The sequence below is a fragment of the Ovis canadensis genome, chromosome 1 (genome assembly GCF_042477335.2).
Source record: "Ovis canadensis isolate MfBH-ARS-UI-01 breed Bighorn chromosome 1, ARS-UI_OviCan_v2, whole genome shotgun sequence".
In the NCBI taxonomy this organism is placed as follows: Eukaryota; Metazoa; Chordata; class Mammalia; order Artiodactyla; family Bovidae; genus Ovis; species Ovis canadensis.
This window is the reverse complement of record NC_091245.1, coordinates 1,549,276-1,823,659: the sequence shown is the minus strand read 5'-3', so window position 1 is coordinate 1,823,659 and position 274,384 is coordinate 1,549,276. Positions and strand designations below refer to the sequence as shown.

At 61.9% G+C, this 274,384-nt stretch overlaps 8 protein-coding genes and 1 long non-coding RNA gene across 43 annotated transcripts; 6 read left to right on the top strand and 3 right to left on the bottom strand.

The window, feature by feature from the left end:
• Positions 1 to 9,221: 9,221 nt before the first annotated feature.
• Positions 9,222 to 36,983, top strand: GPC1 (glypican 1). Its single transcript, XM_069603696.1, has 9 exons — positions 9,222 to 9,888; positions 29,983 to 30,141; positions 31,884 to 32,275; positions 32,822 to 32,987; positions 33,673 to 33,803; positions 33,885 to 34,004; positions 34,092 to 34,225; positions 34,558 to 34,733; positions 35,307 to 36,983. The coding sequence occupies exons 1-9, from the start codon at positions 9,723 to 9,725 to the stop codon at positions 35,540 to 35,542; spliced, it is 1,680 nt and encodes a 559-aa protein (XP_069459797.1). The 5' UTR covers positions 9,222 to 9,722; the 3' UTR covers positions 35,543 to 36,983.
• Positions 36,984 to 37,544: 561 nt separating this feature from the next.
• Positions 37,545 to 98,425, bottom strand: ANKMY1 (ankyrin repeat and MYND domain containing 1). Of its 16 annotated transcripts, XM_069601900.1 has the most exons (20): positions 98,014 to 98,098; positions 95,524 to 95,669; positions 91,331 to 91,475; positions 90,402 to 90,550; positions 89,017 to 89,203; positions 86,088 to 86,231; positions 81,462 to 81,934; positions 79,441 to 79,657; positions 78,995 to 79,159; positions 77,263 to 77,684; positions 75,280 to 75,451; positions 74,471 to 74,611; positions 73,165 to 73,305; positions 71,186 to 71,293; positions 68,794 to 68,925; positions 66,712 to 66,825; positions 66,212 to 66,377; positions 59,944 to 60,019; positions 59,035 to 59,195; positions 37,545 to 38,009 (listed from the first exon to the last, which is right to left on the bottom strand). In XM_069601900.1, the coding sequence occupies exons 4-20, from the start codon at positions 90,533 to 90,535 to the stop codon at positions 37,876 to 37,878; spliced, it is 3,087 nt and encodes a 1,028-aa protein (XP_069458001.1). In that variant the 5' UTR covers positions 90,536 to 90,550; positions 91,331 to 91,475; positions 95,524 to 95,669; positions 98,014 to 98,098; the 3' UTR covers positions 37,545 to 37,875. The 16 variants fall into 16 exon arrangements, with proteins under 16 accessions (XP_069458001.1, XP_069458172.1, XP_069458854.1 ...); XM_069602071.1 differs by lacking the exon at positions 91,331 to 91,475 and having other exon boundaries at positions 98,014 to 98,425; XM_069602753.1 differs by lacking the exons at positions 91,331 to 91,475; positions 95,524 to 95,669; positions 98,014 to 98,098 and adding an exon at positions 91,059 to 91,142.
• Positions 92,560 to 95,748, top strand: LOC138447519 (uncharacterized). The gene is made up of 2 exons (XR_011259880.1): positions 92,560 to 94,569; positions 95,174 to 95,748. It is a non-coding gene; the product is annotated as an uncharacterized lncRNA (long non-coding RNA).
• Positions 97,612 to 100,787, top strand: DUSP28 (dual specificity phosphatase 28). The gene is made up of 2 exons (XM_069603470.1): positions 97,612 to 98,152; positions 98,302 to 100,787. Exons 1-2 carry the CDS (start codon positions 97,760 to 97,762, stop codon positions 98,428 to 98,430), a joined length of 522 nt encoding a protein of 173 aa, XP_069459571.1. The 5' UTR covers positions 97,612 to 97,759; the 3' UTR covers positions 98,431 to 100,787.
• Positions 100,788 to 102,989: 2,202 nt separating this feature from the next.
• Positions 102,990 to 111,674, top strand: RNPEPL1 (arginyl aminopeptidase like 1). Its single transcript, XM_069603121.1, has 11 exons — positions 102,990 to 103,712; positions 106,153 to 106,293; positions 106,733 to 106,884; positions 107,312 to 107,428; positions 107,557 to 107,792; positions 107,994 to 108,107; positions 108,473 to 108,585; positions 108,863 to 108,971; positions 109,994 to 110,224; positions 110,297 to 110,439; positions 110,797 to 111,674. The coding sequence occupies exons 1-11, from the start codon at positions 103,173 to 103,175 to the stop codon at positions 111,055 to 111,057; spliced, it is 2,157 nt and encodes a 718-aa protein (XP_069459222.1). The 5' UTR covers positions 102,990 to 103,172; the 3' UTR covers positions 111,058 to 111,674.
• Positions 111,675 to 117,853: 6,179 nt separating this feature from the next.
• On the top strand, positions 117,854 to 128,676 carry CAPN10 (calpain 10). Of its 2 annotated transcripts, none has more exons than XM_069603253.1 (12): positions 117,854 to 118,191; positions 120,293 to 120,424; positions 121,628 to 121,824; positions 122,512 to 122,729; positions 123,663 to 123,804; positions 124,166 to 124,332; positions 124,566 to 124,786; positions 125,286 to 125,488; positions 125,947 to 126,202; positions 127,545 to 127,744; positions 128,085 to 128,130; positions 128,374 to 128,676. In XM_069603253.1, exons 1-12 carry the CDS (start codon positions 118,066 to 118,068, stop codon positions 128,401 to 128,403), a joined length of 1,938 nt encoding a protein of 645 aa, XP_069459354.1. In that variant the 5' UTR covers positions 117,854 to 118,065; the 3' UTR covers positions 128,404 to 128,676. The 2 variants fall into 2 exon arrangements, with proteins under 2 accessions (XP_069459354.1, XP_069459439.1); XM_069603338.1 differs by having other exon boundaries at positions 117,878 to 118,191; positions 127,593 to 127,744.
• Positions 128,677 to 145,027: 16,351 nt separating this feature from the next.
• GPR35 (G protein-coupled receptor 35) lies at positions 145,028 to 153,097 on the top strand. Of its 15 annotated transcripts, XM_069601081.1 has the most exons (6): positions 145,082 to 145,109; positions 145,938 to 146,071; positions 146,206 to 146,361; positions 146,604 to 146,683; positions 146,900 to 147,043; positions 151,765 to 153,097. In XM_069601081.1, the coding sequence occupies exon 6, from the start codon at positions 151,776 to 151,778 to the stop codon at positions 152,679 to 152,681; it is 906 nt and encodes a 301-aa protein (XP_069457182.1). In that variant the 5' UTR covers positions 145,082 to 145,109; positions 145,938 to 146,071; positions 146,206 to 146,361; positions 146,604 to 146,683; positions 146,900 to 147,043; positions 151,765 to 151,775; the 3' UTR covers positions 152,682 to 153,097. The 15 variants fall into 15 exon arrangements, with proteins under 15 accessions (XP_069456902.1, XP_069457104.1, XP_069457182.1 ...); XM_069600801.1 differs by lacking the exon at positions 146,900 to 147,043 and having other exon boundaries at positions 145,028 to 145,084; XM_069601003.1 differs by lacking the exon at positions 146,604 to 146,683 and having other exon boundaries at positions 145,049 to 145,084; positions 145,938 to 146,039.
• Positions 153,098 to 157,816: 4,719 nt separating this feature from the next.
• LOC138432551 (putative aquaporin-12B) lies at positions 157,817 to 167,872 on the bottom strand. The gene is made up of 8 exons (XM_069573927.1): positions 167,266 to 167,872; positions 166,191 to 166,307; positions 164,874 to 165,039; positions 163,831 to 163,901; positions 162,673 to 162,925; positions 161,781 to 161,931; positions 160,778 to 160,925; positions 157,817 to 158,034 (listed from the first exon to the last, which is right to left on the bottom strand). Exons 1-8 carry the CDS (start codon positions 167,870 to 167,872, stop codon positions 157,817 to 157,819), a joined length of 1,731 nt encoding a protein of 576 aa, XP_069430028.1.
• Positions 167,873 to 181,808: 13,936 nt separating this feature from the next.
• On the bottom strand, positions 181,809 to 273,368 carry KIF1A (kinesin family member 1A). 5 transcript variants are annotated; one of them, XM_069600355.1, is made up of 49 exons: positions 273,048 to 273,368; positions 252,373 to 252,540; positions 246,372 to 246,448; positions 245,140 to 245,319; positions 244,277 to 244,342; positions 243,697 to 243,875; positions 242,423 to 242,534; positions 241,054 to 241,131; positions 240,656 to 240,721; positions 240,149 to 240,166; positions 237,738 to 237,813; positions 236,350 to 236,428; positions 235,700 to 235,842; positions 234,068 to 234,201; positions 233,083 to 233,162; positions 230,557 to 230,632; positions 227,979 to 228,058; positions 227,620 to 227,726; positions 226,779 to 226,862; positions 223,349 to 223,529; positions 223,208 to 223,280; positions 222,973 to 223,066; positions 222,084 to 222,232; positions 221,228 to 221,406; positions 219,833 to 219,970; positions 218,900 to 219,163; positions 212,995 to 213,113; positions 210,978 to 211,063; positions 210,239 to 210,377; positions 209,958 to 210,126; positions 209,734 to 209,824; positions 208,207 to 208,325; positions 207,502 to 207,557; positions 206,573 to 206,681; positions 206,320 to 206,386; positions 206,126 to 206,210; positions 203,361 to 203,466; positions 201,352 to 201,378; positions 191,655 to 191,769; positions 190,447 to 190,580; positions 189,603 to 189,664; positions 189,244 to 189,389; positions 188,601 to 188,801; positions 188,086 to 188,163; positions 187,347 to 187,471; positions 186,449 to 186,601; positions 185,602 to 185,794; positions 184,702 to 184,820; positions 181,809 to 184,393 (listed from the first exon to the last, which is right to left on the bottom strand). In XM_069600355.1, exons 2-49 carry the CDS (start codon positions 252,476 to 252,478, stop codon positions 184,351 to 184,353), a joined length of 5,361 nt encoding a protein of 1,786 aa, XP_069456456.1. In that variant the 5' UTR covers positions 252,479 to 252,540; positions 273,048 to 273,368; the 3' UTR covers positions 181,809 to 184,350. The 5 variants fall into 5 exon arrangements, with proteins under 5 accessions (XP_069456456.1, XP_069456528.1, XP_069456627.1 ...); XM_069600427.1 differs by lacking the exon at positions 273,048 to 273,368 and adding an exon at positions 268,530 to 268,876; XM_069600526.1 differs by lacking the exon at positions 201,352 to 201,378.
• Positions 273,369 to 274,384: the final 1,016 nt, after the last annotated feature.

Here is a 274,384-nt window from a genome sequence, read left to right as displayed (position 1 = left end):
TTCAGTCGTGTCCGACTCTGTGTGACCCCATAGATGGCAGCCCACCAGGCTCCGCCGCCCCTGGGATTCTCCAGGCATGAACACTGGAGCGGGTTGCCATTTCCTTCTCCAATGCGTGAAAGTGAAACGTGAAAGTGAAGTCGCTCAGTCGTATCCAACTCTTCGCGACCCCATGGACGGCAGCCCACCAGGCTCCTCCGTCCATGGGATTTTCCAGGCAAGAGTATTGGAGTGGGGTGCCATTGCCTTCTAGAGACCTTTTTAAGTTTTTAGGAAGTTTTAAATTCTGGCTGTTGGTCATGAAACTGGGTCCTGTCTGAGAGCAGCGGGCCTCAGCCTACTGGGGCCTCCGCCCACTCAGGCAGGGGCTGCAGCAAACAGTCCCCCTGCCCGAGACCCTCCTGAGGGTGGCGGACCCTCCTGAGGGGGCAGGCCTGTCGCCTGTCCAAACCAGGTGCGCCACCTGGAAGCCCCAGGGTCCCAGCCCACCGGCCTCCCTGCCCATGCCAGCACTCTGCATGTTGACCGGACCCAACCCAGGCGGGGGCACTCTGGCTACGGCTGCAGGGCTGGGGGCCAGGGCAGCGGTCGAGGGCTCTGTTTTGAATTGCAATTTAGTCAAAATACCCCACCTGGGCAGTTTGAAGGTGCAGACGTAGAAATGGCCTTTTAGCGAGACTAGCTCCTTCTGGGAAAATCTGCAGGCAGGGTGGGAAGGAACCTGAGGCTAGCGGTCTCTCTGAGGCAACAAGAGGGTCGGCACGCCTGCAGGCTGAGGCTCTGAGCCCCGTTCTGAACGGCTCTGAGCAGCGTGTCCCCTCCCCACAGGAGAGGCCCCTGAGGGTGCAGAAGCAGGATGTGTGGGGGTCTGCGTGGTCTGGACCAGAGCACAGGGCCCTCATGCAGGGCGAACGCTCGGGAGAGGGCCAGCCTGTGGGCTCAGGGCGGAGGTGGCTGCCCCCCAGAAGCTGCCGAGCTGGGGAGCCAGAGCTGGGGTCAGAGGAGGAGAGGAGGGGCTGCAGCCTCGCTCACCTGCGGCTGGAGGAACAGCGGACGCATCAGCTCCCCCGCGTGCTCCACGCCCCCCCCCCGCCCCGCCCGTGGCCTGCAGCCTGACAGGGATGGGCCAGCGGCACCCGGCACCCGGGCGGCCTCTGTGGCAACTTGACATCGCAAGGATGTGGCTCTAGACTGTTCCGAAAGTGTCGCTCCATCCCCAGGGGCTGGGAGAGTAAACAGAAGCTCTCCTCTTGGAGGGCGCTGTTCCTGCCTACCCCAACCCTCTCTCCATCCAGGGAACCTGCCTTCAGGGGCCGGGGGAGCTTCGAGGCGACAAACGCAGGTCCCCGTCAGGGCTGGAGGCACGGAGGACACACTCCTGGAGCGCTGTCCCCGTCCTGGAAGGCACTCGTCGCAGGGACACCCGGGGGGACCGCTCACACCAGGCACACCCTCAGGCTTCACACAAGTTAGCCAGACGTACAGAGGATGGCAACCCTGGTTTGGGGAGGGAGGGGTGGGTCAAGAAAGTTCACACAATACAAGTGAACCGATTTAAAGACCCAGCGGCATCTGAGGCATTTGCAAGGTGGTGCAACCGCCACCTCTACCTGGTTCTAAAACTCTCTCATCACCCCAACAACAGGGTCCCCCCAGCTGGCCTCACGAGCAGTCAGCCCACGTCTCCCTGCCCCCAGCCCCTGGCTCCCACCAACCTGTTGGCTGTCACCAGGGATTTCTCTCCTCCAGACGTTTCACGTAGGAGGGGGTTCCTGTGACCTGCTTCTTTCGTGGAGCCTCACGATCTTGAGGTTCAACCAGGTTGTCGGCTGAGTCAGCACTTCCTTTTTATGGCCGAATACAACTTGCCGGGCCGCCAGGGCACACCTGTTTATGCTGGTGTTAGTGGGGAGACATCGGGGTTGCTCCCACTTTTATCTCCTGGGAATGACGCTGCTGTAAACGGTCTTGCGCACGTTTTTGCTTAATCACTGTCCTCATCCCTTTGGGGTACATGTGCTTAGCAGTGCTCGAGCTAGGCCAAGCGGTGTTTCTGTTCTTCATTTTAAGGACCCGCCAAACTGCTTTCCCAGTGGCTGCACCATTACACACGCCCATCAGCAACGCATGGCCTTTCCAACTCTCCGCATCCTGGACAACGTGGGTTACCTTCCATCTCTTTTATTATAGCCACCCTGGTGGGTATGAAAAGGTGCCTTACTGTGGTTTCGATTTGCATTTCCCTAATGGCCCAATGACGCCGAGCCTCTTTTTATGCACTTTTTGGCTATCTACACACATACATGTCTGTCAAGCCTATCTATGTGTTAATTTGTTCGTGTTATATACACACTAGATCTTTATCAGTGGAGAAGGCGATGGCACCCCACCCCAGTGCTCTCGCCTGGAGAATCCCAGGGACGGGGGAGCCTGGTGGGCTGCCGTCCATGGGGTCGCACAGAGTCGGACACGACTGAAGCGACTCAGCAGCAGCAGCAGCAGCAGCAGCAGATCTTTATCAAGAGAGTGAGCTGCAAACATTCTCTTCCACCCTAGGGGCTGTCCTTTTGCTCGCCGCATAGCAGTTTCTAGTTCTGATGAAGTCCAGCGTATCCATTTTCTTTCCCATCGCCTGTGCTTTTGGCGTCCTGTCTAAGAAGCTATGGCCAAATCCAAGGGCATTAAGATTGACCCGTTCTCTTCGGAGCTGTGTGGCTTTAGCCCTTCATTTGGACCTCTGGCCCACGCAGGGCTGGCTTTTGCGTGTGGCGTGGGGCAGGGGCCTCCCTTCATCGGCCTAGCACCACGCGCTGAAGGCACGGGTCTTGCTCTCAGTGAACGGTCTCAGCGCCCGTGGGGAAGCCGCCTGGCCACAGACCCCCGCAGGCTTCCCCAGCTCAGCGGCCTGTGTTTATGCTAAAGTCAGGCTGTTTCATCCCTAGCTTTGCAGCACGTTTTGAAGTTGAGAACTGTAACCCCCAACACGTACTCTGTTGCTCTTTTCTAGGTTACTTGGCTACTCGGGGAACAACCCTGTATTGTGCCCATTTTTCCTATGAGAAAGTGGAGAAAGCGAGAGACACATTGCCCCCTGGGGCGGCTCAGCTGGTCACGGCTGGTGTTGGGACCAGCAAGGCTGCAGGGGACGAAGGAGCGGGCCCGGGGGCCAGGCCAGGGTCTGTGGGGCCGGGGGCTCCTTTGGGGACTGCCTCACCCCAGCTCTGGGCTCCCAGGGCTGAGGCCAAGGGCACAGCAGGCAGGCATCCCTCTCTGCCCTCCCCGGCTCCAGCCCTGGCCTCAGGCCTGGGGAGCACTTGGATCAGGGCCCCTCGGGAAGGGCCAGACTCTCACTGAAGGGCTGGTGTCAGGAGCCACGCACGCTGGTTTAAGCGACCACCCACCTCTGGGGAGGGGACACTCGACCTCCAGTGCCCCTCCTCTCAGCAAGGGTGGACCACGTCCCTGTCCCGCTCACCCAGAACTGACTGGGGCTGGGCACTTGGACTGAGTTCGGCCGTAGGGCTGACCCCACGGCCACTCATGGCACAGGCTGTGACCCCAGGCCTCCCCTTCAAGTCCAGCAGGCACCCCTTACACGTGGGGATGGCCCTGCTGTGCCGGGGGGACAGAGGGGCTGCGGCCTCCCACGAGCAGTGCTGGGGCCGGGGACCCCCAACCCTGGGCTGCACCCACAACAGCCCCCTCCCCTAAGACCTGCAGCATAACCCCATCTCTGGAAGCGCCCCCCGCCATCCACGGGCTTCAGGGCCTCTGCGTCTCGCCAGCAGCCCGTTCTCCTGAGCCGGGGGTCCCGGGCTCAGCATCAGATGTCCCCCCCACCCTGGAGGGCTTTCCTCTTGCACAGTCAGGCCTCAGCAGTCTCAGCGGCAGACCGCGTGGGGCTGGAACCTTCTTGCAGCCTCGCTTGCCAATGCCTCCCCTCAAGGTCCAGAAGAGCCCTTAGTTTGCACCCAGGTCTCAGCTCTCCGGCCAAGGTTGCAAGACCCTCCTCCTGGGACCCTGCAGAGCAACACCCAACTCCACCCCGGAGAAGGTCCTGCACTGCCCCCAGCATCACACTTAGCAGGCAGCTCTGGGCCCTGGCACCACACAGGTGGGGTCCTTCTCAGCCTGGTGTGCAGCCCCCAGCCAGCGGGCTGCTCGCCAAGGCTGCTCAGGAGGCCACAGTCACCTCCCACTCGCCAGTCCATGGCGCCTGGCTCCCAAAAGGGGGACGGCTCCCCCCAGGCCAGCTGACCAGGGCCCCACCCTGGCCCCCTCCCTCTCCCTCCCCAGAGAAGACCCTCGGAAACACGGCCCTGCCCCCACGGCCCCTTCGTCAGGAGCAGCAAAGGTGGGGCCAGCCAGCCAGGGTCGGTTCCTGGGCACCTTCCCGTAGCCGCGCGGCCCAGCAGAGTCCCTGCATTCCAGGCACATTGGCATCTCGCCTGCAAGAGCCCAGGGCACACCTGGGTGAGCGGGCAAGGCCCCCTCCGGGGGTCAAGGGGATGGCCTGTTTCAGACGCGGGTCTGTGTCTTCCTAAAAGTGATGGCTGGGATCCCGGGTCTCATCCGGCCACATGATGGGCCTTCTGGGCCCGCTCCGCCCCAGGGTGAGTCCTCCACTGGCTTCTCAGAGGGCGCCTTGAACTTGGCCAGGCCCTGGAAACTGCTCTTTGTTCGGGGGATCCAGAGGGCTGTGGAGCCCTTTGGGCAATGGTGATGGAGAGACGCCGGGAGACCTCACATTTAGGAGACCACCTTCACCAAGACCCTCAGGTGCCGCCTCTGCCTGGACACACACGCCCTGGGCCCCAAGCCTCTGGAGCTGGAAGCAACCTCAGACCTGCCTGAGACTAGTGGAAGATTCCAGGACACGCCACAGATGTCTGGGGAGGAGAGGGTGGCTTGGTTTGGTTCAATGGGCTGGCTGGCCGTGAGGTGAGGAGCGGCTGGGAGCTCTCTGGCATCACTAGGCGTGAAGGACTGGAGATGGTGCAGGACAGACAGAAGCCAGACAGGCAGGGAGGGCTGGCGGGGACCCCGGGAAGCAGCAGCTCCCATGCCGGGCACACCAAGAGGGTTTCGCCCCAACACGTCAGACGGTGCCTGGGTGTCCTGGGTCCCAGCTCAGCCCTTCCTCCGGGGCTAGGCCAGGAACCGGGTGGGGAAGGAGGCTCAGGGGAGGCTGTGCCAGGTGGGCCCAGACCTGAGCACACAGCCACCTCCTCCTGGGGGTGCGTGGACCCCACACTCGGGCACCCGCCCACAGCTCCTGCCCAGCCCCGCCCGCGTGCCCGAGCCTCAGAAGCTTGGGAGGCCTGCCCAGGCTTCTGGCTGATCAAAGGGCCCCGCGGAGCTGAGCGGGCTGCCTGGGTGTCCGCCTTGAGCTCTGAGCCCTTGCAGGAGCTGGAGCAAGGGACGGGGGACGGGCAGGACGGCCCTTGGGGACGACACCCCCATTTCGTCTGACCTGCAAACCCCGTGCTCAGCGTGGGCCTTCTCCACCCTCCCTGCTTCTGAGGGGCGTCCCCCACCCCGATTTGGGGGAGTAGTTCAGACTCAGAGCCGAGTCAGCCTTCTGGGGGTTGAGGATGAGACCCTCGCCTGCGGGGCCTCCAGGACGCTGCTGGGCAGAGCCCAGGCCAGTGCCACACCTTGGGGATTCTGCCCTAACATCCTGGGGCGAGATCTTTTATAAGGACAAGAGACGCGTTCCCAAAGGGATGCGTGAGCGACGAGAAGCGTTTGGGAGCAGACCAGCAACAGCCACGAGGCCCGGGAGGGTGCCCCCTCACCCCCCAGGCTCGGGGAGCCACCAGGGACCCTGAGGACTCCTGCCCACAGAAGCCTCTGCTCCACCAGAGTCCCATTCGTCTCCTCCGGCCATGCCCGGGGCGCCCACTCCCTCTCTCAGCCTGCTGCCCAGCAGCCCCCAGCGCCCTACAGAGGTGGGGGGACCCTGTGCCCTCCGCCGACCCCCAGGGCATCACAGCAGCTCTGGGGCCCCAGCAGGTCAGCAGCAGCCCAGCTGTCCTGGGCCCAGCGCCCCCTGACCCCGCCCTGTCCTGCCAGCGGGAGAGGGTCTCGCTGGGGGCACGGCGGGCAGAGACAGTCCTGTGGATGGAGGTGAACTTAACTGCTCAGTCCACCTGGGCACTTGCCTTGGGGGTCCCGAAAGATGCCCACCAGACACAAATCCCGTTACCCCCCAGCAGCTGCAGGGGGAGCCCCAGCCTGCAGGGTCCGGGGTGGAGCCCGCCAGGCCCGCAGCCCTAACAGCTGGCTCCCGTGGCTTCTGAGCAACCCTGGCCACCAGCCCCTCACCAGCCAGCAACAGGAAGTGGGGGGCAGGGCGCTGCCCTCCGGGACTCGGGGTCACTCCTCGAGGAGACGGAAACGTGGGAGAGCACACGCCCCCTTCTGAGACGACTCTAAATGGTCCTTTTCTTCTCAGCCCGCACTTGGTGTCAGCAGAGGGCAAATCCAGCCTATCACACACCCACTCGACGGGGATGATGCTGTTTCTCTTTATGAGCAAACCACTCACGCCTTCCTCCCTTCGCACATCTGTGCCCACACGTCTGGCAGACCAGGACCCCAGAGCAGAGGATGGCGGTCTTGGCTGGAGCCACAGCAGCCACCTGTGGGCTCATGAGGCCCTCCCCAGTGCAACCTGGCCCTAGATCCCGGAGACCCGGGCTGTGCGTTCTCCCAGGGGGGCGCTCAGTCTGCATGGCAGGCCCAGGGCCATGAGTGGGGGCCGGGCACAGGCAGCTGTGTCTCGGGAGCAGTGGACTCCCAGCAGCTGGCACTGGGGTGTTATGACCCTGAACCGGGCCCCTTCCCTCGCCCAGTAAGGTGTCGGCATCTGAACTCAGAGAGCACGCCCCTGGGTGGGGCAGCAAGGAGGGAGGCTCTGCAGGCCAGAGGACGGGGAGGGAAGAGAGGAAGGAACATGGGGGTGCAGGAGGCACCTCCTCTCCAGGCCCCAAGGCCTGTGACCTGCGCCTTCAGCAGAGCCACCCGGAGCCACGGCCACCTAGCAGTCAGCTGCCCCTGCGCCTGGCCTCCAGCTCCTGGTCACAAGGCTCCTGGCAGGTGCTGGACCCATCCGGAGCCAGGCGGACAGTCCCCTGCCTCCCTGTGGACACGAGCCGACACCAGGCCCTCCACAGTGTCCCCTGGCCCCAAGGACAGGCCCTGCACTGGGTCTCCACAGCAGCTTCCAGCCTGCATGGGCATGGCCAGGCCCTGCCCTCAGTCCCTACGAGGAGACATGAAACCCGGGAGAGCGAGGCATCTGCAACCACACGGCCGACGAGGCCGACGAGCATGGGGCCGGGCCTTGAACACACGGCCGATGAGCATGGGGCTGGGCCTTGAACTCCGGTCCGCCGCTCTCACGCCGGGCGGAACCAGGGAGGCCACTGGCGGTGGTGATGAGACAAAGCATGGGCTTTCCCTCCCACCGCTTTCTGTCACCTTCAATCAATGACCTGGTGATGGAGAGCCAGAAAGACAGTACCCGTGGGGTGGGGGGGGAGGCGGGATGTGCCCCGGGGGACCCTGGTCCTCAGCCCACACCGCACCCTGGCCGCCCCACCACCTCCCCAGGCAGCCCCCCAGCATGGGGAGGAGCAACAGGGGCATAGGCAGAGCCCCGCACTCCCGGGAGGGGGGCCCAGCGCCCACACCCAGCTGCCCTCGCAGCTATCCTCCAGCGGGGCCGAGGCCCTCGCTTGCCCGGCTCGCCTCCACGTCTTGGCAATGAGACGTTAGAACTGCCTGGGAACAGTTCTTCACTAGTGGAAGGACCCTGGCTCTGAAGGGGAAAGAACAGAGGACCTTAGGGGCGATGAAGCCAGGACACACCTGGGAGGGGCCGGGCAGGGGCTGTGCCCACCACCAGCACCTCGACGCCGGCCACGTGAGAGCGGCCCCCCAGGCTCTGGCGCACTGATCCTGCCCTGAGGAATCGCACGGTCTGGCCGACTTTACAGGTGACAGACCCCAGTAACTACAGCCAGGGTGGGTGACCCCACCAAACCTCAGATCAGGTTTAGCACCCACCCCCCCTCCCCCCGCCTGATCCGGAAGCAAAGATGGAGGGGGGTCCTGGAGTGGCCGCCGGAGGGCTGCACCCGAGTCACCCGCTGGACACAGCAGGTGCACGCGGAGGGCTGGACGCCCGGAGGCCCGCACACGGCGGGGCCTCACCCCCGTCTCCACACAATGGCGAGGGGCTAGGAGACGCTCTAGGGCTGCGGCGCCCACCACTCTGGGAGCCCCAAGGGAGGGATGCGGCCCTCCTTCCTCCAACAGTGGGCGGGCTTGCTCCTGTGAGGTGAACAGGGCCCCAGGTCCAAGGCCCAGGCGTCTCCCCGGCTCCCGGCGGCGGTCTCGGGGTCCTCCCAAGGGTGCTGCTTCGTGAGCTCGCACTCCATTTCTGCCCATCAGGCGTCTGGGCTCGGGGACTGGTGGCCTCTGGGCTCTGTGCTCACAGAGCAGGGGGGCACGAGCGCGAAGCGGGGGAGGGCAGCCCCTGGGAAGAAACGAAGCAGCCCTCCGGGAGCCAGCGCCCAGCTTCTGACCTCCCTTCCCGCGGCCCCCGTCCCCTCTCCCTCTCCCTGCGGCCGATAGCACTGCGAAACCCCCGCGCGGTCCCGGCCACCCCTCGGTCTGCGAGCGCTCTCCGCCCCCCTCCCCCATACACCTGACCTGCTCCTGGCCCGACCCCACCCCTTCTCCAAGAGGTCACCTGCCACCACCCGGCGGCCCCAGCCCTCGGACAAGCCTCTGCCCCGCTCTCGCTTCTCAAGCATCCAGAGCATCACGTGGAGGGCACAAAAGCAGGCCGACGATCTCCGGCAACTAAGCAGCGGGTTGCCTCTGAGCGTGAAGGCGAGCGGTTGCGGGCTGCTCTCTTGGCTCGTTTCCCGCGTACAGCCCCCAACCCTCCTCCACAAAAAAATCAAGACGGAGCTGGAGCCGCGGGCGAGGAGGTTGAAACGGGCGCGAGGGTGAGGGGCCGGTGAAGGGGTGAGGGCCAGGTGCGGGCGGCGGACACAGGGGGCCGAGCAGGGACCCTGCGCGCGAGGCACGCTGCCAGCAGGGCGCAGGCCGGCAGGGCCGGCGAGGAGTCGGGGGAAGCTGGGAGGGCGGCCGGCGGGGGGCGGGGAGGCCCCTGATAGGCGCGCGGGAGGCGTGACGTCACGTCCGGCGGGGGAAGCCCTGCCTCAGCGCCCCCGCCGCCGCCCCCGCAGGTGGTGTCGCCGCCCCGGGCGCTGGGTGTGGGGGGCCCGCCCTGGGGACCCCGGACGCGGCCCCGCGCTCTGCGCCACCCCGCTCTCCTCCAGCTGTTGGCAGATCCGCGCGAGCCGGGCAGCTCCCCGCCCCAGGCCCGGGAGCCGGAGGGCCGCCCCGCGCGCCTGGGATCGCGCCCCCGCGCCGCGCCCCGCCCCGCGCGCCCCGCCCCGCCCCTCGCCCCGCCGCCCAGGGGCCGGGCCCGGACTGCGCGCTCGCCTGCCGCGCTCTGGGGCCGCCCGAGCCAGCGGCCGGACCTCGCGCCCCGCGCGCCCCGCGCCCCGCCGGCTTTTGTTGTCTCCGCCTCCCAGGCCGCCGGCGCCTCCGGACCGCCAGCCGAGTGCGCGGGGACCTTGGTTCTGCCCTTCGCGGGCGGGGGCTGCGCGGGCCCGGCCGGGGGCGCCGCCGGCACCGCCATGGAGCTCCGGGCCCGAGGCTGGTGGCTGCTGTACGCGGCCGCCGTGCTGGTCGCCTGCGCCCGCGGGGACCCTGCCAGCAAGAGTCGGAGCTGCGGGGAAGTGCGCCAGATCTACGGGGCCAAGGGCTTCAGCCTGAACGATGTGCCCCAGGCGGAGATCTCGGGTGAGTGACCCGCGCGCCCGGAGCGCCGCTGCGCCCCCTCCTCTCTCCCGCCCTGCGCCCCCGCGCCCCGCGCCGCCCGCCCTCCGCCCGGGTCTCCTCCACTCCGCCCTGCCTTCCCCGGCCGCCGACGCGCACACACTGGCCCCTTCCCCGCGGAGCTGTCCTCGCCGCGCAGCCAACGGGGCGCTCTCCGACCCGGCGAGTCCTCCAGGGCAGCTTGGGCTGAGCCGCTGAGTCGGCTGTGGGGGCGCAGAAGACCGCGGCCGTGGGCTCCGGACTCCCCCGGGGCCGTGCGGTCCTTCCCCGGAGGCTCCTGGGGTCGGCCCGCGGATTCCCGGGGGTGCCCAGCAGAGACATCCTCGGGGCCCCGGCGAGGCAGGGAGCGAGCTGTGCGCTTGGGGAGGGGCGAGGGCCGGGGCGGACGGGCGCGACCTCGGCCAGCGGGAGCGGAACGCCGCCTCGCAGGGACTCCTGCCTGGGGAGCTTGTGCTCGCCTGGCGCTCCGGGCCGCCTCCGGCGGGGAGTCCAGCTGCAGGTGGTCGGCGCCTTGGATCCCGCCCAGGGGCCGTGCCGTTTCTTTGTAAGAGCAGCGCCGTCGCAGGCGGCCTGGGCCGTGCAGCTGCCCGCAGTCCTGCACACCCTCCTGCGGGCCTCGGAGGAGCTGTAGGGACCGGAGCGGGGGTGAGGGGGAGCGCGGAGTCTGCGGAGCTCGCAGACACTCCCCCCACCCCCAGGCTCCTTCCTCAAGCTGCAAACGTGTCCAGAGCTGCACCGGGCGTGCACGGCGGTGCAGGGTTCCCGGGACCGGGGTGGAGGGGGGCGGCCGGGAGCAGAGTTCCAGGCTCCTGCCCTGGGGACGCCTCCCAAGCCAGGGCGGGGGGTGGCGGGGTGGGGAGCGGGGAGAGACCACACTAAAGTTGTCACACGGGGGACGGGGAAGGACCGCAGCCACAGGAATTCTGAATGAGAGGGGAGAGTGAGGACTGCGTCCATGGCCGGGCCTGGCTGGGGAACGGGAGGTGGGGGGCAGCCAGGCCCTTGACCCCTGCCCCCAGGAGGGCAGAACCCACAGAACACTGCCTGGGCTCCTTGACAGCCCCCTGCCCGGGGCTCTGGAGATTCCCCCCTCTCAAGTCCCCCAGGCAGGCCTTCCCGTGCTTCTGCTGACAGAGACCTGCCATTGATCGTCAGAGCTGCCTCCTCCCTTGGAGGGGCAATTTTCGTGGGTGCGTCTGGGCACTCGGGACCAGCACAAGACCCCCTGCACAGTCGGTTCAGGCTCTCCCCTGACCCTGACCCATGCTAGGGCCGGAGGCCTGGAAATGCTTGACCTTTTGGGTGAATCCCCGAGCCCCAGGGTCTCCCAGCCCCAGCCTCTGCTGGCACCCCCCAAGACCCCTGGACTCCACAGCCCCCCCTCAGAAGCCCACTCCCACGCGGCCTTTATGTCCTTGGGGGCTGTCCTACTCTCGATCGCACCCACAGGCCTCTGTCCCAGTTAGGCCGAGACACAGGGTGGCAGGGTTTGGGCAGCCGCCAAGGGCTGGGAGCGCGGTGGGCAGGCTAGGGAAGGCAAGGCGGGTTGGCGGCCAGGCCTCCTTGGACTGCAGGGTGCAGGCGCTTCAGGGCCCGGGACCGGCAAAGCGCGCTGCTGTGCGTGTGATGGGGGACTTTGCAACTGGGGAGCGTGGTGCCAGCCGCAGCTCCGGGTGCCGCCCTCACGGGGCCTCCCTGCCTGGACTCCCTGTGACTCCTCCGCCCCAGCTCCCGGGGGTCCTGTGGCTGCACCCCGCCCCCCTGAGTGCCCCGCAGGGCCCAGGCACCGAGAGGAGTGCCAGCGCCACGTGGGGTGAAGGAAGCAGGGTGACCTCCCAAGGCAGCGGCCGGCCCTGTACGCTCCTCCTGCTCGGCAGCTTGGTGCAGCTCCGCGGGCCGGGCGCCCCCTGGTGGCCGCTTGGCGGCACGACGGTCTCCTGGAGCCGGGCCTTCCGTGTTGAGTCTTGAGGGCCGGTGGGTGCCTGGGGATCCCGCGGGGGTGGGCGCCTGAGTTGGCTGGTGGGGTGGAGGCTCCGTGTTTCCCAGGACTGGAGGGGAGGGAGGACGGCCCTGGGCCTGTGGGTGACCTTTCCAGCCTCCACCTCCCCAGGGGTAGAAACTCCGTGGGCTCAGGAAAGAGGGGCCGTCAGAGCACGAGGGGCTTCTGTTTGTGATGTGTGTAGTTTTTTGGATGGACAGCCAGGCTCAGCCAGGGTGAGGAGGGCAGCCATCCCATTTTACAGGGGGGCCTCCCCCCAGCCAGAGCCCTGCGTAGAAAGTGAGAGGGAGCCGCCCCTCAGCCTCAGTCCGCCTGCAACGGCTGGGAAAAGCCCAGCCCCAGGCTGCATCTGTCACAGGACATGCACACACCCATACATGCATGCACACACACATGCGCACGCGCGTGTATACATGTGATGCACACGTGCACACCTGCGCACCCGTGCACACATACACGTGCAAACACGCACACATGTGCTCACACACATGCACACATACGGGTGTACAGGTGCCTGTGGTCTCTCGGCCTTCACCTAGGGGCTTGCTCCCGGGGCACCTGCTGGCTCTCCTGACCCTTTGATGCCACGGTTCATCATGGCCTCTCTGACCCTTCACTAGGGTCCTGGGGGCAGAGGCGCATCTGTCTGTTCTGTTCTCTGCGGCAGCCGCAGAACCTCGCCCAGTTCCTGGCACGGAGTCGGTTCTCAGTCCACACCCACACACGTCCCACTTTATGCCCGGCCACGGTGGGGGCCGTGGGAGGCGGAGGGCCGGGCCGAGGAGGAAGGACCTGGCTGTCCGGCTTTGGGGTTGGAGGTTGGAGGGGAGCCCGGCACTGTCAGCTGCTCCTCGGCTCTGGGACCCCAGCTGGCCAGGGGCCCCCAGCAGGGGCCACCACTCAGGCCTCCCAGCAGAAACCATTGCTTCACTGTGCCACCTGCCCAAGGCTGTCGCTCGGCCACAGTCAGCGGGCCTCGCACAGACCGCCTGGTGCCCAGCCCAGCCGCAGACCAGACAGTGCTCATCCCGCCCTGTTGAGAGGGCAGAGACCCAGGGGGTCCCCAGGTGGTCTCCAGCCTCCTCTGAGCCGCTGCTCTGGCTCCTCACCCCTGGAGCCGCTGCGGTTTCATCATCCCCAGCCTGAGGACAAGGCTGGAGGGCGGGGGAAGAAGGGTGGGGACCCAGGGGAGCCAGGAGCCGACAGGCCACTGCGTGATGCAACGGCCTGGGCCCCCGCTGGAGCCCCGGCACGCCGCCGCGCTTCCCGGAGGGGCAGGGCGTCCTCCCTGGGCCTGGGCACAAAGGCCAGCCCTGTTGCGGCGCCCGCCCACCGCCACCTGGGCTCTCCCAGCCCCTGTTTCTCCACATGTGACAACGGACACAGTCAGGACCCCCCCGAAAGCCGCGGAGGGAAAGCACGCTGGCCCTGTGCGCTCTGGGGGCTGCTTCCAGCCCTGGAGCCCACTCGGGCCCTTCCAGCAGTGCTGTCTAGCAGGTGGAAGCGCCGTCCTGCCCCGGACTCAGGGGTCACTCCCCAGGACCATCTGCCGGGTGCAGGGGATAGGGGGTCTGGACCTGACTCGGGGGTCACTCCCCAGGACTGTCTGGAGGGTGCAGGGGGTTGGGGGCTCTGGACCTGACTCAGGGGTCACTCCCCAGGACTGTCTAGCGGGTGCAGGGGGTGGGGGGGTCTGGACCTGACTCGGGGGTCACTCCCTGGCACTGTCCAGTGGGACGGGGGGTCTGGACCTGACTCGGGGGTCACTCCCTGGCACTGTCCAGTTGGGCGGGAGGGTCTGGACCTGACTCAGGGGTCACTCCCCAGGACTGTCTGGCGGGTGCAAGGGGTGGGGTGCCTGGACCTGACTCGGGGGTCACTCCCCAGGACTGTCTGGCGGGTGCAGGGGATGGGGTGCCTGGACCTGACTCGGGGGTCACTCCCCGGGACCGTCCGGCGAGTGCAGTGGTGGGGGCCTGGACCTGACTCGGGTGAGTACCCGAGGCCAAGAAGCCCCGCCGCTTCTCCAGCTCCACACTCACCCACTGGGCACTCAGGTCCAGAGCCCAGTGTGCTGACCCCCGGGCCCGTGGCACTAATGGCTGAGCAGTGCTGGGCTCTGGGCTTCTGGACGCCTCACGTCACCCCAGCCTGGAGGGCTGCCAGCTGCCCTCTCCGCAGCTCCCCTGGTCCCAGCCCCCCTCTCAGACCAGAAGCCTCTGCACTGACCCCTCCCGGGGGCCTCCGTGCCCCTCCCTCACTGGGCTGACGGCGGCCCGGCCTTGCCCACAGGTGCACCCCTGGCCAGTCCCGGCACCTGTCCAGGGAAGGCCCACCGCCCCTGCCCTGCTCAGGAGAGCTCCTCCAGGGGCGTGACCCTTGGTGTGCCCCCACGGGCAGCACGGCTGTGACCCTCGGGGCAGGCCTGGAGTGTCCCCGGCACCATAGCAAGCCAGGTTCCCCGGCAGTCACGGGGATGTCCTGTCCAGGGTGGGTGACTCCGGAGGGCTGGCCAGAGGTCTCAGTAAACTGGCCCCGTGCTGGCCCCAGTTAGGAACAGCGTGAGCCTGAGGTGGACAGGCCTCCTGGCAGAGGGGCTGGGGCACGCTGGCCCGGCGGCAGGCGGACCCCGGAGCTGGGGAGGGGAGCACAGAGTGGGTGTGGGCTCACTGGGCCTCTGCTCGGCCCCCTAGAGACACAGGCATGGGTGTCCGCCCGGCCCGGCCAGGGGGACAGGCCTCGCCAGGTCAGGTCGGGTCCCGGCCAGGACTCGCCCCCTGGAGAGAGGCCGGCCGGCTCTCCCCGAGGCCTCAGCTTATTTCTGAAACATTTCAGACCAGGGCTCAGGACCAGGCCCGTGCCTGGTGCCTGCCCTGACCACGTCCAGCCACCAGGCTAGTCCTGTGGGGCCAGGCCCCTGCCCACGTTCGGGTGGAGCTCCAATGCAGGGCCACCCACCCTGTGCCGGCTGGCGGCCTTCTCATCGCGTGCGTCTAGGAACAGGCCTGGGCAGGAGCCCCGAGCTGCCTGCAGCCTCTGGGCAGGGCTGATTCGGGCGGGGTGGGGGCCGCGGCTGTCCGCTGTCTCCCCCGTGGGGTGGGGGGTGCTGGCCTGTCCTCCCTGCCGTGGCCTCTGCCCTGGGGGTGCAGCCGGACCTCCCACTCTCCTGACTTCCTGCTCCAGCCTCGGGTGCGGGGGCACCCCGGGTGTGAGGGGTGTGGGCCTGCTCTGCTGGCAGGAAGCGTGAGAGCCTGGGCAGGTCGGGGAGCCCCTGCGGGACCAGGCCAGCCCCAGCCCAGCCCGCGTCTGCCTGTGGCCTCGGCGTCGGTTCCCACTGTCCTGGCACACACACGTCCTCCCGCAGGCTGGACCCCGGCCCACCCGAACCAGCGTCCCTCGGGGGCGTGGTTCCCGGCGTCCCGAGGGCCCCCACCCCGCTCTGGGGGCTCTCTGCCCCCCAGGGTGCTCCCCAGACCGGACAGCCTCAGCAGTGAGGTCTCTGGGCACTGGCTGCATGGTGCTAAGCTGGGCTGGGCACTGGGACCCAGGCACGAAGCCGCTTCCCCGGGGCTGCCCATGGAGATGCCCCAGGCTAGGCGGCTCCATGGCAGGGGCTGTGGTCTTGCAGTGCGGGAGCTGGCAGTCCGAGATCTCCGTGGTTCCTCCCAAGACCACACAGGGTCTCTGCTTCGTCTTTACAAGGCCTGTGCCAGCCTGTGTCTGGATTCCACCTTATGGAAATAAGGACACCAGTCCTATCAAGTTAGGAGGAGAGCAGTTACATCTGCTGGAGAAGGCAGTGGCACCCCACTCCAGTGGGCTGCAGTCCATAGGGTCGTGAAGAGTCAGACACGACTAAGCGACTTCACTTTCACTTTTCACTTTAATGCATTGGAGAAGGAAATGGCAACCCACTCCAGTGTTCTTGCCTGGAGAATCCCAGGGACGGGGGAGCCTGGTGGGCTGCCGTCTATGGCGTCGCACAGAGTCGGACATAGCTGAAGTGACTGAGCAGCAGCAGCAGCAGCAGTTACGTCTGCAAAGACCCCACACTCAAACAAGACCCCATCCTCAGGTCCAAGGGTTTGATGTGTGGACTAGGGACAAGGTTCAGTCAAGGTCAGGGGCGCTTCCCATCCAGTGAGCAGGGCTCCTGGGCTCTGGGTGTTCCCTGGGAGGTGGGGGACTCCCTGGGCCAGGGCCTCAGTGCAGCTGTGGGGCCTCAGTGCAGCCCTGAACGTCTCCATTGGAATCGGGTAGGGGAGAGGGAGCAGGGTCCTCTGCCTCTGACCTTCCGGACCTGCTGAGGCGTCTCCCTGGTGGCAGGGACCACCGAGAACTTAGTGGTCAGTGAGGGCCCGTCGTGAGGACCTCCACAGTAGGCAGGGCCACCAGGCTGGGACCATCGTGACTCAGTGGCGCTGGTTTGCGTGGACAGGCTTGGTTTCCCCGCCGATGCGTGGGAGGCCCTGGGAGGGGATACAGCGTGCGGGGCTGGAGTGAGTGTGTAGGGGGCGGGGCAGGAGTGAGTGGGGGGTGGGGGGCGGGAGTAAGTCGGGCGGGGCGGGAGTGTGCGGGGGGCGGGGACTGGCTCCTGGCTCCGGAGGACCCAGGCTGCTCCTTTGTGCTGAAAGATCCCGGGTTCTGGAGGCTTGGCCGGGTGACAGGACAGCCTCGGGGGCTCCCCCACGCGCTGTCCCCCCACCCCGCCCCGTCTCAGCCTCACAGAGGCCCAGAGCCCCGCCCACCGCCCCCGCCACGGCTGGAAGGAGGGGCCCTGGGCGGCTAGCAGGGACGGCCAGAGCCCTGGGAGGCTGTGCTGTGCCAGGCCCCCGGCCCCACAGGTGGACGGGGTGAGCACAGCCAGGCCTGAGCCGAGGGGTGGACAGGGCCGGAGCTGGCCACACAGGAGGCCCTGCGGAAGCACCGGCTCTGGGCCCTGCCTTCTGCAGCCCGTCTACCCACCGGGTGCCCACGGGCCAGGCCAGGCCCGGGTTCGTAGCCCTGCTTCCTTCCTCCACTCCCTGGCCTTTGCCCGGCCCTTGCCCGGCAGCCAGTCCTGCCCAGCCTTCCAGAGCTGGCAGGTTAGGGGGCTTGTAGGGCAGGCCGAGTGCCACCTGGTCCAACCACTTAGTGGGTCAGGGGGGAAACTGGGTCCCAGCGAGAGGTCCCCACTGCTCAGGGCCCTGTCCCTGGAGTGGCTGCTCCCCTGTGGCCTCCCTGCCCTGGCCTCGCTGTGCCCCCGGTGCGTGGTGTGGGCACCGACGGGGTGCCCAAGAAGGGAGCAAGTCAGGGGTGGGTCCATCACGGGGCGCTGGGGGGCGTCTGTGTGGCTCTGTCCATGGGCGCTGGGCACGTGTTCCAGGTTGCGGGGCGTGGTCAGTCAGAGGATGGAGCTGGGGGTGAGGTCACAGAGCCCCTCGCACCCACCCTGGCAGACTCCAAGGACCGACTTCTCCAAGGCTGGGGGGCAGGTGGCCAGTCCCAGGTGGGGCCAGGGCCAGCAGAGGAGCGGGGCCCATGAGACCCCCAAGTGGACCCGGGCCACAGGACAGCCTCCTGAAGTCAGAGCTGGTCCTGCTGACGGCGCCTGAGGTTTGAGCCCCACCCACCAGGAAGTTCTGGCAAGAGGCGAGGACCCTCACCCTCCCACCCATCCATCCTTCACCGCTCTGCACACACCCGTAAGCCACGGACCCCCTCCACGGGGTCAGGGTCTAGTGAGCTGGGGTTGCGAGGCCCCCCAACCCCCACAGTCCAGGGCCCAGCCATCAGCGGCTGTACCCTGCACCTGTGTGCCCAGCTATTGGCCTGGGGCGCGTGTGACCACAGTCACACCCTCAGTTAGCCCAGCGGCCTGAGGGGTAGGTCAGCACGTCTCCCTCCCACGTGGGCAGCCAGCCCTGGACAAGTGCCCCTGCACCTCCCCAGGGGCGACATTCCTTGGGCTCACTGTCAGCCCAGGAGCCTGTGGCGGCCTACGCACACCTTGGGGCGCCTTCCCCAGCACCGAGGACACTGTCTGACCCTGGCAGTGGCCGGCCAGGCCCATCCCTGTGTCTAAGCACACCCTGGGCACCCAGGGCCGCCTGCAGCGCTCCGGGCCCCTGTGCTGAGCCACGTGCTGCATCTGTGTGGCCTGGAGCGATGGGGCTCCGGGTGCCCATCCAGGCTCTGGGCCGCGGGGAGTGCCTCCCGCCACCTGTGACCGCCCACAGACCCCCCGGGACACGGTTACGCCCCCTGCCATAGGGCTGGCTCAGGCGTTCACGCCCGCCTCCCGTTGGCTGCAGAGTTTGGGACGCACTGGACCCACAGTCGTATTTTAGAGGCTCTTACGATGTTTAGCCCCACCATCCCCAACCCCCTCCCTTGGCCTGGCAGTGGCTGTCCCCAGGGCACTCAGGCACCATGGCAACCTCTCTTCAAGTGACCTAACACCCAGGTGACCTCCCTGTCACTGTGTATTTGGTGGCTGGGGGGACACTGGGGCAGCTGCGGGTCAGATGCACAGCTGACCGCCCTCCCCCAGGGTAAAGCGGTGTCCCCAGCCAGGAGCAGTTCCCTCGGGCCATGTGTGGTCATCACAGTGTGCAGGGCAGGGGACAGGGAGACCAGGGGCCCCGTGGAGTGCAGGTCACTCCTAAACAGGTCAAGGGGTGGCTTCCAGAAACACTGGTCGCACCTCACGGGAAGCACTTGAACCACAGCTCTAGACAGGATGCAGTCAGCGGCCAGGGGAGCCGAGCGGAGGGGGCAGCCCACTGCCTGGGGCCAGGACAGGCTTCCGGGCTGGGGTGGGTTCAGCTCTAGAAAGACCGGCGACTGCGGTGGACAGACTCAGGTATGATGGCAGGTCATTTGAGGCTGGGGTCCTTAACCAGGGTGCCCGGGGGAAGCCCAGGCTTAGGAATCCAGGAGTTCACGGACTCGACTGAGAAAGACAGTACAGTCTCTTTTTCTTGCCTGGAGAATCCCATGGACAGAGACAGTCCTTCTTTGCTCACCTTTAGCCAGAATTTAGCGCTTCTTGTCATTATGAACAAGGTGGCGATGGCATTCTGGAGTCCGGGGCTCGCTCACCGTGGACTGCTGGGTCCCCTGCCCCTTTGCATCTGGAGTCTGGGGCTCGCTCACCATGGACTGCTGGGTCCCCTGTCCCTTTGCGTCTGGAGTCCGGGGCTCGCTCACCGCGGACTGCTGGGTCCCCCTGCCCCTTTACTTCTCGAGCAGATGTCTCCAGGTGCCGCTTCCACTCATGCAGCTTCGAATTCCTGGTGGGTGTCAGCCAGCTCGCAGGCACCACCTTGCTTGCCCGTTTATCACATTTCAACAAGTCACGTCACCACACCTGCGGCTTTCTTCACTACCCCCTGCATAGTCTTTTCTTTCCTAAGTGTTATTCTGAGAAAGGGTCTGCGGGCGTCAGTGGACAGTCAAGGGCACAGAGGAAGGAGGCCTCTGCGTGGTGGGCTGGACCCTCAGGTGGGTCCTGGCGGGGCCCTGTCTGTTACAGGACAGCCTGTGGGCCAGGGTTGGGGGTGTGGGGCACACAGATCAGTCCAGTCCTTTGGAGAGTCCTTGAGCTCCTACTGCGTGCCCGGCACTGTCCTTGGTGCTGAAACGCAGCCACAGTGCTCTCTCTGCAGGCAGTGGGCGGCTGTCAGAGGTCTCACGTGAGCTGCAGCTCTGCCGGCCGTGGCGAGCACGTGTTACTTTTGTAAGTTACAAGTAGAGAGAACCTGTGCAGGGTTAGATGGATACATGTGGTGCACAAGCCTCACAGCTGGCAAAGAGCCCGCGTGCCAGTGCAGGAGACATGAGGCCCAGGCGCGATCCCCGGGGGGGAAGCTCCCCTGGAGGAGGGCACGGCAACCCACTCCAGTGTTCTTGCCTGGAGAAGCCCATGGACAGAGGAGCCTGGCAGGCTGTGGTCCATGGGGTCGCACAGAGTCGGACATGACTGAGCGACTTAGCATGCACGTGTGGGGTACCATCATATACGCCCCCCCACCTTAACTGTAAGCAAAGACCCGCGCTGCACGACCACTCTCGCTGAGAGCCTGGTCTTCCTGCCCTGCCCTCCCTGGGGACTTGAGATGCTCGTGCGGCCACAGCTCCCCTCCCAGCCCGAGGGCCCTGCGCTGTCCGTGCAGGACTCTTGCCCTGGGTGGGCCGCCCACCCCCAGCTGTTCCTGGTTCACGGAGCCCAGCCCCCAGCCCCTCTGCTATCTGGAGTTTCCAGCTGGAGGCCAGGGGTCGTGGGTGCACTTGGCGTGCAGGGTCAGAGACGGAGGAGGAAGATCCTGAGGCTGGGCACCCAGAGGGGAACACAGAGGACCGCTCTGAGGAGGGTGGGTGCTGCCCACAGGGCTCCGAAGGAGGCAGCCTGCCGGGCTAGTGGGCAAGCCCCTCTCCTGGCCCAGTGGCCATTCCCAGTGGCCGATGTCTTAGGAAAGACGTGGGGCCGTAGCAGAGGCTAAAACCTGGCTGCCCGGACCCAGCCATCCTGCCAGGGTTCAAGCCCAGCTCCACGCTCAAATGCTGTGTGACCTTGAGCCATTACTGAACCTTTCTGAGCCTCAGAATGCCTCTCTGTATAACGGGGATGGTAGCAGCACCTGCCGCGTGGAGTGGCTGTGAGACTGGGTTCTCGTGTGGCACGCACAGCACAGGGCAGCCAGGGTGCACATGTGTCTTGGGGGCGTCACGTCAGGGTGCACCTGTTGGAGAGGCAGGCCCAGCCTGTGTCCAGAGGCAGGGAGACTGACTCCTGGGGGTGAGGCAGGTCGGCCTACCCCGGCCGGCCTCGGGGCCCTGCTGGGGGTCAGCAGGGCGTGGGCTGGAGGCGGGAGACTGCCTGCCGGGGGTCAGTGGGGTGCAGGCGGGAGGCGGGTCTCCCCGTCGCCGCCCCCACATCCTGGGCGCCGCCATCTCTCGGTGTCTCTGCTCCCACTTGGCTGGTCCAGAGAAGCTGGGAATTTTAAGAAGCGGCAGCTCTGGGACCCCCAGGAGGAGCAGCCCACATTGTAGAGGATCCCTCCCGCCCCACCGCTCTCCCGCCAAGCCCAGGGCCAGCCAGGAGGGCTCCTGGTGCAACCTTGAGGGCGGCAGCTGGCTTTCAGAAAGGGGGCCAGCAGAGTCTCAGAGGGCGCTGCAGAGAGACGGGAGGCGGTGGGGAGAGGTGCCCACATGGACCTTGCTCATGGTCAGCCCGCGGCCAGCCTCAGGCCCTGGCGGCCCACGTCAGAGGAGGCCTGTCCTTGCCCAGCTCACTGGAGCCGACCCCTCACAGTCCCTTTGGCCCTTTTGGGGGATGGGGTTGTCTGCCCCAGGAATCCGGGCGGCCCCAGGCGGGGCCATCCTACCTCTGCCTGGTGGACGTGGCTGGACAGAGTGGGGACTGAGACACCGGGTGCCTGGGGGTCCAGATTCCCTGCCGACCTGGAGACCATCTCTGACAGATGATTCAGCTTGACCGTCCCTGAGGAGCTGAGCTGGAGAAGTCAGGAAGCAGGCGGGTCCCACCTTCCCACCTGCCCCCAGGACCCAGAGGAGGCCAGGGTCCCACCTCTGGGGAGCCGGGCAAGCAGCAAGTGCTGAGCTCAGTTGACTGCCCAGGGCTGGGAGCCCTGTGCGTGTCAGCTTGTGGGGGCCCTTTCCAGTGGCTGTCCTGGCCTCAGTCCCTCCTGGGTGCGGGTGGGGTGGCTGCTGGCGCTGCACGCTCCTGCCGGTGTCCTGGGTCACTGAAGGAATGGTGCAGCCAGCGGGGTGGCCAGGCCTGTGTCTGGTGAGGCCCACTCTGCCCTCATCTTCCAGGAGGCTGGTGGGCCCCTGGGTGCCAGGGACATTCATCTCCTCCCCTTCAGTGAAGACAGGGAGGCCTGCGGGCCAGTAGAAGGAGGCAGCGTTAGGCAGCAGGTCTGAGCCATCGATGGAGTCTCAGACCCCTCCAGCCTCAGTCTTCTCATCTGTAAGATGGGGATAATTGTATTTTCCTGTTGACAGAGACGGTGAGGCCCATCATTCTCCAAGGAGTCTGGGGGCTGTGGGAGGGTAGGCCCCCTCTGACGCCCACCTCCCTGCTTCTGCTGCTCGGCTGGGCGGGGTCTGGGGGCTCCAGAAATGAGTACGCACGTGTGCACACCCACAGGTGGTGGGAAGCATGGGTGACGCAGTCAGGCTTCTCCCCACACCCCGCAGAGGACTGCCAGGTTTAGCAAATAAAACTACTGGAGGCCTGTTTAATAAATTGGTATTTTCAGGTAGTTAATCATTTGAGGGTATGTATTTTGAATATTTAAATTTCAAATAAATAACAGATGTGTTCTTAGGATAAACATCTCCAGATATGTAGTACAGGTATGTCCCAGATATCGGGGAGGGGGCTTTGCGTGCATTTTTGTGGTGAAATATACATAATAAAGTTTCCCACCGTGACGATTTTAAGTGTACGTCCGGTGGCACTGTGGGCACCGACGCTTGTGCAGCTGACCCCACCACCCATTTGCAGAGCTTCCATCTTCCCCCTGCTCTGTACCCACTGAACACCCACCCCCTCAGTCCCTGCTCATCCCCATGCCGCTTCTGTCTCTAGGGGCCGTCACTGAAGCGGCGTCCTAAGTGTTTGTCGTTTTGAGCCTGGGTTTCAGGCTCCCCATCTTGTTTTTGGGGCTGATCCACACTGAGGTGTGCCGGCGCTCGGTGACTCCCTAAGGCTGCGTGGCGCCTGCCCCCTCGTCTGGCTGGGCCCCCATTTGACCTTCCGCCTAAAGCTGCTCTGCACGGGGGTGGACAAAATTGCATTCAGGTCCTTGCTGGCAGTGCTTTGGGGCCAGATACTTTCGTTCCGGAAAATAATGCACCGTTGATCTGAAATGCACATGTAGCTGTGTCCTGACCATATCTGTGCCCCACCCCAATTGTGCCTTCAGGGCTGGGCTCGGAAGCGCCCATGCGCGGCAGGGAGGTGGGCAATGCTGTGCCTGGAGGTGCTGCCTGGGTGGCGATGCTGAATCTGCACCGGGGAGGGGAGGCACCCCACCTGCTCCTGCCCGGGGCCCTCCAGGCGGGCGGGCCACGGGTGACCGGCTCGGTGGCAGAGCGTGTCGGCTCCTGCCTCGGCCTCCTCCCTCCTACTCAGGAATTCCCCTGGGACTGGAATTAAGGGCGGCCTTGCGCTGGGAGAGGCGGGGAGGCCTGGGTCCTTCCGGGTCCTGTGCAGCAGTCCGGGCTGAGTGCCCTGGGCCCGTGGCTCGAGCTCCCTGAGTGGCTCTGACAGGAAGAACCGGAGGGGACAGTCATGAGCGTGAAAGGACCCTCGGACCATGCAGGCCCCCAGTGCGCGCTGCACCTCGTCGAGGGGTGGCAGGGCCCCTGGAGGAATGAGGGGGTCCTCGTGGGTGGTAGAAGCGCCCCGCCACGCCCCTCGCATCAGCAGGGAGCACCTGCTCTGGGGAGGGGTCAGGTCAGGGCGGGTGCTGGCTTTCCAGCGGAGGTGGAGGCCCGAGGCTGCAGGTTTGCGGCTGCGCTGGTGCCCAGCCCCATCTCCCGGAATGCTGGCACGGCCCAGAGAGTCTCTCTTTGGACACAGGTACCTGAGCACCAGGTCCACCTTGGGCATGGGCAGAGCGGCCCCTACCGGCAGGCCCAGCAGCTCTCCGGCTGCCAGGCAGGGTGGCCAGACAGGAAGCCCCCACCGAGACCACTCACGCTCCGAGAGGTCAGAGGCTGGGCAGGCGCTTTGGCCCAGAGGAACCTGGAAGGCTTCCTGGATGAAGGGCTAGACGAATGGGTCTTGAAAGAAAAAGTAGGGCAAAGGGGAGGGTATGTGCGACCTGGGGGCTGGGGGAAGCAGCAGGTCAGACGGGGCGCCAGCAGGGGCGCTGTGACCTTGGGCTTGGCTGCCAGGTTTCCTGGGGAGCGGCTGGGTTGAGGGGGTTGGTGAGCAGCTGAACCCATTTGTCCGCTCCGTCTTCATCACTGGGCGTGGCCGGGGACAACTCCTGTCCCTGAAGGCCCTGCAGTGGCACCGGGGTCTGCTGTGTTCTGGCCAAGCCAGGGGGCTGTGTCCACCACCTTTCCGGGGTCGACAGGCCAGCGTGGGGCCTTTGTGAGGAACCTGCTGAGAGCTCCCTGGGACTGCAGCCCCCGCTTCTGCTATTCTAGAATATCCTGGGCAGACGCAGCAGAGGGGGCGGCACCGGTCCATCTCCTGGGCTGCTCCCAGCCCAGAGGTTGGGTGGTCAGGCAAGGGAGATGGGAGAGCCATACGGAGCTCGTGTTCCCGGGGCCTCCTGTCAGGGACGGGTCTGCAGCGTCTGGAGTGAGCGCCCTCCGCAGCCTGGCCTGGGCCGAAGATGAGTGAGCTGCACAGAGCTTGCCCTGGTGGGCGAGGCTTCCGAGGGACACCTCACTCCCAGGCCCCGAAAGGACGCCCCCCCCCCCCCGCCCTACAGCAGGGCCTGGGCTCACGGGCAGAGCAGACACCCCTTAATCCTCAGTTTATTCTGAGGCCTCAGTGTGAGCTGTGGACCCTGAAGCACTGTGGGAAGGCCAGTGGGAAGGGGGCCTGGCCCCTCAGCCAGAGCTGGGTCCAGGCCCACATCCAGGGGGGCCTACCGCCTCACCAGGGCAGCCTCCAAGGCCAGTGCCCACTGGCAGGGTGGCCTGCTCAGGGGTCTCCGAGCAGAAAGCAGGCCGCAGGGAGCAGCCTTGTGAGCTGCCTGGGGGAGCACCCTTGCTCCGGACCTTGGGTGCTATGGGCTGCCTTCGAGAGGCTACTCTGCTGAGAGCTGCCTGTCCAGCAGGTCTCTGTGCAGGCCAGCCCAGGGGGGTCCCTGGCGTGCGGCGCTGCAGGGAACGGGGCCTTGGTGGGCAGGCCCTGCAGTGGGTCTGGCTTGTGCTGTGGCAGCGGGGACCAGGGCTGGGGCTGCAGGGAGTGGCGGGGACGGGGGAGAGCCAGCCAGGGTAACCGCCTAGGCGTGTGGGAGGGGGGCCCAGGAGGAGGTGGGGACTGGGCCGGAGCAGGGGGTGGCCAGGCGGGGGGCCTTATATTTCGCAGGGGAAGCAGACAGGACGCTAGGATGCAGACCGGAATCGCCGACTCAAGACTAGGGGCGGGTAGAGTGCGAGTGGCTGATGGTGGCCTTTGAGCGCCCAGCGTAGGGCTCTAGTCGTTGTCATGGGGAGAGGGGGCTTGCTGGCGGGGGGCTGCCATGCTCCTTGGGGAGCGAGCTGGCGCCCCCCCCCCCCTCCACCTCGCATCCCCATGCCTGGAGGAGCCCCGTGGGGCAAGAGCCAGGCGGAGGCCCGGGCTTCGGGAAGCTCTGGGGCTGAGTGAGGCCGCTGCGGCTTCCGGGGGAAGGGGGCGGTGCGGCGCGCGGCGGGGCGGGGGCTGCGGGAGGAGGCGGCGCCGCGCGGGGAGCCGCGGTCCCGGACCGTGCGCGCCCGTGCTGCGCGGCGCTGCGCGGGGCGGCGGCCGCCAGTGCGTCTCACTCTGCCGCGCTTCCGCTCGGCCGCCTCTCCCGGGTGGACCCCAGACCTCCACGCACCAGCGCCCGGAGTCGCACGCCGCCTGCCGGGACCGCCGCCGCCGAAAAGGGGGTTCGGGCTAAGCCCGGGGGCTGGCATCCAAGCGCGGGGACCCGCCGGCGCCCTGCACCGTCTCCTTCTCCGTCGCCCGCCTCCCTCCGGACTTCCATCCCCGGGCGCGTCACCCCCACCCTTCCTACTGGTCCTCCTCGCCGCTCACTCCGCTGCCTCCATCACCGTCGCCCAGACCCCACCTTCAGTCCGGCCTACCCCACCTTCGCCCCCAGCGCAAGCCCCTCGCCGTCTCCGTGTGCGCCCCATCGGGCCCCGTCCTCACCGCGCCCATCCGTCCCCCAACTTCGCCCCGTTCCCACGGCCCTCCCCGCTGCCTCCTCGCCACCCCTCCCGGCTCCTGCCGCAGCCCCCTCCTGCAGCAAGCCCCCCTTCCTCCTCCATCAGGCCCGTTTCCCTCGCCTTCGCTCTCCGTAGCCCCCGTGCGCGCCCCGCCTGCCGCCCCCAGCCAGGCCCGCCTCGCCCACTGCGGCAAGCCCCTTCCCCGCCAATCGCAGCGCCCCCGGCCCCCCTCTTGCAGCGCGGCCCCCCTCCCCTCGGCGCTGCCGCGCCCACTGCGCCAGCGCCCGCTCCTCGCTGCGCCAGGAGCGCCGCCGCCTCTCCAGACCGCGCCGGCTGCGGCTCCGCGCGTGCGGCCCTCTGTCCCTGGCCGGCGGCCGCTGAAGCCCTGGCGCTCGGCCTTTGTCCCGCCGCCCGCGCTACCGCCCCGCGGCAGCGGCGTCCCGGACGGGCCGGAGGCACGGACCCCTCCCGCCCGGCGCCGGGGTGTCGCACACCCCTGGGTTTCGGGTTCCCGCCGGTGACGGAGGCGCGGCGGCGGCGGCTGCGGGCCGGCTCGGTGATGCTGGCAGGTGGCCGGAATGGTGGAGGGGCTTGGGGCCGGCGGTGAGGTGCTCCGAGGGGGATAGGGGAGCGGGGCGGGGGCGGTTGCGGGGTCTGTTGCCGCGTTAGGAACCGGGGAGGGTGGCGGTTGAAAAGCGCTGTCCGCGGTGGGTCTGTGGCTGGCCCCCGGGTGGACCCCAGCCCTCAGGGCTGACCCTGCCGCAGGCGGAAGCCAGGGACAGACGCCTCTCCAGTGGGAGGTGGGGCGGGGTGAGGAGATGCAAAAAGGCGGCCTGGGGCTACCATGGTGGGCAGTGCCCAGGGGACCCGGGGTGGCTTGTCCGGTGTTTCCCCACCACGTCCAGGCTGGTGGACGTGCCCCGGGGGGTCCTGCAGCCCATCGGAGCAGGAGTGGGCACGGACAGTCGTCCAGAGAAGGGTCTGCAGCTCCGGGAAAGGCTCTGCCCACCCCGCCCCTCTGCAGGAGGCCCGCGGGGTCCAGGGCAGAGTGGAAGGGCGGGGTGGCCAGGGCCCCTCCCTGCTCTTCAGCCCCAGCCTCCCCTCTGGTGTTTGGGGGCCCCAGTGCCCGGAGCTGCCCGCATAACTGTGTTCCGAGGGGTCTGGGGAGGCTGGCTGTCCCACTGAATCAGCCAGCACATCCTGGAGGTGGCTGGGGGAGCTGGTGCCTAGCACCCGATCGTGCCTTCAGACGCTGGTGCTGCAGGCGGTCTGCGTGCTCCCGTGTGAGGCGCAGAAGCTTCTGGAAAGACGGGCTTGGCCTGGCGCCATCTTCCCGCTGCAGTCTCCTTGGGAGGGCTCCCAGGCACCAGTCAGGACTGCTGGGCTGGGCTGGCACAGATACACGCTCTGTCCAGCCTAGGAGGTGAGGACCACCGCTGGCATGGGGTCTTGGGCTCCAGTGCTGGGGTCACAGAGCTGGTGGGGGTGAGGAGGGCTGTGGGCGTGTGCACAGGTGGCAGGAGGCGTGAGCCTCAAAGACGTCTGAGCCGTAGTGATGGGACCTAGCACCAAGGAGTCTGGGGGCACTCTGGGAGGTCAGAATATGGGGGGGCGGCTACGTAGTCTGCTTGCTGTCAGCAAGGGGAGGACCTGCTGTGGGGTCAGGAAGCGAGTGTGGGTGTTTCAACCTGGGGAGGGCAGCGGGGGCACTCGGAAACGTGGGGGTGGGGCACAGAGGTGAGGGAGAAAACCCAGCATGAAACGGTCCTCCCCTCTCACACCCCCCAAAAACCTGGATCGTGAAAGGAGGTGTCACAAAGAGGAAAGGGAGAATTCTAGAAGGATCTAGGTGGCTGTCGAAGGAGCAGCAGCTGCTGAGAAAAACAGGAGGGGCCGTTGTGGATTAGCCTGGAGTGTGGGGTCAGTGCAGGTGGGAGGGGTCAGCGGGCAGAGGGGGCAAGCTGATGCCTTCCACTGGGGATGGGAGGGGGTCGGAAGGGGGAAAGCGGTGATGAGAGGGGTGGACTGGGCAGCTCTAAGGTGGACGGGAAGCCAGCCGCACCCCCACCTGGCCCAAGGACCCCTCCCCACCCTCCAGCCGTTTAGCCGAGGTGGGGTTTGGGGATGGAGATTTGAAATGATGGGAAGAGAATTGCATCCGTCTGCCTTGCACACCTCCAGGGACCCGGAGCTCATGCCCTCCTCACACCGGCAGACCCCCCCGCCCCCCCCCATTTGGCCAAGATGGGGGAGCAGGCCTGCTGTGCAGGAAGGCGCCCTGCAGAGTCTGCCCTCTGCCCGGCAGGTGTCCCAACCCACAGGTGACGCCGGGGCACGGGCCCTGACCACCGGCCACCACGTCCGCCCCGCAGCGGCTCAGGGCGCCTCGGCCCAGCCCGCCCGGGGCCCCAGGCCGGCGCCCAGGCTCTGGCTCCGTGTCTTCACTCCCGTGTGTGTCCACCGAGGGAGGGAGGGACGGGGGCTGTGCTGGGGCGGCCGGGAGAGCGCAGGCGCCCGGGCGGCTGGACGAGGTGGCAGGGCAGAGGCCAGGGCCGGCAGCTCCCTCCCAGCTGTGGGCGGTGCCCAGGAGCCCCTCCAAGCCCACCCAGAGGGGCCTTCCCGTGTGTCCTGGATCAGGGGTCGGGGGAGGGGTCGGGTTCACCAGGGGATTAGGAAGGTTGGGGAGGGAGACAGCCTTGCCAGCCTGGGACACCGCCCCCAAAACCCACCCCATGGCGCAAGTGCTTAGGTGCTGGCAGCTTGCAGCCCCCTGCCCACCCACCACTGCCTGGCCCCTGCCGCCCGCCCCCAGCTCACCCCCCACGGGGCTGGTGGTCACAGGCAGCAGGGGAGGCGTGCTCCTGGCTCATCGTTGGCAGGGAGGCTCAGGCCCGTCTGACTGGGTGCACAGCCTCCGGCACCCGGGAGACGGCCAGTCTCTGCCAGCTGGCCTCAAGGAGACCCCAGGCTCACTGTCCTGCACCCTCCCCACCCCACCCCCGCTGTGAAGGGCCAGGCCAAGGTCACAGTCAGCAACAGCCAAGAGGAGGAGGAATCGGGTGCCTCCTCTGGTTCCAGCCCCCCTGCCGGGTGGTGCCTGCTCACCCCCACCCCACTCCTGCCCCAGAAGCTCTGCTGGTCAGACCAGGTGCCCAGGCCCCCGACCCCAGCCCCACATGGCCTCCATCCAGGCCGGACTCCTGAGACCCCTCCACTCTGCCCACCCCAGGCCGGCACAGGAGGGATTCTCCTCTTGCACTGCTCAGACAGGAACGGTGGCCTGTGCGGGGTGGACCATGGCAGGCTGGGAGCCGGGGGAGGGCTGAGGCAGCTCAGTGGGTGTGGGGCCTGAAATCGGGCAGCCTGAGCTGCTTGGCCCTTCACTGTGTAACTTTGGACACGAAACCTAACCTCAGCCAGCCTGTTTCCTGGTCTGCAAAGTGGGTTCACAGCACCCACTCAAAACCCGGACCGGCACATTTTGAAAGGTGTGCCCTGCACCACAGGGGCCACCGGGCCAGCCTCAGTGCTGCCCTGGCGCTGCCGCGAGCTGAGCCACCGGGAGCCAGGGCGTGGGCAGCAGCAGGGGGCGGTGGGGGCCCCGAGGGGCCTCCGTGTGTCCTGCTGAGCGGGGCGGGGCTCACAGCAGGGCCCCATTGCACGTGCTTGTGCTTCCCGCTTGTCCTGACGAGAGGCCCCTGCCGCTGGCCAGCCCAGAGCTGTGGGTGCGCAGCCCCCCAGCCTGCAGGGCTGCCCGCCCTTGGTGGGCCGGCGCCCCGAGGTGCTGTGGCGGAGGCTGGGGCTGTCCTGCCCCTCAGGGGTCCTCGTCCCCCTGCCCTCAGCCTGGACACAGGGGAGGGCTGCCAGCAGTCCTGGACGCCCCTCGCCCTCCTCCAGGAACCTGGATTCTGGCGGGGCCCCCCGCACCCACAGGCCCTGCGGCCTCTGTGCCGAGTTCAGGAGTTGAGCTGAGCTGCTCCGGGCGCCTGGGACACCTCTTCACGTGGATGGGGGCAGGGAGGGGGGCTGGGAGCGGCACCCCACACCCCTGCCCTGGCTCTCAGCCTTCCCGGGCCTGCCTCCCCCAGGCGGGCCCCCACCCCCGCTGTGCCCCCTCCCGGGGCCAGCCCCCCCCACCCCCTGCTCTCCCTCACGCCAGCCCCTCCCCACAGGCGAGCATCTGCGAATCTGCCCCCAGGGCTACACCTGCTGCACGAGCGAGATGGAGGGGAACCTGGCCAACCGCAGCCGTGCTGAGCTGGAGACAGCGCTCCTGGAGGGCAGCCGGGCGCTGCAAGCCACGCTGGCCGCCCAGCAGCGGGGCTTTGACGGTGAGCAGGCTCGGGGGCCGCAGACACTCTTGGCAGGGGTGGGCCAGAGCAGGGCGTTAGCAGATAGCCTGCAGGCCTCTTCATCTGCTCAAGGAGCCAGCATGTCTGTCCCGTCAGCCCTCCAGAGGGGATCCTCCGCCTTCAGGTGGCTCCCCGGCACCCAGAGCTCTCCCAGCGTCTGCCAGGGACTGGCCTGAGGCGGGCCATCAGGCTCTGGAGCCGGGAGCTCTGCGTGAGGACCACAGGGCTCAGCGAGCGGGGGGCCCATGGCGTGGTCCCGGTGTCTCCGGGGCAGCCGTGTGTGGGTCAGCGGTTCCCTCCAGGCTTGGCCGTCACGTCTGGGCCCAGAGCGAGGAGTGGTGGGACCACTTGGTGACATTACAGTGGGCCCCTCGGAGGGGGCGGCGGCAGGGGCCCCCGGAAGCAACTGAGCTGCTGTCAGAGCCTGCACGTCACCCACTCAGGACACTCATCTGAGTTAAAAGCGGTTCTTCACCCGCTTCCAGTCCCACCTGGGCCCCCCACCCCTCTGCGTGCCACCTCCCACCCCAGCCCCACCTGCACCTGGTCCGGCCACCCTAGGTCTCCCCAGCAGCCCTCCCCAGGCTGCCTGGCGCAGGGGGCCCTGGTCTGAAGCACTCCAGGCCCTGAGCCCAGCGGGCCCACGCTGGCTGTGTTCCAGGACACAGCTCTCAGGCCGCAGCCGCCAGGGCCGTCATCTCCTGAGGATGGGGGGTGGGGCAGGGGGCCGGGCGTGGGCATGGTGGCCCCACGACCACCCTGTGTGCTGCTGGGCTGGTCGTGAGCTGCAGACAGCCTGTCTGGAGGCCGGGCTACAGCCCCCACCCAGCCAGGGCTGCGCCAGGGTCTCCTGCCCAAGGCCCTGGGTGGGGCGGGTGTGGGCACTGGTCTGGGGGCCACAAGCCTGACATCTCCACAGCCTTAGAGCAGAGCTGAGCTGGCGTGGACACCCGAGGGTGGGCCTGGGTGGGGAGAGGTGCCCACAGCTTGTGAGGATGCATCTGCGTGGGTGGGCGGTGTGCCCTGTCCCCTGTAGTCTCCCTGCTGAGAGGAGGATGATGTGGGGGCCCCGGTTCTCAGCACATAGGACAGAAGCATTTTCCCCAAACCCCCAACACTCACCCCGCACCTCCACAGCCCTGTCTGGACTCTGGACATGTCCTGAGGGCTGCAGGGGGCCCTCTCCAGACCACCTGGCAGGTCAGCTTCCAGAACCAGACGGAGCACCGCGTAGAGAGGGGGGAGGGCAGGAAGCCCAGGAGAGCCCCAGAGACTGCGGGGTGGAGGAGGGACAGACACACACAGTGGGGGACTCAAGACTCCCCAGGATGGGGGGCTGGCTGGGTGACAGTGGAGGGAGGAAGGAGAGCTGCTGGGAAGGAGAGCAGGTGAGGGGCGCCCAGGGCCCTCCCCCTGTGGGTCCCACCCCAACTCTGCACCTTCCTGCCCTCGGAAGCAGTCCCTTGTAGGTGCTCGCGTGGGGCTCAGGTCAGAAATAGACGCTGGACACTGCAGTCCCCAGGCCAGGAGGGCGAGTGCTCAGGACGCCATGGGGGCCGGCATCCAGGGCCCCCACAGGTTCTGATGGCTCAGAGCACCGGGGGTGCGGGGGGGGGGGGGTCACCGGCGGAGCCCGCAGGAGTGCTGGTCAGGGCTGCCGCAGCACGTGGGGTGGGCAGGGGGCCCCGGAAGGCCTCACGCCCACCTCCCCCCGCGCCCAGATCACTTCCAGCGCCTGTTGAACGACTCAGAGCGCGCGCTGCAGGAGGCCTTCCCGGGCGCCTTTGGAGAGCTGTACACGCAGAATGCCAAGGCCTTCCGCGACCTGTACGCCGAGCTGCACCTCTACTACGGCGGCGCCAACCTGCACCTGCAGGAGACGCTGGCCGAGTTCTGGGCGCGCCTGCTCGAGCGCCTCTTCCGGCAGCTGCACCCGCAGCTGCTGCTGCCTGACGACTACCTGGACTGCCTGGGCAAGCAGGCCGAGCCGCTGCGGCCCTTCGGCGAGGCCCCCCGCGAGCTGCGCCTGCGCGCCACCCGCACCTTCGTGGCGGCGCGCGCCTTCGTGCAGGGCCTGGGCGTGGCCGGCGACGTGGTGCGCAAGGTGGCCAAGGTGCGCGCCGCGGCCCCGCCCCTGCCCGAGGGAGCGTTGTGGGACCCGGGTGGTCGGAGCGGGAAGGGGAGGGGCCTGGGACTGGACGCCCCGGGGGCTCCGGGGGTCGGGTGGACCGGGCGTGAGAGGGCTGCTGGCTCCTAGGCGGAGCGGCAGAGTGAGGTGTCCGGCGGGGCAGGGCATAGGCGCCAGACCCCTACGGGGCTGGGCAGGACCCACCTCTCCACCCCCGCCTCCCCAGCGAGGGCCCTCAGTAAGTCGCCCCGGCCTCGGTGCCCTCGTCTGACGGCGGGCAGTGTTCCCGCTTCCCTGGGGAGGTTTCGTGACCGCAGTGTTCCCGGCGGAGTCCCAGCAAGGCGACCGGCCTGGTTGGACTGAGTGCGCCCCGCCCCCGCCCCTGCCGGGCCGCAGGCCTGCTTGGTCGTCTGGGAAGACGCAGGGCCCCAGAAAAGGCCCCGCCACGGTGGGGCAGACCTCGGCACCCTGACTCCTGCCGGGGGTGATCGCGTGCTGTGGCTCCGGGGTGAGACTGCCTTGGCCCTGCAGGTGCCCCTGAGCCCCGAGTGCTCGCGGGCCGTCATGAAGCTGGTGTACTGCGCCCACTGCCTGGGGGTGCCCGGCGCCCGGCCCTGCCCCGACTACTGCCGCAACGTGCTCAAGGGCTGCCTAGCCAACCAGGCCGACCTGGACGCCGAGTGGAGGAACCTTCTGGGTGAGCCCCCACTGCCGCGACTGCCCTCAGGGGCCTGGCCCCCAGAGCGGGTGGTCCCCGAGGCTGGGGGGCAGGGTTCCCTCTGAGTCTCCCAAAGGAAGGTGCCATGGCCAGCTGCCCGGAGGGCGCCCTGAGGGCCAGGTTCCTGTCCTTGCCCACTGAGCGAGCACGCCGAGGTGTACACGTGAGACGCACGCAGGGCGACCCACGCCTGAATTACCGTGGGCGTTGCTGCCAGGGGGTGAGCCAGCTGGCATGTGCAGACTTGAGGTGGGTCTCCAGACACACGCGCCAACATGCCTGCAATTGCGTGTGCATCTGCTCGTGTGAGGTGAGCCAGCACGCATCCGTATCGACCCCCGTGGTGACACAGACCAGCACACATACACACCGAAACACACACTAACGTGGACGTGTGATGGCGTGAGGCAAACGTCGTGAGACGTGAGGCGACATGTGCACACATTGGGCCAGGTGTGCATGTATGTGCCGACGGGTGTAAGCTTAGACACGTGCTCAGCCTATACACACATGCCAGCCCACACAGGAGCTCACGTGTAGGTGGGTTGGCCTGCAGTGAGCAGACACACAGAAATACTGCGGGCTGACATGCCTGTGCGTAGCACAGCCATGGACCAGCGTTCGGCCATGCAAAGTACCCCGTGTTTCTGTTCACGCTGGCCAGACTCCATGGTGCTCATCACGGACAAGTTCTGGGGCCCGTCGGGTGCGGAGAGTGTCATCGGCGGCGTGCACTACTGGCTGGCAGAGGCCGTCAACGCCCTCCAGGACAACAGTGACACACTCACGGCCAAGGTGCGGCGGGGGGGGGAGCAGGGGGCAGGGGGGGCCCGGATGCGGCCTCGCGCCCGTCAGGACCCCTGCGTGCTCCCCTAGGTCATCCAGGGCTGTGGGAACCCCAAGGTGAACCCCCAGGGCCCTGGCCCCAAGGAGAAGTGGCCCCGGGGCAAGCTGGTGCTGCAGGAGAGGCCGCCCGCCGGCACACTGCAGAAGCTGGTGAGTGGCCTCTGCTGGGCGGGCCCAGGGTGGAGAGGGCAGGGCAGGCTGGGGGGGGGCGTCTGGTGGCCTGACCACTGCCCGCAGGTCTCCGAAGCCAAGGCACAGCTCCGAGACGCTCAAGACTTCTGGATCAGCCTCCCGGGGACGCTGTGCAGCGAGAAGCTGGCCATGAGCTCAGCCAGTGACGAGCGCTGCTGGAATGGGATGGCCAAGGGCCGGTGAGTGTCCCGCCGTTCTGGCCCCTCAGCTTGTCCGTGGCCCCGGGTGTGTCGTGCCCTGCACCAAGTCTGATGTGGGACACCCCGCGGGACCCAGAGCCGGGACAAGGGCCAGGTCCCCACCGCGCACACGCGCTCAGTGCTTCCACGCTCTGCTGCAGGGGCCTGTGTGTGCTCCTGGCAGCCCTTGAAGGCCTCGGGAGATGGGGAGGGGGGTCTCGGACTTGCCACTACCCTGACTGGAGGAGCGAGGGCTGGATGGGTGTTGCTGGGGCCAGGCCCCTTTGTGGGGAGCAGGACAGTGACCCAGGGCTTGTCTTTCTGGTCTCCAGGTACCTCCCCGAGGTGATGGGTGATGGCCTGGCCAATCAGATCAACAACCCCGAGGTGGAGGTGGACATCACCAAGCCGGACATGACCATCCGCCAGCAGATCATGCAGCTGAAGATCATGACCAACCGCCTGCGCGGCGCCTACAGCGGCAACGACCTGGACTTCCAGGACGCCAGTGAGGGCGGGCAGGGGGTCGGCAACGATCTGGGCCTCCAGGACGCCAGTGAGGGCGGGCGGGGGGTGGGCAACGACCTGGGCCTCCAGGACGTCAGTGAGGGTGGGCAGGGGCGTGGGCAGGGGGGTGGGCAACGACCTGGGCCTCCAGGACGCCAGTGAGGGTGGGCAGGGGGGTGGGCAGGGGGTGGGCAACGACCTGGGCTTCCAGGATGCCAGTGAGGGCGGGCGGGGGAGTAGACAACGACCTGGGCCTCCAGGACGCCAGTGAGGGCACCCGGGGTGGGGGTGCCAGGGAGCCCCAGCTGGGAAAGGGTGCAGGGTCGGGGGAGGCCCTAGATAGGGAAAGGTGGGCGGGGGGCCCCCACCCCGGGGCCCAGGTGGCTCTGAAGGCCCGGCTGCTGCCCAACTGTGGTCCCGGTCCCCCACCCTGTTTCCAGGACGGCTGTGAGCCAGCCAGCACGTCCGCCCAGCCTCGGCAGGCTCCAGGAACTGCCGTCCCCAGCGCGGGAGGCCCAGGCAGAGGGTCGCGGCCCTCAGGGTCCCCTAGAACCTCCTCCCCTCTCCTCCCCAGGTGACGATGGCAGCGGCTCAGGCAGCGGCGAGGGCTGCCCGGACGAAGTGTGCGGCCGGAAGGTCGGCAGGAAGAGCGCCAGCTCGCGGACGCCGCTGACGCATGCCCTCCCGGGGCTGTCGGAGCGAGAAGGCCAGCAGACCTCGGCCGCGGCCCGCCCCCTGCCCCACACCAGCCCCTTGCTGCTCCTGGGGCTCGCCCTGGCCCTTCCAGCAGCCGCTCCCCGGGGGCGGTAACTGCCTCAGCACCCGGGACCGTGGCCAAGGACTGACTTTGCCAAAACCCGCAGCAGACGATATTTAACTCCCTGGGCCGGGAGGCCCCGAAGCAGGACAGGAGGGGTCGCTGAGGGACCCGGCTTGTGACTGTGCTGGGGGCAGGGTGGGGGGCTTCGCCCAGCCCCCCGAGCTTTTACTTTTGTACGGGGCCCTCAGGTCAGCCGGGGACGGTGTGCCCCAAAAGCCATGCGTTTCAGAGACCTCGAGGTGCCGCTGGCCGTCTCTCCCCCCAATCCCTGCGGCACCGGGGCGAGTGAGGAGGCCGCCTGACCGGTGTCCGGCTAAGTGCGGGCTGTGCCCTCCTCCCCCGCCACCGAACACCTGGGGCTCAGGTGTCTGAAAGCCACGCCCAGTCCTCAGGCCCAAGAACCCCCCAGAGGGTGTCAGGGTTCCCACCAGCGGGCGAGCGGGGCCTTTGGGATTATGCATGAGCCCTGACCCCACCCCCAGGACCCCGTGGGGGCCCCCTCTCAGCAAGAGCACTGGGCTGCCCTCCTGGCTGCCCGCACGGGGACCTCCAGAGACGCCGCCTGCCCCCGCCCTTCCCCACCCCCACCCAGACCAGGGCCACGTCCCAGCTCAGGACGATGTGGACCAGGGCCACAGCCGACCCCTGGCCACGGGGATGCTGGGTGGCTGGGGAAATCTGAGCTCAGGGCCAGTGAGACCCGGCGCCCACACCAAGGGCCTTCCCTTCCCTGACCTTGCCGGCCGCAGGCCAGGGCGCTCGACAGTTAAGGGCTTTCCTAGCCGCACCTCCTCAACAGGCCCCTCCCGCCCTTCTAACCCAGAGCTGCCTTCTCAGCCCCTCCCCGGAAGCTTCTGAGGGTCCCAGGTGACCTTCCACGGCCGGGGTTTCTGCAGGCTCCTCCGCGAGCCGAGGCCCGCCCTCCGAAGCCCCATCCACTGCAGGGTCTGGGGAGGGGCCGCTCCCTGCCAGAGAGGGCTCAGGCAGGGCAGGGTGGTCTTAGGGGTCGGGGATGCTGAGCCACGTAGCCACGCCAACCTCCTGACCAGCCCCTGGGCCCGGAGAAGGCTGCTTCCTGCCGCTTTGCTTTTTCTCACCGGGTGGAGGGCTTCCGGGCTCTGGGACACGCGGGGTCCGGGGCTGCTCACACAAACACGCCAACCCTATCAGAACCTTGTGCCAGGGCGGGGTCAGGCCAGGGCCTCCCTGCCTGCAGGTGTGGGCCAGCTGGACTCTCGGCCCGGGGCAGCATCGCCGTGTGCCCAGACGGCCACCCCAGCCCGCCCTCGGCCCGCCCTCCCTTCGTCTCTGGACGGGGCGGCCCTGTGTGGTCAGTGGCCGGGCCGGCTGTGTCTTGGGCCGCATGGCGCCCGCAGGTGACCTGTGTGCTTCGAGCCCTCGTGTGAATAAAAGGCTGGAGGCCGCGCGTCACTGCAGTGATCTTGCTGTACCCCGCCTGGCAGCAGGTGTGTGCTTGGGCGTGCCTGGCACGCTGGGACCGTTGGGGAGGTGAGTGTGGGCTTGCACACAGGTCCCACCTGGTGGGGTGGCCCACGGCTGGAGAGTGCCCATCCTGCCCCCGGCCCAGGTCCTCCTGCCATCCACCCTCCCTCTCCCCGCTCTGGACGCACACATCTGGGCACGTCCAGGAAACTTCCCACTACCAGTTCCTGCCAAGCAGCCTCAGAGATACTCTGGAGGCCGCAGCGTGGGGGGACTAGCATCATCCCATAGCTGGGCCTGGCCTGACATCCTGATGGTTTCATCAGCCCCCAGCGCCACAGAGAGAGCTCTGCCTAGCTGGCATCTCACCAGAGCAGGGACCCCTGCCCAGCTGCCCTGCCTGCCCAAGCAGAGTCCTGCACAACCCGAGTGATGCCACCAGCCCCGCCCTTGCGCCCCCACGTGCCCTGCAGCCCCAGTAGGGCAGCCTCTCCAGCGTCAGCGCCTGCGGGCCCCAGACCCCAGCCGGAGGCAGCAGCAGAGGCGCCAGCCACTGACGGTCACTTTATTCAGGGGTCGCCGCCCACTGGCTTGCTGTGCAAGCATTCAACAAAGCTTGGTTGTCGGGGCCCTGCAGCGCCAAGGGCCTCCAGCCTGGGAAGGGGCCGGGCAGCAGACTGGGAGGAGGCTTCCGTGGACCCCGCCGGGCAGCATGGGGTGCTCACCTGCCCGCCCCTGCTCGAGTCCTGACAGGCCCCCGAGCCCACTGGCCCAGCTCCCCCTGGAGGCCGAGGTTGCTGTGAAGGCCTTTCCTCGGCGAGCCAGGACGAAGCCTCGGGGTGCTCTGGGAGCCCCGTGTGTCAGCGGGGCGCCCAGATGCTCACTCGTGACCGTAGGTGGAGTATGACACGTGGCACCTGGCCTTGCGTGGTGGCTTCTGGGCCTCAGGCCCCTGAGGCTCGTTGCCAAGTTGCTTCAGGGGTTTCTTTATGAATGTCATTGGGTACATTTCTCCTGTCAGGGAAAGGAGGACACAGGTAAGGCAGCATCCGACCCAGGACAGCCCCCAGGTCAGGAGGAGAGGGGGCTGTCCTTGTCCCCGGAGTTCTCTCTGCCTTGTCCCTGAGCACTGGGCCCTCCCTGCTCTGGGTCAGGCCCGGGGCCACCCTTGAGCTCCCAAGCCCTGCCCACTCCAGGCCAGGTGCCGGTCAGTGAGAGGCTCCCTCCTTGCCTCCTGTCCCTGTTCATTTCTCGTGGGAATCCGGAAGTCACAGACATCCTGACCCGCACTGATGGGCACAGAGCAGCCAGCGCCTCGGAGCCACCTGTGCGTGGCCTGGGCATGGGTACACACTCAAGCACGCGGGTGTACACACACACAGGAATGCATTCTCCACTCCCTCCAGGTGATACTCGGCATCCCTTTACCTGGAGACAACCCCTCTGTCTAGAAGTGATGGTCATCATCACAGTGCGGCTACTCATTCTGAATGGAGAACCGACTCTCCAACCCTAAGTCCCTAGTGAACAGTGGAAGGCTTAGAACCAGGGTGTCTGTCCCTACAAGAAAGTGAAGACAGGGCAAGTCACGTGTCAGAGCCATCAAAGATGGGGCATGTGGGTGGGATCCCAGGGGACCCCCAGCGGACGCCCCCTGCACCTCAGGGACACCTTCCAGAGAGGACCCAGCCCCCTGAAGTGAAACCTGTGTGTGCCCGCTTCGTCGCTCAGTCGTGTCTGACTGACCCCATGTGCTGCAGCCCGCCAGGCGCCTCTCTCCATGGGGACTCTCCAGGCAAGAATACTGGAGTGGGTTGCCATTTCCTTCTCCAGGGGATCCTCCAACCCAGGGATCAAACCCAGGCCTCCCATATCGCAGACGGATTCTTTACCATCTGAGCCACCAGGGAGGCCAAAGTGAAACCTCCGTGACCCTATTTCCCTCCTTCCTCTTGGCGGCGTAAAAAATAACAAGAACCTCCCCAGTTTCTATTATACTACAAACCTATTTCTATACACAAACTGGGAAAACGAGAAAAACACCGGCAAGAAGCTTACCAAATTCTCAAAATATGCACCAGCACCTACCTGGGGAATCAGACCGACTGGGCTAAGATGAGAGTGTCAAGGAAGAGGGGTAAGTATTCAGAAACGTCTATTTTGAAGAAGTCATAGCAGGATGCTAACTGTTGAAATGACCGCCTTCCTGGCAGATACATCAAAATGTTGGGCAAAATCAGTATTTATTAATATAAAGTCAATAGCCACCTGAGGTCACAGGGGACCTAAGTCCCACACACTTAAAAACACCTGTGTGGCCATAGTGAGTGTGTGTGTGGATATCAGATGCAGCAATATCTCCTGCAGGGCATCACAGGTGTGGAGCTGGCAGCCCTGTGCGGCCTGGACTGGGGAAGGGACGAAAAGTTCTCCCTGTGGGCAGAGGGGCCAGGAAAGCTTTGCTGCCAGGGCTCTGAGCAGAAGCATCTCCCAGCAGCGTGGGCATCCCACAGATCCTCAGCTGATAGTGGAGAGGAGCAGACATGAAAGAACCCATAGGATTCTCCCAGTGTCAGGCAGAATGTGATTCCCCTGGGTAGGGGGGGAATAGAAAACCCCCAGTGATAGGAGCTCAGGTTTTAAAATTCCAACATGCCAAAACATCCCAGCCGAGAGAACGCCCCAGGAACATTAGGTATGATGCAAACCACTGCAGTGGATAAAGTGTGTGCAGCAGCCGCCGGCTCAGCCCAGAGGACGCGGCCAGGCTCAGTTCAGACCTAGCTCTGCCGCCTAAGCCGCTGGCACACAGGTCACAAGCCCCCACATGAGGACATGCCTTCAAAGCCAGCACAAATTTGCATAACTTCGTAGACACAGACAGAGAAAGCCAAACAACTGAGGAGACAGAGGGCCATGTTCCAAATAAGAGAACAAGACGAAACCCCAGGGGGGAGAAAGGCCCCGAAGAAACACGAGGAGGAATTCACCAGGTAAGAAGTTCAAAGCAACAATCCAGAGAAACACTGACCAAGCTTGGGGAGAGAATTTAGGGACACAGACCTTCAACGGAGAGTTAGAAAATACAAAGAAAACCAACCAGAGCAAAAGAAGCCACAGAAATGAAAACCACACTGCAGGGAGCCAACTGCAGACGAGCTGACACAGAAGGACACACAGGTGGCCTGGAAGGCAGTCACGGGGGCCACCCAATCGGAACAGCGGGGAGAAAGCATCTCTCAAACGAGGACAGTTTAAAGAGCCTCCGAGACAACAGCACGCATACTCACACTCACACTGTAGGGGCCCCAGGAGGAGAGGAGAGAGAAAAGGGGCAGAGAACGTATTTGATAAAATGATGGCTGAAAACATCCCTTTCCTGAAGAAGGAAGCCGATATCCAGGTAAAGGCCACGAAGGGTCCCAAACAAGACGAACAAGAGGGACACGCACCAAGACATGTCGTAAGGAAGACAGCGAAGGGTAAAGGCGAAGAGAGGACTTTAAAGGCAGCAAGAGAAAGAGAGTCACAAGCAAGGGAGCCCCCACAAGGCTATCAGCTGATGTTTCTTTGCAGGCTGGAAGGGGGCGGCATGATGTAATTAAAGTATTGACAGGGAAAACCTACAACCAGATACTCCACCTAACAAGATCATCATTCAGAACTGAAGAAGAGTTCCTCAGACAAGCGAAAACTAAGAGTCTGTCACCACTGAACTAGCCTTACAAGAAATGCTCAGGGGCCCTCTTTAATCGATAAAAGAAAAGGCCATACAAAGAAATAAGAAAATCTAGGACGGAAAAATATTTCACGGGAAAGGCAAATATATAGCAAAGGCAGTGGAGCAGCCACTTAAAATTTAAGCGAGTACGAAGGTTAAGAGACAAAAAGCATAAAATTAACTACATATAACTACAATGAGGACTTAAGAGATACGCATAAAGACGTAAACTATGACATCAGAACATAAAATTGTGGAGTAGAGGAGTGAAAAGATGCAGTTTTCAAAATGTGTTTGAATTAAAATATGGTCATCAGGGTAAAACAAATTAGAGATATAGATAGATACAGACACAGTTACACAGAGACATATATATGAACCTCCCAGTAACAGCAAAGCAAAACCCTACAACGGATACACACACAAAAAGAGAAAGGAACGCAAACATAACATTAAAGAAAGTTATCGAACCACAAGGGGAGAGAAAGACTGAAAAAAGGAGAGATCAGAGAAGAACCACAAGACAACTAGAGAGTAAGTACCGGAATGGCGGTGAGTGCACACCCGTCGCTCATCACCTCCGTTAAAGAGACACGACGCAGCTGAACGCGCTTGCCTAGTTTGCTTTAAACTATCCATATGTTGCCCAGAGGAGATTCATCTCGGAACTAAAGACACAGAGCCTGAAAATGGAAGAATGGAAACAGGTATTCCTTGAAGACAGATACAAAAAGAGAGGTGGGGCAGTAATACACATATTAGACAAAACAGAACTTAAAGTCTACAACAAAAGACAAAGGAGGGCATCGTATGATGATACAGTAACTATTCCAAGAACAGGATATGATGTTCATAAACATATGTATATGCTCCTGACATACGAGCACCTCAAACATACAAAGCAAATGTTAAGACGGAGAAAACCATACAGTGATACCTGCCATACATTAAGGGACTGTTCAGCCAGACGGAAAATCAACAAGGAAGCGAGGGCCTTAAGCGACACACTCGGCCAAACAGGCTTGATGGGTGTCTATTGAACTTTCCATCCCCGAAACAGCAGAATACACATTCTCTTCAAGTGCATGGGGAGCGTTCTCCAGGATAGATGGCACGCTAGGCCACAAAACAAGTCTCAACGGATTTATGAAGACTGAAATGGTGTCAAGCATCTTTTCTGAACCCAGCGGCATGAAATTAGTACTCTACCACAGGAAGAAAGTGGGTAAAAAACATGGAGACTGACCAGCATGCTACTGAAAAAGAAACAGAGTCCGTGAAGAAATCAAAGACAAAAAGCACCTCAAAATGAATGAAAGTAGAAACCTAACTTTCCAAAATCTGTGGAGTGAAGCAAAGCAGCTCTAAGAGGGGAATTTATAGCAGCATAGGCCTTTGCTGTTGCCCAGGCATTAAGTCCTGTCCAAATCTGCAACCCCACGGGCTGCCGCACCCGAGGCTTCCTGTCCATCGCGGTCTCCCGGAGCTTGCCCAGACTCTTGTTCATTGAGCTGGTGATGCTGTCCACTTCATCCTCTGCCTCATCCCCTTCCCCTCCTGCCCTCAGTCTTTCCCAGCATCCGAGTCTTTTCCAATGAGTCGGCTCTTCACATCATCCATGTACTGGAGCTTCAGCATCAGTCCTTCCAACAAATATTCCGGGTTAATTTCCTTTAGGACTGACTGGTTGGATCTCCGTGCTGCCCGAGGGACTCTCAGGAGTCCTTCAGCACCACAATTCAAAAGCATCAAATCTTCGGGGCTCAGCCCTCTTTATGGTCCAACTCTCACATCTGTACATGACTAGTGGAAAACCCATAGTTTTGACTAGAAGGACCTTTGTTGGCAAGGTGATACCTCTGCTTTTTAACATGCTGTCTAGGTTTATCATAGCTTTCCTTCCTAGGAGCACCCTTTAATTTCATGGCTGCAGTCACTGTCCACAGTGATTTTGGAGCCAAAGAAAATAAAATCACTGTTTCCACTTCTTCCCCTTCTATTTGCCATGACTGGATGCCTTGATCTTAGATTTTATAATGTTGCATTTTAAGCCAGCTTTTTCACTCTCCTCTTTCACCACCATCAAGAGGCTCTTAAGTTCTTCATTTTCTGCCATTAGAGTGATACCATCTGCATATCTGAGGTTGCTGATATTTCTCCTGGCAATCTTGATTCCAGCTTGTGATTCATCCTGGCAGGTATTCTGCATGCTATAATTTGTGTATAAGTTAAATAAGCAGGGTGACAACATACAGCCTTGACATACTCCTTTCCCAATTTTGACCAGTCCATTGCTACATGTCGGGTTCTAACTGCTGCTGCTTACCCTGCAAAGAGGCTTCTCATGAGACAGGTAAAGTGGTCTGGTATTCCCCTCTCTTTAAGAATCTTCCACAGTTTGGTGTGATCCACACAGTCAAATGGAGCAGATGTAGACGTTTTTCTGGAATTCTTTGCTTTCTCTCTGATCCAAGGAATGTTGGCAATTTGATCTCTAGTTCCTCTGCCTTTTCTATATCCAGCTTGTACATCTGGAATTCTCAGTTCACATACTGTTGAAGCCTAACTTGAAGGATTTTGAGCATGACCTTGCTAGCATGTGAAATGAGTGCAAGTGTGTGGTAGTTTGGACATTATTTGGGATTGGAATGAAAACTGACCTTGTCCAGTCCTGTGGCCACTGCTGAGTTTTCCAAATTTGCTGCCATATTGAGTGCGGCACTTTCACAGCATCATCTTTTTGGATTTTAAGTAGCTCAGCTGGAATTCCATCACCTCCACGAGCTTTGTTTACAGTAATGCTTCCTAAGGCCCACTTGACTTGACACTCCAGGATGTCTGACTCTAGGTGAGTGGTTATCCAGGTCATTAAGACCTTTCTTACAGTTCTGTGTATTGTTGCCACCTCTTCTTAACCTCTTCTGCTTCTGTTAGGTCCTGACCTTTCTGTCCTTTATTGTGTCCATCTTTGCATGCAATGTTCCCTTGATATCTATCTCCAGTTTTCTTAGCGAGATCTCTTTCTCATTCGACTGTTTTCTTCTATTTCTTTGCACTGTTCACTTACAGCTTTCTTATCTCTCCTTGCTGTTCTCTGGAACTCGGCATTCAGTTAGGTACATCTTTCCCTCTCTCCCTAGGCTTTCACGTCTCTTCTTTTCTCAGCTATCTGTAAAGCCTCCTCAGACAAACACGTTTTGGTTTTGGTCACTGCCTCCTACATAACGTTGTGAACCTCTGTCCATAGTCCTTCAGGCACTCTGTGTACCACATCTAATCTCTTGAATCTATTTGTCACCTCCAGTGTATAATCATAAGAGATTTGATTTAGGTCATATCTGAATGGCATAGCGGTGTTCCCTACTTTATTCAACTTAAGCCTGAATTCTGCAATAGTTCAGTTCAGTTGCTCAGTCATCTCTGATTCTTTGCGACCCCATGGACTGTAGCACGCCAGGCCTCCCTGTCCATCACCAACTCCCAGAGTCTACCCAAACTCATTTCCATTGAGCTGGTGATGCCATCCAGCCATCTCATCCTCTGTCGTCCCCTTCTCCTCCTGCCTTCAATCTTTCCCAGCATCAGGGTCTTTTCCAATGAGTCAGCTCTTCACATCAGGTGGCCAAAGTACTGGAGTTTCAGCATCAGCATCATTCCCTCCAGTGAACACCCAGGATTGATCTCCTTTAGGATGGACTGGTTGGATCTCCTTGCAGTCCAAGGAACTCTCAAGAGTCTTCTCCAACACCACAGTTCAAAAGCATCAATTCTTCGGTCCTCAGCTTTCTTCACAATCCAACTCTCACATCCATACATGACCACAGGAAAAACCATAGCCTTAACGAGACAGACCTGTGTTGACAAAGTAATGTCTCTGCTTTTGAATATGCTATCTAGGTTGGTCATAACTTTCCTTCCAAGGAGTAAGCGTCTTTTAATTTCATGGCTGCAATCACCATCTGCAGTGATTTTGGAGCCCAGAAAAATAAAGTCAGCCACTGTTTCTACTGTTTCCCCATCTATTTGCCATGAAGGGATGGGACCAGATGCCATGATCTCCATTTTCTGAATGTTGAGCTTTAAGCCAACTTTTTCACTCTCCTCTTTCACTTTCATCAAGAGGCTTTTTAGTTCCTCTTCACTTTCTGCCATAAGGGTGGTGTCATCTGCATATCTGAGGTTATTGATATTTCTCCCAGCAATCTTGATTCCAGCTTGTGCTTCTTCCAGCCCAGCATTTCTCATGATGTACTCTGCAATAAGGAGTTCATAATCTGAGCCAGAGTCAGCTCCAGTCGGCTCTACGCAAAGAAACAAACAAACAAAATAAACTCTCAAATAAGCTACCTAACTTCCCACTTAAAAGATTAGAAAAAGAAGACCAAAGTCCAAACTTAACAGAAGGAAGGAAATAATAAAGATGAGAGTGGAAATAAATAGAATAGAGACCAAAAAGTGTTAGGGAAGATCAATAAAAATAATAGCTGGTTTTTTGAAAAGATAAAATTGATAAACCTGTAGCCAGAATTATCAAGGGAAAAAAGGGTGGCCCAAATTTTAAAACTTATAAATGAAAAAGAAGTTATAACCAATATCTGAAAAATACACACCATCATATGGAAATACTATGAACAGTTCTATACCAACAAATTGCACAACTTAGAAGAAATGGATAAGTTCCTTGAAACACAATCTTCCAAGACTGAATCAGGAAGAAACAGAAAATCTGACCAGACTGACTACTAGCAATGAAATTGAATCAGTAATTTAAAAACTCCCAATAAATAAAATTCCAGGGCTAAATGACTTCACAGTTGAATTCTATCAAACATTTTTAAAAGTGGTAACACCTGTCCTCCTCAAACTATTCCAAAAAACTGAAGCGAAGGGAACACTTCCAAACTCATTCTATGAGGCCAGCCTCACTCTGATATCAAAACCAGACAAACTCACTATAAAAAAATTACCAACTAATATCCCTGATGAACAAAGATGCAAATAGTCTCAACAAAATATTATCAAATTGAATTCAACAATAAATAAGTATGATCATACATCATTATCAAGCAGGATTTATTCCAGGGATGCAAAAATGGTTCAGTATATGCAAATCAATCAGCATGAAACACCACATTAGCAAAACAAAGGATAAAAATCACGTGATCATCTCAGTAAATAACTAACCAAAAAAGCACCTGACAAAACTCAATGCCCATTTGTGACTAAAAGAGAAAAACAAACTCTCAGCAAAATTGCTATAGAGGGAATGTACCCCAACATAGTAAAGACCATTTGAGACAAACTCACAGCTAACATCATAGTCAATGGTGAAAATCCGAAAGCTTTTCTTTTCACCATTTCTATTTACCACACTATCGGAAGACACAGCACTCAGACAACAAAAGGCATCCAAACTGGAGGAAAGAAGGAAAACTGTCACCGTTTACAGATGACCTGATGCTATACAGAGAAAACCCTAAAGACTCCACCAACAAACCATTAGAAATGTTATAATAAATACAGTAAATTTGCAGCATACAAAATTAATATTCAGAGTTCTGTTGCTTTTCTATACACTGATAATGAATTATCAGAAAGAGGAAATAAAACAATCTCATTTACAATCACGTCAGATAAAATAAAGCTCCTAGGAATAAATGTAACCAAGAAAGGAAAATACCTGCACTGTGGAAACGATGAGACACTGAAGAAGGAAGGTGAAGACCATACGTATAAACGGAATGCTATCACTCGCACATGGATTAGTAGAGTTAATATGTTAAAATGGCCAGACAACCCAAAGCAGTCTACAAAGTCAATGCAATCTCTGTCAAATACCAATGACATTTTTTCTCATTGAAATAGAGAAAATGATTCCTGCACGTGTATGGAATCATAAAAGACTTCAAATAGCCAAAGCAATCTTGAGAAAGAAGAAAGAAGGCATCACACGTCTTGACTTCAAACTATATTACAAAGCTATAATAATGGGGGAAAGACGGACTCTTCAAAAAGTGGTGTTGGGAAAACCGGGCAGCTACAGGTAAAATCATCAAGCTGGACCACTATGTCACACCGCACACAGAAAGGAATCAAAACAGACTCGAAAGTTAAGACCTGAAACCACACAACTCCAAGAAGAAAACACAGGCAGTGTTGTCTCTGATATCATCATCCTTAACAATATTTTTACGGATCCATCTCTTCAGGCAAAGGCTTTTAAAAAAGCAAAACTAATCAAATGGGACTACATCAAGCTAAAAAGATTTTGCACAGTGAAAGAAACCATCACCAAGATGAAAAGGCCACCTACTGAACAGGAGAAGATATTTGTAAATGATATGTCTGATAAGGCATTACTACCCGAAACATATAAACAACTCATACAAGTCAATATGTTTTTAAAAGCCCAATCTGATTTTAAAATGGGCAGAGGACTGGAATAAGCCTGGTTCCAAAGCAGACAGACAAATGGCCAACATACACACGAAAAGATGCTCAATATCACTAACCAGCAGGGAAATTCAAATCAAAAACTCCGTGAGACACTACTTCACACCTGTCAAAATGGCCATCATCAAAAAGACAATAAATACGTGTTGGCGGGGATGTGGAGAAAACGCAGCCCTCAGGCACTGTTGGTGGGCATGGAAATTGGTGTGGCCGCTATGGAAAATGGATTAAAATTTAAAAACAGAACTATGATACAACCTATCAGTCCCACTTAGGTATTTATAATCCAAAGAAAAGGAAAACACTAATTTGAAAAGACATATGCACCCCAAAGATGCTGGGAAAGATGGAAGGCAAAAGGAGAAGAGGGTGGCAGAGGATGAGTTGGTGAGATGGCATCACCAACTCGATGGACATGAGTTTGAGCAAGCTCCAGGAGTTGGTGATGGACAGGGAAGCCTGGCGTGCTGCAGTCCACAGGGTTGCAAAGAGTTGGACACAACTTAGCAACTCAACAATGACAAAACACCCCAATATTCACAGAAGCAATATTTATAACAGCCAAGATATGGAACGTAAAGAAAGTGTGGCCTGTTTATACAATGGAATACTGTTGTGGCTGTTCAGCTGCCAAGCGGTGTCCAGCTCTCTGCGACTCCACAGACTGCAGCATGCCGCACTTACAGCTGGGGGGCTCTGCGGCCTGGAAGGACACCTGAAGCTCCAGGACACACAAACCTGCCTTCTGCATCCTTCCTGAGACTCACCCTGCCACTCCCCACCTCTGCAGAACACAGAATGCTGGGTTCTGGGCAGAATCCCGACACCTATAAATTCCAGGCCCTTTATGTCAACCAGCAACATTCCAGGCCCAGTGCCACTGCCCTTGCCCATCCCAAGCTGCCCCCCAGGCTGCGCCCGTTTTGGGTTCCCTGACTGCCCCAGCTCCAGCTCCCCGGCCACCTCCTCCCGAGGTTCCCCTGACCTTATCTGGCCCAGGCCCCAGCCTCCATCCCCAGCACCGCCCCTCCCCTCATGCTGAGGACATGGGCTCCCCGTGTATCGTCCCCATGGCCCACCCCCCAGCCCCTGACTCTCCTGCTCGAAGAGGGGCCCATCAACCGCTCTCCCCGCCCCCCTCGCTCCACCTCCTGGAGCTCGCCTGCTCTGGGGCACGCCCACCTCGGGCACCGCCGGCCTGCTCACTGTCCCCTCCACCGGCACCCCAGTCTGTCCCCCGTCCTCCCCCACCGTCCTCATGACCGAGTCTGGACTCTGAAGGCCACCACGGCCCCGCGCTCTGCAGTCGCCCACGATCACCCTGGGACACCGCGCCCTCTGCGGTCCTGCCTCCCACCTGCCCCACCTCAGCTGCCCTCGGGGTGGGTCTGGGGCAGGGGCCAGGGCTTCTTTTCCCAGCCTGGAGGAGGGCTGGGGTCCAGGTGGGTGGGCGAGGGAAGCCTGGAAGGCAGGGAAGTGAGAGTGAGGGTCCTGGAGGGCAGGGTGAGGGGGCATCGGGCACACACTCGAGCTGGAGTGTTGGGGGCACCGGGTTGGGGAGGGGAGGGCGAAGCGGAGGGGGCCTCGGACCACTCACTGCCCGCGGACTGACTCCTCAGCAGCTGTCTGGAAAGGCGGCTCCAGGGAACCCGGCCCTCCAGCCACGTGGCGTGACCCTCTACACACTCACAGGCGCACATGGACGCACACACTCACACAGGCATCCGCCCCAGTTGAACAGGGCAGGAGAAACCCCAACCCGCCACACCTCGTCTCCCCTTCCTGCGTCTGTGGGCGGCCCCCTCTCCTGTCCCTCCCTCCCCTCCCCCTCTCCTGTCCCTCCCTCCCCTCCCCCTCTCCTGTCCCTCCCTCCCCTCCCCCTCCTCTGCCCCTCCTCCTCCCCACTTTTCTCTGCAGCCCCGCCTCCCAGATGCTCCCACATACTGACTATTTCTGCACTGAACTCTGACCCCTGCAACCCCCCTGGCCAAACCTTGACCCCCATCAGTCACTTTGACCCCTGCTTATCACTGCCATGTGGTCCCCACTGCCTCTTGGTGGGCTGGCTCTCCCCTCTCCCTGACGCTCAGCCAAGCACCCAAGGGACAAGACAAGGCCGGTGCTCAGCCCAGCCCCCGGCAGGCAGCCTGAGCAGGGCAGCACCGCTCCCCAGGGACCTGGCATGTCCCCCACCCAGCCCCTCTCCAGCAGGTGACAGACCATCCCCCACGACGATGATGGCCCGGGGCCACAAGGGAAGGCCTGCAGGCTCCCCTGGGGCCCAGGCCGTGGGGACAGGCGGGGCCACCCTGGCCTGCCGCGAGTCCTCCCTCTTGCAGCCTGAGTGACTGTAGCTCCAAGTTCTCAGAGAGCTAAGGGGCTGCGTGGCCTGCCCAGCAACCAGAGAAGGGAGGCAGGATATGGGCGCCTCCTCTCACTCAGAGGGCAGAAGCCAGAGGAGGGCCTCGGTAACAGCACAGAACTTTCTGGAAAGGAAGCTTGGCTTTGCAGCAGCCCCAGGGATGTGTGACATCCTCTTAGCTCCACGCACACTGGCAGCGCCAGGTCCCTACATGGTCTGAGTCTATCCATGGGAGAGAGGAGCCCAGCCCGAACCGTCCCCGCATCCGAAATGCCAACCAGCTGCCCGAGGCACTCGGGATCTGAGGGGGTGGCCATTCGCTTGGGGGCAACCCCGCTCCAGCCGGAGTCTCTGCGGACGGCAACGAGGGAGGGGAGCGTCCGGCAGGGAGGACCCTCAGGCTGGAGCTGGGCACGGACGAGGGCTGACAGAGCACGCGCTCCCATCACCATGGTGACCCCCAGGGGCGAGGCAGGAGGTGCTGGCTGAGTTTCCGGGAGAGAGAGGGAAGTGAGCGCAGCCCTGGCCTGCGGCCTGAGGGTGGCGGGGCTGGGGAGACGCGCCCTGCCCAAGTTAAAACACACAGGAGCACAGCACCTGCTTGGGAGCAAGATAACGGAGCAGGGTGCAGCCCACGGGGAGGGGAGACGTGAGCCGGCACGACTGACTTCAGCACGGCAACCACAGGAAGGCAGGCCGTGAGCCCTGCTGTTAAACCAGAAGCCAAGAGCGCTCCCGGGAAGTCACAAAGGACGCAGCATCCACCGCGGCCTCGACCAGTGAGCCCGGGAAGGGACAGGCCAGGTGTCACGGGCCGCAGGGCCCACGGCCGACCGCCCAGACAGCCAGGGACGAGCGGCGGCCACGGCGGCCTGCGCGCCTGCACGCTGGGAACCTGCAGCCGGGCCCGCGGGGACGGCACTGGGGCTCGCAGCGGCAGCTGCGGGTCAGCCGCAGACACCGCTCCTGCCCTGGCCCAGCCGGCAGCTGTGGCCTTCTCCACACCAGGGCTCTGCCTCCTGGAACGTGGGCCCCGCGGGGCAGGGACCGGCGTCCTTGGCCTCTGCAGAGTCCTGGGAGCCCGGTGCACACTGCGAGGCACAGAGGCACTCGGGGCACAGGTTCACCGCAGGGGAGTGGGCGTCGCCTCGGGGGCGGCAGGGGGCGCGAGGGGACGCATGGCCGAGGCAGCGTCGGGGCGCCTATGATGAAGGCGGAGCTGAGCAGCTGAAGGCTGGGTGCGAGGTGTGAAAGCGGAGGACGGTGATTCCCACGACGGAAAGGATCAAACGACGGCAACACACGGTGGACTGGAAAACAACACATGAAAGGTGGCAACTGTCTCCAAAACTGAACACTGAAAATAATTACAGCGCCCGACAAGACACTCTCGGACCTGGCACGCAATCGACTGAGTGAGCACGGACAACAAACAGTGCGTCTGAGAGCAGGAGCTCCGGTGCAGCCGTCCCGGGCGGTGCGGCCAGCACCCAGGACGGGCAGCAGACGGAAGGGGACACTCAGTTGCCACTAACCCCGGGAAGTGGCTCCAGCCAGGCGGCGCTCATGCCCTGCACCAGTCACTAGGCTGACTATACAGTTACAGGTTCAATTCAGTTCAGTCGCTCAGTCATGTCCAACTCTTTGCAACCCCATGAACCGCAGCATGCCAGGCCTCCCTGTCCATCACCAACTCCCAGAGCTTACTCAAACTCACGTCCATCGAGTCGGTGATACCATCCAACCATCTCATCCTCTGTCATCCCCTTCTCTTCCCACCTTCAATCTTTCCCAGCATCAGGGTCTTTTCCAGTGAGTCAGTTCTTCACATCAGGTGGCCAAAGTATTGGAGTTTCAGCTTCAACATCAGCCCTTCCAATGAATATTCAGGACTGATTTCCTTTAGGATGGACTGGTTGGATCTCCTTATAGTCCAAGGGACTCTCGAGAGTCTTCTCCAGCACCACAGTGCAAAAGCATCAGTTCTTTGGCACTCAGCTTTATTTATGGTCCAACACTCACATGCATATGTGACTACTGGAAAAACCATAGCTTTGACTAAATAGACCTCTGTCAGCAAAGTGATCTCTCTGCTTTTGAATATGCTGTCTAGGTTGGTCATAACTTTTCTTCCAAGGAGCAAGTGTCTTTTAATTCCATGCCTGCAATCACCATCTGCAGTGATTCTGGAGCCCAAAAACAGTCTCTCACCGTTTCCACTGTTTCCCCATCTATTCCCCATGAAGTGATGGGACCGGATGCCACGATCTTAGTTTTCTGAATGTTGAAATTTAAGCCAACTTTTTCACTCTCCTCTTTCACTTTCATCAAGAGGCTTTTTAGTTCTTTTCCACTTTCTGCCATAAGGGTGGTGTCATCTGCATATCTGAGGTTATTGATATTTCTCCCAGCAATCTTGATTCCAGCTTGTGTTTCTTCCAGCCCAGCGTTTCTCATGATGTACTCTGCATGGAAGTTAAATAAGCAGGGTGACAATATACAGCCTTGACGTACTCCTTTTCCTATTTGGAACCAGTCTGTTGTTCCATGTCCAGTTCTCACTGTTGCTTCCTGACCTGCATACAGGTTTCTCAAGAGGCAGGTCAGGTGGTCTGGTATTCCCATCTCTTTCAGAATTTTCCACAGTTTATTGTGATCCACACAGTCAAAGGCTTTGGCATAGTCAATAAAACAGAAATAGATGTTTTTCTGGAATTCTCTTGCTTTTTCCATGATCCAGCGGATGTTGGCAATTTGATCTCTGGTTCCTCTGCCTTTTCTAAAACCAGCTTGAACATCAGGAAGTTCATGGTTCACATACTGCTGAAGCCTGGCTTGGAGAATTTTGAGCATTACTTTACTAGCATGTGAGATGAGTGCAATTGTGCGGTAGTTTGAGCATTCTTTGGCATTGCCTTTCTTTGGGATTGGAATGAAAACTGATCTGTGGCCACTGCTGAGTTTTCCAAATTTGCTGGCGTATTGAGTGCAGCACTTTCACAGCATCCTCTTTCAGGATTTGAAATAACTCAACTGGAATTCCATCACCTCCACTAGCTTTGTTCCTAATGATGCTTCCTAAGGCCCACTTGACTTCACATTCCAAGATGTCTGGCTCTAGGTAAGTGATCACAGCATTGTGATTATCTGGGTCATGAAGATCTTTTTTGTATAGTTCCTCTGTGTATTCTTGCCACCTCTTCTTAATATCTTCTGCTTCTGTTAGGTCCAGACCATTTCTGTCCTTTCTTGTGCCCATTTTGCATGAAAATTTCCCTTGTTATCTCTAATTTTCTTGAAGAGATTTCTAGTCTTTCCCATTCTATTGTTTTTCTCTATTTCTTTGTATTGATCACTGAGGAAGGCTTTCTTATCTCTCCTTGCTATTCTTTGGAACTCTGAATTCAAATGGGTATACCTTTCCTTTTCTCCTTTGCCTTTCACTTCTTTTCATAGCTATTTGTAAGGCCTCCTCAGACAATCATTTTGCCTGTTTGCATTTCTTTTTCTTGGGGATAGCCTTTATCCCTGTCTCCTGTACAATGTCACGAACCTCTGTCCATAGTTCATCAGGCACTCTGTCTATCAGATCTAGTCCCTTAAATCTATTTCTCACTTCCACTGTATAATCGTAAGGGATTTAAGTCATACCTGAATGCTCTAGTGGTTTTCCCACTTTCTTCAATTTAAGTCTGAGTTTGGCAATAAGGAGTTCATGATCTGAGCCACAATCAGCTCCCAGTCTTGTTTTTGCTGACTGTATAGAGCTTCTCCATCTTTGGCTGCAAAGAATATAATCAAGCTGATTTGGGTGTTGACCATCTGCTGATGTCCATGTGTAGAGTCTTCTCTTGTGTTGTTGGAAGAGGGTGTTTCCTATGACCAGTGCGTTCTGTTGGCAAAACTCTTAACCTTTGCCCTGCTTCCTTCCGCGTTCCAAGGCCAGACTCGCCTGTTACTCCAGGCATCTCTTGACTTCTACTTTGCATTCCATTACCCTATAATAAAAATCGTTTGGGGGCTGTTAGTTCTAGAAGGTCTTGTAGGTCTTCACAGAACCATTCAACTTCAGCTTCTTCAGCATTACCAGTCGGGGCACAGACTTGGATAACTGTGATATTGAATGGTTTGCCTTGGAGACGAACAGAGATCATTCTGTCGTTTTTGAGATTGCATCCAAGTACTGCATTTTGGACTCTTTTGTTGACCATGATGGCTACTCCATTTCTGCTGAGGGATTCCTGCCCGCAGTAGTAGATATAATGGTCATCTGAGTTAAATTCACCCATTCCGGTCCATTTTAGTTCTGATTCCTAGAATGTCGACGTTCACTCTTGCCATCTCCTGTTTGACCACTTCCAATTTTCCTTGACTCATGGACCTGACATTCCAGGTTCCTATGCAATATTGCTCTTTACAGCATCAGACCTTGCTTCTATCACCAGTCACATCCACAACTGGGTATTGTTTTTGCTTTGGCTCCATCTCTTCATTCTTTCTGGAGTTATTTCCCCACTGATCTCACAGGCATTGGAGGGACTGTGAGGAGATACCCCATGTCCAAGGGCAAAGGAGAAGCCATAGAGATGGTGGGAGGGGCAAAACCGTGCTTGGAATCATCCCCACACCTGGGAGTCATCACCACACCTGGGAGTCATCCCCACACCTTGGAGTCGTCCCCACAACTGGGAATCGTCCTGGGAATTGTCCTGGGAATCGTCCTGGGAATCATCCCCACACCTGCCAGAGACACTTGGGGGCTCAAACATACCATGTGCCCACCAGGACCCAGAGACCCCACAGAGACTGAGCCAGAACTGTCTTTGAGTGTCTCCTGCGGAGGTGCGGGTCAGCATGGCCTGCTGCAGGGGCAGGGGCTCTGGGTGCAGCAGACTGTGTATGACATAAGCCCTCTTGGGGGAGGTTGCTGTTAACCGCACCGTAGAGCTGCCAGAACTTACACAGGACTGAGGAAACAGACTCTTAGAGGGCACATACAGAACCTTGTGTGCACCAGGACCCAGGAGGAAGGGCAGTGACCCCACAGGGGGTCGACTTGCCGTGAGTGTCCAGGAGTCTCCGGCAGAGGTGTGGGCTGGCGGTGGCCTGATGCAAGGTCGCGGGCACTGAGCACAGCAGTGCATCATGGGACCTTTGGAGGAGGTCACCATTATCCTCATCACCTCCACCATAGTTTGGCCTCAGGTCAAACAGTGAGGGAACACGGCCCGGCCCAGCAACAGGAAATTGGATTAAAGATTCACTGAGCATGGCCCTGCCCATCAGAACAAGACCCAGTCTCCCCCTCAGTCAGTCTCTCCCATCAGGAAGCTTCCATAAGCCTCTTATCCTTCTCCATCAGAGGGCAGACAGAGTGGAAACCACATCACAGGAAACTAACCAAACTGATGGCATGGACCACAGCCGTGACTAACTCAGTGAAGCTGTGAGCCATGCTGTGTTGGCCACCCAAGACAGACAGGTCACGGTGGAGAGTTCTGTCAAAACGTGGTCCCCTGGAGGAGGGAACGGCAAGCCACTTCAGTGTTCTTGCCTTGAGCACCCCATGAACAGTATGAAAAGGCAAAAAGTGGGACCCTGAACGATGAACTCCCCAGGTCAGTAGGTGCCTAATATGCTACTGGAGAAGAGTGGAGAATAGCTCCAGAAAGAATGAAGAGCTACAGGTAAGCAGGTGAAACCACAGTGTAAGAAAATCGTTTGTAGAATCTGAGCGCAGCCTCGTACAGTTTCATCCAGGGTTGCTTCCTAAGCTCACTAGCAAACTGGGCCCTCAAGGACAGGACGGATGGAGTGGACCACAGAGCAGACATTTCCACGTGGCCAAGTTCAACCAAGAGAAGGCCTTTCCCATGGGAGCTGGAGACGGGGTGGGGTGTGCTTTAGGGGGTCCTCACAAGTCAGGGAGAGCAGACCTCCCCAGGAGAAGCAGGCAAGGGGGAAAACAAATGCAGAATCGGCGTGTGGAAGTGAGCTGTGAGCTGACGGGTGCGGCACCCTTGGGACTGGACGGGCCGACACCACCAGAGCCCGGGGCTGGCGGGGCGGGGGAGGGACACGACCAATGACCTCCAGAGGGCGAGCCATGGACACAGAACCAAGGTGTGAAGAGCTAATCCCCGGGAATTAGACAAAGTGGAAAACGGGCCAACAGCGTGTGTGCAGCGGCCTTGCACATGTGGACGGTGAACCTACATTCCCATCAAAGGGGCATCAGGCAGACATGCTGGGGTTCCTGCGTGGAAGTGACAGGACCCCACAGGGCGCTAGGAAGGCAGGTTAAGGTTCAAAGTGCACCTTTCTGTTCTGATGATGGATGGAGTGCATGGAAAAGCACACACCTGTGCACGGGGTGCTGGAGGACATATGTGCGTGTGTGCCCGTGTGCACAGATTAAAGTTGAAACACGTTAAGGCGTTATCCTTGAGTAGACTGGGATGCTTTCTGCTGACTTCATCTTGCACAACCAGAATAAAGACTGTCTTCATTTGGGGAAAATGATGTTGCAGATAAATAGCACAGATGTACACAGCCTAGATTACAGCGTGACCACGCTCCCACTGTAGGTGTGCACGTGTGTGTGGTGTGCACACATGTTACATATGATGCCTTCTGTTGTTCAGGCGCTCAGTCGTGTCCGACTCTTTGCAATCCCATGGGCCGCAGCACGCCAGGCCTCCCTGTCCATCACCAACTCCCGGAGCTTGCTCAAACTCATGTCCATTGAGTCAGTGATGCCATCCAACCATCTCATCCTCTGTCGTCCCCTTCTCCTCCTGCCCTCAATCCCTCCCAGCATCAGGACCTTTTCCAATGAGTCAGCTCTTCGCATCAGGTGGCCAAAGTGTTGGAGTTTCAGCTCCAGCATCAGTCCTTCCAATGAACACCCAGGACTGATCTCCTTTAGGATGGGCTGGTTTGGGGACTCTCAAGAGTCCTTTCCAACACCACAGCTCGAAAGCATCAATTCCTCAGCACTCAGCCTTCTTCACAGTCCAACTCTCACATCCATACGTGACTACTGGGAAAACCATAGCTTTGACTTAAAGACCTTTGTCATCAAAGTGATGTGTCTGCTTTTTAATATGTTGTCTAGATTTGTCAGAGCTTTTCTTCCAAGCATCTTTTAACTTCATGGCTGCAGTCACCATCCACTGTGACTTTGGAGCCCAAGACAATAACGTCTGTCACTGTTCCCACCGGCGTCTGTATAGACTCTCGGCTGAAACTGGAAGCACGCACCACAGTGCCAGCCGCGTGATTCCCAGGTGCTGGGATAACTGTCATTGCCCATTTCTTACTTTTGTGTATACGTGTTCTACAACTCATAAGACATCATCGTTAGGAAAGTTTTCCTTCTGGCAGATGTAGTGAGAGGCACCCAGGTCCCCCTCCTCCAGGAAGACACTCCACAGCCATGTCACGTGTCCCAGGGTGGCTTGCAGCCAGAACTGGCTGAGGCAGGTGCAGAGGCCCACCCCCAGCCTCCACGGGGAGCCCCTCGGCACAGCTAGCCCAGCTCCAGGGCGACGGCCAGGCCCTCTCCTCTGCCCAGCTGCCTTCCTCAGCCCTGCCGGGAGCAGCAGGCGGGACGGCCCCAGCGAACGTCCCTCGGGGAAGGAGGGAGCCTCACGAGGGAGCCCGCTCCTCGACAAGACACTCCGGAAATCAGGCCAAACCAGCATGGCTGCAGACACCACGCTAACCAGCGAAAAGCCTGCTGGGTTGGGGTCCTCCCCGGCTGGGCTCCAACCACCCCGTCTCCTCTGCCACCTGCCCACCCCGCCACCATTCTGTTCTCAGCAGCACCTTCCACCTTCCTGCTGGAAGATGGAGTCCCCTGCCCTCACGCCTCACCACCCCTCCTCCCGCCCCTCCATGGGGGCAGACGCGCCACCTGGGGACCCTCCTTCCCGGCTCACGGTCACCCTCTAGTTTCCCCTCCATCAGTTGGGGGTGATTCCCACATCCACCAGCCCCCCTAGAACAGCCCTGGCAAAGCAGACATTTAGTAAATGCGCACGGAAGAAACGGATGCCCTGGCCACCAGCGGACAGCCTGGACCCGTGGGCAGGAACAGGAGGTGCCGCCCCACCCCGTGAGCCGTGATGAGCCCAGACACCCCCACCTCCTGGCGGCACCTTCAGAGCACGCTCCAGTCTTGATGCGCACCCACTGCCCTGCTCTCCCGACAGACAGCCGAGGCCAGGGGGCCAGCGAGACCACTGGCCAGACGCAGAGCCCCTGGCCTGGGTAGGGGTGTGTGCGCACGTGCTGACGATTTAGTCGTGGCCGAGTCCTTGGGACCCCATGGACTGTCGCCCACCAGGCTCCTCTGTCCATGGGGTTCTCCAGGCAAGAACACTGGAGTGGGTTGCCATGCCCTCCCCCAGGGGATCTTCCGCACCCAGGGATCGAACCTGGGTCTCTTATGTGTCCTGCACTGGCAGGCGGGTTCTTTTACCACCAGCGCCACCTGGGAAGCCGGGTCAGGGTGGAGAGGGTTAAAACCCCTCCAGGGGGGCTGCTTTATTTCAGGGTCAGCGAGCAGACCCCCACCTTAGAGTCCTCAGGGCCAGCAGCCCAGAGGCGGCTCCACGGGCAGGTGCCAGCAGGGGGGCCAGCGGCCCAGCCCTCCTGGCCACGGAGCCTAGCGCCACTTCTTCACTGAGGTCCATCCACCCTCCAGGACTCCTCCTCCTGCTGCTCCCCTGGACAAGAAACTGGCAGGGAGCAGGGGGCCTGGGGGTGAGGGGCTGGGCCGTCCCCAAGGGGCCCACGTGCCCACGCAGGCCAGTGGCTGCTGCTGGAAGCGCCGCCCAGAGCAGCCTCTGCTCTCGGCTCCCCCACGTCCCACCGCAGCAGGGGCACCCGGAGCCCAGGGCCCGACTTAGGGTGAGCGCTGCACAGGCGCGCTCTGCTCAAAGCTCACGCGCGTGCAGGATACACGGTGAGAACCAGCTATCAGGGCAACTGCTCCTCAGAGATGACCCAGGCCTCTGTCCTGCAGCCCCCGAGGTGAGGGTACTGTGGCCAGATCCAGGGTGCCCCCCACAGCAGTCTGTTACTAAAAGACCCATTTCACAGAGTGGGAAATGGAGGTGATGCTGTGGATCAGAGCTCCAGGGGCACGGGCCCAAGGGCAGGGGTCCATCCAGCCTCTCCGCTGGAGCCGAGGACAGAGCCTAAGAAAGGGCAGGACACCCCTGCCCCCCCCCGACCCCAACAGGGCCCAAGCCGCCTGGCCACGTCCCAGGGCACAGGTCTGCACACCACCCTGCCCAACAGCAGCCTCGCCGGAGCAGCAGGGCCAGGGAGAGCCACCGCCCTCAGCCCCCGCCTCTCCTCCCTGCGTGCCTCCCTGTCCCCACACAGGCCCCCTCCCCGGGAATCGCACGAAGCGGCTGGAACTGGGGAGATTCCGGGGCATGACCGGGGCCCCCCTCCCGGCCCCGCAGCAGCCCAGCCGCCCCTGGCCTCACCAATGGCCATGAGGGCGCTGCAGTCCTTCTTGTGGAAGTCGGACCAGGCCTTGGTCTTGCAGTACTTGCTGCAGGCCAGGATCCCGTAGCAGCGGGTGCAGGGTGCCAGGCGCACCCCGACGGAGCGGCCGCACTGGTAGCAGAACTTGAAGAAGGGAATCCTGCAAGGGGGCGGGCGGGCAGGGGCGCCCGGCGCGTGTGCCTGAGGCCCTGGGCGCCGGGACCCGCCACGTCCTGCGCTCAGAGCGGACAGCTCACGAGTCCTGGTCTAAGTGTGTCCAGCCCAGCGCTACCCAGAACAGGAAACAAGCCCCCACCCTGTGCTGGCCAACACCCCCCGGGCAGGAAATGGCAGCCCCTATGCAGGGACCCCCCGTCATCACCGTGGTGAGGGGTGCAGGAGTCTGCAGTGTCTGGTTCTGGGCGGATCTGCTTCGGGGCCGGGGGACAGTGAGCTGGGTGCATGCCCTTCCCCCTCCCGCCTGCCCACCCCCGCCCTGCCCACCAGGGTGTCCTGGGCAGAAACTGTCTGGGATGCCCGTGGGGATAACACAGCACTGGGCATGCAGGGCTGCCCGTAACTGCAGGGACGGGGCAGAGCTGGGGCCCGAGGGGGCCAGCAGTGGAGGGGCGAGGAGGGCCTCGGCCTGACGGGGGTGGGGGGAATCTCTGAGCAGCCAGAGCTGGGCTCACCCCCACTTAGCCACCCCCCCTCCCCGGGGGCCATGGAACCCACCCAGAGCCACCCAGGCCAGTCCACAAGTGAGCCTGCAACCCCCCGTGCCCCCATCCTGGCTTGAGCCACGGCCCGCAGCAGAGCTGGGCCTCTCGGGAGCGACGCTGCCCCAGGCAGGGAGGTTGCGGCAGGCTCAGCAGCACCACTCAGCAGGGCACCACCCAGCCACTTACTGCTCTTGCTCTGGCAAGTCCTGGCCCTTGGGCATGCCACCCCTCCGCTTCAGCCGGAGGCAGGGGGCCAGCTCCGCTGCACCAAGAGAGACCTGCATTAGCCTCCACGGCCCCCGGTCACACATGATGCCCACCTGTGGAGGGCAGCACTGTGCTGCCCGCCTCCACCACCCGGTAAGCCCCCTCCCCGGCCCTGCGAGGCCGGCAGTGCGGGCAGCACCACGCTTGAGCGGCCCCCAGCAGGTCCGAGGGCACAGAGCGGGCTGTGTGCCCCTGCTCCTGCACCCATGCCCCGAGCTCCGCAAGCCTCCTGGCTGTCGGCCCCAGCTCCGGGTTCCTGACTCCGCTTTTAACGGCCACAGGGCAGCAACAGCTCCCCTCTGGCCTTGGCCAGCTCATGCGCCCCTCTGGTCTGGAGACCCTTGGCTCTGCTCTCTGGCCACTGGCGACAGGATGCCCAGAGGGCTGGGGGACAGCAGAGCAGCGAGCCCCCCCACAGTAATCACCTGATGCTCAACCACACCCCTCTGCTTTCTTATGCTTAGACAATGCACCAGTCCTCTCAAGGAAGGCCACCCATCCTCCACTCCCCTGGCACCCCTTAACATGTAGGAACCCCACAAAGAAACACCCGTTGGCCAGGACAGTAGAGAATGTGGGAGACCCCCCTCCCCGCTCTTCATGCCCCCCAGCCCCCAGGACCACTCCCCACGCTGTTGAGGGGTCCAAGCAGTTCTGTGAGTAACAGAGCGGGCAGGGCCACAGCGCCCTCCCGAGCCTCCGGGCAGAGCGAGGCTTCCGGGGGAGCTGGCCGTAAAGCAAGAGGCGACTCTAACTCTCCTTCCCGAATTAGATCCCTTTCCTTCATTTTTCTTGTCTAATTGCATAGTTTACAACTCTAGTACAATCTTACACAGAAGTGGGGAGAGAAGACGTTTCTGTCTTCTTCCTGACCTTGGGGGCACTAACTTGATGTTGGCTGGGGGAGTTTCTCACAGGCGCCCTCCATCAGGTTAAAGAAATGCCCTTCTGCTCTGTGTTGTGTGTTTCATGATGAAAGGATGTTGGATTTTCTGCATCAGTTTTTTTTTTTACATCAATTGAATTTTCTCTTCCATTTTAATAGTGTAGTATATTACATTGACAATTATGTTGTTGTTAAACCATCCTTGCATTTCTGGAGTGGATCCCACTCAGTCATGGTAGACAGTTCTTTGGCACGATGCTGAGTTTGGCTTGCTACTGTATGTATATTTTTGGCCACACTACGCAGCACGTGGGATCTTGGTTGCCCAGCCAGGGATGGGACTCATGCCCCTGCACGGTAAGCACAGAGACTGTCAGGGAAGTCCCAGTTCATTCGTATTTTGTTGTAGGTTTTTGCATTTATATTCATAAAGGATATTGGTCTTTAGTTTGCTTATAATGCTATTGCCTGGCTTTGGAATCAGTAACGAGGCTTCATAAAATAAGTTAGGAAATGTTCCTTTCTCTTTCATTTTTGAAAGAATTAGAAAAGGATTTGTGCTAATTCCATGTTAAATGTTCGGTACAGTTCACCAATGGAGCCATCCGTACCTGGGTTTTCCTTTGCTCGGAGGTTTTTTGTTACTTACTCAATCTTTTTAATTGTTATGAATCTGGGCAGATTTTTTATTCCCTCTTCAGTCAGTTGTGGTAGATGCCATGATTTCAGCAACTTGCCCACTTCATCTTGCTGCTCCAGCTCGTCGTCATAAAGTTGTTCATAATATTCTCTCATAATTCTTTTCGCTCCTAGATGTTTGGTAGTAATGCCTACTCTTTCCATTCTGATTTCAGTAATTTGAGTCTGCATTTTTTTTCCTGGTAAATCTAGCCAAATGTGTCAGTTTTCCTGATTTTCTCAATGAACCATTTCCAAGGTTTACTGATTTTCTCTATTATTTTTCTATCCTGTCTTTCACTAATATTCTCTCTAAAAGACACACATACATTTCTCTAGCTGGCCAACTAGCTTACTTTAGGTGTAGCGAGCTCTTCTTCGCCAGTGTCTTAAGGAACAAGGCTAGGGTATTGACTGAGGTTGTCTTTCTTTTCAGCCTGGGCATCCACAGCTACACATTTCCCTGTGATCGCTGCTTTGTTGCCCTCCGTGAGTTTTGGTATGCTGTCTTCTTCCGCATTCAGATCAAAGTACTTTCTAATTGCTTTTTTTATTTCTTCTTTGACCCCTGGTTATTTAGAAGCGTATTGTTTTATGTGATATCTCCAAATGTCTTCCTGTCATATTCATTTCTAATTCCATTCCGCTGTGGCCAGAGTACCTCATCTGCATTCTTTCTATGCCTATAAATGTATTAGGAGCCTTGTTGTGGGGAGGGGTTTCTGATGACCGAGCGCACGGTCTGCCCTGGACAACGTCCCCCGTGCACTTGAGGAGAGTATGCGTCAGCTGTCTGGTGGGCACAGTGCTCCGTAAATGCACGAGGTCTCTGGTCTAGCGTGTGCGTGTTCAGCCACTCGGCCGTGCCCGACTCTTTGTGGCCCTGTGGACTGTAGCTTGCCAGGACTCCCTGTCCTCTGGTCTAACAGTATTGCTCGATCTTCTTTTCTCTATGATTCTGAGCCTAGATTTTCTACAAATTATTGAACATTGGGAATTGACATCTCCAACTATTTTATTATTGAATTATTTATTTTGCATTTCACGTGTGTCTTTTCATTGGTTATTTGGGTGTCTGCTGTTAGGTGCATATAGGTGTATAATTACTTTATCTCCCTGATTGATTGACTCTTTCATCTTTGAAAAATGTCCCTCTTTATCGTCAGTAATATTTTTGCTTTAAAGTCCATTTTTAGGTAATATGGGTATAGCTATTCCAGCTTTCTTGCGGTTGTTATTTTCACGAGGCAAGATTCTTTTATCCTTTTACTTCCAATCTATTTGTATCACTGAGTCGAAAATATGCCTCCTGTGGGAAGCATGTAAATGGATCTTTCTTATTCTTAGTCAATCTACTGGTTTCTGCCTCTTGACTGTATTATTTAGCCCACTCAGACTTAATGTCGTTACTGACACAGCTGGGCTTGCCTTTGCGGTTTCACATCTTGTTTTCTATGTGTCTCGTATTTTTGTCCTTGTACTCCGCCTTTATTTACTTTTTCGCATTAAGTGGATACTTTTAAATGTAACGTTTAATTTCTTCAATTATTTCAAACTATACTTTTGTTATTTCCTTGAAAGTGAAAGTGAAAGTCACTCAGTCATGTCTGACTCCTTGCGACTCCATGGACCATACAGTCCATGGAATTCTCCAGGCCAGAATACTGGAGTGGGCAGCCATTCCCTTCTCAAGGGGATCTTCCCAACTCAGGGATCAAACCCAGGTCTCCTGCATTGCAGGTGGATTGTTTCGCAGCCGAGCCACCAGGATTACAATAAATAAAATCCATATATATATATATATGCTTATAGTAATTTTTTTATAAAATGCTTATATAGAAATCATGCGAATTTCTTTTTAAATCTGTTAAGAAAACATGCATTTATTTTTTATTTTTACAATTGGCTTTGCCAGTGCTCTTTATTCACATGGATGACTTGATTTCCATCCAGAGTCACGTGCTTTAGAACTTCCTGTAAAGCAGGGCGACGAGGGACAAGTCCTCAAGGGTGCTGTCTTCGGGAATGCCTTTCTGTCGCCTCCATCCGGCTTTGCTGGACCTAGCATTCTCGGCTGAAGCTTCCCGCCTTGAGCGCTTGACTGCGCCATGCCACTGCCTCCTGGCATCCGTGGCTTCTGAGGAGGGGCCAGCTGCTGGCTTCCCCGAGGCCCCGTGTGGTGAGTCGCTCGGCTCTCAGTGTTCTAACTGTCGCGTGCCTGTTTGTGGGTGTCTGCGTGTATCCTGTTGGGAGTCCACTAAGCGCTCTGGATGCATAGGCTGGCGATTCTCAGCAGACTCTGGGTGTGTTCGTCATGGTGCCTTCCGCGGCACTTCCTGCTCGCCTCTCTCCGCCGCGCCCACGCAGATGTGCCCAGCGGTGCCCACTTCTCACTGGGGGCCTGTTCATTTCCCATCATCACTGCTCCCCTCTGGGGCTGACTCGTCATCTGTGCGTTGGGTGGTGTGTAGGTGAGAGGGTAGGGGAGGCTCGTGTTTGAGTCAGGGCTGGGGAGGGGTGTTATGGACACACCTGCATCCTTCCAAGATTAATTTGCTGAAAGCCTAACCCCAGGGCCACGGGACTTGGATGGGGGCTTTGGGGTGATGGGGGCAGAGCCCTCTGGTGGAATTAGTACCCTGTAAAAATAGGAAGTGCACGCTCTCCCTCCCCTGTGAGAACAGGACAGGCAGACGGCGTCGAGGAGCCAGGAAGCGGCCCTCCTCAGAACTGGCCGCACCGGCTCCTGGCCCCTGGAGTTCCGTCTCCAGCCTCCTGAACTGAGCAAACCCCTGCTTGTTGGCCAAGCATCTCCCGCCCTGCTGAACTCAGGCCACAGTACCTTTACAGCCCCTGACCCGACGGGACAGCGAGGTCGTGTGTGGGCACGCAGCTGTGAGGGGTTGGCGGCCACAAGCTGGTGTGAGGGTGAATGGACGTGCGTGGCTGTGGGTGGGCTGGTGAGCGTGGGGGGGGCGGTTATGATGGATGGTGGGTGTGTATGTGTGACAGTGTGCAAGGAGGTTCTGTGGGGAAGGATGGGATGAGTGTGCATGTGGGGAATAATGGTGTGGGTGCGTGGGGGGGCGGTGAGGAGGTTGGTCCCTGGGGGCTTGTGTGGGGGCTGGGCTGGGGTAGCGGGTGTGTGAGGACAGGAGTGTGAGGGGTGGTGGAGGTGAGCAGTTGGCAGGGATGTGTGTGAGCGGGTGGTGGGCATCTGGTTAGTAACTATTTGTGGGCTGGGGAACAGGGGTCTTATTTTGCGTGTGCAGGAAGTTTGGATATTGGGGTGTGTGTGCGCGACAGAGGTGGGTGATTATCTGAGGGTGCGCTGGTTTGTGGAGGGGTTTGGCAGGTTTGTGTTAGTGTGTGAGTGTGTGTGCAGCAGGGAGGAGCGCTGTGTATGGAAGGTGGGTATCTCGGGGCTGCAGGGTGCAGTCAGGCGGTGTGTGGAAAGGTGGGTGGGTGTGGGCTTGGGGGTTGTGTGTGTATGTATGTGTGTGGATGGGGGCCTGGCAGGTGGGGGAGGTGGAGAGGCTGGTCCATGTGTGTGTGAGCACACGCGTAGGTGGTGGGCAGGGCGGGGGTGCTGCTGGGGGGCTTAGGGTGCGGGGTACATGTAAGGAAGTTCGGCAGGGCGGAGGGGCATCGGGGTCCCCCCTCCCAGCTGCTCTCTGAGAGCCCCCGGCACCACCTCTGTCTCCCCATCACCCGCTGTGCAGGTTTTGGGCAGCGGACAGGAGCAGAGGTGTGGCTGAGGAGAGGCCACCGGTCCCCAGCCCCCTACGCAGGCAGCCATGCCTCAGGCTCGCCGCACGCCCTGCCCCACCCCATCTCCTGGAAGGCACAGCCCCTCCCCTGGGCCCATGGGCTTCCCGGGGAGTCCACTCTCTTTCACCAGCTGAGCCAGGAGACAAGCTCCCTGTCTGTGCACCATGGGGTTATGGATCCTTCGCCCATGCCCGAGGACCCGCCCGGCTCTCACCCAAGACCGCAGCTCAGGCTGGCTCTGCCATGGGGCTAGACCACGCAGGGCCCTCAGGAGAGGGTGACCCAGGGCTTCACCCCCAGACCAGGCTGTCTACCGGCTCCACCCCCACGGCGCAGCTCACCAAGCAGACCGCAGGGCACGGTCCCTCGCCCCCACCCCCGGTGCCGGCACATCGCCCCTCCTCAGGTGTCGTGTCCCCCACCATGGCAGCAGGGGAGGCAGGGGGTGGGGCCGGCTGGGACACTGGGCAAAGGTGATGCTCCCAGACCTGTGATGGGACCTCCCAATTTCTCTTCCCAGGCTCTCCTCCCCAGCCCAAGAAGCCCCTTCTCAATTCCCCTTGCAGACATCCTTGGCAGAACATCTGAGGGCCAGGTGGACACTGGCCCAGCAGGCGTGTCCTCTCCTGGCCCACCCCACACAGCCTCCTGGAGCCAGACCTTCGGGGGATGCAGCCCCTAGCACAAGGCCCCCATGCTCTTCCACGATGCATAAAGCCTGTCACACACACTCAGGCCACGGGGGCCTCCGGGTCAGCTCTGAGCTGCCTGAGGAGCCCGCGGCGGCTGCCCACCCCGCTGGCTGCCCAGCACACCCACGTGACCAGCCTGCCCGAGCACCACCACACCTACCTCTCTTGCTTAGATGCAGCACCTTCAGGTCCCACTGGGACTCCTTGGCAAAGACAGCCTGGCGCAGCTGGAGGCCCATGTATTCCAGGAGCTTCTTCCGGGCCAGAAATGTCTCCCGCTCTGCGGGCATCAGCATGTGGAAGGGGCAGTGGGCTATCTTCCGGTCCTGCAATCCAGCGCCAGTCACCACCTCTGAGCACGGGGCACCTGGCCCCCAGTCCCCCAGGGGGAGCAGGTCCAGCAGCCCTGGCCCAGGCCCAACACTGTTTGGGATACACTGTGGTCATGCTGATGATTGTGAGGACAGACCAGGATAACGCTCAGAGAGCTGGCACAGAGGCAGCTATGCTGGCAGCACATGCTTGGGGGGCCTGGATTTTCCCTTCTAGGAAGCCGGGGGAGGACTTTGGTCAGAGGCATGAGGGACACTTGGCCCGCCTTACCCAAGAGTTGCTAAAAGCCCCAGTCCACCCCCACCACCACTGAGAGACTCAACCCACCTGGAAGAATCTGAAATACCCATAGTCGACCGCTGTGCCCACAGCCGTTTTGTCCCCCTGTGAAAGTGTCACAGGGTTCAGGATGTCAGCCCCATAATTAATGAGCCGGTCAATCTGTGGAGAACAGAGCCCACGTCATAGCCTTGCATTTGCCCCAGCCACCAGGGGGTCCTCACCCCCAGCAGGAGAGCAGGGCCGGGCTCCTGCCCCCTGCACAACCCAGCTGGGCCAGACTCCCAGGTGTGCGGAGTGCCAGCAAGACAAACAAGACAGACGGACGAGACACCAGAGTGGTGTATCCTCAGAGCAGCCCTCAGAGCAAGGCCGAGTCTGAGGGCTGGCCGGCTCCTCGGGCGGCCCTCCCTGACCCAAGCGCGCCCCCAGGGCACCCTGCTGAGGTCTGGCCCCACTCCACTAGCTGCAGGTGGTGGGAGGGCAAACCCCAAGCGGTCTGTTGGAGACAACGGCCGGGTGCACGGGCAGTGGGGGCAGATCATGGACAACAAGATACAGAAAGGCCAGAAGCCCAGCTGCCACTTCTGAAGGCCAGGAAGCAGAAGCAGGGCACGCGCACTCATCCTGTGCTTAGCACCACCGAAGGGCGGGCAGACCGCCTGAGCCTCCAGACTGACCCCGGACACAGCCTCCATCCACCCCACACAGGAACAAGCGCGCCCCGCCTGGGGAATGAGCAAGGGAACCTGTGACTTGTTCTCAAGGTCTGTGGGCTAAAGAGGCCAAAAGCCCTAGTCCGTACATGTTCACCATCCATCCAACCACCAGGGCACTCAGTAAGACCACGGGCGCTGTGTGCCTGGCTGCAGAGACCAGCTACACGTGTGTGAGTGTGTGTGTGCTTGCACACGTATTCAGAGGCGTGTGAATGTGTGTGCATGCGTGTGTGTGGCTGCAGAGAGCAGCTGTGTGAGTGTACGGGGGCTTGCGCACTTGTGCACAGGCATGTGATGTGTCTGTACATGCACATGTGTGTGCATCTGGGCCCTGGCACACCCCGAGGCGAGGTCCTCCACTTCTGACGCAGCACCAACTGCACTCATAGCAAACAGCATCCGTCAGAGGCGCCCACCCAGACCACGACAAGGAAGCATGCTGTGCTGCACAGAAGTTCTTTGGTTTCACAGTCTCATCGAGAAATGCTGACAGAACCACAAACCACAAGGCTCAAAGTGACAGACAAGAACCCAGCTGTCATCTACAGGAGCTCAGAAGCCACATTTGCTGAGCAGGGGTCAGCAGGGCCGCTATTTGGGGAGACACAAGGTGGCCTCAGTGACTCACCAGCCTCTCATCACTCAACCTTCCTTCCTCACAAACAAAAACCCTGGGTTCTGGGGGCGCTGCCAGTGAAGCTTTGCTTCCAGCAGAGAAAGCACCCCTACCCAGGACACAGCTCCCCCATCCCCCACCCAGGGGACAGCTCCCCATCCCCCACTCAGGACACAGCTCCCCCATCCCCCCCAGGACACAGCACCCCATCCCCCACTCAGGACACAGCATCCCATCCCCCACTCAGGACACAGCACCCCATCCCCCCACTTAGGGCACAGCACCCCATCCCCCACTCAGGACACAGCACCCCATCCCCCACTCAGGGCACAGCTCCCCATCCCCCCACTCAGGGCACAGCTCCCCATCCCCCCACTCAGGGCACAGCTCCCCATCCCCCCACTCAGGGCACAGCTCCCCATCCCCCCACTCCCCCCATACAGCTTCTGGATCCCTGCTCATCCGTTTCTGTCACTGAAAACTCTAGAGTCCTGCAGCCAGACCAAAGCCAAGCCCAATGCCTCTCAAGACAAACTAGGGACTCTTGTCCGGCCTTTTGAGTGGGTTTGCCACTAACATATTTTAGGTCTATAAACTATAAAAGGCAAGAATTGTTTGTACTTTCTCAAGTGTTTGGAACATCGAGTCTTGAACACAGAGCAACAGCCCATGAAGTGCCGCGAAGCGCCTTGCCACAGGCAGGGCCAGAGGGTCCAGCGCAGACCCCAGCCCCCGCCCGCCAGGGCCGCCCCGTCTACCCTCCCGCCCCAGGGCCGCCCCCCACCCCCGGCTCACCAGGGCCAGCCTGCTCTCCAGGCTCCTCTGGCTCTCATAGATGATGTCACAGGCCACACACAGGGCGCTGCCCAAGCCTTTGGTCAGTAGCATGTTGGGGTCAGCTCCGCAGGACAGCAGCTCCTTCACAATCTGGACACAGACAGCCCTGTCAGCACCCGCCACGCCCCCTCCCAACAAGTGAAGGAAGCGCCCGGAGCGGGGCCACACGGGGCGGCTTCCCTGCTTCTCACCCCAAGGGGCCCGGCTCAGATGGTGAGGCTGGGGCGGGCACACGGCGGCTCCCTAGCCAAGACTCCCACTCCCCAGGGCAGCCCAGGTCCAGCGCTTCCTCAGAACAACATCCAGTTGCTCAGAAGCGGTCCCGGCGCCTCTCTGCTTTCCACCCGGGGACGCAGCCGGATCCTGCCGGGCCTCTCACCCCACAGGGTCAGGTGCACGTCCCGCTGGTCCATGTCCCTGGGACCGGCCTGCTTCTGCCCGGGGTAGCTGGTCACCGTGATCACCTGAGCACGTGCAGAGGACGGGGCTCCCTTGCTCCCTGCTGCGTCCCCAGTCACTAGCCCAGGGGCCACTGGGGAGCCTGGAGTCAGAGCAGCTGCTCCAGACACTGAGACACCGAGACACCGAGACACCGAGCTTGGCCCTCCGGGAGCTTCTGCACCTGGGGTGAGGCTCTCCTCCAGGTTGCCCGCCCCCCACTCCAGGGCTGGTCATAGAGCAGGTGCCCGCATGACCCACTGAGCGAATGACTCGGAGCACGAGGCAAGGCAGGAGGTGGAGGGGCCGGGCAGAAGGCACGTGGGAGCCCCAGCCCCTCACCAACAATGGCTGCCTCAGGCCTCCCCGACATGCCATTTCACCAGAGAGGCCCTCCCGCCACCCAGCTGAAGGAGTCCCCGTCATTCTCCTCCCCTCACCCATCATCACTTTCCTCATAAACTTACTGCCTGACAGTCACACACCAGACTGTGGTCCATCTGCCCCAACTAGAATGTAGGATCCTTGACACTTCTGTTTTATTCAGCACCTAATGCCTGGAATGGTGCCTGCCTGGTACATAGACTGCTGTGCAGACAGTACCACCCTAATGGCAGAAAGCAAAGAGGGACTAAAGAGCCTCTTGATGAGGGTGAAAGAGGAGAGTGGAAAAGCTGGCTTAAAACCCCACATTCAAAAAATGAAGATCATGGCATTTGGTCCCATCACTTTGTGGCAAATAGATGGGGGGGGGGGCGGTGGAAATGGAAACAGTGGCAGATTTTGTTTTCTTGGGCTCCAAAATCTCTATGGATGGTGACTGCAGCCATGAAATTAAAAGACACTTGCTCCTGGGAAGAAAAGCTATGACAAACCTATACTGTGTATTAAAAAGCAGAGACATGACTTTGCCAACAAAGGTCCATACAAAGTAACGGTTTTCCTAGTAATAGTCACCTACGGATGTGAGAGTTGAACTATAAAGAAAATTGAGCACTGAAGAATTGATGCTTTTGAACTGTGGTGTTGGAGAAGACTCTTGAGAGTCCCTTGGACTGCAAGGAGATCCAACCAGTCCATCCTAAAGGAGATCAGTCCTGGGTGTTCATTGGAAGGACTGATGCTGAAGCTGAAACTCCAGTACTTTGGCCACCTGATGCAAAGCGCTGACTCATTTGAAAAGACCCTGATGCTGGGAAAGACTGAGGGAAGGAGGAGAAGGGGACGACAGGGGATGAGATGGTTGGAGGGCATTAGCGAGTCAATGGACATGAGTCTGAGTGAGCTTTGCAAGTCGGTGATGGACAGGGAGGCCTGGCGTGCTGCAGTCCATGGGGTCCCAGAGTCGGACATGACTGAGCAACTGAACAACAAGATAGAAGGAGGGATGGATGATGAAGACTGGAGGGTTGAGGGTGGGTGGGCAGGTGGACGTGCAGGTGGACAAAGGCATGGAAGGAAGGAAAAGTGCAGGACTGGGAGGATGGATGGATGGATGGATGACTGGGAGTGTGGATGAGTGGATAACTGGGAGGGTGGATGGATGGATGACTGGGAGGATGGATGAGTGGGTGAGTGGACGACTGGGTGACTAGTCAGAGGGGTGGGTGGGGGGTGGGTGGAAGAACAAACATGGTCCTTGGCAGCGGGGAAGGTGGGAACCACCCAGGGTGCCCTCCCGGAGCTCTGAGGCTGAGTCAGCACCTCCCGGGTGAGTCCTTACCCTCATGCTCACTTACTCCCTCCACCCTTCTCTCCGAGGGGCACTCCGTCCTCGCAGGAAGGGACCCTCTGGCCATCACACCATGCTGTCCCTGGGGCACCTCAAGGACAGCACATCCCAGAGCCTGCGTTGGAGTGGCGGCACAAGACAGACACGTGCAGGTACACCAGTGGAGTAGGACTTGCTCACCAGGTCGTTGCCACTGGCGATGGACAGGGAGAGCGGGGAGTGGCCGCTCCACAGCAAGTTGGGGTTGGCTCTGTGGGCCAGCAGGAGCCGGACGACATCCCTGGAGCACTGGGCGGAAGTGGTGGGAGGACGGCGGGTTACAGGGGCGCCTCCCCTCCAGGGGAATCTCACATGGTGTGCCGTCAGCCCAGACACTGACTGCTCCTCCCTTGCACTAGGGCCCTGCCTGGCACACACAAGTGCCCTGAATGCTGGGTAGTGAACGGGGTTGGTGGATCCGCAAGCTGAGAAGAGGCTTTCCAAACGTTGATCATTTCAGATGGAAAACAGGGATGTTGGTGATGAGGAAGTTGATTGGAAGAAAGGAGAGTCAGGGCCGCTCGACTGCAGCTGTTGCAGACCCTAACAGAGCTGTTGCCGCTGTATCAAGACTACTGCAGCTGGGCCAGGCACAGGGCAGGCAGGGCAGAGGATGAGCCCTGCACCAGGACACACCAGGTGTGAGGAACACAGGGGCACTTTCAGCCCTTCACCCCCAAGGAAGCTATCGGCTTCCCCCTCCTCCTCTCTGGGATGTACCCGCCGGAGTTGACCCAGACTCTCCTCGCCACGGAGCGCTCTGCTGAACCCCTGCTGCTCTGCAGACAGGCAGACCCCAGGGGCCAGCTGGGCCACCCTGCAGGACCACTCTCTTCTCCAGCCTAACTGGCCAGGCCAAGGGGAGCCCACAGAAGTGTGCTGAGGGGTTCCTGGGAAGCTTCCCCTCTTCTCACTCTCCCTGCTGGAATGCAGGCGTGATGGCTGGATGGCTGGATGGCTGCAGCCCTCACGTCTTAGCACTAGACTTTACACTGGTGATCTGTCCTTGATCTGATGAAGACGTGGCCTATGGTGTCTCCTGACTTTGTTTCCTCTTAACTTTTCCAAATCCAAAATCAGTACAAAGGACAAAGGCATGTGAGCTAGAAAGAGCTGTGTGCTCCAAGCCCAGGCCTCCAATTTACTGACCAGGGACCTTGGGCAGCCTGCCTTCCTGGAACCTTGCTGTCCCCAGCCTCAGCCTGGGCTCGCCGCCCCTCTCTGGGGGGGCACAGTGACACAGCCCGAGGATGCATTGGTGAGATAGGGATGTTCCGGAGCAGGTGGTCCCTTGCCAGCATTGTGCGGGTGCCCACCCCCATGCAGGCCCTCACAGCCCCCATTGGGGTGGCACGTGAGATCCCCACCCTGGGCGGTGACAAAGACCTGCTGCAGGCCTGTGACGCTGCTGCTGTCTCGTTGTACAGGCAGGTAAACGGAGGTTCCGAGCATCATGCACTCAGGGGCTCTCTGGCCCGGCTCCCCAGCTCCCCTGAGGCCCCTCACACCCTCCTCCAAAGGGTTCCTGCACCTGCCGCATGCAAGCTGATCCCCAAAGTGGACAGGAGGCAGTGGCACCAGATGGGGTCACCATCCGGGGGCCGATGGGCTGGCAGCACAGACGTGTGTGACCGCCGCCTGCAGTACGACAGTGACTTCACGAGGCGACCCAGGCCCCCACCCCCAGGTACACAGGCCTGCGTGTGGTCACGTGTCCCCAACACGTGCTCTGAAATAACGTGTCCATTAGCACGAGTCCCACAGCGCTTCCCATCCTATCTCAGCACGCGTGTCCCGGCTCCCTGCCGACCTGACCTGGCCCCCGAGCCCGGGGCCCACTCAGGCAGCACGGTCTGTAGCTGGGGGACCCTGGTCTGGACCACGGCTGCCATAGGCAGACACGCCCGGCTCTGCTCGCGTGGCCACGGGGAGGCCTGGCCCAGCCCACGAGGGCGGAGGGCTCACCGCCCCACACGTGCATGTGTGCACACACGCACACGGACACACACACCGACCTGCAAGCTCACACACACGCCCGCACATAGGCACACGCACACTCACGGACGTGCGCTCACGGGGACGCTTCAAGGCGCCCGCGCACACCCGGAAGGCCGCCTCACCCTGTAGCTGTCCTCCCGCTCACAGGCCACGTGCAGGGCTGTCCTGCCCCCCTCGTCAGGGACTGATGTGCGCTTGCTGTAGTAGGTCCTGGGTGGGCCCGCTTCGTTGTTGAGCTTCAGGCTGGAAGGCAGCAGGTCCAGCTGTGGGCAGACAGAGGGGTTGAAGGTGGCCCCTCAGCCCGTCCTCCCAGAGTGCAGAGACCCACCATGTGCTGCCCGGGCCCTGTGCCCCCTGCAGGCAGCAGCTCACACCCAGAGCTCCCCCAGGGCTGCGCCGCCTCCCCAGCCCACAGGCCTGCAGCGGTGCCCTGTGAGCCACCCTGACTCCTCGAACCCACCCTCCCCTCCCGGCCCCACGCCCTCGGGCGCTGGGGGCTGAATGAGGCTCGAGTGGATGCGAGGATGAGATGGCAGAGCGGCTATGCTCCAGGGGCTCAGCCTGGAGGAGGAAGGCTGGGAGGGCTGCATGGAGGGGGCCTCGGCATGACCTTGCTGAGGTGGGGAGGTTGCTGCATGTGCCAGGACGCAAGCTCTGCCTCACCAGCCCTGCACTCCAGAACCTGTACCCAGCAGCTCCAAGCCCCACCGCTGGCCCCTAGGCCCTTCTGCAGCGTCACCCCCCGACCCGGAAGCCTGCCCTGTCCCCTGAGGGTCCATTCGCCTCCCCGTCACCTGTTGGAGCAGGTTGGCAGAGGGCACCGGGCCCTGAGCCGTGGTCTGGGGACACGAGGCTTCCTGAGGTTGGGGCGGACCCGGAGGCTGCCCGAGGAGGCCCACAGCCCGACTCCCCCAGGCACATCAGGAGCTCAAAGCCCGCAGGGTTCAGGGCTGGCCTTCTCAGATGGCGGCAGCTGAGAGGTGGCCCAGGGGTCGGAGGGGCGGCTAGGAGGAGGCGGGGTGGGAGAACCCGGCCAGGGAGCGCAGCCCCTCTGCCTGGAGATGCAGAGGGGTACCCCCGAGTGGAGTGAGACAGAGCTTCCTACAGAATGCCCTCCCGGGGGCCCAGCTACCCCGGTGAGGACCCCTGGGCTTTGTGAGCTGCCTGAAGAAGCAGGTTCTCACTCACGTTCATCAAGTGTGCATGCCTCTCCCACACTACAGGCCTGTGTGCGGAGTGTTCACACTCGGTGCCCAAGCCACAATGCCTCCCTCTGCCCCAGACAGGCCCCGGCTCGCACAGACGACCGTGGGTGTGTCCAGGCACATGCCGTCCGGATCCAGGCCAGCCTGCGGCTCACAGAGCGTCGGGCACCCCCCTTAGGGACCTCTGCAGAGGGACCCCACCCTCCACGGGGCGGACGCCCACCTTGCCCTGTTTGTACACGTCGTCCTGGTCGGCTGCCCTGGCGTCCACATCGGTGATGGCGTGGAGCAGCAGCTCTGTTATCTTGACGCCCTCCTCCCCAGGGAGGGCAGCTGCAATGTGGAGAGGGGTCAGGGCCCCCAGCTGCAGAGGAAATACAGGTGGGTGAGGGTGCAGCCCCAGCTCCCCAAGGAGCGACAGCCATCAGCCCAAGGGTGGGGTTCTGTGTGAACAAGGCCCGTGGGGCCCCCAGCCAGAGCGAGAGTGTGGCCGTCTGCCCCCCGCCTGCCTCAGGTCCCCAAGGCACCACGTTCCCGTCATCCCGGGACATTCAGGACAAGAGGCCCGCCCACAGGGGACCACAAACACACGGCCCAGCCCCACCCGTCTGCTCTGATTCATGACGCTTTCGTCCGCCAGCGTGACAGGCGGGAACACAGGCCCTGGTGGCCCAGCGTCCTATTAGACCGACTGTCCCCGCCCTCCTCCAGCAGGTTTCAAAGATGGAGTCCAATCGGTGAACCCAGAGTTCCTGTGAAATCCTCCTGGGTCTGACACCTGAAATCCCACTTCCCTGCACCCCTGCACTTACACCCAAGAAAAGAGAGGAAATAAGCGACCCGGCTCAGGGGCCCGGAAGGTGACCAAGCAGCCAGAGCGAGACTGGGAGCCTTTTCAAAAGTCAACACCTCTGAATAGGAGAGGCCTAACTGGCTGACAAGCGACACAGCCAGGCAGGAAGCGCAGACGCTACTGGTGACCCTCAGGGTCGGCCGCAGCCCCCGCCCCCCCGGCCCTCGCCGCCGGCCCACCTCCGGCGCGAACTGGATGTCCGTCCTGGCCCGGTTCTCCAGCAGCAGCCTCACCCCATCCACGTCCCCGGCCTTGACGGCGAAGAAGAGGGCCTGCATGGGCGTGCGGCACAGGCTGGGGTCGGCGCCTCGCTGCAGCAGGAGGGTGATGGTCGCCCACCTGCGCCTGTGTCTGGAAGGAGCGGGGAGACCGTCACGGGCTGGCGGAGGGGCACGCATGGCCCGCAGCCCGGACATGCCCCGGGCCGGAAGGAGCCCCCGCCGCGGGCGCTGGCGAGGCCTGACGCGGAGCACGCCGTCCCCGGGGTCCTGCCTCACCAAGACTTCAGCCCTTCTCTGCTCCAGGGCAGCCCACCCCGAGTGGGCTGGCCTGGCCGAGCTCAGGTCCAGCTACAGCCCTGCCTGGCCGAGCTCAGGTCCAGCTGCGGCCCTGCCCGACTTCAGCCCCGGTCCTCACTTAGCCTCTCTGAGGTCACCTGTGATACGGGGTGGGGGTGGGGGCCAGTCTTCCTCCTGGGGCTGCCGTGAGGAGATGATGTACATTACCTGGCACCCATAGGGTCCAAGCTTGCACACACACAGCAGACGTGCACATACATACGTAAATGCACACACCTACACACACAGATACAACGTAGCATGAAAAATCCCACGGATGGAGGAGCCTGCTGGGCTGCAGTCCATGGGGCCGCTAAGAGTCGGACTCAACTGAGCGACTTCACTTTCATGCATTGGAGAAGGAAACGGCAACCCACTCCAGTGTTCTTGCCTGGAGAGTCCCAGGGACGGGAGCCTGGTCGCACATGACTGAAGCGATCGGCAGCACCAGCAGCAGCAGCACACACATGCAGAGCACACCGCATGTACACACAGACAGCACACACACAGGCACAACACGGCACGCACATGCAACCACACGTGTGACACAATGCACACACACACCTGCAACACACACGCACACTGGCACACACATCTCTCACAAGCAGCACACAGCCTCCTGTGCAGACACGTGAGGGCTGCGCCTGCAGGGACTGGGCAGGTGGGGGCGGCAGGGAGAAGGTCCGGGTGGAGAGCGGGGTGTGTGGAGAGGCCCATCGCGGGCAGGTGGGGGCCCGCCCTTCCCGCTGACCGCCGGCAGAGCAGAGGGAGAGAGGAGGCTGGGTCAGTGAAGGGCGGCAGCGCTCAGACGACCTGCCCTCCGACCCCTCCGCACTTGTACAGTCCTTCCAGGCCCCAGAGGGCTTCGTTTACCTGGGTTCTAGCCATCCCTGTCTGCTGTCTTACAAATTAAGACTGAGAAATGTGTTCAAATATTTAGTAATACATTCAAAAAGTAACACTGCTGCTGCTGCTAAGTCACTTCAGTCGTGTCCGACTCTGTGCGACCCCATAGATGGCAGCCCACCAGGCTCCCCCGTCCCTGGGATTCTCCAGGCAAGAACACTGGAGTGGGTTGCCATTTCCTTCTCCAATGCATGAAAGTGAAAAGTCAAAGTGAAGTCGCGCAGTCGTATCTGACTCTTAGCGACCCCATGGACTGCAGCCTACTAGGCTCCTCTGTCCATAGGATTTTCCAGGCAAGAGTACTGGACTGGGGTGCCATTGCCTTCTCACTAACCATTGCATATTCACAGAGATAACCAGTTTTTATGAAAAACTTGGCCACCTCAGAGCCCTCACCACGAGGGACCGCTGGCCCTGAAGACATTCTGTGTGTTCAGGACTTGGTGGAAAGGCAGCCCTGCTTCAGTGAGCGGCTCCCCGGGCGTGGTGCGTGCGCGCATCCACGGTGAGTGGCCGTGTGCGGGCGGGTGTGCACGAGAGCACGCGTGTGTCCCTGGGTGACTGAGCGCCCGCCTGTGCATCTCCGGTGGGAGGGCAGAGAGGCCAGCCGCTGGGAGCTGCCCTCGGTGTGCAGAACCGCCCTCCCGCAGGAGCGAGGCTCGCGGCTCCCCCTGAGGCGCCCCTGGGCCCTCCACCTACTGGGCCATGCCCAGCGCCATCCTCCTCATGATGCCCCGGTCAGCGGGTGCGGGGCCCGGGGTCTGCAGCAGGCTGTGCCCCCGCGCGCCGCACTCCAGCAGCTCCTGCGGCAGGTCGATGTGGAAATGGCGCACGGCCCGGCTGGACTCGAAGTCCGAGTCGTGGCTGCAGGCCGAGCTCTGGCCAGGAGTCCCCGACGCCGCGCCCTGAGAGCGCCCCGAGTCGCTGGCGCTGCTCCTCCCAGACGCGGAGCCCCGCTCCCGAGCCCCGCAGCGGCTCTCCTCGATGTTCGGCCGGGTGGAGGGCTGCTTCCACTCCGGGCCACCCGGGGCCGGGACCGGCTCCTCCAGAACCACCGGCTCGGCGGGCGATTCCGGAATCGACAAGGAATGCTGGGTCGTGGTGACGGGCTTCGAAGCTTCCTTTGGAAAGGACCGAGGAAACGTCCTTAGGACAAAGCGGAGAGTGCTGACCCAGCAAGCCGCCTCCGTCTGCAGGGCCGGCCCGCGGCCCCCGGCACCTGGACCTGCGGCGCTAAGCAGGCCCCCGCGCGGGGATGGGGCTGGCGCCACGCAGGCTCCAGGCGCAGACCCCCGCATCGTAGGCGAGGCAACTGGAAAATCAATGCCAAATGTCTCCCCACGGGCCGCTATACTGACTACACACCAGAACGGGGAATTCTGGATACACGGGTTAACAAATGACAGTATTATAATGAATTCCACCTGTCCTGCCTTTTCCTGACGTGAGCCCTGGAAACGTCCGAATCCAGCGGGTGGCGGCGTCACGCTCTGCCCGCCACCTGCCGTCACAGCCCCTGTTCTCAGCAGTGGCCCAGGGACAGGAGGCAGCAGCGCCAGAAATGCAGGTTCTCAGGTCCCACCATGGACCACCCCCAGGCAGAAAGGCTGGTGCCGGGCCCGGCCCTCTGTGACTAACTGCTTCTGTGAGGGCCCGGCAGTTCCACCCTGAGTACCCGCCCAGAACCACCAGAGCAGGCATCCTGCAAGGCTTAGGGGCGTCCAGCAGTGCCAGTCACCAGAGGCCACGGCGGGCCCTGTGCGGGGTCCACGGCGGCCTCTGTCCTGAGGCCCCAGCGGCTGTGCATGGCCTCCTAAAGGACATGGCCTCCTAAAGGACATGTCCTCTGTGTCGCAGCAACAAGCTCAGAGCACCCAGTGACCAGGACGATTTCCTCCCATTTGCTGCCTGCCCACCTTAGTGCCGATTCGTCCCATTTGACCCTGGTCTGCACAAGAAGGCTGGGGAGCTGGGGGACAGGAGCAGGGAAATGGCGGACTGGGGGACAGGTAGACAGGTGAGGGACGAGTGGACCAGCAGACAGTTGGAAGAGGGAAAGTTGGATGGGTGAATGGGGGAGGGGGGCTAAGGAGGGGGAGGGGTGGATGGCAGGGGATAGGGAGGGGGACGGGTGGATGAGTCTGGGGTGCTGGGGGACAGGTGGTGGGGGTGAGGGGGAGGGGAATGGAAGGTAGGGGATAGGGGAGCAGGGACCACTAGATGGGGAGTAGGGGGCTGAGGACAGGGGGTGGGGGGCCTGAGGATGGGGGGGTGGATGGAGGTGGGGGAATGACGACACAGAGATGGCAGGGGATGGGGGAGGGGGACAGCTGTGTGCGTGGACAGCTGGACAGGAGACTGGTACCCAGGGATAGGGGTGGGCTGGACTGGTGCAGACCCTGAGCCAGGGCGCAGGGCCCCCCGGGCTGACCTGGGGCTCGGGCACCGTCCTCTCGGCGATGTTGGGCTTGAAGGACGTGGTTGGGTAGTGGAGGAGGAAGCACATGCTCAGCGGGGTGAGGCCCTCATCCGTGCACTTGTTCACGTCGGCCCCATTGTCCAGCAGGAGGTTGACGATGTCAGTGTGACCGTGAACCTGCAGGGAGGGGGCCAGCCTGGCGAGGACAGCGGGCGCTCTCAGCAGAGGCCAGGACCCCAGCGAGGCCCCATGCCCCAGCCAGCTCAGAGGTGGCCCCCTGCTTGCAGCTGAGCCATGCCCAGGCGCCTGCCCCCCTCCCCATCCGACCCTGCACGCCCATCCCACAGGCGGGCTTCACAGGGGGAAGGGGGAGGGCAATCTGAGCCTACGAGGGGCTGTCGCCCAGGGCCCTCCAGGTGTGCGGTCCTGTGCATGACCCTGCGGGGTGGGGTGCTCACAGCAGCGGCAGCGAGCACCGTGTAGCCCTTGGCATCAGCCACATCGGGGCTGGCGAGGTTGTCCCTCAGGATCCCGTAAATCCAGTCATAATTCCCTTCCTGGGCCTTCAGGATCATCTCCTTGGAGAGCCGCTCCTTGGGCCCACGGCGCGCAAAGCCACTCCGTCGCCCCTCCAGGATGGCATCCATGTTCCAGCTGCTGTAAGCCCTCTTGTTCCTGGCAGTCAGGGAGCCTCGGTGGGGGGAGCCCGACTCTGGACGCCAAGCCCTGCCACCAAAGGGGCCCACCAAAGGGGCCCTCCCTCCCGTCCACACTTCCTCTTTCATGCCTCTGCCCCAGACCCCGCCTTTCCCCCAATCACAGTCTGCTCCTAGGGCACCCTAAGCCCTAGGCCTGCACAGCTGGCTGGCCGCTGGGGGACATGCTACCCACAGATGAAGATGCTATGGCTAAGTAAGCATCTTTCCTCAGCAGGAAGAGCTGTATCATTTTAAAAATAAAAAAAAAAATTTATAGGCTCAGCTGATCTTTGCATGATGGATAGATGGATGGGTGATAGATGGGTGGATGGATAGGTGAAAGGAGGGGTGAATAGATGGGTGGATGGATAGATAGGTGGATAGATGGATTAGTAGGTGGATGGATGGACGAATAGATGGATGGATAAGTGGATGGATGGGTGGATGGATGGATGGATAGGTGGGTGGATATGATCAGTGGGTGGATGGATAGATGGGTGGGTGGGTGAATGGATATGATAAGTGGATGGATGGATGGGTGAATGGATATTAAGTGGGTGGATGGATGGATGGATGGGTGGATGGATGGATAGATGGATGGATAGATGGATGGATATGATAAGTGGGTAGATGGATGGATGGGTGGATGAATAGGTGGATGGATGGGTGGATGGATATAAGTGGGTAGATGGATGGGTGGATGGATGGGTGGGTGGGTGAATGGATATGATAAGTGGATGGATGAGTGGATGGGTGGATGGATATAAGTGGGTGGATGGGTGGGTGAATGGATATGATAAGTGGGTGGATGAATGGGTGGATGAATAGGTAGATGGGTGGGTGGGTGAATGGATATGATAAGTGGGTGGATGAATAGGTGGATGAATAGGTAGATGGGTGGGTGGGTGGGTGAATGGATATGATAAGTGGGTGGATGAATAGGTGGATGGATATGTGGGTGGATGGATGGGTGGGTGGATGGGTGGGTGGGTGGATATGATAAGTGGGTGAATGGATATAAGTGGATGGATGGGTGGATGGATATAAGTGGGTGGATGGATGGATGGATGGATGGGTGGATGGATAGATAGATGGATGGATATGATAAGTGGGTAGATGGATGGATGGGTGGATGAATAGGTGGATGGATGGGTGGATGGATATAAGTGGGTGGATGGATGGGTGGATGGATGGGTGGGTGGGAGAATGGATATGATAAGTGGGTGGATGGGTGGGTGGGTGGGTGAATGGATATGATAAGTGGATGGATGGGTGGGTGATGCACGCATAAGTAGCATCTGTGTTCACAAAACATGCATTCCAAAATAGTTGACAGATATTTGAGGACAAAGTGTAGGAAAGGGGTAAAAATATTCTTCTTCAAAACTTTAACTTAAAAAATAAGTCTTCCTCAAGTGGCTGCTGACTTCCCCAGGGCTGCCGGGGCAGGCAGCGGTGATCTTTGGAGACCAGCAGAGCACTCCATCTTTCCCCTACCACCTGTGGAGAAACCAGAGGCCGAGCCAGCCGCCCAGCCTCCTCCTGCCCTGCTCTCCCCCAGCCCTCAGCACTTGGGCAGAGTGTTCCAGCTCCAGGCACAAGCTCCCCCGCCCTTCATCACTGGGCTGCACTGGTTAGTCAAACAAGACAAGCCTGACAGCCAGCCAGGACAGCTGAGTTGCGGGGCTGGCTGCCAGAGGCCTTCAGGACCCCCGCGCCTGAGTGTGCCCCCATCAGAGGACAAGAGCCCTGGGCTGAGGAGAGAGGACAGGCCGGGTTACCTGAACTTGTAAGCCTGCTTCTGGATTCTGACCATCAAAGGGGTCTCGTTTCTGATAAACCAGGGCTCTCCGTCATCAATGAACGGAGGGATGTCGTTCGGAAAGATGCGGGCGTCCAGGTCTTTGCGGAAGGAGGAGGTCATGGGCAGGTGGCTGTTGTCGGTCGAGTAGATACAGATTTCCGGAGGCAGAGTGAGGTCGTCATTCAGGAGAAACCGCTTGTAGCTGTAGAAGAACGGGTCCTGCCCCTCCTCCAGGCCCCAGTCCATCTTCTCCTCGTCCGCGAGGGTGACTGTGGAGGGCGTGTGGGTCAGGTAGCCCGAGAACTCGGGGTAGCTGTGGATGGAGAGGCTGTTGGGGATCTCCACGCACAGCTTGAGGAGGTGGTCGCGGAACCACAGCCCCACGTCCTGGCTGCCGTCCCGGTAGGTCTCAACGCCTGGCCCGAATCGCTCGTCTGCCTTGTACAGCCCCTGCGGGATGGCACAACGGGGCAGAGCAGGCGGCTGGGCGGGGCCTGCGCTCTGCAGCCAGTGTCTTAGAGGAAGAAAGCATCGTGCTAAGAAACATGTTCATTCAATCGACAGTTTGCTGAGGCTTTGGACGCTCCAGGCCCAAAGCATGGGCGTCAGGACAGACACATCGTGGGCAGGGGGGCTGCGGGCTTGGGGGCCTTTTGCGAGGAAGCCAGGGATGCTGCGTGCAGACTCATTGCAGGGTGCCCGTGGCTCCTCTAATATGGTGAGCCTGGCCCAGGCAGCCACCAGGCTGGGGAGGAGCACGCGGGCAGAGGTGCCGGGCGCCGAGTCAGACACCCCAGCAGGCGTGAGCCAAGGAGGAGCAGTCAGCCTAGCCTGCCTTGAGCCCAGCAGAGCGCAGCCAGCCGGGTGGCTCTGACGCTCCTGCTGGCATTGGTGCCTGGTGGTGGGTGTGAGGAGCAGGGAGAGCCAGGAGGGTCTCAGTGAGACACCAAGAGGCAGTGCCTCCCTCAGCAAGGGACCTGGGACAAAGGTTCTGGCCGGGGACCACGGAGACCCAGCTACCCGGGGAGGACGGGCTGCATCTTCCCTGAGACAGTGTCAAGGGATGATGACTGGAGGTCGCTGGGTGGGCAGAGGAACCGCCCAGCAAGAGCACAGAGGCCTGAAACCCTGCGGGCACATGCGTCAGTCCCTGGAGCTGTGCCCCCCGCCCCCTCGTCTGCGAGCCCAACAGCAGCTCCACTCTTGGGAGCGCCCCATTGTCCAATGTGCCCATGCATCACCTCTGGCTGCAAGCCTGGGGCTGGGCACCGTGGACGGAAGGCCCTGCCCACAAGAAGCTGGCAGGCCAGCCCAGACGGCAGCAGACGAAATGAGGGAGGGAAGCGTGTGAGGACCACTGCACAGGCTTGGGCTGCGGCCACGGGGGTTTCCAGGAGAAGCTGTGGATGGGCCAGTGATGGGGGAGAAACGCCATCAGACTCTGAAAGTGGCGGGGTGGTAGCACAGCTCCCCCAGGAGCTGTGAGCCTGGAAGAAAGACTTGGGCAGGGAGGCAGGCATCCGGTCAGAAAAGCAGCTGCCCAAGGAGTCCACTTCTAGGAATCTGTCCCAGGAAGTAATCCCAGCTCATCAAAGTTGTGATATGTTCACAGCCTTATGCGAACAGGAGACGACGATCCCGGAACCTTGATGGTTCAGTAAAGGGGGGCTGTCCAGAGGCACTGGCCTTGAAAATTCTCTTCTTAATATGCGTTCACTTTTTGACCAAACGATCCCGCTTCCAGGAATGCATCCCAAAGGTTGTGGGTGAAAACCTGGGCTCCTCAGTGAGGAGGGCTGCCTGGAGATGCAGGCCTTTTGCAGCTGCTGGGAAGGGGAGGGCTCTGGGACCAGGTGTAACTGCAGGTGGAGGGCAGGGAGGACAGGGTGCCCTCGGGGGGGAATGCATGTGCCTGTCGCCCGTCATTTGTAAATGCAGAGAGAGAACTACAAGATGATCCCCAAGGACCAGGGAGGCTCGAGAAGGAAGAGAAGGGCCTCCTGTGGGGGGGACCATGTTTGATGGATTTGACTTGGGAAAAGCATCAGATTTTTGCATAATCACAAAATGAAATCAAAACAAGACTTTCAAAATAGAATGCCCAAAATAACAAAAGCGAAATAAAGCAAGTGGCTGCAGCTCTGTACCTACATGGCGCAGGGAGTAGGGGAGGGGGTGCAGCGACCATACGGAGAGGAATCATTTCACGTGACTGGACCCAGCCTCGCCGGAGGGGCCACCCCGGGGACAGAAGGACAGCAAAGGAACCTGAGGCGGTTTTTAATCATCAGAGTGGCGTTGATGAGGCTCTGCCTTTCTCTGAAACTCTTATACACATGTTCAGAGATAAAGCAAGTAGGAAACGTTGTTAGAAACCAAGATTGTTGAGATGAAGAGATAGGCAAACAGCACCACAGCTGTTGAGTGCAAAGCCCGCACCCCTGCACTGCAGCTAGAGATGCTAGTATGAACCGATTACGTATTTTCTCACTTAAAAAACTGTACTTTCAGGGACTTCCCTGGTGGTCATGGTTAAGACACTGTCTTCCAATGCAGGGGGTTCAGGTTCAGGCCCTGGTTGGGAACCTAAGACCCCAGATGCCAAAAAGGTAAAAAAAAAAAAAAAAAAAGTGTGCTTTCAAACAAAGAAGGAAGCCGGGACGTGGGTAGAGACAGCAATCTAGTGGTTGCCAGTGGGGAGAGGGATGGGAAGGGGGAGAGGGGGAGGGCACCACCAAGGGTTACCGTGGGGTTATACGGAATCACGAGGCCACAAGTGTGAGATGGTGGGAGGAAGCTGTAAAGAGCCCTGGTAAAGCACTGCGGTGCTGGAGAAGACGCCGAAGAGCCCCCGGGACTGCACGGAGGTCAGACCAGTCAGTCCCACAGGAAACCCACCCCGAGTGCTGATTGGAAGGACTGATGCTGAAGCTGAAGCTCCAATACTTTGGCCACCTGATGTGAAGAGTCAACTCATTGGGAAAGCCCCTGATGCTGGGAAAGACTGAAGGTAGGCAAAGAAGGGGGCGACAGGAAATGAGATGGTTGGCGGCATCAGCAAGTCAGTGTGCATGAGTTTGAGCAAATTCCAGGAGATGGTGCAGGACAGGGAAGCCTGCTGTGCTGTAGTCCATCGGGTCGTAAAGAGCTGGACACAACCTAGCGACTGAACAACAGTGGGATTTTAAAAATCATGAAAAATGTCATATAAATAATCCGAGAAAAAAAAAAAGTTTTGAAAGGTGTTTTCAAGATATTCTATTGAAAAGACCTAGAAATAAAAACCAACCAGTGCAGTAGTGATGAGCAGCCAGAGTGGTTTCTAAATACCGTATCCCACTAAAGCAGCCAGGCTCCACCCAGGGCAGGGCAGGAAGCGTCTGGGTGAGGCTGGAGATCCTCGCAGAGCGGCAAGCAAGACCACGTGAAGCTCTGAAGGGCGAAGCCAGGCTGCTGGCACCCGTGCCCACCTGTCAGTCCTGACATCACGTAACGAAAGAACCAGGCAGCTGCCTCCAGATGTGACTTCTGACAGAGGCAAAGGCTGGGTGGGAAGGAAGTGAGTCTTTCCACAGATGGCCTTGGAGCACCCAGATGTCCCCGCGTGGCCGAGGAGGGGGCCTTACTTCCCGGGACACACCAACATTAACGCAAACACAGACGGGCACGTAACAGGCAAAGCCATAAACAGAAGAAAACGCAGACGATGATCTCATGACCTGGCAAAATTATAGGCAAAAACGGAACAGCCGGGCACTGGGGCAAGAGGAGACCTGCTCCAGAGGGACCATGTGCATGTTCTGGGGCTGACGGGACGATTGTGACCCTTGACCGTGATCGTCATCACACAGCACCGTGCTTGTCAAAACCTTCAGAAGTGAAAGCCACTCAGTCGTGTCCGACTCTTTGCAACCCCAGGGACTATACAGTCCGTGGAATTCTCCAGCCAGAACACTGGAATGGGCAGTCTTCCCCTTCTCCAGGGGATCTCCCCAACCCAGGGATCGAACCCAGGTCTGCCACATTGCAGGTGGATTCTTTACCAGCTGAGCCACCAGGGAAGCCCGAGAATACTGGAGTGGGTAGCCTATCCCTTCTCCAGCGGATCTTCCCGACCCAGAGATCAAACCAGGGTCTCCTGAATTGCAAGCGGATTCTTTACCAACTGAGCTATAAGGGAAGCCCCCAAACTTTCAGCACCACTTGTTAAAGGGGGCGAGTGTTACTGTAATGAGTAAAGCGGGGGTGGGGGAGGAATCTGTATTTGGAAAGGCAGGAATGTTCTCCCAGAAAAAGGGAACTTCCAGAACAGCATGTATGCAAGGAGCCAGTCTGCGTGTAGAAAGGTGAGTGTTTTCACTGAGCTTACTGCCTCATGTACAGGACACACAGCAGCCTGCTGGCGACCCCGGGCCCGGCCGGGGAGCAGGACAGTGACCAGCTCGCATGTCCTCACTGTGCGTTCATCTTCTTTTCAGGCGCCTTGTGACTGGCACTATCACAATCGCTTAGACCAAGAAAGCCACTTCTGGTCAGGCACACCAGGACCCAGGAGCGCCTGCGGCGCTGGCCGGCAGCCTGGACGCCCAGGCCGTGCCCTCACCTGGAAGAGCCTCTCCTTCAGGTACATGGTGCCGTAGCCCTCCCGGGCGCTGAGGTAAAACATGCCCGTGAAGCTGGAGCCGTCCGGCCACATGTAGGTGCCCAGGCCGTGCCGGTGGTCCCGGTAGAACTGCCCGTGGTAAGACTGTGAACAGACAGTAGGGGGACCGGTCTGAGGAGCCGCCCCTTACCACCCCAGAACCTTCCAGAACGCCCTCCCAGCTGAGCCTCTGGGCCTGGGCCACTTGGAGTGGGACTATGGAGCTGCCCTGGGCGCACGAGGGGCGGGCACCCACCTCACACAGAGCAGGCGCCAGGCACACTGGCCCGCCGATGGCCATGCCACGCCCGTCTTGGCTCGGGTGGGGAGGCCGCAGGTGTCTGCACTGCCTGGGCTGGGGCATGGCCTGTCTCCACGCGTAAGCCCTGGCCCCGGCTCTGCCTGCAGCCCCCCGGCTGGCCCAGAGAGTGGGGGCCGCCAGCCCGGGGATCACCGCCCTGGCCCTGACTTAAGACCCCTGGCTTCTGAGGCCACGCACATGGGCTGCTCTGTGCTCTGGTCCCGAGCCCCAGGGGAGTCTGATGGAGGTGCCCCAGGAGGGAGAAAGGACACAGTGTCCATCCCAAGCCCTTCTCAGTCTCCAGGCCTGACTCTCATGCGTCAGACGGCCGCCTTCCAGCCAGAAGCAGGCGGGCCGGGCCCTCATGTGGCCAGCGGCCGTGCTCACAGACCCCTGCCCACCACCCCCCACCAGCAGGCCGGCAACAGCTGCCTGCCCAGTGCCCCATTGTCCTCTGGCAATGGGCAGGTGGTACCCTGGCCCCAGCCTCCTCGGCACGATTGGCCAAGCAGAGGGCTCCCACCTCCAGCCCAGCCCTGACTTGCATTTGGACACAGGACCCATCCCTGAGTCACACCAGTGTCCACGGGGCCTCTTCTCTCTTGCAGGAGGCTAGGACCCCAACACCATCCCCCTCTGCCGGATGGCAGAAGGTCAACCTTGGCCGCCCCCAGTGACCTGATGGAGTCATGGGAACCCCTGGATCCAGCCAAGCCTGGGGCCCCGGGAGCCGGTGACGGGCTTTCCAGTCATTTCACTCCTAGAGAATGGCTGGGGCAGGGACATGGAGAGCAGAGAGATGCCAGGCAGGAGATGGCCCATCATCTGCCCACGTTCATTTCATTGGGATAAGCTGGGTGGCGTACAGAGTTTACCCAGCTGAAAGAAGTCCTGAGTTGCAGAGCATCTGTGTAGAACTCTAGGGAGAATCTAACCCCTGCTCTTCGGTTCGCCCATAGAAGACGGCGTTTTTGTCCACCCAGGAGGATCTTCCCGATCAGTGCTCCACACAGACCGGGAGCCTCATCTGACCAGCCCGATGGATGCGCTGGGGCCCCGCTCTTCAAAGACGCTGCCCTCCACCCCCGCGTCCTCTCGCCTTCTGGAGCCCTCTGGTTCCCGAGCCGCTATGGCGGCAGGAGCGTCTGGTCTGCTCGGAGGACCCAGAGGTCCCCCCAGGCAGTACTGAAGCGGATGCTCAGCCCACCACCGTCTCCCTGCGCGGGGACGACTGGGGCTGCAGGGCCGGTCAGCGGGCCCCCACCCGCCACAACCAGGAGCTCAGGGTGTCTGACAGCTGGACCCGTGCTGGGGCAAAGAAGGAGGACTAAAGAAGCAGATGCTGAACAAAATCAGTGCTGCGTCATCGACGGCAAGGAGCCTCGCGTGCTTGGCAGAAGCTCAGGTCCCTCCCGGCCTCTGCCCCTGCTCTGGGGGTGCAGTCCAGGTGGGACTGGGCTGGGAGCCCCGAAGCTCCGCCTGCGCCTGCAGCTGCTCCTGCCGCCTCGCGCTGCCCCCACCACTACCCAGGCTCCAGCCCAAGACCCCTGAGCGTCTCCTCCCCTCTCCTCCCTGAGCCGGGAAAACCAAGTGCAGCTCAGGGACGGGGAGAGGTACCCAGCCTGGGGCACCAAAACCAAGCAAACGGGGCCCCTCGCAGCCCCTGGGAGGTTGCACTGCCCAGTGCCCGTCTCCCAGCAGGGCTTCGGTGACAGGGGTCCTGCCCTCTGGGTCCCCAGGGCTCCCCCACATGCCTTTATAACCCCCCAAATGCAGCCCTGCATTGCCTCCGGACGGTTTTTATGACTTGCGAGCAAACACCAGGGCAAGCAGCGCGGACCCCGCCAGCAGTGCAGGTGCGGAGGGCGGGGAGGGGCCCGCAAGCCGTGGGGAGCCTTGAGAACCCAGCTGCCCGCCGGGGGAGGCGCAGTAAGCCCGCAAGGCAAGCACACCCCCAGCTTCGCCTCACACGCGGCTGCTTCTCCCCCCAGGGACACCAGGTGGCGCCAACAGCCCCTGCCACGGGCCCTCAACGTCCCCACAGCCCCAGACTCCGCCCACCGCGGGCGCACGGAAGCGCGCGTTCACTGCGTCTTTAAGAAGATTCATTTCTTCTGGGGGAGGCGCAGTAAGCCCGCAGGGCACGCACACCCCAGCTTAGCCTCACACACAGCCGCTTCTCCCCGCAGGGACACTAGGTGGCGCCAAGAGCCCCTGCCACGGGCCCCTCAGCGTCCCCGCAGCCCCAGACTCCGCCCACCGCGGGTGCACCGAAGCGCGCGATCACCGTGTCTTTAAGAAGATCCATTTCTTCTGCTCGAGCTTAAATACAAGGCAGTGTCACCAGTGCAAATATACAACTCACTGCAGCAGTTGACAATTATAAAGAAAAAATTTGCCTAGAATAAGAATTTATCTTAAGTCACAGTTTCCCGAGCTGCAGCCTGGGGACACCAGGTGAACCTCGGACGTGATCTCAGGAGTCTCTCTGGGTGCTGCTCACACAGGGACGTTTGTCTAGCCTCCTTCTGGATCCACAAGCTCACAGCACACGCCTCTAGAGAGAGGCCGGCTGGGGCTGGCCGTTACCTCGCCCGTGGGCCAGGAGAACTCTCCGTATCCCAGCTTCATGTCCAGCCCGAACTCCCCTTGGTAGACGCAGCCGTCCTGCCACTCCTGCGTGCCCCGGACCAGCTGGATGTAAGCCCCCTTCAGGTCCTGCTCCCTGAGCGGGCCCTCGGCCTCCTCTTCCTCCTCTGGGGCCTCCGGGAGGAGCCTAGGGAAAGGAAGGGGGCGGGGAGGGGAGCCCGTTACCGACCGAAGGTCTTCAGGGCCACCAAGTCCCGAGAACCGCACATCATCGTGCTTCAACCGACAACCCCCAAAGCCAGCCAGGCGGCTGTCCCTGCTCTCCAGGGAGGGGAACGGAGGCACCGGAGGCACGGAGAGTGCTCAGGGTCACGCAGGAAGCGGGAAGGACAATAAGTGTGCAGCTGTCTGACAAGGCTGAGGGCTGCTGTGCCCTCTGCCGCCCCCGGCAGCCCCACTGCCTGCAATCTGATGGCTGCCCCACTCCAGCTGTGCGCGGGGAGGGGGGCTCCTCTGGGGGCCTCTCTACTTGGCTTGATATTCCATCTGGACGAGGACAGCGAGCTTCAGGCCTCAGAGGATGGAAGAGTAGCTTGAGAAACAGCAAGCCGACCAGCAAGATGGACAGACAGACGGGGAGGACGCTGGCAGGGGTGGGCGCACAGCAAGGGGCAGAGCCTGCCAGAGCAGGTTGCTTGCTTGTTGCTCTTACTGTCTCAAGCGCACATCCTGACTTAAAGCTGCCTGTGCCTAGCCTATCACACACACACCCCCCTGTCTCCCAACTCTGAAGGGCTCTCTGGGGTGCTGCAGCAGGGTGTCTCAGGGCTGGCTCGGTGGGGTACACACACACGGGAGCCCTCAGGCTCTGAGCCCCTCCACCAGCTGGCCCTCAGACGCCAGCCGTGAGCCACAGACACTGTAACAGAGCACCTGCCCGGCGGTGAAGGGCTGCAGCTGCTGTGAGCATGAAGGAGAGAGACCTCCATGCAACAAGGATAAAGTCTGGGGGCTCGAAACTGGTTTGTTTTCCTTTTTCTTACCTGTAGCTGTGGGTTGAATTGTGTTCCTTCGCATGCACCCCACACCCCAAACTCATATGTCAGAGTTCTAACTCCCAGGGCCTGGCTGTGTGACTGTGTTTGGAGTCAGAATCTTCACAGACGCTGTCTCCAAATAATTTATGTGAATAATCTAGTTAGAAGTCATGAGAATGGGCTCTAGCCCAGTGTCACTGAGGTCCTTATATCAATAAAAGGGGAAGTCTGGACGCAGGGAAATGCACGGAGAGAAGATGAAGTGAAGACTCAGAGAAAGGACAGCGGTCTACAAGCCAAGGAGAGGGGCCAGCCCGATTTCACACCCTCTCGGGAGGGCTCCCACACCTTTTGGCGCCGAGCACGGAGCTCTCCAGGGTCCCGGCGGCCGCAGGCACGCTGCCGCGCTCCTCCACTTGGTTTTCGGAATTCCCAACCTTTGGGGCCTCGTCATGTGGGACCAAGGGATAACGATATTCCATGTCTCTCCTCTGAACCTGGAAGCAAAGTCGGGGAGCCACATTCTCCCTCGGAGTTCCTGGCGGGCGCCCGGACCGCCGACAGCACCGCGCGCCTCAGAGAAACAGGGACCCCTCCTAAAACGGCGGACGCCCGGATCCTGTTGGAACGCGGCCCCACACAGGGAAACCCCCTCCAACGCCTGACGGTGTCCCTGAAACCAAGGAAGACAGCCTGGGCCACCCTCCCGCGAGCTTAAATTAGGGCCACATTTGGGGCCGCAGACAGCGGGCCCCTCCTCCCCCCGAGGGCCTCGGGAGACGGGGCGGTGAGGATGCGGTCCCCACGTAAGCCTGCACATAAAAACAGCCTCTCACGCACGTCGGGCCCCAAACCTCCTCTCCGCCGCTCCCAGGGAGAACGGCGGGCCGGGCCCAGGGGGCGTGGGGCCCACGCGCTAACTCCCCACCGCAGCCTCCGCGGAGCTCGGGGATGCTCCCGCTTATCCCCCTAATAGGGCCGCACCAAAGCTCAGAGAGCTCTCACCGACCGCACAGGGTCCGCGCAGGGCTGTGGCCAAAGCAGCGCTGCCGCGCCGGCCAGCCTGCACTCTGCACCGCTCAGGGTGCAGAAGAGTCAGGTTTCCCTGGAGATCGGGCCACCGCCCACGTGCCCGGGTTCCGCCAATCCCCGCGCCCGGACACGCCCCGCCCCTCCGGGGCCACACCCCCAAGCGTCCGGGCGGGGAAGGGCTCCCTTCTGTGACCTCACAGAGACCCCCGCCCGCTCCCGCTCCCGCTCCCCGCCGAGACCCTCACCCCCGGCTTGCTGAGCCCAGGCCGGCCGTCTCCACTGGGACACCCATCTCGAAGTGAAGCGGAGCACGGTGGGTCGGCCTCTGGGTCAAGCCTCCCTGACTCCAGAGGCTCTGTTGGTGTTTATGGAAGGCGCCGAGCTCACAGCCTGGTTTGGGGACAAGATCGGGGGCAGCCAGGGTCACGGGGGCGCCTTTACGGGGAGAGGATGCCTAGGTATGGTTTCGGGGGATGAGTAGGAGCTCTCAGAACAGAGGCGAGCACATTTCAGGGAACTGGACTAGCAGCACCCGGGAACAGCGCGAGGGCTTTCCGCGGCTTCTTGGAGAGAGGGGTCTCTAGAGGTGCAGACCTCCCCTTCTTAGAACAGCGGGAACGGATGACAACAGCTGATGCCCCTTCCGCCCCCGCGAGCTGCAGTGGCCCGAAGGTGGCTTTACCCGGACGCTAGGGTTCCGGGGGCGCTCCCCCAACCCTGCAATGTCTCCCAATTCATCTCTTCTACCCCTGGCCCCTCAGCACCACCTCGGCTCCTAGAGCCCTTCTCTACCCCTTAATCCTTTCCCTCACGTTCCCTCTTTGCCCTGCTCCAGCTGTCGCTTGTGAAGCTGAGCAAAGACAAATGGAGCCACCTTTAAAATTTGTTTCTGAAAAGAGAAGAGTCACCTAAAACTTCCTGTTAAAGCATACCACCTGTTGTGGGTTGAGCAATGGCCCCCCTACCCCGCCCCCCAAATGATAAACTGAAGTCCTAACCCCTGAGAATGAACCTTATTTGGAAATAAGGTCTTTACAGATGTAACTGAGTGAAGACCAAGCAACTGGTGTCCTTACAAGGACAGATTTGCAGACAAAAGAAAGAAAGATACATTTCTGTTGCTTGAAGCCTACTGGTTGACAGTGATACTGTTACATTCAGCTCAGTTCAGTTCAGGTGCTCAGTCCTGTCCCCACTCTTTGCGACCCCATGGACTGCAGCACCGGGTCTGCAGCACGCCAGCCTTCCCTGTCCTTCACCAACTCCTGGAGCTTGCTCAAACTCATGTCCATTGAGTTGGTGATGCCATGCAACCATCTCATCCTCTGTTGTCCCCTTCTCCTCCTGTCTTCAATCTTTCCCAGCATCAGGGTCTTTTCCAAGGAGTCAGTTCTTTGCATCAGGTGGCCAAAGTATTGGAGTTTCAGCTTCATCATCAGTCCTTCCAATGAATATTCAGGACTGATTTCCTTTAGGATGGACTGGTTTGGTCTTCTTGCAGTCCAAGGGACTCTTAAGAGTCTTCTCCAACAACACAACTCAAACGCATCAGTTCTTTGTTACACTGACTCTAGGAAACTCACATACTGTGCTGTACTCTGTTGGTTCCGACGCTTTGCAACCCCACAATCTGTAGTCTGCCAGGCTCCCTGTCCATGGGATTGCCCCGGCAAGAATACTGGAGAGGGTTGCTATTTCCTTCTCCAGGATGGAACCAGCATCTCCTGCGCCTCCTGCATTGCAGGCAGATTCTTCACCACTAAGCCACTGGGGAAGCCCCAGGCAACTCACAGGAAAGGCTCTATGAGCAGCAGCTGACAGTGTTTTAGCAAACCTTACAATTTCAGAAGACTGACAAAGCAATCCTAAATTTTTTGTATGGCCACAAAAGAAAAGGTGTTCTGGAAGCTTCTGTAAACTGGAAAAAACACACTATAAAATGCTGAAATGTTACTTCTGTTCATTAGAATATATGTACTGGTATTTTTAAAAAACAAAGATTTAAAAGCCTTATTTCCATAAATTGATACAAATCCTACAATGATGCTAAAGAGTTTATCCAAAAAGAAAATTTTCATAGGAACAATATGTTAATATTCATTGACAATATTCAAGAATAATTGTTTTAAAAGTTTTTGGTGAACTGGTAAACTCGATAAAAATTCAGCAAACTGACCTTTAGGACGGCTGGTTTTCAGCATGTTAGTTGCTCATGTTGCTAGTCATGGTGTTTGCAAAGCTGAAAATGCTGGCTGAACCTATCATAGTTATGAGATTTAGTGAAGTGTGACTGATGACATGTGGATGGGGAAGCAGAGTGGTATTTCTATTAAAATTCAGGTGAAGGCTTTGAAAAGTCAACGAAAGTCACTTTAAAAAACTGCTATCAAATTAGATGCATGAGACTGCTGTAAAGGATTTATGGGGAAAAAAGTCTTTTCAAAAATTCCAAAAGGATTCTTTCGGCAGATGGTTTCTCAAGCGCTTTTAAGCTCACAGGAAAAAAGGAAGGGAAACTGGAAGGCGCAGCCCGGGCCGGAGTGCACTACAAGCAAAGCCTCTGCTGACCCCCAGGGGAAAGCTCTCAACGACCTTTTATATTGACCAGATCATGGTTAGATTTTTATCTTGTATCAGAATCACTGGAGCACATGGCAACCCGTAGCTTCCTGAGTCTCACTCCTGGAGCTTCCGTTTCAGCAGGTCCGGACCAGACAAACCCTGAGAATGTGCATTCCTACCATGTTCCTAGATGCTGCTGAAATGTGGACCACACTTTGAGAACCACTGGGCCAAGGCCTTGTGTGCAGCTGGTTTCGACTGAAAAAAATGCCCAGCCTGAGAATCTTGTTAAGTTTTCAGTTCAGTTCAGTCGCTCAGTCATGTCCGACTCTTTGCAATCACATGGACTGCAGCACGCCAGGCCTCCCTGTCCATCACCAATTCCCAGAGCTTGCTCAAACTCATGGCCATTGAGTTGGTGATGCCATCCAACCATCTCATCCTCTGTCGCCTCCTTCTCTTCCTGCCTTCAATCTTTCCCAGCATCAGGGTCTTTTCCAATGAGTCAGTCTTTTGCATGAGGGGGTCAAAGTACTGGAGTTTCAGCTTCAGCATCAGTTAAGTTTTACTGGGGGGCAAAATAAGGATGATACCCTGGGAGACAGCACCTCAGACGGTGCTCTGAGAAACTGCTCTGGAGAGGCACGGGGGGAACGTCAGTACAGAGGTGATTTTGGTGAAGATGGAGTACCTCCAATCCAGCACAAATTTTTTGCAGGTTACTGTTAGTGACAAGGAGCAGACATCACCATGAAGGATTCGAGTGCCTTTTTAGACATGAGAAGATACAAGAATTGGGCTCATAAAATTTCTTCTCCGAAAAACATAACTGTCTGAAGAACTGTTCTGCCAATTTTCCTCAGAGCACAGAGCACCTCCATTCCTGATCTCCACCCTGAACTCCTTTCGGGAGATGTTGCAGGTCAGCAGCTGCAGCGGTTCATTATTTAATCCTTGTAGAGGTGGATGGCAAGGGCCAATTTGTAGGTGACAGGGGAACAGAGAGAAAGGAGATAGACGGACAGAGCAGGAACGGCCTTGAATGCCAGGTTAAAGACAGAAGCATCAGGACATTTCAAACAGGACAGCAGTGCAATCAAAACAAATGCTCTAAATGAGAGGTTTCCTGACTTTTTGCCTGGGGCCCACTGCAACTCCCCATTCCACAGCACGACTCCGAAAATCACGAGGGGAAGCTCACTGTGCTGTGCGCATGCACCCCAACATTTTCATGTAGTCTGTTCCTGTCTAAACCACTTTACTAAAAAATAAAATACGGCTATGACCTAAAATACTAGTATCAGTTCAGTTCAGTCGCTCAACCGTGTCCGACTCTTTGCGACCCCATGAACCGCAGCACACCAGGCCTCCCTGTCCATCACCAACTCCCGGAGTTTACTCAAACTCATGTCCATTGAGTCGGTGATGCCATCCAACCATCTCATCCTCTGTCGTCCCCTTCTCCTCCTGCCCTCAATCTTTCCCAGCATCAGGGTCTTTTCTAATGAGTTGGCTCTTTCCATCAGGTGGCCAAAGTACTGGAGCTTCAGCTTCAGCATCAGTCTTTCCAGTGAATACTCAGGACTGATCTCCTTTACAACCCACTAATGGATCCTGCCGACCTGCTGAGTCAGGACCAACATTCAGAAACTCAGTGCTTTAAAAAGTGTATTCTGGCTACAGTGAGAAAGGATAGAAGGCTCCCTGCAGAAGGATGATGCCAAGTCCAGAAGAGAGTGTCCTGTAAACAAACATAGCAATCAAGGGAGAGAATGGACTTGAGATAGTCAGCATGAATTGTTACCCACTAACTAACTCAAGGTGGTGAAAGGAGTGTGAGGTTATTAGTTAAAAGGCCTTGGAACAGAAAACTCACCTCAGACATCCAACAATAAAGGATGGCCGGCTGGCTCAGGAAACCAGAGACCAGAAGCTGGAGGCTCTTCGGGTCTGGTTTGCTTCGGTGCCCAAGTGTCACTGAGGACGGTTTCTCCCACACGGCTTCATCCAAGGCTGGCTTCCCTTTGTGGTAATAAGGAGAGGACAGGTTTCCAAGCCCCTCTCACATCTTTGGTTCATAAAAGAAAGTGAAAGTGAAGTCGCTCAGTCGTGTCCGACTCTTTGTGACCCCATGGATGGTAGCCTACTGGGCTCCTCCATCCATGGGATTTTCAAGGTGAGAGTACTAGAGTGGGTTGCCATTTCCTTCTCCAAGGGATCTTCCCAACCCAGGGATCGAACCTGAGTCTCCCGGTTGTAGGCAGACACTTTTACCATCTCAGCCACCAGGGAGGTCCTCTTTGATTCATATGACAGTCCAAACCCCATCCTAAAGCAATCATGGGGATAGACGTCACTGACCAGAGTGTCATCAGAAGCCTGATTCTGGAGCTGGGGGATCGGTACTCCCACCTAGTTGGATGGCTCCTGTGAACTCTGGGGAAATGGGAAATGAGAATCCCATCCAGGAAAAGTCAGAATCCCTCCTTAGGGCACAGCAAAGGACATGGATGCTGGGAGTAGGTGATGTCTGTACCTACAGCCAGTGAAGACCTGGTTACAGACCAACATTTCAATCTTCAGCTCAAGGGAGAGCCCCAGGCAGCAAAAAATATCTGACAGTCACCAAGCTTGGTAGCTTTGGCTGGAATGGAGAGAATGGAGGTCACCCAGAAAGACTGCAGAGGTTCATTTTACGAGTAGTGTGTGTTCATGTGTGTGTGTGGCGGGGGTGTGGGGGCTAGGGATGTACCAGAGCAGTGGTCTCCCACCTTTTCGGCACCGGGGACCAGTTTCATGGTAGACAAGTTTTCCATGGGCTGGGGTCCGGGAGTGTTTTGGGATGATTCAAGCTCATTACTTGTGTGCTTTATTTCTAACCTAATGCTGCCACTGATCTGACAGGAGGTCCTGGCCCATAGACCAGAGGTTGGGGATCCCTACACTGGAGAAAAATTTCGGGTCCAACAGATCGAAAATCAGAAATGTTTCAGTATTAGAACAGAATCAAAACACCAATAACTAGATGCACACACAACTGCAAGACAGTTAATTTTCAGTGAAACCGGCCCCTGAAAGACAATGGACATCAGAGAAACCTGTTGAAGAGGTCTTCCGTGGCAACTGTGTAATTCTTTAAAGCTACAGTAATAACCCCCCAAATAAGAAAAACCACAGGAACACTGGTCTATGAAAAATGGAAATGCTAAGGGTAAGTAGCTTTATTTTATATGACCATGTTTTACAATAAAATTAAATGCAGAAATTTCACAGGACCATTCATTAGGAAGCAGAGAACACAAAGGAATAAACATAAAGCTGTACTAAGGGGAAGGCCTGATGCTGAAGCTCAGACTCCAATACTTTGGCCACCTGATGCGAGGAACTGACTCATCCGAAAAGACCCTGATGATGAAGCCAGGAAAAGGGGACGAGGACGGAGAGAAGGCACAAGAAGAAGAGGATGACGTGGTTGGATGGTATCACCAACTCGATGGACATGAGTTTGATTAGGCTCCCGTAGTTGGTGATGGACAGGAAGGCCTGGCGTGCTGCAGTCCATGGGGTCGCAAAGACTGAGCGACTGAACTGAAGGGGCATCTCACCTGGCAAATGCGCTTTTAAGTAATGACTGGTCAGTGCCCAGATCAGACTCTGCGACAGGGCCCCTGGCTCAGCGCCTCAGCCACAGCCTGAGAAGCCGGCCGCCCCCTGCCCGGCCCAGCTGGAACCCTCAGGGTCCGCCAGGACGCTAGGGGGAGGCTCTCAGACCTCGCGCCTCTTAACCGGGTCTGGCCTCCTGCACAGGTGAGGGCCCATTCAACCCAGGAACCTGAACCCGCCCACATTTCTACGGCCAATCAGACTCTCCCGATGACCACGCTAACGGCCGCACCCCCACCGTCAGCCAATCAGAGGAGGCCTCGCCCGCTCAGACCTGGCCAATGAGGCGGCGGCCAGGGCCCGGTGGGCGTGGCCTCTCCCGCACACCCGCCCCGGGGGCCTACCCCGGGAGGGGGAGGGGCGGCCTGAGGGAGCCGGGGGCGTCGGCCGCACCCGACGGCCCAAAGAAAGACACCCGGGCCGGGCGCCCGGGAGCCCGGGAGCCGGCCATGGACCCGCAACAGGCCGGACAGCGCGCGGACGCCGCGGCGCCCCCGCCGCCTTTCGTGCGCGTCGCCCCCTCGCTCTTCCTCGGGAGCGCGCGCGCCGCGGCCGCGCCGGAGCCGCTGGCGCGCGCGGGCGTCACCCTGTGCGTCAACGTCTCGCGCCAGCAGCCCGGCCCGGGCGCGCCCGGCGTTGCCGAGCTGCGCGTGCCCGTGTTCGACGACCCGGCGGAGGACCTGCTGGCGCACCTGGAACCCACCTGCGCCGCCATGGAGGCCGCGGTGCGCGCCGGCGGCGCCTGCCTCGTCTACTGCAAGAACGGCCGCAGCCGCTCGGCCGCCGTTTGCACCGCCTACCTGATGCGTCACCGCGGCCTCAGCCTGGAGCGGGCCTTCCGGGTAGGACGGGACTTCCGGCGGGGAGGGGCGGGACCTTCCGGGAGCGGCTGGCTCCGCCGCCCAGGGAGAGACTTCCGGGCGGGGCGGGGCGTCCGTGGACCTCGGCGGGAGCGCTGCACCGGGGTCTACCCGCAACCTCTTCTTCGCAGACAGTGAAGAGCGCCCGCCCAGTGGCCGAGCCCAACCCGGGCTTCTGGTCCCAGCTCCAGAAGTACGAGGAGGCCCTGCAGTCGCGGTCCCTCCTGCCCAAGGAGCCCTCGGGCCCGAGTGAGCCCTAAGCGGTCAGCCCTGGAGGACGACCAGCCAGCCCCAAAGCAGGACGCTGGGGGGTCTCCTGCATCCTCGGGGTGGGAAGGTGTAGTTCATGCACTGACGGGAGGCTGGGTCATCCGCTCCTGCCTCACGTCCCACGGAGTTTTCATTTTCTGCAGCTTCCCAAAGCCCTCTGTCCCCGCTTGATGGTAGTGTAGGGGTGTGTCCGCAGAGAACTGGGGAACCGCCCCTCCCCTGCTTCTCAGGTTTACTAGACAGGGCTTAATCAGGAACATCAAAACCACTCGAGAAAACTTAGCCAGAAAAACATTTACTACAGAGAGGTGGAGGGCGGGGAGCCAAGGTCAGGAGATGGGGAAACCACAGGAGTCACGAGGACCTGCCACCTTGACCCTGGCTTCCTTCCACATTCGGGACTGCCATCAGCTCAGGCCTCGGTGGCTTTCGGAAACAGACTCGTAGCTGCTGTGACACACGGGTGCGGGTTCGAGGCTCTGTAACAGACCACTCAGCTTGGGCTCCCCTGGGGCTCTCAGTGCCCACACCCACTTCCTACCTTACTGACCTCCCAGTTTCAGCCAAGGTCAGGCCCAGACCACACTAACCACCCATGTGTCTGAGCGCGTTGATTACTCTGATTCAGAGGTACCTCACCTGGGCATCCTACAGCCTGAAGACTATACTAGAAAATTAATCACCCTTAACACTCCTTAAATAAGATAAAGAGGAGAGAGTAAAGGAAAAAATGGATAATACATGAATTACAGATAGTGTAGTCCCTGGTTAACACATACAAGTGTACATGTAACAAAATAATGGATAGAACACCGCATTTGGTGTTTGTCATTTCCCTTGACCCTCAGCCAGTGCCTCAGGCCCTGGTCCTCCTAGTGGGGTGTGTGGAGCCTTCATTCTGAAGGCCGAGCGTCCTGCCCGCACTGTGCTGAGTCCTCTGTGATCTCCTGCACAACCCGGGGGTCCTGAGCGGCATGAGCACAGTACCCCGAGTCCCGGCACAGCAAAGCCCTGCCGCCCCTTCAGAGTCAGGGTCAGGGAGTTTCCGTGAGGTCTGGTAGTTAGGATTTGGTGTTTTCACTGCTGAGGCCTGGGGTCAGTCCCTGGTCGGGGAACTAGGATCCTACGAGCTGCACAGCACTGCCCCCCCCAAAAAAAAGTGTCAGTCACCAAGCAGAGCAACTCTGATTTGTGCCTTGAGGACTCTCAACTGGCTAAGTAGGGTCTCAGCGTCCTGTCCCAGGTGTGTCCCAGATGGAAGCATCCCACCTGCAGATGAAGACCTCTGACCAAGCAGAGCCCAAAGGGTAAAGCTGGGGAGCCTGCACTCCATGAGCGAGGCCCTGGGGTGGTTGTGAAGGCGGGCCCATCCTCCCTGCTCCTGCTCCTGGTTTGGCAGCACGATGGCCCCTGGCTCAGAGCACACCCCACCCCCTGCAGGTCCACACCCAGCCCTGCGCAGCACCGCGCATCAGCAGCGCCCACCTCCAAGAGCCACAGCCCTGGTCATAACCCGACCTCTGCCACCTTTATGGAGGGCTTGCCAGCTGCCGCCTACTCCCGACAGGCCCCTCACAGCTCATGTTGCTTTCCATCCACCTGTGAACAGCTCCTGCTGTTACCTCCACATTGCGGGTGAGGCCGCAGTGACTGTATCTGTGACCTCAGGCATACTGAGTGGTTTGCCCAGCAGGGAGGTCAGGAGCCAGGACCTGAGCCCAGATCTTTCCCGTGTGCTTGTGGTGCCCTTGCTGGCATGCCCCCTCACCTGCTGGCATGCCCGGGTGACACAGGCACATGGATGTCAGAGCCCGGGCCAGGCCTTGGTCCCCTAGCTCCATTCGGAGAACCGGCCAAGTCTGCCTGCCGCCAGAGGCCCAGGGGCAGCACAGCCCCCACCTGAGCCCACGGGCCTCCTGGAGGTCCTCCCACTGCCGGGTCTGCCCGCTAGCAGACGAGGCCAGGGGCCGGCTCCCCTCCCAGGGCCTGCACACAGCCAGTCTGTGCCCACCAGGAGAAGGCTGGGTGCAGGCGCACCCGCCCACCAAGCCAGTCAGGGCTGGACCATCCGAAGGCTGGTGTGCGGGGATTCCCTGGTGGCCCAGTGGTTAAGACTCCACCTTGCAATGCAAGGGACACTGGTCCAGGAAGATCCCACATCCCACGGGGCCACAAAGCCCTGCGCCAGGGAACTGTGGAGGCCTGCGCTTTACAGCCTCTTCTCCACAAGAGAAGCCACCACAGGGAGCAGCCCGCACACCGAAAGGAAGAGTAGCCCGCGCCAGCATGAGTTTGCAGCAACAAAGGCCCACCAGTCAAAAAATAAAATAATTAAAAAAAATAAAAAGCTGGTGCATGAAAATTCCTTTGGGAGAAACCCCAGCCTCTGGCAGTCCCAACTTCCAGCTCCTCTCCCCCAGGTGGACTGGGGGAGGAGCGTACTTTGCAGCCACCCTGGACCTCTGTCAGCAAAGCAGCACCCCCGACCCCTGACACTGAAGGCACCATCATCCGCAGGACAGGGACGAGGTGGAGAGTGGAAACGACCGCTGTGCCCTCCACAGTGCACAGATCCCTCGGTGAACTGCCTCTAGTGCTGCAAGACACATCTGCTTGCTCCTGCAGACGGACTTGTGTTGGTTCCTTGTAAAAATGTGGGGTGGAAGGCACGGCCCTGGGAGGAGTGCTGACGGCTCCCCCGGACCTGCACGCCTGCACCTACCCACCCGTCCTGGGTGCAGGCCAAGCCACTGGGAGGTGCCCAGGGCCCTCCAGAGAGAAGGGACGAGACTTAACCCCTGCTCCCCAAGTACAGGGCACCAGGAGGGTAAGAAGCCCCCTGAGGTTAACTTAGCCTGTGCTGGGGGCTGGCAGACCTGCCTGCAGGTACTTAGGGCAGGCTGGTGTGGGTGCCCACACGCAGTCCCTGATGGTCTTCCAGCCCCAGCCCCACTGGCCAGGAGAGGGGAAAGGATGGCTCCGAAAGGCTGGTCACGCTGGGAGTGCCATCTGAAACTCTGCCCTCGGCCTCCGGGCAGGCGCTGGGCCCCTGAAGGCAGTGAGGACTGATCAGACCCAGTTCTTCCCCATCTTGAGTCTCGGCTGCAGGGCTGAACCCCTTCCTTTTAAGTGGCTGGTGAGTTTGTGTCCCCGAGGCTAAAATGACACACGGGACAAGTTGAAGAGATGCCTCAGTGTGGGTGCTGACTCCATCAACATGGGTTCTCAGCTCGGCAGTCCCACCCTGCCTGCCCCCCAGCCCCCTGGGGGGCAGGCAGGATCACACGAATGACAGGTGGAGATACTGAGTCCAGAAGGATTAAACACCCCTCAGGGATGCCATCGAGGGCGAGTGCAGCACGAGGCAGGCCCCAGCTGTGCCGCACAGGCACGGAGCAGGGAGCGAAGTGGGTGGGGCTCCAGGCTCAAACGGCCTGGCTCCCTGAGGACCTGAACTCTCCCATGACGACAGATCGCCTTGGCGGCCCCTCTGGTTCGTGGCTTTGAGACCCACCCATGCAGGTCTCTGGGCATCCTCGCTGGTCTCCAGCCACCCACCTCGGGCCCAAGTCTATGGGCAGGCCTGGGCGAGAGTGGAATGACAGGCTGGCCAGGTCTCGTGACTGCCCAGCTCTCACCTCCTCAACAGTCATCCTCCAGGGCCCAGACAGCCCTGAAGGGAGCAGAGCTCAGCAGGACTTTCTGTGGTGATGAAACACCTGCTCTGTCCAGTACGGCGCTACTGGCCTGATGCATGCACGCTTGCTCAGTCATGTCTGACTCTGCAACCCCACAGACTGTAGTCCCCCTGGCTCCTCTGTCCATAGGATTCTCCAGGACTAGAACCCTGGAGTAGGTTGTCATTTCATTCTTCCAGGGATCTTTCCAACCCAGGGATCAAACCGGCATCTCCTATATTGGGGGGCAGATTCTTTACCACTGAGCCACCAAGGAAGCCCCACCTTCCTGACACGACCGCCCAAACACACATGGAGACCCTGAAATAGGGCTAGTGCAACTGAGGACCTAAACTTCTAATTCTATTTAATTTCAATCTAAGAAGCCTCACATCTAAGGGTACAGTCTCAAGGTTCCAGAGCCACCAGCATGCCCCACATGGCACATAACACAGACCACTAGTCTCACAGGAGAGCAGGCCAGGGTGATGGGAATCATTGCATTTTTCTCCAGGCCTGAGGCTCTGGAACGGACGAGTAACACTTCCCTAACACAGGTGTCCCAGCAGTGGGTGACCGAGGAACCTCCAGCGCGCCCGGGTCCCCGCGCCTTCCCCTTCCTCCAGCCCAGTGCCTGGGCCACCGGCACGCAGCGGCTGCTCCGGCCCGTGCATCGCACCTGGTTCACGGTCGCAGCCCAGCGCACAGCGGCCCCGGGCCCACGCACAGCGCCCGGGCTCACGGCCCCCAGCCGCGCTTTCAGCCCCTCGGCTCCTCGGTCTCCCCACTCCCTGAGCCGCGGGCGCCCCGGCCCCCCGCGCACCGCGCGCCCGGCCCCGCGTCCCCCGCGGCCCGGTCTCCCCGCGCACAGCGCCCCCGGCGGCGGCGGCCGAGCGGAGCCGGAGCGGGGCGGCGCACGGCGCGGGGCCGGGCCGGGCGGCTCCCGGCGCGACTTCCTGTTGTGCCCGCGCCCCGCCGCCCGGCGCCCGGCGCCCCTCGCCCGCTCCCGCGGCCCGGGCGGCCGCCGCCCATGGATTTCACCTAGCGCGGCGGCCATGGCGGCGCAGTGCTGCTGCCGCAAGGCACCCGGCGCCGAGGCCGCGCCCGCCCGCCCGCCGCCCGAGCCGCCGCCCGCCCTGGACGTGGCCTCGGCCTCCAGCGCGCAGCTCTTCCGCCTCCGCCACCTGCAGCTGGGCCTGGAGCTGCGGCCCGAGGCGCGCGAGCTGGCCGGCTGCCTGGTGCTCGAGCTGTGCGCGCGGCGGCCCGCGCCCCGCGCGCTCGTGCTCGACGCGCACCCGGCCCTGCGCCTGCACTCGGCCGCCTTCCGCCGCGCCCCCGCCGCCGCCGCCGCCGCTGCCGCCGAGCCGCCCTGCGCCTTCGCCTTCGCCGCCCCCGGGCCGGGACCCGCACCGCCGCCGCCGCTGCCCGCCTTCTGCGAGGCGCCCGGCGCGGAGCCCGCCTGCTGCCCGCTGGCCTTCAGGGTGGACCCGTTCACCGACTATGGCTCCTCGCTCACCGTCACGCTGCCCCCTGAGCTGCAGGAGCACCAGCCCTTCCAGGTCATCCTGCGCTACACCTCGACCGACGCCCCCGCCGTGAGTCCTGCTTCCGGGCGGCCTCTCTCCTTGCTGCCGGGCTGGGGGGCGTTCTTGGGGGCGCTGCGCCCGCGACACCTGCAGAGGGGGCCCAGCCCGGCTCTCCGCGAGCCGGCCCCGGAGTCCTGTCCAGGCGCCGGCGGGGCTTCCCAGCTGGTGCCAGGGGAGCCCTTAGGAGCCCTGGACCGAGTGAGCCCCCGGGTTCTGGTCCCGGGGAGGGGCCTGTGTGCCACCAGGGAAGCCTCTCCCTTCAGCTGTGCAGGGCCGGGTCCCTGCCTGGAGACAGGGGCAGCTTCTGTTGAGCACATGCCGAGCCACGCATCTGCCCGAGCCTGACACTGCGACCAAGGGCCTCCGTGTGACCCGGGCTTCGGAGGACTGTTCCCTGGGGGTGGCAAGAGGGACAGACTTGCTGGAGTGGGAGACCGAGGGGCCTGGATCGGCTCTAATGCTTCAGGGCGCAGGGGACTGGTGGGTGCTCCTGCAGGTTGGCCCCGTGTCCTCAGCGCAGACACGCACAGGCTCTGCGGGGCTTTGGACATGGAGCGCCCGCCGCCCAGGGGCTCAGCAGGAAGGTGGGCAGCCCAGACAGCAACCTTCCACCGCAGGGCCACTTTCAGGATGGAGCCTGGGGGTTCCTGGGTCCCTGTATGGCCGCACGTTTGTGACAGTAACCCCTCAACACACAACATTCAAGTAGCTCTGGGAGGCCCCGGGAGGTTCCATCCGTCACCGCTGTGGCATGTGAATAGACAGGGTGGCGGAAAGGCATCAGGCCAGAAGCCATCAAGGAGAAATCAGGATGAGCCTAGGCCAGACACACACCTGCGGGCTTCCTGCACGACTCCCAGGAGCCCCCAGCTGCCACCTCACCTCTGAGCTTCTGCAGATGTGCCCGCCTGGCCCCTGCCCTGCCCGCCTGGCCCCTGCCCTGCCCGCCAGGCCCCTGCTGTCTGCCCGCCTGGCCCCTGCCCTGCCCGCCTGGCCCCTGCTGTCTGCCCGCCTGGCTCCTGTCCTGCCCGCCTGGCCCCTGTCCTGCCCACCAGCCCCCTGCCCTGCCCATCTGGCCCCTGCCCTGCCCACCAGGCCCCTGTCCTGCCCACCAGCCCCCTGCCCTGCCCATCTGGCCCCTGCTGCCTGCCCACCAGGCCCCTGTCCTGCCCACCAGGCCCCTGCTGTCTGCCCGCCTGGCCTTTGTCCTGCCCACCAGCCCCCTGTCCTGCCCACCAGGCCCCTGCTGTCTGCCTGGCCCCTGCTGTCTGCCTGCCTGGCCTTTGTCCTGCCCACCAGCCCCCTGCCCTGCCCATCTGGCCCTTGCTTCCTGCCAGGGGCCTTCTGGGGCTCTGACAGCTGGCGGGCATGGCTCCCACCACAGCCGTGAAAACAGAGGCTATGGTTCTCCCTGACCTTGGAGCCCATGTGTCTGATCCACCTAAGACCAGCAGAGTGGTTGGAGAGTGGTGGGACCAGGGCCCACAGCCGGCTACCCTGCTGGCCTGACCCTGTCCCCAGCAGCCTGATCACGAGGGCCTGTCCCCAGCATGATCTGGGGACGACTTATCCCAGGACCTGGGGGTGCGGGGTGGGGGGGTGGCGGGGTGTGAAATGCAGGTTCCTAAGTCCTAGCTCTCTGTGGTCAGACCCAGGAGTTTGCATTTTTGAACAGTCTCCCCAGACAGGCCTTCCGAACATCTGCGGCAGCCCTAGGGGTCAGCAGAAAAGGAAGATACTGCTGCAGGCTCTGCTTGGGCAGAGAACAGAGACATAGAAGCCAAAAAGAAGTTTTATGGAAGTCCATGAAGGCTGACAGTGGCCTGGCTGGTCTGCAGGAACTGTCTAGGCAGCCCTGCAGGCCTGGACATCCGCTAGGATCTGGGGACCCAGGGGTGGGGTCTCAGCACATATAGCCTCCAGCGGCAGTCCTGGGTCTGGGGTCCCCCACCCCTGGGGTCTCGTCACGGACAGCCCCCAGCGATGGTCCTGGGTCTGGGGTCCCGAGTGGCAAGCAGCTGTGGCTGCTGTCCTCGGGCCTGTCACTTGCAAGGGCCTGGGGCCCCTCCATCACGGCCCTGGGGGGACCTGTGTGCACTTGGTCACTGAAGACCCGTCCAGTTGGCCTCAGTGACCACATTGTCCCAGCAGAGGGGATATGGGGGAGATTTGGGACCCCACCAAGTGGCTGCAGTTGGGTTGGGGAGGCCCCCGGCCTCCAGCCGCCCTTCCTGAAGACATCAGGATGCGTGGTGTTAAGAAGGGGAGTGCTGAGCTGGCCTGGGCAGGCTGGGGGCAGTGGTAGGCCGGAGTACCTGAGGGACGGCTCCCTGGCGGGGTGGGGCCGTCGGCCTGTGGCCCTGGTCTCCAGGAGGGCTCGGCCCGCTGTGCCGGGGGGGGGGGGGGGCGCCCTGGCCGGAGCCGACCCCTTACCCACCACCCACTGCAGATCTGGTGGCTGGACCCAGAGCTGACGTACGGCAGCGCCAAGCCCTTCGTGTTCACCCAGGGCCACTCCGTCTGCAACCGCTCCTTCTTTCCGTGCTTTGACACGCCCGCGGTCAAGTGCACCTACTCGGCTGTGGTCAAGGTCAGCGCCCAGCAGCACGCCCTGCCCCCAGCTGCCACCCAGACGGCCATCCGAGAAGGCGCGCACCCTGCCCACGTCGGGGTCCTAGGCCTGGCCTGAGCCCCGGGACGCCGGCGCAGGGATGGGGCAGGCAGAGCGGCCGGGTCCCAGGGCTTCTGGCAGCCCCCCAGCCCCACCTCCACTCCCGACTGGGACGAGAGGTGTGCGGGCCAGGAGCTGGGGGGCTCCCGGAACAGCGTGGGGGGGTCCCTGACAGGGACGGGAGGATCCCTAGCAGTGTGGCTGCCTGACCCAGCTTGCTGGGCTTTCTCACAGCGACACGAGTCTTGCCCACTGGGCTGTGGGGTCCCCACCGGGGACACGGGGTTGTCCTGACGGGGGCGTGGGGCTCCCCGTGGGAGACACACTGTCCTGATGGGCGGGGCCTCCTGGGACGCAGGCCCCGTCGGGGGTGCAGGTCCTGATGAGCGCCACACAGAGCACCTACGTGGAGGAGGAGGGCGTCTACCGCTTCCACATGGAGCACCCCGTGCCTGCCTACCTCGTGGCCCTCGTGGCCGGGGACCTCCAGCCCGCAGACATCGGGCCCAGGTAGGCCCACCTCTTGCTTGCTGCCCGGGGTCCAGGCTCAGGCGATGCTGCCGGGGCCCGGCGTGCGGCCTGCCTGCATGGCTGCCCTGTGTGGCCCCGCGCGGTGGGGCCAGCCCTGCCCCTGCCTAACTGTCACTGCCCAGGGGCCATCCTCCCCCGGCTGCACGCACCCCGGCGCCCTGTGCCGGTCCTTCTGGACAGGGCCTCTGCAGACACACCCGCTGCACTCCCAGACGGCGCGTGGATGGGCCCACCCGCAGAACGTAGGGCCCGCGGTGCAAAGGGCCCGCGGAGTGAAGGGCAGGCGGGGTGGGCGGCTGGCCGGCCTGCGCTGGGCAATGCCCAGAACCGGAGGGAAGGCCTGGGGGCAGGCAGGGGGCGTGGGCTGGGGCTGGGCTGGCCCCGCCCACCGTCTCCCCCATGACAGGAGCCGCGTGTGGGCCGAGCCGTGTCTCCTGCCCACGGCCACCAGCAAGCTGTCGGGCGCTGTGGAGCAGTGGCTGAGCGCGGCCGAGCGGCTCTACGGGCCCTACCTGTGGGGCAGGTATGTCTGCGAGCCTGGCCGGCCGTGAAAGGGGCCAGTGGGCATGTGCACGCCCGCCCCCCCCCCAGCCCGCCAAGAAGCGGCAGGAGGCAAGGCTCACCCGCGGCCCCCACCCCCGGCCCCCGCAGGTATGACATCGTCTTCCTGCCCCCGTCCTTTCCCATCGTGGCCATGGAGAACCCCTGCCTCACCTTCATCATCTCCTCCATCCTGGAGAGCGACGAGTTCCTAGTCATCGACGTCATCCACGAGGTGGCCCACAGCTGGTTTGGGAACGCCGTCACCAACGCCACATGGGAGGAGATGTGGCTGAGCGAGGGCCTGGCCACCTACGCCCAGCGGCGCATCACCACCGAGACTCACGGTGCGCCGCGCTTGGCGGGACGCGTGGTACCCCCGTGGCAGCGAGGGCCAGTGGGGGCGGGCACCGTGCACAGGGCTGGTCCCAGGCTGCGGTCCCCGCTCTGTGTGTGTGTGTGTGTGTGTGTGTGTTTCCCCGGGGGCAGCTCGGTGGGGCCCAGGGCAGGGAGCAGCCAGGGCAGCGGCCTCTCTCCCACCTGTCCAGGTGCGGCCTTCACCTGTCTGGAGACAGCCTTCCGCCTGGACGCCCTGCACAGGCAGATGAAGCTTCTCGGAGAAGACAGCCCGGTCAGCAAGCTGCAGGTCAAGCTGGAGCCAGGTACCTGCTGCTGCCCAGCCCTGCACTCGTCACCTGCAGAGGTCAGGCCCCCCGCCCAGCCCAGTCGGGGTCTTCGTCCCCACGAGGCTTCTCTGCAGAGGCCGGGCCAGGGGGGCTTCCCTCCACGGCCTGTGCCACCTCTCACGGGTGCTGAGCACCCATCTCCCCAATGTGTGGACCTGAAGTCTCCACCGAGGGCCCCCCAGCAGGGCAGGACCCCCCCGCACACACTCTCAGGGTGTCTGGATGTGAGCAGCGGGGCCCTCGGTGCCCCCTGCCGTGCAGAGCCCCACCGCCATCCCGCCCCCAGCCCCGGGGCCCTGGGCGGCTCAGGGTGCCTCCCAGAGCCACGGTTTCCCTCGCAGGTGTGAACCCCAGCCACCTGATGAACCTGTTCACCTACGAGAAGGGCTACTGCTTCGTGTACTACCTGTCCCAGCTCTGTGGGGACCCCCAGCGCTTTGACGACTTCCTCCGAGTGAGCAGCGCGCTCCTGGGGGTCGGGGTGGGGGTGGAGCGGTGGGGCCCGTGAGCGGGGCTCTCACCAGGCTCCTGGCTCTCCCACCTCCCAGCCTCGGCTGCCTGGCAGGTCCCTGCAGCAGCCGTGGGTGCCCCTGTACCCGCCCTGGCCCTGCCTACCCCTGCTCAGACCCCTGGGTGCCAGGCCCTTTCTCGCGGTGTGTGCCCGGCCCCGGGGGGTAGGGGGACAGCGCCGCACCCAGCCCCCGGGCCTGCTGAGTCCGCGCCGCCCACAGGCCTACGTGGAGAAGTACAAATTCACCAGCGTGGTGGCCCAGGACCTGCTGGACTCCTTCCTGACCTTCTTTCCAGAGCTGAAGGAGCAGAGCGTGGACTGCCGGGCAGGTGAGGCCCCCCCCACCGGCCATGCGTCCACACGGGCCCACCCTCGGCCTGTTGGGTGCGGGGGTGTAACTGGGCCTGGGGGCTCTGTCTGGCTGGCAGCCACCGTCACTCGTTGGTATGGAACTCGGGCTGGACCACGTGGAAGGAAGAGAGAGGAGAGTGCGATTCCCAGCCCGGAGGGGCCCCAGGGGCTCCCTGGAGGAGGTGGCAATTAGGCTAGGTGGTTCAGTGGGTAAAGACCGCCTGCAACGTGGAAGACACAGGAGACTCTGGGTCGAGAGGGTCCCCTGGAGGAGGGCCCTGCACCCCACTCCAGTGTTCTTGCCTGGAGAATTCCATGGACAGAGGAGCCTGGCGGGCTACAGTCCATGGGAGCGATTGAGCACCCCATACATGCAGAGCTGAGTAGGCAGTTCCAGAAAGAGCCTTGGAAACTGCGCAGCGGGCCTGGGGCAGGATCCAGGAGCAGAGGGCAGTTTGCCTCAGAGCAGGCTGAAGGCAGCCAGCTTGTTCGCGAGGGTGCCCCTGGGCCAAGGGCTTAGGCCAAAGCAGAGAAGGGTCTGCTGTCTCAAGGCGGGGTCAGCGTTTGTGGCAGCGCAGTGCACTGTGGGCCGGGGACCCTGTGTTGGGGAAGGTTTGGGAAGTGCCCTAAGGGTCTGGGGGGCAGGGATGGCACGACTTGCCCCCACAGATGCCCAGGCTCCAGGGCTCCAAAGCAGGAACAGCCCTCTCCCAGGGCGGTGCTCCCACCCCGCGCCTCCCGCTGTGCACGCGCAGCGTCTCCCTGTTTCTGCCCAGGAGGCGCGGGCAGATAGGGGGTCCCTGGCCACTGGCTCCAGCACTCTGTGCCCCCTTCCCGGAAGCCACCGTGGCCTGCAGGGTCTGCAGCCGGCTCCCGCCTCCCCAGGCCACCCCCACCCTTGGGGCTCCTAGACCCTGGCAAGGTCTCCAGGCACACCCTCGGGGTCTGCAGTCTCCTGGGGAGGCCTGCTTGGGAACCCAGGAGGGCGTCTGTCCTGCAGGGCTGGAGTTCGAGCGCTGGCTGAATGCCACGGGCCCCCCGCTGGCCGAGCCGGACCTGTCTCAGGGATCCAGCCTGACGCGGCCCGTGGAAGCCCTCTTCCAGCTGTGGACCGCCGAGCCCCTGGACCAGGCGGCCGCCTCCGCCAGCGCCATCGACATTTCCAAGTGGAGGACCTTCCAGACGGCGCTCTTCCTGGACCGGCTGCTGGATGGGTCCCCACTGCCCCAGGGTGAGTCCCGCAGGCGCCGGGGTGGGAGGAGGCGGGGTGGTCGCCGGCCCTGACCTGCCGTGGCCCCGACAGAGGTGGTGATGAGCCTGTCCAAGTGTTACTCGTCCCTGCTGGACTCCATGAACGCCGAGATCCGCATCCGCTGGCTGCAGATCGTGGTCCGCAACGACTACTACCCCGACCTCCACAGGGTCCGGCGCTTCCTGGAGAGCCAGGTGCGGCCACACGAGCCTGCCTTCACCCCCACCCGGCCACTCAGGCTGGCGACCCCTGCCCTCCGCTGACCCGGCCACTCAGGCTGGGTGGCCCAGAGGATGGGGTGGGGCCCAGACCCCAGCAGACCTCAGGGAGGCTGTGCCCAAGGCCAGTGGTCAAGCCGGGGGTAGAGTCCTGGGGTCTTGCCGCAGGGCGTGCACACCGGGGCCGTCTGAGCTCCTTAAGGCCTGAGGGTCACTGGACCACCAGGCCTGCAACCCTAGCAGGGCCCCTGCAGCCCAAGCCCCCTGGGGGCGGAGGGGAGGGCACGGGGGCGGGGGAGGGGAGGGCGCCCCATGACTCGCGGCTGCCCGCAGATGTCGCGCATGTACACCATCCCGCTGTACGAGGACCTGTGCACCGGCGCCCTCAAGTCGTTTGCTCTGGAGGTCTTCTACCAGACGCAGGGCCGGCTGCACCCCAACCTGCGGCGGACCATCCAGCAGATCCTGTCACAGGGCCTGGGCCCCGGCGCAGAGCCAGGCGGGCCCGCGGCGGACTCGGAGCCGGGCCTGCTGCTCGGGGACGAGGCCCCGGGCAGCGCCATCTCTCTCAGGGACGTCAACGTGTCTGCCTAGCGCTCGCCTCCCAGACACCACGATTGTGCCTTCGGGGCCCAGGCCTGGCTGGAGGGGCTCTGCCGGGGCCCCTCCAGGGCCGACCGAGGCCTGTGGACCTGCCCCCCCACACCCCAAGCGCTCTTGCACTGCGGGCCCTCCTGTCTCAACACTGACTGCCAGGCACTGCCCTGGGTCGACGGCAACCACCACACTGTGCCTTCTGTCTGCCAGGAGGGCCTGGGCTGCCACGCCCACCCCGCACGCCTGCCTCCATGGAGCCCTGGATCCCCACCCCCCGCCCCCAGGCCGGCAGCCTCCCTCAGTCCCTGCCCGAGGGACGAGGACGCAGACATGCCCACGCCCTCCCCGTGGGGGATGGGGCGCCGCAGAGACGGTGGATGTCCCTGGGGAGGGGGGCCCCGGAAAGCCTTAGCTCCTCAGGGAACTCAGGGCCCCAGGCCCCGGGGCCAGTGCAGCAATAACGCGCAGGAAGGCGGGCGGCACTGGTGCTCTTTCTAGGCCCACCCTGCTGGAAGAGGCCCGGGGAGCCCCGGGGTTCGAGCTGGGCCCCCGGGGGGGACCTCCACTCGGGGTCACCATGATTGTCCCATTAAACCTCCACTCTGCAGACTGCCTCCCGGCCTGTCCGTCCTGGCTCTTGTCTTGCACAGCTGCCCAGCAGCCGTGGCGTGGGGTCTGGAGCTGGTCACAGCCCTGTGCTCTGACCCAGGCTTCCAGCCAGAGGCGGGGGCTCTCGCCTGCATCCGGCCCCTCCTGACTGTTCTGCTCTGCACCAGGAGGCCCCATATCCTGCCCTGCGGCCCCCTGGGGTCCGAGCACCAGCCGCCGGCTGCCCCCGACCTCCTCAGCCCCTCTGCCGCCCCCAGGACCCCCTGTCGGCATCCCCGCTGTGGGCCCTCCTCCCAAACGGGAGTAAAAGGAGAGGCGAGCGGCGGGCCTGAGTGTGGCCTGGGAGGACGGGGCGGAGGGGCCGTGGCCCTCGCTGGCCCAGGGGCGGCCCCAGAGCATGGCCAAGCCGTGGGTGCCGGGAGCAGTGCCCCGCGGTGACCAGGGCAGCGTCCGGGCCCCTCCCCCCGGCCGCCCACGGGCTGGGCTCCTGGGGCAGTGCCTCTGCTGTGGGTCCGGTCAGCGCTGCAGGGTCTCCCCGAGGATCACACGCGCGGACCCCAGAGTGACCTGTCAGCTGGCCCACTGGTGGGACCCGGTCACAGAGCCCCCCGTTCCCAAGGGGCCGAGGCGCTGGAGGACGGGGTGGTGGGCCAGCCGCCAGGTTGCGAGTGCCCCAGTGACTGTCCTCCCCGCAACACCCCCCACCCCCGGGAGCTGACCTGACCCCACCCAGGCGTGGCCCTAGCTCTCCTGTCCTGGGGCTGTCCTGGCACCGCGGCCGGGCGTGGCTCCTCCGAGCCCAGACACTTGGAGTGGGAGGGCCAGTCCCCGGCCGTGGTGAGCGGGAAGCCCTGTGGGGAGAAGCGGGGGCCCGGGAGCTCCGCCTGCAGTGGCGCTGGAGCCTGTGGGCCTGGGCCCCCGAGTCCTGGGCTCTCCGCAGCCCTCGGCTGTGCCCTGGGAAGGGCCCACCCTCCCGTCTTCTGGCCAAGCCCTCCGTGTGGCTGACGTGCTTCCTTAGCCTCCTCCCTGCCACGGCTGTTCTCGGGTCTCCAGTCACACTCTGTAGCCCTAGGCTGTTGGTTTCTTCGGCAGTTCAGCCCTCAAAAGCACTGTGGTCCCCCGAGGTCCCGATCCCAGCTCAGCAGGCAGGGGCCACGTTTTGCCCCCCAGGGCCCCACCTGACGATGGGAGGTTCAGGGGCAAGCCCACGGCCTCCCTGGGGTGACCCCAACACCTTGGCAGCATCCTCGCCACAGTCCATCCTGGCTCTGACCTCCCCTCTGGGCCATTCCTGCCTTTCTCTTTTCCTTTTCCTCCCAGCTTTGCAAACCCAGGGATGTTTTTCTCAGGCCATCTTTTTCCACGTGGTATCTTGCCAAACACAGCCTGTGACCGACGCGTGCTGCCAAGGTTTCCCAACCCCTTGCACCGGACCTGCAAGTTATTTTGGACGTCATTTGCCCCATGAGTCATCACGGTTGAGTCTTACCAGATGTTTTGCGGCTGCATACCATGGCCTCCAGTGGTGGGTTCCCGCCAGCGCCCCCCCACCCCACCACAGGCCTGTGTCCTGTGTCCTGACAGAGCTGCTCGTCTCTTCCGGGGCTGATGGCTGAGCCTCAGCAAGTGAAAACACTTAAAACACCAGCGTTTTAAACAGCAAAGGTTTATTTCTCACTTGTGGCACGTGTCCAGGCCAGGTCGGGGGGGGAGGGCTTCCCATCACTGGTTCCTCAGGGCCCCCGGCTGATGGACAGTAGCATCTTGGCAGAGATAAGGGGGTGTGGGGGGGCCCAGGCCGGCAATCGGACATACTGGGGCCATGTGCCACGTCTGCCCACAGCATTCACACTGGCCCACACGGCCACTCCCACCAGGCGCGTGGAGGTGGGGGGTTTTCACCAGCAGCAGTAACGACCGCCATAGGGGCTGGGGGCACGGTGCTGGGAGACAGAATTCGGGGGGCAGAGAAGGGAGCAGTCAGGCGGGAGAGTGGAGCCAGGGGGGTGGCCATGAGCACCAGACCTGCTGGGGTCAGGAAAGTGGGGCGGTGTGTGGAGAGCCCATGCAGCCTGGAGCCTGGGTCCAGGGACCGCGTCCACCGCAGGCCTTGTCCTGGGGGTGCACCCTTGCCCTGGGAGGCCTTCTCTCCCCTCCCCCATCTCACTGGCCAGTCCCCTCAGGCCAGGTGCCTTGAGTGGAATGTCAGATGTAAAAGACAAGGCCCACCCAATCGGGCACCCGCCCAGGAGCGTATAAGCCACGTGCAGCAGGGCCAACACTCACCAAACTGATCCCCAAGGAAACCGGGCTAACAGCAAGCAGAGGAGGACTTTACAAGCGTAGGGCTGACATCTCAGCCACGCGCATGGAGGTGGGGGCGTTGAGAGAAACCAGGAACAGGCACTTGTGAAATGACCAGGACTTGGGCCAAAGAACCTCTCAAAGATCTGGAAGTGTTTAAAGGGACAATTCTTAAAAAACGAAAACTAGGAAGAATGGTCACGAAGAAGAGGGGTCACAGACTGGAACAGCAGACAAAGAGCACTCTTAGCATCAGCAAACGACCCACGATGGGACAGTGCGCAGGGAAAGAAGTGGGACTCGCCCCAGACCTGGGGTCATGACCTGCCCCTACAGAGACGCTCAAACTGATGGAGGCATCCCCGTCCTCCACGCATCGGGAGGCCACCCTCCCTTCCTCAGCCGTTGCCCCCCAGCCGCCCACCAGCTCTCCATGGCCAGACCAGGCCACCGGGAGCCACCGTACCCGGGGGCACCCTCCCTAACCCACCTGGTGGGCGTATTCCCTGACACAGGCTGTCATCTCACCAAGGGCAATCAGGTGCCAGCTGTTAAGGTTTCTTTTTTCCCCACTTTCTAAATAATCCCTGACCAGACCCTGGAAGGATGAAGGCCAAGGCAGGGCAATTGCGGGGCATGGGCAGTGTGCTGAGAGGACAGCCGCCCACCGGCCAGGCCTGGATAAACCTCCCTTGTTCAAAAACGCATGAGCAAGCGGCGAGGCACAGACTCCACGACCTGAAGTGAATGTGATGGCTCGCCCACACTGCAGAAAACATCCCACTTGGAAAAACGGTCGTCCCGGGGGACGGAAGTCAACAGAAGAAATTATCTGTATTGTGTTAGTAATAAAATATAAGGACACGCTACCATTGCGGAGCAACAGGCGGAAATTCCAGTAAGAACATCTATTATTTGTAACAAGGTTAAAAAACCCCAAGGTTGATCTAAAACACCGCCCTGCAAGCATCCATTCCTCTCGTGAGCAGAGTGACCTGGGCCTGCCTGGCCTCAGAACGCTGGCTCTGTCCGTCTATAGCTGTGGGGTCCTGGGCTGCCGCCTCTTCCCATTTAAGTCCAGGTTCCTCGTCGTAAGACGGGACAGTGACACCTACCGCTGAGGTGCGTGAGGACCGCACAGACTCCGCGTCTCGTCGCTGTGGAGCGAGCCTGGCCCTCGTGCTCTCGGGGCGGGCCCGCCTCACTTCCGCGCGCTGACGGGGCCACGGGGCTGACACGGGTGCCTTTGTTCGGGCCCTCCTGGGACCGCTGCTCAGCTGGACCCTCCAGACGGGCAGGGGAGAGACCCGAGCTTCCAGGACCCCTCCCCCGCCAGCTACCACCACCCGACAGGGGAGCAGTCCACGTCGCCGGTGCTCACGGCTGCTCCCCACAGCCTAGGGCCGTGACCCCCGCCAACCGGCCCCAGGGTGGTTTCTCACAAGCCTCAGCCCAGCCCGGGCCCTCGCACCACGGGGTTTGTAGTTGCAGACAGGGGCCTGGAGCACAGCCTGGAAAGCCACCCAGTGGGGCACAGCCTCCGGTGATCCTGCTTAGGTGGCTCCTGGCCCTGCTGCAGCAGACGTGGTGGAGGCTGGTCCCATGGGCCCAGGCCTTGCTTAGGTGGGGGACCTCTCACCTGTCCCGTCTCCTCAGAAGGAGAGTCCCAGACGGAAGGCCCTGCCCAGAGGGACAGGCGCCCCACGGCCCACAGGCCCAGGACACGGGCAGATTCCCTGGCTGCCTCTGGTGGGGCACGTGCCTGACAGTGCCCTGCAACTCAGATGCACCAGCGACAGAGAGCACGTTGAACTCCCCGCCTCGAGGTGTTTTTCCCACTGTTGTTCTGCTGCAAGTCCAGCAAGGCTTCCTCACCTGAGGGGCCCAAGGTCAGTTCTTTCAGCTCCACGGGGCCTCCCGCTATCTCATTTGTGCCCGTCAAACACTGGGATAACATGGAGCTGGTGTTCCCATCTCATTGAGGACTGAGGTCAGACTAAGTAACTGCCCATCTCAGGGCCTGGAGACTGGGGTTAACTGGTCATATCCCCAGTCCAGGCTGCTTCCAACTCCTTCTACCCACCAGCCAGAGGCTCTACTCTGCACAAGGCAGGGGTGCAGGGGTGGGCCCAGGAAGGAGAGGAGAGTACTGCTAATTGGCCAGTTGGCCATCTTCACACCCAGGGGGAGGGGAATGGGACCCTGAAGGGCTCACGGGTAAGTGTGGCCCAGGAGGAGCTGTGCCAGGCAGGCCGACAGGAGAGCTAGCTGCCTTCAGCCATCTCAGTGCTGGTCACAAACTCGTCCCTACGGTTGTGGGCTGCTCCCTGCCCCAAACCAACTGTCTCCTGCTGCTTCTCTGGGCATAAGCCCAGCCCTGGACACCGATGTGCCCACAGGAAGCTGCCTGCTCTCCAGAGCTTGCAAGCCAGGGTTAAGAGGCCCAGCAGAGGCCCCCACTGGGAGTCCAGTTCTTGGGCTGGTCCCAGCTCATCTGCTAACCACCCTTGTGTTGCCTGGAGCAGACCAGTTGCGCAACACCCCAGGGTAGCCAAATCTGTCCCCTAATCCTTTAGGACACCCACATGAGGCAGCTCCTAGGCTATTCCTGACTCCCTCCAGCTACGGTGCAGCATCCAGCCTGCCATAAAACATCTCCTGTTAAGAGTCAGTGCTTCAGGGTAAACTGTCATGAAGTAAGCTTTGCAGGGGGTAGATGTCAGATGATGCTGTGGTTCCAGAACCTCAGAAGAGATGAGGACCCTAGGCCCCCAAACCAAGGGGCTGGGGCCTGGTGGGTTCGAGGTAGCCCAGGTCACATCACCACTAGCAGCTGCTCCTCATTCAGGCCCCATGGGGGCCTCAGAGGGAGGAGCCGCAGCTGTCACAGCCTCACACTGGAGGCTCTGGAGCAAGGTCGGCGCGCGTTCTTGGATCAGGCTCAGTGTCTCATCAGCGGGAGGGCCTGTGGGGATCTGATCTGACCACCCTGCGTATGCGGGGGCTGAGCAAAGACGGCCTGAGGACGCGAAATCTGAGCTTCAGGTGGTAGCAGAGAGCTGTCCGAGGATTGGGTCCTCCCCACCTGCCCCCGCGCGGCCCTCTGTGAAGGGTCCAGCCTCAGTGAAGCAGGCCTGGAGAGGCAGCCGGAGAACAAGCGCCAGGGTGGCTGCCTGCCCTCCTTCCCGAGGAAGGGCAGTTTCCTCGAGCAGATCCTGAAGTCGGCGTCCTCACCAACCCGCAGCGCTGAGCGGCCATGAGCTGCGACCGCAAGCCCAGCGGGTCCCTGTCCAGCCCTCCAGGACCACCTAGATGGCCGGCCGTCTGGGAACCAGCACTGCGCTCCAGCCTGCCGACTCACAGTACAGGGTGTCTAACCGCAGCCGGCCTCTCAGGCCTGGGACGGCAGTCCCGGGGCTGCCACACTTCCCCGGACCCCAGCACACAGCCGCAGCGGCAGCGGACACCGGACGGCCTACAGCCGGCCTTCCCGAAGGCGTCCAATTGGCTCCCAGACACCCCAGCGGCGGGGCCCGGAGAAGTGCATTGTGGGAGGCAGCGCGGCATGCTGGGACCTGTAGTCCGAGGCTCGACGTCGTCCGAGGCGGCCTCGCCGGTCCCTTCAGCCTCAGGAGGCTGTCCCCACGCCCCGGCCGAACCACACAGGTTCGAGGAGACGCCGGCGCCGGACTCCCAGGCGTGAGTCTCGGCTGAGACACCTCCAAGCGGCCCCCGGCCCCCAACCCTGGAAGGAGAGCCACAACTGACACGGCCGCGCGGCTCGGAGACGCGACTTCCGGCGCCCGGAGGAGGGGCCATCCTGCCACGTGACCAGGAGCGCCGCGCCTGGTTGGTTGCTGGGACGACGGTTACCGGGGCGACGGGGCGGGGGGCACCCGGGCCGGGGGGGTGCTGTGGGTGCAGCGGGGCTGGGGGGCCGGGGGGCCGGGGGGCCGAGCCGGGCCGGGCGAGGGGGCGCGGGCAAGTGGGACCGCGCGCGGCCGGTTCGCCCTTCCCTCCGGGGCCGCGCCCCCGCTCGGCTGCGTTCGGCACCGGGTCACGGGCTGCAGATGGGCGCCCGGGGTGCCCGAGATGCGGGCGCCGGCCAAGGAGCTCTTCCGCGACGCCGCCTTCCCGGCCTCGGACTCCTCGCTCTTCTCCAGCTTCTCCACGCCGCTGGCCCAGTTCCGGGAGGAGATCACCTGGAGGCGGCCCCAGGTGGGGCTGGGGGAGCGGGGCGGGGGGGCGCGCGGGGCTCTCGGGGGTCTGGCGCCGCGTTTCCAGGCCCGCTTCCCGCTGTCCTCAGGAGAGGGCTCCGCAGCCCACCCCTCAGCCAGCTCCGAGTGTGCTGGACCGAGCTCACAGCACCCCCCTGAGAGCGCTCCCTTCTGCAGGGGATTCACGGCCCCGCGAGCTGGGCGCTTCGGCACACGGCAAACTCAGCCCCACTTGGGTCTCCTGTGAAGGGCTTCTAGTCTGTAGGGCTCTTCTGACCACAAGCGGCCTTGTTCTGTTTCTCCTGCTCCTCTGGAAGGGCCAGACTGAGCCTGCAGAGCCACTGCCGTTTTGTTCTGCACGCTTGTGTGGTGAACCTCATGCCCTTTCAGGTGTAAACATCTCCAGGTGGCAATTTAGAGGCATGCTCCGGCCCAGTGTGCTATGCTGATAGCTTTAGAAACGGAGTATCCCCTGAATAAGGCTGTCCCCAGAGCAACCTTGTGGAGACCTCGGCATGCACCCGCCCTGGAAGAGAGACAGAACTGGCTTTCCTTGGACAGCACCGAGGGCCTATTTGCCATGGAGGTGCCAAGGGGCCACAAGCCTGATCAGCAGGGCCAGTGGACTCTAGGTGCAGTGGGAGACCGTTAGGGTGTTTTTAGCAGAGGAGTGATTGGGTTGGGTTTATGTTTTAAGAAGCTCCCTCTTCGGCCGGGTGTGCGGAGGGCAAGAGTGCAGGTGGCCGTTGCAGTGGTCCTGCAGAAAGAGGCAGGGGCTCAGACCAGCGCGGCAGCCTCAGGCTGGGGCTCTGGCGTGGGCGGGTTTAAGGGAGATGTCCAAGCCAGGAGTCAGGTCTCCGTGACCAACTGGAAGTAGAGAGTGAGGATGAAGGGGGGATCAAGAACTTTTAGATTTCTAGCTTGAGCACCTGGGGGGTGGGGGTCCTGGCTGATACACTGCAGAAACAGGAGGTGGGCTGAAGTGTAGGCTTGGGTTTTGCTCTCACAGGTTCAGTCGGAGCTGACGGTAGGCAAGTGGGTGTGACAGCCAGGGGCTCAGGGGAGCGGGGTGAGACGATGCTCCTGGGGACAGGGGCGGAACAGGTGGCTTACTGTCTGGAGTCTGGGAGGGCATCTCAGAGAAAGTAGGGGCAGAGAAGAAGAGACAGCTTGGAATCAAGCCTTAAGGAACCGCAGGTGCCTTGACAAGCAGACTTGAGAAGCAGCAGGCAGTGAGGGGAGAGGACAGGCAGAGCACAGTGGAGTCGTGGATTCCGGGAGGGGGGCTGTTGGGCATGGGGGAGCTGCAGTTCTGATGCCACTGTGTCAGGAAAGAGGAGCACAGAGGATGCCCGTGGGAGGTGACGACTCGGAGGTGATACTGATGCAGAGTGGTTTTGGGGCTGTGGGCCTGCTCGGAAGCAAGGGTGTTGTAAGAAACGGGAGGGAGGGAGGAAGTGGGGGAAGCAGCTCTCGGAGGAGATGGCAGCAGTGCCCAGGGACAGTGTGTCAGAGGCGGCGGGCCTCCTCTCCCAGGCCTGCGCTGGTGGGGTCCCGCCTGTAGGGCTGGGGGAGGCCAGGGGCGTGTATGGACTCAGACACTGAGAGCAGCAGGGGTCAGGTCAGGGGGCTTCTGGTGGGGCCCTGGGCACGGCCGCCGCTCAGAGGGGCCTGGGTGTTGTGAGGAGAGCAGGAGGAAGGTCAACTCGTCTGGGGTGTGGAGAGCTGAGCCTTGTAGAGAAGCAGTACGGAAGACCCCCTTGAGACCTGCCTTTGTGAATTTAAAGGGAAACCGTTTTCTAGACCAACATTTCACTGTTGCGCAAAGAGGGTGGTGGGATTTGTCCAGAGTTGGGGGGGGTGCCAATCAAGGAAGGTGGGCGGAGACAGGGAGCCCAGAATCCAAGCTGGACAGGCTGATGTGCAGCCTGGAGGGGCTGACGGGTACTGGCTGCAAGAGGCCAGCCATTCCCCGTGCGCTCGTAGGCAGCGTGGACGACCAGAAGAGCTCCTCCCTGGCCCTGTCACACGGGGCCTCTGCTCTTGGTTTCCCGGCCAGCCCCCGAGCACGATGTCACTCTGGACGATTTTCTTTATTTCAGGAAATCTGCGCCACGCCCCGGCTGTTTGCAGGTAGCCCGCAGGAAGGGCAGGTGAAGCAAGGGCTGCTGGGGGACTGTTGGTTCCTGTGTGCCTGCGCCGCCCTGCAGAAGAGCCGCCACCTCCTGGACCAGGTGTCTGCCTGCCGCCCGCGGCCTCCTCTCCTCCTCTCTCTTCCTGTCTGACCGCGTAGGAAGGAAGCAGGGTGGGGAGGGGGCTCCGCCAGCAGGCCCAGCGGCCCCCTCCCCTGCAGGGGCTGGCAGGGCGCTTTCTGCTGCCCCTGCTCCACTATCTCCCAGGCCCTGGGCCAGCCACTTGTGCGTGACACGCGCACACACACACGTGCACATGCGTGCTTTAATCTGGCGGCACTGGGCTTCAGCTGCAGCATGTAGGATGTAGCTCCTTGACCGGGGATTAAACCCAAGCCCCTCGAGTTGGGAGCACGAAGGTTTAGCCCCCGACCACCAGGGAAGTCCCAGGCAGGCATTTGGAAGAAAAAGACAAACGTGCCAGCCCAAAGTAGGAGAGGGACAGTTGAGGGACCCTGTGCTCGTTTGGAGTAGGTTTCCTGGCTAGTTGGGGTGGTGGTTCTCTTTTCTTATAGATTTTGAATATCAATTGGCAAAAGGTGGTTAGAACTGTCTCAGATGTAGGTGGACCCCATAGGAATAGGAGGCTACTCAGACTCCTTCCCCAGGAGCGCTCGCGGCCTGCCTGAGTGTGGCCAGTGAAAGCAGCAGTGTTGACCCCTTTCCCAGCGGCCCCCATGTCCCCGGTGCCGGGCCAAGCCCACCACAGTTGCCAGCTTTCATTCTCACAGGCCTTGCTGGCCTGGACCCCCTCTTACAAACGAGGCGCTGAAACCATGGTCACGTCCCAGCTGACAAGGGCAGAGCCGGGATGCAATGGGGCTGTCTGGGTGCAGACCCCCTCCTGTCTCAGCCCTGGGCCAGAGTCGCAGCCCCAGCCGTGAGCACGGGCCGGGCACTGGTGGCACTGAGTGCCCAGGCTCCAGCCGGGGTAGCTGCCACCTCCTCCATGCAGGCCTCTGAAGTCACGCTTGCCGTGGACTCAGGGCCGGTGCTACCGGGGGACGCAAGCTCATGATGGCTGGCTAGAGCTTTGGGAGGCACTGGTCGCTCATAGCGGCCCTGGCATCTTTCACTGGAAGGTCTGTGACCTTCTGTCCCCCAAGTGGTGTTCACACGAGCCGGACAGTGAGGCGCATGCCGAGGGGGGACAGCGTCTGGAGCGGTCACGCTCTGGCCAGGGCCGGGACTCACTGCCTGGGCCTTCTCTCACCGTCTCCTTTTGCCTCCCCCCACGCGCGCTAGGTCTTCCCTCCAGGACAGCCGAGCTGGCTCGACCAGACGTACCGGGGCTCCTTCACCTGTCGAGTCTGGCAGTTTGGACGCTGGGTGGAGGTGACCGTGGATGACCGTCTGCCTTGTCTTGCAGGGAGACTCTGCTTCTCCCGGTGCCAGAGAGAGGACGTGTTCTGGCTCCCCTTGCTGGAGAAGGTCTATGCCAAGTACGCCAGCCGGCGTGGATGGGCCGGTCGGGCAAGCGGGTGGGGGTCCCGGACCGCAGCGCCCTTGTGGGCTCTGAGGGCCTCCAGGGTGGGCTGGCCCGTCCAGAGACCACAGCTCTGAGGCTTGGCCCATGGGCTGCTATACCCTTGCCCTGCCCTCATGTCACAGTCAGGCACGGGAGCATCGCCTCTAGAGAGAGGGTGTATGTTGTCCTCTCTTTCCTCAAACCCAAGCGAGACAAGTCTCTCTGTCCAACTGGTTCTCTGGGGACGGGCAGGCCGCTGGGAAGGAGTAAGGCGTCCGAGGCGTCAGGCTTGTCTGTCGTGGTCCTGAGACCATGGATGCCCTCTCTGGACGCGCTCTCTGGACGCGCTCTCTGGTGGTCGTGCTGAAGGAGGCTGGGTCGGGAGGTGGGCCTTTGTGGCAGGAGTGAGCCCCTCCGTCAGCCTCCCGTCGGGCCCAGGGCCTTGATCACGAGAGGCGGAGGGGTGGCTGCCCACGGCCACTGTGCCCACTCTGCTGGTGCCTGCGTGGGCACTGTGCCCTGGAGGCGAGCTTGTGCCTGGGCGTGGTGGGGACAGGGCGGGGTGGGAAGAGAGGTGATCCAGGTGGGTCAGAGGCAGGCCAGGGGGGCAGGAGGCCAGGGGCCCAGTGCCGGGCCTCACGCCACCTGGCTGTCTCCCCAGGGTCCACGGCTCCTATGAACAGCTGTGGGCGGGGCAGGTGGCAGACGCCCTGGTGGACCTCACTGGTGGCCTGGCCGAAAGGTGGAACCTGAAGGACGTGGCTGGATCCAGTGGCCAGCAGGACAGGCCCCGCGGCACGGAACGCAGGACTTGCCGGCAGCTGCTCAGCTTGAAGGACCGCTGTCTGCTGAGCTGCTCGGTGCTCGGCCCCAGGACAGGTAGGGTGGAGCGGGTGGCGGCCTCGTGGGCCTGCTCACCTGAGCCCTTGCTGGCTCTGCTGGAGCTTGGAACTCGGGTCCTGTTGGGACTGGGTCGAGAGAGGACTTCTGTCCTCAGAGCTGGGGTCCCAGGTGTGCCCTTCCCTCCTGACCAGCCTTCTCCGGAGGGCAGTGTCCCGCCTTCCCTTGACCGGCACTGGCCTCCAGGGCGAGAGGGCGTCTGCACTGGGGTCCCAGGCACGCAGAGTGGTGGCACCATCTCTGGCACAGCTGGTGACCGGGCAAAACCAGCGCTCAGGTTTCCATGTTAGTGATACATGTGCTCACGAAGCAAGTGTGTTGAAAGAAAAAGTCACCCAAGCTTGACCACCCTGACTTGGTGCCCTTTCTCAGCTGTTTTCTTCGTGAGACGCTCGTGTCCTGTGTTACGTATCACTCCGTGCGCCGTGTGGACTTTGTCAGGATTCTACTTAATCCCTGTGTCTGCCGTGTTTTTCTGAGTCCGGCCCTTAGTGTCCGATAGTTACGGTCCTTCCAGTCTCACGCTGTTAGAGATGACATTGCAGTGAGCATCTTTGTGCACAATTGCTTTCGTATTTAAGATTATTTTTGTAATGGACTTTTGTCCAAAGTGTCATCTGGGCGAGGACCAAGGCCCAGAGAAGGCAATGGTTAGCAGGACTGGTGGCAGCTGAGCCCAAATCCGAGGCCAGGCGCTCCCAGTGGCCCCACGCTGGATCAGGTCACGCCCCAGCTGACTTGCCCGCCGCGGTCAGGATACAGTCACGCCCCAGCTGACTTGCCCGCCGTGGTCGGGGTATAGTCACGCCCCAGCTGGCTTGCCCGCCGTGGTCAGGATACAGCGCCCGTGCAGTGCAGCTGGGTGGGCTGTGTGTCCGCTCAGTGTGGACTTTGCGGCTGTTCCTCCCCCAGGGACCCGGGAGCTGGGCGAGTTTCATGCTTTCATCGTGTCGGATCTGCACGAGCTCCAGGATCTGGCTGGCCGGAGTGTCCTGCTGCTGCGCATTCAGAACCCCTGGGGCCGGCGGTGCTGGCAGGGGCCCTGGAGGGAGGGGTGAGTGCAAGCGGGCGCTCTGGGCCTCCCTCTGCCCGCGGTGGGCCGTGGGGTGGGGCGGGGCCACCGTGGCCCAGAGCCGTCTCGATGGTGCATGCCCAGTGCCCGCGGCTTGGACCAGGGTCAGGACAGTGCCTGCTTGGCCTCCAGCAAGGCCCCTTGGCACCTGCTTGTGGGCCGCCTGCTCTGTGCAGGGCCCCGGACGGCCTTGGGAGGCTGGCTTCCTGCTGGACCCCGGGACCCCAGCGACGCTGAGGGGCGGGGCCTGTCCTGAGGGCACCCACGGGCGGAGGATGGCTCCTGGGCTGCAGGTGGGTGCTTGCTCCCGGGCTTCCACTCCGCTGAAGGGGGTTCCTTGCAGCGGCGAAGGGTGGAGCCGGGTGGAGCCGGCGGCCCAGGCCGAGCTGCTGTCACAGCTGCAGGACGGGGAGTTCTGGGTGGAGGAGGACGAGTTTCTGCGGGAGTTTGACGAAGTCACCATCGGCTTCCCCAGCACGGAGGCTGGCCACCTGCAGAGCCTGCACTCAGGTGAGGGAGGCCCAGGCAGACCGCCCGCCCTCTGAAGGGGGGCGGGCCCCCCTACTCCACTCTTGCCCCCCGGCTTCTCTCAAGGGCGGAGCAATCGCCCCATCCCCGCTGCCCCGGAGGGGACAGGTGACCGGGTGGGAGGTCCTCATGGTGCAGGGGTCCTGACGTCAAGGTGGGGCTGGGGGCGTGAGGGGGACCCCGTCCCCATGTCTGAGCAGTGTATTCCCGCCCAGGAAAGGTGCTGTGCCACACCCAGGAGTTGCCCGGGGCCTGGGTCAAGGGCCAGTCTGCAGGAGGCTGCCGGAACAACAGCGGCTTCCCCAGCAACCCCAAGTTCTGGCTGCGGGTCTGCGAGCCCAGCGAGGTGTACCTGGGTGTCCTGCAGAGGCCCCGGGTGCGCACAGCTGGCCGCCCGGGCAGAGACTACCAGGCCGTGGGCCTGCACCTCTGGAAGGTAGCCCCACCTGGCACCCTGCCCCGTGGGACGTGGAGGCCTGAGCCCCCGGAGCCCCCGAAGTCCCCTTTCCACCCCCACCCCGTCAGATCTGAGTCCACAGGATGCGCCTCCCTCCCCAGGCCTGGCTGTGTCTTCTGGCCAAAGGCAAACAGCAGGGAAGCAGCCTGGCTGGGGGGGCCCCTCCTGTGAGCAGAGCTGCTGGGAGGGCTCCAGGGGCGGTGCCGGCCAGCGCCCGCCTCTGCTGCTGCCCACGTGCCCCTGGGAGCTCCTGTCCGCTCCCTGAGCCCCCTCCCTCCAATGCGGATGGGAGGTCCCGGTTCGTGGGTCACCGCGTTGCTGGCAAGCCTGGCAGGCCCAGGTGGCGTCAGCCACGGGTCTTTACCGGCACGTGTGTCTCACGTGGGACGCAGCTACAGGTTCTCAGGGAGGGACCCAAAGGCCTGGGTACTCCCGGGGGGCCTCCGGCTCTGACGGGCGCCCCGGGGCCTTCCTGCAGGTGGAGAAGCGGCGGGTCAACCTGCCCAGGGCCCTGTCGGCGCCCCCCGTGGCGGGCACCGCGTGCCATGCCTACGACCGCGAGGTGCACCTGCACTGTGAGCTCGGCCCGGGCTTCTACCTGGCCGTGCCCAGCACCTTCCTGAAGGACGCGCCAGGGCGGTTCCTGCTCCGCGTCTTCTCCACGGGGAGAGTCGCCCTCAGGTGAGGGGCGGGCGGGGGGCGGGGCGCGGCGGGGAGGGGGGCGGGGCGCGGCGGGGGGGGCGGGGCGCGGCGGGGGGGGCGGGGCGCGGCGGGGGGGCGGGGCGCGGCGGGGGGGCGGGGCGCGGCGGGGGGCGGGGCGCGGCGGGGGGCGGGGCGCGGCGGGGGGGCGGGGCGCGGCGGGGGGGCGGGGCGCGGCGGGGGGGCGGGGCGCGGCGGGGGGGCGGGGCGCGGCGGGGGGGCGGGGCGCGGCGGGGGGGCGGGGCGCGGCGGGGGGGCGGGGCGCGGCGGGGGGGCGGGGCGCGGCGGGGGGGCGGGGCGCGGCGGGGGGGCGGGGCGCGGCGGGGGGGCGGGGCGCGGCGGGGGGGCGGGGCGCGGCGGGGGGGCGGGGCGCGGCGGGGGGGGCGGGGCAGTCCCTTGCTGGCGCCTTGCTCACCAGCCCCTCTTGCTCGTCCCCGCAGCGCCGTCCAGCCGGCCGCCCCAAGCCCCGGCCGCCGGGAGGCGCCGCCGGCGGGCGAGTGGGAGACTGTGCGGCTGCGGGGCTCCTGGAGAGCCGGCCAGACCGCGGGGGGCAGCCGCAACTTCGCCTCCTACGCCAGCAACCCCCGCTTCCCGCTGTCAGTGCCAGCGGGCGCGGGCCCGCGCTGCGTGCGCATCTCCCTGCGCCAGCACTGCGGCGACCACCAGTGCCTCCCCATCGGCTTCCACGTCTTCCAGGCAGGTGGCGGGCGCGGGGCCGGGGGCGCGGGGGCACCGGCAGCCAGGCAGGCTTGTCCACACCTGGGCTCAGAGCAGCTGGACGGTGGGTCCTGTGTGCGGCGTGAAAGGGGGTTCTGTTGTGTCCGACTCTGCGACCTGGATTCTCATGGTCAGAATACTGGAGAGGGTAGCCTTTCCCTTCTCCAGGGGGTGTTTCCAACCCTGGGTCGAACCCAGGTTTCCTGCATTGCAGGCGGATTCTTTACCAGCTGAGCCACCAGGGAAGCCCCCCTGAGTCCTGAGCTGCCCCCAGAACTGTGCCTGCAGTCAGGAGCCCCCACAGGGTGCGCTGGGCACAGGGTTGAGCGGGAGCCTCCCGAAGGCCACATGAGTCCCTGGCCCCCACCCACCTAGTGCCTGGATCAGCGGGGGCCTCGGCTCGTGGGGACAAGCAGGGAGGGAGGGGCGGCCCACACCGCCCCAGACAGGACAGATGGATGCTGTACCTGCCCGTGAGCGCTTCTGGGTCAGAAAGGAAGCGTAGAGCGCGGCCCCGAGGGGCTCAGAGCCCAGGAGCTCAAGGCGGGCCGAGTCCCCAGCAGGAGAGGAGGGAGGCTCTCGGGAGAGAGTGCCATTTCCCCAGCCCCGCGTGGCCGGGAGCCGGGGTCCCACAGAGGGTAGACTGGCCCTGGGTCCTGGGGCCACCCAGGGTCGGGTGGCAGGCGGCTGCGAGATGGCCCGGGAGTCACAGCACCACCCAGAGTGCCTTCCCGGCCTCAGTCTGCCCTGAAATACAGGCAGGACGTCCTTTGCAGACCTGCAGTTGGAGTATTAGGGGGGAGGTGAAGTGCCAGAGGTCACAAACTCCCCACCCCTTCTGGGGGTCCCGCTTGAGGATGGGGCTGGGCAGGGGCTGGTGCCCCGAGGAGGATGTGGGCAGAAGGTGGCCCAGAGCCGTGCTGTCATGGGGCCTTGGGGGCGGCTCTCCTCAAGAAGCTCCTGTGCTCTTGGGCTCCCGACAGCTGTGGGCACCACACTGGCCGTGCTCCACCCAGGCCACCAGGGGCTTCAAGAGAAGGGCCACGGCACGGACAGTGAGATGCCCGCCTGGGGTAGCCAGCACGGCAGCGCTTCTTCAGGTCACTGGGCACGGGGCCACGTGGGCGGTGGGGCCCAGTGAGCAGCCTGGCGTGTGACAAGGGCCAGGCCGACTGCCGGCTGTCCTCAGCCAGGGCGGCCCTGCCGGGAAGGAAGCCGGGTCAAGGCTGCAGGAAGGGGACAGGCCTTTGCGGTTCTGGCGGCCGCAGCCAGTCCGGTCACCCACAAGCGGGCCTGCTGTCTGAGCCCTGGCCTCCCCCAGGTTCCAGCAGACGGCGGGGGCCAGGACGCATCCTCCCTGCTGCTGCAGGAGCCTCTGCTGAGCTGCGTGCCGCACTGCTACGCCCAGGAGGTGAGCCGGCTCTGCCACCTGCCCGCCGGCGCCTATCGCATCGTGCCCTCCACCTACCTGCCAGACACAGAGGGCGCCTTTACGGTGACCGTGGAGACCAGAATCGACAGGTGGGCGCCTGTGCACGCGGCTGTGTGCGGGTGTGGGGCATGTCCCCAGCACCTCCACCCCTGGTTCTTTCCCAGCGACCCGCACACCCCGACTCGCACCTGTCCTGCAGAGCACGAGGCCTGTGGGAGGAGAGCTGATGGGCCTGGAGCTCACTGCCCCCACCCCACGCCCCCAAAGTGCGGGGAGGCCTGGGGTGAGGGGCCTGGAGCTCACTGTCCCTACCCCACGCCCCTGGCGTGCGGGGAGGCCTGGGGTGAGGGGCCTGGAGCTCACTGCCCCCCACCCCACACCCCCAGGGTGCGGGGAGGCCCAGGGTAACAGTGCTATCCTCTCCTGCAGGCGCTCCATTCACAGCCAGGAGATGCTGGGGCAGCCCCTCCGGGAGGTGCGTGTTGGGTGCAGAGGGGAGGGCTCTCCCAGTGCCCTGGGGTCTTAGCTGCCTCCCAGACCCTCCCAGCAGCCACCCCACAGGCTAGGCTGGGCCCTCGGACAGAAGGGGCTCTCGTCCCCCCCGGGAGCCCCAGGCAGCGATTCTCGGGGTGGTGGCAGCCCCGCAGTAGGTGAGGAGGCTGGTCGTCTCCCGCCAGCCGGGGCAGCGCCTCCCAGCCCTCACGCCCTCCATCCGCAGGCCTCCTTCATGGCGGTGATGAAAGCCTGAGCGGCTGATCCTGTGTGTGGGCTCTGGTGACCCACGGCGGCCGGCCTGCGCGTGTCCCAGGAGCAGCAGCCCTGCGGTCTAGCAGGAGCCGCGGGAAGAGCCCAGGCGGGCACCAGGGACCTGGTGGCTGAGCCCCCCGGAATTCTCCACGTGGTCTCTCCACTGCCCGGGAAACAGCCATACAGCAGACAGAGCGCGTCGGGACACACCTTGTTTGAACTATTTGTTAGAAACGTTTTTAGGATCCAGTTTATAAATAAACACGAGCACCGAGCAGTGTCCAGCGGGTTCAGGTGGCCGGCAGGAGCAGGCGGGGGCTCACACCGGCCACTGATACTCGGGGGGTGATGCGGAGCCGGGCAGGGCTGCTGAGGGGAGGAGGTGGTGGGTGGTGAGAAGGTGGGCACAGGGCAGGTCTTGGGCGGGAGCTGGAGGGTTTCCATCCACACAGGTCCCCCCTGCCGACCGTGTCCAGTCTCCTGTCTCCCGGCCAGTGGCGCTCAGGGGTGGACGCTGCCCAGTGCCCAGTGGCCGTGTCGGAGCTGCAGGCTGCAGCCCTCTGCTCGTGACTCGGCGGGGGTGTCCCTGCAGGCCTCAACCCCGGGCCCCCAAACCCCTAACCCCTTTGGAGTGGGGGCCCTGACCTTGGCCTGGCGTGTCTCCTGTCCCCACGCGTCCCCCGACTCCGCACCGCGTTGTCACCGTGGTCGGGGTGCCTGCCCTGTTGGGCTCCTTGTCCCGAGTTACAACGTCATTTCCTGGGAGGGGCTGCAGGGCCTCTGGTCCTGGTGGGAGGTCTTCCCACCCGTTCCTGACTTGCACCCTCGAGGCCGCACCACTAGCCTGCGGCTCCCTGGGAGCAGGCTGCATGCTCTGGAAACCCTGATTCTGAGTCAGGGGGAGATAGGGTGGGACCACTGCCCCTGAGGGGACCATCCCGCAGCTTCAGCGCCTCGAGGGGGTCCCCGTCCCCACCCTCCCCAAGGTGCGGTCTGTGATTTGTCGTCTGGGGGGCGGGGCAGAGGCGTCAGTCTCACTCTTGGCCTTCCTGCCTGCCCTCCAACCTCAGAGACGGAGCTGGATGTCTGCACGAGGCCATCCCAGTTTCACGCTTGGAGACCAGGAAGTGACCCCACCGCACACCGTGAGCAGTCTTGGCAGGGGTCCATGGTCAGCGGCTCGCTGTGTCCCGCTGCAGCTCGGGGGCAGTGTCAGCTGCAGGCCTGAGTGCCTGCGGCCTGGCCCTCCCCACCCCTCCCTGAGCACAGCCACAGAGCGAGGGTCTGCGGGCCTGGTGGTGGCAGCAGGTGGGGAGTCTGTCGTGCACACTCATTGGGGGGGGCAGCCTTCCTCTGGGGCCCGACCCCCTCTGCAAGTCAGCAGGCCCTGGCCTGCTCCCGCCCTGCTCTGGGGCTGCTCCCCTCGAGGCCAGCGGCGGCCTCACCCCTGGCCCCAGCCTCCTGGCCCATCCCCTGCAGCTGCTCCTGTTCCTGCATCTCAAACCCACTGTCCCCCAGCCCCTCCCCGATCCACCCGGTCAAACGGCGCCAGGACAGGACGAGACCCCCCCATGCCAGGACCACCACCTCCCTGCCCCCAGGGCCAGTGGGTGACCCAGCTCCAGACCACACGGTATCACCTCTTCTCAGACCACAGAGGCTGACGCTGAGACAAGTTTGGGGTGCAGGATGTTTACAAGGGAAGATCTGACGTGTACACCCGGGGGCCCAGGTGGGGCTGAAACGCAGGTCTCCCGGGCACGTGTTAACCTCAGGCATCCTCAGAAGAAGGAGCAGAGCTTCATGTGAGCACACAGAAGTGGCCGCCTGCAAGCCAGGATGGGGCCTTCGCCGGGAGCCAGACTGGCCTGGGCCTCGACCACGGACGTCCAGCTCCCAGAGTTGGAGACGTCAGCGTCTGTGGTTAAGCCCCAGGCCTGCGGGGTTTTCTCTTGGTCCGGCATCGGCTGAGAGCTTCCCTGGGGCGCAACTTCTCTCTAAGCCTCCACAGGGTGTGCTGTTTACAGCTGCCGCAGCCTCAAAGAAGAACTCGTCCTGAGTCAGCGGGGGAGAGGCCCAGGGGCTGGGGGGCAGGGAACCTCTCCAGACCTGCGGTCGGCCAGCTCACCCCTGCCCGACGGCCCCGCCCGGATGACCAGCGTCACTGCGAGCCAGCCCCTGCTGCACGCTGCTCCCTCGGGCCAGCCCCGGCTGCCTGTCCCCACCCCCCCCGGCCGTCGGGGGCCTCTGGGGGCGCCCTGGAGCCAGCCACCGCGTCTCAGCTCTGTCATTTAAGAGACTTAGCAGCAGTCCCTTCCCCACTTGGTCCTGGGAGGCTGGTGACTTCAGTGAGAACAGAGAGCTGGGGCTTCAGGCAGGGGCCCTGCGGATCAGCCCGCTTCCAAAAAGCCTGAAAAGGAAGATGCTGCCCACCGCCCATCACCATCAGCCCTTCACCCCCAGGCAAGGCGCCAGAACCCCAGAAGGAGGGTGGAACGCTGCCAACTTTTTTCCAGGAGCTGGCAGGGTGGCCCATGGTTGCCCTTAGTTCCACTTGGGCCGTCCGGGTCCCACGGCAGGGTCGGGTCAAGGGCAGGACCACAGCCACCGCAGATGGAAAGGCAGCCAGTGCCTGGGGCAGCTGGTACCAGCCTTGTGCCCTGAGCCAGAGGAAGCAGTGTCTGGGCATGGAGAGGCAGGGAGACGTCGGGGGCAGTCTCCGTGCCCCTCACACCAGGCCCCCTCCCGCCGTCAGCCCCTGGGCCTGCCCCAGCTGTTGTGCCATCCCTTCTCAAGAGGCACCGGCCCGCTGAGCTGAGGGGCCTTTCCCCAGGCCAGCCTCCGTGCCGGGCAGGCCGGTTCCAGTCGGGGCAGCCACCTCCTAGCCGAGCCGCCAGAGAGCAGTTCATGTTCTCTGGGCTCCAGGGTCCTTGCTGAACGTGTGGGCAGGCTCTGGCCCGTCCCGTGTCCAGACTCTTCCCCTTTGCTTTGCCCTGGAGTCCTTGGTCTGGATGTGTCTGCTGGGGTAGCTCCAGGCCTGCTGACGAGGGACAGGGACCTGCTGCCTGAGGTCCTCACCGTCTGAACCCACCCCCTCCTGCCCAGCTGGAGGTCCTGATGCATTAGCATCCTCAGGCCCGTCTAACGTCACATCTGATTCCCGCCCCCAGGCCCAGCGCAGAGTTCCCGGGCGGAACGGGGCTGCAGAAGGCAGGACCCCAGGCTCTAGGAGGGCCTGGGCCCCGGGCAGGCCCACTGCTGCCCCCGCCCTCCACCACACTGACTGACAGAGAGCCAGGCCCCGCTCTGGGCTCCACGGGAGCCGCGCCCAGCTGAGGGCACTGCACGGAGCCCAGGGCTGTGGCCAGGGCTGGGGCCCACCTGGGGTGCCCGTTCTGTGGGCATGCAGGTGGGTGAAGACCGCCTCCCTCCTGGGCACGTCTCCTGGCTGACCCAGGTGGGCGGGTCTAGGCACCTCCTTTCCCGGCTTTCCCAGCAGACTTTGCCCCGAATGCCTGCCTGAGTTTCCTTGTGGTCTTCACTTCCTGCTCCGGACTCAGTGGGCAGCACCTCCTCGGTGGGAGCCGAGTCGGCCTGTCTCGACCCTGGACCTCCTCTCTCCCCGCCCTCCCTTCCTCCCCAGGCGAGGTCAGCCTTGGGGGAGGCAGAGCTCCTAGGGTGAGTATCAAGACCCTAGCTCCCCGAAAGCAGGTGTCGGGGCAGGACGTCCTGGGCAGGAGGCAGGACGGGGCCAGCCAGGCCAGGGCTGAGGCTCTCAGACGCTCCAGGCCCTTTTTCCTGTCTGTCTGTCTATCTCTCTCTCTCCATTCACAAGCATGCCCGGCTCAGTGCCCCATGTCTGCCTCATCTGGTTCTACTGAATTTCTTTTTCTTGCCTAATATTCAACAGATTCATCCTAGCTTTTACTGCCTTTTGAAATGAAGGGAGAAGTCACTTTGTTCCCGAGGATCCTCTGGGCTTTTATGACCCCAACACTCGGCCTTGGACATGGTTGCTCCATCAGACGCAGTCTTTTCTAGCTTTGAGGACAAGGTTTGTAGGCAGGCAGGGCCCGCCAGTTCGCGGAGTGCTCAGCTCTGCAGCCCCGGGTCCTATCCCTCCCCTCCCAGGGCCCTCTCCTCACAGGGGAGCCAGAGGCGGCCGTGGGTTCTGGCCGCAGCCCGGGGCGGGTCTGGTCTGTGCAGTGACCTTCAGGCCGTTCCCCGGATTCGCAGCAGGTGCAGCCTGCTGGGCCCGGACAGCGCGGCCCTGAGAATCGCATGGGAGCCGGCATGGTCGGGGTCCCTCAGACACTGGCCGTGGAGGTTTGCTCAGGAGCACACCTGTGCACAATGTCCCAACTCCCCCATCCCCTGTACAAACGGAGGCCAGGGCCCGGCCTCAGGTGCCTGGGACTCCTGGTCCTTCACAAGCCACCCAGGAGGTGAGGCTGCTCGCGAGGCTCCAGCACTGGGTTGGGCAGACCCCTGAGGGTCCCCTGCAGGGTCCGGAGCCTGGGCAGGAGTGACGCTGGGGCACTGACGCATGGCATGTGTATGTCCTGTGGGCTCAGCCCTCAGCCCTAGCCCTGTGGAGGGGACCCGCCGGCATCAGCACAGCTCTGTCCACCACCTTGCTTCCCTGACCCGTTCATTCTGAAGCCGCTCTGTGAGCTCGTGAGGATGAGACCTTGGGCAGGTCCAGGCAGGCAGGAAGGTGTGCGCAAGGTCACCAGAGGCCTGGCAGTGAGGTGACAGATGACAGGGGTCTCGCAAGGTCACCAGAAAGGCTTGACAGTGATCTAACAGATGACACAGGGTCTGCACACAGGTCACCCAGAGAGGCCTGGCGGCGGGGTGGCAGACGACGCGGGGGTGGGGTGGCGGTGGGGCGGGGGTGGTCTTCGACTTGCCTGGGGTAGCCAGCTGCAGGGCAGGGCTGGGAGGCACGCTCAGTGCCTGGAGCTCTCCATGCCTGCGGGGAGTGGCCTGGGGCGCATGGAGAGAAGGGTGGAGGTGAGGCCTCAGGCTGAGGGAGGAGCTTGCTCTCCAGTTTTGAGCAGGGCCAGGTGTGTGCCTGTTTGACAGGCACAGGTGTTTGTCTGGTTGAAGCCTCAGGAAGGACTGGAGGGAGGGCCTGGCCAGAAGGCTGCTACATTCTTCCAAGGGAGACAGCAGGGCATCCTGCTGGCAGCCGGCGAGGGGTGAGGGTCGAGGGAGCGGGCTGAGCTGCGGTTCCTCGGAAGCAAAGCTCACACTACGACACTTGCTCAATCAGTCTGGCTGTGCAGACCGCCACAGGGAGCACCGGGACCCTCCAATCCAGGAGCACGGTGTGGCTCTTCGTTTCTGAGATCTTTATTTCTCTCAAAAATGTTTTGTAGTTTTGAGCATGCTGGTTTCCATTCCTACTTTACTGACAGTTTCTATCATAAATGAGTGTGGAATTTTGTAGAATGATTTTTTTGCTTCTATTGAGAGGATTATAATGGCACCCCACTCCAGTACTCCTGCCTGGAAAACCTCATGGACGGAGGAGCCTGGTAGGCTGCAGTCCGTGGGGTCGTTAAGAGTCGGATAGGACTGAGTGTCTGCACTTTCACTTTTCACTTTCATGCACTGGAGAAGGAACCCACTCCAGTGTTCTTGCCTGAGGAATCCCAGGGACGGGCGAGCCTGGTGGGCTGCCATCTATGGGGTCGCACAGAGTCGGACACGACTGAAGCGGCTCAGCAGAGGCAGCAGCAGAGAGGATTATACGCTCTCTTTTGTTTCATTAGAGTAGTGAATCACACAGATTGACAGTCTCATGTCAGAATACGCTCTGTAGTCCTGGGATGCTCGTTCCCGGTGGATTGCTTGCTCTCTGCACGGGAGGCTTCGGTCGGCTAATTCTTCTGTTTCGGCTATGCTGGTCCTCGGTTGCAGTGCTCAGGCTTCCCCAGTCGTGATTCCTGGGCTTAGTTGCCCCAAAGCACTTGGGCTCTACCTCGCCAGCCAGGCCCTGAGCCGAGTCCGCTGCACTGAAAGCTGAGTTCTTAGCCTGGGCCACCAGGGAGCCCCCGCTGGCATCTTACCCAGGATCTCTGTGTCTGCGCTCAGGCGCGATGTCGATCTGTAGTTTCCTTGTAATAGAATCTTTGTCTGATTTTTTTTAAAAAATGTTTATCTGTGTATTCAGCGGCACTGGGCCTTAGTGGCGGCACATGGGCTTTTTAGTTGTGGCATGTGGGCCTGAGCTCCCTGACCAGGAGTCAAGCCCGAGTCCCCTGGGCTGGACAGAGTCCAAACCGCTGGGCCACCGAGCAAGCCCCAGGCTTTGTCTGCTTTTCAGCTCATTTCAGTTCAGTTCAGTCGCTCAGTCATGTCTGACTCTCTGCGACCCCATGAATCGCAGCATGCCAGGCCTCCCTGTCCATCACCATCTCCCGGAGTTCACTCAGACTCACGTCCATCGAGTCCGTGATGCCATCCAGCCATCTCATCCTCTGTTGTCCCCTTCTCCTCCTGCCCCCAATCCCTCCCAGCATCAGAGTCTTTTCCAATGGGTCAACTCTTCGCATGAGGTGGCCAAAGTACTGGAGCTTCAGCTTTAGCATCATTCCTTCCAGAGAAATCCCAGGGCTGATCTCCTTTAGGATGGACTGGTTAGATCTCCTTGCAGTCCAAGGGACTCTCAAGAGTCTTCTCCAACACCACAGTTCAAAAGCATCAATTCTTCTGCACTCAGCTTTCTTTATAGTTAAGCTCTCACATCCGCACATGACCACAGGAAAAACCATAGCCCTGACTAGACAGACCTTTGTTGACAGAGTAACGTCTCTGCTTTGTAACATGCTGTCTAGGTTGGTCATAACTTTCCTTCCAAGGAGGAAGCGTCTTAGCTTAGTGTTTTGTTGCTTATTTCTCATTTAGTTGTGTTGCACTTGAAGAACATATTATATATGATTTAAATCCTCTTAGCTGTACTGACACTTGCTTTATGACCCAGCATGTGGCCTCTTTTGAAGGCCATGTATGGGTATACAGTTCTATGGACATTGTGTGGGCAAGTTGATTCACACTGTTCAAATCTATCATAGTCTTAATAATTTTTTCTTAGTTACTGAGAAAGGAGTGTTGGAATAGCTTACTATAATTGTGGATTTTTCTATTTATTCTTCTGAGTTGATCCTTTTATGATTATGAAGCTTCACCTTTTATCTCCAGTAAGATTCCCTGTATTGAAATCTACTTAGAGATCAATATCGGAGAAGGGAATGGAAACTCATTTCCAGTATTCTTGCCTGGAGAATTCTATGGACAGAGGAGCCTGGCAGGCTACAGTCCATGGGTTGCAAAGAGGTGGACATAACTGAGTGACTGACAGACACAGATATCAATATACCCAACACAGCTTTCTTACGGTTAGTGACAGTGATGGGACCCCAGGGACTGTACACTGCACGGAATTCTCCAGGCCAGAATCCTGGAGTGGGTAGCCTTTCCCTTCTCCAGAGGATCTTCCCAACCCAGGGACTGAGCCCAGGTCTGCCACACTGCCAGGATTCTTCACCAGCTGAGCCACAAGGGAAGCCCTTATGATTCTTACGATCAGGTTTTATTTTCTATCTTCCACTCATTTACTTCGTCATCACTTTTTTACTTTTAATCTGTTTGTAAAGTGTGTGTCATTTACAGTGTATCTTCGCCTCTTGCTTTTTAAATCCAATTCGATAATCTTTGTCTTTTAATTGAAGTTTTAGACCAGTTATATTGAATGTAATTGTTGACATGGTTGGGTTAAATCTACCATCTTGCTGTTTTCTGTTTATCTCATCTATTCTTTGCTCCTTTTCCTCTCACTATTGGATTAACTGGAATACATTGTTTTATGTTCCATTTATCTCCTCTGTTATTTTATTCATTATACTTCTTTGTTTTATCTTTTCAGCGGTTGCTATTGGGCTTTCAATATGCATATCTAACCTATGGATGACTGATTGGATGTAAGAGAGAGGGGAAACTTGTGCGCTAAATTGACACTCGAATATCTGGCCTCGGCAACAAGAGGAACCATCCTCTGAACTAGGGAGCCCTGAAGGGAGACTGCGGTGCGGGGAGTGACAGAGGGGCTTGACGATGCGGTCAGTTTTGGTTCATTTTCTGAGGTAGGGAAATTTGAAGGAAGATTACAGAGTCGGGGGGTGATGAAGGGGCTTGACGATGTGGTCAGTTTTGGTCAAGTTGCACTTAAATTGCTTGTTATGTATCCAAAAGAAGGTGCCTGGTGGGCAGTCCATGTGTAGTCCAGAGGTCTGAGCTGGAGCTGGTGGCAGGGTCGTGGGCATGGGGTGATTCTTGAATCAATAGGACTGGGTGAATCTGTTACGAAGAGTGTGTGATCAGGTGAGAAAAGGCCCCAGTGAAACTCAGCCCAAGACCCAAGGACCAAGCCCCAGGGAACCAAGTTAGGACCCACATGGAGAACAACAGGGCTGTGAGAGGAAAGGCCAGAGACGAAGAGCAGAACAAGGCGCGTGTGCCGTCGCAGAGCCGAAGGGGAAGCGGCCTAGCAAGCGCCCCCAGGTGCCACCTCCAGATGGTCCTGAGTCTGGGCGGCGTGCAGGGGGCCTCGGGGTCATCTGAGGACCTCCTCCTACTGTGCACGAGTACCTTGTGTGCGTTTGGATCTGGTCCACGTTGCATTAAAGCACTTTTAAAATAAGGAACTAGGGATGGTTCCCCTCTGCCAAGTGCTGCTGGGAGGTGGAATAAGGTGGTGTATTGGGGGTTTGCGGGAGTCTGAGGCGTGGCAGCCAGAGGCCCTCAGGGAGGATGTTTCTAGGCACTGACCGGGGAGGGTCCCCTGGTCCCAGGGGTCCCACACGGTGGTGGAGGCGAAGGGACTGGGGAAACAGACTCTGCGCGTGTGGATGTCTTTCTGGAGAACTTGGGCCTGGCGGGCTTGAGGCACCATATACCCTCTAGCTGGGCCCTGCAGACAGCTGTGCCCTGGGGAGGGTGGGCAGGCAGTGAGCAGGCCCAGGCCAGTCCTCTCCAGAGGGTGAAGTACGGGGGTGCATTGCAGGACCAGGGAGGACGAGGGGCCTGTGCTCTTGTTCCTGCAGGGCTTCCCTGGGGACCGGTCCCCCAAGTCCTCTCCCTCCTGCTTGAGCAGCTGCTCAGGCAGCCAGCGGCCCCTGGGGGAACAGATTCCCCGGTCCCCACCCTGTCCTGGACGCTAATCTGAGCAGCACCCAACCCACAGGCTTTCCGCAGCCCTGCAACCTGACAATCTGCCTGGTTGCTGACTTCCTAGAAGTGCAGCGCCACCACACCGACCTCGAGCAGGAGGCCAGCTGCTCGGCTCAGGGTCTGCCAGAGGGGGCTCAGCAGACGGGGGAGGGGAGCACACGGGGCGCCTGTGGTGAGGGGCCCAGGACAGGCAGGTGGGGGAGGTGGGCGCGTGAGGGCGAGCCGGTGCAGGCATCGGGCCCATGAGTGGCCCCGAACTGCCGTATGCGTGCGTGCGTGCGTGCGTGCGTGCGTGCGTGCGTGTATACCTATGTGTGCATGCATGTATGTGTGCCTGTGACTGTGCCTCTGCGTGTGGCGTGTGTACATGTATGTGTGTCCCTGTGTGTGTGTGCATACACGCACACACACACGTAGACAGGTCGTGGGGGCTGTACTGCACCAGCCACATCCGAAAGCCAGCCAAGTGCAGCTCTGCCATCTGCCCTGCCCCCGCCCCCCTGCTCAGGCAGCCCATCCACTCTCTGTTCGGCAGGAGTCCTCTCTCAGGCACAGGTTGGCCCGGGGTTGCCCTGTGCCATCGGCCCCTCAAGCCTCTGACACTCAGGGATTTCTCGTCTTTTCAGTCCCGCTGAGAGAACCCTGTCTCCTACACCACTTTGGAGTCAAAAGTCCCAAATGTACTTTCCGCACTGTCTGTGGATTTTTAGTGGGGTGCTGGCCATCTTTTTAAAAACTTTTTATTTTGGAAAATCTCCAATAGACATAATTTTCATAATAGAGGCTATGATGAGCTCCAAGTGCCCTCCACCCCCAACTTCAACAGTGACCAAATGACTCACACAGTTTTATCTGCCCTCGCTCCACCAACGAAGGCGAAGGCAAAGTCGCTCAGTCGTGTCCGACTCTTTGCGACCCCGTGGACTATGGCCCACCAGGCTCCTCCGTCCATGGGATTCTCCAGGCAAGAATACTGGAGTGGGTTGCCATTTCCTTCTCCAGGGGATCTTCCTGACCCAGGGATCGACCCCAGGAGGTTTTAAAAGAAGCAGACATTATATTGGGTCATCTACCAAAACTTCAGCCTAAAGGAAAGATAAGGGCTTTAAAGCACACTGCAAGGTCATTGCCACCCCGAACCGGGCGAGCAGCCAGCGCTCACTCTCCCCACTGTTGCGTGTACCTTTAGAACTGTTTGTCTGCATGCGCTGGGGTCTGAGGGTTTTGGCCGCAGGCCCGAATCCCGTGTGTGACGGCGAGGCCTCGCCCACCGGCTTCTCAGAGAGTGCAATCAGCCCTGCCCAGTGGGGCCGCACTTTTCGTGCCCCTGCCTTCCCAGCCCGGGCATCGCCATCAAGGCCTCCTTGGGGGGACCGGGTTGAGGTGCTTCTGCCCCGACTCGACTTCCTGTCTCAGCCTGTCCCCTCAGTCCCCCTCACTGCAGGGCCACACCTGGGGGGCTCCTCAGTAGAGGAGATCCCCCCGTGTTGTCTGACCCGCCCGCGGTCCCACTGGGCAGAGTGGAGCTCCGAGAAGCCCTGCCCTCCCTCCCGGCTCATGTCGCGCCCTCGCACTGAGTGGGTAAGCTGCATTGCGAACAAGGCGCTCCACTCGGCACCCTGACTGCCTGGCCACCAGCAGTTCGGCAGGCCCAGAGTCCACGTCCCCTCCTGACGGGCGCACCGCCAAGCGTGCCTCATCTCTTCACCTCCCTTTTTTTAAACAAATAGAAGTGTAGTTTGGGCTTCCCTCATGTCTTAGACGGTTAAGAATCCGCCTCAATGCAGGACACCCAGGTTTGGTCTCTGGGTCAGGAAGAGCCCCTGGAGGAGGGCATGGGTACCCACTCCAGTATTCTTGCCTGGAGAATCCTACGGACAGAGGAGCCTGGTGAGCAACAGTCCATGAGGTCGTGAAGGGTTCACACACGACCGAGAGACTAACATTTTCACTTCTTTTTTCTCACACTTGGTTACAATGTGTGTTAATTTCTGCTGCACAGAAAGTGATGCAGTCAGTCATACGTGTACACATATGCACACGTGTTGTTCGGTCACTAAGTCATGGCCTACTCTTTGCAACCCCTGGACCGCAGCGTGCCAGGCTTCCCTGTCCATCACCAGCTCCCAGAGTTTCAAACTCATGTCCATTGAGTGGGTGATGTCATCCAACCGTCTTGCCCTCTGTTGTCCCCTTCTCCTCCTGCCCTCAGTCATTCCCAGCATGTGTGTGTGCACATATATATGTCTATATACAGACTTTGGCATAGTCTTTCCATTATGGCTTATCACAGAATACCAAAAGTAGTTCCCTGTTCCACAGGAAGACCCCAGACTCCCAGCCCGCCCTCCCCCAGCTCCCTCCACCTCCCCTCTCCACACTTTTCAGGGCTTGGCCATGTAGAGTGGCCCCCAGCCCCTGGCTCACCGTGGGCACCCCTGGGGTGCCACCAGCTGTGTTCTGTGCCCGCTGCAGCTCCTGTCACTGGTGACCAACTCCAGAGCTTAGATCAGGTTCAGGTGTGATTTTGGGGGTTTGGCGGGACCACTTCATGAAGCAACTTTCTTTTTCTAAGTATAGCTGAAAATTCACGAGTGTGAACACTGTGCTCCAACCTGCTGAAAATTGCTCTCCCTGTGGGTGTTAGACAGTCCTGCCTCTGGTCACTAGGAGTGAGCTTGCTGTGGCTCTCGAGTCCCTTTGGTGTTGGCGACCATCTTGATCTGCTTTGCTCTCTGGTATGAAAAGCCATTCTGGGTGCATCTCAAATGTTCCCCAACCCAGACCTAAAAGCATCTACTTCTCTCTGCAGGCCTCCTTCCTCTTCATGAGAAATGCTAGCCAGAGACCACAATCTGGCTGTTAGGCAAGTTGGTTTCTAAGCCTTATCAGCAGTCAGAACAAATACGCTTCATCTCTAAGATAAGACCCAGCACGAGTACAAACTGATGCCCTCCTCGCAGACTCGGGCCCGCTGGCTCCCTTTCTTTTCCGAGTAGGTTTCTGTTTCCTTGTTTGTTTTCCCCTGTCCTGGGTCCTCGTAGCTGCGCAGGCTTTTCTCTAGCTGTGGCGAGCGGTCTACTCTCCAGGATGGAGCGAGGGCTCCTTGGTGCGAGGGTTCATTCCTGCTGAGCACGGGCCCTCCAGGATGGAGCGAGGGCTCCTTGGTGCGAGCGTTCATTCCTGCTGAGCACGGGCTCTGGGCCGCACGGGCTGCAGGAGCTGTGGCTCCGGCTCCAGAGATCAGCTCGATGGCCGCTGCACACAGGCTCGGTTGTTCCGAGCACCTGGGATCCTCCCACACCAGGGACTGAACCCGCGTCTCCTGCACTGCCAGGCAGACTGTCCACCACTAGGCCACCAAGGGAAGCCCCAGGTCTGCTTCGTTTTTACTAAGTTTTATTGCTGATACACGTTTATCCTACAGCAGAAGTCTCAACAATGCCCGACACAGTTATTCACTTGCTTTATCCCATAGCACAACAGTCTCAAAATAAAGCCCTCACACTACTGTCAACAACATGGTTACTGAAAATAATTGAAGATGCACTTTTACAAAAATCATTCAGTTACACAGATGTACAGGCGAGACAGTGTTTTTAAAATATTTGGAAGGTGATCCGCACAGTGGAGCGTTTTGGCCATTCTCTTGGTCGTCGGGCTGTGAGGATGCACAATCGAAATGCTGGATTTTAAAATCGCTTGGAAGAATTTGGTAGGGTTATGCTACCAACTGATCTTGCAAATTAATTGTCTTCACCTTGCTTTCAAGTTCAAGAATCCCTTTTAAAATATAATGTAATTTAATTTAGTAATTGCATAAATATTTACCTGGTTCCAAAGCCAAATCTACAAATGAAAGTATATTCTCCGAAGTCCAGTTTCGATCCCTCTCTCCCTTCACCTCTCTTCTCCCTAGTCCCTGTAGGTAGCAATTTAATTTTAAACAAATGTTATGGCTTATTCTTCCATTTGTAAAAAATATAGCCTTCTGCTCCTACATAAATACATGAGCATCAACACCTTTTTTTTCACTTAACTGTATATCCTGGAGATGACCATACACTCGTGTATGGTCAAAGACATTTCTCTTCACTTTTTGCAACTGCCCAGTTCTGCATGGCGGGGAAGGGACAGACTCCATGCCACCCGGGCCCGTGGACAGCTATCTGAGTGGGGTCCAGGCTGTTGCTGCCCCGCAGCCCCACAGATCAGCCTCTCCCGCACCTTCTCCCTAAGTCCGCCGTCCATCTGTGGAGGAGATTCCCAGAGGTGGGGTTACAAGGTCAAAGGGCCCAGCTGGATGCTGCCCGGTGCCCCTCCAAGGGGTTAGAAGTCAGAGGAGAGTGTCCAAGGGTGTCCTCCCCCCACGGATGGTTGTCAGACTTGGCTCTGGCCCACCTGACGGGAGACAGGGCTGCGGTGCCCTGTACGCTGGGGGCCCTCTTTCGAGCCATTTCCGTCTCCTTCTCTGTGAACCTTCCAGCCGTCGCATTACCGGTCGGCATCTTGCCCACCCTCCAGAGGGCCTCCTGCCTCAGCGTCGCTGGGGTGCTGATCAAGTTGGGCTCCCCCTAGACAGACTGGCTCGTACCAGCCTGAGCTGAAGGCCGCCTGCCCTTGGGGTCGGGGGCGGAAGACCCCCTCATGGAGAGACAGAGCCCCAGGGTGCTCTGAACCTGGGTGCTGACTTCAAGGCGAAGATGACGTGCATGAGGCACACGTCTGCTCTCTGCCCACCAGGCTCCCCAGCCTGAGGTTGCCACCAGGGAACAGCGCCTGGGAGCTGCTGTCGGGCTGCAGGGGCCCCTGCAGGGAGTGGGTGCCTGGAGAGAAAGAGGGGCAGAGAGTGTGGGCAGGAGCTGCCTGGATGGGGTGGGCCCAGATGGCCATCTCTGCTGGGAAGGGAGGCCTGAGACCAGGCAGGCGCTGATGGCCCGAGGCCGCAGGGAGGCGGTGTCCCCAGGAGGAGGGCTGGTGTGGGGCAGTGGTCCTTCCAGGCAGACAATCCCCAGGCAGAGAAAGGGGAAGGAGGCCCTGGGGGAGGCAGGAACCTGTGCCAGCTGTACCAGCTCCTCACCGCTGTGGGGGGCGGGGGGTGGGTCCCAGGGTTCAGAGCAGGAGGCAGAGCGGGCAGCCTGGCAGCCACCCTGGAGGAGGCCCCATGAGCCGCCAGGCACCCCTGCCCTCAGCCCAGCCAGCCCAGGGAGGCAGGATGGTGCTCACGCGTCCCCATCCTGGGCTCTGCCTGCCCGTGGCGTCTGAGGTGGGGCTGCAGGAGGGGAGCTGCCCCCGGCCCTGGTCCCTGAGTAATGCTACTGTTGGCTGGATGGGGTGTCAGGACCAGGCGCTGGGAAGCCCAAGGCCCCGCTGCCCGGCCGGTGGGTCCGATTCTGTGGGCCAGAACGACAGGTCCACCCCTCAGGCCCAACTACTCCCCAAGGGGACCCAGAGGTGACCCTGGGGGCAGCCAGGCCAGGCTGGCAGAACCCCACAACACCTCAGGGGTCCCTCACAACCCCTCAGGGGCCCCAGCTATGCAGTTTCTCTCCCTGGGGCAAGTCCCCCAGCTGGGAAAGGACTGGCCATGCCTGGCTGGGCCTCTGTCGGGCACCCTGGGGTCCCAGGGCGAAGGGCTGTGGAAGGGGCTGCGGAGGGCAGTAGGGCTGAGGGGGTCTGTCTGAGAGCACAAGGGGCTTGGGGGGCCACAGGGAAGTGTATGGTGAGAGCTCAGGGGCACCGTGAGGGCTGGACAGCAGAGCTGCCCACCCTGGGTGCCGGAGTGGGAGTATGCGCCCTGGACATGTGCCCTTTGGCCACCAGGCCCCTGGCCTGAGTAGTAGTCACAGACGGAGCGGCAGTCCAGAGCCTGGAGGGCGTCTGGTGCGCTGGTCATCTGACCAGAGGACCACGGGCTCCGCTGCCCGGGTGAGCCGGCTCCTTTCTGGAAACAGAGCGGTCATCCCTGGGCCCCTCAGCACCCATCCCTCGTGGGCTCACCGGCAGAAGGGCCCAGGGGGCAGTGCAAGCCAGAGGCCACAGGTGGGCAGGCAGCGTGGCCTTCTCGAGCCCGACTGCGCCCCTGGGCCTGGCTGTGTCCCCCAGACTCCACCCCTGGAGCGAGAGCAGGAGCCTGTGGGGACAGCAGGGGGCCTGTCCCCCACCCTGGGCACAGCCAAGCCCTGCTCTCCGGCCACCAGCCCGCTCCCCGCTCAGCCACAGGTGCTGAGCGACGGACACTGGGGCGCGGGCAGGTGAGCAGCCAGGGCTCGGGCCACGGAGCGCTTCCTGGAGCAGCAGAGGCAGCGCTGCAGGGGCTGCAGGGTTCCTGGGAGGCCCCCGGAGCCGGCGTGGGGGTCCCTGCCCGAGCCGGTGGGGGCAGGGCGGGAGGCGGGGTCCCTGGCGCCCTGCGCTTCTCACCGAGGAGGCGGGTGGCAGAGCGGCTGGGGCTGTGTGCGCGTCCCCTGCCCTCCACCCCTGCGGGTCCGGTCGGGGCCTTGGCTCTCCCTGCCCCTCAGCCACTTCCGAGGCAGGACCCTGTCTGATAGACAGGTGGTCAGTGCGTGATGAGTCACAGGTCACATCCGAGGGCCTGCGGAGGCGGCAGGGTGAGCCTCGCACAGGACGAGTCTCGAGCGGAGGCCGTCTCACGCCAAAGAGCTGCGCCCAGGCAGCCACGCCCCGGGGCTGAGGGGCCAGTTCACCGCCCACCCGCTGCAGACCCTTCCCCGCTGCACATCACTTCTCCATTTTTATAAACTTGTTTTGTGGAAAATTCAACTGTACGTCGAAATAGGGGGTCTCCTACAGAGACCTCCAGTGTGCCTGCCCCACGAGGACCGAGGCCGCCTGGCCTTACGGCAAAGCCCCGTCCCGTGTCACCTCAGCCGGTGACTCAGGAGTGAGCGTCCAGCAGGCAGGACCAGCCAAGGCGTGGTGACGAGCCCGAGGACAGGAGCTGGCCCCCGGCCCTGCCCACACGGGCCAGTCCCCGCCGTCCACGCCGGCCCTAGGCGGCTCTCGACAGTCCAGGCCTGCGCGGTCCCTCGAGGGGCTGGGGGCAGAGCTCGGCTCCTCCAACTGCCCCTTCATGAGGGACCGGCCTGCAGGAAGGTGGAGGGTGCGAGTCCAGGAAGAAACAGCCAATGGGGGGCCCAGACCCCCAGAGAGACGTGCCTGGAGGTGCAGCGGTCGCCGTGGGGGACCAGGGAGGAGGGGCGAGCGGGCAGCCTGGCCAGGAAGGGTGCAGTGCCCCCGCTCTCCTGCCTTCCCCAGGCCCTGAGGCCAGTCTGGCGGCTCAGGTGACACCTGAGCCCAGGGCCTCTGGGCAGCGTTGGGCGAGGGAGGAACAGCCAGTCAGTTGAACAGCGCCTGCGGTCTTCAGGTCTGGGGTGGAGTTCAAGGCTGTTTCCTCAAGATGGGGCCTCATTTTCCTGTGAGGTGGGGTGAGGATGGTTCCAGGGGTGAGGGGTGAGCCTGGGGTGAGGATGGTCCCAGGGGTGAGGGGTGAGCCCGCGGTGGGGTGAGGATGGTCCCAGGGGTGAAAGGTGAGCCTGGGATGAGGATGGTCCCAGGGGTGAGGGGTGAGCCCGGGGTGGGGTGAGGATGGTCCCAGGGGTGAGCGGTGAGCCTGGGGTGAGGATGGTCCCCAGGGGTGAGGGGTGAGGATGGTCCCAGGGGTGAGGGGTGAGCCTGGGGTGGGGTGAGGATGGTCCCCAGGGGTGAGGGGTGAGCCTGGGGTAAGGATGGTCCCAGGGGTGAGGGGTGACCCTGGGGTGAGGATGATCCCCAGGGGTGAGGGGTGAGCCCCAGGGGTGAGGGGTGAGCCTGGGTTGGGGTGAGGATGGTCCCCAGGGGTGAGGGGTGAGTCGGGGTGAGGGGAGGGCCCGGGTTCGGGGAGTTTGAGGCTGGTGGTGGGAGGAGCTGTAGGCCCACCGCTCTCCTCCCCCTCCCGCCGCAGTGTCCCCTTCCCTGGCAGCTTCCACGGGTGTCCCCCCTTCCTCCTGCACCCCGCCGCGTGGTGTCCCGTAGTCACCCCTGCCTTGCCCACTACAGTGGCAGCGTGCAAATAACAGGCCCCAGGCCGGCTTGGGGCCAGACCAGTGGTGGGGGCGGGGGGTTGTTTCCCAGCCGAGTTTTGAGAAGAGGGGAACAGAAAGTGCTGGCAGCGACAGAAGGCTGAGCCTAAGGCCCAGAGGCCCGCCCGCGGGGTGCCCTCGGCCCCCTCCCCGAGGTGCCTGGGGCAGGGCTGGCGCTGGGCGAGGCAAGTGAGGTGCTGCCCCCACCCCCTCATCTAAGGGCCCGCGGTCAGCAATCAGGGTAAACTGTCCTCCCGAGCAATACACCGGAGACAAGGCAAGGTCCAGGAAGATGGAAGCAGCGGTTAGACCACGGCGGCTGGTAGGACCAGCGCTCCTTTGCCTCAGGCTGAGGTGGGCGGTGAGGGAGCCCCTGCGCCGGCAGCAGCGGCCACGTCTTCCCGCGGACAGCGCTGCTCCCCCCACCCCCACCCCGCGCCCAGCTGCGCCCAGATTGTGAAAGCGAGGCCGGCCCGCCCCGCCTCTAGCCTCCCCTTCCAGCGCCGAGGCACCGCGGCTCCGGCCCTTCCATCTTGCAGGAAGCCCCTCCCCACTCCGCTCCGCCCACCTCCCAGGTCCGGCTTCAGGGCTGCCTCCTTCTGGAAGCCTCCCGGTCCTGACCTGCCCTCCGTGAACCCCACGAGGTGAGTGCAGGCTCCCCTGTGCCGGGTGCGTCCCTCTGGGCCATCTCCCCAGCGCCCTGCCAGCCGTGCCCACGAGTGAGGCGCCCACGGCTAGGGTGGGCATGGAAGGGGGCAGACCAGTGTAGAGCCAGGCCAGAGTGGGCACAGAGTCACGGAGCCCTGGGGAGGACCGCTGGGGGGTCAAGGCCCTCGGCCAGTGGCCACACTGAGCGGCTTGTGACATCCCACCTGCATGTCCTCAGGGTCCTTTGCCCTCGTTCTGGGCCGGTCCTGAGTCCCCCACTCCTGGCTCCTGATGGCGGGGACATCACTCCCACCCCAGGTGATGACGCCGGGGATGGGGGTGGTGGAGGACAGGGGGTCTCGGAGGCAGCGGGGTTCCTAGGGGCAAGGGTAGGGATGGGGATGGGGGCCCTGGGCACACCCAGCAGCCTCCTAGGGAGGGACTCCGCCTTCTGGGCACTTCCCTAGAAGAGGTTCATCTGGACAGGGCAGGGATGCCAACATCCAATCTCAGGAGTGTTTCCCCCCGCTGCAGCGTTGCCAGTGGTCTTTTCTCTCAAACTCCAACTATTCTGAGGGGTGAAGGGCCAGGACCCCGGAGCAGGAGGAGCCCCCTGCCTTCAGTCCCACATTTGGAAACCTGACCCCCCAACAGGCTGCCACGCGGACTCTCAGGCAGGTGTGAAGCAGGAGAGGCGGGTGCTGGGGCCAGGGGCGCTGAGCAGTGAGGGTGGGGGGGCCTCGGAGACGGAGCCTTGTCTGAGCCTGAGCTTGGAGCAGTAGCGGGGCTGCGGGCCCTGCCCGCCCTGCTCTGCGGAGGGCGCCTTAGGGCTCTGAGCCCGCCCGGCAGCGGGGATGGGTCTGGTCTGGACTCTGAAGCCGGCCTGGTGGGGCCAACCCTCTTGGACCCCCGGGAACCCAATGGACCTGGAGGAAAGGGCCCAGCCCTGCCCTCCCTCTGGTGGGGGGATGGTGAGTCGGCTGCAGGGCCAGTAGAGGGAAGGGCTGTGGGGTGGGGAGGCGGGGGGGCTGCACCCCACTCCAGGCCGCTGCCGCGCATGTTTACATGCGCCTGCTTGGGGCCAAGACTCTGCTTGTCGCCGGGTGCTGGCCACCCGGTTGATTCTCCCATTGGGCCCTGCTGACCCGTGAATGGGACTTGTGAGGCCCTGCTCTCTGCAGGAGCAGGAGGGGTCCCAGCCACAGGCCGGGACAAGGACATGGGGAAAATTCAGGAGAAGGTCTGTGGCTGAACGCCAGGTTGCAGAGGGGCGCAGAGGGCTGCAGAGGCTGGGAGCTGGTGGGGAGGGGATGGTCGGAGAGGAGGGACGGCATGGGAGGGGCGGACAGTGGGACCCTCCAGCCTGGTCTGCAGGGTGAGCCCAGTCCCCTCCTTAGGGCAGGGTCCCTGGTTCCCAAGTCAGGAGGCCAGCCAGTCCCCTTCGTGGAGTCCCAGGTTCTGCCTGTGGAAACGGGCAGGGTGGGGTCGAACTCACCCCAGCCCCTCACAGGCCATGCAGGGAGAGGTGCTGAGGTCAGGGGCAGACAGCCCAAGCCGAGGGGACAGGGCGCTGCCCTCGGGTGTTGGGGGAGGGCAGAGTGGTCCCTGTGAGTAGGGTCTGGGGCCCTGAGCGCAGAGGGGAGGGAACAGGAGAGAACATTCTAGAAGGGGAGGGGGTGGTCTGCAAGGCCGGCTTCCGAGGAGGGGCGGTGAGGAGGCTAGCTGGTGGAGGGGCGCGGGGGTTGGAGCAGAGCAGCAGGAAACCCACCCAGAGTGGGCTGTGCTGCGCTGCCCTGCGTGCGGAGGTGCAGGGCCTTCCTGCCAGGACGCGGGGGCGGGTCGGGCACTGACCGCAGACACGGGGTCCCCGCCCGGGAGATGACGGGGAAGGTGTCTCTGCACCACGGGAGGTCGCGACCTCCGGCTCCGCTGTCTCCAGGAAGACCACTGCTTCTCTGGGCGTCAACAGAGGCGGCCGCTGGCACCCCACTTCCTCTCCCAGGAATCCTCCAGGCAGCCCCGGTCTGGGCCAGCAAGGGCCGTGGGGAGCCCCGCACACTGCCTGCCGGCGTTAAGGAGGGGTGCGGTCGGGACAGCGCGGGGGCCCGGCCCCCCCGGCCCTGCTTCCCTTCCAGCCCCTCACAGGACCTGTCAAGGCGTCAGCAGCTCAGGGGGGAACCAGTGAGTCCAGTCAGTGCCCGCGGGGGCCGGGGGTCTTAGAGGGTGAGGCCCGTGACGGGGTCTCAGAGGTTTGAGGGTGACTGGATCTCAGAGGGTGAGGGGGTCTCAGGAGTGAAGGTGAGGGGGTCTCAGAGGGTGAGAGTGACGGGGTCTCAGGGGTGAGGGTGGGGGGTCTCAGAGGGGGAGGGCTGTGATGGGGTCTCCGAGGGGGAGGGGGAGGGGGTTCTCAGCAGGTGAAGGCTGTGCCGGGGTTCTGAACCTCAGCAGGTAACCCGTAGGAGGAGCCCTGTGGGGGCTGACGGTCTGGCACCGGGACGTCACTCATGGGCAGCAATGCAGAGGGTCTCAGGGTGACTCCTGGGGCCTGGTCCCCCCTTACTCGAGTCTCTGAAGTCTCTCGTGGGCTTAGACCAGTGTCTGAAGCTAGAAGGGAAGATCTGAGGGGGCCCCTAGCACAGCGAACGCGGCTTTGTGAAACTCGTCCCGGGTCCTGGGCTATTTCTAAGTTGGGGTCCCAGCTCCAGAGGTCTCTACGGCGCCTGGACAACGGGGGTCAGCACTCCACTCTCTGCCCCAGATCCCACTTAGGGCCACAAAGGCACCTCAGCGCCGCAGCGAAGGTGGCCCCCACCCCGCTGGGGGAGCGGACTGACCCGCCACCGCTGTGGGAGCAGGAAGCGAAGCCTCTGGGCAGCTGCCCCCCTCCCAGGGCCGCCTCCCCCAGCAGGAAGTGGCGGTGCCCCCACAGCTGAGCGCTCCGAGCCCCGGCCACCCCCCAGCCCTGCCCTGGGGCCCCGCACCCTCGCCTGGGGTAGGCAGGACCTGAGTGGGTTGCCGTGGCTTCTGGGGACCCGATGCTGTTTGAGCTGGACCTTGGGACTTGACCCCTCAAACCTTCTCCACCCCAAGGGAGAGGCCCCATGAGCAGGGGCCTCGCGTGCACCCTGATAATCTTGCGGAGTTGATGTCTTTCTGCCTGACGGTTAGCAGTCATTATAGAGGGGGACATGTAAAGATGGCAGCTAGAGCTTTTAACTTGCTCTCTCCAAACGTTGGACTTCCCTGGTGGCTCAAGACGGTAAAGCATCTGTCTACAGTGTGAGAGACCTGGGTTTGATCCCTGGGTTGGGAATGTTCCCTGGAGAAAGAAGTGGCAACCTGCTCCAGTACTCTTGCCTTGAAAATCCCATGGACGGAGGAGCCTGGTGCAGGCTACTGTCCACGGGGTCGCAAAGAGTTGGGCACGACTGAGCGACTTCACTTTCACTTTCACTTTCTCCAAACACTGGGCCACATGAGGCTGGACTGAAAGTTAACACGCCTACAAGTGTGGAGCAGGACACAGCCCCGAGACAGCCGTCGGGTGCAGGGCATCCCATGAGGGGCAGGCCTGCCCCCACCCTGCTGTCCCAGGCAGTGCCCGGGTGACCGTCCGCTGCTGCAGGCCTCGCTGCCCAGAGGAGCCAGGGGCAGGTGGGAAGACGGCCTGGAGGCGCGCGTGTGGCAGGATCACCCGGTGCTCCCAGCAGGCTCGGGGGCTCTGGGCTGGGGGCAGGCAGGCAGGCAGGGAGGACCCTCAGCAGCTGCCCCATTGGGTTCTGGAGTCTGGGGAGCCTGCCTGTGTGGGCCTGGGGCCAGAGAACCAGGAGTGATCAAGCGGAATCCTTCAAACACGAGGAGAGAGGCTTCGCACACAGTGGAAGCGTTCGTGAAACTTGAATTGCTGGCAAATGGGCACTTAAAATTCAGAAGGGATTCACCGGGATAATTGGGTGGAATATTTCCGCTCCCACTCGCTGCAGTCTGGGCGCCAGCTCCCCTAATGGACTGTGGCCTGGACGCTCCCAGGGGGCTGTGTCTCAGGAAATGAGCGCCCCGCTGCCACCCCTGGCACCCATGAGCCTGATACCCCGCCTCTGGATGTTTCTTCCCTTCCTGTGTGTGAGTGGGGGCAGGGGAGCAGACTCCCCCCTCCAATGGACTGAACCCCCTTCTCGAACTCGCCTAAAGGTCAGGGAGCCCCCAGGGGCCTGGGGCTCATGGAGGGAGGAAGGCCTCTCCCCCCACCCCTCCAGGTCCTTCTAGCCAGAGGAACCAAGGTGGGGGGTAGGAGGGGGTCTGGAGGGTGCCTGCCACTCACACAGGCATGCTCCATGGGCCCACACGTCTGACACCCACGCCTCTGGGTGCCGCCCAGCTCAGGGTGCCACAGCAGGAACGTCAGACCGCTGACCAAGTCCATCCCCAGCCTGGTGAGCTGGTCCTGGCAGTCCTGGGCTGTCATGGAGCGTGTGCAGGGGAGTGAGAGGCGTGGAGGGCGAGGCCGTGTAGGAGCTTCTGACGATGACCGGGTGGAGGTCACCCAGCAACACCCCAAGGCCGCCAGAACCACAGGGCGGCCCTGACCACGGGGAACTCAAGGGGACTCCTGAACCAGATGGGGCATCAGGCCTGTCTAGGTGGGCTGAGGGCAGCTGGGGAGGCTCTCGGAGGGGAGGAGGGAGGGAGGCTGGGAACCAGAGCACCCAACCACCGTCCCCTCAGCAAGAGGACACAGCACAGGAGGGAGAGAGGGGCTGGACTTCTCTGGAGGGCCGAGCTGTGCCCCTGCTGCCCTGGACCTCAGTAGCCAGGAAGGGCCCAGTTGGGAGACGCCCGCCCTGCTGAGGTGCAGGAGTGCATCAGACGCGGGTGCCTCCTGCAGCCAGGTTTGCGGAGGACATGGCGGGGCAGCGAGCCACCCTGGGGCCCCACGGGCCGCTCAGTCTACCCGCTTTTGGACTCCAGTCCCTGTCTTGCAGTCGCCTCTGAGCCTCCCTGCTGAGCATGGCACTGGGCTGGGGCGAGGCTGGTCACCCCTGGGTCCCTGTTCTGAGAGCAGGTGGAGTGGGGTCCCTGGGGTCTGATAGCAGGTGGAGCCAGCCTGGCTGGGGCTGGGGGTGGACCGTGCACTCCCGCTGTCCTTTCTGCCCAGCAGCCAGCAGGTCCCTGCAGAGGCAGGCTCAGGCACGGGGACCTAGGTCCAGCCCCGGGCTGGCTCCCCGAGCCATCTCAGGCCCACAGGCCTCTGAAGGCCTTGGTTTCCCACAGGTGGCCTGGAGGGTGCCTCGGGGCTTCCTGGGGTGTCCTTGGGCAGGTGAACGTGGGGTTCTTGAGGTGGGGGTGGCCAAGCTCCCCCCGCTGGCCTGCCCACCTCACACCCTGCTCCCCCTCTGCAGCCCCCGGGATCATGAACAGCAGCAACTGCAGCTCCTGGGAGCCCCTAGTGGTCAAGGGAGTCTTGCTCACCTACCTGGGCGGGCTCCTGGTGCTCGGCCTGGTGCTCAACGGGCTGGCGCTCTGGGTGCTGTGCTGGCGCCTGCCGCGGTGGACGGAGACCCGCATCTACATGGCCAACCTGGCCGTGGCCGACCTCTGCCTGCTCTGCGCCCTGCCCTTCTTCCTGCACTTCGGGGAGACCTCCGAGGACACGCTGCTCTGCCAGCTCTCCCAGGCCGTGTACCTGCTCAACAGGTACATGAGCATCAGCCTGATCATGGCCATCGCCGTGGACCGCTACATGGCCGTGCGGCACCCCCTGCGCACCCGCAGGCTCCGCTCCCCCGGCCGGGCCGCGGCCGTGTGCGCCGCGCTCTGGGCCGTGGTCCTCGGCTCCCTGGTGCTCCGCTGGTTCCTGGATGTGCAGGACAGTGGCTTCTGCTTCGCCGCCCGCTCGGGGCGGAACACCTCCACCGGGGTCTTCTCGCTGCTGGGCTTCTACCTGCCGCTGGCCGTGCTGGTGTTCTGCTCTCTGCAGGTGGTGACCGCCCTGACCCAGAGGCCCAAGGCCAACCCGGGCCAGGTGGAAGCCACGCGGAAAGCCTCTCGCATGGTGCTGGCGAACCTGGCCGTCTTCGTGGTCTGCTTCCTGCCCTTCTACGTGGTGCTGACCGTGCGCGTGGCCCTGGGCCTGCAGACCTGTGCCCTTAAGACGGCCATCCAGATCACCAGCAGACTCTCAGACGCCAACTGCTGCCTGGACGCCATCTGCTACTACTTCATGGCCAAGGAGTTCAAGGAGGCGTCTGTGTCAACCATGTCCCTCAGAGCAGAGGCCCACAAGAGCAAGGACAGTCTGACTGTGACCTTGACCTAGGAGATGAGCCGTGGGCTCCCCAGCGGGGGGACCAGTGACCAGAGACCAGCCCCACAGTCTGCCCTGAACTCGCTGTGGGCCGTGGGCTGTGGACACTCAGGAGGCTCAACTCAGCAGGACAGCCTGGGCATGGAGCCTGGGGAGGCACCACCCCCACCCCCAGGGCAGAAGAGGGGCAGGATGAGGACAGGAGGACTGGGGCCTGAGCGGGGCCAAGCCCAGGGACCCTGCTGCGTCCAGAGCCGCCTGGCACACCTGGGGCCCTGGGAGGGGGCTGTCTGCCAGGTGCCTGAGGCTCTGATGGCCAGCCTTCTGCTACTGCCCCACGGGGCTCAGAATAAAGCTCTCCCCTGGGGCTCTGTGCCACCCACGGCCGCGTAGTGGGAGGTGGAGCGCCAGGGGCGTCTTCCAGGTGGCTTTCTAGGGCTTTCCACTTGGGGGCTCTCCACGGGCCCTGCCAGCTGCTTCCCACCCTGGCCCACTCCCCATTATCTGGGGGGCTGCCGCCAGGGAGGGCTGGTCCTCCGCTGCCTTGTCGGTCCCAGGCCTGGCCCAGGCCTGAGTGTGACCAGCTGGTCCTGAGCTCCAAGTCCAAGTGTAGGGAGAGGTGGGGGGACTGTTAACCTCTGTGTCAGCATGTGACACAGGTGTCTACAAGGACCAGAAGTGGAGAAGTCCCAGGAGCCACCTAGGGCCTCAGCCTGGGTGCCAAGAGCTGCTGTCGGCAGAGACAGTCTCTGGGACAGAGAAAAAGTGAGAAATGGGAGAGAAGGAGAGACAGATGGGGAGGAAGCAAGAGAGTGGGGGCGGGAGATGGGGGTGGGAGAGTGGGGGCGGGGTGGTGGAGAGGGGTGGAGAGCGGGGGCGGGAGACGGGGATGGGTAGTGTGGAGGAAAGAGCGGAGACAGTGGCGGGACGGGACGCAAGTGAGGAAGATGGTCAGCAGAGCGAGACAGAAGGAGCCTCCAGGGCACAAGCAGAGAGCACGAGGGCAGAGCCGGGAGGAGGGGCAGAGAGACAGACAGACGACGGTTCAGCCTGCTCTGCCCCAGGTCCAGGTCCCTCCTGCTCTCCGCCACCCGGGAACCCCAAAGGCCAGCCTGGGACCCCGTCTGGCCCCTCAGAGGGTCCCCGAGAGTGGGTGGAGGTCAGGGGTTCTCAAGGAAGGACCAGGACCAGCTCTTCCGGCCAGAGGAGTTTGGGGCCTCACACCCAGGCCCACAGGAGGAGGGGCCTTCCAGGAGTCATGTGGTCTGGGGCAGACCGGGTAATAGGGTGGAGGGGTGGGCCGGCAAAGGTCCTGAGCTGATCTGATGAAGCCTTGGGTGGAGAGGCTCAGAAAAGCCAACCTGCCTGGTGGGGTGCCACTGCTCCGGGGCTGGGGGCCCTCATCCCACGGGGCAGAGGAGGTGACAGGTCTACAGTCTGGAGGGGCCCTTGGCAGAACCCCTGAGGTGAGAAGAAGGAGGCACCCTGACCCAAGTTGTGTGGGAGCCCAAGGCTGGCACCTGAAATTGGGGAGGGGAAGAGGAAGATGGAGGTGGGGGAGGGGGAGAGGAAGATGGAGGTGGGGGAGGGGAGAAGGAGGGGGGAGGGGAGAGGAAGAGGGAGGTGGGGGAGGAGAAGATGGGAGAAGGGGAGAGGATGATGGGGGAGGGGGAGAGGAAGATGGAGGTGGGGGAGGGGAGAGGAAGATGGAGGGGGAGGGGAGAGGAAGATGGAGGGGGAGGGGAGAGGAAGATGGAGGTGGGGGGAGGGGAGAGGATGATGGGAGAGGGGGAGAAAAGGGGAGGGGAGGGGAGAGGAAGATGGCAGGGAGGGGAGAGGACTGCGCAGCCTCCCCCTGTGGGCCAGGTGGAGTCCGCCCAGCAGGGCACCCTGGCCCTGAGCCCGCTGAGGCTTCCACATCGTCCCACCCCGTCCCAGGCTGCCGACCTCGGTGCCTGTGGCTGCCGTCTGGGGAACGACCGCAGTGGCCACAGCGAGGGCAGCGATGTCCTGCTGCAGGTGGTGACCACTGTCTCCGTCTGCCCCCCTGCGGCTCTGGGTCTGCCGTGACTGGCATAGGTGGACAGAAGCCTGCATCCTGTGGTGAACCAGGCGGCGGCCACTGCCCACTGCTGCTGAGCCGGCCGTATCCTGCCTGAGAGGTGAGGCAGTCTGGCCGGGAGGGCCCCTGGCAAGGAGTCCTGCAGACCGTCCACTAGGCCAACACCTGCAGGAGCAGGCGCGTCGTCAGCAGGGCCTGAGAGGAAGCTCCGGGACCCTGCCACACCCAGACCTCCGTGGGTCTCAGGACGTGTCCACTCCACTGCGGCCAGAGGGCCTGGCGGGGCATCAAGTGGCTGGATCAGCACCAACACAAACCCGCACTGTGAAGTCCAGGCAGGAGACCACCCTGGGGGCTCGTGCTGGGTCAGGGCAGCAGGGTGGCTGCTCCTGACAGCCTCAGGCGACCAGGCCCCACCTCAGCCTCCCAGGACACACAGGGAGATTTGTTTGGGCAGAATGAGGGCAGACAGGCCTCAGGCAGGGCAGAGCCTCAGGCCAAACCCACCTTCCTGCCGGGCCACCAGCCCTGACCTGTGACACAGTGCGGCAGGGCCCTGGACCCGCACAGCGGTCAGCGCGGCTGGTGGGACCCCCCCCCCCCCCCCACTGGCAGGGTCCTGCTCTGGTGGATCCAGGGTAATTTGAAAGGGAGACAGAGTAGGCGAGGAAAAACTTATTTAATTAGAAATATAAAGAGAGATTAGGAAGAAATAGTGTAGTAGGAAAATTTAGTGGAGAAAAGAGGCTGAGTAACTTGGTTTACGTGGAAAACCAATAAAGTTCCAAGACAAGGAGCTTGCACCATCTACGTTAGGACACCGGCGTCCTCTTGAATAGCGGGGGGTGCCCCACCTTGGGCTCCCTCTCACGTGGATCTTAAAAGCCAGGGCAAGTAAGTAGACATGGCGAGCCTCCACGCCCCAGATGGGAATTCAGCCAGAAAATAGAGTAAGAAAAGAAGACACGGGGGAAACCAGTCTTTCCAGTGACTGGTCCCTCCTCTGTTGTCCGGAAAGGCCTTATATACTCTTGATTTTACATAGAGATCAATGGATAATACAAAATTACGCAGCGTCAGCCGCCCTGACTCTTATCGAGACCAGGCTTTCTCTCTGCATACCTAGTTGTATACATAAGTCTGATTTACATCATCTTCTGGCCAGAAGGCCAATTAACATTTTACAGCCCTTTTCTGATAAGGGTTTGTTCAACCAGAAGACTTATTTGTGTTGTTCTTCCCAAAGTCTGGTGCCACTCTCAGAAAGCACTAAATAAAGTTACATTCTTACACAGCAAGGATACAACAGTTTATAACAAGTAAAAGGAGTACAGTGATTTATAACAAAGAGAAAAGTAATTAACTCAAAAGTCTAGTGTTGCTAACATCAAAACTACTATATTCCTTTTTCTATATCCCAATTACATTGACTAATATCCTTCAGGTGCCTAAAAGATAAAGAATATGGAGGGCTGGCGGCAAACATTAACTCAACAAACTCTTCACCAAACTAATTCTTAACTCTAAAAGGCTCTATATCTTTTAGCTGTTTTAAGCTTCGTGCCTCTCACGGTTGGGGGCTGTAAACAAATTGTAAATTTGTAAAGTCGGGCAGACTGGTCAGATAAGTTAGAAAGCCATCAAAGGGGCTTAAGCCGAGACATTCTTTTTACATGCAGGGGACTGTTAACTGGTGCCCTAAGTTAATTCCTTTTAGAGGCAGAAGAGTGGAAAGCACAGTACAATAAGGCAGGCAGACTGTGGTTTTGAGGGGTAGATGTTCAGGAAAACCCAGGGGGAACCCCTGAAGCCTGACCCACCTTGCCCATCAGGCCTCTCCGCATGACCTTGTCATGGGTGGGGTCTCCCGTGCTGGCTCCCGGCATCCCTCTGCCCGTGCAGGTGCCCCACCCACGGCCTGGTCCTAGGGTCTTCTCCTGCCAGGAGGCACAGGCCTACCCATTCCCCCACCACTAGCACCAGGCACGCTGTTCTGGGGCCAGGCACAGGGGTGCTTCAGATGGCCCACTAGAGAAGCCGTTTATGTGGCCAAGGCTGCTGGCGGCATCAGGGCCCTTGACCACCACTCCGGTGCCAGGGAGATCAAGCGCAGCCATCTGTCTGTGGCTCAAGCACAGAGCTTCTCCACAGGCCAAGAGCACGGCCACAGCCCCTGCCCCCATTTCCTCTTGGGGCTCTCTGATGGCCAGAGCAGCAGCTGGCCAGCAGAAGGAGGTGGGGCCCTGGCCCTCCATGCCCCCAAACCTGGAGACTGCAGAGTACAATGTCTGTCCCGCCGGGTTCAATCCTGACCACCGGTTCCTTGGGGCTCCTGAAGGGGGGCCCTGCCTTGGAAGACAACCTTGAGCTGCAAGTGAGCTGGGAGCGCCAGACCCTCTGCCTCTCTGTCCCAGCGCACTCCGTGTGCAGTGAAAAGCATCCTGACACAGCTGGTCCAGCCACCCTCCCCAGCTGGTGCTGCCCTCTGCCCTCAGCCACGGAGGCCCAGCTCTGCCTCCAGGAAGACGTGTGCTGCTGGCCGTGGGCACCTCCCCTCACAGAGGCCCAGGGACAGGCGAGGCCTGGGGTTCAGCCTGGTGGCACACTCACTGGAGGAGGGTGGGCTCATTGGCCTGCTGTGTCCTCATCCCTGCCTCAGAGGCCCCCAGAGTCACCGTTCAGGGCTGGTCCCCTTGGGGAATCAGGTGCCAGGGACCAGGCCCTCCCACCAGGTCCAGAGACCACTGCCCCCTGGAGGCAAAGCTGGGGCTCAGCAGGCGGTGTGGGGCTGGGTGTCAGACCACAGAGCCGGGAGGGGCGCTGTCCACGCAGGGAGCTGGCTAGAGCTCTTGACCCGCTCCGAGGCTGTGTCCTGAGGGTGCACCCAAGCCCATGATTTATCAGTATGCTCAGATAAAACCTGCCGTGTGCCTGGCACTGGACTCTGAAATGTGCACCCAGAGCCTCATGGGGCTGCACTCTGGGGTCCTCCATGGAGGAATGGAGAGGAGAGAGGCTGGGAAGTGGGCCAGATAAGATGGTGGGGCTGAGAAGGGGCTGCTCTGAAGGTGGGGAAGGGTGTGCCTCAGAGGAGCAGGAGGCGCCCTGCACGTGGGCCCTGCCATGTGCTGCCGGCTGGACGCTGGATGAGGGTCAGGACAGGGAGCCGCCCTGGGGGGTCCAAGGGGGACATGACCAAGGCCAGGGTGGCATGGGGGACGTCGGGACAGCAGCGGCAGGTGTAGGCCAGGACGCGGACTCCGAACGTGATGAGGGGGTGACGCCGGGACTCCAAGGGACACTCTAGGGGGGCGTGGCTAAGGAGGAAGCAAGAGGGCCTCCAACAGAGAGGGTGCCCGGGTTCCAGTGTGGAGGGGTGTGAGGGCCAGAAGGAAGCAGGGAGAGCCGGCAGCAAGGAGGCGGATGTAGCTGTGACCCTGTAACCAGGAGGGTGCTCTCTGGAGAACAGGGGGCGGACTGCCCGAGCGGTCACGCTGTGTCCTGTCTCAAGGACACCCCCGACCACGGCCCCACCTCACACACTGCGCCTCGCACACTGTGGCGGGAGCCGGAGTCACTGTGCTCGGCGCTGCTCAGCTTGCTGGGCCCGGCCCGGTGTCCAGCATGTGGCAGGGACAGGCTACACAGGCCAGCCCTAGAGGGTGGGCGAGGTCAGAGCCTCAGCGCGGAGGCGCAAGGCCAGGCGGCGGGAGGCGCCCACTTCGCCCCGCCTCTGCTCTCTAGGCCCCGCCCATGAGCAGGCCCCGCCCCTTAGGCTGCACCAAGGAATAGACCCCGCCCCTTATGCCCTGCCCCAGAACTTCTTTCCCAGGAGGTTCTCACTCGGTGGGGCTGGGGTTGACTGGTCCCACCCTCCCCTCCCCAAAGACATTCAGGCTCCAGAAAAAGGGGGCGGCCCTGCGCTAGTGAGGGGCGGGGGCAGAGGCCTGGGCTTTGCCTCCCAGCACACCTGCCTCTCATCGCAGCGTGTCCAGCTGCGATTGAAGTTTCAGTTAATTTACGGAGGGAATGTGAATTCTCACTGTGACCCAGACCACAGGGTGAAAGTAGCCTGCTCGGCAGAGACCCAGCCTGGGCCCGCGGGCAGCTCAGGTCGGGGGGTCGTCCCACCTGCCCGGGTCCTGGGTGCAGGACTGCCCCTGTCTGGGAGGGGGACTGTTAGAACACCACTGCGGGGTGGCTTCCAAACAGCAGGTCCCAAGGCTGGAAGTGGACCTCCGAGCACCCGCCTGGTCCAGGTGCCAGCACGGCCGCTTCGTGGTTCACAGACCATTGTCTGCTGCTGGGTCCTCCCTGGCGGAAGGGATGCAGGAGACCCCTGGCTTCTCTTTCCCAAGGGTGCCGATCCCATTCCGGAGGGCTCCACCCTCATGACCTCATCACCTCCTGAGACCATCACATCCAGCCGGGCTGGGTTAGGCTTCCGACTTTGGAAGTTTGGACATAGACGCCGTGAGCACAGCAAGGGAGCTGACTGAGGCCATCGCCCAGCGTGTACCCAGGACCTAGTCAGCATCGCCGGTGCTGGCGTCCGTGAGGGGCTGCTAAGCATCCGCGTGAGGACGGCTCTGATAGTGAGCTGCCCCTCCCTGCCTTCTCCAGAGACGTGCCCCTCGAGAGAACCAAACCTGAGACCTGGCCGCCTGCCCTCCCAGGAGCAGGAGTGCCTGTCTGCCCTCTCCTCTCCCACTGCCTCTGACTGTCACCCCTCAGCGGCCCTGTCCCCTCCCTGCCGTGGCCTCTGGACCCCTCCCTGCTGTGACCCAGTGTGCCAGGGCCTGCAGGCGCCGACCTCTCTGAACAATCGCCCACTGTCCCATAGTCCAGAGAGTGGTCCTGTGTTCCGGCTGCCCGAGTGCGAATTCAGGTGGCTTCCTCCCAGGCCGCAGAGTTCCGCCTGTATCCTGGGATCCTCGGGTCCAGGGTGACCCCTGACACTGGGTAGAGGTGAGCCCCAGGCTCATTTGAGTATTGAACCCGTACCCTCGGAGTCTGGCCTTATTTCCCAGCCAGATCCCCACCCCTGCAGACCACAGGGGCCCAGAGGCTGGGGAGCTGCCCCATCCCTGGCAGGGCCTGAGCTGTATCCCCACCTTTGGGGGATGGCTGAAACTCCTGAGAGTGACTCCCTGGCTGGGAATGATGGGGGTCAGGGTGGCCTTCCTCAGGCACTCCTTTTCAGACATGAAATTCCGAGGACCGGCCCCCCACCCCCAACTGCTGCCTGAGCAGAGGATAGGGAAGGGCCTGTCATGCCTGTACTCTTCCCCTGAACGACTCAGCAGCGGCTTTCAGCGCTCCTCCTATCTCGTTCCCTGGACTTGCTGCACGGCCCTGTGGGTCCAGACACTGCTGGCCTTGGTCCCTCTATTTGTGACCTAATATCACTGCCAGTGGGTTTCCCAGGCGGCACTAGTGGCAAAGAACGTCTCTGCCAATACTGGCGAACCTCTCCAGCACCACGGTCCAAAAGCATCAATTCTTCGGCACTCAGCCTTCTTTATGGTCCAACTCTCACATCCGTATGTGACTACTCAAAAAACCACAGCTTTGACTAGACGAACCTTTGTTGGCAAAGTGATGTCTCTACTTTATAATACACTGTCTAGGTTTGCAAAAGATTTTCTTCCAAGGAACAAGCGTCTTTTAATTTCATGGCTGCAGTCACCATCTGCAGTGATTTTGGAGCCCAGGAAATTTTGGAGCTGTTTCCACTGTTTCCCCATCTATTTGCCATGAAGTGATGGGACCGGATGCCATGATCTTAATTTTCTGAATGTTGAATTTTAAGCCAGCTTTTTCATTCTCCTCTTTCGTTACCCTAAGAATTATAATTCTATCAGGTCTGCATTTGAGATGTCGTTTGATCGCTTAAACGATAGCAATAAAACCGAAAGAGAAAAACACCAAAATGATTTTAGAAGACAGAATCCTTGCTGTGGGTCTGCATTATTTTATTACCCTTGTTTGCAACAAGATACTGTAATTACTCTTCCCACAAATGGAATAATATTGAAGCACTTACCTCCCAAGAGAAACTCAAAACTCTTAGTGGAGAAAAGCATGTGTCTTGGCCCTGAATCTTCAGAAGCCTGGGGTGGGGGTGTCACCTCAGAGATGAGCCGCTTCCAGGACTCCTTGACTGGAAGCCCTGTGCCCTGCAGTCCCAACAGCTGTGGGTGACACCCAACAGAAGTGAGCGTTAGACTAGAGGGGACAGGAAGGCAAGAGCTGATGAGGCTGGGGTGAAAGTTTGGATGAAAATTGTCAAGTTTGAACATGGGCAGTGTTTGCACCTGCTGTAGCTGAAAGTATTCTGGGAAGACATTCTGTGTGTGACTGGGGCATGTCCCCTACCTAATCCTGTACAACAGGAGGCCTGAAAACCCACCCTTTGGCCGCCATTGATGGAACATTCCAAATGGGGGTCGGTCAGGTGGTCCAGCCCCCAGACGTTATTAATATGAAGGCGTATAGGATGGGATCTCCAGGTTCACTATGTCCCATTAGAGGCTGGAGCGTAGGAAGGATAAAGTGAATTATAAAGTGATAGGAACCACCTTGTGTGGAGCCCAGGAGGAACCTTAGGGCGGGAGTCAGTGAGCGTCCCCCAGCAGTCACCACTGGGGTGCTGGACCGGAACATTTCCCATGGAGATGGCTGGCCCACTAGCCAGCATCAGGTGTGATAGAGACCCCTCCCTGACCCAGGGACACAGAGTAATTACGGAACATCCCATGTGATGCCACAGACCTGCCAGTGGGGAGGTCAGTGACCAGAAGAGTTCCTGAATGAGATGGGAATTTTATTTACCTATTAATACAGGTGCGCTCTCCCAGGGATGTCCATGAACAGGACAGGTGCGTTCTCTCAGCTATGTCCACGAACAGGACAGGTGTGTGCTCCCAGGGAACGTCCATGAACAGGGAGCCTTGTCCCCCCTGCAGTGGCCTTGGGACCCCCTGAGGAGCTGCCAGACACCACCGCCAAGTGAGCAGTGCCCCAGAGCAGCTCTCAGACCACAGGGCCTGCTGGGTTTCCGTCAGTCGAGGGGAATGGACAGCATCCTCTTGCATGGTCCCCGTCTGGTCAAAGAAGGGAAAGCGAATCGGCTCACGGCCGGTACACGCTGTCGCCTCTATGTTGGGTTTTACTGGCTCGTGTGTGGTGGCCAGCAGCCTGGTCATACAGTCATGCAGACGGGCACCGGGAAACTGGTGTTAGGGCCCACGCAGATCGCTATGGAGATTCAAGAGCTGTGTTAAGCTAGGACATTCCAGCACCCATCAGAAGTGCCCCTTCCAGGATCAGAGGTAACTGGAATCAGCAAATGGCTATCCTGGAGCTCTTGCCTAAGGTGGCCCCCCGGGCTCTCAGCATGAGTGGGCATGGGGGCTCTGCAGCCACGCAGAGATAGGCTGATTCCAGACACGGCCTCCTGCACCTGGACAGCTGGGGGCAGGCTCCCCAGGGGAGGACCCCACAAGGCTGACAAGTCAGACTGATGCCCCGTAGCCCCATAGAGTACAAATGGGTCCTGCCAGGAGCGGACGCCGACTCTGGCCTTGGCGTTGTGGGTCCGGTGGGAGATGCAAGCACTCGGCTATACACATACACACACCTGTTCCTTCTCAGCCTCTTCTCAGAAAGCGGAGTAGAGCTCCCCGTGCGCTGCGGTAGGTCCTTGCCGTTGTCTCTTTCATGTACAGTAGTGTGAGTACATTCATCCCAAACCCCGACCTTTCGCCTACGGTGACCTGACGCTTGTTTTCTGTGAGGAGTTTGCTGCTAATGCTGCCCAGCCAGTCCCAGTCTTGGCCATTGAGGAACCTTGTTGTCTGGGTCGCGTCTTTCTGACACACTCCTGCCAGTGTGGGTGTGTTTTGGGGGAGGGCAGGGAGGCAGATGCTCCAGGCTCACCCTGAGCCTCTCCAGCCCCAGGTCCAGAAGCAGCCGTTTCTCCTAGCAGTGCCGGAGGAGCCAGCTCTGGGGGCTGCAGCGCTGCTGGGGTGGGGCTGCTCCGGGGTCCTCTCTGCAGACACAGACTTCTCTCCAGAGGACCCCTCCACCGTGGCAGCCAGGACGGGTGGGGGTGGGCCGGGGCGAGGGAGGGGGCAGCGGTCCAGAGATGAGAGCCCCTTCTGGAGCCGGCCTGGATGCGGGGCCGGGGCATCTGCAGCCCAGGAAGCCACAGGTGGAACCAGGGAGGCCCCGCCCACCAGAGCCGTCCAAGAGCCCCTCCCAGCACCAGCCTGGTCACTCCCTGCCCTCAGAATGGACCGCTCAGACCAGCACAGGGGGCGGGAGAGAAAGGGGTGCAGAGACGGTCCCAGGGCCGCCCCTGGGGCCTCAGCGGAGGGTGGCCCCTCTCACCTGCAGCCAGGTGATGGGCAGACTCTTCACCATCTGAGCCCCAGGGAAGCCCTGCCACAGCTCAGCGCCGTGCAGCAGCCGGGGCCAGCTGTGTGCCCAGGCTGGCTTTGTGGGGCTTACAGACACACTCTTAGAACCTGCTTGTGTGTAGGGGACTTACTATACTTCACTCACAAGAGATTTTGATTGATTGCCCAATTTTCCTGTCTCCCTTTTCTGCAAATTTATTAATTAGCTAATTAAAGTGTATACATTTGGCAACTTCATCTTCCATTAATCAAGCTGAAAGCAGTATCAGTCACTCTGGACAAATATAGGATTGCAATCATTTCTGACAATTTTCAACTTCAAGAAGGACCTTTCTGCTGATGGACCCATTGCTGGGACTGTTCAGAGTGTGAGTCAAGAAGCTGGCTCCCGGTTCGCACGCCATTTCAAGTAGCTCTCTGTGCACTCTTGTCACTGTGTCTTCAATTTTACTGAAAAGTTAATTTTAAGTTGCCGTCCATGTAGTAACTGCTTCGTCAAAGCCTCTTTTCTGTGTAATTTCCTTAAATTTAATTTTTGTTCCCAAGCCTGTGGGTTGTGCTTTGCTATGTTGACATATTTCAGAACAGGGACTCCAAGCTCCTGGAATAATTCTAACGACCCGCTGCTATCGTGTATTGCAGCGCCCACGTTGACGCTTTTCCTGAACTAACTCACCGAACAGCTCCCAGCCGGAGCGCCCGGGGTCCCTGTCCTGGAAGCCTTCGTGCAGGGGCTGTGGGGCCTTTCTGTGGGGAGAGCTGAGTGGCTGCCCCCCACCGGTCCTGGTGCTGCCAGTGAGGACCCCTCTCTCCTCCCAGGGTGACGGCCTCTCACCCCTGTGGCTGCTGCAGTGACCGTCCTCCCAGTGCTGACCCCCTGGGGACAGGGCTGCAGGAACCCCCAGCTGAGGGGCTGTGTTCTCTGTGGGTGGGAGATTCCAGGTGAGCTCCAGTCTTTGGGGAGAAAATGGCTGGGGGCTCCTCCGAGCCTGGGGGAGCCCGGGGTCTGCAGTGACGGCCCTGCTGTGCGTGCCTGGCCACGAGGGCCTTCAGGGCGGCAGCGTGCAGGGGGATGGTGGGGCTGGGTGTCCTGTGGCCCTGCAGCTGCGGGCTCCAGCCACCGCCCTGGCCGTCCCCAGCAGGCCTCGGCGCGGGAGCCGCTGGGCCGCGTCCAGGCTGGCCAGTCGTCAGCACTGGGATAGCCCACCCGTGGTCTCCTCAAGGCCGCTGTGCTCACCCTGGACCGTGGCCTCTCCTCCTCGGTCTTACCTTTGATTTTGGTTGGGAAAGACCGAAGGCAGGAGGAGAAGGGGACGACACAGGGGGAGACGGTTCGACAGCATCACCGACTCAATGGACATCCACTCAATGAGCTTGAGTGGACTGTGGGAGCTGGTGATGGACAGGGAGGCCTGGCATGCTGCAGTCCATGGGGTCAAGAGAGTCGGATGCGACTGAGCAACTGAACAACTGTAGAGAAGAGGCCCCAGAGACCCCCTGCCTCCCCCTGCCTGCCCTTCACCAGCCTGCCAGGCCCAGGGACACGGCAGGTCTTATGGACAGTTTATTGACATGCGGTTTCTGGGGAGAAGGGGCTGGAGGCCTGCCCCCTGCTCTCAGCTCAGGGAACCCCCGGGTCCGGCCATGGTCGGGCCCTAGCTCCCTGCTCAAGGGGTCGGAGCCGGCGTGGCTGGAACTCAGTGGCTGCCCCCCAACTACGGGGGCCCCCATCCTCTGCTCCCCTCTTTAGGCGTCTGGCTGCCTCCAGGCCCCGGGACAGGCCTCCCTCTGGGGACCCGGTACTTGCTCTTCTGACTGTAGAGCAGGTTCCTCTGGAAAAGGCAAGGGAGGCGGCCGTGATACAGCAGGACGGCCAGGAGCATGCCTGCGGGAGAGCGAGGGTCACACAGAGGCCGGGGGCTCCCCGGGCCCGAGACCGCCGGACGCCACACCCCACACCCTCTGCGGACAGGGGCCTGCAGACGGGGCCAGGTCTCGCCCTGGCCCGGCTCCTGCCAGCGTCCGCTCCCATCGGGGCCGACCGCCCGGAGGTCAGTGGGGACCGGGAGCCGTGCGCACTTGCAGGCCATGCTCTGGGCCCCGTGTTCCGGGCACAAGCGCCCCTTCCTCCAGGGGCCATCTCCTGATGCTGGCGTGTCGTCCTCGGGGTGGTGAGCGTGGAGGTGGGGCCGAGGGGGCCGGGGGTCAGGGGTGGGGCCTGGCCGAACCCTCACCCCCAGGTTTTGCCCAGAGCTTCTGGAGTGGAGGACCCTGGACCCCCACCTGGCCGCCTCTCGTCCCCCGCGGGCGGGAGGCCCCCTTGCCTGAACCAACCCGGCGCATGCACACGGGTCCTGGCCCCCCGCCTCCGCCCCTTGCGGCTCCCAAGGGGGTCCTGAGGGCTCCAGTGCCGCCATGGCAGCTTGGGGGTCAAAGGCTGGAGCGGTGTCCCCCGGATCCAGGTCATTCCCTGACCTCGCAGCAGGGCTTCACCTTCGGCAGGTGTGAGCAGTTACATTGAGACAAGGTGTCCCTGGAGCAGAATGGACCCCAACTCCGTGTGACTGCTGTCCTTCTCAGGGGACACGTGGCGGACAGGGAGGATGGGCTGGGATGGGACCGATGTGCCCGCAGGCCCCCGATGCCTGGGGGGGCGGGGAGGAGGCCGCGGTCCCAGAAAGGCCCCGAGCCCGGCTTCCCGCACCCACCTGGGGACAGGTGAGTGGCCTGCTGCCCCAGCCTTCGCTTCACTGTGGTTCCCAGGCCAGCGGCCGAGAGCTCCGAAGGACAGCCCCAGCCCGTCCAGCCGGTGCCCCCGTGGGTTGGGGCCAAAACACTCTATTCCAAATCCCCGCGTCTCCAGCTTCCCTGAGAGGACTCCCCCCCCGCCCCCCGCCCCGGGTACCCTGGGGAAGGCCCCAGGAGCAGCCCCTGCCTCGACCCCGGCCAGCAAGCTCGACGCCCTGTGGGCCACCCCTGTTCCAGAGGACAGCCCGGGCTGGCCTGCCCCCGCCCCCAGGACCCCCAGCCCCTCACCTGTCACGGGGCCCAGCCAGTACACCTGGATGTACTCCAGCAAGCTGTGCCCCGAGCAGCGGAAGGTGACCGAGGCAGCCAGGGTGGGGTTCAGGAAGGCGGACGTCAGGGGCCCGGCTGCGGAGCAGTGCAGACGTCAGTCCTGGCCCGCCTGCGCCACCTCCCCACTGGACCCGCCCACCTACCTGGGGGGCCCGGCTCCACCCCCTGTGCCAACTGGGACACGGGGAGGCGGCCGCCCAGCCCAGGCCAGAGGTCGGGGGTCAGGCAGCAGCCAGACAGGAGTGTCTCCCGACCTCTCACCCCTGCGTGGACTTGACTCCCCAGCCTTTCTCTGCACACCCTACGCCCGCGGAAGGGCATCTTAGAGAGAGACCCAGAGAGGTAGGGAGACACAGGAGAGACAGGGACAGCAAGGAGGAGAGGGACTTGGCCGAACAAAGAAACAGCAGCAGAGAGGGGCGCGGGGCCGGCGGGGGCGGGGGGGCCAGGGAGGCTTCCACAGGGGCTCAGGGACCCACAAGAGCTTGGTCAGGAGGCTTGGCCTGGGCGGGGGGGCAGAGAAGGGGGAGGAGGGAGGAGGAGGGGAGAGGGGAGGAGGGGGAGGAGGGGGGAGGAGGGGCGAGGGGAGGAGGGGCGAGGGGAGAAGGAGGGGGGAGGAGAGGGGAGGCTGGGGGGCTGCCTCGCAGTGACAGGTGGGCCCAGCAGGCAGCGGGCAGGGGCTGAGGAGGAAACAGCAGCCCCAGGCCCCCAGGAGGGGTGACGGAGGACGCAGGGGCTTCCAGACCAGAGCCTGGGCCCTGAGGAAGCAGCAGCCTCCCTCCCACCCGCCGTCCGCCTCCGGTGTCCACCCCCCAGGATGGGCAGGAGCAGCTCGGGGTGTGGACAGACCCAGCCGGGAAGGACTGCCCCACCGGGGTCTGGTCCCTGCCCAGCGCGTTGAGTCCCGCCTGGCTGGCCACCACCCCCAGCAGGTGCCCGGGCAGCGGCCACCCCAGGCCTGGTGGCCCCGTGCTGGCCTGCAGCCCCTCTCCTGGGCGGCCACGCAGCCCCGGGGACAGGCGGCTGGTCTCACCTGTGCCGGCCGCGGCGGTGAGCAGCAGGGCCACGGCCGGCGCCCTGTGGACGGCGCGGCTGCCCTGGAGGCGGAGGAGCGCCAGGTGCAGCAGGAAGGCGCAGGAGCCCTCGAGCAGGGCTCCGTGGGGCGCGGCCGTGCGCAGCGCCGAGCTGCAGTGCGGGTCCATGAGGCTCTGCAGCACGTGCAGGTCGCTGAGCCCCCAGGCCCAGTAGAGCCGCGTCAGGGCGCCGGCCGCCTGCACGCCCAGCGCCTGCGCCACCAGCTCCAGCAGCGTGCTGGGCAGAGAGGCCTCGGCCAGGAGGAACCGCTGCAGGGACACCGTGGGGTTGGCCGAGGCCCCGTCCAGGGTGGCCCCGTGCACCAGGAGCAGCAGGAAGACCAAGGTCAGCAGGAGGTCGGGGCCGAAGCCCAGCGCCCAGGGTCCGAGCTCCACCAGCATCCGCATCTCCAGGCAGCAGGCCCCCAGCTGGGCTGTGCCAGCCGCCTCCCGGGCAAAGTGGGCGTAGGTGCCCCCGGGGAGCAGGGCCTTGGCTGCCCTCCTGACCGCCTGGCAGAGGACGAAGGTGGCGAGGAAGAAGCAGAGGGACACGTTCAGACCAGCCATCGGCCTGGAGGCTCCGGGAGGGCGGGCCGGCAGGGCCTGAGCTGACGTGTCCGGCGGGGAGGGGGCCGTGGGAGCCTCACACCTGCGCCCCCCGCAGCGCCTCTCCGGCCCGCCCCTCAGTCGAGCGTCCTCCGGGGACACCCGGCCCCCCTCAGCCACTCCGGGTGCCGCTCCCCAAAGCCGCCATGTCTTCGTGACTCAGCCAGGGCCCCTGGCTCCACTGGGCAGCTCCTGGAGGGCTCCTGTGCTGGTGTCCACCCGGGGGAGGGTTCCCAGGCACCAGCTCCCTCGGGAGGGCAGCACTGTGCTGGGTCAGGGGCCCCACACAGGGAGCAGGGGCCGCCCTGGCAGGGCTGCCCGGGGCACCTTGGAAGCTGAGCCTGCAGAGACGGACCCACCTCACCTCACACAGTAAGTCCCCTACACGCGAACAGGTTCCATTCCGGGAGCACGTCTGTACGTCCACACAATGGCTACGTAGTTTTGTAACTGTGATAGGCTTATCACACTCTTTACACGAACATACAGTCTATCTATATACACACTAGACAGTCCAGGGGATTCTCAGCCAGAACACTGGAGTGGATTGCCCTTCCCTTCTCCAGGGGATCTTCCCAGCCCAGGGGTGGAATGCAGGTCTCCGCATTGCGGGCAGATTCTTTACCAGCTGAGCTACCAGGGAAGCCCTTTATAATACTCTTTACACAGATAATACATAGAAAACAAACAAAAACATGTTCAGCCTCACAGTACACACGGTGCCTTGAAAAGTGCAGTCGTACGCACCAACAGCCGGCCCACAGGAGCGGGCCCACAGGAGCGGGCACACAGGAGCCAGCCCACAGGAGCGGGCCCACAGGAGCGGGCACACAGGTGCGGGCACACAGGAGCCGGCCCACAGGAGTGGGCACACAGGAGCGGGCACACAGGAGCCGGCCCACAGGAGCGGGCACACAGGAGCGGGCCCACAGGAGCGGGCACACAGGAGCCGGCCCACAGGAGCGGGCACACAGGAGCGGGCACACAGGAGCGGGCACACAGGAGCCGGCACACAGGAGCCGGCCCACAGGAGCGGGCACACAGGAGCCAGCCCACAGGAGCGGGCACACAGGAGCCGGCCCACAGGAGCGGGCACACAGGAGCGGGCACAGAGTGAACAGCAAGAAGCGTTACTGACTGGAGGGGGGGGCGGGGGCGGGGGGGCGGGGGGGGGACGGTGGAGCTGAAGGGTCATCAGCAACAGGAGACCAAGGGTGAGCTGCCGCTTGGCTCACGCCTGAGGCTGACGGGATGGACCTCCGCGCCTCTGGAAGATCGAAGCTTGAAGGTTCCTGAGAAGCGGGCTTACCACCGTGGACCTTCTGCCTGGAGTGTGGGCACGTGACCTGAGTTTCTAGGGAAGAGAGAAGTTCGAAGTGAGTCTGTCTTGAGCAAAATGGCCGCTTGGGGGCTTCGGCGGCTTCCGGAAGGCCCCGGCACATGGTGAACTTGGAGGAGAGGGTCTGATCCAGGCAAGTGGGGTCCCCTGTGAACCCCTCTCCACACCCCACTCGAGTCCAGGTGAGCGCCTGGCCTGAGGACGTCCCTGGGCCCTGCCCCCCAGTTCGGAGGGACTGGAAGCCCGGCGCTCTGCCCGTGACTCTGCTGGACGCCGGCTGGGCTGCAAGGACAGATGGCCCAGGTTGTGGTCATGGTCGCTCCGCCGTGACCTCAGGCTGAAGGAGCAGGGCCCCTGCGTGTGTCAGGCCACCGCGGGCCCGGCGGCCACTGTAGGCCGAGAGGACAGGCTGAGAGAGGCTCAGAGGATGTGGAGGGGAGGCCCGAGCCAGGCAGGGGGCCCTGGGGGTGCGCAGTGCCCTCGCCTACAGGCCTGAGCTGGAGCAGAGAGCAGGAGCCGGCTGTGGAGGAGGCTCCCAGGGGAGGGGGTCTAAGCCAGAGGCCTGGGGAGCTGCTGCTGAAGGTCAAAGTCAAGGTCTGCAGGACAAAACCACACCTCACAGGGGCCAAGGAGCGGGTGCAGGGCAGCAGAGGGGTCACTGGGCAGGGGCCCCCGGGGAGACAGGCAGCTGGCCCCAGCGTGCCCCTGCAGAGAGGTCACCGGGCAGGGGCCCCCGGGGAGACAGGCAGCTGGCCCCAGCGTGCCCCTGCAGAGAGGTCACCGGGCAGGGGCCCCCGGGGAGACAGGCAGCTGGCCCCAGCGTGCCCCTGCAGAGAGGTCACCGGGCAGGGGCCCCCGGGGAGACAGGCAGCTGGCCCCAGCGTGCCCCTGCAGAGAGGTCACCGGGCAGGGGCCCCCGGGGAGACAGGCAGCTGGCCCCAGCGTGCCCCTGCAGAGAGGTCACCGGGCAGGGGCCCCCGGGGAGACAGGCAGCTGGCCCCAGCGTGCCCCTGCAGAGAGGTCACCGGGCAGGGGCCCCCGGGGAGACAGGCAGCTGGCCCCAGCGTGCCCCTGCAGAGAGGTCACCGGGCAGGGGCCCCCGGGGAGACAGGCAGCTGGCCCCAGCGTGCCCCTGCAGAGAGGTCACCGGGCAGGGGCCCCCGGGGAGACAGGCAGCTGGCCCCAGCGTGCCCCTGCAGAGAGGTCACCGGGCAGGGGCCCCCGGGGAGACAGGCAGCTGGCCCCAGCATGCCCCTGCAGAGAGGTCACCGGGCAGGGGCCCCCGGGGAGACAGGCAGCTGGCCCCAGCGTGCCCCTGCAGAGAGGTCACCGGGCAGGGGCCCCCGGGGAGACAGGCAGCTGGCCCCAGCGTGCCCCTGCAGAGAGGTCACCGGGCAGGGGCCCCTGCGGAGACAGGCAGCTGGCCCCAGCGTGCCCCTGCAGAGAGGTCACCGGGCAGGGGCCCCTGCGGAGACAGGCAGCTGGCCCCAGCGTGCCCCTGCAGAGAGGTCACTGGGCAGGGGCCCCTGCGGAGACAGGCAGCTGGCCCCAGCGTGCCCCTGCAGAGAGGTCACTGGGCAGGGGCCCCCGGGGAGACAGGCAGCTGGCCCCAGCGTGCCCCTGCAGAGAGGTCACTGGGCAGGGGCCCCCGGGGAGACAGGCAGCTGGCCCCAGCGTGCCCCTGCAGAGAGGTCACTGGGAAGGGGCCCCCGGGGAGACAGGCAGCTGGCCCCAGCGTGCCCCTGCAGAGAGGTCACTGGGCAGGGGCCCCTGCGGAGACAGGCAGCTGGCCCCAGCGTGCCCCTGCAGAGAGGTCACTGGGCAGGGGCCCCCGGGGAGACAGGCAGCTGGCCCCAGCGTGCCCCTGCAGAGAGGTCACTGGGCAGGGGCCCCTGCGGAGACAGGCAGCTGGCCCCAGCGTGCCCCTGCAGAGAGGTCACTGGGCAGGGGCCCCCGGGGAGACAGGCAGCTGGCCCCAGCGTGCCCCTGCAGAGGGGGAGGGGGCCCTGAGCACAGGAGCCAGGGTCTCTGCAGGCAGAGGCCTCACGGCCAGCCACTGCTGCCGGGGAAGGGGTCCAGGTGATGCCCCCTTAAGCCCGCCTGGAGGCCCCCGGCCCTGCTCCCCTGCTGCTCTGTCCCTCACATCCCCGCCGGCCCCTCCCTCCTTCCCAGGGGCTCGGCTCCAAAGATGGAAGTGAAGGTCACTCAGTCGAGTCTGACTCTGTGTGACCCCGTGGACTATCCAGTCCAGGGATTCTCCAGGCAGGAACACTGGAGTGGGCAGCCTTTCCCTTCTCCAGGGGATCTCCCGAACCCAGGTCTCCCGCGTTGCAGGTGGAGTCTTTACCAGCTGAGCTACCAGGATGAAAGAACTGCCCTCCAAATCAGGGTGAGTTTCCTCCCGAGGAGCTCGGCCGCGCGCGGAGCTGCAGGGTGCTGCGCGGGAGGCTGAGGGCCGGGCCTGGCCTTTCACTGCTGGCCGCGCCCACGCGAACCTGCCTCCTGCAGCAGTGCTGGTTTCCACACCCGACGCCCTGCTCCCGACGGCGCCCCAGCTGGGGACGCGTCTCCCCGAGCAGGTCACTGCACTTCTAATGTGGGGGGTGGGCTCGAGACCAGCTGAGGCTTCCGTTCTGCCCCCACAAGCACTCCTGCTACGCAGAGGGGCCCTGCCATCTGACGCTCCCATCCCCCCCCCCCCGTCACAGGTCCATCTGATGTCTTTCCCCACCAGGCTCTCGTCCCCCCACAGCCCAGGCCTGGGCAGGGGAAGCAGGGGGCAGAGACCTGCCGCTTAGGGACAGAAACTGACTGTTTCAGCTTTCCTGGCAGAAGACCTTGGGTTCAGAACTCTCCTGGAAGTGGGAAGGTGTCTGGTGCCCGCGTCTCCCCACCCTCACACCCCGGGAGAGGAGTGGGGCTAACCCAGCAGGAAAGTCCTCAGGGCCCTGACCTCATCCAGGAGGCGGACACGCCCCCAGACTCCAGCCTGCCGGTGGGGTGTCTGTCTTTCCCTTCTGGCAGGCCCCCACCCTCTCCAAGGAGCAGGGAGCCTTTTGGACGCCATAGCGACCTGGTGCACTGAAGCCCGTGATAAAAGAAACGCTCATGGACTGAGGCGCTGGGAAGTCATTCTGGCTTTTATCCGAGTTAACTTGTCTTAAAATTGATGTTTATTGGAATGCAGTTGCTTTATGATGCTAATTTCCACTGTGCAGCACAGTGAACCAGCTATACACACGCACATCTCCCCCAGTCAACTTGAACTTGATGCCAACTGGAACAGCCTGTTTGTGGCCCAGCAAAGACACTTTGTACATCTGCTTTAATCATTAAAGGGAAGGGCGCACCGACCAGAAGGGAAGAACGTCCGGGGCCTCCCTGGCGGCTCAGTGGTAAAGAACTCACCCGCCCGTACCGGAGACGCGGGTTTGATCCCTGTGTCCTGGAGATCCCATGTGCCTCGGAGCAACTAAGGCGGTGCTGCGTGACTGCTGAGCCTGCGCTCTCAGCCCCGGAGCCTTGGCTGCTGAAGCCGACGTGCTCTAGAGCCCGTGGTCCACGGCAAGAGAAGACACCACACTGGGAAGCCCGAACACGGCAGCTAGCCTGGGCTGCAACGAACACTCAGCACAACCGAAAATAAATGAATAAATAAAAACAGAGGGTGGGGTGGTGGGATGGCATCACCAACTCGATGGACATGAGTTTGAGCAAGCTCCAGGAATTGGTGATGGACAGGGAGGCCTGGCGTGCTGCAGTCCTTGAGTTTGCAAAGAGACACAACTGAGAACTGAAAACAAAGAACGTCCAAATTAAAAACAAAGGTCAAATGCTTCCCTTCCTGGCTCTTCTTTAACAATAAGACTCCCTCCCAGGTGCCGAGGACAGGCTGACTTGCTGTGGAGTACGCGCTGGTCTGTTTTTTGAAAACTTGAAGGGATACAGGGCTTCCCAGGAGGCACTAGCAGTAAAGAACCCTCCTGCCGACGCAGGAGAAGCAAGAGGTGAGAGCTCGATCCCCGGGTCGGGAAGGTCCCCTGGAGGAGGGCACGGCAGCCCGCTGCAGTATCCTTGCCGGGAGAATGCCAGGGACAGGGGAGCCGGGTGGGTCTGAAGGGCCGCATCCCTGGCTTGTTGGATGGTCTCTGTCCCGACGGGTTATAGAATTGCTCTGGAGCACTCCCTCCGAGTGGTCTGGGAAGCTCTTTCCTGGACGATCGTCTTCAGTTTGGGTTCCGTAAAGCTCTCTTCTCTTCCTGTTACAGATTATCAATGGTCTTCGTGGACCCCGCGTTTCCCTCAGGCTCACACAGAGCGTGAGTGCCTGCGGGGACCTCCCGTCCACCTCGGAGCCCTGGGCCTCCGCCTTACCCGTTGGCCACCCGCGGCTCCCCCATGGGGCCTGGTCTCCAGGCAGCCAAGGTCCGCCCAGGTCAGAACACAGAGCGCGTGAGCGCCAGAAATCCTGCCTGGAGTTGGATGGTAATCCACACTGAGTCATCAGCCTGAACTGGCTGTATTTCTAGATACTTCACATTTTTAGATAAAACGTGAATGGTGTGCAGCACACCTATCTTCAGAGTGAACTCTCACCCATGAGATGCACAGACGCAGGCCACCCACGCCTTTACCCCGGCGGGAGCAGAGTGCGCTCTCAGAAAGCCCCGTCCCTTCCAGTGGACCCCGCCCCTAATCGGAGGCATCTGGCTTCCTGCTTTGGGTCATCGGAGGCTTGGGGACCGTCCCATGTAGCCCAAGTCCTGCGTCTGCCCTGCGTCTCCACGTGCGGCTGGCAGGGAGGTGGGCTGCTTTTGTTTCCAGTGTCAGAGTTTTGAGCCTACTTAATTCTGAATGGGATTCCATTTCATGGCTGAACCACGATTTGTTAATCCATCTTTCTGATAGTGAACAAACATTTAGGTTTTCTTCCATTTTCCCCTACAATACAAATAAAGCTGCTCTCAGTAAGTTCATATAAGTCCTTATAGACAAATGCTTTTGGTTTTGGGGGGGGGGGGGTGGTAAGTAGCTAGAGAATCTTTCTAAACCACAGGGCAGGACAGTACTTGATTCTGTGAAGCTCTCTTGCTACTTCCCACAAGGTGGTTGTAGCATTCACACTCCCAGGAGCATTCTAATGGCAGAAAGTGAAGAATTTAAGAGCCTCTTGATGAGGGTGAAAGAAGAGAGTGAAAAAGCTGGCTTAAAGCTCATCATTCAAAAAGCTAAGATCATGGCATCCAGTCCCATCACTTCATGGCAAGTAGATGGAGAAAAGGTGGAAACAGCGGCAGATTTTTTTTAGGCTCCAAAATCACTGTGGACAGTGACTGCAGCCACGAAATTAAAGGACGCTTGCTCCTTGGAAGGAAAGCTATGACAAAACTAGACAGCACATTAGAAAGCAGAGACATCACTTTGCCTACAAATGCCCGTCTAGTCAAAGCTGTGGTTTTTCCAGTGGTCATGTATGGATGTGAGAGTCGGGGCATCAAGAAGGCTGAGTGCTGAAGAATTGATGCTTTTGGACTGTGGTGTTGGAGAAGACTCTTGAGAGTCCCTTGGACTGCAAGGAGATCCAACCGGTCCATCCTAAAGGAGATCAGTCCGGGTGTTCACTGGAGGGAATGATGGTGAAGCTGAAACTCCAATACTTTGGCCACCTGATGCGAAGAGCTGACTCATTGGGAAATACCCTGATGCTGTGAGGGATTGGGGGCAGGAGGAGAAGGGGACGACAGAGGACAAGATGGCTGGATGGCATCACCGACTGAATGGACATGGGTTTGGGTGGACTCCAGGAGGTGGTGATGGACAGGGAGGCCTGGCGTGCCGCAGTCCATGGGGTCAGACATGACTGAGTGACTCAGCAGCAACAGTAGGAGCAAGATGGGAGACGCCTGGTGTCCACACATGCGATGCCTGAAGATCCCCGCAGTCTCTCCCCTTGGTGTCGCTCTCTCTGGGGCGGGAAGCTGCATTCCCCTGATGACAGCTGATATGAGCACATTGTCAGGAGCCTACTTACTGGTCATTCAAATGCTTTTTGTTTTTTGCTGAGTGGTGTATCTTTTTCATTATTGAGTTATAATAATTCTTCCCATGTTCTGAAGACAAGTCCTTTGTCCTATCATTGTTTTCCAAGTATTTCCTCCAAGGTCCTCTTATGCTGTGCTTAGCTGGTCAGTCGTGTCCGACTCTCTGCGACCCCATGGACTGTATCCCACCAGGCTCCTCTGTCCATGGAATTCTCCAGGCAAGAACACTGGAGTGGGTTGCTATGCCCTTCTCCAGGAGACCTTCCTGACCCAGGGATCGAACCTGGAACTCCTGCATTGCAGGACGATTCTGGCTCAGATGGTAGAGTCTGCCCCAGTGCAGGAGACCCAGGTTCGATCCCTGGGTTGGGAAGATCTCCTGGAGAAGAGAATGGCTACTCACTCCAGTGTTCTTGCCTAGAGAAGCCCATGGACAGAGGTGCCTGGTGAGACCCAGTCTGCGGGGTCACAAAGTGCCAGGGTCCAGCCCTGGTGGATCCAGGGAATTCAAAGGGTGGACAGAGTCGGCAAGGAGATATTTATTTAATTAGAAATATAAGATTAGATTAGGAAAGAATAGTGTAGTAGGAAAATTAGTGGAGAAAAGAGGCTGAATAACTTGGTTTACGTGGAGAACTAATAAAACCTCAAGACAAGAGGTTTGCACCATCTATGTTAGGCCACCGGCACCCGTTTGAATAGTGGAGGGTGCCCCGCCTTGGGCTCCCTTTCGCGTGGGTCTTAGAAGCCAGGGCAAGTAAGTAGACGTGGCAAGCCTCCGTGCCCCAGATGGGAATTCAGCCAGAAATTAAGGAAGACATGGGGAGACCAAGCTGCTTCGGTGAGCGAGGCCCCAATAACTTTATTTTTTAAAAGACTTTTACACCTTTTTCACAAATGATGTTGTGTACATTATCTTCTGGCCTTGGAGGCCTGTGAAACATTTTAAGACCCTCTTTTGATAAAGGCTGCTCAACCAGAAAACTTATTTTCCCTTGAAGTGTTTTTTCTTTATATTTCTAATCTATGTCAGCCTCAGAAAGTATCAAACAAAGTTACATTTTCACTGAAGCAAAGGTGCAGTAAGTTACAACAAAGAAAGAACCAATCAGCTCAAAAGCCTGATGTGGTCGGTTTCAAGGCTACACTTGTTTTTTCTTACATTCTAACTATGTTAACAAATGTGCTCCCAGGTGCACAGTGGGTAAGAGATACGGGAACTTAGCAACTAGCATTGGCCCTATAATGAAATCCTACATCAGCGCTACTCTAATAACTTTTAGCTCTTTGAAAGGCTCTCTGTTTTAGGCTTCCCGTGCCTCTCACAGCTGGGGGGCTGTAAGCAATCACATGCGTAGTTGTAAAAGTCCAGGTAAGGCAAGCTGGAGAGCCATCAGAGGGGTTTGAGCTGAAACGCTCCTTTCAAATGCAGAAGACTGAAGCCCTAAGTCAACTTTTCCAGAGAGTGTCAGAAGAGTGGAAAAGCACATTACAGTAAAATCAGGCCGACCTTGGTGTTTGGGGGTGAATGTTCAGGAAAACTCAGGGGACCCCTGAATCCAGATCACACCTTTGCGTTTTGTCGGGCTTCCTTCCTCATGACCTTTGCCGTGGGCGGGATTCCTCACCCTGGCTCCCGGCAACAAAGAGCTGGACATAACTGAGCGGCTAACACTTCCTTTCTTCACCATCTGAGCCACCCGGGAAGCCCAGGTCCTAGTCATTTCTTAGCACTGATAAGTACTTGTAGAAGTTTTAGTTTTGTGCTTTGCGTTTAGGTCCAAGATCCACTTTGACTTAGCGTCTGAATGTTTGTGAGAAGTGTAAGATCTGTGACCAGATTCTTTAAAATGCTTTTTGCTCGTGGGCGTCCCTTTGCCCCAGCCCCGTTTGCTGAGAGGATTGTCCTGTTGCCCTGAACAGCCCATGTTCCTTTGTCAAAATCAGCTGACTCTGTGTGTGTCCATTTCTGGGCTCTCCTGTACCCTTACTGCCTGTCTGCTCCTTCACCAGCATCACACTACCTTGATTTTTTAAGCATTTGTTTTTATCTATTTAATTGTGGCAAGCAGGATCCTCGATCTTAGTTGTAGCATGCAAACTCTTAGCTGTGGCATGTGGGATCTCGTTCCCCAACCACGGATAGAGCCTGGGACCCCAACACTGGGAGGGTGTCTTGGCTGCCGGACCACCAGGAAAGTCCCCATCTGGCTGGCACCCCAGCAGCATGACTGGGGAGGCTGAGTCTGTGTGCGCCCTAAGTTGCTCCAGTGGTGTCCAGCTCCTTGCAAACCTAGGGACTATAGCCTGCCAGGCTCTTCTGTCCACGGGAGGCAAGTATACTACGGTGGGTTGCCATGCCCTCCTCCAGGGGAGATTCCCAACCCTGGGACTGAACCTGGATCTCCTGCACTGGCAGGCAGGCTCTTCACTGCTGGCTCCACCGGGGAAGCCCTCCTGAGTCTATAGGGCCAACCAGCAAAGCTCATGTCTTCTCAGCAGCGAGTCTCGCGGTCAGTGAACACAGAATGTCTGTTTACTTACACCACTGATTCATCAGAATTTTGTTGTTTTCTACATCAGATACTGAGCATATTTTAATTTTCACCTATCTTTTTTTTTTAAACCTTCTCTCCTTTTTTTTTTTTTTTTTGGCAGTACTATAAATGGTGATTTTAAAATTTCAAATTCCAGCTCTTTGTTGCTGGTACACAGGCAGGCCATCGACCTTTAATTTTGATTCTATATTGCCCCCCTTGGGGCATCAATGAGTAGTTGCTTTAAACATCTGGTGTCTATTTCTCGAAGGCACACTCCGTCACTTCTCTGGGGTGGATGCCCAGCAGCAGGACTCATGAGGCATATGAAAGTGTACACTTAACTTTCTAAGAAAGCCCCAAGCCCTTGTCCGGAGTGACTGAAGCTTTTGTAGTCTCACAAACAGTGAAGCATTCAGCTGCCGCTTCTCACCAACACGCGACGTTCTCAGGTTTTGTAGCTTGTTTTTGATTTCAGCTCTTTAGTATATGAGTAGTGGCAGTGTCTAGCATTTTTAAGTTGGGTGGTTGTTTTTTTTTTTCCTATCAGAGACTTTGGAGGATTCTCAGTGTATTCTGGAGACAAGTCTTGGGCCAGAGGTATGATTTGTGAATATCTTCTCTGCATCTGCAGCTTGTCTTTTCATTTTCCTTCACAGAGCAAAAGCTTCTTCACCGTCATAAAGTTCAACCTTGCATTTCTTTCCTTGTGAATAGAGCTTTTGGTGTCATGTCCAACAACACCATGCCTAGCTTTGTATCCTGAAGGTTTCCTTGTGATATTATTTTCTTCTGGAAATTTTATAGATTTAGATTTTACGTAAAATTTTGAGTTACTTTTTGTATAAGGTGTTAAGTTTATATTCATTTTAAAAGACGCATCGGAGTCCATCTGTTCCAACATTATTTGTTGAAAGTCTATCCTTTCTCCATTGATTGCTTTAGCATCTTGTAAACAGCGTCAGCTTGTTACATTTGTGTGTGTGTGTGTGTGTGTGTGTGTGCGTGTGTCCACTTCTGGGTTCTCACATGTGCTGCACTGATCTGTGCGTCTGTTTCTTCACCGATACCACACTGTCCTGGAATCTAGGAAAATGGCACAACTGGCGTTTTGCGGGTCAGGAATAGAGATGCAGACGCAGAGAACAGATGTGCGGCCGCGGGGCGGGCGGGAAGCGGAGTGTGCGACGAGACGAGCGATCAGGACTGACGCACACACACCACCGGCGTAAAACAGACGGCCAGCGGGGGCTGCGGCGTAGCCCGGGGAGCTCAGCTCGGTGCTCAGCAATGCCCGCAGAAGGGTGGCATGGTGGGCGTGGGCGGGGGGAGGCCCGACAGGGAGGGGGCATGTGTGTGTGCGGCTGGCTCAGTCTGCTGTATAGCAGAGACACAGCATCGTAAAGCAGCCAAACTGCGATTTAAAAAAACACCACACTGTCCTAATCCCTGTGGTTTCGTAGGTCAAAATGGATACTGTGACTTTTCTAACTTTATTTTTCTGGGCCAAATCTCAGCCATTCTAGCACCTTTACTTTCATGTAACTTTTAGAATCAGGTGTTTGATATCTACAGGAATTTTGATTGAGACCATGTTGAACTTAAAGTCAATTTGGCGAGAGATGGCATCCTAATAAATATTGAACCTTCTAATTATGAACGTAACTCTCCACTTCACTTAGGTCTCTGTCTCATCGGTGTTTTATTATAGTCTTGGCATTTTGCCTTTGCATGCATTTTGCTAGATTTATGCGTATGTAGCTCACATTTTTGCTGCTGCTGTAAATGCATGCTTAGTTGCTCCGCTGTGTCTGACTGTGCAACCCCATGGACTGTAGCCCGCCAGGCTCCCCTGTCCATGGGATTCTCCAGGTAAGAACACGGGGGAGGGCAGCCGTTTCCTTCTTCAGGGGGTCTTCCCAACCCAGGACTCTGCACTGCAGGTGGGTTCCCTACCATCTGAGCCACTAGGGAAGCCGCCAGCACAAACAGTACAATGTTTTAAATTCAAAGTTTCAACAGTTTATTGCTAGTGTATAAAAATAAAATTTGTGTTTTTAATTCTGTAGCTTGTAATAACACATAATGGAAAAGAATCCGAAAAAGAATATACATATACGTGTGTATTTATATAGATATATGCATATATAACCGAGTTACACTGGTGTACACCTGAAACATAGTGAGAAAAAGAAAGTGAAGTCGCTCAGTCGTGTCCGACTCTCTCCGACCCCATGGAAACCAGGCTCCTCCGTCCTGGGATTTTCCAGGCAAGAGTACTGGAGTGGGTTGCCATTTCCTTCTCCAGGGAACTGCCCGACCCAGGGATCGAACCCAGGTCTCCCGCACTGTAGACAGACGCTTTCCGTCTGAGCCACCAGGGAAGTCGAGACATAGTAACTGTACTTTAATAAAACATAAATAAAACGAGCGTTTGTGTATCAGCGTTGCATTCTGCAGCCTCGGTCAACTCGTGCATTAATTACAGCAGGTCTTCGGTGCCCTCCTTCAGAACTTTCTGCCTGCCGGGCCACTCTTCTGTCCTGATCTGTGCGCCCTTTCTCTCCTCGTTTTGCCTTACTGCCCCGGTTAGGAGCTCCGTTCCCTTGTTGACTCGGGGTGATGAGAGAGGGCATCCCTGTCTTGTGCCCAGTCTTAAGCTTCAAGTCTTCGCTTCTTGCTGTTGAGTATGATGCTAGCTCGGGCTTCCCAGGGGGCACCAGCGGTGAAAATCCCGCTCTCCAGTGCGAGAGACAAAGGAAGCCTGGGTGCGATCCCCGGGTCAGGAAGACACCCCGGAGGAGGGCCCAGCACCCCACTCGAGTGTTCTTGCCTGGAGAATCCCCCGGACAGTGGAGCCTGGCAGGCGGCAGTCCATGGGGCCACAGAGAGTCGGACACACCTGACGTGACAGAGCACACACACGGGGTCAGCTACACACTTAGTGCGGACACGCTCTCCCACGTTAAGGAAGTTATCTTCTATTTCAAGTTTTGATGAGCAATGAATACTGCATTTTCATCAAATGCTTTTTCTGCGTCTATAGAGATGATAATGTGATTTCTCCTTTGCTGGCTTAATATAGGGAGAAGGCAATGGCACCCCACTCCAGTGCTCTTGCCTGGAAAATCCCACAGATGGGGGAGCCTGGTGGGCTGCAGTCCATGGGGTCATGAAGAGTCGGACACAACTGAGCGACTTCCCTTTCACTTTTCACTTTCATGCATTGGCGAAGGAAATGGCACCCACTCCAGTGTTCTTGCCTGGACAATCCCAGGGACAGGGGAGCCTGGTGGGCTGCCGTCTATGGGGTCGCACAGAGTCGGACATGACTGAAGCGACTTGGCAGCAGCAGCAGCTTAATATAGCAAATTAGAATGATTAGCTCTTGAACTGAGCTTGCATTCCCAGGATAAACCCAACTAGGTCATGGGGTACTAGCCTTTCTATGTACCCCAACATTCAATTTGGTGAAATGCAGTGTGCGTTGCGTGCTACGTCGCTTCAGTTGTGTCTGACTCTCTGTGACCCCGTGGGCTGTAGCCCGCCGGGCTCCTCTGTCCGTGGGATTCTCCGGGCAAGAATACTCGAGTTGCCATGCCCTCAGTGAAATGTTTCTGAAGGTATTTGCTTCTGTGTTGAGGAAGGACACTGGTCTGCGGTTTCACAGAACGTCTCCGTCAGTTTTAGTGCGTGACCCTGACCACGTGAAAGGACTTGGGTCTCGTGGTGCAGGGCCGGTGCACCCGAGGGCACCTGGAGCTGCTGGGACAGGCGCAGCCAGTGCGGAAGGAAGCAGGGAGACACCCCCGTGATAAACGCCACCTCGCACCTCCCACCCCTCCAGCCTCTCTGCCCTGCCTGCCTGGCCACTGGGAGGCGCGTGCTATCTCTAGACTGCTGGACAGCTGGCCCTGCGGCTATAAGGCCCCAGCAAACAGACCAACGCACGAGTAAAGCCAAGCGGGCACCCACGGGTCTGGGGTTGCATAAAGAGCCATTTTATTTCTTAATTGGACAGAGCTTAAGTGCACACACACGGGACAGGAGCCGAGAGCCTAACACTTGGGTTCAGGACACCAGGGGACTAGTCGTTACATCAGGATGGCAGTCACGGTGCAGGGACCACACAAGCACATATGTACAAGCCACGGGGGACTCGGGGGCTGGCCGGCCGCGGGAGGCCCGGGTCTGTCCCAGGGCATGAAGGAGGGGAGGGCTGGCGGGGACCGGCGTGGCAACCCCCTGCACGCTGTAACCTCGGAGACGTTCAGGGACCCTCCTTGGGTGTCTTGCCTCATCCGGCCCAGAGGCGCTGAGGGGGACCAGGGCTGACGGGGGATCACCACAGTCACCCTGCTGCGCACGTGTGTGCGCGTGTGTGTGTGTGTGCGGGCGTGTGCATTGTCAGAGAACAAAACGCTGGCTTATTATGAATAGTCTCTCAGAGCACCGAGGCCTTGAAGCGGACAGGTCTCAACACCCGCCTCTAGCCCCCAGCCTGGTCACCGGGGCCCAGACTCTCCCTCCCGGGGCTCCACTCAGGGCCGCTGTGGAAGGCATGCCCCCTCCCTGGAGGAGCCGCCCCCAAACTCACGGCAGCTGCAGCCCAAGCAGCCTCAAGCGCCAAAACAAAACCTGTCTGAGAGAGGTGGCTTCCGGCATCCTTCCCTCCCCTCGAGGACACAGCTCGACCTCACACCTGACCTCCCCACCTGCGCCCACCCCCTGGGGACCCCCGGGGCCTCCAGGCGGCCCCCCGTGTCACAGATGGGATGGGGTCCCGGACCACTTCTGCTGGCTCCCACGGCACCCGGCCCTGGGAGAGCAGCTTTCCCGATGCGCAGATGGAGCTCTTGGGCCCAGGCCGAGAGGAGGTGGTGTTGGGCAGGGGACACCCTGAGTGTCAAGTCCCCACCGGGAAGGCAGGAGGCCAGGACACAGTGGCCGTGGGGGCCCCCGTGGCCGTGGGGGCCCTGGACACGGGCGAGTGCCTCAGGCCTGCCCTGCGCAGCAGGGGCTCTGCAGGCTGGCTGGCCCCAGGCACCCTGCCCCCAGACAGGGTCATGGACGCTGATGAGGCCGTGGCCTCAGGCTGGCTGACCTGAGGGGCCGTGGCCCGGGCTCTGCGCCTCAGTCTCCCCGCAGGACAGCGGGGTGCCTGGGACTGATCCCCAGAGCTCACCCGCGCGTCCTCCCCTGCCCGCAAGCTTGGCTCAGTGATGGTTCTGGAATGGCGGTCAGCCTGCTCTCTGCGTGGCCTCTGGGGACCCCGGGGGGGCTCAGGCCCCCAGTTTCTGGACGGCGTTCGGTCCTAGTCTAGACCCTCCGCCTCTGCCACCTGCTCCGGTCGCTGTGGAGTGGACGGGCCTTGTGCTACGGCTGCTCTCCCCTGAGCTGAAGAGGGGCTGGCATGTCTCTGGGAGGAGGAAGAGCTCCTCAAAGACCCCGGGCCAGTGGGTTCCCCGACCAGACCCTCAGCCCGGGCGACCCTGCGCGATCCTGGGTGACCCTTGGGCACAGATTCTGAAGAGGGGACGAGACAGGTACTGTCACAAGAGGCTGGAACCAGACCGGGCGACACCCTAGGACACAGGAAAAGGTGTCTGGAAGATGAGTGGCCCAGCACTGGCTACCCACACTGACCGCCTGGAGTCTCCCCACCGGGACCCCTGAACACTCCTCTCCTGGAAACAGAGAGGCCCACGGCCTCCTCCCTACAGCGGCCCGTGGCTCACCCCGCGTCTCGCCCCTGCCCACGCTGCCCACAGCTCCTTGCCGCCCGGAGCACTGGTACACCCAGCCCCGCCCCCGGCTGGCCCAGACACCAGGCACCACCCTGACCCTCTCACCCCAGACCGGGCGCCTGGGCACCGCTGCCAGCGTCCCCGACGGTCACGGCTCAGGGGCTGCCTTCTGGGTGAGATACGTGCCCTACTCCTGCTGGAAGGGACACACCCGCGCTGCTTGGCCTTCAGGCGTCACACCCCCGACACACGTGCGCACACGCACACACACGGGCCCCGGGACCAGGCCTCGGCTCCGGCCGGGGCAGTGCACCCTCGTGGCTCCCGGAGGGCTGCCCCGACCCGTCTGTCCCCAAGAGGCTTGGGAGGTGTGTGTGGGAACAAGGGCGCGGGTCCGTCTGAATCCTACAGGTCTACGTGAAGGCATTAGAAATAAATACTTATAAATAGAACACAGTCTTATCGTTAATGTCTGAGGGGACTGTTTCAACGTCACTAACTAGTGTATGTTAATTATAAGTCTGTCTATGCTTAAAAAAATATGAGAACGGCAGCGACGCCCCGTGACTCCTGCCCCCCGGCTTTCCGGCACCTCCCAGCTCCTCCCACCCGGGGCGCCTCCTGCAGAAAGAAAGGACGACACGCGTGGCCTCTGCTGGGACAGGTCGTGTGGCAGGTCCCAGGCAGGGCGGGCGTCCCAGGAGGCAGGCGGGGCTGGGCACTGACTGATGGTGGCGATGACGGGAGGCGGGGCCGGGCCTGCGGGTGGCTGGGCTCAGACCCGCATCTGGGCAGACCTCCTTCTGGACAGCTTGGACCTGCGGGCCGAGAGGAGCAGCGGTCAGGGGGCCATGGGCGCCCACAGACTGGCGTGAGGGGCATCGCAGGCACGCCCCTGCCTCCCCAACCGCCCAGGAGACGTACCCTCTGACTCCTGCCCCTGGGACTCGGTGGGAGCAGCCCCCCCGCCCCCACAGCCTCCTTTGAAACGTCGCCCGCCAGGGGCAAGGCTCGCCCACCCGGAGCCTGGTGGTCCCGACACAGAGGCCACCTCCCACTGGCCGCCCGTGGGCGCTGGAGGCCTTGGGGACCCACGCGCGGGGTGGCCCTCCGTGGGTGGCCGTACCGTATGGTCCCGGCCAGCAGGGGGTTGAAGGCGTACAGCCAGTCGTGCATGTCCTTGTCACTGCTGGCCTGCAGCAAGATGCCCCGGTGCTCCGTGCACACTGCGAACGTGTTAGGGGTCTGCAGAGGGAGCCGCCGCCGTGAGGGGCGCCAGGCCTCCCCGCTCAGCCCGGGGCGGCCGCGGCTCCTCGGGGGTTGGAGGGGGGGGTGTTGGAGAAGGGGCAGAGAAGGAGGCCCGCGGGAGGGCCAGGGTCCTGACCTCCCGTCCAGACGCCCCTGCAGGCGGGCCACCCTGTGCCTCTCACCCCGTGGCCATGCCCCAGGCGGCCTTGTCACTGTTTTGCGTCCCCAAGGGCCCCTCCCCGGGCCCACAGCTCAGCTGTGTGCTCGGCCCGTTAATCCCTCCTCTTCTCTCAAGCCTGAGCCCTCAGCAGGGTGGGTGTGGCAGTCAGGCTGAACTCACACCCCCCACCTTGGGGAACCCCGGGCCCCAGCCGGGAGGACTCAGAGCTCCTCACACACAGGCCCAGGCCACCGCCTGCTCGGAGAGGACCTGGGCAAAGCCTGGGGGCAGGAGGCTGCTCTTCTGGGACCTGTGCCCTGCTGGGCCTGCAGGGCTCCCGACACTCTCTGTGGGTGTCTCTGGAGGAGGCACTGTGTCATTAGCCATCAGATGGGGCATCCTTGGGACCAATGCTCAACCCACCCCTCACTGGTGGTTGTCACCAGGACGGCACGCCCTACGGGTAGGCAGAGTGACCCCGGAACGAGAGAGGCTGACCCCGACACCCCCACCCGTGATGTCCAGCCACACTGCTTCGGCCGAGCAGTGAGAGGACGCGGCCTGCGGGGGACTGGGCCCAGCTCCCGCCCTCCCCGCCAGCCCGCGGCCGCGGCGCACCTTGAGCATCGCCTGCTGGTCCTCACTGTACTCCACCTGGGCGGTGGACAGGTTGAGCACGAACCGCTCCACGGCGTCCTTGTCACTGTTGTACATGTAGGCGTAGGGCCGCCGCACCACCACGAAGCGCTTGGCCCAGCCGGCCGTGTGCGGCTCCAGGAAGTGCAGGTAGCCCTTCTTGGAGACGATGGGGCTGCAGGGTGGAGACGAGTCAAAACTACCTCTCCAAGGCCTCCCACCGGCCCCGCCCCCTCCGCAGCCTCCCACCAGGCAACACACCCCCCCACGCCCCTTCCACAGCCTCCCACCGGCCCCACCCTGTCCATGGCCTCCCACCGGGCCCGCCCGTCCAGGCTCTGGGCCACCCTCCCGTCCTCTGCATCAGCTCGTTTTCCACCTCTGCCCTAGGTTTGTGGGGGGGGCTTGGTCTCCTGACTACAGCACAGAGCTGCCCCTGTCCCACATGAGGTGGGTTGGGTGGGGGGGGTCTGCTTGCCCCCAGCACTACCCCTGGTCAGGGCATGGTCTCCTGATGCCCTGCACTGCCCCTGCTCAGGGGTGGTCTCCTGACGCCCTGCACTGCCCCTGCTCAGGGGTGATCTCCTGGCCCCCGGCACTGCCCCTGCTCAGGGGTGGTCTCCTGGCCCCCGGCACTGCCCCTGCTCAGGGGTGGTCTCCTGGCCCCCGGCACTGCCCCTGCTCAGGGGTGGTCTCCTGACGCCCTGCACTGCCCCTGCTCAGGGGTGGTCTCCTGGCCCCCGGCACTGCCCAGGTCGGGACGGCTGCCGTCCCTGCAGGAGGCAGAGCTGGGGTCCTCAGGAGCCAGCTGGGCAGGGCCCTCACACACCTGACGCGGATTTCCTGGATGTCAGGCACCAGCAGGCGCTGGGGCTCCTTGTCGGCTTCCGCCGCCCGGGCAGGGGAGGGGGGCTTCTTGGCATCCACCTCGGGCAGGGGCTCAGGCTCCGGGCTGGCCGGCCGGGAGCAGGGCTGTGGGGTCCTGGGGGAGCAGAGTGAAGCCCCTGCAGCGCCAGGAGGCACCTGGAGGGCCGGGGAACCTCGGCCAGGCTCCCCAGGGCCCAGCGCCACCCCCGGGGCACCCACCGGGGCACCCACCGGGGCCCACCTGCCACCGGCTCCTTCTCCAGGGGCACCCTGGCCCCCCACCCCCTCCCCAGGAAAGTGGCTCCCCGTCCCGCCTCAGACCGAGGCTGACTCGGCTTCCTCAGGGACCATCTGCATGGAGGGAGCGGGTGGTCCGCGGCCCGGCCAGCGGGGCCGACGTGCTGGCCGAGGCGGCCTGTCTCAGGATGGGGCCCAGAGGGCTTCACAGTCTTTTTCTCAGTCGGAGGAAAAAGACCCCAAGGAGCTACAAGATCTGGGGGTCAGACACGAGCGGTGTCAGCAGGGGGCCCCCACGTCAGCAGAAGTCAGTGGACCCAAAGGGCCCCGAGTCTCTGCTTTGTCACCCTATTCCATCTGCCGCTGGAAAGGGCTTTCGCTGAGTGTTTTGACCTGTTCCCAGCCTCACGGAAGAGCGTATTTTAAATTTACGCTTTAGCAGAAAGTGGCCCGGAGGGGCAGCAGGAGCCCTGCCCCGCTGCGTGGCTGCCCCCAGATGCCAGCGCCTCGAGCTGTCCCGCCCCCGCCGTCCAGCCCCCTGACCCCCGCCGTCCACGCCTGGAGCCGTCCCACCCCACCCCCGCCGGCCGTGGTCCACTCATGCAGGCCCGGCCCACACCTACCTCAGGTCGGCAGCCCCATACCGGCCCTCGATCAGGGAGGGGCAGGTGGAGGAGGGGGTGAGCGTGGTGGCCCCCAGCGGGGACATGGACGGGTCCCGCAGCAGGGTGACCGACATCTCGGAGAGCTGCAGAGGAGACGGTGTTCTCTGAGCCCGCGTGGGGCCCCCGTGGGGGTCACCCCCGACCTCAACTGCAGGCCAGACCCTCCTGCCCACCCCACCCAGGGCTTCGGGCTCTGCCTTGGGGGAGCCAGAGGACACCTGGGTGAGGACCGAAGACGGTGTAGCCTCGGAGCCACAACGTCAGCACGTGTAGCCCCACGGCCAGGGCAAGAGGAGCTCCGGGCAGAGGGAGAGGCCAGCGAGAGGGCAGAGGGCAGGCCGCCCACAGGGCAGAGGGAGGGCGTGGGCAGGACCCCCCGGAGGCTCCGCGCAGGGCAGCCCAGGAGCTGGGGGGACAGGCCTGAGGCTGCGGCCCCGACGCACCCCCGGGGGAGGACTGAAGCCAAGGAGGGGCTGGACTCGCCCAGGACAGGAGCAGTGGGGTGAGGCCAGGTCGGACGGGGCTGCTACTGGAGACAGCGGACAGAGGAGGGCACCTCGCTCCTGCCCTGCACGGGCCCTGGCCTCCAGCCCTGAGCTCAGAGGCACCCCTCTGGGGTGGCAGAGGGGTGTCCCTAAGAAAACCCGAATTCTCTCTCGGCACCAACAGTCCCTCAGGCGCCCTGCCCCGTGCCCACCTTGCTCTCGCTGGCGCTGATGCAGACGTGGCTGTGGGTGTACTCTCTGTTGAAGGAGTGGGTGAGGAGCCGTAAGCACTGTGGGCAGAGCAAACACCTGGTCAGGGGCCCCCGGGACCTGGCTCAGACGTGGACACAAGTGACTGGCTGAGGGGCTGGGCACCCCAGGAGGAGGTGGGCAGCACCCCACCTCTCCCAGGGGGTAGGGCCATCTGAGGAAGCCTCCTGCGGCAGGCTGGTTAGTGCTTGGGCAAAGGAGGGGGTGGGGGCACACGAAGTGCAGGAGGTCTTCCCTGTGGCCCACCCAGCGGCAGAAAGGGCCAGCTCTGGGGGAGGTGGTGAGTTCCCCGTCAGTATAAGTATCCAAGGGGGAAAGCAGGTCACCGCCTGGGCGGGGAGGCTGTAAACAGTCCCTGAGTCCCAGTGTGGGTGGGGCTGCATGGGGACGAGATCAAGGTGACTCCGAGGCCCTCGTTCTCCCAGGTCCCCCGCCTGCAGGCCGGCTGGCCACCCACCTTGAAAGCCAGCTCCCGCTGCCGCTCGCTGGGCGCCTCTAGGGATGCCGGCCGGGCCTCAGCCGTGAGCGGGGAGGAGGTGCTGGAGGAGACGGGGGCCTCGGAGTCCTCGCTGGAGGCGGGGGACAGTGCCTCGGGGCCGGGCCGCTGGGCCGCCTCCAGCTTCTCCCGCAGCAGCAGGTAGTGCCTGGTCTTCTCGACCTGCGCGGGGCATGAGCACGGCTCACCCTGCGCCCGCCGGGTTGGGGGGGGCAGCATGGAGCCCGCAGACCTGCCCGCGCCCTAGCACAAGCGGATGGACAAGCTCCAGGGGCGCACCCTCGGAAGGGCCCAGAGCGTGGAGGGATGCGGACCCGACACCCTCTTTCCACCTGCTGCCCCGGCCGGCGGCCAGTGCCTGCTGCTGGACACGGGCTGTCCTGACCGGGGCCACCGGAGGGCCTCGCTGCCCCCAGTTCTCTTCCCAGTGTCTCTCCCGTCTCCGCTACACGCCCCCCAGTCTGCGGCTGGACCAAGTGCGAACGTTCCACCGGAAGCCGGAGGCCATCATGAGGCTCTGAGCCCCGGGACAAGCGGGAGAGCTCGAAAGTGCAGTTGGGGCAGGGGCGGGGGTCTGGGGGGCGCCGGGGGGCCCAGCCCTCACCTCCTGCAGGAGACTCAGCTTCTCCAGCTCCCACTGGTGGTCCAGGATGAGGCTGTCGCTACGTGGCCTCCAGCCCGCCAGGTTCTCCTCGCCGCGGACGTAGGCCACAGACGTGTCCAGCACTCGCCGGCGCCGCCGCTGCATGCCTGCACGGGCCGCGGACATGGTGTACCCTGCGGGGGCTGTGCCCACCCCACCGTCCTCCGGCCCCACAGGGTCTCCAGGTGAGGGGCTCCCCACACAGCAGCATAGCCAAGGTCACCCGAGTGTCCCATGCAGGCCCTCCTCCCTGACCCCCAGCAGTGGCTCCCCCAGCCCCGGCCCCAGCCCCAGCCAGAGGGCGAGGGGCAGGCACCTACCTGGGCTGCCCGCGTCAGCCACGTGGCACAGACTCAGCTCGTACACGCCCGTCACGCGGTTGCTGCGGAGGGGGCGTTGTTACCCGCGTGGTGACGGCCGGGCACCCGTTCACCATCATATGCACTCTGGGCGTGAGCCCTGCGGCCCGCACGGCAGGCAGTGGGGGCTGTGGTGTCAGGGTCCCCGTCCCAGACCCCCGCTAGGCCCCCTTTGTCTTGAGACCTCTGACTCTGCCTAGGGCACCCCACTAACGCGCTCATGGAGGGGTCCCACAATCCCAAGGCAACCTCCTGGATGACAGGGTCATGGGGTCATGGCCATCCAGGCCCCCTACACTCTTTCCTCCTGGCTGTGCCCCCCAGGGCGGCCGCCCACAGCACAGGGTGTGCGGGTATCACTGAAGGTGACCAGCAGGGACCCTGGGTGTCCCCGCTTCTGGGGCGGCGTCCCTCCACTGCCTTCCTCCCCTCCCCCAGGAATGCAGAGAGCGGTCAGAGTGCGAGAGGGCGCTGGGCCTAGGGTCTGACCCCCAGGGTGCTGGGAGGCCTGGCTCTGCACACGTCCCTGGGGACGTGCAGTCCAGGGTCCCTCTGTCCCCACCCACCCTGTGCTCGGTGTTCACCCTGCCCAGCGACAGGGCCCCACGGCCGCTGGGGAGGAAGGTCACCCAGGACCACCCATGGGAGCCCCAGAGTGGACACACAGGCCTTCCTGCTGCACCGGGCAGGCAGACCCCAGCTCTCTCCTGCCCCACAACACGACATCCGTGTCCCCACAAGTGCGCAGAGGCCTCCCCCGCTGGTCCAAGCGAGATGGGCTAGAGAGCGCTCCTGGTGGGCTCACCTCTCCGAGGCCCGCAGGCTTCCACTGCCGAACAGGTTGCGGATGGAGCGCGAGGCGGGCAGCTTGGCATCTCGTGAGTAGAAGACCATGCAGAAGTCCTTGGTGATCACGGCCGGCTGCGCGCAGCTCTCCATCTGCAGGGTGGGGGGCTCAGCACAGGCTCACCCGGGCCGGCCCAGCCTCTCCTTCTGGGGCTCAGCACAGGCTCTCCTGGGCCCACCCCAGCCTCTCCTTCCGGGGCTCAGCGCAGACTCGCCGGTGCCGACCCAGCCCCCTGGCCTCTCCTTCTGCGGGAGGCCCAAGAGCTGCACCACCCGCAGCCCCAGACCCTCCCCTCCCCCATCCCTGGGGCAGCCCCAACACAGGTGAGAGTCTCTGGCCCCGCCTTGAACCAACTCCGGCTGGAGATGCCGTGTGTCCCCGCAGGACACCCCGACATCCCAGACACGGGCTTCAGTCTCCTCACCATGCAACTGGGATGACATACTGCCCAAAATGTTTGTGAAGATCTGATTGGACCCTGTCTGTGCACCCACGGGTCAACCCTAAAGGCCACGGGAGCGAGCTGCTGTCTCAAGCAGGTTCTTTTGTTTTCCTGAAGCTCCAGGGTGACAACTGACACGGCGGACGCGTCCTGGGGTCCTGCTTCGGTGATACCCTGCCAGTGTTTGCTCAGCCTGAGCAAACCTCATCCCATGGGGCGGCCACACTGGTCCCCACGTTACAGCCACAGTAGCTAGACTCTGGGGGCAGGGAGACAGGGTGGCTGGGTACTTCTGTCTCTACCACCCCGCTGGCTGCTGCACCAGTGAGAAATGCCCACAGCCCCAGCTTCCTCCTATGCTTCCAAAGGAGTCGCAGCCAGAGACCCTTGCGATGGGGAAAAGGAGGTTTCTGTTCTTGTGCTGTCTGGAACACAGATGCAATGTCTGGTGCTGCTGCAGCCGTCTTGCAACCCCAAGGACAAACCCACACGCTAAAGATAGAGGAATTGACTAATTCTGAGCATTCCCACTAAAAGCACACAGATTTAACTCAAGGACTCAAGAAGCCCTCTGAGAAAACAACAGGGTTGACTGGGGTTGTGTGGGACTAACAAGCACCCTTACTGTCCGTTGTCCGGCAACTCAGGCTCGGTGTGTGTGTGTGTGGCGGGGGGGGGGGGGGGCAGGTGATTTGAGGGGAGGCCCTGGGCATTGGTTTCTTGCCTCGATATAAGCAGAGAGGGTCATGTAAATCTTCTCTCTGTAAGGGGTGACCCGGTTCAGCAGGAGGGAGTTGTGCATGGAGCTGTCCCACGCAGCCTCAAACTGGTAAAAGGTTCTAGAAGGAAGCAGAGATGAGGCAGAAAGATGACGGAGCGTGGTGCGCTCTCAGCGGGGACAGGGACATGCAGACGGACACACAGAGACAGACGGACATGTGGGCCACCTCCAGGGCGAGCCGCTGGGGCCAGGGTCCAGGGAGGACAGAGCCCTCCTTACTCAGGACGAGGCCGGGTTGGGGGCACCGGACGCCCCACCAGAGGGGGCCCTAGAGAGCTCTGAGCGCCACCCTGGGGGATGGGAGGTTTCAGCCCAGGGCTCTGGAGCAGAGGCGGGAATGGGAGGGTGGAGGGGAGAGGGGCTGTGATCACAGGAGGAGAGGCGAGGGACCTCCTGAGCCTGAGTAAGGAGGCACACGGCCTCTCCCTGGACCCGAAGGGAGCCTGCCGGGTCTGTAGAGCTCTCTGCGGCATCTCCTCCCCAACTGACCACCCTGGGGGATGATGCTGGGGGTGGAAACCGGGGCGGCCCCCTGAAGACAACACAGCCCCTGCGGCCGCAGCCAGACCCCACAGAGCAGGCCGAGAGTGCTTCTCTCTGTCCCCCGTGTCCAAGTCAGAAAGCAATGGCCAGAGCAGCAGCGAGCGGCCAGGAGCCCACGCTGCGGGCGGCCGGGGGCAGCCTCAGGCGCCAGACCAGTGGTGGCCTCCACTCCTGGCCGGCCTTCCTGTTACCCGACAGTAACAACCATCCTAAACCCCTGCCTCACTCCCGGCCTGAGAGTCGAGGACAGTCACTCATGAGCTGGGAATCTGCCTCAAGCCCTAGCGTGGCCGCTCTACGAGCCCTGGCAGCCCCAGATTCTCCGGTTTCCACCCCGCATCTCCACGAAGACACGAAGACACGGCAGAGAACAGGTCAGCGCAAGCGGGGCGCCGCACACGCCCCCACACAGCCAGCCCCGCCCAGGGGTGTGGACGGCAGGGCAGCGAGGCCGCGAAGGCGCCGCCCCTTCTCCGCGGCGCAGGCCGGGGGCACGGGAGAAGCAGCGGGACGGGGCAGGGCCAGCGCCGGGCACGCCACGGAGGCAGACCCACGGGGAGGAGGCGAGGACAGCAGGGGGACCGGAGGGCGGGCGGGGACCCTGAAAACCAGAGAGGACGGGCCAGCGGGCGCGGAAGGGAAAAGTGAGCTGTACCTAGTGCCACTCCCGAGCGAGGCGCTAAGGCGGAGGCGGCCAGGACACACGGACACACACAGAAAAGACCACACGCCAGAGCGGGAGCCGCCGCACGCCGGGTACACGCCGACTGGCCCGGAGCAGGCGGGCGCTGCACCGCGCTGCCCACGGGGCTGCTGCCCACCATGCCCGGGGCCAGACACCACCCCGGGGGGGCCCACTGAGTCCACAAGGGTGAGGGGGCCCACGCTGAGCACATGAGGGTCGGCGGTCCACTCTGAGCCCAGGGGGGGCCCCACTCTGAGCACACGAGGGTGGAGGGGCCCACGCTGAGCACACTAAGGTTGGCGGTCCACTCTGAGCCCAGGGGGGGCCCCACTCTTGAGTACACGGGGGTGGAGGGGCCCACTCTGAGCACACGAGGGTTGCGGGGGTCCACTCTGAGCCCCCTAGGGGTGAGGGGGCCCACGCTGAGCACACCAGGGTCAGGGGTCCACTCTGAACCCCCGGCGGGTGGAGGCAGCCCACGCTGAGCACACGAGGGTCGGGGGTCCACTCTGTACCCCCGGGGGGTGGGGGGAGCCCATGCTGAGCACACGAAGGTGGGGGGCCCACTCTGAGCCCCTGGGGGTGGGGGCCACTCTGAGCCCCCGGGGGGACCCCACTCTGAGCACACGAGGGTGGAGGGGCCCATGCTGAGCACACGAGGGTGGGGGCCCACTCTGAGCACACGAGGGTTGCGGGGGTCCACTCTGAGCCCCCTAGGGGTGAGGGGGCCCACGCTGAGCACACGAGGGTCGGGGGTCCACTCTGTACCCCCGGGGGGTGGGGGGAGCCCACGCTGAGCACACAAAGGTGGGGGGCCCACTCTGAGCCCCTGGGGGTGGGGACCCCACTCTGAGCACACAAGGGTGGAGGGGCGCATGCTGAGCACATGAAGGTGGGGGGGTCCACTATGAACCCCCAGGGGGGTGGGGCGAGCCCACGCTGAGCACACGAGGGTAGGGGGCCCACTCAGAGCCCCTGGGGGACCCCACTCTGAGCACACGAGGGTTGGGCCCATGCTGAGCACACGAGGGTGGGGGGCCCACTCTGAGCACACGAGGGTTGTGGGGGTCCACTCTGAGCCCCCAGGGGGTGGGGGGTCCACTCTGAGCCCCCGGGGGGTGGGGGGTCCACTCTGAGCCAGCCCCCTTGGGGTGGGGAGGCCCACTCTGAGCACACAAGGGTGGGGGGCCCACTCTGAGCCCCTGGGGCTGGGGGGAGCCCACTCTGAGCCCCCAGCCTGGGCAATGCAGATACCCCCTTCCCCATGTCCTTGGGTTTGTCCCCAGCAGGACCAGCTGGGCCAGAGATATGCCCTCTGTCCCCGGGGCCCCCAGAGGCCCCAGCTCTGAGAGGCTGGGCCAGTGGACAGAGCCAGAGGCCCATGGCAGCCCAGCTCGAAGCAAGACGCCACTTCACAGCACGTGACCTTGGGCTGTCAGCAGCCACACCACTCCCTGCCTCCTGGGCGGATGGCGGCGGTCACTGTCCTGCCGGCTAAGTGAGCCGGTGTGGAGCAAGGACAGCGCCTGCGCGGTGTGGGTCCCTAGTCCTCGCCTCAGACGCTCCCACTGGCTCAGCACCTGGCTCAGTACTGCCCCCTGTCAGCCTGCCTCAAATTTCGCTGAAGGACAGCGAGGGCTTCCTCCCCTCGGCAAGGGCTGGGGTGTGAGGACCCAGCCCTCCCCAGCAGGGGTGACCAGGCGGTCACACGGGGGCCCCTGAGCTTGCTGGACAGGCTGTGGGAGACACTGACTCGTGCCCCCTCGATGAGATGGCAAGAAGCTCAGACCCAGCGGGCTCAGAGGGAGCCACGGTGTACCCAGGCGGCAACTGGGAGGCGGGCCGACCCCCGCCGGCCCCCGCACCCGAGCAGGCGTCAGGCCACCCGGGAACTGCCATCCCCTGGCCCACAGCACTGCTCCAGCGACACTCAGCCAGACCCCGGTGCCACTTTGAGGGGGATGGGTGGCCCAGACATGGGGACTCTGGAGCCACAGCGTCCGCTTCACTGAGAACTGGTCAGGAAAGCAGATTCTGGGGCCCCTGCACAACGGAGGCAGAGATGCCGGGTGGGCCGCCTCGAGGGCAGAGAGTCAGCGCTTCACGGTCAGCTTGCCCATCATCCCGCAGACCCTCTGCACCCAGGCATCCTGGGGAAACTCTGAGCCACAGCAGGGCCAGTCCAGCCGCTCCCTCGGCAAGGCCACGGGGCCTAGTCTGCCCTCCCAGCCATAGGCTGCGCTCTGGACCCCGCTTCCAAAGGGGCGGGCACCCAGGCTGCACCAGCAGAGCCCCCGGCCGTGCGGAGCGTCCCCACCCACACAGCCGTGCAGTCTGCACGCTCCTCTGTCCACGGCCCGGAGGCTCAGCTGACTTCCTGACCCCAGGTGAGCCCTCCAGGCGGGGAGGAGGTCCTGGATGAGGGGCCCTGCCTGGTGGCCTAAGAGGTCAAACAGGGACCGGGCGACAGGACCACCCCAAGTTCAATTCTGGGACAGACAGTGTGAGGCTTAAACAAGCAAGGACCCACATGGGGAACACTGGAAACTCAGAAGTTTTGTTGGGACTTCCCTGGCGGTCCAGTGGTTAAGACTCTGAGCTTCCACTGCAGGGACACTGGTTTGACCCTGGTCAAGGAACTAAGATCCCACATGCCAGGTTGTAGGGCCAAAATATAAAAATGATTAAGAAGTTAAAAAAAAAAATTGTTGACAAAGAAAATGTCATGTGTTGCAAAACATCCTCTCCATCTCATTTCTTGTTCAAACAGTGTGACTTTGTGGCCAGGCAGGGGTCCTGCCAGACAGGGTTCCATTCTCCCAGGTCTGTGTCATGGGAGCTCCTTAGCCCTGCCTCTGCACCCTCTCAGCATATTAAAAAGCAGAGACATGACTTTGCCAACAAACGTCTGTATAGTCAAAGTTATGGTTTTTCCAGTAAGCATGTATGGATGTGAGAGTTGGACCATAAAGAAAGCTGAGAACTGAAGAATTGATGCATTTGAACTGTGGTGTTGGAGAAGACTCTTGAGAGTCCCTTGGACTGCAAGGAGATCAGTCCTGAATATTCACTGGAAGGACTGATGCTTAAGCTAGTGCTCCAGCAATACTTTGGCCACCTGATGGGAAGAACTGATTCACTTGAAAAGACCCTGATGCTGGGAAAGATTGAGGTGGGAGGAGAAGGGGACAACAGAGGATGAGATGGTTGGATGGCATCACCGACTCAATGGACATGAGTTTGAGCAAACTCCGGGAGTTGGTGATGGACAGGAAGGCCTGGCGTGCTGCGGTCCATGAGGTCACAAAGAGTTGGACACGACTGAGTGACTGAACTGAACTGAACTGCACCCTCTTGGGGCTGGAGGCCCTGGGGTGCTCAGAGGCTTAGGGGCTGCCCCGGGGGAGGTAAGAGAATCTCAGGGCTCCCAGCATGACCCCTGGGCACTCTGAGTGTGACCACCACCCCTGCTGCGATGGCCTGACAGGGCTCATTCAGACAACTTCTGACAAGCATCACAGCCGTGGGCGCCCACGGGCAGGCCCAATGGGCAGCCTGGTGTGAATGGGTCTGCTGAGAATCTGCACATGAAGCCCCTCCCTCGAGGTGTCAACCAGAAATGCCTTAGGCTCTGGGAAGTACGTTTCTTGAAAGAGTCACCTTTAGAAGTGGCCTAGGACTCAGCGAAGGAGATCCGAGCCCCTTGAATCGCAGCCCTCCTGTCCAGTGGGGACCGTGACCACAGGGCGCAGCCAAGCAGCTAAGAGCAGGGGAACGGCCTCAAACCTCAGAGGCGCAGCTCTGTGTCTGGATGCGCGTTTCGCGCAGCCGAGCGGCGTCTCCTGCCACGCAGAGCAAGCACTCTGACCAGAGGGACGGAGGGAAGGCAGGACCGACGGGTGAGGGGACAGATGAGCTCCTCAGCAGGCTCTGAGCTTCCTGAAGACAGACTCCTCCTGTTTAGTCTTTAATCCCCCTTTTGAACAATCGCAGAACGTGGCTCACATGTGACAGGTGAATGAATGAATCAGTGAGTGGGGTCGTGTGCCATGTGATGGGTGAATGAATGAGTCAGTGGGGTTGGGTCCCGTGTGAGGGATGAATGAATGAGTTGGGGTCGTGCCCCGTGTGATCAATGAATGAATGAATGAGTGGGGGTTGTGCCCCGTGTGATGGATGAATGAATGAGTGAGGTCGTGTCCCATGTGATCAATGAATGAGTGAGTGGGGGTCATGTCTTGATCACGGATGAATGAATGAGTAGGGTCGTGTCCTGTGTGACAGATGCATGAGTGAGTGAGTGGGATCATGTTCATGTGAGGGATGAATGAGTCAGTGGGGTCGTGCCCCAGGTGATGAATAAGTGAGTGAGTGAGTGGGGTCGTGCCCAGGTGATGAATGAGTGAGTGAGTGGAGTCGTGCCCCGTGTGATGAATGAATGAGTGAGTGAGTGGGGGTCGTGCCCCGTGTGATGAATGAATGAGTGAGTGAGTGGGGTCGTGCCCAGGTGATGAATGAGTGAGTGAGTGGGGTTTGTGCCCAGGTGATGAATGAATGCGTGAGTGAGTGGGGTCGTGCCCCAGGTGATGAATGAGTCAGTGAGTGAGTGGGGGTCGTGCCCAGGTGATGAATGAGTGAGTGGGGGTCGTGCCCAGGTGATGAATAAGTGAGTGAGTGGGGGTCGTGCCCAGGTGATGAATGAGTGAGTGGGGGTCGTGCCCAGGTGATGAATGAGTGAGTGAGTGGGGGTCATGCTCCGTGTGATGAATGAATGAATGAATGAATGAGTGGGGGTTGTGCCCCGTGTGATGGATGAATGAATGAGTGAGGTCGTGTCCCATGTGATCAATGAATGAGTGAGTGGGGGTCGTGTCCTGATCACGGATGAATGAATGAGTAGGGTCGTGTCCTGTGTGACAGATGCATGAGTGAGTGAGTGGGATCATGTTCATGTGAGGGGTGAATGAGCGCGTGGGGGTCGTGCCCCAGGTGATGAATGAGTGAGTGAGTGGGGTCGTGCCCAGGTGATGAATGAGTGAGTGAGTGGGGTCGTGCCCAGGTGATGAATGAGTGAGTGAGTGAGTGGGGTCGTGCCCAGGTGATGAATGAATGAATGAGTGAGTGGGGTCGTGCCCAGGTGATGAATGAATGAGTGAGTGGGGGTCGTGCCCAGGTGATGAATGAGTGAGTGAGTGAGTGGGGGTCGTGTCCTGATCACGGATGAATGAATGAGTAGGGTCGTGTCCCGTGTGACAGATGCATGAATGAGTGAGTGGGATCATGTTCATGTGATGAATGAATGGATGAGTGAGTGGGGTCGTGCCCCGTGTGATGAATGAATGGATGAGTGAGTGGGGTCGTGCCCCGTGTGATGAATGAGTGAGTGAGTGAGTGGGGTCGTGCCCAGGTGATGAATGAATGAGTGAGTGAGTGGGGTCGTGCCCAGGTGATGAATGAATGAGTGAGTGAGTGGGGGTCGTGCCCAGGTGATGAATGAGTGAGTGAGTGAGTGGGGTCGTGCCCAGGTGATGAATGAGTGAGTGGGGTCGTGCCCAGGTGATGAATGAGTGAGTGAGTGAGTGGGGTCGTGCCCAGGTGATGAATGAGTGAGTGGGGTCGTGCCCAGGTGATGAATGAATGAGTGAGTGAGTGGGGTCGTGTCCCGTTGATGGTGCAGCAAACAGGACAGAGAGGAGACTGCAAGTTCCCAACGGAGGCTGGGGCAGCCCTCAGGGCACCTGAGCCATCTGTCTGGAGAAATCCGACCCTGTGCCTGGTGGGAGGGGTGAGGGTCACCGTGGACCACCCTCCTCCCCAGACTCAACACCACCTTACTTTGGAGGGTCTCGCGGCCCCTTTCTGCCCCGGGCACCGGGACCCCCGGGGCAGGAGAGTGAGCCCAGGTAAGATGCATGGACGGGGTGGGAGGTGGAAGATGTGGCCTGCTCTTCGCGGGTGAGGCTGGATCACCAGCTCTCCTCCTCGCTCCCCACTGTGAGAGTGAGATCCCCGCATCTCAGCAGGGCTCCCCTGGAACACGGGTGTGGTTAGCATTTTAAAACCTAGGCTCTTTGCTGAGGAGGTTTGTGCTTTAGGAATGTTTCAAAGTAAATGCTAAGACTCTAGGGAGGCCTTTGGACTGCAAGATCAAACCAGTCCACCCTAAAGGAAATAAACCCTGAGTAGCCACTGGAAGGACTGATGCTGACGCTGAAGCACCAATACTTTGGCCACTTGATGCAAAGGGCTGACTCACTGAAAAGACCCTGATGCTGGCAAAGACTGAAGACAGGAGGAGAAGGGGACGACAGAGGATGAGATGGTGGGGCGGCATCACTGACTCCACGGACAGGAGTTTGAGCAGGCTCCGGGAGATGGTGAAGGACAAGGAAGCCTGGCGTGCTGCAGTGCATGGGGTCGCAAACAGGTGGACACAACTGAGCGACTGCTCAGTCAGCATGAAAATAACCACACCACACACGTTAATGACTTTCCTGCAGGGCCCCTCCTCAGAGCTTGTCCGATTCATCTCATTTAGTCTCACACGCTGAGGCAGCCCTCACAGAGTCCCTGGCCTAGGAGATGGACCGCAGGCTCCAGAAGTCCTGCCACGCGTGCACATTCTCACAGCCAGCCCGGCCAGCTGGTGCAGACATCCGGGATGGAAGCCTCTGCTCATCCCCAGAACCTCCCAGCACAGCAGTTTCCTGCTGCGTGAGGCAGACCCTAGCCCAAGGCTCGGGGCTCTGACCCCTCGCCCCTCCCAGCTCTCTGGGCCTCGTCTTGCAGGCCAAGGCCACTGGGGGCCCACGAGCCCAGCTCTGCACCTGGGGCCTGGAGTGAGGCCCTTCTGCAGCCTGGGGGCTGGTGCTAAGGCCCTGCTGAGTAGGAGTCCCCACCCCCATGGCCGTCCCCTCCTGGCCACGTGGAATGTTTCTATTTCATGATGTACCTGCAGGGGACGTCCTGGACCAGCCTGAGCACGTCTCTATCACACGGGGCTGGTTGTGGACACGCAAACTGGAACAAAACGCTCACACCCTCTGTGAACGCTCACACCCTCTGTGATCGTACTGGTGGACTCATCAGGGAAACAGCCCTGAAGTCCGGTCCCCTTCGGGGAAGAACCCAGAGCTCTCTGACAACAGGCAGACTGCAGGCTGCAGCCGCCATGGCAGGCCCAGTTTGCTTTCAGGACCAGCTGGCAGGCTGCCACCTCCAGGAAGCCCTCCAGGCTGCCCAAGAGAGGCAGGTCCCTGCTCTCTGGGCCCCGCAGGGATGTGACCCTCCTCTAGGGCAGCCTCACCGCAGGTCTTCCTTGACAGAGTCCCCGCCACAGCCAGCCGCCTGTGCCCAGGGAGGGCCTGATCCTGCCCTGGGTGCGTGTGCCCTGGGGACACGCTGACAGGAACCACAGCCTGCTGACCACCCCTTGGGGCCTCAGCTAGAGCTGCCCGGGGCACAGAGTGACCTTCCGGACCAGCACCTCGCGCCACACCTGACCTCGGCAGGCTGGCTGGCGCCCCGCCCTCCGCCCTGGGCACCCCTAAGAAGGGGCAGGCGTTGCCCCGCGCCCCTTTGAGGACCAGGGGTCCTCACTGGGGGCCTTCTGCTGACCCCCCTCCTCTTCCAGAACAGAGACCCCAGGGCACCAAGCTCTGGCCACAGTCGACAGGGCCCAGAACAGACCGCGGCCTCAGGGACAGGGTCCGTAACAGGGACTGCGAGGCCGTCCACCCTGGGGGCCTCCAGGACCCTGCACCCGGCCACCAAGCCCAGAGCCCAGGTGGGGAGAATCTCCATGCCCGGCCCAGGAGCCCGTGACTTGGGGGCTGGTCCTGGGACCAGCCGGGTGAGTCCAGAGCCGGGCCCTGCGCCCCTCACTACCCACCCGCTTCCAGAAGGGCATGTGGCGGCCACACCAGGGGCCTGGCTGCGCGAGGGGCCGCACCCGGGGCAGTGGGGCAGAGCGGGGAGGGCCGGGCCGGGCCAGGCCTGTCCGCCCCCCGTCCTGCACCCACTACACACCCCCTTTGCTCTCTCACTGTGCGGGGAGGGGGCCGGCCAGCCTGCATGCGGGCGCCTGCTCCTGCTAGGGCGAGGAGGGGGCATTGGCAAGGCTCGGGGGGCAGGGAGCGGGAGGCCAGCCAGCATCTACAAGGGCAGAAACTACCAAAGCAGCCAGGATCAAGAGTGGAGGACCGGTGGGGGGGGTGGTGCTCAGCCACGGGGGAGGGTGATGGGGAAGAAGCGGTGTGACAGGGAGAGGAAAAAGGAAATAAGACGGGAGGAGAAGATGGCAGAGACAGACGAGGAGGTGAGCGAGTGTGGAGGGGCGCCCAGAAGCTGGAATGAGATCTCGGGGCTGTGGAGTGGGGGCAGGCTGGGAGAGACCAGGGGCACGGATGGTACCTAGGCATGTCCGAATCAAGAAACTGCCTGCAAAACACAAACGGCCACAGGTTAGTGGGGGCGGGGGCCGGGGGGCAGCGGCAGCAGAGCAGGCGGGGGCAGCGCGGAGGAGTGTCCGCAGCGGGCGGCGGCCCATCGGAGCCGGGCGGCCTCAGCGCGGGCACCCTGAGCGGGGGTCGGGGGGTGGGGGGCCATGGCAAAGCGGGTGGGCAGCTGAGGCGCGGGACCCAAGGCTGGCCTGGGTCTCCCAGTGGGGAGAGCGCCTGCCCTGTCACCCGCGGAGTTCTGAGGGCGTCAGCCGGGGTCCAGGGGACAGGGGGGCCCTTGAGGGGGCTGCTGGGAGGCCAGTCAAGCCTCCGCACGCTCCGCTAAGGGGGTCCCAGAGACTCTCCCCTGGGTGGGGCTCGGGTCAGGGCCGTGCTGGGGTCTGACAGAGGAGGAGGGGGAGCCAAGCAGGGCCAAAGCAGCTGCGGGCAGGGACTCTGGTCCGGGGCTACCTGTCGCCCCCAGGGGCCCTGACATCCAGCATCTGAGCTGGCCTCTCGTCCTGCCCAGGGCACAGGCCGGGCCCGGCAGCGACGGGTGCTCTGACTTCCAGGAGCAGGGCAAACCTTTTCAGCCAAAGCCCCACTGACCTGAGGTCCAGCCCCTAACCTCCCCAGGACGTGCCCCGCAGCCACTGTGCCGGCCGGAGGACAGGAGCCCAGAAACACGGTCCCAGAGGCACCCACACCCTCCTCCTCTCTGGTCCACGCACCTTCTACCCAAGAATGGAGGCGTTGCCAGGACAAAGGGAGGGTCAGAGGCTGGGGGAACGCTGAGGTCACTCTCCAGGCCCCCAGGGGCACTCGGCATGCCAGAGCCCTCTCTGGCGACACGGGTCCCCTCAGCCCTACTCCCAGGGCCTGGTCACGGAGGCCCATGTCCCCACAGGCAGCCCACACGGAGGGTGCTGGGCTCTCTGCCGCGACCCCAGGGTGCATCCTCACAGCGACGGGCCTACCGTACGTGCTGCACCCCACTTCCCGTAAGCCCAGCCTGCCTGTCATGGTGCCCCCACCCTCGAGAGAACACCTCTCAGCATCCTCATCCAACCCTCCCTCCTCTGGACACGAGTGCAGGCTGTGTTTCCTCCAGAAGGTTCTAGGGCAGGGCTGGAACAAAGCCACACCTGCCCTTGCGGGTCACTGCCCACTCTCCGGGGAGTCTGCAAGGAAGCCCAGCTCTGTCTGGACCAAGACCCTTTATCCTTACGGATCCAGCTCCCCTGGCAAAGGGGGCCCCACCCGCTCCAGTGCACCCAGCCCTCAAGACACTTCCTGCAGACAGCACAGGAGCCCGTGGAGACGCCCGCAGCTGGAGCTCGGGGTCAGCTCTCGGCTTCTGCCTCTTAGGCCAGGTCAAGCCTTCAGGACTCGGGAGCCCCCTCCCCATGTCCCCACGCCCCCAGAAAGCAGTGTCTCAGACAGAGCCAAGCTTACCAACGTCCCCCCAGGAAGGTGGCTCTGGCAGGGAGCTGTCCGCCCCAGCCTGGCACCCAGAGGCCTCGCCCCCAAAACCCGCAAGCCCGGCAAACCCCGTGAGGAGGAGTGTGTGCCAAGCCATGCCGTTGGGCACATCCCCATCCCAGGATGCCAGACCACTGGCCAGCTTCTCCCTGAGCTCCTCCAGGACCCTGGGCCGCAAGGACGCCTGCCAAAGGGGACATGGGCCCACAGCAGTGTGGCTGGGAAGTCCGGCCCGTTCACCTGCTCACTGCCCCATGCTGCCTCCTGCCCATGAGAGTCCTGAGGACAGGACCCAGCTCCTCCGCCGGCAACGCCCACGTGCCTCTCCATCTGGTGACCGAGCGACAGCTCGCCAGGGGCCCCTCCCTGCACCACCTCCTGGAGGGCCAGGAAGAAGGGCCTGGAGAGCTCAGGGCCCAGCACAGCCAGGCAAGCTAGGTGGGGGGCTGAGAACACACCCCGGGCCCTCCTCCAGAGAGCACCGACCCCGAGCAGACTCACCGGTCATCCTGGGCCGGGCAAATGTATCCGGACGAGAGGATGCTGAGCGACAAGATGTTAGGGTCGATCAGGGACTCGTCCGTTTCCGGGGTGTTTCGGATGCGACCTGCGGGGAGGGGGGTGGGCCACGGGTCACTTCCCAGGAGGGCAGGCGGGCACCAGGTCCCCACTCTCCATCTCTGCCTGGGCGGGAGCTTCCAGCTACGAGGCCGTGCCGCAGGGTTCCCCACACGGCCACAGGGGCACCTGGCTAAAGGCAACACCGAGAGGGGCAGGGAGGCCCACGCAGGGTCTGCAGTTGGAATCAAGACTGATGGGAGAATACCAACAATCTCAGAGGCGCAGGTGACACCACCCTAGTGGCAGAAAATGAAGAGGAACTAACTAGCCTCTGGATGAGGGTGGAAGAAGAAGGTGAAGAAGCTCTCTTGAAACTCAGCATTCAAAACACTCAGGATCATGGCAACTGGCTCCATCACTTCACGGCAAATAGATGGAGAAAAAGTGGAAACCGCAGATTTTATTTTCCTGGGCTCCAAAATCACTGTGGATGGTGACTGCAGCCATGAAATCAAAAGACACTTGCTCCTTGCAAGAAAAGTTACGACAAACCTAGACACCATATTAAAAAGCAGAGACATCACTTTGCTGACAAAGGTCTGTATGATCAAAGCTGTGGTTTTCCCAGTAGTCATGTAGGGATGTGAGAGCTGAACCATAAAGAAGGCTGAGCACCAAAGAATCTATGCTTCTGAACTCCAGCGTTGGACAAGACTCTAGAGAGTCCCTTGGACTGCAAGGAGATCCAACCAGTCCATCCTAAAGGAGATCAACCCTGAATATTCATCGGAAGGACTGATACTGAAGCTGGAACTCCCGTACTCTGGCCACCTGATGTGAAGAGCCGACTCTTTGGAAAAGACCCTGATGCTGGGAGGGATTGGGGGCAGGAGGAGAAGGGGACGACAGAAGATGAGATGGTTGGATGGCGTCACCGTCTCGATAGACATGAGTTTGAGCAAGCTCTGGGAGATGGCGAAGGGCAGGGAAGCCTGGCGTGCTGCAGTCCCTGGGGTCGCAGAGTTGGGCGTGGTTCCATGACTGAACAGCGCTCCACGCAGGGTCTGCAGCTGCCCACGGTGCTGCCTGTCAGTGGGTGTCCTCCCGCAGCCTAAGTTCTGAGCTTCTTGGTTTCTCAGCCATAAATAACTCTTGCAATATCTCCCCGCCCCAGCTGATAGGTTCCAATCACCCAGCCTGGGACTCACAGGCCCTCCTACTCGTTGGAAGAGGACATCTTGTCAAGATGAGAAGGAAAAAATGCTTCCTCTCTTTTTATACTTAAAAAAAAAGAAGAGAAACACTATCTGAGTCAGAAGCGTCTCCTTGCAAGGGCTATTTCCAGCAAAGCCCTCTAAGACGCCTGTACTTGTGGTGGGGGCAAGGGGTGACTCTGGAACTGCCAAGAGTCAGGACTCCCACCTGGCGCCTCCGTTTCCCACTTCTCGCCCGAGTGCACGTGCCCAGTCAGACAGTCGTGTCCAACTCTTTGTAACCCCGTGGGCTCCTCTGTCCCTGGGACTCTCTGGGCAAGCATACTGGGGTGGACTGCCGTGCCCCCACCCCGGGGGTCTTCTCTCTCTTATAGCAACGGTTAATTTGATCACTCCACCTCCTCGAGGAATAAACAAGTAGCACTGAGTTTGCTCCTAAGTCGGAAAGGAGTCACTGGGCCTCTCCCCAAGACCACATCTGCAACAGGGGTGTGTGCTCATTCTGCTCTTCTGATTTGTGTGGAAAGACAGCACGGAATAGCTGAAAGGAAACGTTTGTCCTGGGGATCCCGGAACCCTGCGGTCTGCGGTCCTGACCTACTGACTCAGGACGACGGGCCCCCGTCACATCCTTGCTACCACACCCCCAGAGCCACTCCCCAGCCCCAGGGACACTGCCCTTGGGCTAATGCCCACGGCCACAGCAATGCCCGGGGCGAGGCCTCGGAGGTCCCTCAGCTCCAGGGCCATGGGATGGGGAGGTGGCTTCATGCTGAGGACGGACGGCGGTCCGTCCTGGGAGGGATGGCGGTCCCTGTCTTTGAATGGAAACTGGGAAGACAGATTCTTTGCAAAGAGTCAGTAAAGGGAACATTTCCAAGATGGAAGAGTTCACGGCAGGAAATTACAGACCAAAAGCATCTAAGCCCCTGGCACTGTGAGCTGAATTGGATCCCCTCAAAGAGATGTGCTGTGGTCCTGACCCCCAGAACTTCAGAACGTGACTTCATATGCAAACAGGTTCTTGACAGATGAAAGCAGTTGAGACGCTGTCATGCTGGACTAGATGGGCCCTCATCTAAGTATCAAGCCCCGTGAAGACAGAGGATTGGGGTGATGTGTCCACAAGGGGTCCCCACAAATCACCAGAAGCTGGAGGTGGGGAGGAAGGACTTCCCCTGGGGCTTCAAGGAAGCATGGCCGAGCTGCTGACACCCTCATCACAGGACTTATCCACGAGACAGGATCAACTTCTGTGGTTTCAAGCCATCCGGAGTGCGTGATTTCCTCACGATGGCCCTAGCAAGACTATCGCGGTGATTAAACAGAAGTCTGGAATCACCACCTGAGCCCCTGTGCCCCTCTTCAGGTGAGGGGCTGAGGCACACAGAGGTTAAGTGGGTCAGCCAAGACCGCACAGCAGCAGCAATGGGGCTGGGTCTGGGGCTGAGCGCGGCCCGTGTTCCCCCCGCCCACCCAGCCTGCACTCACCCACCACCAGCTCCCGCACTTCCTTCCAGCGGATGTGGCTGCCCGTCTCATGCAGAAGGGTCACGGTGATCCGTCTCTGGATGCCCTGCCAGGCACCAGGGGAGAGGACATGGTCAGACGGCTGGACGGCAGGGAGGGGCGGGGGTGGGGCCGGGGTGGGCTGTGGGGTGGGCGGGGCATCGAGGTCTCCGCACCTGGTGGAGCAGGAAGGTCCCCATGCACGGCATCCCGCCACGGTGGTCCACCACTGCCGGGATGTAGCTGGGAGAGAGGCGGCAGGGCTGAGGGCGTGCCCAGCCGAGCCCCTCGAGCGCAGCACAGACAGCCGGCCCCCGGGGCGGAGCAGAGGGCAGGGAAACACCACCTGCTGCCCTAGGGCCCCTCCTCCCCGCATGTCCCGCGGACCCCCGCCCAGCCCTGCGTGGGCAACACCGGCTCCGGACTCACTCGCCGTTGGCCTCCAGCTCGCAGATCTCAAAGTAGACCAGCAGGTCATACTTGCAGTGGCAGGGGCCCGGGCAGGGTCGCGTCAGTGTGCTGAGCTTGGTGGCTGGCACTGGGGGGACCGGGAGAAGACACGGGTGCAAACTGACCGCTTGCGGCTGAGGGCGCGCAGAGGAGGCGGGGAGCAGAGCCCCAGCAGCGGCGAGAACATCACCCTCCACGGGGACGACCGGCAGGCTCCACCCCGGGGTGCAGATGGGCCTCGGCCACCACCCCGGGGGGCGGGCATGACTGCGGCTCATCCATGCCAGGGGGGAGAAGCCAGCAGCCCCACGTACCTGGGCACAGGTGGTGGCTGGAGCCACACCTGCTCTGAGGCCCCACGACCCACCGAGGACCCCTCGGCCACACCAAGCACCTGCTTCCAGCACAGAGGCCCCAGCCCTGGGCCCCTGCCCTACACGTGTGGCCACTCCCAACACACAGGCTCCATGCCCCGGGTGCCCAGCCACTTGTGCCCACAGCCCCTCTGTTATGGGTGCCAGGCGCGGGCTGACCTCCCAGGGCCCTTCCTCCAGGGACCTCCTGGGCTTGCCCACCTCCAGCCTCCCCGCCCCACCCCAGGAAGCAGCTTCCGGGCCGGCCTTTCCTCTCAGACTGTGTCCGTCCTGCAGGTTCAGTTCACAGGGCCCGGCCCCCTGGGAGCCCCCGGCCCTCATCCCCAGCTGTGGGCAGCCTCCCGGATGTCCCTCTGTGGCCCCCGCTCTGTTATGGAGTCCTGACTCCATGGGGCCTCTGGAGGGCCAGTGGCAGGGGGAGGGGGCAGGGTGGTGCCAGGAGGCTAGGGGGCAGGGACGCCCCCACAGGACTGCACTCTGCCAAGGGCAGCTGGCCCACACAGGCACCCCTGCACCAGGGAGAGCCCCACATACCTGGCTTGGACAGCGGCATGACCCGTGGGAAGTGGCGGCGAGAGGGCCTCAGGGGGCTGTGTGGACAGAGGTGGGGAGAGTGACCGTGAGTGACCAGAGGCTGGTGCCCCTCCCAGGGGGCCTGGGAAAGGCCTGATCTCAGGCCTCCACCAGCCAGGGAGGAGGCACCCTAGAACCCGAGGCCCCCCGGGATGCCCCAGGAAGCCCTGGGGATCCAGGCAGGCCCCTCCCGTCCTCAGGGCAGGCGAGTCCTGGAACCAGCCCCTTCGGCCTGCCCTGCCGATACTCGCCCTGGGTCCCGCACGTCAGTGCAGAGGGTGCCCGGAGGCGGCAACAAGGGCCGCCGCTGCCCCGAGGCCACACACACACAGGGACCCACCCTGAGAGCCCCAGGCGGGGGAGGGAGCAGGGCCAGTCACCCCCGTCCCACCTGGGGGGCGGAGGACGCAGGAACAGGGCACGGAGTTGCCCTCACCAGCCCCGCGTGGCTTCCCTGGGCCCCGGGACACGACCGAGGTTCTGACAGCGCCCCTCTGAGACCCCTCCTCAGCCCCGCAGGGCCGGCCACAGACAGGGAGGTGTCGGGGGGGCACAAGGATCCAGAACCAGCACACCAGGCCGGTCTAGGGTGTAGATCAGGCCTGCCGGCTGGGAGGCGAGAGGCCCCGACCCTCTGCAGCAGCCCGGCCGGGCCGGCCTGCTGACCTGAGCACGTCCTTGCAGAGAGGTGGGAATGGGTGCTGCTGGTAGTGCCCGAAGACCTCGAATACGAGGGGCTGGCTCTTGATGTACTCGATGAAGGATCTGGTCACCTCCACCGCGATCTGGTCGGGGGGCAGGACAGACAGTCAGGGAGGGGAGAGCTCAGCCTCTGTGGAGCACCTGGCACCCCAGGCCCAGACCAGAGAGCCTGGGGCTGACCTCACCTGGGTCTGCCCAGCCTGCTCCTCCACAGGCCCTGTGGACCAGCCACTGCGGGCCGGCCCAAGGGCTCTGCCCCCAGGACTGAAGGGCTGAGGGCCCCTGGGCTCAGCTGCTCTTTCAGATCACAGAGCTGGAGGATGGGCCTCTGTGACCCCCCTCAGGCTCTCGTCCACTCGCCTGGCGTTGTGGGTAGAACTTTGTCCCCCCTCCTCCCACCTACCCCCCACCACCCGCATCCCATGTGTTAAAAGCATGTGTGTTACAGAGGGGTCTCCACAGAGGCGATTGAGCTAGAATGAGGTCGCCGGGGACCCATAGGCCCAGTATTCTTGTAGGAAGGGGACACTTGGGCACAGGCCCGCACGGGACACGACGTGAGGCTACCAGGGAAGGCGGCCATCTACGAGCGGGTGGCAACCGGTTCTCATCACAGCCTCAGAGGGAGCGCGGAGCCCACCAGGCTCTCAGTCTTAAGCCTCCGGGGCTGAGAGGCGGACAGCCCCTGGTTGAAGCCCCTGGGCTGACGGGCCCTGCTGGGCCACCAGGGAAGGAACCCATGCAGCACCCGGGCAGAGCTGGCCCCGCCTTCCTGGCTTAGAGACCACCAGAGCCCCTAGTCCCTGAGGGGCAGGACGGGCCACAGTCCACAGGCCCTTCTGAGCCAGGTCGGGCTGGCTGCTCAGGGCACACCCATAGCGCAGGTCCAACTCACACTGGCCGGCTGGGCCCCTGAGGCCTGGCAGGTCCAACTCACACTGGCCAGCTGGGCCCCTGAGGCCTGGCAACCCAGCGGCTTCGGTCAGGGCCGTTTCCCCGCCTCACAACACAGTCCCCTGCTCTCCTGACACCTGGCTCGAGTTGCGGGTTGAACCATGTCCCCACCATCTGCCAGTTCTTCCAGGCTGAGGGTTCCCTGGCCTCTCCGGCTTCTGCCTGGGCACCCCGTGGCCCTCCGTGCGCCCTGCCCTGCCCTGCCTCATCCCCAGGACCAAGCCAGGGCGCCCTCATTGGGCCCCCAGACCCTTCACATCCACATCCAGCGGAGGCTTGCCGCAGGGGCCCTCGGGGGCTCTCGGCTGCCCCCACCTCCAGTCTTAAGCCCCCCATAACCCCTACTGCCCAGCAGGAGCACGCGTGCCCCCGCCTGGAGCCTGAGGGCCTGTGTCCTTCGCCCAGCCCAGGGTTGGTGCGCAGGAGAGGGAGAAGCTGGGACCGAGTGAAAGCAACTCGGGGGTCTCAGGGAGGCCTGCAGAGCCAGGGCCCCGGGAGGGCGGGTCACGGCAGGGGTCGGGGGCCCTGAGGACGTACGTTTTGGACGTGGTAGAAGCCAAGCGGGGGTCCCCTCCCCGTGTTCTTCAGGGGCTCTGTAGAGAAGGCCTCGTCATGGCGATGGATGAAGCTGTGAACCGGAGGAGGTGCGAGGTGGGTGCAGGGCCTGGGCATGGGCACCTCAGCCTCCAGGGGGCCACCATGTGCCCCCGCCCCCTGCACCTTGCCAAGGCCCACCCCCACAGCCTGGGTACAAGGCTCACTTGAACTGGCAGAAGATGTCAGCGTATTCAGCAGAGATGCTGGACGCTTGCAGGACGGTCACGCGGAAGGTGAAGGTGCTGCCCAGGCCGAGGTGGTCCAGGGCGGCGTCCAGGGGCCCGTCCAGGGTGGCTTTCTCGGGACTGTCCAGGAGGCTTTCCGGGGTCACCGCTGCTGGGAGCAAAGGGCAGAGGGGCGTGGAGGGACCCGAGGGGCTGAGCCCGGGCTTGGGAACTGGCCTGCAGCACGCGTGCCGGCCAGGAGGTGGGCCTCGGAGACCCACCTGAGCAGGTGTTGTTGTTGACCTCGTCGGCTGAGGGCCCAGAGTCTGCAGCCTGGCCCTGGCCTTCCACAATCCGCAGCTCCTCCTGGGAGGTCCCTGAGCGGGACATGCCCACCCCAGGGCAGGACTCGGCCTGGAACTGTGCAGGAGGGGGCGGGGTTGGACAGAGTGCTGCCAGGGAACCTGAGCACCCACCCAGGCCCGCCCCTGCCGTGGGCGTACCCCTCCCCAGGCCTCATTCTTCTCAGGGCTATGTTAGTCTAGGAAGCGGGAAGGGAAGGTTGGACACGTCTCTGGGGTTCAGCTCTGCCCCCACCCCGGCCAGGACCCCTCCCTCAGCTCCGCCCCTGCTCCCCACCCTGCTCCGGACCCTGCTCCCCAGCTGCCCTGGGCAGGACGCAGGGAAACTCCCCCAACTGCTTTCAGGGTCTGGCCAGCCCCCCGACCAGTTGCCCACAAGGCCCCCACCACCCCAACTCTGGGCCCTCCCGGCACTGCTGGACGCCCCGTGCCTCTCCTGTGAGGCCCAGCAATGATGACCTCTCTGAGAAGGACTGGGGGGCCCTGGGCCCAAGCCCTCAGAGCACCGAGGTTCAGGCAGCCGCCTGGGCTGGGAGGTCCTGGCTTGGGCCTCTCGCCCGAGGGCAGGAAGGGCGCCTGCAAGGAAGAAGCCATCCTCCCCCCTCCCTGAGGCTGCGCAGGGCTGGCGGCCGGGTGGCGTCTGTGGCTGCACCACTACCTTCTCAAAATGCTGGTCGTCAAAGGAGATTTTGGCTGTTCCCGACTGGCGGACGCCGGAGCCATAGTCAGGGGCCTCCTCGTCAGCTGAAACAGGATCAAGCAGAGGGTCAGGCCCAGCTTGTCCCCAGGCAGGAGAGGACATCCAGGCTGAACGCTGGCAAGGGCGACGCGGGAACCAGGTGGGGCTCCAACCTGCCTGGGGGCTCCCAGACATGGCCGAGGGGCCCTGAATGACCAGGGCACGTCCCGGGCACCCTGACCGCCCGCCTCCGCTGCCCTAGGGCCCAGCGGCAGCCACGTTGTCCGCACAGCCGCTCTGAAGGGGCCATGAACTCTACCTTGTCAGAGCCAAGCTTTCTACCTCTGCTCCCCGCCCCTAAGTCCTGCCCCCAGACTCAGCTGCCGTAGCAGAACCCAGGGTCCTCTGGACCCCTCTTCCCCCTCCCCCATCACGCAGCTGGATACTCAGCACCCCACACGCTCTCACACCCCCTTCTTCCCGGTGTGCAGGGTTCCCTACTGCCTGGGACAAAACCAAACCCTTCTGCCGCCTGAAGGCCCCTAGTTCTAGCCCTTCCAGGCCCCCTAGCCCCCAGCCCCAGCCACTGTGGCTAGACGCCACTGCAGGAGACTTCACAGATGCCAGGGGGCCCCGACCCTCTGTTCTGGGGCCCTGGGTGGGTGCGACCGCCACCAAGGTGTGCACCCCGGCTGCCTGAGGGCCCAGGGCTCTCTCCCACCACCGCCCAGGGTGGCCCAGGCTGGCACAGGAGGGCTCCTGCTACAGCAGGGGGACGAGGCAGGGGTGGCCATCTCCTCCAGCTCAGCCACCACGTGGGGGACGTCAGGTGTGGCCCAGACACACGCAGCACCGACCTGTCTACGAAGCGGCCGGCCAGGTGGGCTTGCTCTACAGGGGCCGAGGGGTCAGGAAGGGCTAGGAAGAGCCCGAGGAGGACAAAGCACCCAGCGGGCCAGGGTGCCCTCAGGGGAGGAGGGCGGCGTTGGATGCCTCAGCATCGCCATCACACCCAGGCTCCCCTTTTCAGTCACGTCCCCAGGGCCCTCAGCACCGCGGTCACACGGCTGGAGGAGCTGGAAAGAGCGCTTGGGATCGTGGAGAAGCGACACCCACCACAGCGGTCGAAACATTCAGAGTGCACACACACGGGCTACCCAGCGGGCGAGCAGGCCCCCCATGCTGCTCACGCTCCGCGCCCCCCGTCCTGGCCTGGGCCCTTGGCAGCCGCACATGGGGCACCCAGAGTGCCCGGGCCAGCCTCAGGGAGGGGAGGAAGAGGCCCGAGGAGACACCAGAGGCTGGAGGCGGAGAAGGGAACACGGGCCACCACAGTAGAGGGACCCTCTGGCTGAGCAGTCCCCCACGCATCCTCCAAGCATCTCTCCACACTCCTTTCTAAAAAGCTTCACAGAGGACACACTTTCAGAGGAGCAAACCCAGCAAACCCAAAGCCCTCCTTGGGGTGGCTGTCCCCAACCTGGAGGAGTGGCCAGGAGGGGACCAGGCAGTGAGGGGTGTCTGCTTCTCAGTGAGGGGCTGGACCAGCTGGCCGGCAGTGGGGAGGGGCTCACGGCCTCTGGGGACACAGGTCAGCACCTGACCAGCCATGTGCTCCAAAGAGGGCAGTGCTGTGGAGCTGGGAAGGCTGGGGGACCCAGGGCTGGAGTCTGCACACCCGTCCTGGGGCTGAGACCGTGGTGAGAGCTTGGGGGGCACTTCTGCACCAGGCTGGATCTGCAGGCCACCTGGTGGGGCCCCGAGCCAGAGGGGGTTCAGCCAGCCCCGGGCTCAGCCTGCGCAGCCCTGAAGGCCCCAGCCGACCAGGAAGAGCCCCGGGGCACAAGCCGAGTACTGGGCAGCAGGGCTTCTCTCATGGGGAGAGACGGAGGAGGCTGGCTGCACGCAGACCACCACGCAAGGCCGTGGAGGTTTCCCCCTGCCCGGGTGTCCCATCGGGGGAGGGACAGACCCCGCTCAGGCCACCTGCACGCACCTGAGATGGCCTGGACAGCCACGCGCAGGAAGCCCTTCACCTCGCCCTTCTCGCTGACGACGGCCACGCGGTGCACCAGCGGTACGGGGTACAGCAGGTTGCTGAGGTACACGAAGGCCCTGGGGAGGGGAGAGGCTGTGGTCAGGGCCGCCCGCCGGGCACCGCGCCGGGCGGCGGCAGAGGCGGCAGGACGGGCTCACAACACAACACTGCAAAGCAGAAGGGAGCGGGCAGCCAGGCGGGGGCAGCCAGGGTGGGGCAAGAGCGGGCAGGGCAGCGGGGCGGGAGGACGCAGAGGTGGGGGCGGTCTGAGCAGAGGACAGGGAGGAGGAGGGCTCAGCCTGCTTCAAGGACGACGACCGGGGACCACCTCACTGACCTATGACCCTCACGCTGGTGCCGATGCCCCCCACGTCTCCCCTGCCCGTTTCCCGGGGGCCCCTGACACTCGTGGACCCCACAGAGGGCCTCGGATGACGAAAGGCGGCTCAGGGCTCCCTGTGAGCCTCTCCAGGAACACAAGGGGCAAGAGCTCCATGACTTCAGCCAGAGCCCAGGAGGAGGGCTGAACAGAGCCTCGAGATGCCCCAGACGCTGCAATGCTGCCTGGCACGGCCCCACCAGCCCCAGGGCCGAGAGCCCCCCTCTCCCAGAAGCTCAGCTGTGTGCCCAGCTAGTGCCAGGACAGGCGGGCCAGAGGCCACGTCACCCCGTGGCACCCCCTCCCTGAGCCGGTCGACCTGTGGGGTCCGACAGGCAGCGAGGACGGAGCCTGTGCTGCCCCGAGGGTAGGCAGCTGAGCACAGCTCCCTTCCGGTCAGGGTGTCCTCCTACCCTCCTTGGGCCATGCCCTCTTTGAGGTGTGTCCTCCTCGGGGGGACCCCCTCTTTGAGGGAGCACTCTGGTTTCCAGCTGCGCTCTGCCCTCCACTCCAGCCCAAAGGCACAGACCTGGCAACCCTGAGCTCCTGGGCTGGGGGGAGTTCGGGTATGGTCCCGGGGGAGGGGCAGGGTTTGGAGCCCAACGGTGGGAGGTGCTGGAGAGGAAGTGCGGGGGTTGGTGAGGGGCCCCAGGTGGGGACAGAGGTGTGGGCAGTTGAGGTGGGAGTCTGGGCACTGGTCTGGGTGGGTGGGGGCACTGGGGGACAGGAGGAGAGGTGTGTCGTCCGTCACCCTGCCCCTCATCCAGGCTGGGGTCCCCACTCTGGACAACCGTGGCCACAGGCAGGGGGCGGGGCTGCCCCCAGGGCCCTGCGTCCCCTCTCCGGTTTGGCCCCTGGCCTGGCCACCACCGGCCTTCCCCCGCCGGAGGTCAGGACTCTGCGCGCCATCCTCGCTTGTCCCTCAGCTCTGCCTCGAGTCTCTCTGAAACCCATCATCCGGCCCATCAGCCCTGGCCTCCCTCCTCCCCCAAGGCCTCCACGGCTGCCAGAGGGGACCTGAGGCCCAAGCAGACGCCACCCGCCGCAGCCTCCGAGCTCTCTGCATCCAACAGACACCCCAGCCCCTGCTGTGGGCCCAGCCCGGTTCTGGCCTCACAGCCCAGTCTGTATGCACCCTCTGTGCACGGCCACCCACGTCTCAGCCTCCGGGCCGTTTTCTGCACAGCTCTCCCCATTGGCCCGAATTTACCAGTAGGCCCAACCTCTGTTGACTGGTTTTGCTTTCTGGGCCCTTGAAGGCTGAGCCAGGCCCCAGACGCCCCAGGGTGCGGCCTCCCAGGGCCTGCCACTGCAGTCCCCTGCCCCCCAGTAGGCAGAAGCCCCCTCCCTAGCATAGCGCCTCTCTGAGGACGCCCCGTGGCCCCTCCCTTCAGTGCGCTCTCTGGATGAGGGGCACCTCTGCCTGACTGGGGGCGCGCGGGCACTAAGGCCCACTGCGTGGAGCAGAAACCAGCAAGAGACGTTGGAGCCTGGAGAACGGAAGGCCTCGCCCAAGTCGCAGAGGGCGTTGCCCAGCACCCACCTCAGACAGGATGGGGGCCTCCCCTCCCAGGCACCCGGGCTCCTGACCCAGCTTCTCTGATGAAAACTGGGGGTTGGAGGGGGGTGGCCGTGCAATGAGCCAAGTCACGGGGTCCAGAAGGGGAAGCGCAGGGCGAGGACTCAGGCACAGAGCCGGCTCCGCTCGCCGAGGCCCAGCCGCCCCGCCCTGACCCAGAGGGCTGAGGGGACTGGGTGGGGCAGCCCCCAGGTGCGGGGCCCAGTCAGCGCTGCCCTCCAGCCCTGCCTGCCCCTGGGCACAGCCTGCTGCAGAAAGCAGGGCTGGGAGACTTCCCCGAGCCCCAGGCGCCAGGCGGGGGGCCTGCCCACCCCCCTGCACCCTGCAGGGGCCCACAGGAGGACCCACGGGGAAGGCACGCTGCCTCGGTTGTGGGCTAGTGAGGGCATGATACCTTCCTAAGGCAGTGTCAGGCTGTCCAAGGGCCACCAGCCAGGAGGGCCCGCCAGGCTCGGGGCCGCCTCCTGGAAGGCTCAGGGGGCAGCCCCCCAGGCACTGGCTCCCAGCTCCCTGATGGCCTCTCGCAGCGCCCTGCAGGGGACCCGGGACCACCCCGAGGGGCGATGAGGGAGGGGAAGCAGATCAGTCCTCCTCCCTCCTGAGCCCACGGAGGCCAGGACTTAGGCAGTCACAGCAGGCCCGCGGCAGCCGGGCGCCCCCACTCCCCGATGGCCCCGCGGCTGCACACACCCCCTGCGGTCTCCCGGGGGCACCTCCTGCCACAGGGCCCACGCGTCGAAGGGGGCCGCACGTGAGTCCTAAGGCTCAAACCACCCCACTGGCAGCCTGCCACTGAAAGCTCCAGGAGAGAAACTGTGCGTGACAGCCCCCACGGGCCCACCCGGCCGGCGCTGGAGCCCCCAGCACCACGCAGCCGGCGGCTGGGGTCCCCTCTACTCACACCTCAACACGGACGCTGGGGCTCCCTCCCCAATGGCATGCCTCAGCTGGACTGGGGGCATCGTCCTTCTAGGGGCTCAAACACAGCACCGGAGGTCTAAGCAAGGGTGCTGGGGCTGGTGTCTCGCAGGTGGAGACGGAGGCCCGAGGACAGCAAGGCTGGGGGCAGACGCTCGGCTGGGGCAGGACCAGGCTCGCTCCAGGACAGCCCCTGGCTGTGGGCACCACGCCCCAGCGCCCACCGGCTTACTTAAAGTTCGTTAGGTAAATCCAGTCTTTCCCGATCTCAGGGGATTTCCCCACATTGGAAAGGAAAGAAAACCCAGATGCTTAGGGTATGCAAAACAACAGGGCTGGGGGCTTCGAGGGCCCCCTTGCTTGGAGGTTGGGGTTTCACAGAGAAAAAGACGCCTGGAGTCCACCGCCAGGCTCGCCCTCTCTGAACCTCACTGCCGGCTGTGGGGGAAACTGGTCCCCAGACTCCTGCGGGCACCAGGCGTGTTCGCACACAGATCAGATGTAGCCCTGGGCAAGGGCTTCCAGAGGGCACGGCAGCCTGGTGGGACCCTCTCTCCTTGCTGCCCTTCACCCTGGGACAATGACACCACCTTCACCCCGAAGGGACCCCCGGGCCTGGCAGCCCCTGCCCCTGGTGCCAGCAGCAGCCTAGAGGGCAGGGGGCAGGAAGACCCCAGGCCCACCCCGACCAACGGGGATGGGAGAGGGTGGGGCCCGAAGAGTAGAGGCCGGGCCCTCCAGACGCCCAAGTGGACAGCAGCGCCCACCAGCCCGGGGGCTGGAGCAGCCTGGCCCTGTCAGGAGGACCCCTCCGGCGAGGGCGCACCCACCCGCACACGGCGGCCCGACGCCTTGCTGGAGACCATTTGGGCTGAGCGGCTTGGCCCGCAGAGCACACCCAGGGAGCTCAGCCTTGCCGGCCCAGTGCTTTTCCGCCGGAGTCCTGGATACTACACTTGGTGGGGGGCACATGTCCTCCTTCCCCGGGACAGTCCATCCCAGTCAGCCCCTCACCCTCCTCTCTCTGCGGTTCCCCTGCCCACCCCCCTTTCTGAGAGCGAAGGTCCAGGCGGGGAGGATCACGGGGGAGACTGAGCCCACAGGCCCACCTCCTCATCCCGGGCCGGCCCACCCCACCCCCCAGCGCAGCGGCACACAGGCTGTCCCTGGACTCGGAGGAGACCCCCGCCAGGACCCCGTGCTTGGAAGCGAGGGCACCTTGAAGCAGGCTGAGACCCGCCGGAGACAGGGGGGCGGCAGAGGTGGGGGCCGGGGCGGAGCGTGGGGGAGCGGAGGAGGCGGCGCTAACCACGAGATTGGTGAGGTGCAGACCCATGCTGGGGCCACGGAAGCCTTTCCGGAGGGAGGCAAGAGTGGGCGCCCCAATTTCGCTTAAGCTTTGGAGACAGAGCCAGCAGCTACCAGAAGGATAAAGGGGACCACACACGGGTCCTCCTCAGGGCTGGGCCTGCACAGCTGCTGCGCGGGAAAAGCCAATTCTTGCCAAACCAGAAAAATCAGGACGTTTCCAAATGAAGCCCCTCGCAGACGGCCGCGTGGGGAGCTGGCCTCTCGCGCGGCTTTGGCTTTGGTTGTTTCGTAACATCCCAGATCACGGGGGGAGTGTCGGAAGGACCCAGCTCTTTCTGGCTGAGACTGCAAGAGCCCACCCCCGTTTCTCCCAGTGACCCCACACCTGCCTGACACTCGGCTGCCCTGGCCCACGCGGCCAGGCTTTCTGAGAGGCCTGCATGGGGCCAGCCCCGGGGGTCACACCTTCGCTTGGGTCGGTGGGGCAGGAAGCTGGGCTGGGGCATCTTAGGAGAGAGCCAGGGGGCCAGCAGCCCCCGGTCAGGGAGACCGAGTCAGAATAAATCCGCGACCCCCTCGACAGAGCCTGCTTCCTTCCCAGAGGAACCAGAGGAGCTTCACTCCAGCAGCTGCAGCCAAGGGCTCCCAGCACAAGCCCCGTTAGCTGGGGGCCAGCCTCGGCACCGCCTCGGCACTGGTGTTCCAAGGCCAAGACTCCCAAAACCTCCCCTCAGCCTAGCCCAGGAAGCAGTCCCAGACTCCTACAAAGGCTGCCATTAAAGCTATCTTCCATCTCAGCAGGCAGACAGGACGTATCAATTCAGTCTCTGTGAGCCGAAGTTTCTACTGCTACAGCTAGGTTTCTAGATCTCTCCTCGCTTCTGTCCCCTGGGGATAAAAAGACAGACTGTACTTGCCCCATCTGCCTGCAGAGTGAGCCCTGCGCCCCCTCCTGGACCTGGTCTCTCTCCTGTCGAGAGCTCTTAATCCCTGCCTCGCCTCCACAAAGGGCACCTCCCTGGAGGGCACAAGGCCAAGGGCGTGTCTCCAGTGCTGACGGCCTGAAGGTCAGGAGGGATGGGGTGTTCTGGATCTTAGATGGAGACTGGCTCAGAGAGAGGCCAGGCTGCCTGGGGGCTTCAGAGGGAGGCCCTCCCACTGCCAGGCTCTGCCCTTCCTTCAGGAGCCCCTGCCCCCCGACGGCCTCCTCCAGGTTCCGCTCCCCTCCCCACAGCGGTGGCCGGGGGGCACTGGGAGCAGACCCGGCCCTCTGTCTCTTTTGGAGGACAGCAGAGGGACGGACAGCAGCCTCAGCTGCTGGGTGAGGGGCGGAAGGGTGCCTGCCACCGCTCTTCCCAACGCCCCGAGGCCCCTGCATGGGGGTGGGGGCTCCCCCCGGGGTTCCGGAGGCCGCTCTGCAGAGACGGGGCCCCTGCGTGGAGCCTGTGCCCCGGGGCATCCTGCCTCCTCTGTCACTGGGCCCCCACCCTCCCGGGCTGGGCCTCCCCAGGACAGCCAGGGGCGCCCTCGTGGCCTCGCCCGCTCCCCGGGGGAGGCCAGCCCCTGCCTGCCCCGGTGCCGGGGTGGCGCCCTGCGGCGGCCCACCGTGCCCACAGCAGTGCTCCTGTGCAAAAGAGCTGGTTCCTTCCCAGCATGCCGTCCTCAACCTCACCAACCTTCCTACTAAACTGAACAGGGGGGGCCGGTCGTAAAACGGGTCCCGGCCGTCGCACAGCACGTGCTCCGGAAAGACGTCGTCCTGCAGGTCCTCCTCCTCCTCCTCCTCCTCCTCCTCCTCCTCCCCCACGCTCTGCTCCTCGGCAGGCTCGGTGGCGTCGGAGTCGGGGCTCGAGAAGGTGGGGGAGGGGGTGAGAGCAGCCATGCGCTCGCTCATGCATGTGTTGAGAAGAGGGTAGCTGTTGCAGCCAGAGACGACTGAACTGGGGTTAGTGCGACAAGACAGAGAGAAGTTAACACCGGCTCCTCGGGGGCGCGGGGCGGGGCGGGCGGGCGGCTGCGTGTGGCCCGGCCAACGCACAGACCACCGAGGGCGCCGCCTCCAAAGACGAGGTGGCTCAGGGCGCACTGTCCCCAGGGGTGGACACACACGCACAGCCCCCCGTGGGGATGGTGTGCAGCCCCGGAAGGTCCCGGCAGGTCCCGGCAGGTGTGGTCCTGGCTGGGTGTGGCCAAGGTCGTGGCCGCGGCGAAGCCTCAGAAACCATGCCCCGTGGGGGCAGGGGCCGGGTGCAGCCCCCAGCCCAGGAGGCAGGGAACAACAGGCTGGACTCTGGGCTCTGGGAGCACTCACGCCCCACCGGTGACCCAGAAGGTTGACCAAGCCCCATTCTCACCCGTGGACAGGTGTTGCCTGAGGGCTACGGCCCCGAAGCGGGGGTGGGTGGCAATGTGGAGACCCCCTCCCCATCAGGGCCCGCTGGTGTGTGGAGAGGAGGATGGGGTCGGGGGGAACTCAGACCAGGGAGCACTAGGGCAGGGGATTCAGCGTGGAGGAGGGCCAGCACCCACCTCGTGTCGGGGCCAGGGCCCAGGCCCTCGCCACCCACCAGTTTCCCAGCCTCTCAGCCCGGCCGGAGGTAGACACCCACCTGCCCACCAGCCGGAACCAGGGGAAGCGGTCGTAGAAGGGGTCTCCCCCAGTCACCACGTTGTCACAGTCCTCGATGACGCTGGAGGGCACCTCGGCCGCCCGGTCATACATCTCCCGCATCAGGTCCAGCCGCTGCCTGCGGGGCAGAGGTCAGCGTGGGCCCGGGCCGACCGTCCTGCTCAGGGTTGCCCTCGGCTCAAGAGGGTTTGCCAGACAGACCCTCCTCGGTCCTCGGAATCGGCTGACCGTGAGCAAGTGGCTTGAGATTCAACACGCGTTCACCACACACCTCTCTTAACCCCAGTGACAGCCACAGGGTGTCAGCAGAGGCCAGGGCTGGGACCAGCCGGGGCGGGGGCACCCGGACTCGGGCATGGAGCCCCGGGAGCTGGTGAGTGAAGGGCAAGTTGTGACACGACACGAGGAACAAGGCATTTCCCAAGTCATCCCCCTGGAAAAGCAGCCGGCTGCGGGAGAGACACCTGTGAGGCATGTTTCCCTCGGGGGCCCAGGTGCAACAGGAAGGGCCTGGGGGCACATTCATCCCCAGGAGCGGCTGCAGCTCGGAGGACAGGGGCAGGTGCGCCTGTAAGCATAGATGGTTGGCGCGCAAGTGCCGGTGGGCCCGTGTTTGAGGGTGAGCGGGACCACGTGTGTAAGTGTGCATGGCTGCACGTGGGAGTGCATCCGTGTTCTTCATTTTCTGTGCCTCGTGGTGTTCTGACACCTCTGGGGCCTCACTGCCTGAGGACACCCTTCCCCCACAGTGAAGACCCCCCCCACCTTACCTGGCCCAAGCCCACTCAACCCGCCAGTTCCCCTGCCCTAATCTCCAGGTGCAGGGCCAGGCCACCAGACAGCCCTGCCCCAAGCCTCCAGCACTGTTCTAACCGGCCGGTCCTCACCGTTCACCTTGTCCAGCTGTGCCCATGAGCGCCTCGAGGAGGCCGTAGTGAGACCCCCCCCTTCATCCCCGACAGCCCTGTGCCTCCCCTGCATGCGGGTGCCCCTCCTTCCAGGGGAAGCTGAGCAACAGGAAACTTTTCTCTCGGGGCAAAGCCCTGCCCAGTCACCTTCACCCAGGAAGAGTGAGGTGCACGTGGCAGGGCGGGCGCGCGGGGCCCTGGAGGCAGATGGGAGGGCAGACTGGCCGTCCTCCGGGGACCCGCCCTGCTCTCCGCCACCCCCAGGCTTTGCCCGAGGCGGAGGAGCCCCTGCCTTCCTACCCCCAGCCCCTCGCCACCCCTTCCTCCAGCTTCAGCCTGGCTTTGGCAGAGCAGAACACAGATCCTTTAATAAGCCTGGATCCTGCGTACTTTCTTCCAATTTAAAAAGACCCTGAAACAGGAAAACGAGCCGCCAGACATCCGCGTTCACTCCGCTTCCCGCACACCTGAGTTTCTCCAGCGTCCAGTAGTGGGTGGCCCCGTTCTTCTGGTCCTGGACCTCCACGGCCACGATGGTGCGCGGGAAGGGGCGAGTCTCTCGGTCTTTGGCGGCCTCCGGGGGCAGCAGGTCAGGTGGCAGCGGGGAGTAGAGTGTGTCCGTGAGGAGGACAAACTGGAACTGGACCTGTGCGCGGTGAAGACGGCACCTGTCAGCCCCTGGAGGTGGAGCCCAGCCCCAGAATAGCCTCCTTCCCGCGGCTGGAGAGGAAGCTCCACTTCCCCCGCGCTCCAGCCTGCCCACGCACTCCCCTTGGTCAGTGCTGGCCTCCTTTGAGCCACCCGCCTTCCTAGGGGTACAAGTCAGGGGCCTCCCGCCCCCTGGCAGGGAGGCAAAGCCGCTCAGCTGGGAGTCCGACGGGGCCGCAAAGGTGCCATCAAGGTGCAGACGGCATGGTGGGGGCGTGGCGTAGCAGGGCGCGGGGCGTGGTGTGGAGGGGCGTGGCGTGGTGTGGAAGGGGCGTGGCACAGCGGGGCGTGGCAGGGCGCAGGGTGTGGCGTGGAAGGGGCGTGGCATGGCGGGGGCATGGCAAGGTGTGGCGTGGTGTGGTATGGCAGGGCTTGCTATGGGCTGTGGTGTGGTGTGGCATGAGCTTGCTGTGCGTGACAGGGGTGTAGCGTGGGCATGGCATCAGCGTGGTTGCATGGGCGCGCTGGGGGCGTGATATGGGGGTGGTGTTGCAGGGAGTGGCATCAATGTGGCTGCATGGGCGTGGCGTGGTGTGGCATGGCGGGGGGCGTGGCATGGCGTTGCGGGGGCGTGACATAGCTTTGCGGGGGCGTGGCATGGCGGGGCTGGCCCACCTTCTTCTTGAGCTCCACGCTGATGGCGTTGGCCTCCTTGAGGAATATGGCGTTGCCCCACAGCAGGTCCCGCAGCGATGTGAACTGGTACCACTTCCACTTTCGGAAGGCCCACAGTGCCAGCTCGCATTCCCGCTCGGTCCACTGGACTGTGCGGAGAGGCGGGCCTCGTCGATGGGGGGCGGGGGTCTTTGGCCCCCCAGGGTCGAACCAACTGTCTGGGGCGTTCGGGAAGGGACCGGGCAGGGAGACTGCCTCAGGGAGCGGCCCTTGGGCCCCAGAGGGACCGCCGTGCCCCCGCCGTGAGCGCGAGGGCCTGAGGGTTAGGCCGGAGCTCAGCAAGGACTGGGGGCAGCAGTGGGGCGTGGGCAGGAGGACGGGCTGCGGCCTGGTACCCCGCCCTCCACCCAGATAGACGAGTCAAGACAAGGGCGTCCAAGCCACATCCGCGCAACGGGCCAACCAGCTGACCCAAGGCCGAGCTGGATGTGAACCCTGCCTGCGGGAAGTCCTCCGCCCGGCAGCTGCGGTCAGCGGCGGGCTGCCCAAGCAAACGCTCCCAAACGGAGCAGAGACCTTGTCCCGGGAGGAGCACTAGCACCCCTCGGGCAAGACAGGCCGGGTGGACGCAAGGTGCCCGCACGGGACCCTGCCCCGTCCTCCTCGCGCTCCAGGCTGCCTCCCCCAGAGCTGCACGTGTGTGAACGCGCACAGGCGCCTTCCTGCTGCAGCACAGCCTCCCAAATCCTGCCTGCAGATCGGGGTCCCCCGGACAGAGATGGGGACCAGCCGACCCGCAGGGAGTGGCCCCAGGCCCCTCTCCTCAGGGAGACCCCTCCCCAGCCCCAGGCCGGCCCCGCCCGCCCCTGCGCTGGACACGACCCCTCACCTTCGTCCTCCGGCTCCTCCTCCTCCTCGTTCACCTCGGGGTAGTACCTGGAGTCCATCTGCTTCTGCAGGGCCTCCAGCTTGCTCTCGTAGTCCTGGGCACAGAAGCGCGCCTGTGGCTCCACGCGGAGACCAGCCCCCTGCGGCCCTCCCCGCCGGACGTGGCCCCCCAGCGCCAGCTCCAGCGGCTGCACAGAGGGCTGGGGGAGCAGGGACCGCGGATGGGGGCGCCTCACCAGCCGCTGCTGCTCCAGCAGGTAGGTGGCCTCCTCGCGCTCCCGGCGATACTGGTCCTCCAGCTCCTGGAGCCTGTAAGAGCACCGGGTGAGTGCAGGCGGCGGCACGGGTGGCGGGCCGGGAGGGGCAGCCTCGCCCACCTCTGCTCCATCTCTAGCTTCATGTCGATGCCCTGCTTCTCCAGCAGCTCGCGCTGCGCGAAGGCCCAGTCCACGGGCTCGGCCGGCGTCTCCGCGCAGGGCGTGCGCTCGCGCTCCTGCCGCGCCTGCTCGGGGTGGTTGAACCGGAACACGTGGCTCTTGCCCATGATGATGCGGTTTCCTGGGGGACAGGGGCGGGGCCGAGGCCCGAGCTGAAGAGCCTTTGGTTGGGGGCCCTTGGAGGAGGGGAGGGGAAAGGGGAGGGATTCCCCCGAGGTCCCAGCATCACCCTCCCCAGGGGGCCCCCAGTTGTCCGGAGCCAGCCCACTGCCTCCTCTGCCCAGCGTCCCCCTCACCAGCCCCCCGCGGGGTGGCCTTCTCCCGCACCAGGACCTGAAGGAGCCTCCTCACGCTCCCTGAGCCTCCCCTGGGCCCCGCCCTTCCCAGCAGCAGTGATGTTTGAGAACAGTCGTGGAGCATCTCCACCATCCCATCCTCTCCACAACCCCGGACGTGCCACTCCCAGGCCAGCCTGGCCTCCTGCCCCGTGCCCTGGGCCCAGCACCCCCTATCTGAGGGCTAGGCTTGGCCCCTCTGCTGGGCACTTCCCTTCCCAGCTGTCCCCTGGATGGCAGCAGAGCAGGGGCCGGCATGTTTCCAGAGCCAGGCTCCACCCTGTCGGCAGGACCCTCCCAGGCACACAAGTGCCCCCAGGGCAGTGCCAGCTGTCCCGGGACTGTCCTGCCTGGAGGCAGGGATCTCTATAAACCTCCTAGTTTCCCTCTGACTTTCTCCAGGAATCACAGCTCTACTCTGGGGCCGCAAACTCAGCTCAGTCCCACTCCCCATAAGAGGCCCCAGCTTGCAGGCGGCTTCTCCTCCAGCCCCCGAGATCCACTTCCCTCCCAGCCCAGGCCCTGCCCTGAGCCAGCGGGCACTGATCCTGAAGTAACATGGGAGACAGAAACTGCTCTCTGGACCTGCCCTTGCCTGGCTCAACCAAGCAGGGACGCCGGCCACGGGCGGCCCCATGAGGCCCCTGGGTCCAGGATGCCTGGTGTGTCCCCCTCAAGGCATGCCAGGACCACAAAGGCAGGGAGGGCCGTTTGGAGCAGCCAGAGAGGTCTGAATGTCAGGCTGGGGGTGTCCGCTCTGTAACCCCAGCTGGGGCAGAGGGAGAGTCCCTTAGTTCTTAGCAGAGTCACCAGACATGATGACACGACGGGCTGTCTCACGTGTCAGCTCTGCTGGGGAGCCGAGCCGGGGAGAGTGCCCTCGTTCTCAGCAAAGTCACCCAGACACAGTGACACAACAGTCCATCTAACGTGTCAGCTCTGCGGGGAGTGGAGCCAGGGAGAGTGCCCTCGTTCTCAGCAAAGTCACCCGGACACAGTGACACAACAGTCCATCTAACATGTCAGCTCTGCCGGGGAGCAGAGCCGGGGAGAGTGCCCTCGTTCTCAGCAAAGTCACCCAGACAGTGACACAACAGTCCAGCTAATGCGTGAGCTCGGCCGGGGAGCCGAGCCAGGGAGAGTGCCCTCGTTCTCAGCAAAGTCACCCGGACACAGTGACACAACAGTCCATCTAACATGTCAGCTCTGCCGGGGAGCCGAGCCGGGGAGAGTGCCCTCGTTCTCAGCAAAGTCACCCAGACACAGTGACACAACAGTTCCTCTAACGTGTCAGCTCTGCCGGGGAGCGGAGCCAGGGAGAGTGCCCTCGTTCTCAGCAAAGTCACCCGGACACAGTGACACAACAGTCCATCTAACATGTCAGCTCTGCCGGGGAGCAGAGCCGGGGAGAGTGCCCTCGTTCTCAGCAAAGTCACCCGGACAGTGACACAACAGTCCAGCTAATGCGTGAGCTCGGCCGGGGAGCCGAGCCAGGGAGAGTGCCCTCGTTCTCAGCAAAGTCACCCGGACACAGTGACACAACAGTCCATCTAACGTGTCAGCTCTGCCGGGGAGCCGAGCCAGGGAGAGTGCCCTCGTTCTCAGCAAAGTCACCCGGACACAGTGACACAACAGTTCCTCTAACGTGTCAGCTCTGCCGGGGAGCAGAGCCAGGGAGAGTGCCCTCGTTCTCTGCAAAGTCACCCAGACACAGTGACACCACAGTCCATCTAACATGTCAGCTCGGCTGGGGTCCTGAGCCAGGGAAAGTCTCTTCGTTCTTAGCAAGGTCACCCAGACACAGTGACACGACGGTCTGTCCGTGTGTCAGCTCCACCGGGGAGTGGAGCCCAGCAGTGCGCTCGGGCATGGATGTAGGCGCTGCTGGGTTGGGGGCACATCTGTAGCTGGGGTGGCACCTCCAAGCGCGTGACCTCAGGACAGGAGACCACCCACAGGACGTGACAGGCCTTGCCCCTTGGGAAAAGGCCTTAAGAGCTAAACAGAGACATTCCTGAGGAGAAAGTTCCACCCGCGGATTGTAGACCTGTCTGTCCAGCCCCCACCACCTCCTGAGCCAATTCCATGGAATAAGTCCCTCGGTAGATGGGCAGACAGATACAGCAGTATATACACGTGTGTGCGTGTGTGTGTACATACATCTTCCTCCTGCATGTTCACGTGTGTGTGCATACATCTTCCTCCTGCGTGTTTACACGTGTGTGTACATACATCTTCCTCCTGCGTTTACACGTGTGTGTACATACATCTTCCTCCTGCGTGTTTACACGTGTGTACATCTTCCTCCTGCGTGTTTACACGTGTGTGTATATACATCTTCCTCCTGCGTGTTTACACGCGCGTGTGTGTACATCTCCTGCGTGTTTACACGTGTGTGTATATACATCTTCCTCCTGCGTGTTTACACGCGTGTGTGTGTACATCTCCTGCGTGTTTACACGTGTGTGTATATACATCTTCCTCCTGCGTGTTTACACGTGTGTATATACATCTTCCTCCTGCGTGTTTACACGCGTGTGTGCATACATCTTCCTCCTGCGTGTTTACACACGTGTGTGTACATCTTCCTCCTGCGTGTTTACACGTGTGTGTGCATACATCTTCCTCCTGCGTGTTTACACGCGTGTGTGCATACATCTTCCTCCTGCGTGTTTACACGCGTGTGTGTACATCTTCCTCCTGCGTGTTTACACGTGTGTGTGCATACATCTTCCTCCTGCGTGTTTTATAACACCAGGGCACGAGGCCCAGCCAGGGGGCCGGGGTGCAGGGGTTTTGCAGCCTACACCCCGGTGGCTGCTCTACCAAGGCCCCCCTCCATCCGGCCGGGGCTCTGGGACAGGGCCCCTCATGGAGTTCCACCTCAGCGCTGCCGCCAACAGCCTTCGCCCCACCACCTCCGACCCTACGGTGCAGCCGGGGCGCCTGCGAGCTGGCCAGGTGCCTGCAGCCCCACAGCCTGGGAGCAGGGGGACACAGGCGTGGGGAGTCGGGCGACCGCGCCCCCGCTGTACCTGACCGCAGGACGCTGGGCTCCGTGACTTTCTTGCCGTTGACATAGGTGTCCGCCCCTTCACAGGGCTCTAGGGTCACCACAGCTGCAGGACAGGTAAGGGACAGAGAGGAGGACCGTGAGGGGCTGACACCCTGGCTGTCTCCCTGAGTCCAGCAAGCTTTCAGCGTGGGGTGGGGTCTTGATCCTCCTGGGCACCTGGCACCCAGCTGTGGCCCCCCGCAGGCGCCTCCGTCCTGCGGCACCTCGAAAGAAGCTGGAGGGGCATCTCAGCCCCTCACAGGCAAAGGAGGTGATACATGGCAGGGAGGCTCTTGTGCCCCAAGTCAGAGCCAGGGAGGCCGTGCCAGGCACCCACCCTGCCCTACGGGGTCTCCAGGAGGGATGGTCCTGGAGTCCCAGAACCCCTCCTGGCTTTGTGTCCACCCCCCGAGGGCAGGGAGGGAGAGGTCTGGGGACAGAATTCTGGGAGAACACAGAGAAGTCAGTGGTCTGCAGCCCTGAGGCTGGCCAGACACCCACGAGGGAGCGTGCACTGAGCTTGGGGGCCGTGGCTGCTGTGACAGCAGGTACCTCCCCGAAAAGGAAGCCTGGCAGCGGTGACAGAGACCCAAGGGCAGGCCGGCCAGGCAGACGGGCAGATGGCCACTCCCAGCCCGTGGGAAGCTGTGGCCTGAGAACAGTTGTCCCCTTGATCTGGGCTCACTGCCCTGCCACCCATGAACGCCCCGACTGGCCCCCAATCTGAGGAGGGAGCCCGGGTCCCCAGCCCAACTGTCCAAGCGCCTTTCGAACCGGGGTGATTCCTGGCACGACTAGGAAGCTGGAGGGGGAGGTGGTACCTTCGCTTCCCCCGCGGGAATCGCTCCGGAAGACACAGTGCTCCTCCTTGATGAAGTGCCCGCTCAGAACAATGTCCTGCCGCTTCTCCGCGTCCTCCCGGCCCACCCTGCGTGCAGCGGGCCGTCAGCACCGCAGGCCCCGTGCACCGTGACGCTGCCCACCGGCCCACACCGCCCCCACAGCCTCCTGGACACCCAGCCCTTACAGGAAACGGCTGGAGAGCACACGAGTAGGGGCTCAGGAGACACCCCCAACACGGCCTGGCCGCGGGGAGCCACACAGCCCAGAGGGGCCCACAGCATCACCACCAGCGCACCGCCAGGCTCAGCGCCCCTCCCCGTGCCCCGCCGACCCCCACCTGGTGATCCCATCCTTGATATAGTAGAGCAGGCACTCGGACATGAGGGGGTCCTCGTTCAGGTTGACCAGATGTGGCGTCTGGGGAGACAGGGGGTGACCTCTCTTGGGGAGGGCAGGAGCCTGACCCTGGCCGCCCACTGCCCTCTCTCCCTGGGACCACCAGCCCTAGGCCCGGCCTCACGGGGACACAGCCTGGCCGAGAGGACCGGAGGAGACTCTGATGGGGACCCCAGAGCCTTGGGGGCAGCACTTGGGGCCGCTGGATCTCTGGAGGGGCTGGGAGTCCAGCTCTGAGCACTGGAGGCACACGGGGCTTGGATGTGCAGGGCAAGCTTGGGCTCCGTGGGGACTGGGCCTGGTCCTCCACTAGAACAGGATCTGAGGTCCCCCTCCCAACCCAGGGGCTGAGGCCCCAGGGGGACCCAGGAGCCAGGAAGGGGGCGAGGGTGCCAGGCAGTGGGCTCAGGCCCTGGAGGCCGAGGAGCAGAGAGGCTGCGAGCCAGCTGGGTCGGACGCTCCCTGCCTGTCCTCAGCAAGGGTCTACCAGAGCGCGAGTCATGGCCAAGGGGAGCGCGTCCCCCGCGGCCCTGTCTAAGCACTGCCTATACCCCGTGCCCAGAGCAGCCGTGGCAGGCTCTGCCCCTCCTCCTCTGCTCTCCCTCGGGGTCTCTGGGCCCCAACACTTCCCGACCTCCACCCCATCCCAGCAAGGACTCTGCAGCATGGCAAGGCTGGACAGCTTCCTGCTTCCCACCTGGCTCCTTGGGGCCAGCTGTCCACACCCTCACTACAGACCCCTGGGGCCCCCCAGTGATTCAGCTCAGGGTCAGGGCGACCTGGTCATCAGACACAGGACAGACCATCTCCAGCCACCCTGTTCCCGGGAGGGTGTCCTGCGTGTCTCCAGAGGAGACGTCTCGGGGGGCCTCCAGGGCCAGCCGCCTCCTGGGCAGTGTCCAGGCCTGGGCCACCAGCAAATCCTTCTGCCAACAACGAGGCCAAGAGACTGCACAACTGGTGCCCCGAGGGCATGTGTGCCCCAGCACTGCACACTCCCCAGGGCAGCCCAGGGACGGGGCACCCCCCGTGGACGGGGCATACCCCAGGGATGGGGCAATCCCCCAGGGACGGGGAATCCCCCAGGGACAGGAAGTCCTCCCATGGCCAGGGCACCCCTCCCCAGGGACGGGGGATCCCCCAGGGACAGGAAGTCCTCCCATGGCCAGGGCACCCCTCCCCAGGGACGGGGAATCCCCCAGGGACAGGAAGTCCTCCCATGGCCAGGGCACCCCTCCCCAGGGACGGGGAATCCCCCAGGGACAGGGCATCCCCTCAGGGACAGGGCATCCCCCCAGGGCCGCGGCATCCCACAGGGATGGGGCATCCCCCCAGGGACGGGGTGTCCCCTCATGGATGGGGCGTCCTCCCAGGGACAGGGAATCCCCCAGGGACTGGGCGTCCCCCCATGGCCAGGGCACCCCTCCCCAGGGACGGGGCATCGCCCCAGGGCTGCGGCATCCCACAGGGATGGGGCATCCCCCCAGGGACGGGGCATCCCCCCAGGGAGAGGGCACCCCTCCCATCGACAGGGCGCCCCGCCACAGGCAATGAATCCCAAACAAAACTAAAAACCTATCTGGACAGATATGAAGCACCCCAGGGCGCCACTGGCCCCCGCCCAGGGCTGCAGGCACCCTCCCTCCTGCCTCTGGGCCTCCCCACGTGCTGCTCCCCGGCTAGCGGGCAGTGCAGACACAGCCTGGGGGCCCAGCCCCGTCCCCAGGGAGCAGCCACCCTGAGGGATGGGCCTTCACACGGGCACCCGTTCTCCTCTTCCAGTGGGGCCCAGCGGCACAGCACTGGCTTCACGCGCCGCCAGCTCCAAGACAAGCAAACACAGGAGCCCTTTTGTGAGATAAAAAGTCAGCCAGGTGCTCCCTCGCTAGAGAAGTGGCAGGGCCAGGGCCTGAGCCGACTGCCACTGCCTCCAGGAAGGCTTCGGGGCTTGAAGCGCGGTTCCTAAGGGCTCTAAGGGTCTAGCTATCTTTGGCAGGGGAGGGTGGGTCTGTGTGCTGGAACCACAGAGACTTTTCCCAGTGCTCGTGCGCTGCCCCACCTGAGCTACGGAACAGGGGATGGGGCTTGGTTCCATGTGAAGTCCTGGGCCACGGGCAAGCCAGGCTAGGTGCAGAAGAGGAGTCCCTGCTGGGACGGCCGGGCTTATTTCGGCTAACCTCCAAGCGGACAGCTGGCTCCTGGTCCATGTCCCCCAGCCCTGCCCTGCAGGCTCCTGAGGGGGTGCTGGCTCCCCCTGTTTCAGGAACCCGGTCTTAACCTAAGGGGCCCAGCCGACCCCTCAGGCAGCTAAGTGACCTCCCTGACGTCCTTCGGCCAAAGAGACCTCCCATGGTGAGCAGCGGGAGGCGAGGGGCCACACAGGGAAGGAATGGCTGTGCGTGAGCGTGGCCGGGGCCCTGGAGCCCGCTGCCCTGCCCCCAGGAGCGGACAGCTGCCGAGGGCTGCAGGTCCCCTTTCCGTCCGTGCCGGGGCAGCCCAGAGAAGGGACCGGCTCCTACCTTTTTGGGAGAGAACACCCCCAGCGTGCCACCGTCCTCCCGCATGGCCACGCCCATCTCGGCCAGCAGCGCTTCCCTGCGGGACAGTGAGGGGTCAGCACCCACACAGGCTTTCGTCCGGGCTGCGGGTTCAGGTGCCCCGTGGAGGGACTGCTCCCCTGAGTGGGGGTCAGGCCAGTGGGGCCACTGGTGACAGGCATGGGACCCCTGACTGCAAGACCGCAGAGCTGGGCACAGAGTCCCAGCCCCCACCTCCCACCTCTTCATTGGGGGGCCAATCCCAGCCCCCCAGCTCCCACCTCTCCATCAGGTGGCCTGGTCCCAGCCCCACCTCCCACCTCTCCATCAGGTGGCCTGGTCCCAGCCCCACCTCCCACCTCTCCATCACATGGCCTGGTCCCAGCCCCCCACCTCCTACCTCTCCATCAGGTGACCTGGTCCCAGCCCCAGCTCCCACCTCTCCATCAGGTGGCCTGGCCCCCAGCCCCCAACCTCCCACCTCTCCATCAGGTGGCCTGGTCCCAGCCCCCCACCTCCCACCTCTCCATCAGGTGGCCTGGCCCCCAGCCCCCCACCTACCACCTCTCCATCACATGGCCTGGTCCCAGCCCCCCACCTCCTACCTCTCCATCAGGTGACCTGGTCCCAGCCCCACCTCCTACCTCTCCATCAGGTGGCCTGGTCCCAGCCCCCCACCTCCCACCTCTCCATCACATGGCCTGGTCCCAGCCCCCCACCTCCTACCTCTCCATCAGGTGACCTGGTCCCAGCCCCACCTCCCACCTCTCCATCAGGTGGCCTGGTCCCAGCCCCCCACCTCCCACCTCTCCATCAGGTGGCCTGGCCCCCAGCCCCCCACCTCCCACCTCTCCATCACATAGCCTGGTCCCAGCCCCCCACCTCCTACCTCTCCATCAGGTGACCTGGTCCCAGCCCCACCTCCTACCTCTCCATCAGGTGACCTGGTCCCAGCCCCCCACCTCCTACCTCTCCATCAGGTGACCTGGTCCCAGCCCCAGCTCCCACCTCTCCATCAGGTGGCCTGGTCCCAGCCCCCCACCTCCCACCTCTCCATCACATGGCCTGGTCCCAGCCCCCCACCTCCTACCTCTCCATCAGGTGACCTGGTCCCAGCCCCAGCTCCCACCTCTCCATCAGGTGGCCTGGTCCCAGCCCCCCACCTCCCACCTCTCCATCAGGTGGCCTGGTCCCAGCCCCCCACCTCCCACCTCTCCATCAGGTGGCCTGGCCCCCAGCCCCCCACCTCCCACCTCTCCATCACATGGCCTGGTCCCAGCCCCCCACCTCCTACCTCTCCATCAGGTGGCCTGGCCCCCAGCCCCCCACCTCCCACCTCTCCATCAGGTGGCCTGGTCCCAGCCCACAGCACCCATCTCTGCATCAGATGGCCTGGTCCCAGCCTGCAGCTCCCACCTCTCCATCACATGGCCTGGCCCCCAGCCCCCCAGCTCCCACTTCTCCATCAGGTGGCCTGGTCCCAGCCCCACCTCCCACCTCTCCATCACATGGCCTGGTCCCAGCCCCCCACCTCCTACCTCTCCATCAGGTGACCTGGTCCCAGCCCCAGCTCCCACCTCTCCATCAGGTGGCCTGGCCCCCAGCCCCCCACCTCCCACCTCTCCATCACATGGCCTGGTCCCAGCCCCACCTCCCACCTCTCCATCACATGGCCTGGTCCCAGCCCCCCACCTCCTACCTCTCCATCAGGTGACCTGGTCCCAGCCCCAGCTCCCACCTCTCCATCAGGTGGCCTGGCCCCCAGCCCCCCACCTCCCACCTCTCCATCACATGGCCTGGTCCCAGCCCCACCTCCTACCTCTCCATCAGGTGGCCTGGTCCCAGCCCCACCTCCTACCTCTCCATCACATGGCCTGGTCCCAGCCCCCCACCTCCTACCTCTCCATCAGGTGGCCTGGTCCCAGCCCCCCACCTCCTACCTCTCCATCAGGTGGCCTGGCCCCCAGCCCCCCACCTCCCACCTCTCCATCAGGTGGCCTGGTCCCAGCCCACAGCACCCATCTCTGCATCAGATGGCCTGGTCCCAGCCTGCAGCTCCCACCTCTCCATCACATGGCCTGGCCCCCAGCCCCCCAGCTCCCACTTCTCCATCAGGTGGCCTGGTCCCAGCCCCACCTCCCACCTCTCCATCACATGGCCTGGCCTCCAGCCCCCCAGCTCCCACCTCTCCATCACATGGCCTGGCCTCCAGCCCCCCAGCTCCCACCTCTCCATCACATGGCCTGGTCCCAGCCCCACCTCCCACCTCTCCATCACATGGCCTGGTCCCAGCCCCCCACCTCCTACCTCTCCATCAGGTGACCTGGTCCCAGCCCCACCTCCCACCTCTCCATCAGGTGGCCTGGCCCCCAGCCCCACCTCCCACCTCTCCATCACATGGCCTGGTCCCAGCCCCCCACCTCCCACCTCTCCATCACATGGCCTGGCCTCCAGCCCCCCAGCTCCCACCTCTCCATCACATGGCCTGGTCCCAGCCCCACCACCCACCTCTCCATCCGGATGGCTTCCGTCCGCCGCAGCTTCTCCTCCCAGGTCTCGTTGAGCTCAGCGATGATCTTTTCTGTCTCCTGGGAAGGGAGACAGAAAAGAGTGAGGTCAGGGTGGGGGCAGGCAGCGCACAGAGGCTTGGGTGCCAGGCAAAGGGGAGATGAGTAGCCAGGGCCCGACACCCCAATTCTGGTCCGTCTAGGCAGCACGAAGCCTGAAAGATCAAGGTGAAGGGCTGAGGGTCAGCATGTGCAAAGGAGGCGCGTCTGTCCTGTGGACAGAGAACAGCAGGGAGGCCGACTACACCTGGAAGAGAAACAAGCGCATGTCGAGACGCTGAGTCGCTGGTTCCGGGGCTCAGGTGTCCCCTGACCGCAGAGAGATGGATGACGCATCCCATTTCCGCGCTGTCTCCCCTCTCCCTTCCCGTCCCCCAGCCACGGTGGGACCCCCACGTCCTTGGTGGAATCCCACACCACAGGTGGAACCCAACACTCTGCTGGTCCCCCAGCACAAGGGGGCCTACGGCCCAGGGTGACCGCACGCCCCCTCGTCAGCCCGGGTCTGGCCCCTGCACCTCTGTCCCCGGAGTCCCTTCAGTCCCCATGGTCTGGGCTCACCGTCCACTGCTCACAGCTGGCACCAAGTACCCATCTGCTGAAGGAAGCCAGTAACCAGAACCCTACAAGCAGCTCACCCATGGCCAGCCGGGGGGTGGGTGGCCATGCCAGGGTGGGCGCGAGCATGGAGCCCCAGGAGGGGGCGCAGAGGCCCTGGGACGTGCGCCCGCCCTGGCCAGCAGACGGGCCCCGCGATCCTGGACAGGGAGCACTGGGTCCCTGGGCGGGCACCAGCGGGTCTGAGGCCAGGATACAGCCGCGCCCCCTGGCACTGCTCACGCTGGCTCTGACCCTCTGCCTGCGACTGTCCGAGAGGAGGGGTCTTGGGGCCCCATGCCCACGGCCCGAGCCCGGCCCTGCCTCACCTTCAGCCTTTCGATGGCCTCCTCACTGCCCGGGGCAAACAAGATGCGCTCGTGCAGGCTGGACACGGAGGCGGCGCGGCTGGACAGGGCCGAGAGTGAGGACGAGGGGCTCATGCCCACCAGGGCGTTGGTCACTGTGGAGAGATTGTCAGGGGCTGGGCTCAGCTCCACCCCGCCACGGTTACGGTTATTGTTCTCAAGGTCGGACACGTCTATGGGAGGAAGGGGGGCAGACAGACGGGAGGAGAGAGAAGAAAGACCAAGTTGGGAAAAAGCAGGAGAGGGTGGGAGGAAGGCAGCACACGAGGACCAGGGGCTGGGCGCCCAGGCGAGCGCATGCGAGGCCACCCCCGCCGCCCCCCGCCCCCCAGTGCCTCTGCTCCCCTACCCACTCACCTAGGCCCCTGCCCTCCCGCCCACCGCCCCCTGCTGTCCCCACCCGGCGGCACCCTGAACCCAGGCCCTGATGCTCATCCGCACCTGCTCCACCACCCCACGCGCCCACTGCGACCCCGAGCTGCGGGGGCCAGGCTGCACTGTCAACCCCACTGAGCGCCCTGGCAGAAAGTGAGCTGTGGGACCTCCAAGGAGGGGTCCCGCTCCTCCACTTCACACACTGCTCTGAGACCCCCGCGGCTGGGAGGTGGGGGCTATGACACCCCCTGGGGCGGGAGGTGCCTGGGCCCCTCCCGGCAGAAGCAGACACACAGCAGAGCAGCGGCAAACGTAGGGCAGCACGGGGTGCCGGGGGAGCCAAGGGCAGCCTGCGGCTCTTGGGTGGGGAGGGGGCACCCAGCTGCTCTCCTGCCCAGGGCCAGTGGGGGATGCAGGCCAGAGGGGCCTGGCAGCAGACTCCTGGCATTTCCAAGGGAGGGGGCTTGGGCTGGGTGAGGTCAAGGGAGGCCGGGACAGAGCCAGCCACCGAGCTGTCCTGGCCTCTGTGCTGATGTTCAGCGTTTCCCAGGCCTCTAGAAACACGGGGGTCAGAGCCTGACCTCAGCCATGCTCAGCCTCAAGAGGCCTTGGCTGCCCCGGGCCTCCCCGTTGCCTTAGTTGCCCAGCAGACATGGGGGTGACCCAGGAGCACAGCCCACAGGGCGGGTGAGCAAGAGGACACTGGTCCTCCAGCCCCAAGGAGGGGAAGGCTGCAGAGAGGGTGCGGCCACCCCGTGCTGCCCTATGCCTGCGGGCCGGCGGAAGCGGGGTGCACAGAGAGCAGGGGATACACACATCTGGGTCCTCCGGGCACAGTGCTGGCTGCGGGGCAGGCGTGGGAGAGACAGAGACAGAAGACCAGGTTTGCCTCCAGAGGGCGTGTCCCAGGCCAGGCCTCGGGCAGGGCGATGGTCCTTGGCGGGAGCGGGGCGGCCCGGCGCCTCCTGCTCACGCCGCTTGCAGGAAAGCCATTGCTGGCTCGCTCGGTCCAGCCGCAAACCCAAACACACAGCCCGCCAGGTCCCTCCAGGACACTGGCCCCCCCACCCAGAGGCTACTCAGCCCTAGAACCCGCAGCAGAGCCTGGGCCTTGGGCCAGAAGGGCTGCTGTCGGTGGGTGGTGGTCCTAGGAAGGAGCCGGGGCCACAGCCCCACTGCCCCACTGCCCTGCAGGGACAGGCGGGCACAGACACTCACTGTCGGTGATGTCGCCCAGACCCTGGGCGTAGAGCAGGTCCCGCAGCCGCGTCACCTCGTCCTTCAGCTCTCGGATCAGCTTGTTGTTGGGGTCCTCGTTGATGACGGCATTGCAGCGGATCTGCTTGGCCCGGTCAGCGTACCTGGGAGGCAAGGGGCACGGGGGGCTGTGCGCCTGGCGGCCGAGGGCACCTGGAGCCCCACCTGCACCCACCTGCAGGGGCACCAACCTACAGGGGCTCAGCACTTGGGGAAACCAAGGCCCCAGGATGCACAGAGCAGTCTAACCTGCACCCCAGCCCTACGTATTCCCGGCCAGGAGGTGAGAATGCCCAGCCAGGCCACTGAGCAGCACCCTGGCCAGCGGGACCTGCAGACACGCCTCTCCCTGGGGGCTCATTAAAGACCCCCAGTGGCTCCATGGCCTGCAGGTTGGGGAGAACCACTCAGCCAGAGCACTGCTCTCCCGGCTTCGTTTTGGGGGCCCGGGGCCACTCGAGCCCACAAGCGATGGGTCACACAAAGAGGCCCATGAGGTCCTGGGGGCCCTGACGGCCACTGGAAGCCTCGAGGGGCCCAGCGGAGCCAGCCCCCTGTGGAGGCGCCTGGAGGGTCCACTCCTGCCCACCCCCAGCCCTCTCGGGACACACCTCAGGGTGCTCAGCGTCTCGTCATAGTTGATGTCCGCGGGGCTCAGCGCCGCTACCATCGCGGTCCTGGAGTTCCCGCCTATGGGAAGAGACCCGGTGGTCCCCGCCAAGGGTCAGCGCCACCCACCCGTCCCATCTCCCACCCTCCTGGTGCCCCCCACAACGGGCCACTGGGAGGGAGCAGACAGCAGGGGGCCGGCCTCCCTCCCAAGCCAGGCACCTGGCTTGCTCGTCTTCTACATAAAAAAACGTTTTTCTCACATTTAGGGTCATGTTACAACAAGCAGCCACCCCATCCGTATGATAAAGAGGCACGTTGCGGGGGTTTCACGGCATTTACTAGTGGATAAGGACTGTTTCTGTCCAATAGAGATTTCACTTTGGTCCCTGTCATCTGGGATGTTTCCCATCAGACTCCTGGCCTGGGCCTCCGAGATGCGCTGTGAGGACACGCAGAGCGTGAGGAAACCGCCCTGACTGCGTTCGCCTCTGGGCAGTGGGTCCTGTCGGGCCAGGGCTGGGCGGCCCCAGGACTGGTCCTCGTCCTGCCCTTGCTGGGGCTCTGGACACACCGACCCCAGGGACCTGTGTCCTGGGGCTGCGTTCTCAGGGCGCGGCCCCCCAGGGACTGCAGGCTGACAGTGTGAAGGGCTAGGGGTGCAGCACCCACCCCGGGGCAGGGCCTGGGCGTGGCCCCGGGGGAGAGGCCGGGGGACAGGACACACACTCCTGTGACTCTCACCCCCGTCTCCCACCTGCCCTCTGCCCCACCAGGAGGCCTGGCGCTGCGCCCGATGCGGCCCACACCAGAGACCAGCCAGGCTGCTTCTGGGGGTCAGGGTCACGGCTCTTGGTAGCCATGCAGCCAAGGAAGGCCCCAGAGCCCCAGCCATCCGCAACCACCTGGGACTCAGCTTACCCTTCTGGATATCAGTCCCTCCAGCCCCCACACCCTGCTGTAAGGATAGGCAGAGAGGACCCCAAGGCCATTTTGGGTGGAACACATGGGTGTTGGGGTGTCTCAGACTCCATCTCCCTCTCATTGGCTCAGAGCTCAGCTGGAGGGAAGGGCGGGGAAGCAAGGCAGCTCTGGACAGCCAGCAGGGCTCCCAGAGGTCACAGATGGCGGGAGGCAAGTCTCTGTGACGGTCAGGGCGCCACCGCCCCGAGCCTGGGGCACCAACAAGGGAGCTGCCGGTCTGCGGCCCCGAGGGCCACCTTCCCCCAGCCTGGTGGCGTAAACCCACCGCTGACCACTCCTCCTGGTCCCCCGGGAGGAGTCCCCGGTCTCGCCGCTCAGCCAGGGAAGGATGGGCGCCCTCCGAGACAGAGTGGGGGCGAAGGTGGCACCCCGCGGGTGTCAGATCCCAGGCCGGGTGAGTCCTCACCTAGGTTTTCCCGGAGGAGCCAGGTCAGCACCGAGTCTCTGTAGGGAATGAAGTCTGTCTTCTTCTTTTTCTTGTTCTGTTGGGGACAGGCGTCCAAGGTCAGCCCCGAGCCCACCTGAGGTGGGGTCAGGCCAGCACACACGGGATGCGCGGGCTGGCTGCCCAGGCCAGCACACATGGGATTCGCGGGCTGGCTGCCCAGGGCACGCGGCTGGGTCTGCCCTCATGGCCTCCCCCCGAGACCCTGGGCGCCCTCGCTGGGACTGGAACCGAGGACCTGCCAGCACGTTCCTCAGCCTCCCCCTTGTCTGTCCCAGGCCCCTTGGGAGCCACACAGACACGGCTGCTGCTCTTCAGGCCTGGGGAGAGCCTGCAGGACCGAGGGTCCCGGAAGGCCTGGCTGTGGGGCGGGGGCTACTGAGCGGGTCTGAGAGCGTCGGCCCAGGGAGGCCTTCCTTTGCACGCTTGGTGGTGACAGCGTTGATGTCCACCTTGTGTTTCTATCACTCACTCCTCAAGGGGGAACCTCCGCCGCCTCTGTCAGACTCGTCCCCACAGTTCATGCCCCCTGGTCACTGTCACCCCACGAGGGCGCCTAGCTGGCGGCTCCCTCACAGGCTCTTCCCTCTGCTCCGTCTGCGTGGCCCGAGCACCTCAGCCCTGGAACCCCCCTGACCCTCACTGTCCCGCCTGCCACCCGGCCACCCCCACCAGCGCTCCCTACATGGCAGCCCAGAGGTGCGTCCAGATCTGCCAGTCTTCACCAGCCCACAGCCAGCCGGTGGCTAACTCCCACCACGTCCCAGCCAGCTGCTTCCTGACGCCACTGGGGAGCAGGTCAGGCCGGGCCCTCGGGCCTCATTACCTGCGGGCACCCCCGCTCCTGCGTCCAGGGCTGACCCTCAACTGGCTCCTCAAAACCCTGTTGCTCAGCTCCCGGAAGTCACCACAGCGCCTGACAGTCCCGTCCTCGGTCCTGCACGCGGCTCCTCACACGGCCCCCCCAACCCCGCTCCTGAGCTACTCGCCAGCTCATCACGCGGCTCTCCAGCTTCTTACCTAAGCTCCGCACCTCTTCCCAGTCTCTCGTGTTTCCCCAGCTTGTTACCACTTGTCACGGGGTCCCTCACGGCTCCTCACAGCCCGCACAGGTCACTCACACACGTCCACCCATCTTCTCACGCATCCCCACACAACTCCTCACACGGTTCCTCTCTTAACTCACCACAAGCTGCGCGCACACGGCCCTCACTCCTCACAGCATCTCGCACACTCCTCTCACGTCTCCTCAGCTCCCCAGAGCCCACACGATCCCTCACGATTTTGCACACAGTTCCCACACGCTCCTCACACCTTCGTACACCGCCGCCCTCGCCGGCCCTCGCGCTGCTCCCAACACCGAGCCACAGGGCTGCCAGCGGCCTGAGCCGCTCCCCGCTCTCCCAGCGCCTCGCGCCTCCTCACGTGTCTCTGCACAGAGCGGGTCCCATCTAGTCCCTCGCACGGGTGCTCCACGGTTCTCAGAGCCCCTCCCCAACAGTTCCCGCTGAGCCGCAGCTTCACACGCTTCCTCTCACAGCTCCACACACCGTGCCGGGCTTCCAGCTCTGCACACAGTCCCCACAGCTTCCACACACACTTGCTCGGACTCCCCGAGTCCCTCCGTCTCCTCACAGGGTCACGTGTTTACGTCCCCCGACACGGTCCACACTCACCCACAGTGCTTCAGCAGTTGCACTTGCGTTGCCTCATACTTCTCCACGGGCCCTGGCAGCTGCCCAGAGCCTCTCTCGGTTCCTCACAGCTGTTCACACTGTCCCGTTTCCCGCTCTCTCTCACCCCCTCAGGGCCCCTCGCAGCCCACTTCTGGGTCGCCTGCCACGGCACGCACCTCCTCTCACGGCTCCTCACACACATCCGCACGGCACCTGCGCAGCTGGGCTTGTTCCTCTCAGATGCTCGTGTGGCCCCTCTCCTTCCTTCTCACAAGTCCTAAGCCCGTGCCCTGCCCTCACGCTAACCAAGCTCTTCCCGGCTCACGCCTCAGGCCTCAGGGCTGCACAGCTGCACGGTGGCACTGCCTGCCCGCTCGGCTCCTCCATGACCCGCAGGCCCCGGCCCTGGGGCTGCCTCTCCCGTGACGCCCCCCAGGCCACGCCGACAAGAGGCTTCCACTGGGTCACGCTCACAGCCCAGCCCTGTCCTTTACGAGGCTCACCCCTGCACTCGCCCCTGTTAGTTCACAGTGATCTCCGAGCCTCCTGCTGCCTCCCACCCACCCCGCAGCCTGCTCTCCACTCACGGGCCCGGCCCAGCTCCGAGCAGGACTGCTGTGGCCTGGGCTCCCACGGCCTCCCCCTTCCCCACCAAAGGCTGAGACCTTCCCCCAGGAGAGGGGAAGTGCTGCTTACCTTGTTGGGCCCCGAATCCTGCAAAAGCAAAGACAGAGCCTGAGGACAGAGCTCTGGGCCTGGGGCGGAGGCCCCAGCTCTGCCCACACCCCCCGGCACCCCACTGCTGCCCGTCATGACCGCCGGCCCTTGCTCTGCCCTCAGCCCTCAGAGCAGGATGGAGCAGAATCTGAGTCCACACCCCCACACATCCTCCACCAGGCCGAGCCCTCACTCGAGGGTCTCCGCTCCTCCTGCTGCGCAGCCTGGGGGGCACCCAGGGTCACAGCACCCAGAGCCCAGGGCCACCCTCAGGGCCTGTGAGGGAGATGACACGTCCCGGTCTCACAGGCTCCAGGGAATGACAGGGTCCCGGCTCCACCTCCAGCCGGGGACTCCGTCCCCACACTCTGCGGCTTTTCCGTGGGCCCAGCCCCACAGCACGGGCAGGGCCGGGACAAGGGGCCGCTCCCAGTGTCCCCCACCCCCACCCCATCTCCCGGGCAGCACCACCCGGGGCCCGCTTACCATCTCGGCCAGCGCAGAGATGACCTTGCCCAGGGTGGTCAGGGACTTGTTGATGTTGGCTCCCTCCTGCATGGGGATGATGCGGCCGGGTGTCGGGTGGGCCCTCGCTCCCATGGGACCCTGACCTGAGCTGAGCTGCCCTGATGGAGGCCCAGCACCCAGCCCCCCGGCCTGGGGGACCTGTGAACCCTCCCGCCCTCCCCATCCCACGATGGCAGGACCAAAGTGGGTGCAGGAAATCAACTCCCCTTCCCTCCACCCTTTGTGCCTGCCCCCACTGGGTGTCGGTCCATTTTCCTCTGAGCTGCTGTCTCCCCCTCCCCTCAGACCACCCGGGTGTCAGGCCCCGCTGGGCAGTCGGTGGTGGTAGGTGCAGACCCTCGTGGGGGCGGCCCTACCTTCAGGCGTGTGCCCTTGGCCCCCGTGGAGTCGGCCCGCTCACTCCCAGCCAGGTCCACCAGGCTGATCTTGCTCACCTGTGAGGACACGGGGGTCACACGCAGGAGCTGCGATGCCCAAGGGGGCCCGTCCCCCAGGGTGCGGCCTGCAGGGCCCACCCTCCCGGGCCAGTGTCGTCCACCGTCAGCTCCTCCTGCTCTGCCGTGCGAGCCCACCGCCCGGGGAGGCTGCACCCTGCCCCCCGCCCCCAGCGCCCACCGCCCCCTGCGTGCTGGCTGCTCTTCACCCACACGCCACCGTCACTGCCACCCACTCTACAGGCCAGGCTCACTGTACGGTGGGATTTGAACCCAGCTCTGCAGCCCCTCCGCCACTGGTCAGCTGCCCTGTGGGGGCGCAGCTGCTCCAGCAATGGGTAGGGACCCCGGCACTCGCCCAGCCTGGGTGGGCCGCCACATGCTCCTGGGGGAGACCCACGCCCTTTGGAGCCACAGAGGCTGCAGGCAGGACCCCCCAGTGCCCAGAGCCTGAGGGGCGGGAGCGGCAGGCAGCCCGTAGCCAGCCCGGCGCAGGCCCAGTTCTGCACTCCCGCCCTTCCAGGCCCCCGCAGGACGGCGCCAGGCTGAGGCGACCCCAGCATCATCAGGGACCTAGGGGCCCCTGTGCCGACTGTCCCGGGAACAGGGTCTGGATGGCAGGGTGGGCGTGGGGGCCATCAGAGAAAACAGGGCGCTCAGGGTCAGGGCCGCGATGGGCGCCTGCCCTGCCGCCCCTTCCAGCACCCACAGTCTGCATGTCTGGCAGAGGCCCCAGGAGACGAGGCCCCTGTCCTGGCCCACTCACAAGGCCAGGGTGCGTGGGAGAGGCCTCTGGGGGGGGGGGGGGCGCGCGGCGGGCAGCTCAGCACAAGCTTTCCTTTGTGCTCACAGATGCCAGCGCCCACAGTCAGGGGGTGCCCCAGCCTGCACCATGGCCCACGGTCAGCCTGTGACGGGCACCCACTCAACCCAAGGCCCCCAACTCCACCCTGGGAGGGCCCCGAGGTGTCCCCGGGCAGCAGGGCTGCCCTGCGCTGCAGCCCAGGGGACACCCTTCCCAGGCCCCGTGGGCTCCACCATAACTGTCTGGCGGGAGGCTAATCTAAGGTCATGGCCCCTCAGTTGAGACCCCCCACTCCCAGGTGGCACCCAAGGCTGAGATGAGGGGGCCTCTCAGGCCTGGCCGCCTCTCTTCAAGGCCCAAGCTGGGCCGTGGACGGTCAGCACCCCATGAGGGCGCCGCCTGCACCTTGCAGGCTGATACCCAGCTTGGCCTCCTTGCCCACCTGACCGGCCGCCCCACCCCGCCCCACCCTCACAGCCGGCTCACTTTCTCTGTGGTGATGTTGGTCTCCGCGTCATGGCGCTTCTGCGTGAAGATGATGTTGAACACGGCATGGGAGCGGCTGCTGGTCTCGTTCATGTTCGTGGCCGCCACCGTCCTGGGGAACAGAAGCCACATACGGTCACTTGGTGCCCCACGGTCGGACGTGAGGGCTGCTGGAGGTGTCCTCAGCCTGCTTGCCGAGGACATGAGACGTCTGCCGGGGCCGTCTTGTCAGAGCTTGGGCAGAGCCCATGCCATCTGCCCACCTCGGCCACGGTAGCTCCTGCAGCCCCCAGCTCGAGCCTGGCACTCAGGGTGCCATGACTGGGGGGTGGGCTCTTGGCTTCCAGGGGTTCAGCAGAGCCCAGCTATTGCTCACGCAACGCCTGGGGTAGTGGTCTGTGGGCAGTGGCATGGAAAGGCCCCCAGGAAAGGAAAGAAGGGTCCACTGTCACACCCCACGCCAGTTGCTCCAGGAGAAGGCCTGAAGCTGCCTGACCAGAGGCTAGTGTTGGACCCAATGCCACCGACATGCAGAGCCCCTGGGGAAGTGCAGAGGCTGGGCTCACTACCGGACAGCTCCCCGCACAGAGAGGTCCCTGCCAGGCCACGGCCGAGTGCTGGGTGTCGCCTGCAGACAGCTCCCCGCACAGAGAGGTCCCTGCCAGGCCACGGCCGAGTGCTGGGTGTCGCCTGCAGACAGCTCCCCGCACAGAGAGGTCCCTGCCAGGCCACGGCCGAGTGCTGGGTGTCGCCTGCAGACAGCTCCCCGCACAGAGAGGTCCCTGCCAGGCCACGGCCGAGTGCTGGGTGTCGCCTGCAGACCCAGTCTTCCTCACCCTCCCGGGAGCCCCTGGGTGGCAGATGGGCGGCTGTTGCCATGCAACCCGGGCAGACCCTCCTGGGCTGGGAGGTCCAGGGCATGGCAACCACGGAGACCAATAGCTTGTAGCTGGCAGTGCCTTGAGGCTGGCCCTCTCCACACACCCCGTGAAGGCAGAGCTGGGCCTCACAGCCTGGCCCCACCCAGGGCAGCCATCGCCAGACCCTCTAGGAGGAGCAAACCCCATGTAGGTGAAGGCGTCCCCAGCACTGGGCGAGCTGGAGGTCCCTTGCAGGCTGGCATGTGCCCAAATGGTCTTAGGCCCAACAGGGGCCCCGGACAACCCCCACGGGGACACCAACAGGCATCCCAAGGCCCAGTCTCCCTCGGAGAGACTCGAGGCTGCACTTGTGGTGGGGCGGGGAGGGAGGGTGGGCGCGCCACCCGCACACACCGGGCCTTGTTCCCTGAGTCCATGAGGTCTTGGATGTCATTGTAGGAGGTGACCGCCAGCTTGGACAGGTCCTCCACGTAGGGACCCAGCAGCGGGTGCTCCCGCACACGCAGGTTGCCCTTGTTCTTGGGGTTCAGGAGGTCACGGACACGCTCACAGTAAATCTCCATGTAGCTGACCTGCAGAACAGAGTTGACATCAGGGACCCCCGAGGTGGGGGAGGCAGGGTACAGCATGTACCCAAGTCACCTGCTGGGACAGGGCCCCTCCTGGAATGTGTAAGCAGAGGTATCAGGCCACCCTCACCTGCCTGGCCCTGCCCACCCACAGCCATGCTGCCGGCTGGCCCAAGGAGGCCACACTGGCAGCACTTTGGCCGCAGCCCAGCCCAAACCATGAAGCTCCGACTAGCTGCTCATGAGCGCCGTGGAGGTAACGCTGCCCCTTCCAGTGTCCAGCATGGGGCGGGCAGACTTGCGGCATGCGTGCAAGGATGGCAAGATGGGGCGCAGGCCAGTGGGAGGACTGGCTTTAGGTCAGAAAAGCCACGCTCTAAGTGACAGGCAGTGGGGAGCCCTACCTCCACAGAGTAGGACATGTTATCGTTGGTGGTGTCGTTGATGCGGGAGAAGAGGTCCTCACAGAGCTGCCGGGATAGAGGATGCAGTCAGACGTGAGGCTGGGCTGTCCCCAGGGCCCTGCTTCTCGAGGTGCTGGGCTCCTGCACCCCAGCAAGGATTCTGCTCCCCAAGTGCCTCCCACACACTCACGGTCCACATTAAAGGCACTGAGAAGGCCTGCAGCCAAGGAGTCACTGTCTTCTGATAACTCAGGGGACCCCCGGCTGACATCTCATCCTCTCCTGCTCCTCCCGCCATCCTGGCCTGCGTGGGGTTGAGGATCTACCATGCTGCAGACCACCTGAAATTCTCCCCTCCCTGACAAGCCCAGTACTGACCAGGTCAGATTTGGAGACCGGCCTAGCGGGCACCTCCTGGCCTGAGCACCTCTCCCTGCCTGGACCACCAGCCCTCACAGCTCTCCCCAGGAAAAGCTGCCCCCACCAGCAGTTGTCCCAGCCTTCCTGTCATGGGTATGACCGCGGTGGGCGCTGGCCAGGGCTGGGCAGCTCCTGCAGCTCCACGTCCACAGCTCGGTCTTCCACCTTCGCATGCTGCCTCCTGCCCAGGCCCTACCCTTCTCCTGGTTTACCTTCCTTCCGGGTCCCTGCTCTCCGGGGGAGCCTGTTCCGCCCTCCCCAGGCCTCACCCAGGCCCCGCCCTCCCCGGGCCTCGCCCCGCCCGAGGCCCCGCCCACCCAGCTTCTGACCACACCCCATCTGCACAGCTTTCTTTAGGCCCCTCCCCAGCCAGCTTCGGACCACACCCCCTCTGCGCAGCCCTCCACAGGCCCCGCCCCAGGCCCCGCCCCGCCGCCGCGTGCCTGCGGGATGATGCCCTGCTGGTCCTTCTCCTGCTTGCCCATCATGGTGTAGGACTTGCCAGCCCCAGTCTGTCCGTAGGCGAAGATGCAGACGTTGTAGCCTTCGAAGGCGTGCTGTAGCATCTCCTCGCCGATGTCGCGGTACACCTGCTTCTGGGAGGCGTAGTTGATGTCTTCTGGCTGCAGGAGGAGACGGGAGCAGCTGCAGGAGGCCGGGGTGCCCAGCTCTCCACCCGCCAGGGTCACTGAGCGCCCATATCGCCCCAGAGGCCTCCGGGGCCAAGGCCAGTGCGGCGGGGAGGACACCTGCCCGCCCACCCCCTCACAGGACACCTGGAGAGGGGAAATAGTCTGGGAGGGGGGCGGCTTCCGGAGGGAGCGGTAGGAAGGGCCATCAGGCTAGGGCCGGACAGAGTGGAAGAGCATCTCAGCAGAGGGAACAGCGTGTGGAAAGGCTGGGAAGTGGGGGTACATGACGTGGTGCTTGAAACCAAGCTTGGTGTGGCGGCCGTGGAGTGGCAAGATGGGGCTGGAGAGGCGGCAGGGTAGGAGCTCATGGGCCGCGCTATCGCCCTTGGACACTGTTCTGAAGACAGTGGTCTCTTTAGGCAGGACTGGGGGTTACCCTGACTGTGGGAGAGGAGGGGCTGGAAGGTGAAATGGGGAGCCCTGGGACCAGGCTCTCAGAGATGTGACCCAAGGCGGGCCTGGGCCCAGGGTCAGAGGGCCTGGATGCCTTCTAGGATGCAGGAGGCTGGGGGAGGCAGGACTGGACAGGATGGAGGAGGTGGGGGGTGAAAGGCCCAGAGGCCTCCCAGGCTCCCAGGGGAAGTGGAGTGGAGGGCGTGGGCAGGCCAGTGTCAGAGGGGCGGGCTCAGCTTCGGACACTGAGCTTGGGATGTCTGGGGAAGAGGAGAGGCTGGTGGGCAAGTATACAGCTCAGACCCTGGGAAACTGCCCCTGGTGGGCTGACAGCCCCTGGTCCCTGTCACAGCAGGGGACAGTGCCCCTGGCACCTGCACTATGACCTTTCACACACAAGGCAACTGAGGAAAGCAGGCCCCTCCCCACGGGCCTCCACCTAGGCCCACACCACCCGCATCGGCCCTGCAGGGGACCGCGTGGGCCCCTCACCCCACTGCCTCAGAGAGGTCAAGGGACTGGCGGACGGCCACACAGCAAGCAGGGCAGAACTGGCTTCCACCCCCCCGGAACCCCAGCCCTGGGCTTACCGACGTGTGTGACCAGTAGGAGTAGTCGAAGCTGAAGCTTTTGGGTGTCTCCTTGGGCTGTTTGGGGTTAACGATGGCTGCAGGGAGGGAGACAGACATAATGCTTAGCGCTGCCCTGCAGGGACACATTGACCCTGGACGTGCCTGAGAGGAACCCCAGGGCAGGGAGGCAGGGTCCTCAGAGGCCTCTAGCCTCAGAAAATCCAGCCCCCTACCCCGAAATGGGCAGGGACGAGGCAGATAATCCTCTGTCAACAAGGCAGTGCAGACCGGTCCCTCCGTGCAGGCACCAGGCCGGAGCGCAAGCCCACAGCCCATCCCCTCCTCCTGGGTCCACACTCTGCTCGCCTAGCCAGCCCTGGCCTCTCACATCCGTTCTGCACACACGTGCCCTAGGAGGCCCAGAAGACCGTCAGTCACAGCCGCGTCCTCGCTTCCTTTGGGGCCCGTCACACTCGTGTGCTTGTCCACGTCCAGGGCACGCTGGCTGTCCCTCTGCGGGGACACCACGCGTTCCTGCTCCTGCAGGGCCTGCGTGTCCACTCTCGGGGGCCGTGGGGCTGTCTTCAGCTCAGCTCCCCCCAGTCCCCCTCCTCCACCAGCCACACCTGGGCCGGCAGGAGGCAGCTCTCCTGGTGAACGAAATGTCGGTTCATCAAGGGACGAGCAACACCGCTGGCAGGCCTGCTGAGGCCTGTGTCCAGCCCAAGGCCAAAGCACCCCAGGGATCCCACGCCCTGGACGGGCCTTGGGTCCTGGAGGCCTGGGCTTGGCCGGCAGCGTGTCTGCTGTGGCCGGGCAGCAGGCACTGAGGCTCCTGGGACACTGTCTTAACCCCAATGCCTGTGTTGATAGAGGACCCCAGGAACCCCTGAGAGCCCACCTGGCCGGGAACAGACGCCTCCCTGGGGCTTCACCTCCACCAGGAACTCGGCCCGTCCTGGTGGGAGAGGGCTCCAGGGCCCCAGGCCACTCCCCGCCACGGCATCCCATCTGAGGAGCGCGGCACCCTCCTCCCCGTACTTGGAGATGCAGGCCATGCTGCCCACCCCTCGGACCAGCTTTCCTCAGCTGCTGGGGGCTGGGGCCCTCGCCTTCCTGAGCTCCAGGACCCCACACCCTGCCCCGCCAGCCCGTGTCCTGGGTGACCTATAACTCTCACTGAGAGAGCAAACCACACCCCTGCGGCAGGCTGAGTTACATCCCTCAGAATTCACACATCACTGAGTCTTGACCCCCCTCAGAATTCATACATGGAGTCCTGACTCCAGGATTCGGGATGTGACCTTATTTGGAGACAGGGTCCTGGCAAGTGGGACTGGTAAGCAGGAGGTCGCACTGGGGTTGGATGGGCCCTGATCCCATGGGGCTGGCGTCCTTTTTCTAAGGGGAACGTGACACAGACACACGCGTGGGGAAGGCCGTGTAAAGATGGAGGTGGAGACTGGGACAGCACTTCTCCAGGCCAGGAGACACCAGCATCTCCAGAAACCACTAGAGGCGAGAGCCATGAGGAAGGCTGAGTGCCAAAGAAGTGGTGCTTTTGGCCTGTGGTGTTGGACAAGACTCTTGAGAGTCCCCGGACTCCAAGGAGATCAAGCCAGTCCATCCTAAAGGAAATCAACACTGAATATTCCTTGGAAGGACTGATGCTGAAGCTCCAATACTTTGGCCACCTGATGCGAAGAGCTGACTCATTAGTAAAGACCCTGATGCTGGGAAAGATTGAAGTGGGAGGACAAGGGGACAACAGAGGGTGAGATGGTTGGATGGCATCACCGACTCAATGGACATGAGTTTGAGCAAACTCTGGGAGATGGTGAAGGACAGGGAAGCCTGGTGTGCTGCAGTCCACGGGGTCGCAAAGAGTCAGACATGACTGAGCAGCTGATCAACAAGAAAAGGAGGTGAGCGAGGTGGGGAGTAGCTTCTCCTACCCTCAGAGGGAGCACCTTGATGTCACAGCCGGTGACTCCCTGATCGGGACTCAACAGCCTCAGGACCTGTTGTCTAAGCTGCCTTGTCAGCAGCACTGGGACCTGCACCCCAACCCTGGCCACCCCAGCCTTGACCGGCTCAGCAGGCAGGTCCCCTGCTGTGCACTCCGGAAGGTCTTGCTCACGGCCCAGGTGTCACCAGAAGCCCGGTCCCTGTGGCTGATCCGGCTCCAGGCCCCAGGCCCTGGGTTTGAGGGGTTCTAGGTGATGGCTCAGTACCCGGGGGAGGCTGGCGGGAGGGAGCAGGTGGCTGACCATCACAGCCCTTTCTTTGGAGCCGAAAGGGGGTCACGTCACCCATGCTGCCTCCAGGAGCAAGGCTGAGAGGAGACCTAGCTGCCCGGGTTTCAGCTCCTGCTGGACGTGGGGATGTGGCCGCCGGAACCTCAGCACAGATAATGCCAGCGCCGTGGAAACGACAATCACAGTGCCCCCCGAGCGCACACAGGCCCTGGCACCCACCAGCGCCCCAGCCTGGCCCACCCTGTCACCCCACCCCCCCAGCCCCCTCTCCTTCGCCGACCGCAACCCCTGTCCCCCTGGTGCTGACACTGTCCGGGCGCTGGGGTATCTGCCTGCACTGGGACTCCCGGGCCCCCTAGGGACAGGGCACAGACACGCTCAAGGAACCTCGAGTGGGCAGGGGATAGCTGTTGCCAGGGTCAGTGAGTGGGGAGTGGGCCTCAAGGAGAGCCCGCCAGGGAGACCAGCGGGCAGAGCTGCTCTGGCTCCGGACCTGCTGACACCTGCCCCTCCCACTGGCACAGAGTCCATGGTGTGACTGTGACCCCACCCTGTTCTGACCCCGGGGTCCTCTGGTGTCCCCATCACAGACGGTCCTGGGCTCCCGAGGGGACTGCCCTCCCCAGGGTCCAGCCCAGGCCTGCTCTCCACTGACGCCTCTGAGCCCTCACCAGAGCGACCTCCCTGGGCCAGGGGGACATGGCAGCACCCACCCGCCAGCACCCGTGTGGCCTTGTGTCTCCTCCTCCTGAGGCTCTGAGGAGGGGCCGGGACCTGGGCTTGTTGGGGACTCAGCACCTCGGCCCCTGCTGCGGGCACACGGGGGACAAAGACGGGCGCCATGGGGCGAGAACATCAGGGCAGAGGCTGAGCTAGGATGAGCCGCTTTCTCAGAGTCTGAAGGCCCCACGCGCCAGGAGCAGCCTCCGCTCCTTCTAGGAGCATGTGCTCAACACTGAGGAGTTCTGTGAGTCTGTGGTTAAACCCCGGGGGGCTTGGAACCGACATGGGGACAGTATTTACACCACGGAAATGGGCAAACAGCGGGTGTGTGTGAGACTCTGTGTGTGTGTGTGTGTGTGTGTGTGTGTGTGTGTGCGCACGCGTGCACGCCGGACCAAGTGAGGTCTAGTTTAGCGACAGGCCACTGCTCACCACCTGCGAGATTTAGAAAGTGGCCTCACTGAGATGGAGACGGAAACATCCATGTCAGGGGCCCGGGGACTTTCTCTTAGCAGCGGGCTCATGTCAGGAGGCTCTCCAGGTAGCAGGAGGGGTCATCCTGCCCAGCAAGGGCCCCACGCCCCCAGCAAGGCCCTCGCGAGGCTCTGCCAGCCATGGCCCTTGTCCCTGGCCCATCTAGTTCCATGTCTGTGTCCCCACAGGAACGTCACCCCCAGGGCAGTGAGGGCTTCGGTCCTGCTCCCCAGGCCTGATGTTGGGGCTGCTGACCAGGGCCCTGCATCTGACACCATGTGTCTGAGCCACTCCTCCAATTTACAGGCCCACAGCCATGTCACCACCTCCTGGCCACACTCATGCTCCCTTCTGTGGGCTCCCAGGCCCAGCCTCACTCTATTTGGAGCCCAGAACATTCTAGAATAGTGATGGCAAGTGGGGCCAACTTCTCTGAGGACTTGGGTGTTGAGAATGCACGCGAGCTGCTGGTCAACGAGGGCCTTTGTGCAACTAGCAGGGTCTGTGTGGGCAGGGGAGGCCGTCGGGGGGTCCCGATGGACCTTCCAGAACAGCAGTCCATTGCCTGAAACACACAGCAGGCCCAGCTAGCCAGGGTCCAGCCTTGCAGGCAGGAAGGCCAGGCTGGGTGAGGGCCTGTGGGGCCTTGCAGGGCTGGAGGGCCTGGCCTTGAAGGCATCCACCCCGCACAAGCACTGGCCTGGGTTGAATAGCGTCCTCCCCAAACTCATGTGCACCGGAAGCTCAGCATGCGACCTAAGGCCTTACAGAAATAGGGTCCCTGCTGAACCAGCTTCTTCAGCCTCAAGGGAGCCAGACTGGACAGACCGCCACCCACACGGGGCCAGGCTGGAGATATGAGAGGTCCAGGTCCTGGACAGACCCTCTGCCTGCATGGGGGCAGTAGCTGGACAAGACCTCAGCTTCCTGAGGAGGACGCCCAGAAGTGTGTCCCATATTAATAGGTCCCAGAGAGCTGGGCCCTGTTCCTGCTGCCCGCAGTGGGCACCCGCTCACCAACACCCCTTCACAGCTTCTGCGCCCCCACAGTGCAACCAAGGACCACCTCCCAGGTGAGCTCTCGGCACCCGAACCCCCACCTCAGCTCTGCTTCCGGGCAGCTGGTAGAGACAACGCCACTCATGAGAGTCGCTATGAGCCCCTGCTGCAGCTGGGTGCCATGCTCAGCAGGGCCCCTCGCAGGCTCCCACTGGGGCCTCTACAATGTGCCCCAGGGCTCCCGCAAAGCCCTCCAGCCCAGAACCCCCTTCCACAGAGTCCAGTGGCGCCCCAGGACACCCCCAGGACAGAACACCCCCAGCCATGCCCGAATCCTCAGCCCTCACAGCCCCAGGAGGCAGCCAGCACCCGCCCCAAGTGCGCCTCCCCTGGGGCAGACCCTCCCTCCAACACTGCGGATGACAGAAGTTGACCCCCACCCCCCTCCCCACGCTCCTCCTACAACCTGAGGACCACTGGGTGCAGGTTCCCCACGGAGCTGCGGGCGACAGCTCCAGGTGCAAGCTGCCCGCTGAGCCTGCCAACCACACAGCCGGGAGAGGACGAAGAATTCCTGCCTGACACCAGGCGTGGGGCTGGGCTCCTGATCAGCAGGAGGTGACCCAAACACTGGTTCTCCTTCTGGGGCCCCAAACGCGCCTGCTGGTCCCCAGTGTGAGAAGCAAAGATGCCTGCTCTAGGGGTTGGGGCGGGGGGCCTCCAGGTGTCAGCAACACCCTGCTTCTCAGTCTGGGTGGGGCTGAGTGCTTCCCAGAAGCACATACTCTGTCCCCATCCCCAGGAGCACACACCCCATCCCCTCTCCCCGAGAGCACACTCCCAGGGAGTGTGGAGAAACGGGGAGATGAGAAATCAAGAACCTTGTGTCCTGGACTGAAAAGTACCCTCTGCAAATTCACATCTCCCCCGAACCTCAAATGGGAGAAACAGGGTCTCTGATGTATGTAGCTGTTGAAATGAGGGCACACTGGATCGGGGCTGCTCCTAAGTCCGGCGGTCAGTGTCCGAACGAGGCCAGGAAAGACCCAGACACACAGGGGAGAAGCCCCGTGAGGACGGAGCAGGGGGAGGGGCGTGCAGGCGTGGCCGTCGCCGGAGGCCATGGGAGGCAGGCAGAGCCCTCCTCCGCACCCCCGCCACTGGGAGGTTGGCCCTGTCAGCACCTCGCGGCTTTGAACTCTGGCCCCAGTGACTCCGAGAGAACACTCGCGTCTGCGCTCTCAGCCACCCGACTGCCGGCCTCTGCCCCTGCAGCCCCAGGACCCTTGCGCCCGGCCCGGCGCGCAGCACTCACTAGTGGTGCCCTGACCCGCGGCCCCAGGGCCCGGCCAGCGCGCAGCACTCACTGGTGATGCTCCCCAGGATCCGTGCGCCCTCAGCCGCCCTCAGCCGCCCGCCTGGACCTCCGCCCCCAGGCCCCAGGGCCCGGCCCGCGCAGCACTCACTGGTAGTGCTCCCCACGACCCGTGTGCCCTCAGCCCCCGGCCTGGGCCCCGCCCCTCTGCCCCCGCGGCCCCAGGGCCCGGCCCGCGCGCAGCACTCACTGGTGGTGCTCCCCGACATCTGAATGATGCACTTGGACTCGCGGCTCATCTCCCGGGAGTTGAAGGGGCGGACGCGCACCGCCACCTTCACCGAGGCCCCGGCCATCTCTGCGGCCCCTGCGGGTCACTCCTGGCAGCGGTGGGAGCCCCGGCGAGCAGGGGAGACACCTGGGGGAAAAGGGAGATGTGAGTTAGAAACAGTGCCCAGAAAGGTGCAGCAGGTGTTTCTGGCAATGGAACCCTCTCTGGTCCAGCCCCGGTGACACCTACTCGGATGGCCAGTCCAGGAGAAGGAGGAACAGAGCGGGCGGCTGCGGGCGAGAACGGCCTTGAGTTTTAGGAAAGGCAGTCAACGGGATGAGAGGAGCCTGAGAGAGCGGCAGCCTAGCAAGTGCCCTTGCCTGGAAACTCCCACGGACGGGGGAGCCTGGCGGGCTGCGGTCCACAGGGTCGAGAAGAGTCGGGCACGACTGAGCGACTTCACTTTCGCTTTTCACGCTCATGCATTGGAGAAGGAAATGGCAACCCACTCCAGTGTTCTTGCCTGGACAATCCCAGGGACGGGGGAGCCTGGTGGGCTGCTATCTATGGGGTCACACAGAGTCAGACACGACTGAGGTGACTTAGCAGCAGCAGCAGCAGCAGCAAGAAGCAGGTAATTCACTCCAGGACCCGGAAGGATTCCAGGTGCCTCTGGAGGTCACTGATTGCGTGGGACTGCCCAAGGGGACTTAGTGAAATGCACATGGGGGAGCACCACGCGAAGAAAAGATGGGGTCGGCAAGCTGAGGACCGGGCGAAAACCACCAAAAGGCAGGGCTTCGCTGGTGGCGAGGGGTGCTGGGACCGCAGCCGCCAGTGCAGGAGACCACAGGCAATGTCCTTGCCCACAGCCTCAGAGGGAGCCAGCCTGCTGACTGACCCCTTGGTCCGGGACATCCAGCCTCCAGACTCAGAGACAATACACTTCTGTTGTCTAAACCCTCGATCTGTGCTACTTTGTGACAGCAGCTGTTAGCTCCAGCAGAGTAATGAAGACCCTGAGACCCCCACCCCTACCAGCGAACATCTAGGACGTGCCCCCACCCCAACCCCACCACCCCCACCAGGCAGGAGGCCAGAGGGTACCCTCAGGGAGACTGAGGCTCTGCAGCCTGGGGCTCTGAGGACCAGCTGAAGGTGTACGTGAAGAGCCCAGTGAGATGGCCCGCAGGGGGACCCCAGCCTCCACTCCTGCTGCGGGGCTAGTGTGCTGGTCGCCAGGGGAGACTGAGCAGGATCACACCCTCTATCGAGACACACAGAGACTAAAACGAAGAGGGGAGCACAGTAGGAAGAGATGAGGCAGGAAAGTGCCGATCCTGTCTGAGTCTCCGCGGACTGCAGCCCTCCAGGCAGGAATACTGTAGTGGGTTGCCATTTCCTCCTCCAGTGGATCATCGCGACGCAGGGATGGAACCCAGGTCTCCTGCATTGCAGGCAGATTCTTTACCTTCTGAGCCACAAATTTTAAACACTTTGTAATTCATATTCTCAGAAAGAAAAGTTATCCATGAGCAAGTGAAGGATACTATTCTTTAAAGGAACTTTTAATAAGTAAGAAAGAGGTCTTGGAAATTAAGAATATGAAAACAGACCTTTAAAAGTAAATAAAAAGCTTGGAAATACAATTAAGTAATTTTCCATGTGAAAAGAGAAATAAAATTTGAGGCTCAATGAAAAGAAACTGTTAAAGAAATAATTCAAGAAAACTTCCCAGCATTGCCAGTCATGAGTTTCCAAATTCAGAGGTCTACCTACCCCACCTGCTACAAAAGGTCATAAACCGCAGCAAATGGTGAACTTTCAAGAGTTCCGGGCTAAAGGGAAGATTCCACAGAGAAAGGCAGGCCACAGAGGAGGGAGACTCAGAATGGCACCATCACCTCATGGACAGTGGAGGAAGAAATACTTTCAGATTGCTGAGGAACGGCAGCAATATTCAGCCTAGAACTCTGACCTCAGGCAAACCACAGCCGGGGGAGGGTGAAAGGGAGACCCAGGAAGACTGGAAGAGGTGGGACCCTGTGCTCCACACGTGAGGAAGACGTGGGTGGGATCCCAGCCAGAGGATGGTGAAGGGATCCCAGGAGGGCCCTGGGGTTGCCTGGAGGGGGACACCCCCAGTCAGAGGGCAGTGGAGGGGACCCACCCAGGGGCAAGACAGCGCTGCAAGGCTGGAAGGGTCCCCACGCAGAGAAGCGTCCATCTGAGGGTTTGATTAGAGATCAGTGATGAACCCAGGCATCAGCTGTCAGTTATTTCTGATAACATCTTCCACAAGAAGGAAAATGGTCCAGACGGGAAGAATCTGCTTTCTCGTGCAGGGGATGAGGGTTTGATCCCTGGTCAGAGAACCAAGATCTCACAGGCCACATGGCAACTAAGCCCGAGCACAGCTAGAGACTTCGTGAGTCCTGCGAAAGATCTGCGTGATAAACGAGAAAAGCCCCAAGGAAGATCCGCATGATAAACGAGGTCCACATACAGCACCCAAGGCCCACCTCAGCAGACTGAAACAGCAAAACACAAGCAGAGTGCACTCGAGCAACAGGAGAGGCTGCTCACGGTCCTGCTGTCGTAAACAACACACTGTACTAATCAGCCCGTAGGAAGAGGGAGAGAGGTGTCGACGGTGCAGAGAAGCTGGCCGTCCCAGAGGGGAGCCAAACGGAGCAGACAGACCAGGGCACAGGGACTCCAGGGTCGGGGGCACGGGCGGGGCTGCTCCTCAGGGAGAGCCCCCCAGCCCCCACGGAGCTCGATGCCGCGTCCGCAGCGTGTCACTTTGGTAATATTTTAGGAACAAAGAGGAGAGAAAAGCCAGAAAGGAAACTGAGGTTTGGAGACCCACGGTGAGACCCGGCTGGGGGCCAACGCCTGAGGAAGGAGGGCGGGGGCACGGCCAGGGTCGGCCACCACCCGGGTGTGAATGCGAAGCTGGCCGTCACGTCCACTTGCGGGTCACACTCACACGGAGCAGGCAGTCCTCCCAGGGACGCGGGCCCTGGGCAGGCTCCTAGCTAGGTCTGTGCCAGCTCGACAGGGCTGACCCACCCTGGGCTGGAAGCCCACAGGCAGGAGGTGAGTAGACGGAGCAGCGCCCGAGACTCGGATGAGGTGGGAGGGCAGGCAGGAGGGGCTTGGTTTCCAGGCTGAAGAGGTGGGGACCCGGGCAGAAGCAAGGCCTGTATGTGGCAGGGGGGCCCACCTGATGTCCCACCCTTCCCCTTTGGGAGGGTGGCCCACGGGCATCCACTGTCCACCCGACACGGGGCAGCTCCCAGACTCCCAGGAGGGGCCCTGGGGCAGGGCAGGACCGCACACAGGGCACCTGCTTTCCCCCGCCCCTCCCCCTCCCAGGGGGCGCCTGGAGACCAGCAAGGACAAGTGAGCCCTGTCCAGTACAGCGGGCTGAGTCCCACTCCCCTCCACGCCACGGTCAGGGTGGGGTATGTCCAAGGGGAGCGGCCCGGAGCCCTGAAAGGCCAGGAGACGGGGGGTATGGTGAGGTGTCACCCCCGGTTCCAAGGCAGCGCCACACAGGGCCGAGTGTCCCTGAGGACAGCAGCCTAGTCACTAGCACGGGGCCAGCTCGTGACTCTGGGCATGAAGAGCCTCAGCCCCACCTGGCAGAAAGGCAAAATCCATGGGAACCAAGTGTGCCCCAAGGCACCTCTGCAGAGCTGTTTCACCTCCTCCCGAGCTCCTCCAGCCCCGACAGTGCCCCTGCCCCGGAAGCCCCCGAGGGAGGCCAGTGCCCAGAGCTGCCCCCAGGCAGCCTCAGCAGCACAGAAGGAAGAGGGTCGGGCAGACACGGGCCATCAGGGACCACAGGGGGCCGGTCCTAGGGGACTCAGCCCAGCCGGGAACCTCCCTGGGACTCCTCCCCAGAGCCCGCGTGCAGCCACCAGCCCGCATGAGAGCCAGCACGAGTCCTCACCTGCGACGGGGGCAGTGACCGGCTGGGCTCTCTGCAAGTGAAAACGACCCCCGCATGGCCGGCCTTTAAGTCACCAACAGGGCAAGGGCGTTCACAGCAGGCTGTCCGTGCGCAACCTCCCTGGGGCTCCCGCCGGCAGCCACGACTTGATGTGGTCTCCAAGCCAGTAGGAAAGGGGGCGATTTACTCAGCAAACCGAAACGGTGGAGTCGACTGCCCTAACCAACAGGACAGACGTCTGCACAATGCCGCCTGTCCTAACTCTCCTGGATCCCGGGGTCGAGCCCCGAGGCCACGCCCAGGGTGGAATCACGCACGCCACAGCGATTCGGCGCAGGCCTGGGGTCAGGGCACGGCCTGGGGTCAGGGCACATCCCGGTCCTGCCTTTATCTCAGCTGTGTGACTCAGCCCCTGGGCCTCGGTTTACCCATCTGCACCATGACCAGGTTGAGGAGGTTGACCCCAAAGTGATTCTGCTCTGGGATCCCGGACCTCCAGGGAGAGTGACTTCCTCAGGGCTGCAGGGAGAGGCCATGGCCAAGTCACTTGGAATAAGCCAAATGGGGAACAGCTTCCCTGGTGGGGGAAAAAAATGTGTGATTTTTCATGCATTATTAAAACAAAATGTGGGTAAATCACTTAGCACAAGGCCTGGCGTATGGCAGGGATGAAACAGAAAGCTGATAAAAATTTCTAGTAAGTAGGAGCTTTTCCTTCCCCAGGGCTGCGGGGCAGCAGCCGATGCCATTGCTGCTCCCCCACAGGGATTTGGGGCTGAGGAGGGGCTCCCGGCAAAGGGGAGGGGCAGGCTAAGGAAGGCGAGCTACCGGTCACGGCAACGGCCGGGAGCTCCAGGAAACAGGCAGCCCGGAGTTCTGGGGGCTCCTCCTCGTCGCTGCTGTTCAGCTGTTCAGTTGCCAGGGCTCCCCTACTACTGTCTGAAATGAACCTGATGCCCGTTAAGTCCTGAGCCTCCTGTCACCAGAGGCATCCAAGTGGAGCAGAGGCCTGGGGTCTCTTTCAAACCCTCCCACACTGAGGGTCCGTGACACCTCCACTTCTGAAAAGATCTGCTTCAGCCTCCCCTGTAATCATCACCTTCTGGACAGTCTGACCAAGAGACCCCCTTCCAGGATGGGGGGGCGCCTCTGTGCACAGACCCAGGACCAAGAGCAGGAGGGGCTGCAGAGACCCAGGTGAGACCCAGAGAGAGACTCTCTTCTCTCTACAGAGAGGGGAGGGCATGGGCAGGGCTGGGGTCAATCCTGCAAACTCCCAGGGCCAGCTCCTCGGTGCCCCAGGACTCCCCAGAACAGGCTGGACAGGAGCAGGACTGTCCTCTCAGATGACATAGCTCATCCAAGGCTACAGGGAGACGAGAGAGTACCAGGCTGGCCAACAACCAAGGCCAAAAGCTCGGGACATGAGTGAAAGCCCAGAGGGTGGGGGCCAAATTCGGGGGCTGGACTCACGCCAGCTCCACCCCACAGCCCCTTCCAGCCACCTGCATGCCTCCATCCACACACCACGGATGTTTCTTCAACACTCTCACCTTCTTACGTCCATGGATGGCCATCCAACGTGGACTGGAGGGTGTGCCTCTCTGAGAATGCACGTTGCCCTATGCAGGAAAATCTCTGCACTTTTGAAACTGAGAAAAGTCTTAGGACATTCTGGGTGGAGTGGGAAGAGTACAACAGGTGGTGAATTCCTAGTGAGAATGCAAACTAGGATGAGGACTCTAATACACCTTCAGCAAGAGGCCCTATACCTTAAACATCAAGGCTGGGCCCTTTGAATATGTGATCCCAAGCCCTAAAACAGGTGATAATTAGCAACAAAGAAAATATTTATGAAACATGTTCAATTTGATAATGCAAAACTTTCAGTTCTCCCCAGATTTAGCTATATTCATTCAGTGCAATTCCAATAAGCAAAATATTCCAACAGGATTTTCAGTGAAATCTGGCAAGAGTTTGGAAGAGAGTTTTGAAAAAGAAGAAAGAGGGGAGCACGCCCTACCAGCTATGGTATTTACTCTAAAGCTGCAGTCATTCCCAAAGTCTAGTGGTGACGTGAGAAGAGAGGAAAGTGGAAACATGAAGCTGGGCCACACACACACAGGCAAACCCAAAATCCACCAGTGATAAAGCAGCGTCGCAGGATGGGATAAGGTCGGTATTGGACAACTGGCTAAAGAAAGAAGAGCTAGACCTTCGTCTGGGAAAGCATTTACAAGAACACACAGGAGACTCTGCTCATGGCCCTGGGGGGAGACCCGTGCAGCAAACAGGAAAAACAAAGGAGGGCCTGTGCATCCAGGTGGGGGACGCGGGAGGAAGACGCTGGTTCCCTCCTCCCCCCAGGTGGGGGAGCAAGAGGAAGACGCTGGTTTCCTCCTCCTCCCCCGCCCCGCTGCCTGCCCACCCCAGCGTTCACAATGGGAGGAGCCACACACTGTTTTTAAATCTGCTTGAAGGAATCTAAGAGCTACAGAAGCCACACAGACTGGCAGGCGGAGATTCCAGGGATGGGGCTGCTGTGGGGCAGGGGACGACTTCCCCAGCACATTCTCCCCCAGCGCTTTGCATTCCAGTCACAGGCACGAGCCTGGGAGTCCGGAGTCTTCTCACGCAGAGAGCCGTTGCTGAGGGATGGAGAACCTGCAGAGCTTTTAGGTTGAGAAAAACAACACTTAAGAGGCCAAGATCCCAGGAGAAAGAAGCAGAGACTTAAATGGAACAAATGGTTAGTTCTCCCCTTAAGACACTTGCCAAACTCCAAAGGCAGGAAGGGCGGAAGTTTCGAACTCAAGCAGAAAGCCTCTGGATCAATGAGACTTCTCCCATGGTCTCAGGTGCCAAGGAGACAGAGGTCAGAGTTCAGGTGCCCTGGGAGAAGGGGCCTCAGCAACCACATCAGGACCTGATCTGAAAATCCTGACAGGCACAGACTGTACAAGGAGGGCAGAACCACAGGTAGGGTTGTTGCTGTTCTTCAGTTGCTAACTCTTGTCCGACTCCTTGAGACCCACGGACTGCAACACGCCACGCTCCCCTGTCCTCCACCGTTTTCTGAAGCTTGCTCAAATTCATGCCATTGAGCCAGTGATGCCACACAACCATCTCATCCTCGTCCTCTTCTCCTCCCGCCTTCAATCTTTCCCGGCATCAGGGTCTTTTCCAATGAGTCAGCTCTTCGCATCAGGTGGCCAAAGGATTGGAGCTTCAGCTTCAGCAACAGTCCTTCCAATGAAGATTCAGGGTTGATTTTCTTTAGGATTGACTGGTTGGATCCCTTTGCAGTCCAGGGGACTTCCAAGAGTCTTGTCCAGCACCACAGTTAGGAAGCATCAATTCTTCAGTGCTCAGCCTTCTTTACGGTCCAACTCTCACCTCCCTACATGAGTACTGGAGAAACCATAGCTTTGACTTGACAGACCTTTGTCGGCAAAGTAACGTCTCTGCTTTTCAATACGCTGTCTAGGTTGGTTATAGCTTTTCTTTCAAGGAGCAAGTGTCTTTTAATTTCGTGGCTGCAGCCACCATCCTCAGTGGTATTTTGGAGCCCAAGAAAATAAAATCTGTCACTGTTTCCACTTTTTCTCCATCTAATTGCTATTAAGTGATGGGACCAGATGCCACGATCTTAGTTTCCTGACTGTTGAGTTTTAAGCCAACTTTTTCACTCTCCTCTTCCACCCTCATCAAGAGGCTCTTTAGTTCCTCTTCACTTTCTGCCATGAGTGGTGTCATCTGCATATCTGAGGTTGTTGATGTTTCTCCTGGCAATCTTGATTCCAGCTTGTGATTCATTCAGCCTGGTATTTCCTGTGTACTCTGCATAGAAATTAAACAAGCAAGGTGACAATATACAGCCTTGACGTACTCCTTTCCCAACTGAGAACCAGTCCATTGTTCCATGACCGGTTCTGATTGTTGCTTCTTGACCTGCATACAGGTTTCTCAGGAGGCAGGTAAGGTGGTCTGGTATTCCCATCTCTTTAAGAATTTTCCAGATTTGTTGTGTTCCACACAGTCAAAGACTTTAGTGTAGTCAATAAAGCAGAAATAGATGTTTTCCTAAAATTCCCTTGCTTTTTCTATGAACCATAGGATATTGGTAATTTGATCTCTGGTTCCTCTGCCTTTTCTAAATCCAGCTTGTACATCTGGAATTTCTCAGTTCAAGAACTGCTGAAGCCTAGCTTGAAGGATTTTGAGCATTACCTTGCTAGCATATGAAATGAGCACAATTGTACAGTAGTTTGAATATTCTTTGGCATTGCCTTTCTTTGAGATTGGAATGAAAACTGACCTCTTCCAGTCCCATGGTCATTGCTGAGTTTTCCATATTTGCTGGCATATTGAGTGCAGCACTTTCACAGCATTATCTTTTAGGGTTTGAAATACCTCAGCTGGAATTTCATCACCTCCACTAGCTTTGTTTGTAATAATGCTTCCTGAGGCCCACTTGACTTACACTCCAGGATGTCTGACTCTAGGTGAGTGATCACACCATCGTGATTATCTGGGTCATGAAGATCTTTTTTGTACAGTTCTTCTGTGTATTGTTGCCACCTCTTCTTATCGTCTGCTTCTGTTAGGTCCATCCCATTTCTGTCCTTTATTGAGCCCACCTTTGCATGAAATGTTCCCTTGGTATCTCCAATTTTCTTGAAAAGGTCTACTATAGTTTTTCCCATTCTATTGTTTTCCTCTCTCTCTCTCTTTTTTATTTTTTATTTTTTGCATTGTTCACTTAAGAAGGCTTTCTTATCTCTCCTTGGTTATTCTCTGGAACTCTGCATTCAGTTGGGTATATCTTTCCCTTTTCTCCTTGGCATTTGCTTCTCTTCTTTTCTCAACTATTTGTAAGGCCTCCTCAGACAACATTTTGCCTTCTTACATTTCTTTTTCTTTGGGATAGTTTTGGTCACTGCCTCCTGTAAAATGTGGCTAACCTCCGTCCATAGTTCTTCCTAGTTTACCTCTAAACAGCGTATTAAAAAGCAGAGACATCCCTTTGCTGACAAAGTTCTATGTAGCCAAAGCTATGGTTTTTTCCAGTAGTCACGTACAGATGTGAGAGCTGAACCAACCATAAAGAAGGCTGAGCACTGAAGAATTGACGCTTTTGAACTGTGGTGCTGGAGGAGACCCTTGAGAGTCCCTTGGACTGCAAGGAGATCAAACCAATCAATCCTAAGAGAAATCAACCTTGAATATTCATTAGAAGGACTGATACTGAAGCTAAAGCTCCAATGTTTCAGCACCTGATGAGAGGAACTGACTCACTGGAAGACTCTGATGCTGGGAAAGATTGAAGGCAAAAGGCGAAGGGGGTAGTAGAGGATAAGATGGTTAGATCGTATCAGTGACTCAATGGACATGAATCTGGGCAAACTCAGGAGATGGTGGAGGACAGGGGAGCCTTCTGTGCTGCAGTCCATGGGGTCACAAAGAGTCAGACACGACTTAGTGACTGAACAACAACAGTTATTTCACTGGCATTTCAGGAGGGAGAGAAGATAAACTAGAAATGACGAACCAAACACTAAATTCTATATAATTCTATTTATATAACTTCTAAAACAGGCCAAAAATGAGCAGAATAAGCGCGTTATTTAGAAATACAGAGCTAAATAGCAACAGTAACAACAAAACAGCTAGAGGGAGTTGAAAGTGGTTGGGCACAGAGAGCAAAAACGGCTGATCTTCAAAATGAATCTTGTAGATATATTTGATTATTCTAAATGACATTCATATTTAACCTAAAAATTATTTTTAAAATAATTATCAAGTGGTTCAGGGAAAGTGGGAGAGAGAGAAAGCTAGCTCACCTTGATTGGCAAGTGCCATGTGCGTGAAAACAAAAATCGGTTTTGCTCATTAAGATTATGGGGGGAAAGGTGAAGGAAAGACTCCCATATCTGGCAGCACGATGGATGAGATAGCCTCCCATCAGAAATCACCATGAAATTTGGGATATACAACAAGCATCAGAATAAAAGAAGGGAATTCTGGAAAAAGGGAGAAAGGAAAGGAGCTGAAACGAAAGTGGGGAGCCCATTCCACCAGCCCACCCAGAAGGAAAATGCAGCAGAAAGGCAGAGAAGTGGGCTTCACCTGCTGAGTGGGGGATGGGAGGCGTGACCTCAAAGACAAGCAGTCAGAAGTGGCACCAAGCGTCACAAAAATCTGGATCCTCTGGAAGCGGGGGAAAGCCACCGGCCATCAAAGGGACGTGGGAATTGGTCTGAATGGCCCTCAGCTCCTGTGGTGAGAAAGCCAGTGCTTCTGAGAATTTGAGGCCACAGGCCTGACCTCACACAGGTTTGGGTCTAAAATTCACAAAGCATATGTGATCAGGGAAGCCCAAGGTTGAGACATTAGCTCAGAGTAGTCTCAGGTGTTTGCACCCAAAGTATCTCACAAAAGCAGACACAGACCCTCCATGAGAAGAGCTTCCTCCCTAGGCTCCCCAATATTCCCAGAGATGAAGATCAGCTAAATGGGTGCTCACGGTGACACACCACCCAACACCTGAGATGAAATTCACCACGAGAGTCAGGCGGAAAATGTAAAGAAAACATTAGATCCTCAAGGACCTCAGAGGTTGCAGGTGTCAGATTCAGATTACAAAATAAGTGCACTTAAAATGCTTACAGAAATAAGGAGGAATGGAAAAGAATACAGTAAAATATGGGGGGTAAACCATGCAGAACTTTACAAAATGTAATCAGCAAATGAAATGGAACTGAACAGGGAATTAAGGAACTGGAAAATGTCTGGAAAAAAATTACCCAGAATGGTCCCAAAGAGACGAAATGATGAAACCCGAAAACCAAGGTTAGGGGCCATGCCACATGGAACAATTCACTAATCTATCATGGCAGGAGGTTTAATGCACCTCTCAGTAACTGCCAGACCAAGCAGACACACGATTAACAAGGATGGAGATCATGAACTGATGGACACAGGCGTTCTCTCTTGCCCTCAAAAATCAGAGAAACACATTCTTTTCTACAACACAGGGAACATTTACAGTATTTTTACCATGCGGACTCTGTATCAAATGGATCATGTAATTTGAATACAATGAAATAAAAAAATCAATAAAAGATCATTAAAAATCCATATGTTAAGAAATTTTTAAGAATAAACTTCTTTTTTAAAACGTTTCTGGCCCTGACACAAGACATGCCAGATCTTAGTTTATCGGCCAGGAACCAAACCGGTGCCTTCCGCGGTGGGAGTGCCAAGCCTCAACCAGTGAACCGCCAGGAAGCCCCAGCATCCGATTAACCAACACACAAAAGAAACACCACTGCAGAGCTACCAGTAAGCTCAGGCGTGAATGGTCACGAAGACGCTACCAGCAAAACTGACAGCAGTTCCACACCCAGCCATGAAGGAGTTAGCAGGACCACCCTCAACCTCCCACGGTGAACAACAGCTAGCAAACTGGGCAGAGCAGATGCAAATGGCTGCTTTCAGCGCGGCAGAAAGGCAGGAGACACATGGGCATGAGCCCTACCATCGCCAGCTCTGCCCAGAGGCGATTTACAGACCGCAGGCACTGGCAGGGGGCACTTGAACAGCTCGGCAACACTGATGAGTCGAGCAGACGAAGGTCAGAGTTTGGGTAGGTGGCAGCAGCTGGAATGTGCGGCTCAGCGTCTGGAAAGGAGAGCATTACCTGGTAACAGAGCTCCAGAAACCTGCTGGGGATTCACTTGTCACCACTGTTGCTGTTTAGCCACTCAGTCTTGTCTGATGGCTTGCGACCCCACGGACTGCAGGCTGCCAGGCTGCTCTGTCCATGGGATTTCCCAGGAGAGGGGTGCCATTTCCTTCTCCAGGGGATCTTTCCAACTCAGGGATTGAACCTGCATCTCCTGCATTGGCAGGCAGATTTATTACCGCTGAGCCACGACGGAAACGTGTAGACTACCAGTCCATGCCCAAGCGGTCCAAGCAAAGAAGACTGAATAGTTCCCAAAGCTCAAAATCAGCAGACATCTGTGCTTCCACCAGTCAGAATACAATTCTTTTGATCCCTCCATCCCAGATTCCCAGCCACTCAGTAGAGACCCCAGATGAATCACGTTTATTGTGGGCTTAACTATCCCTGGAGTGACATCTACCCAAAAGTAATTGTAGAAAAGCTGAAAATCAGGCCTTGAAGGATCAAATAAGTCTTCAAACAATTGAACTGCCTAACAGAACAAAGCCAACATAGCCGAAAGCATAACTCAGATGCTCCACAATGTAGAAATGGCTCGAATTCAATTTTAAAAATGACTGCACACATGCCAAGTTGCAGAAGAAGATGATCTATAACTAGGAGAAAAGTTCAGTAGGAATTTTTCTATAACCATTAAAGAAACAGATTCAAAAGTTTAAAATTCTAACCACCAAAAGAAAATCAGAAGACTCAGATACTTTTATAAGGGAGTTCTACCATACATACAAAAAAACCCAGATTTTTCCAATCTTATACAAACTATGAAAAAGAACAAGAAAAAGAGAGAGAAACAGAAGGAGAAAGATTATATCCTTAACTCATTCACTGAGGCTAAAATGACCTTGGTATCAAATTAGATACAGAAAATTTAAGAAATTAAGATTTAGACCAGAAAGTTCAAAATCTAGCAAGAAAATAACAGAAAATAAAAAGGATAATGTGATAGGTTTATTTCAGGAATACCAGTATGGTGATATAATGGCTTAACATTAGGATAGCTATTAATAAAATTTACCACATGTCAGATTAAAGGGGAAAATAGGTCAAGTGAAGTTCTCCACAGATAACTGAAGAAGCACTCAATAATTTTCAAAACCCATTTATGATAAAACTCTTGGCAATGCGAGGATAAAAGAAAACTTTAATCTTATAATGCGTGTGTGCTAAGTTGCTTCGGTTGTGTCTCACTATGCGGCCTCATGGACTGTGGCCCACCAGGCTCCTCTGTCCAAGGGATTCTCCAGGCGAGAACACTGGAGTGGGTTGACATGCCCTCCTCCAGGGGATCTTCCCGACCCAGGGATTGAACCTGGGCCTTCTTATTGGCAGGTGGGTTCTTCCCCACTGAGCCACTGGGGAAGCTGATCTCATGACACGTACCTACTAAAAATCTACCCAGATACCATCCTTAACGCTGAAATACTGGGGACGTTTTCTGTAAATTCAGGAACAAGTTCAGGATACCTACTATCACCACTTTTGTTTACCATTGTAGCAGAGGTTCTTGCCAGAGTGATAGGCAGGAAGACAGAATAACAGAGGCCAAAGATGGGCTGGAATAGAATAAAACTGTCATTGTAGGCAGACCATCTGCTTATCTACACAGAAATCAAGAGGACCCATAGACAAATTATTTGAATGAGTGGGAAGGGTCAGCAAAATTGCTAGGAACCAATCATGTTGGTATGCACTAGAGACAAAGAGTTTTAAAAGTATTTTTTAAGATACCATTTAAAGAAAACCCAAAAGTACAAAGTACGTTTATGGGAATAAATGTAACAAAGGATACATCATATAGTATAGAAAATCTAAATAAATGAAGAACTATAATCTGTTCATAAAAAAGAAATTTCAATATCTTAAAAATGTGTATTTTCACCCAAATGAATCAAAACATTCAGATGTAACTTCAGACAAAATCAGGTGGGTTTTTGTGTGTGTGTAAAACTGGACAGATTGCTTCTAAGAATTTCTAAATAGTAAGATACTACCAATAACAAGCTTGAATAAGCACAGAAGGTAGAGAGCATGTCTGATAACAAGACTTAATATAAAACTGAAGCAATTAACACAAGGTGGTTGGGACAAGTAAGTCACCACAACTGTAACAGAAGGGACACCAGAAACAGGCCTGCACACACAGCCTTCTAACATCAGATAAAGGAGGCTCTGCAGACTGATGAGAAGAGAAAGGGGCGCAGAGAAAACTGGTGTCATGGACTGAATGCCTGTGTCCCCCAAAACTCCTATGTCAAAACCCTACCCTCCAGTGTGACAGCGTTCGGAGGCGGGGCACTTGGGAGCCTCGTGACCTTAGAAAGCTCCAAGGGGACTTGCTTCCTGTCTCTGCTCCCAGCCCTGTGAAGACACAGAGTCAGCCATCTGCAGCCCAGAAGAGGGCTCTCCCCAGAACCTGGCCATGCTGTACCCTGACCGCGCTGGTGCCCTGATCCTGGACTCCCAGCCTCTGAACTGTGAGAAAGTAGATTCTGCAGTTTGTAAGCCCCCGTCTGTGCCGCTGTTCTCTTACAGAAGCCTGGACAGACTAAGACAACTGGCCAGTCATATGGAAAAATACACAGTGAGATTCCCTTTTATACCCAAACAGATTCCACGTGGACTGAAGGTCTAAATGTGAATAATACAGTTTCAGAAGAAAACAAAACGTGTTCTCTCCATGCTCACCTTTAAGAAGGATTTCTAAGCCCATGGAAGATGCCAAAAGGAAAAGTCCAGGCATCAAAATACTATTAAAAGGAGAAGAGACGTCCACCCACGCAGCCATATAATCAACAAGGACTCACGAGCAGAACATGCAGAGAACAAAGCCAAAGAGACACAAATGGAAAAAAATGGGCAAAAAGATATGAACAGGCAAGATATTTATTTTGCCTTACAGGACAAGATACTCAACCACAACAGTGAGTAAAAAAGTGTTGTTTAAAACCACACCCATCAGGTCAACATTAAAATGTCTGCAACCCCAGATGTTGTGAGGATAGAACAACAGGAACTTAGGGATCATGGGGGAAAAGTTTGTTGGTTCAACCACTTTCAGAACAACAGGGCAATTTCTAGTAAGGCTGCAGACCCTGTGGCCAGCAGCTGCACAAGTGGAGATGTTGTGCATGAGCCCAGGAGGCAAGACGGAGGGAACGGAGACACCTAATTGTCCCCAGACCAGAGACCGCTCAGCCACACAGAGCGCTGTCCAGACGTGAAAGTGGATGAAGCCTCCCGGGGAATCCGAAAACTCGATTCAGAGAGGAGCAGACAAATGTGCACGGTGAGGTCAGCCCACAGAGCCTCACGCCCTGGCGCACTGCTGAGAGCAGGGGAAACAACGGCGCTCCGAGAACGCTGACACTGAATTCAGGGTGGTGGGGACGCCCCAGGCCAGAGATCCAACCGACTGATGCTGAGGCCTCGGCGTGAAGCCCAGCATGTCAGCACTGGGGACAGAGCCCTGCCTGCCTCTGTGGGCCCATCTGCAGGGCGGCTAGGACAGGCCCTCCTCCTCGTCCCCCCCCCCCCGTGAGGATTAGGGGCGTGGGCCTCTGTGGCACAGCGGCTCTGAGGGGTGCGTGGGCCCAGCGGGGGGCAGGAGTGGGCAGTGAGGCTGAAGAGGGGCCCTGGGTATAAGTCCGCCTGCAGAACCTCCACAGCAGTGGGGAGACTCTCACCCCCTCCCTGCCCCACCCACAGAGGCCCATGGCCACCAACACTAAGGGTGAACACAGCAGGTTCTCATCTGCAGAAATGGGAGAAAACACCCAGGAAGCACGGGGCCCTCCATGTGGGTGCAGCCCTCCAGATTCTGGCACTGGGGGCACAGCTTGGCTCACAGCTGCCATCCCTTCACCTAAAGCGAACCTGCTGGCGGCATCCCCATGTCCCCCGCAAGACGGTGGGAGCACATCCACTCCCCAGCAGGGCCCCTAAGATGAATGGGCCAAGGCCTACCACGTGCATGAGGGGAGTAACAGCTCCAGCATAAAATAAACCAGCAGAAAACAGGCCCTGTGAGAAAGAGAGAGCAACTCAACAAGCAATAAACCTCTCTAAACTTACTCAGAATGTTTCGAGAAGACACTGCATTTTCGAAACAAGAATAGGGTGCTACGAACTGGGAGCTCACAGAGACAAGGAAGATGGTGCTCTTAGTGATAAACTGTAGATGCTGAAACACAAAACTCCCCCAGAGAACTCCAAAATGAAGTCCGAAAATTGTCCGGAAAATAGGACATAAAGCATAAAGGAGACAGAATGAGAGAAAACACCAGAACGTCAAAGACCAATGCATGAATTCAAGGAAGAAAACAGAAAAAATGAAAGGGGAGAAGTGTGAACAGACGGAAGAACAAAGCCTGTCTTCCACTGAAAGGCCCCACTGAACACCAATAAACACAAAAACCCACACCGAACCTGTCCACGTGGCTGGTCAGGAATCCACAGATGAAGAGAGGATGCTAAGAGATCCAGGGAGGGAAGTCGAGTTGCTGACAAAGACTTCTCTTGAGCACCTGGATGCAGGTGACGGTGACAAAGCCTTCAGCATGAGTTACTGACGAGGAGGGTCCCAGACGGAGCAGCGACCCAGTGAGAGGACAGAGCGAAGATGCTCTCAAGCAGCCAAGGACTCACCACCCTTTTCAGGAAGTCACCCAAGGATGTGCTCCAGCAAAAGCAACACAGGAAGCCAAGAAAGCAGCCGCGCTGGGGCCCTTCAAACAGAACTCCAGCCCAGGGGATGCAGAGAGCAGCAGGAAGGAGGCGGTTTCCGGGGCGAGGATGCCAGGAAAGAGGGCTCTCAGCAGAAGAGAGGGCGTGACTGAGAAGCTGGGGGAGGGGAGGACAAAGGCGATGCACTCTGAAACCAGGGGGAGCTGCGCTCTGCGCTCACCGCCCGGAGCTGCCGCCCTCCCGGGTGTGGGTGTGGAGGCTCCTGGGGGGAGGAGGACCAGGGACGGACAAGCCGGGGAAGGGCTGCAGTCTGTGTGCGAGTGTGTGTGAGAGAGGGGGTGTGTGTCTGTGCACGCAAGTGTGTGTGTGTGAGGGGTGTGTGTCAGAGTGTGTGTGAGAGGGTGTGTGAGTGAGTGGGGGTGTGTCAGAGTGTGTGTGAGAGGGTGTGTGTGTGTAAGAGTGTGTGCACGAGTGTGTGTATCGGAAGTGTCAGTGTGTATGAGAGAGGGGGTCTGTGTGTGTGAATGTGTACGTGTGGGGGGGTGTTTCTGTGAGAAAGAATGTGTATGTGGGGGAGAGTGTGTGTGTGTGTGAGGAGGTGTGTATGAGTGTGTATGTGTGAGGGGGTGTTTGTGTGAGAGAGAATTTGGGTGTGTGGAAGAGATTATGTGTGTGTGTGTATGTGAGACAGCGTGTGTGTGTCTGAGCGTGTGTGTGAGGGAGTGTGTATGAGTGTGTATACGTGAGGGGGTGTTTCTGTGAGAAAGAATGTGTGTGTGGGGGAGAGTGTGTGTGTATATGAGCAGGTATTTGTGAGAGTGTGTGAAGTGCGTGAGTGTGTGAGGGGGCGTGTATGAGTGTGTATACGTGAGGGGGTGTTTGTGAGAGAGAGAATGTGGGTGTGTGGAAGAGTGTGTGTGTGTGTGTGAGTGCGAGAGTGTGTGTGTGTTTATGTCTGAGTGTGTGTGTGAGGGCGTGTTCGTGTGAGAGAATGTGAGTGTGTGAGTGTGTGGCCGTGTGAAAGCGACTGTGTGTCTCGGGGGGCCCTCCAGTCTGCCCAAGCGCGACGGGGAGCAGAGCGGTGAGTGGGAAAAGGCGGCCGCGCGCCGCCCGGCGCTCCGCAGCCCCCCAGGCGCCCTGACAGGGGAGGAGCCGCGCGGCTGCCGCCCCGCCCACCGGCGCCCTGTGGAGGCGGGGCGTGAGGCGGCCGGGGCGGGGCGTGGAGTGGGCGGGGCCGGGAGGGGCGGGGCTCGGCCCAGAGCTGAGCCGGGATTAGGAGAGGAAATCCCTGGGATAGAGAGGAGCGGACGGTGTGTCCCGCTCCGTCCAGTGGCACCTACGAGGCTGCCAGGGGGCCGGGCAGGGGTGGGGAGCCAGCTCGGGTGGTGTGGGTAGGGGAGCCAAAGCTCGCAGAGGGGCTGGGGGAAACGCAGAGGGCTCAGGAGGCTCGGGCTCCGCTGACTGCTGACCTTGAGTGTGCCCTCCCCGCTCCAACGTCTCCAACACAGCGGGCCCCCTCACCGAGGCCCGGAGGCGCTAGGCTGGGGGCTCTGGGGGAGCCTTGGGGTCACCGATGGGCCAGAAGCCAGGGTTCTGGCGGTGCTCCGGAGTTCAAAGGCAAACGTGCTCGGGTAGCTGGGGCAGGAAGCACGGGCCTGCCAGTCACCCCATCTGCCATCTAGCCCTCCCCCCACCCTGGGCTGCCTCTGCGAGTGGCGCCAGGTGGGAAGGGTCCCCTCAGCGAAGGGGACAGCCCAGCGGCTTGCCCGTGTCCCTGGGCACCCCAGCGCGGAGAGCCTGCGGGAGGGCATGGCCCTCAGAGTTCTCAGAGGGGCGCCTGGCTGTGGGTCCAGGAGGCACACTGGGTAGGCGCGGGGAGCCCTTGCCTGTGGGCCTAAAAATACTGAGTGGAGAGGACTCTGGGGAGCACCCGGGACTGGGCACGGGGGTGACCCCAGCCAGCCGCTCTCCATCCCAGCGGAGGCGGCCCAGGCCCCTCCAGGCTCGGAAGGGTCTCAGGCCTGAAGCACTAAAGGCCAGGGTGGGGTTCCCGGCCGCCAGGCAGCAGGACCCGCGCCCTGCTCACCCACCTTGGCTGGCCTCTTTGAGCTGAAGGGGCCTGCTCCTGAGGCTGGGCACCCCCATCTCCACCTCCCACTCAGGTCTGTCCCCCCATTCCTGGTCCCTCCCCCACCCCCATCCCACCTCCGCAGGGCCCACTTCCCTGCTCTGCTTCCAAAGGATGCAGTCAGTCCTGGGTCAGCAGCGGTGAGACCCAGGGACTAATAGGGGCCAAGGTCGGTGGGCGGGGCCCCTCTGCCCGGCGTGTCCGGTGTAACTCCCAGCTTGGCTGCACAGCAGCCTCCACCTGGCTGTGTGTGGCCGGCCCCGCGGGAGGTCGCAGGAGGGCGGTCTGTGGGAGGACACGCAGGAGGGGCAGCGCCCGTGGCGGGCAGCCGCAAGCCCTCCTCAGGAGCCTGACTCCACACCGGACGCCCCGTCTCCCTGTGGACCACACCCCGCGAACAGCCCTCCGCCACCCTCAGCTCCAGGCCCAGCACGGGATGAGCTCCGAGTCCCCGCCCTGGCTGGGACCCGGCTCCTTCAGCAGCCTTCACTGCCCGGGAAGCAGACTGTCCCCGTTCACTCCAGCTCCCAGTCGGTGGCCTCTTCGCAACGGTCAGCCCCAGAAAGTTCCTGAGCCTTGACCGCAGTCGAGCGCAGGCCTGAGACCTGACCCGGCCCGCAGCATCCTCCACCCTACACTGCAGACGCTGCAGGCGCCGCCCCCGCCTCGCTCCCGACCCCCGCGCCCCGCGGCCGCAGCCGGGGCGGGTGGCCAACCACACCTGCAAAATGGCCGCCGCAGGTACGGCCCCCGCCCCCACTCCAGACCCCAGCGGCTCGCTCAGGGGGATGGGCTCGCGTCCCGGTAAAGGCCCCCCCTTACAGCCCGAGAGCGGCGGGTGGGGCGGGGGTGAGGCGGAGGCGGCGGTGCTGCAGAAGCGCGCGGGGCGACTCCCCGGGGTTAGGACGCAGACGGCCCTGCGCGCACGGGCCTCCCCGCACCACCGCCTCCCCGCAGCCGCCGGGGCCAGCCAGCCCTTTGCCCTAACGGTCTTCTAGCCCAGCAACGCTGGCATCCCCGGGAGGGGCGGCCGCCTGTGGTGGGGTCCGCGGATCTCGGCGGGAGAGCCCCCATCCCCGGGAACGTGGGCGCGCATCGCGCCCGCGCCCGGCGGGCCCCATGACTCGGCATTCCCTCCTTCCCTCCCCCTCCCCGCCCTGCGGCCCGCGGTCCCCCCGCCCACCCAGCGCCGGGCAGACTGCTGACCCTCCCTCCCCTCCGGGATGCTGTCCGGGGCCCTCTCCGAGCGCGAGAGATGCCTGCTGGGTTTGCGGGAGAGCTAGGGAGGGAGGCGGCTTAAAGGACGAGCCAAAGGGGCTGCGCGGCGGCGCCCCTGTCACCCGAGCCCCCGCGCCCCGGGAGCGTCTCCAGCCGAGACGTCGCGGACCCGCAGCCCCCTCCCCTCCTGCCGCCGGGCCACACCTGTTACTGGGGCGCTGGCTGCATGGATGCAAGCTGTGTCCGCAGGGGGGCCCTCCCAAACCGTGAGGCTTTCTGGAAGGGAGAAGGGGTCTCTTGAGAGGAGAACGCGACGTGGGCTGAGCGCTGGGCAGTCCCGGCGGCGCGCACCAAGCCGGCGGCCACCTCCTCCGCAGCCCTCCGCCCGCCTGCTCGCCGGTTTTGCTCTCCGCTCCAACATCCGCCCTCCCCCACCGCGGGCACTAGGGCCTCTGCCTGCGCCCCGCCGCCCGGGACACCCTCCCCTCCGGCCGGGCCGCGCCAGCCGCGCCCCCTCCCGGGTGCCCCTTCCGCCTTTCTCCCTTTTGCTCCATCCCTCCCCTCCCCCTCTGGTGCAGTCCCAGCCCGGGCCGCATCCCGGGTGTCGGCTCCAGCCCGGGCGAGTGGAAGATCGGGGAAGCTGCGAGGGTTTATCGAGATGCTGCCTGCGCCCTCCCCGCAGCGACCCCGCCCGCGCCAGACCAGCGTCCCCCTGCAGCCGGGGCCGCAACCAAACGGCCTCTCCAGAGGGCCGTGCCTCTCTGCGCAAGAAGGGCGGACACCCCTGAATTTGCCCCATTGTTCTCCGCAGGGACGGGGGAGGGTCGGGGGAAGGGAAGGGGCCGCGCCGAGGGCTCCGGGCGCAAGCTCCCCGCTCGGGGAGCGTTGGACGCAGGTGCGGGATGCGGCCCTACCTCTGCGGCGTCACTGGCGGCGGCCGCGCGGCATTAGCACCGGCAGGGGCGCGGGTCCCAAGCGAGCGCAGAGCGGCTGCTGCTCCCGGGCTGCGCCGGGCGCTCTGACGGCGGCACCGCGTGACGGCTGCGGGCCCCCGGCCCGGCCCGCCCCGCGCCCCTCCCGCCGCGCTGGTTGGCTGCGCGCGGCGCCCGAGCCCCAGCCGCCAGCTGGTTTGTCGCGCGGGGAGAGGGACGGGCGTCGCGGCCGCCGCGGGGCCGGAGGGGGCTGGGGCCGGAGGGGGCTGGGGCCTGGGTGTGACATCACCGCTGACGGGCGGCGCCCTGGTGGGGAGGTGGGGGCCCGGCAGCGCGGCCGGGACGCTCCGCCCCCTCCTCTAGCGCAACCCCAGCTCACCGGGCAACCCCGAGGCCCCGCGACCATCCACCTGCATTTGCCAGCGTGCCCCGCGCGCCTGGCCCTCCCCAGCTCGGCGCCGTTTCGCGTGAAACCACTAAATCCATACCTGCCCCACCCGCGATGCTGGCAGCACGCACGCGTCGACGATAAGAGACAAACTCGGGGGGGGGGGCTCCTCGCTCGGGGAGGGGAGTGAGGGTGTAGGGGGTGTGGGGACACGGACTCCGAGGTGTAACAGGTGGGTTTTCGATCGCGCCTGGCGTTTGGCCAGAGCATCGCAGGCAGCTCTCAGCGCGGGGATGATGCAACCGGCTGGCCAGCGGGCCTGCAGCCTCTCCTCCCGGCATGCCTCGGGGGGAGACCCCCACCATCCTCTGGCCCCCAAGCCCCCGTCCCCCACACCCTGTTTCTCCAGCTCAGCTCGTTGAGACCAAGTCACTGGCGGCCCTCGGTCCACACCCGCAAACCCCAGCCTTCGTCAGCCCCCCAGCCGGAAAGCAGGTCACCAGGGACGGACTGGCATCTCTGCCTGCCACCGGCCTCCATCCGCAGCCCCACCGCTGGGCAGTTTTGACAAAGCCTCGGGCCAGCTCACCCACCGGAACTGCGGTGACGTCATGCCGCCCCTTCCCACGCAGCCCCTGGCGCCTGCACCCTTCATCCCCAGGGCCAAGCCTCTGCGGCGTCCAGCAGGTGCCAGGCGCTACCCCAAGGGTTTGCTCGGTTAGCCATTTAATCCTCACCCGTAAGGGAGGTGCGCGTAAGGAGATGCTTCGCCTCCACGTGCAGCGTCCGTGGGGGCCTGAGCCTTGAAAGTGGCAAGGGCGCAGGCACACACAACCATCCTACCCTCCAAAGCCTCAGAGAGCCTCTGTTTCCTGGAACTACCTGCCTAAAAGAGGAATTACTGTTCTTCCAAATTTTTGGTGGAAACAGC

Coding starts and splice junctions, on each gene's coding strand:
- GPC1 (XM_069603696.1), top strand. CDS start 9,723: ATGGAGCTCCGGGCCCGAGGCTGGTGGCTGCTGTACGCGGCCGCCGTG. Junction 30,142..31,883: donor CCAGCAGCGGGGCTTTGACG/GTGAGCAGGCTC, acceptor CCCCGCGCCCAG/ATCACTTCCAGCGCCTGTTG. Junction 32,276..32,821: donor TGGTGCGCAAGGTGGCCAAG/GTGCGCGCCGCG, acceptor TTGGCCCTGCAG/GTGCCCCTGAGCCCCGAGTG.
- ANKMY1 (XM_069602071.1), bottom strand. Junction 89,204..90,401: donor TCCGTGCTCGGCGCCAAAAG/GTGTGGGAGCCC, acceptor TCCTTTCCCTAG/GCTCCTCCCGGAGGCCCCAG. Junction 66,378..66,711: donor GGTATTTCAGATTCTTCCAG/GTGGGTTGAGTC, acceptor GCTGGATTGCAG/GACCGGAAGATAGCCCACTG.
- DUSP28 (XM_069603470.1), top strand. CDS start 97,760: ATGGACCCGCAACAGGCCGGACAGCGCGCGGACGCCGCGGCGCCCCCG. Junction 98,153..98,301: donor GCCTGGAGCGGGCCTTCCGG/GTAGGACGGGAC, acceptor TCTTCTTCGCAG/ACAGTGAAGAGCGCCCGCCC.
- RNPEPL1 (XM_069603121.1), top strand. CDS start 103,173: ATGGCGGCGCAGTGCTGCTGCCGCAAGGCACCCGGCGCCGAGGCCGCG. Junction 106,294..106,732: donor CCTACTCGGCTGTGGTCAAG/GTCAGCGCCCAG, acceptor CCTGGGACGCAG/GCCCCGTCGGGGGTGCAGGT. Junction 110,225..110,296: donor TGGGTCCCCACTGCCCCAGG/GTGAGTCCCGCA, acceptor TGGCCCCGACAG/AGGTGGTGATGAGCCTGTCC.
- CAPN10 (XM_069603253.1), top strand. CDS start 118,066: ATGCGGGCGCCGGCCAAGGAGCTCTTCCGCGACGCCGCCTTCCCGGCC. Junction 124,787..125,285: donor TGGGCCTGCACCTCTGGAAG/GTAGCCCCACCT, acceptor GCCTTCCTGCAG/GTGGAGAAGCGGCGGGTCAA. Junction 126,203..127,544: donor TCGGCTTCCACGTCTTCCAG/GCAGGTGGCGGG, acceptor GGCCTCCCCCAG/GTTCCAGCAGACGGCGGGGG.
- GPR35 (XM_069600801.1), top strand. CDS start 146,010: ATGGAAGCAGCGGTTAGACCACGGCGGCTGGTAGGACCAGCGCTCCTT. Junction 146,362..146,603: donor CCCTCCGTGAACCCCACGAG/GTGAGTGCAGGC, acceptor GCATGTCCTCAG/GGTCCTTTGCCCTCGTTCTG. Junction 146,684..151,764: donor GGACATCACTCCCACCCCAG/GTGATGACGCCG, acceptor CCCCCTCTGCAG/CCCCCGGGATCATGAACAGC.
- LOC138432551 (XM_069573927.1), bottom strand. CDS start 167,872: ATGGCTGGTCTGAACGTGTCCCTCTGCTTCTTCCTCGCCACCTTCGTC. Junction 165,040..166,190: donor CTGGCTGGGCCCCGTGACAG/GTGAGGGGCTGG, acceptor GCTCTCCCGCAG/GCATGCTCCTGGCCGTCCTG. Junction 163,902..164,873: donor AGCAGAGGATGGGGGCCCCC/GTAGTTGGGGGG, acceptor CTCTCCCCACAG/AAAGGCCCCACAGCCCCTGC.
- KIF1A (XM_069600355.1), bottom strand. CDS start 252,478: ATGGCCGGGGCCTCGGTGAAGGTGGCGGTGCGCGTCCGCCCCTTCAAC. Junction 242,535..243,696: donor GACTCAGGGAACAAGGCCCG/GTGTGTGCGGGT, acceptor TCTGTTCCCCAG/GACGGTGGCGGCCACGAACA. Junction 208,326..209,733: donor GCTTCTACCACGTCCAAAAC/GTACGTCCTCAG, acceptor CCCCCCGACCAG/ATCGCGGTGGAGGTGACCAG.